The sequence below is a fragment of the Bos javanicus genome, chromosome 9 (assembly GCF_032452875.1).
Source record: "Bos javanicus breed banteng chromosome 9, ARS-OSU_banteng_1.0, whole genome shotgun sequence".
In the NCBI taxonomy this organism is placed as follows: Eukaryota; Metazoa; Chordata; class Mammalia; order Artiodactyla; family Bovidae; genus Bos; species Bos javanicus.
This window is the reverse complement of record NC_083876.1, coordinates 33,193,355-33,409,934: the sequence shown is the minus strand read 5'-3', so window position 1 is coordinate 33,409,934 and position 216,580 is coordinate 33,193,355. Positions and strand designations below refer to the sequence as shown.

Genomic DNA, 216,580 nt, shown 5'->3' with positions numbered 1-216,580 from the left:
CTTAGAGCTTTGATAAAAGTGTGCTGGGGTTAAGTGTATTGACTTTCATGATTCATCTTTAGAAATCATTCAGCTATTTTTTTTAAATGAGGCTATTTTCCCCATTTTATTGGTTACCAGAAAGGCACAAAACTGCCCTGATTCAAGGAAAGGGGAGTTAGACCCTACCTTTTGGGATGGGAATAGCAAAGTCCTAGAAGAACATGTAGGATGGGAGAGACTATTGCACCATCTTTGGAATAAAATCTGCCACCGTGTAGGCAGTCATGACTGGAATGTACAAGTTTCAGTTACCACAGTTTAGTTAACTAACAATACAGTTCAAACTTCAGTTAGCACAATATATTACCTGTGAGTACTGTGCATTAAATACAAACTTCTCTGCTATCTCTGCAGTCCACAAATCAGATGTATATAACAGATGCACATTAAGATCAGATATCAGTCATGTCACCTCTTTCAAAGTTTATCAGTGATTGGCCACTCACTGCATATCTGTTATTCCGCTCTTACACAGACAGCAAAGCAAGGCGGCATGTTGCCTCCTTGTCTCCCGGTGATAAACCCACATGACATTTTGCAAAATGATGTTTAGAAAAATGGATAATTGAAAAAAGGAATTGGCCGACAAAGATAAAATTGCAGCAGAGAAATAAGAACTGATAAAACTGGAAGTGATATTTGAATCAAATGTCAATGGAGGATTTGATACCAAAAACAAAGGCAACAAAAGCAAAAATAAACAAAAAGAACTATAGCAAACTAAGAAGTTTCTGCATAGCTAAGGAACTCATCAACAAAATGAAAAAGCAACCTACAGAATGAGAGAAAATATTTGCAAATCACATATCTGACAAGAGGTTAATATTTATTTGTAATGTCTGAGTTTTGTACCATGTGTACACACGACAGCTTCAAAAAATTAATAACTTTTTAACATATTCTGAATGAGAATTTGAAAGCATCGATTGCAAGCTCCAAATTCATCTCGAGTTAGAATAGGATACTTGAAACACATGACTAGAGTTCACACCAAACAAGTTTCTCCAAGATGGCTTTGAACAAAATTTTTGTACATGCATTAAAAATGTTATCCTAACAAATAAGACTTAAAACTCCCGCAAATCCCTTAGAATAAATTGACTTTCCCATGGGATCAATTCTGCAATGAACAGATCACATTCTGAAACAATGGCTTGGTTCATAGTTGAATCAGTGAGGTGGCACTATGAGAGGAGAAATTGTTAAAATGTTCCTTTATAATCCCTGGTGGCTCAGATGGTAAAGCGTCTGTCTACAATGGGAGACCTGGGTTCGATCCCTGGGTCAGAAAGATTCCCTGGAGAAGGAAATGGCAACCCACTTTAGTACTCTTGCCTAGAAAAATCCCATGGACAGAGGAGCCTGGTGCAGGCTACTGTCCATGGGGTCACAAAGAGTCAGACACGACTGAGCAACTTCACTTTCACTTTCCTTTATTCTAATCCTATTTCGTTAGAATAAGCTTTACAGATGGTTAACAACAGATTTGATGTGATCAAATACATCTGAGTTTTGAAATTATATATACTGAAAATATACAATCTACATCCTCTAACTCAGTTGCAGTCTATCAGTACCACATGGGGAATGAAATTTTACAGGGAAATAAAATTTTACAATCGTCTAAAGGAGCCCCAGAGAAGGACCTTTCATACTACCAGGCTTGAGAAGGGCCATGTCAACATTCATGGCCTAAGAATTTGCCATGCAACCAAATTCTTACTCCAGCACATGGCCTTGCCATCCTGCGTTACTACTTTATCAGACCCACTAGAAGCCTGATCACGGTCTGCCATAGCACGTGTGCTGAACCTTGAAATTGGCTAAAAAGACAGATACACTAGCCATCACCAAGGCAATAATTATTCCTATGGTGGGTATCAATCGAGGGTGTGTGGTCCCCCACTGACATTCATCAGAGCCAGTGCATCTCCTCTCCATGCCTCAAGGAAGGGGTGATGCTACAGCATGCCAAGGAGGAAAGTATTAAATTATTAGCTTTTCAGGTTCAACAGCCAACGTCCTTGTCAGGAGGAACAGAGGCCAGAGACACACATTTCAGTTTCTGCTCTGCAATTTGGATTTGCTACATTATTATCAAATTTAAGTTGTATTTTAGCCTGGGACCTCAGTGGCTGAAATGCACAAGTGAGGAGTTATTAGACACTTGTGTCCTCCACACTCCTTCCCTGAGACTTGAAGGTGGAAATAGGATCAATTACGCCACCCCTTTTGCACAGAACAACAAAAGATAAAAATCACAATAGAAAGGCATCATTTTTTTTTCCAGCTCTTCTCATACATTTATTTACCTCTGAGTGCTCAGGGGATTTTATTGTTGTTGTTGTTCAGAGCCTGTTTACCTGCTGCTTCCAAGTTTGGAGCTTTCTCAGATTCATCAAGTTCTAGGAGGCTGGTTTTTAAGTGGTTGCTCTTTGTATGAGGTACTTAATGGTTCTTAAAAATCTGCCTCAGGAGGAGTTTTTTAATGGCTTGAATAAATTAATGCTGTAATATTAGGTAGAAAGGAATGTATAAAATTATGTATGTATTCTGAGACTGGTCTCAAGTATGTAAAGTAAAACTAGCTCCCTCTCTGCCTTCCTCGCCCATCTTTCCTACCCTCCCTCACACCTTTCTCCTTTCTTTCTTCACCACTCAGAGAAAAAATATTCTGATATATTTCTACCAATTTTTTTTTCGGTTTTATTTTGAAAGTATTTGCACTTTTTGAGCCTTTTAAATCTAATTGAGACTAAAAAGCCTTGCGTTTTCATGGAAAATCCTTTCAGAGATTGAATCCAGACACTGGATGACCACTTAACATTTTACCTACAGCCAGCCCTGAAGAGAAAACTGCTTTTGTAGTAAAGTTGAGAGGTTTCCAAATGCCAAATCAGGCCCTCTTCTCCCAGCCTCCAGATCAGAGGAGTCAGAATCTACAGCAGGGTTCTCATGGTTCCCCTCTGACAAGAGTGCCCCCAACTTTTGCTTCCTTTTTTTCTGCTTTTTGACCACACCCCACAGCATGCAGGATCCCAGTTCCCCTACCAGGGATAGAACCTGTGCTCTCTGCAGTGGAGGTGCGGTGTCATTAAGACTGGACTGGACTGCCAGGGAAGTCCCAACCTTTGTTCTTAATGAAGCATCTCTAAGTGTGGCACTGGGGCCCAGGAACCCCGCAGTATCGCATAGCACCACCTTGCAGACCGCCATGCACAGCACCAGCACCCCACTGGAACAACCGCTGCTGTTTCAAACCCTACTCCAGGCATGAAATACATGAGCAGAACAAAGAGAGCAACTGCTAAAGGACAGAAGGTGGTCACAGGACAGGAAAGCACCGATGCAGCTCACTGAGCCAGGGAACCTCGATGGGACATGGGAGCAGGTAAGGGAGGCAGTGACTCTGACCCATGAGAACCAAGTCCCAGGACTTTTATCTTGTAATGAAGTTGCACACCCTAAGAAATGTGGGATTATAACTGTAATTATTAAGCTGTGAGTGATGTGGGAAAAACTTCAACATCATCCTTAATACAGATATTGAGAAACAAATAAAAGAGGGGGGAACACAGGAAAACTTACCCAATAACTAATTATGTTGCAGGAAAATGGGGATCAAGAGGATGGTCCTGTCCCAGGTCTTAGGTGAGTTCCTGGGACGGGCCACCAAGTGAAGGTCCCTGGCTTCACATAGGAAAGAATTCAAGAGCGATCCATAGTAAAGTGGAAGCAAGTTTATTTAGAGAGATACACATTCCTGAGTCACAATAAGGTCCATCAGAAAGTGAGAGCAGCCCCAGGGTGCAGGACTGGTTGTTAATAGTTTTTACTGGTTGTTAATAGTTTCATAGGCTACTGAGCGGGAGGAATATTCTATCTCTGAGAATGGGTAGAGATTTCCAGGAACAGGGGCACTGCCCATTGTTTGGCCTCTTCTGCTCAGCCTCAGAACCGCCATGGCGCCTGTGCGTGTGTCATTTAGACTGCTAACGTATTGCAATGACTGTATAGTGAGGCTCAGGGTCTGCTGCAAGTCCAGTCTTCCAGCATCTTGCGCCTAGTAGATTCTAACCAGTTTTCCTTATGTCCTCAATAGCTGTGTCATTCTTTTAATGGTTGAGCCCTGCCCCCTTCCTTCCTATTTCTATTACACCATTTATTGTTGTTTACCATTTACAACTTAGTCTGAGCACAAAACCAATTAGCTTTAAATACCAATGTCTTTCCAAGAATACCACCAAAGGTCACCTAGGAAAGAGAAGAAAAGGAATCTTCCAGGTTTTTCTTTGCTTCAGAAATTACTGCAGTGGTAAAGAGAGGCTCTTGGTATGTCAGAAACCAGTTCTTTACCCTTAGTGGGTATTGAAAGATCAATTACTACCATCATGGTAGACACGGTATTAGATTTCAAAGCACATTATTTCTCTTATGTCCCCCACCTCCAACATGTCTCTGACGTCAGAGCCCTCACATTTCCGGTCTTCTGGAAATAGTACAGTAGTTAGAGCACGGACTCCTATATTAGCCTGTGTCCGATCCTGGCTCCGCCTATGAGCTTTGGAGTTACTTCAGTTCTGTCTGAGTTGACTTCCTCATCTGTAGGTGGAGATTATTACAGATTCAATCACAGTGTATTAGTACCTGCCACTTGGTATGATCTTGGTCAATTTCTTCACGTTTAAGAATTTTGTTACTCTAGGTACAAAAGTTGTTCCAGTTGAGGTTAAATTAGTTCTAATGACTTGTTCATTGACACTTTGACAGTTATTGAATTGACTCTTTGAACAGTTATTTGGCACTATGTGCCAAAGACCATGCAAAGAACTATGAAGACACCAGTGGGCCAAGCAGATCAAAACCCCTGTCGTCACTTGGGTAGGGACCAGAAGACACAGTAGACATAAACAGGTAAAACTCATACTAAGTTATTATATGCTAATGAGTTCTAAAGAGGAAAAAGAACAGATTTGAGAGGATAGAGGGCTGAATTTGTAGGTTGCTATATTAGATATTATAGCACTGAGTAAACTCTGATGTAAGCGCTGAGTAAGCACTGACCCTGATGCTGGGAGGGATTGGGGGCAGGACGAGAAGGGGACAACAGAGGATGGGATGGCTGGATGGCATCACTGACTCGATGGACATGAGTTTGGGTAAACTCCAGGAGCTGGTGATGGACAGGGAGGCCTGGCGTGCTGCGATTCATGGGGTCACAAAGGGCCGGACACGACTGAGCAACTGAACTGAACTGAACTGAAATTCTATATAATTTTGTTTATTATTTAAGATATATAAGATTGTCATTTTAACTGAAACAGTGAACTAGTTCCATTATATGAACTAATTCCATATAACAAGGTTATCTGCTCACAAATTAAAAACATTTGCACAAACATTATTTTCTTTAGCTATTTGTGTTTAGTAAAAAGATGTCTCCATCCCTCTCATATATTTTTCAGCAAGAATACTTTGACCACTTACAAGCAAAGATTAGAGCCAAGAGCAAAGTGCTTTATTTCAAAAGCTCTTATTGCTATTGTGGATGACAGACACAATGTTTAAACTCAGAGATGATGAACTAGGAAACCGTGACTTCAGACTTAGCAAGGTTGTTTGTTTAATCACCAGATCTGCATTTGCAAATATTGCAACATATACCTCAGACAAACATTCCAACTGAATCTTTCGCTAGAAAGAAATTTTACAACACAAAATGATTGCAAAGCTCCTCTAAAATAGTTTATAATAATATAATTTTGTATTTTAAATAATTAGTATTTATTGTATTATTTTAGTCTTATTAACAGATTTATACCATTAAATATTTTAAATTTTAAAATTTAATCAAATATTTTAAATATAAGTAATAATATGATATACTATTAGCTATAATAAAATATGATTAAATATCATTAAACAATGTAGTTTAATATTACTAAAAATATATTTAACAATGTAACTTAAAATACTATAATATTTACTTTTTTATTTCAAAGACTGGGCTCGGAGAAGGAGGTTAATTCAAACCACAGGCATCTGGACATTAATAGCCAACAGCCTAATATGGCGATCAGTGCCAAGCTGCCATATCATCAAGGAGGCACGAGTGTCTGTTTTCTGCCTGGCAAGAGCATGGTAAATTGCTTTGCAGGCCTCAATCAGGGTTCCCATTTAAAAGGCAATCACTAAGGAAAAAAGTCTGCAATTGGAATTTTGAAAATATGCTATTCGAATGTTTTTGTTTATGTGTCAGAGTTTAATTACATGTTTGGATATACACACATAATTCAGGATGGTTCTTGTGGTTTTCTTCTATCATGAGTTTTGTATCAACACACAAATATAGCTGTTGTGATTAATTCACACAGAATGAGCAATGTCTGTGTACTATACACTAAGAAATGGTTTATGTGGGTTATCTTGTTATAGTCTAAGATTCGAAAAAATAACTATTAGCATATCCACTTGGCAGTTGAGAAAACTGAGGCCCGAAAGGTTAAAAAAGTTTCTTAGGTTCAGATAGATGAAAGGTAGCAGAATTTGGGAATGAGACCCATATTTATCTAACCCTAAAGTCCATAACCTTAATCTTAACATTAACCTTGACATTAAACTGTCTTTAGCCAGGTAATGTTTTCACTGGCTCATCAGCAATCTTTTCATCTTTCTGAAGTGGACTATCTAATTTGTAGAATGGTCCTGCTCCTTTTAAGGTAGAAATGCATTTTATTTAGCACTATCAATTTAAAGTTTAGAGTAGTTCCCACTTCCCACCTTCACCCCCAAATTTAAAACAATGATAATAATAATAACAGGAGAAAAGCAATCCCTGAATTATAATGTATTACATTCTGATTGTTGCTATAACTAATCATTTCTCAAGTTTTAGATTTGAACAAAGCTCTTGGAAGAATGGCAACATTTAAAGTATATTATTATCATTTGTAATAGTAACATTCTTTATATAAGACTTACATTATGCTAGATATTTCTTAGAATATATGAAATATACTACATATTTCTCAAAGGAGTTACCAAGACAAAGATCTAAGACCAAATAGGGTTTGGACAAGAGACTAAACTTTGGCTTAAGTAAGTGTTAGTCGCTCAGTCGTGTTCAACTCTTTGTGACCCCATGAACTGTAACAGTTCACGAGCCTCCTCTGTCCATGGAATTCTCCAGGCAAGAATACTCGAGAGGGTAGCCATAGCCTTCTCAAAGGGATCTTCCCAACCCAGGGATCAAACCCAGGTCTCCCTCATTGCAGGCAGATTCTTTACTGCCTGAGCCACCACAGAAGCCAAAATTTTAGCTTACTGAGAACTAAAAATGTCCTTATGAATATGTCATTAGGTCAATCAGATTGTTCCCTGATCTCTAGAACTGTGAAAAGTTGATCCAACTAAATCCCTCTGACATGTGTGAGATAACTAAACTTCATTGGCCTGTTCTAATCACCAACACCACTGTGTTCACAAGATCACAGTGTTCTGTGCTTTTGATTCCTCTCCCTGGGAGAACTCTGACAGCAAAGGAGAATTTATGAGTTAAGTGGGGATGATGGCCATCTCCGCACTTGGGTTTGTGTTTTGGGCTTTAAGCCATTCACGAGCTCAAATTTTCTTTCTATCTCTAGTTTTGACTTTAAAATTCATATAAATTTAGCAGGTTATTGAATTAACACTGGGCCCACCTACTTTCAGACTTCTTTAAACGAGATCATGTTTGTGTGGTTTAAGATATTTTCAATTTGTTACTGTGATTCTTAGTCAAGAGTTTCTAAAGTGATACACTATGCTGCTGCTAAGTCATTTCAGTTGTGTCTGACTCTGTGCGACCCCATAGACAGCAGCCCACCAGGCTCCTCCGTCCCTGGGATTCTCCAGGCAAGAACACTAGAGTGGGTTGCCATTTCTTTCAGTGCATAAAAGTGAAAAGTGAAAGTGAAGTTGCTCAGTCATGTCCAACTCTTAGCAACCCCATGGACTGCAGCCTACAGGGCTCCTCTGTCCATGGGATTTTCCAGGCAAGAGTACTGGAGTGGGTTGCCATTGCCTTCTCCGAAAGTGATACACTATAATAAAAACAAAAAGAATATGAAATGATAACAGATAAAAATGAAGCCTAACATCTTGCAGGTCATACAAAAATGTTTGTGGGTGATAATATTGGTATCAAACATGAAAAGATTTACTGTCAAAAATTCACAATAACTCTATTTTTCTTTTTCTGGTAGCTTATCCTATTTACATGGAAAGAATGGATCCTAATTAAGCTTCAGGAGCACAGAGTTGTTATTTACTAGTAAGGTTTGTTCCAGGTATTAAACAGTCTTACAGCCATGAAATTAAAAGAAAATTGGAAGAAAAGCCATGACAAACCCACACATCATATTAAAAAGCAGAGACATTACTTTGCTGACAAAGGTCCCTATAGTCAAAGGTATGTTTTTCCAGCATACAGTTTTTCTAACATTTCATGTACAGATATGAGAGTTGGACCATAAAGATGACTGAGCACCAAAGAATTGATCTTCTGAATTGTGGTGCTGGAGAAGATTCAAGAGTCCCTTGGTTTACTGCAAGGAGATTAAACTAGTCCATCCTAAAAGAAATTAATCCTGAATATTCATTGGAAGGACTGATGCTGAAGCTGAAACTCCAATACTTTGGCCACCTGATGTGAAGAAGTTGACTCTTTGGAAAACACCCTGATACTGGGAAAGATTGAAGGCAGGAGGAGAAGAGGGTGACAGAGGATGAGATGATTGGATGGCATCATTGATTCAATGGACATGAGTTTGAGCAAATTCTGGAAGACAGTGAAGGACAAGGAAGCTTGGCATGCTACAGTCCACGGGGTTACAAAGAGCCGGACATGACTTAGTGACTGAATGACAACAACCAAACTCGGTACGCTATCTACAGTCAACATGGCTGTGTGTTTCAATATTATGTGTAGTGTGATTATATAAAGCAGATCAACTACTGTAATCAATATTGTATTCTTTCAGTTGCTTTTATACCTACCTTGAATTTTCACTGAAATAGCCACTTTAAAACCCTGGTTCAGTTGTTTTGAAGGGACTCCTCAGCAGCTAATCCACCCCAAGCCATTTATTTCAAGTGTAAAAGAGAAGTATGATGTCTTCCATATGCCACCTCCTTTCTGAGTCTCAACTTCCATCTGTTCCACTGGAAACTGAATAGTCACAGTTTCTCAGAGGAACAAGAGAGCCTGTAAATGAATCTCAAGGGACCCAGCTGTGAGGGCTGTGGTGTGATCACTGCCTCCCTACCCGCCAGCATAAGCACTGCCCTCGTCACGAATGGACACTCCTTCTAGAGGCACAGATGCACTTCTAAGACTGGACAGCAATTCACACTTTGGATGCTTCATTCTGTTCAGACTTGGAAATGCCAAATAGACGGTCTCTGAGACTAATTCTATACCAATACACAACGTATTAATAAAAATCAACCGCTCCGCTACCTAAAACACTTGGCGGCTTCCCATTTCCCTTTAGACTGTTTAATTAATTAAACAGGGAGGCCATTAGTCTGAGTTGGTTCTAATGCTCTGGTGGTTGAGGTAAGCAAACCAAAACTTAAGCCTGCCTATAAATGCCTCGAGGCTGAGAAATTGAAACCTGAGAACAATCCATCGCAAACAGCCAACTGGGCTTTTCCCAAATGAGGCAACTGCTCAATCAAATAATTTCCTTGGGACTTCCCTGGCTGCCAATGCACAGGGCCCTGCTCAGGGTTCCATCCCTGGTCGGGGAAATAAGATCACACATATCAAGCGGCATGGCCAAATAAAATAGATAAATAATTTCCTTGCTTTGCCTCTTCATTTAGCTGTGTGAGTCTCTCCCCTAGCTCCTGTCCACAGAGCACTTCTACCCACTTCCCGCCTAACGAATTCTGATTTGGAGCTGCCCCATTAGAATCTATATTTGCTCACATAAACTCTTAATATTACTAATGTGCCGCAGTTTACCCTTTAACAGTTCAACATCTAAAAGTCCCTAAAATGAATATGATTTACGAGGGACCCCTCAGCCTACCTGCTCGGCTCCTCTCCCTCTGATCTCCTCCTTACATCAGCCTCCAACTGGCCAGAGCGCTTTCTGGTTCTTTTCTTCCCCAGCGGGCCTTCCCTCGTCAGTCTCCACCACCTGGAAGACCCACCCATCTCTCCATCTGACTCCTCTCGCCCATCCCTCCCACCACGTTCCCAGTTGCCCTCCCAAGACTAGGTGGTTCCCTCATTCCATGGTCCCCTGGATCCCTCTTTCTGCTCATAGTTGGCACACCTGTAATTATTTGCTGATTAATTACTCTTCAGTTATTCCTATTAAGGCTGTATTCCTTACTAGATTATCAATCACTTGAAAGTAGCAGTGTTCTCACTGCTGACTCCTTGAACTAAAATTTAGCCAATAGGCTCAAGCATGTGAAGTGGGCTGATATCTGAACATCAGTTTCTCATGATTCAACCTAACACCTGTTCAACAAATACTTATTAAGCAAACACATTAAAAAACATTCACTGTGGTTTTAGGATTTCTGGGTGTATGTGTGTTCAGCAATTGTTAGCAGTTATTAAAAGAATCTCAAATTATGCTAATTTTAACTGTTATTCAAAGTGTTAAATGTTATTTTAAAAATCTCAAATTCTGCTAATTTTAAAAATTTAATTGGGTTTCACACAAATTTTTTTCAAAGTTAAATACAATAATGAACTCTAAAGAAAGGGTCCTACTTGAAATATAGCAGTAGTTTCCCTCTACTGCTTTGATCTTAGGCCAGTTTTCTGTTCACATGAGTTTTCTTCATTCTTCTGTAGATTTAACCGAAATAGTCATACCTGGAGCTCCGGGGAGCCCCTACAGGTGACTTCCACAGGATTACCCTCCTACCCGTGGAAGGAGGAACCAGGACCGGATCTAGATTTTGCACTGCCACACACCTGCTTCAGACGCCTTTCTTCACTTTCCCTTCCTGAATTGAATTTAATTGTTTAAAACCATGACTGGTTCTCTCAGTCAGGAGCTCCTCTCCAGGGATGCCTTGCGAAAACTCCCCTAACTTTTACACTGAATATACGGAATCATTTACCTAGAATGACAGTTCACCCAACCCAGCACTTGGTCAGTATCTGGGGTGACAACACCAGGAAAATAGGATGTGCATGAACAACAGTCACGACAATTGTGCCTCGGGAGGCCAACCAGATTGCTCAAGACCCACCTGCCTTCAGTCCTTACAGCAACTCAACTCAGTGAACATGTTATCAAACCCATTTTACAGGTGAGGAAACTGAGGCTTGAGCAGTGAGGCGTCAAACCCAGATAGATATATCTCTGAATCTCTCAGGCAAAGTTGCCTCTGAAATTGATGGCTTCCTTACTCTCTCAACTCATTTGCAAGTTAATTGATTCCATAGCTTATAGACGTGAAAGGGGTTAATCATGGAAACTTTTACACATACTTTTTTTTTTTTTCATGTTTTTCCATATTATTCATCATTCTGTTTCCTGACAGTCTGCTACAGTGGAAGCATGACACTGAGGATCTATTCTCTTTTGTAAACAACTTTATTGAAATATAATTCACATACCAGACAATTTGCCCATTTAAAGTATGATATTCCATGGCTTTTAGTCTATTTACAGAGTTGTGAAATCACTACCACTATCTAATCTAAGAACATTTCATCATCCAAAAAAGAAACGCATACCCATTAACATTCCTCGTTCCCGCTCCCTCCAGCCCCTGGCAACCACTAATTTACTTTCTGTCTCTATGGATTTGCCTACTCTGGACATTTCATATAAATGGAATCACAATTGTGGCCTTTTAGGTCCACTGCTTTTACTTAGCATGGTGTCTTCAAGAGTTATCCAGGGTTGTAGCCTGTATCAGTATTTAATTCATTTTTACTGCTCAATAATATTCCATTGTATGAATATACCACATTTTATTTGTCCATTCAAACAGATGACAAACTTCTGGACTGCTTCCATTTGGGAATGATTATGAATAACGCTGTTTATGACACTAGCTCCATTTGCTTTCAGCTCACCATACTCCCCTTTTACTCTATAGTGATTACAATGAGCTCCCCTATGTCTGTGACAAATTACTAGAAAGAAAGAAGGCTAAAATCCCTGGGCAAGATAGCAATATTTGGGTCACACTCGGGGTGATCAAGTCTTCCTGGTTTGTCCAGAAAATGAAGTGAAAGCGTTAGTCACTCAGTCGTGTCCAGCTCTTTGCAACTCCATGGTCTACCCTGGACTTCTCCAGGCAAGAATACTAAAGTGGGTTGCCATTCCCTTCTCCAGGGGATCTTCCAGACCCAGGGATCGAACCCAGGTCTCCTGCATTGCAGGCAGATTCTTCACTGTCTGCATTACCAGGGAAGTCTGGTTTGCCCAGAACTTCTCCAGTTTTAACATGGAAATTCCTGCATCCTAGGAAGACTTTTCATTCCGGACAAACCAGGATGATTGGCCAATCTCAACTGGGACTTAACTCAAAAAAGAAACCCACTTTTCCAGAATGAGTTTTGTGGTTTCTGGTGGTGGTATAGTTAATTTTTTTAAACTGGCTTTTGCGGTACCGATCATTTTACATATTTCTGCTGATGTTATATTTTTTAAACTGGCTTATGGAGTAACTATTTTTTTACATAGTTTCACTGGAGTAGAAAACCATTATTCTTTTAATTTCTGCATGGTGAACAATGCCCCAAAATTTCACAATTTCACATATACTATTTTAAAGTTACGCATATTTACCTACTTATCTATTTATCTGGTGGGTAGACAGATACTATTTGCCCTGCATTTTTATTTTCCTTGTTTGACATTTTTTAAGACTTTATCTTTGGGAGCAGGTTCACAGTAAAATAAAGTGGAAGGTATAGTGATTTCCTATATCCCCCCGGCTCCTACACATACATTGCCTCCTCCATAATCAAAGTCTCCCAGTAAAGTGGTATGTTTGTTACAATTGCTTGCCCTAAATATTTTTAGGCAGGGTACTAGTTAGTAATTAAAAGACCTCCCTAAAAGCTGAAACAGGCTTCCCACGAGACACAGTGGTAAAGAATCTGCCGCCTGCCAATCCATGAGATGCAAAGAGACATGAGTTCAATCCCTAAGTGGAGAAGATCCCCTGGAGTAAGAAATGGCAACCCGTTCCAGTATTCTTGCCTGGAAAATGCTACAGACAGAGGAGCCTGGCCAGTTACAATCCAAAGGGTCACTGAGAGTCAGACATGACTGAACACCACTACCCCAAAAGCTGAAAAGCCTCATGTCCACAGGGTGGCAGTGTAACACTCCATGAACCCAAATGGAATTCAACTAACACCTGTGTTAATAAAACCTAATCTTTATAGGGAAATAGCAAAGGCCAATCAACTCCTCCTGAGATCAGTGGCTTTTTTCTGTGGCTGGTAAATGGACCCAGATGGTTAATGACTGATGTTTCCAAACCACCATGGAGCCCTAACAAGAAATACAAACTTTTTAAAATTTTATTTTAATTGGAGGCTAATTACTTTACAATATTGTGGTGCTTTTTGCCATACATTCACATGAATCAGCCATGGGTGTACATGTGTTCCCCATCCTGAACCCCCCTCCCACCTCCCTCCCCATCCCATTCCTCAGGGTCATCCCAGTGCACTGGCCCTGAGCACCCTGTCTCATGCATTAAACCTGGACTGGCGATCTGTTTCACATATGGTAATATACATGTTTCAATGCTGTTTTCTCAAATCATCCCACCCTCATCTTTTCCCACAGAGTCCAAAAGTCTGTTCTTTACATCTGTGTCTCTTTTGCTGTCTTGCATACAGGGTCATTGTTACCATCTTTCTAAATTACATATATATGCGTTAGTATACTGTATTGGTGTTTTTCTTTCTGGCTTACTTCATTCTGTATAATAGGTTCCAGTTTCATCCACCTCATTAGAACTGATTCAAATGCATTTTTTTAATAGCTGAGTAATATTCCATTGTGTATATGTACCACAGCTTTCTTATCCATTTGTCTGCCGATAGACATCTAGGTTGCTTCCATGTCTTGGCTATTGTAAACAGTGCTGCGATGAACACTGGGGTACACATGTCTCTTTCAATTCTGGTTTCCTCGGTGTGTATGCCCAGCAGTGGGATTGTTGGGTCATATGGCAGAAGAAATACAAACTTGATCAAACAGTTCAAAGGCTAACATTGTATGCCCTTGTTAAAGCTTTCTTAAAAATTTCTTTTGACAAAATCTTAGAATCTTGGGCTTCTGCTGCTAAGTGACTTCAGTCGTGTCCGCCTCTGTGCGACCCCATAGATGGCAGCCCACTAGGCTCCCCCGTCCCTGGGATTCTCCAGGCAAGAACACTGGAGTGGGTTGCCATTTCCTCCTCCAATGCATGAAAGTGAAAAGTGAAAGTAAAGTCGCTCAGTCGTGTCCCAACTCTTTGCGACCCCATGGACTGCAGCCTACCAGGCTCCTCCATCCATGGGATTTTCCAGGCAAGAGTACTGGAGTGGGGTGCCATCGCCTTCTCTGCTTAGAATCTTAGGGCCTTAAAAATCACAAAATTCAGTGTTTTCTGCCTTTTTTCCACAAAAAAACCCCACAAAACACACTGTATAATAGGTTTCCAGACACTACACATGCCCCTGACATTTCATGAATTATAACTTCACACCTTTCCCTCAATTTAAGGAAGAATTTTGAAATTCAGGTAAATGACAGGGATATAAGGGTAATCTTGAATCTTGTCTAGTTTTTAATTTATTCATTCACTAGCTTCAATACTTGCTTCATAGAAATAAATTTCTTTTACATGCTTAACACCAAATCTCGACACATGGGTATGTTAAAATTCTTAAACTGAGAAAACAAAATTCTAGTCCCAACCTTTCTTGTACATTCCTGAACCCCTTTCTTGAACATTCTCAAAGTTATCTGGGAAAAGAGCACAAAAACAATTACCTTTAGTCTGAATTGGCTCTATTAGCATAAATCCAATGGTGCAGACATGATATTCACAAATTTTTATATTTACTTTTAAAAAAGGAGTCTAGAAAGAAATGTGCACATTTTACTGCAAACGACAGCAGACTTGGAGTTTGGAAACTTTGTTCACATCCTTAAAGGTAGGGGTAAAGGAAGGTATGGGCTCTCTTTTGCAAGACAAAAAGACAACACTGAAATTACTGAGAAAAACCATTTCCCTGTTATAGTTTCCAAGTCACACAGCAGGCCAGCGTTCACCTCTTGTTAATAAAGCAGCACTAACAGATTCAACAACTGAGTAAAACCAAAGGAGAAAAAAAACCACACAGACTAAACATGAATCTAGAGACATATTCTCTTTCACTTTTGAATGTCAGGTCCCAGTGTTCATGGCATAAAAAGCAATCTGATCTCCAAGGGTGCCTCGTGATGCAACCTGTTTTCTTCCAGGAGTCTTCAGTCCTAATTGTTCTTGGCTCTTGTTTTCCCATGTTTGACTCAGATATCTATCATGACATTGCTGAAATCTGAACAGGTAGACAGTGACTATCTAATTTTCTCTAATTCTATCAAATTCTCCAAGAGAGAAGGTAGCATATGTTTAAATTCCTACTCTGTCCATGAACTTCTGTTTGGAAATTCTAAATGCCCACTTTTATAACTCTTGTAATGGATGCTGAATAGCTATAATTAGATTGAATAGAATCATTTTTTGTTTTCAATCTTGTTTTTATTGTTAATAAGTGCCCTCCAGGATGGCAATCCACTGTGGCAGAGGATCTTTGAGGCCTAAAGTACATATCTAGGCCGTGAGAGCTACTTTCCTCAAAAATGGAATATATTGTTTGAGTTAATACTTTCTCTAGATCGCATAGCCTGATCCCTGTAGGGGGCTCAGTCACTAACTAGTTAATTCCATCACTCTCTTCCACAGGAAGCCAGGCCCTTCCCACTTACAGTTTCTCAGTAGATCCTGAAGTTTACATAACAACTTCCTGTTTGATAAAACAGGCAGTATACGCACAGTTTTGCTATGAATGATGCTTTTGAGAGCTGTGTCTTTGATGTTTCTTTTAGGGATGGTTGCTCACCTTTATAACAGATTTCAAAGAGCCATTCAGATAACTTGCCTACTGTTGGTTGGTCTGGAAAGCAATGCCCCTCTTTCGAGCTCATTAAGGTTTGTCCCCAAGAGCTTCCCCTAGAATTGCCTGCTTGGGTCACTGAGAATGTAATTTGCTGACAGAGGGTCCCTGAACAGCCTGGGGGTAGCAATCAAAATAGCTACAAAGCGTTGCTAACAAGTTGTTGTTTAGTCACTAAGTCCTGTCCAAATCTTGCGAGCCCACAGACTGTAGCCCACCAAGCTCCTCTGTCCATGGGATTTCCCAGACAAGAATAGTGGCGTGGGTTGCCATTTCTTCCTCCAGGGGTATCTTCTAGACCCAGGGATCAAACCCTCATCTCCTGCACTGGCAGGCAGGCTCTTTTCCACTGAGCCACTTGGGAAGGCTCAAGGTCTAATCCTCACAACAGAGCAAAGTAGATATTATCCACAGGTACAGATCAGGAAATTGAGGCTGAGAAATGCAGAGACGTACTCAGTGCAGAGAGTACTCAGATGTACTCAGTACAGAGTACTCTGAAGCTGGAGCTGATTCTCCAGCAGCACTCTACTGTCCAGGGGCTCCTTTCCCACGGATGATGGGGCTTCCCTGGGAAACATCTGTATCTCTAGAGGGACACAGTTTCCATCTCACAAATTAGAAAGCTGGAGAACTCTAGCTCCAGCCCCAGAACTACTAAGACAGAACATTTGCCCTCCATCAAAATACAATCACTGGGGTTTGTTTGAAGGGGTTCTATTTTTTTATTGTGCTTTAAAAAAACAACACATAACATAAAATTTACCATCTTAACCATTTCTTGCTACTGCTGCTGCTGCTAAGTTGCTTCAGTCGTGTCCGACTTCGTGCGACCCCAGAGATGGCAGCCCACCAGGCTCCGCCATCCCCGGGATTCTCCAGGCAAGAACACTGGAATCGGTTGCCATTTCCCTAACCATTTCTTAATGCTAACTATATGCACATTGCTGTGCAACAGAGCTCACAATTTTTTCATCTTACAAAACTCAAACACCATAAAACAACAACTCTCCTTTTTTGCTTCCCCTCAACCCCTTCAAGAAACCTTCTACTTTGTGCGTCTCAGAGTCTGACTATTTTAGATCTCTCATGTGAGTGAAATCATGCCGTATTTGTCTTTTTGAGACTGGCTTCCTCTACTAAGCACAATGTACTCAAGTTTCATCCATTTTTGTAGCATATGACAGAATCTCCTCCTTTTTAAGGGCTAAATAATGCTTTGTTATATGTATAGACCACATTTCCCCTTTTTTAAAAGAGATCTAATTGACATATACCATTGTGTGAGTTTAAGGTATACAACGTGTTGGTTTGATTGATACATTTATATGTTTGGTTTTCGCTGTAGCATTAACACCTGCATCATGCCACAGTTTATTTATCGGTGGATGGACACAGGTTGCTTCCGTGTCTTGGCTAGTGTAAATAATGCTGTAATGAACATGGATGTGCAAATATCTCTTCGAGATCCTATTTTCAGCACTTTTGGATATATACCCAGAAGTGGGATTGCCAGAACATATGGTAATTCTGGGTTTTCTTTTATTTTTTGAAGAAACTCTATACTGCTTTTCATAGCAGCTGCACCATTTTGCATTCCTACTAACAATGCAAAAGGGTTCCAATTTTTCCACATCCTCACCAAAACTTGTTATCTGCTGTTTTTTTTTTTAAATAGTGGCAACATTATTTTTTATTATGTATGTCTCTGACTCTTATCTTTCCCTAACCTTGACCCATTTCAAGGTTCTTTCCACTTTATTTATCTGTTTGTCTGAATTTTTTAAACATCTGTTACTTCTATAATCTTTAAGGCACTGAAGATACATTTTTAAAAAATCTGTTGCAGAAAGGTTGGCCAAAACCAACATTATGTAGGCATTTGATAACTTTGAATATAGTATATGTGTTACTGAGTGCCGGGGTCCAGCCCCGGTTGGATCCAGGGATTCCCTCAGGATGATGGCGTTGGCCATTACCGGATAGCAAAGGCTGAGAGATTTATTAGATGCTCAATAATAACTGGTTTACGTGGGAAATCAATAAAGTTCGTGACACCAAACTTGCTCTGACCACGGAGGTCGCAGGTGCCCTCTCTAATAGCGGAAGGTGCCCCACCTTAGGCACCTTCTCCAGTGGGTCTTAGAAGCCCAGGCAAATAAGTGGTTGCAGAGGACCCCCACACTCCAAATTATTTTGGCATGAAGGAAGAACAGAAGAGAAAAGGAGGAAAAGGAAACAAGAAAGAACGACACGGGGAGACCAAGCTTCAGTGAGCAAGGCCCCTAGCTTTATTTTCAACAGGGGCTTTTATACCCTAAGTTGCACATAGAGGATAATAGCGGGTGTGAAATCATGCAAAGTCAGCAGTCTTTGATCCTTATCAAAACCAGGGTTTCTTTTCTGCAAACTTACCGTATACAAATGGTTTAGGTGATTTACATCATCTTCTGGCCAGAAGGCCTGTTAACATTTTATGACTCTGATAAAAGTTTGTCAACCATAAGAGGAATAGCAGGAGGCTATACCGGCAAACCAGGGTGCGAGGTGGCGGGACTCACCGTTCTTCAGCTGAAATCCTTTGTGGTGCGAAGATAAAGTTTGCATCATCTATAATGAGGACAGTGGTATCATCAAGGCCTTCAGAAACATCCCTGGAATTACTCTGCTTAATGTAAGCAAGCTGAACATTTTGAAACTTGCTCCTGGTGGTCACGTGGGATGTTTCTGCATTTGGACTGAAAGTGCTTTCCGAAAGTTAGATGAGCTATATGGCACTTGGCGTAAAGCAGCCTCCCTCAAGAGTAACTACAACCTCCCTATGCACAAGATGCTCTTATTTTCTCTAAGAGTAACTATTTTAAAGTTTGGCGCCATCCTCCGAAGGTGTTAGATAAAGTTGCATTCCTATAGGGCAAAGGTGCAGTGGGTTTACAACAAAGGAAAGAATTTATTATCTTAAGGGTCTAAAGTTGTTAACACCAAGGCCACTAGTTATTTTTCCTACATACCAACTATATTAATTAATACACTTCCAAGGATACAATACAGGGGATGTGGAAACTTGGCAGCAAGCATTGGCTCAACAATGAAATCGTCTACTAGTTCTATTCTGACAATTTCTAACTCTCCGATGAGGCTCTATACTATTTGAATATCTTAAGCTTCTCGTGCTTCTCACGGCTGGGAGACTGTAAACAATCGTATGCATAGCTGTAGGAGTCCGGGTAAACCTGTCAGGCAAGTTAGAGAGCCATCTGAGGGGTTTGTGAACTAAAACACTCTTGTCACACCCAGGAACTTTATTAACTGGAGCTGTAAGTTAACTCTTTCTCAGAGAGAGAGATGGTGGTGGGGGACAGCCCCCCGTAAAGTCAGAGGTGTAGGTGAGAGCACAAAGCAGTAAAGTAGGCAGACTCTGGTTTTGGGGGTAGACGCTCAAGAATTTCCAGGGGGACTCCTGAGGCTTGATCCCGCCTTTGCGTATGTTGAGTCTCCTTCCTCACGACCTTTGCCATGGGCAGAGTTCCTCATGCTGGCTCCTGGCAACTGAGTACTGAGAGAAATGATAAAATTGAATTGTAGATTTTTCTGAACAGTGTGGAGCTGAGGCTAAAAGATCATGCTATGATCCAAATACCTCTCCATCATCACCTGTCTTCTCTGTACCCACTCAAGTAAGACTAACATTGTTAGAAAAACTATCATTAGCTAAGGCATGTCCTAGACTGTCAAGTGAAAATCCATTTCCTTTGTTATGCAGACAAATATATTTATTAATTTAAAGTAAATAAAAATAAACATTGTGCTCTCCTGCCAACTTACACTTCTACATAAATCTGTAATCAAGTTGCTTAGAAAGGTAGAATTCAAATGTACTAGAACCTTATCTCATAAAAGTAAAAACCATTTGCTGAGACAAAGTGATAAAATGATAAAATTCCATGAAGAAAGTGGTCTGCACTGAGGACCTATTATTTATGACAGACTATTTCCCATACATTTTTCTCCTTCAGTACTCACTATAGCCCTCTATGTAAATATTACACAGCTGAGCGACTTCACTTTCACTTTTCACTTTCCTGCATTGCAGAAGGAAATGGCAACCCACTCCAGCATTCTTGCCTGGAGAATCCCAGGGATGGGGGAGCCTGGTGGGCTGTCATCTATGGGGTCACACAGAGTTGGACACGACTGAAGTGACTTAGCAGCAGCAGCAGCACCCTCACAACCTGATTACCTCCTAAAGGCTCCACCTTTGAATACAATCACATTGGGGATTAGAGCTTCAACAAATGAATTCTGGGGAAGACACAGCAATTCAGTCTATAGCATAGGAGCTACTGTAAACAACGGTATTAAATTCAACTTCCTTGGCCAATGTTTTCTGGCCCTACTTGAAGGTGAATCCAGTTGGGTTTATTCCTAAGGCATGTCTTGAGGACTAGGACATAGTCAACAGTGGGACTTGATATTATGTACTATTTATCAAATTTAGGGACTGGTGACCGATCACATCTTTACACCCATATTTTTAAGTCTTCTCCTCTGTTGAATGTATTTGAGATTCAATGCACCAGCTTGCAGTCACCAAATTTTCCATGGGAAGTGAGGTTGCTCTTACTTTTCATTGGAAGGGAGAAAATACACCTGATTTCCAGCCGGAGACATGACAGGGAAGTATCAAAGACAAAAGACAGCAATGTTAGGATCACTGAGACCAAGTAAAAAGTCAAGACTACAAGCCAGAAGTACTATTAGGATGAGGGTCTCAGAGGCAAGTCAATAAACCAACTGATTTGAGGACAAGGTCTACTGATGAAGGATAGCAAGTTCTCATCATGCTGTTCATGCCCATCTGACTGAGGTGTGAAAAACAGCTTTGATGCTCAAAGAATAGAAGTACAACAGTGGAAATGACAAGCTGAGGAACTGAAGCTTTTGTTGAGGTCTCAGCTGCTTACTTCTGCACAGTATCCTGGGTCAGTGGCTCACTTCTGTTAGTGTACAAGCTTGATCAGATTATTACCCTGGAGAAGACTGTCTCTTTTCTACCTGCCTGGCTTTGATGACAGTAAGGCTTATTTCTTCCTGTTCTTCTGCATGTTCAGATATTATAGAAACTCTATAAGCCTCTTAATTTACTCTGCAGAAAATCTGCTCTACAATGTACTGTGTGCTGTGTCACCAAAATGTGTTATTTGAAAAGAAGCAGGTTCCATCCCTGGTCTGTAAAGATTCCACATGCCACAGGACAGGTGGGCCCAGGAATTGCAACTACTGAAGCCCAGGCACCCTGGAGCCCATGCTCTGAAACAATGGAGATCACTGCAACGAGAGGCTCCCATTCACTGCAGCTGGAGAGTAGCCCCCACTCTCCACAACTGGAGAAAGCCCGTGCACAGCAATGAAGACCCAGAGCAGCCATAAAATAAATAAATAAATCTTAAAAAAAAAAAAAAAAAAGGATTCAAGCAGGTGAATGGATCTCAAACACTATAAATCCAAAGAAATCTACAGAATGGCATGTCATACTTAAACTTCTAAAAACTAAAGACAAATAAAAAAAATTTAGAAAATAATACCTTACTATGGTGGGGGAAATATCAGAATGACAGCAGATTTCTCATCAGAAATCATGGCAACGGGAAGGAAGTTGAACACTATTTTCAAGTACTGAAAGAAGTCAACCAGAATCTTGCACCCAGAGAAAATGTCTTTTAAGAATGAAAACAAAATCAACACATTCTCAAAGGAAGGAAAAATAAGAACTTATCTCCAGTTCAGTTCAGTTCAGTCGCTCAGTCGTGTCCGACTCTTTGCGACCCCATGAATCGCAGCATGCCAGGCCTCCCTGTCATCACCAACTCCCGGAGTTCACTCAGACTCACATCCATCGAGTCAGTGATGCCATCCAGCCATCTCATCCTCTGGCGTCCCCTTCTCCTCCTGCCCCTAATCCCTCCCAGCATCAGAGTCTTTTCCAATGAGTCAAATCTTCCCATGAGGTGGCCAAAGTACTGGAGTTTCAGCTTTAGCATCATTCCTTCCAAAGAAATCCCAGGGCTGATCTCCTTCAGAATGGACTGGTTGGATCTCCTTGCAGTCCAAGGGACTCTCAAGAGTCTTCTCCAACACCACAGTTCAAAAGCATCAATTCTTCGGTGCTCAGCCTTCTTCACAGTCCAACTCTCACATCCATACATGACCACAGGAAAAACCACAGCCTTGACTAGACAGACCTTTGTTGGCAAAGTAATGTCTCTGCTTTTCAGTATGCTATCTAGGTTGGTCATAACTTTCCTTCCAAGGAGTAAGTGTCTTTTAATTTCATGGCTGCAGTCACCATCTGCAGTGATTTTGGAGCCCAGAAAAATAAAGTCTGACACTGTTTCCACTGTTTCCCCATCTATTTCCCATGAAGTGATGGGACCGGATGCCATGATCTTCGTTTTCTGAATGTTGAGCTTTAAGCCAACTTTTTCACTCTCCACTTTCACTTTCATCAAGAGTCTTTTGAGTTCCTCTTCACTTTCTGCCATAAGGGTGGTGTCATCTGCATATCTGAGGTTATTGATATTTCTCCCAGCAATCTTGATTCCAGCTTGTGTTTCTTCCAGTCCAGCGTTTCTCATGATGTACTCTGCATATAAGTTAAATAAGCAGGGTGACAATATACAGCCTTGACATACTCCTTTTCCTATTTGGAACCAGTCTGTTGTTCCATGTCCAGTTCTAACTGTTGCTTCCTGACCTGCATACAGATTTCTCAAGAGGCAGGTCAGGTGGTCTGGTATTCCCATCTCTTTCAGAATTTTCCACAGTTTATTGTGATCCATTCAGTCAAAGGCTTTGGCATAGTCAATAAAGCAGAAATAGATGTTTTTCTGGAACTCTCTTGCTTTTTCCATGATCCAGCAGATGTTGGCAATTTGATCTCTGGTTCCTCTGCTTTTTCTAAAACCAGCTTGAACATCAGGAAGTTTTATCTCCAGTAGATGTACTTAAAGAATGGCTGAAGAAATTCCTTAAACAGAAAGGGAATTTTAATGGAAGAAACCCTGGAATATAAGGAGGGAAGGAAGAACACAGAAACCAAAAATACAGGTAAATACAAACTAAAGCCATAGCAAGAAGCAAGGAAATAATAAAGGTGAAAACAGAAATCAATGATAGCAAAATTTTTTTTAATTACAGAAAATCAATAAAATAGAGAGTTGGGTCTTTGGGGGGAAAAACAAAGTTTGACAAATCTCTAGCAAAACTGATGAAACAGAGAGAAGATACAAATTACCAATATTAGGAATGAAAATAGAGATAGCACCACAGATTGTGCAGACATCAAAAGAATTACAAGGGAACATTTACAATACAAACAACTCTACACACATATATTTGACAACTTAGATGAAATAAACCTCTTTTTTTTGAAAGATGTGGACTACTATAATTCACTCCATATGAAATACTTTGTAGATCCCTGTAACTATTAAGGAAATTCATTTCATGAGTAAAAATCCTCCAAAAAACAAATGTGCAGGCCCAGATGCTTTCACTGGAGAAATCTACCAAACATTAAAAAAATAATAATTATATACAAACTTCCCAGAAAACAGAAAAGGAGAGAATAATTTCAATTCATTTTATAAAGCTAATTTTACCCTGACTCTGAAATGGACAGCAAACAAACAAAGAAAAAACATCGCAGAAACATACAGACCAATATTCCTCAACAGTACATATTCTAAATCCCTAACAATATATAATTAGCAATGTATAAAAAGAATTAGATTCCATAACCAAGTGGGGCTTATGCCAGATTTAAAAGGCTGATTTAATATTTGAAAATAAATCACTGTCATCACCATATTAGAAAGCTAAAAAAGAAAATGTACATGCTCATATCAATTGAAGCTGGGAAAATATTCAGTAATTCAGTATTCACTCACTCACCAAAAAACTCAGAAAAATAGAAATAGAAAGGAAATCCCTCAACTTCATAAAGAAAATCTATCAGAACCCCTACAGCTAATGTCATATTTAATGTGAAAGTCTTATGCCTTCCCACTAAGATTGGGAACAGGGTAAGGATGTCTGCTCTCACCATTAGAAGCTCTAGTCAGTTCAGTAAGACCAAAAAAAAAAAAGAAAAGAAAAGAAAGGGCATAAGATCAGAAAAAAAGAAAATAAAACTTTTTAAAATTAATTAATTAATTTTAATTGGAGCCTAATTACTTTACGATATTGTAGTGGTTTGTTGAAAACATGATTGTCCACATAGGGAAGACCCCGGGAATCTACCAGAACTTCCTAGAACATAAAGGTGAGTTAAGCAAGGAATGGCTTGATTTGTAAGTTTTGGGACAGGTCCAGACAGTTCTTTCTCTCTCTTCCCACTTATTAATCTACTGGCAGGAGTAATTCGGTCTGTATTCACTGTAGGATTCGGGGGATATTTCATTCAACTCATATTCTGTATTTATCAAGTCTGTCTGCCCACACTACCCCAATACTAAAACAAAACAGCTTTTTTATTGAAAGCAAAAAGCTACTATTTTTATATAGCTAAAACAGATCATATAAATCTTTTCACCTTGATTGTATAGGGAACAGCACATATAGGTAGCCTAGACTAAACTGTCATAAGAAGAAATATGGACTCATTTAGGTTTCAGAAAGAACTAAAGCACAGCCATAAAGCAAAAATAATTTAGGAGTTTGAAGCAAAAATAAGGATGTCTGTTTTGCAAAGGACACACTGGACAAAATCTGGTAGATGGACATACTAGACATACTGGTAGATGAAAAACTGGGGGAAGATATTTGTGACTCCTACACAGACAAGGAACCAACATTTGGAATACATTCATATATATACATAAATCACCCTGAAAAATCTAGGACTTGTTTCAGAAAACAGGCAAATTGTATGACATATCATTTACAAAAACCTAACTGCCTAACATGTGTATCGACAGCTGTCCAACTTTAAAATGAATTTTTTAAAAGTTTTTATTGCAAGATATTTGTTTTACAATATTGTACTGGTTTCAGCCATACACCAACATGAATCAGTGATAGGTATACATATATTCCCTCCCTCTGAAGCCTCCCTCCCACCTCCCACCTCCCACCCCGTTCCACCCCTTACTTACCTTAGGTCCACAGACCCCCAGCTGGAGTTCCTTGAATCATACAGAAAATTCCCACTGGCTATCTATTTTGCATGTATTAGTGTATATGTTCAGAGAAGACAATGGCACCCCACTCCAGTACTCTTGCCTGGAAAATCCATGAACGGAGGAGCCTGGTGGGCTGCAGTCCATGGGGTCGCTAAGAGTCGGACACGACTGAGCGACTTCACTTTCATTTTTTACTTTCATGCATTGGAGAAGGAAATGGCAACCCACTCCAGTGTTCTTGCCTGGAGAATCCCAGGGACAGAGGAGCCTAATGGGCTGCTGTTTATGGGGTCTCACAGAGTCGGACATGACTGAAGCGACTTAGCAGCAGCAGCAGTGTATATGTTTCCATGCTAGTGTCTCCAGTAGTCTCACCCTCTCCTATCTATCCCATTTCCCTGCGTCCATGAGTCTGTTCTCTATATCTGCCTCAATAATGAATTTTAAATGCTGTGAAACACCAGCTTATACTCTGTGAGGATGGCAAAAATAGAAAGTAAGATAATATAAAATTTGGTGGGGACATTGGATAATAGGGACCCTCCTGCACTGCTGGAAGGAGTGTAGACAGGTGCAACCATTCTGGACAGTAATTTGGCAGTGCTCAATCAGGTACCCACAGCTCTGTGACCCAGCTGGGAACATAATGGGACACGCATGAGGATGTAGAGGAATCAAGACATCTGTCACTTGAGGGATTGAGCAAAGTGAAATGTGGTGTTTGTACACCTTGGAGCACCATGCAACATTTAGAATAAATAAACTGGGTATGCATATAACAACATAGACAGCTATTAAAAACAGAAAAGACCCAGAATAGGACTTTGTATGTGCAAATTTGTATAAAGTTTTAAAACACACACTCAAACAACAATGCTTTTTATAAAGTTGCATGTGAATTCAAGAAAACATAAACTACATTAGTTTTGTTGCCTGTAGTGGGGAAGAAAACAGGGGTGGTGTATAAATAACTAAGCATAAAGGGGCTTGGTATAGACTCTTGATGTTGATGACACTGTGACTTGCAATGAGTATCTTGGCTCAATCCTCTGAATCTAAGGTAAGTAACGAAGAAGATGAAGGAGTAATGGGAGGCTGGTTGTATAGAAGAGTGAAAGCTAAGATGATTTCATGTAACATCATCTAAGTGGAGTTGATAAACCAGACAGTCACATTAGGCATGCACAGCTCAGCTGCTTCCTGTTTTTTTGGGAGGGAGGCCTCATCATGTAAGCCTGCTTCCATCCTGGGCTGTCTAGGATTGGGTGGGAAAATTCTCCTAATTTTGTAGTTTAGTCAGCAGGCCTAGTTGGATCTCACATTTGCAACCAAGGACTATTGGTAATGGCTTCCATTTTTACTCTATTACTTAAATTGTTTAAAATGGGACAGGGGAGAGGGCTACTATTTATTGGGAGCTGACCCAGAGACTATGACTGTCATAGGCACTCACTAACCTGAACTGCATTGCTTTTATTATTTGGCAACTAATTTTTTCTACCATCTTACCAACCTGGATCAAGATACAGCATGGACTTGGCAAAAAGCTGTGGAGTACTGAGTTGAGTCATAAAGGTCATGATCTCACGACTGGAGAGGAATGAAGCCATTAACAGAGCCTGACATTGATTCCAGTGGTGAAGCGCTGAAAGATGGACCTCAGTTCTTGTCTTCTTTGAAGAAAGAATTTGGCCAAGACTGTGAAAAAGACGAAAGCACTTATTAGAAGCAAACTATGTCTGGAAGAAGCAAAGTGCGTGGAAGAGCATGCAGGTGAGCTCAGAGTGAGTTGCCCACAAAAAGGGCGGCTTAGGTTGCCTCTATAGGAGCAGTTTTCTGGGTTGTCTCTGGCCAGTCACCTCTATATTTGGTCCTGGTGTAAGCATGGAGGGGCTTCCCAGGTGGTGCTAGTAGTAAAGAGCCCACTTGCCAATTCAGGAGACATGAGACGTGGGTTCGATCCCTGGGTTGGGAAGATCCCCTGGAGAAGGGCACGGCAACCCACTCCAGCCTGGAGACTCTCCATGGACAGAGGAGCCTGGCAGGCTACAGTCCATGGGGCTGCACAACTGAAGTGACTTGGCAGGCAGGCAACGGGGCATGGATCTCTCAGTCCCGATGGATTCCAGCTTCTCCCTCCTTTTGTCCTTCCCCCGGACTGAGGGCCTTCTCTGTGCGTGTGTCAAGGAAATCCACAGGAATGCACCCAGTCAGGGTCCGCTGCTGGTAAGCCATCTCAAAGCGTTGCCAGGAGACCAGGTGCAGCTGCTCAGACTGGGGCCTGGATATCTCCCACCTCAATATCAGAGCTTGTTGACTCAGGTTTGTGAGTAAAATTACATGAGCTTGCTTATCAGTCTTTTTGCTGGCTACTTTCAATTATTACTGTGTTCTTAGGGTGTGGCATACGAGGAGGAAACATGAGATGGGGGCCGTGGCGTGCTGGGAAAAACAGGCAGCGAAGGAGGTAACAAGGGAGCCAGACAGCGTGTAAAACCCTTAGTCATCGTGGCGTGCCTCCCGCAGCACAGTCCCTGATGTCCCTGAACCTTAGCACAAAGGTGAAGTGTTCCTCCACATATTCTGTTCAGTTAGGCAAGAAAATGTCTGTTACAGCTTTAGTAGATTGCCATTAAAACTAAGAGGCTATTTAATATAGCTAACTTCAGCTATCTTAAAAACTGCTCATGTACCACACCTAATTTCCCAATCTCGTTTGATAAAGACTTATGACTTGATAGTACTATTTAAAAATAATTATTATATTTACAGAGTCTACTCTTGGTACTTTTCTAAAAATGTATGTCTTATTCTTTTCCACAGTTGTCAAAGTAATAAATCCAAGTCATTATAAGAGTTCCAAGTCCTTTCCTAAAGCCAATAAATGTGTAAGAGTTTTAAACAAAAGAGGTATCTGTAGTTTGTCATTATTTATTTCAAGTTTTCTTTTGCTTTAGGGAATGTTGTGAATTTGCAACGTATATATTTTGCGTTATGTAATTGTACACTTTGATCAGAAACACACAGTTAAATAGTAACCTGTAATACATTTATATTACATATGTAGCTAGGTTTGCAAATTTTCTGTCCAACTTAGAATGATAATAACTTTTAATGTCTTCAGTTCAAGTTTGAGGAAACACCATGTTTGAAAACCTGGGCGGGCAGTAATGTTTCTAGTAGGACTGTGTATATGAGTTCGGTCACTTAGTCATGTCCAATTCTTTGCAACCCCATGGACTGTAGCCCATCTGGCTTCTTTGTCCATGGAATTTTCCAGGCAGGAATACTGGAGTTGGGTTGCCATTTGCTACTCCAGGGGAATCTCCCTGACCAGGAATCAAACTAATGTCTCCTGCATCCGTAGGCAGATTCTTTACCACTGTGCCACCTGGGAAGCCCCTCTAATAGGACTAGAAACACACATTTTGCAGTGTCTGTACTTTGATTTTTGCAGCCCTCGTATTCACTCAGATGCTTAAATTTCTGTGTGCACTGAATTAGAAGCAATCAATATAAATGAGAAAACATCTTTATAACGCAGAGTAGAAATTTGCTGGGAATTATTTATTGATCATGCAAACTTCAGAAGCTGAACATATAGTTTTAAATTATTTTTCTGCTTAAAATACAGTATGTGATTGTTGTAAAAAGGTAAAACATTCCAGAAGTATAGGACAGAATTAGGATTTTTTCTTCTTCATTCCTTTTCCTCACCCACACTAGAAAAACACTGTCAGGTTTTTGTGGGAATTCCTCAAGAATTTGCAAAATTGAGTTTTGATTTTGCCTCAAGAACATCACTATTTACGTGTAACTGATATTTTGTGATTATATTGCCCATCACATAGATTAACTTTTTAAAAGCAGATGAAATTTGGTTCACTATCTGTAAAGTTATCATAGGGACTTTAAGGAATCACTTCCCAGTGTTAGACTGACTCATTTTAGATTCCATTCTTTGGAACAAGAAGAGCTGGTTAGGCCTGTTTCTCTTGGTTCCCACAGTCTTTTCGTGACCCAATCCAACTTTACCTCAAACTGTTACACACCCAGTAAAACTTGCTTTCACGTTATTGATATATTTTTACTTTTAATAGTTCTTGGATAAATTACTTTTTTTGCTTCTTTTCTTTGTAGGAAAAAAGTCAGCTGGTGTAAGTACTAGCAGCTTAAACTCTGATGAAAGCCTCTGCCAAAGCAAGAAAAGCTTTTGGGACAATACCAAGTTCTTTGTACCCTGTGCTGTGCTGTGCTTAGTCGCTCAGTCGTGTCTGACTCTTTGCAACCCTATGGACTCTAGCCCGCCAAGTCCTCTGTCCATGGGATTCTCCAGGCAAGAATACTGGAGTGGGTTGCCATGCCCTCCTCCAGGGGGTCTTCCCAACCCAGGGACTGGACCCAGGTCTCCCGCATTGCAGGTGGATTCTTTATAGTCTGAGTCACCAGGGAAGCCCTCTTTGTATCCTAGATAGATAAAAAAGCTTAGCAATTTGTCATTTTACACTTTACAGTCCATTAAAGAGGTAGATAGTTGATCTCTGTTGATTTGCAACAGAAATTCTTGGCACATTAAATGGATGAATAAAAGTAGGAGAGCAATTCTCAATCTTATGTTTCTAATTAATAATGTTTAATTAAAGTGACAAATGCTTACTAAATAAGTAGATAAATGTGCTTTTAAATTAATGGTTAAATACACGGCTTTAACAAAGATGTGGCAATATTTTCTCATCAATAATTGAAAAGCTAAATAGTCTGACTCCATTCATAAATTCATTCACTCATTTGTTGTTTGGTTAATATATCAAGCCATCTATGCATCTATCTTTCTTTTTATCCATCTATCTTCTCAAAAAGTACTTTGCAGAACACCTTATCTGGAGGTGGCACTGGGAGAATAAAAAAGCAAACAAAAAAATCCCATAAAACATCAAAGGTATCCCCAGAGGCTAAACAACAATGCTCCGGATATAATTCTTGAAGTGGATTTTTTTTGGGTAGTGTTTCTTTTTTAAAAATCATAATATTGATTTATATGTATCTTAAGGGGATTTTCTAAGAAACTAAAATTAGAGGTAAAAATGTATACTTTCAAAGCCCCACCCTAGAAGATCTTGATTTAGGAGGTCTGGATCTGTCATTTACTAACTGTGAGCTCTTGTTCAAATAGTTTTATTTTTCTTTGCTGGATTCCTCATCTATAACAGAGAGATAATAAAACCTACATTTGAAGCTCATCAAGAATATGATACTATACATAAGAACCTTTGGGACTCCAAACTGTTATACCATTCTAAGGTAAGTCATATATAAGGTGCCTCAATGAAGCACAAACACATTTTCAGGGGCATAGAGGCTTTTTCTTAGTTTTCACAAACACTGTTAATGGCTAGTGATATTCTGTTCTAAGTAATCAGTCAATGTTTGTGAGTTAAGAAAAATACATATCTAAAATTTTTTTCTGATTGATTCCAGTGAGGGGTGTGGGGAGGACTGGGAGAGAGGAAGGATGGACAGAGGAGAGAAGAGGTGTGGAACGTGGGCTGAGAAGATGGAAGTGGGCAGGAAGAATTAGTGTATGGGATGGTGGCTCTGCAGACCATGGCTGACCATGGATGGTCTTGTCCTGGTCATCCTTCTGGGGATCTCAGTCATCCCAAGAGCCCTTGGAAATTTTGAAAGTACACTTTGAAACCCTAGAGTGTTAGCTCTAGAAAAGAATGCACAATTATCCATTCCAATGTTCTCAGTTTTGAAAGAGGAAATAGTACCAGAGAGGTTAAGTGCCTTAGTCAAAGTCACACAGCCAGTTAGCGGCAGGGACACATGATAATCAGCATGAGTTGATTTGACACCGGGCCATTTCAGAATTCTAAAACATAAAGTGGTTTAGTTGCTAAGTCATGTCCAACTCTTGTGAACCCAAGACTGCCAGGCTCCTTCTGTACAAGGGATTTCCCAGGCAAGAATACTGCTGTGAGTTACCATTTCCTGCTCCAGGGGATCTTCCTGACCCAGGGATTGAACCCAGGTCCCGTGCATTTCAGGCAGTCTCCCACATTGCAGGCAGATTCTTTACTGGCTGAGCCACCAGGTAAGCTCTACAACATAACTGCCCATATCACATTGGTGTCAGGATTAGTGAGGGGCCGGGATGGGTGCGGCTCAGATGCATGCTACTAGAGCACATGTTACTAGCACTAGTCTGCTGACCACACTAACTCTTGCCAGATTTTGGCCCCCATTCTATGAGAACGCTCTTATCTCTCCATTGGGTTACATCTTACCTTCTATGATTTCACTTTTGAAATTACAATATTTTTTATTTTTTATATTTAAATGTGTGCTTTTTTATTGGTGATGCAAAAAAACCAAAATATTTGTACTTGTATCCATGGCGACCCCATGGACTGCAGCTCCTCTGTCTATGGGGTTTTCCAGGCAAGAGTACTGGAGTGGGTTGCCATTACCTTCTCTGGTCATGAGGGTAGAGCCCTAATGATCTTGGCCCCATAAGCTAAGCCTGACACTCAGTGCCCAGGACAAATTTCAACATTCAAGTTAAGGGTTTGTGTCTGTTATGAGTGGGGTGTCTGCATGACAGCTGTTAAAGACATGTAGTTCCAGGAGAAGTAAGAGGACCCTGGCTTAGTCTGTTTGCGGAAGTGATCCAGCCTCAAAATTCCCCTCCCTGCCTCTCAGCCAGGCAAACAGCTCTGGTCTTTGGACTGCAGGTAGCAACTGTGATGACAGCAGAACCTAGAACTCTCCTCCAGAAACCCACACTGATCTTCCCCTCCATCTCAGTCTCCCACAAGAGAGTGGAAGCAGGCCACTTTAGTCACGGTCTCTTTTAAGCCTGGAGGGGGAAGCTGCCCCCCTGTGCCTCTTCTGAAGGTGTTTGGGAAAAAAACAAAATAGAAACTATGAAGTTACCCTAAATCTCACCCAACACACTGCAGGAAACAGAAATGAAATTTCAAATCCATGTGGGAAACAGTAGTTTCCATAAATCATTTTCTTGGCTTCACAACTTTTCCAGCCTCAGGGGCTCTCTGAGTGTAGGTAAACTAAGAACCCATTAGGTAAACTAAGAACCCATTCAGATCAAGTATACAAATGTTCTTCCAGAACTATTTTTTTAAACTACACAAATGTATTGCAGGCAGCTAGAACTTGAAAGTGGGAGAAGGCAATGGCACCCCACTCCAGTACTCTTGCCTGGAAAATCCCATGGATGGAGGAGCCTGGTAGGCTGCAGTCCATGGGGTCGCTAAGAGTCAGACATGACTGAGCGACTTCACTTTCACTTTCACTTTCCACTTTCATGCATTGGAGAAGGAAATGGCAACCCACTCCAGTGTTCTTGCCTGGAGAATCCCATGGACGGAGAAGCCTGGTAGGCTGCAGTCCATGGGGTCGCACAGAGTGGGATACGACTGAAGCGACTTAGCAGCAGCAGCAGCAGAACTTGAAAGCAGGGATATTCCTTGAAAGTTAACACTGTAAATCAACAGATAATGAAGGGAACATGGGGAAAAGTCTCATCAGGAGAAACCGACTCTCTCATTAACATCCAAAGAAGAAATGGAAATTAGAGAAAGGCCAGCTTAGGAGGCAAGCTAGACAGTGCTCTGTTAAGTCCTGTGCTGGGAGAGGATTTGGTCAGCTTATTCTAGCTGTGTATCACTGGTGGCTTCCCTTGTGGCTCAGCTGATAAACAATCCGCCTGCAATGTGGGAGCCCTGAGTTCAATCCCTGGGTTGGGAAGATCTCCTGGAGGAGGAAAAGGCTACCCACTTCAGTATTCTGGCCTGGAGAATTCTGTGAACTGTATAGTCCATGGGGTCACAAAGAGTCAGACACAACTGAGTGACTTTTACTCACTCACTCAGCGCTGGTAGCAGAACTACACAGATGGTGATGACAAAGACTCTCTCCTTGATCAAACTAACATCAGACTCCTCCAAGCCCCCTTTCTGATTAAACCTCACCCTTGAGTCCTCTCTGGCCTGCTTAGTCCAGTTTTAGCAAGATTTCTGCTAAGTCAGTTTAGAGAGAATCCCCCATCCTTAATATCTGATTATCCCTGATATCTGATCGAATTCCTCATTCTCCACCTTTGATGTATAAATCCTTGACCTGCCCTCAGCAGGAATCCTGTTAAGTGGGTTCAACAAGAATCCCCCTTGCATTGATGTCTCCTCCTAGTATTGTCCCATCAACTCCTTGTCACTCTGCTCCTTGCCTGGAAATCCCCGGCTGTCTTTGCCATATTCAGAGGTGAACCTTGATCTCTCTCCACTATTGCCATAGTCTTGACCCCTATTGCAATAGTCCTGAACAAAGTCTTCCTTACAGTTTTAATAAGAGTCAGAACAAGATTGTACTTTAATAGGATTGAGAGGTGGGAAAGACAAGCATCCTTACTTTGTTGCTGCTAACATTAGAATCCCTCAGTCAACTTTGCTGTTCTTTATGTTTACCTAACAACCTCTGATGGAGTTTAGCTCCCAAAGTTGTTTTCTGCTGAAGAGACTGTACCTCACCATCTTACAGTTCTCACTAATATTTAATATACTGGCATTGGTGCTGGTTTGTATACTTCTGTGACTAACTTAATCATGGAGCAGTATACCCACGGCAAACACAATGACAGAAAACAAGTTTCTGGGCCCACAAAAGAGAGGCCCAGAAGGTGAGACCTGGCCACGGTGAGCTACTGCTGGAGCTTAGATGACGGAGCTACTAGTGAACATCAGCAACCAGTTTTTGAAAAGTCAATAGGCAGTTAGAGATGAGGAAATAATGTGGATAATACAAATTATTTTGGCCATTCCATTCAAATTTTAATCTTTTTTTTTTTTTCACACTGTTTACATTCTAAGACTCAATATACATTTGTATTGTCACCCTTTATCGCTCAGATTTGCCCATGGCTCTATCCTGACTTGGAAATATAATTATAATGCAGAATCTGGTTCAGAGGTCCTGGTGGGGTGGAGACAGGAGTCTGTGTTTCTGGAAAGCTCCCAAGTGTTGCAGATGCTGTTGGTTTGGGGCACTTAGAGTATAAGAGGTGAGGTGTCATCGTCTTTAGTCTAGAGTATTGGTATAAACTCCTCACTGGTCTCCCTGCCTCTTTTTCCAATCCATTCCCCATGCTGCAGCCAGTGTGGTCTTTCAAAAATGCAAATCTAAACGAGTCCTGCCAGTTTTTCTGCTTCTCATAACCCACAGAGCCTCAGAGCCTGCTGCTGTCTCCTTCCTCACCTTCAGGCACCCACTCCTGTCTCAGGCTCACTCTTCCAGCCCCCATGAATCAGACTCCATTCCTGTAAGCACCTGTCAAGTCGACTTTTCTGCTTTCTCACAAGTTCTTCTCATCTGACAAACATTATTTCTCCTATTTCCCATCTTTACGCCTCTCGTGTCCTCCCAAGTTACGAACCTTTCTCTCCTCTCTGATCTCTTCCATTCATTGTACTTATCAACCTATATAATTACTTGTCTCAAATTTCTATCAATAGATCATGAATGAGGGAGAGAGGTACCTGTATTTGTTTTAATTGAATCTCTGTCACATTGTTTCACATATAGAAAATATTCAAAATATATTTATTGAGTTGGATCAGAAAAGGAAGAGAGTTAAGGAAGGAGTAGCCTGTAAAGGTTTCAAACTGATACCTCATTTGGTCTATTCCAGAGAGTCACAATCAGGGTTACTAAATATCAAGGACAAAATTGACTAGGTCATCAAATTGACAATCTGAAGAACTGTAACTACTTTAGAATAAAACTAGGCTTGTGGTTCTGTTTAAATTCTGTCTTATCCAAGCAATACAGAATGCATTTTTTATACATAAAACAAAGGAGCCCTGACCAGTTGTTCTCAATTTCCACAGAAGGGCTAGCAAATATAAGCAAAAATTATAGTTAGATATGCAAAATACAGAAAGATTAGATAGTAAGTAGGAGTAGGGGTTAGATAGCCTGTGAGAGACCCTTCTGAAAAATGTTTCACATGATAAGTAATTTTTAGATCTTAGTTTGTGAGATGTTGTAGATGGATTCTAACAATTATAATCTTTAATAGCATCTTGGAACTTTACATGAACTTCAGAGATGCATTATAAAAGAAAAATCAAAATGGTACGAACTCAAGAATAAAACAGGCGCACATGCCTAACATAAAAGTCTGTGTGGCTGAAGTATATCAATTCAATGAGGCTTATTAGTCCTGGAGTGGATTGCCATTTCCTTCTCCAGGGGATCTTCCCAACCCAGGGATCGAACCCGGGTCTCCCACACTGTAGACAGAGGCTTTACCGTCTGAGCCACCAGGGAAGACATTGTATTATATACAAAAGTATAATTGATAACCTGTTGCATTTTCATGTTTTTCTTTCACTATGCTTTTTTTTTTTTTTTTTTTTTGACTAGAGACTATTTTTTAAGGAAAGAATGGCATGTGCAAGTACTAGGATCCACCTGGCCTTTTAGTTTTCTCATTACCTGATCCCAAAATTCCCGATCTGGCTCAGGATGCTGGTGTAAAATAAACTACTGGAGTCCCATCAAGGTACCGTCTTAGACAGAAAAGATCCCCAAGGGAGCCCACCTGCCCCACCCTATGAATTCCTCAGGGTGAACAATGCTCCCATTGTTTATCTTCATTCATTACTCTCAGAGCCACACCTGGTAGAAGCCTGAAGCTGCCCATACCCACCTTCTTAGAAAGAATGAAAGGAAAAAAAAAAAGGAAAAAATGGAGTTAGGAAATGATTCAGCATATCAAAGTATCTTTTTGTTGTGTGTAAGAATATATAATATTTTCAGGGGTGTGAATTTGCTTTCAATACAAATATGCTAAACCGATTATTTACTGATTACTCACAAGCTAGAACTTAAAAAAAAAAAAAAAAACCAACTCCCTTTTTACTTCTTTATTTGTGGCTGCCCAAGGGCTTCAATGGCACCCCACTCCAGTACTCTTGCCTGGAAAATCCCATGGACGGAGAGTCTGGTAGGCTGCAGTCCATGGGGTCGCTAAGAGTCGGACATGAGGGAGCGACTTCACTTTCACTTTTCACTTTCATCATTGGAGAAAGAAATGGCAACCCACTCCAGTGTTCTTGCCTGGAGAATCCCAGGGACGGTGGAGCCTGGTGGGGGTCCACCAGGGGACCCTATGGGGTCGCACAGAGTCAGCATAGACTGAAGCGACTTAGCAGCAGCAACAGCAAGGGCTTCTGTGGGGCTTCTCTGGTAGCTCAGCTGGTAAAGAACCTGCCTGAAATGCAGGAGACCGCAGTTCGATTCCTGGGTCCCGCAAGATCCCCTGGAGAAGGGGTAGGCTACCCACTCAAGTACTCCTGGGCTTCCCTGGTGGCTCAGATGGTAAAGAATCCTCCTTCAGTGCGGAAGACCTGGGTTTAATCCCTGAGTTGGGAAGATCCCCTGGAGGAGAGCATGGCAACCCACTCCAGTATTCTTGCCTGGAGAATCCCAGTGGACAGAGGAGCCTGGTGGGCCACAGTCCACGGGGTCGCAAAGAGTTGGACACGACTGAGTAACTAAGCACAGCACATCACAAGGGCTTCTGTAGTTGTGGCCCCTGGGCTTAGTTCCCCCATGGCATATGGAATCTTCCTGGACCAGGGATCCAACTCATGTCCCCTGCATTGGCAGGTGGATTCTTAACCACTGGACCACCAGGGAAGTATGCTAGAACTTCTTATACATATTTTATCTAGTCTTTGTGACAACCAGGAAAGTTAGGTATTATACTCCCCAGTGAAGAGAAGCCCAGAGAGAATCAGTCCCAGTCAATGGCTGATCCGAGATCCAGACTTGAATCAACCTCATTTCTAAGCCTGAATTCTTTCCTCTAAGTTCTGCTGCCTTCCAGAAAGCAAAGCCCCAAAGATAATCTCATTGGAAGTTTCGACTAACTTTAGTCAGTCAAAAAATAGAGGAAAAAAGGAATGCATGTGTGCACAGACTGTATCGGGGGTATCCAAAAAGCGCGTGATGGACCGAACTGGACCTTAGAGAGGCTACTGGTACTCCCCACCCCCGCCCCAGTACTTCCGCCTCTCTGCTTCCGCAGGTGTTACCCAGGAAAACCGCAGCGCGCGGAGCGGTAGCGAGAAGGTTACGGTAGAGAGCTGAGGTCTAGCGATCTGGAGACGTCAGTCTTTAAAATGTGTATTCAATCTGTCCTCGTTCACTTTCACTACCTCTTTCTCACCCAGCTATTCGCTAATAGCCTTGTAATCCTCCCCTCTTCCAAACTGTCCTCCCCCAAACCCTCCTTCACCCGCCAGATCATGTCGTTCCTCCCGTCTGAACCCTCCGTGGCTGCTCTTTGCTCCGGGGATGAAGTTTAAACACCCTTCCAGGCCCTCCGCGTTCGGCCCCTGCTCAGTACTCTGGCTTCCCACTCCCGGCCATGAACTCACCTGTTCGCCTCGCTCCCCCCACGCAGGCCCTTTCCTCCCTCAGCTCTTCTGCGCAGCAGGTAAGTTCTCCTGCCCCCGCCTTCAGTTTTCCCGAGTCCCATTCACTCTCCGAGCCTCAGCTCAGATGCCACTTTTTAAGTGAAGCCTTTCGTGTCTAATTCCTACCTGCAGTCTCGACTCCTGCCATCTAATTAGACCTTCCTGGGTGTACTCCACTGGCGCTCTTCGTCTACGACTGCAATTTGCTTTGCATACTTGCCTGATTATTTTTAATGTCTGCCAAGTGTCACAAGGTTTTAGAGCCGTGCCTGGAAGGCACCCTTCTGAAACCTAGTAACTTTTCAATGAATGAATGAATGAATGAGGGAACTTGAACTGGATGTTGTCACCACCATCATCCTACCGTGACAATATTTCGAGTCCCTCCATTGCTACTGTCAATGGCATGCTCAGCCCCGTGGGCTTAGCAGAGAGTAGGCGGCGCGCCCACCCCTGGCTCCGGCACTCTGGGGACTCCCCGGGCACACTGCTGCTCGGGGCAGGTCTCACTGCCAGGAGTCCTCCGGGCTCCCAGGTTCACGTGCACTGGAGAGGAGGGGCGGAGGAAAACGAGAGCGTATGCTCTCGGAGGAAAACGGAGCTCCCGGTGCGCCTCCACTCCCGCGGCCCGCCGCCACCCGGGAGCCACTTCCTCCTTGGGGGCCGGCGTGCGGGGCGGGGCAGGAGACGCCCCCGCCGGGCTGGGCCCCGGGCCGCCCCAATGAGATTCGGTGCCCGGCCGCGGCTGCGCCCAGTCCAGGCGCTGCGCTCGGCCGCGGAGGAGGCGGCTGGCCGGGGCGGCGGCGGCGCTGCGCGCGCCAAGGGGAAGCCGAGCCTGCCAAGCTGGCGCCCGGCGGGGCCATGGTGGCCGGCGCCCGCGGCGGCTGCGCGCAGGCGGGGGCTGTCCGGCGCGGCCTCCTGGCCCTGCTGCTCGCGGTCTTCGCGCCGCTCTGGCTGCAGGCGGAGGAGCTGGGTGAGTGGAGCGCGTCCGGTGGGCGGCGGGCTGGGCCTGGAGGGACAGCGCGCGGGGGAAAGTCGGAGTCTCAGCCTGCGCCTGGAGTCCCGCTCTCTCCAGCCGATGGCGGCTCGGGTCAAAAATAAGTTACTGCATTCCAGTCGCTCCCCACCAAACTCCTTCCTTTGCCCGCAGACACTTCGCGCCTCCCTACTTTCTCTCTCCCCCTCAGTTGGTTTCCAGACTTCCTGACTCCGCGGGCCCCGTGAGAAGTGACATGGCCCGGGGTTCGCGAGCTGAAGACCCCAGCCTTACGGGGAGGGTGTGAGCGGGGGAGGCGCCTCTCAAACCTTTTGACAGAGCTGCCCACAGTCGGCCGCCTCTCGTCCCTGCGCGGCGTGTGAGCTTCTGGCTGGCACGGATGGTTGGGAAACGATTTCCCGAGGTCCGCCCTGGGAAGCCGGCAGCCCCAAACAGGACGCCCCTCTAGAGTGTGCTGCTGCGCCCCGACTTGGAACCGTGTGGTTCGGCTCCTTCTTGGGTGTCTAAGCGAGTCTCCCGACCTGGCTGATCGTTCTCTGGACCTGGTCCTTGCCTTCAAGTTGGACCTAATTAGCCCACCGGCGAGTTTACTGCTGCTTATCCAGCAGCTGAAAGCAGTAAGCCGTTTTACCAGCTGTAGGCAAATCCTTGAAATTTAGTTCTTTATTGATCGCGAGGGACAGCTTTCTGCGGAGTTTTCCAGTGGTTTCCCTCCTAGCTTACTTTTGCCCCTCATCAACTCAGATGATTTAATGGCAGTGCATCTATCCAGAATATTTTGACGGCTCCCCGCCCCGTGTTTTCTAATGGGACAAGAATCAAAGCTAAACCAAAGGCAGGCGTTTTGGTCACTGAACCCTGTATTCTCAGTCTGAAACTTTGATACTCAAGATGTTGATTTTGGTTCCTAAATTAGCTTACATAGCTATTTGTTAGGAAAGAAAGAAAAAAATAAACCCCTAAAATAGCAGAATGCTAGGAATGTTGTAAAATATTGATAAATGTGTGTGCTTTTATTAAATATGTAGGATTTTGATCGTGGGTGTCTTAAGCCCTTAGAAAATGTTTCTCAGGTCATTGTTTGAAGATGCACCTTCAGTACTGTACGTCTATGAATAGATCCAGCGATGTGTTCCTATACTAGTCTGGCCACAGCTGTCACCATCTTTCCAAATGCAGTTTTTTTAGATGTTATATGGCATCCAGACTGTTAACTGGGTGCTTTATAGAGCAGTCTCTGGGAAGTAGTGTGATTGCTTAGATTCCTAGAGCTTCACATTTGATATTTATTGCACAAAATTGTTGGAAGAAGATGTCGTGTTTCCATGAAGAATCCTGTATATTTAGGACGTTAAAAGAACCAATAAAGGCATAGGTATTCAAACACAAAAGAAGTAAAACTTAGATTTGGCACATTTACTGAAAAAAAATCTAGGAACTTGAGTTCTGATATCTCTTGAGTGAAGAGGCAAAATCAATGATTTTTGAATATCTCTCACATCTGTGGTATTTCAGATTAGCCCTTGATCACCTGTTTTTCAAGTTTTCGTAAATTTAAGTATGCAAACCCGTTTTAGGTTTTGAAATATGCTACTGGGTATATAGTTGTATGGTGATCTTCAGTGATATTAGTACTCTTAATGTTTAAAAAGTAAGACTCGTGCCTTAGCATGAATCTGGTTTTGTTGAGAAGACTCTATTTATTGCATTTTACCATCATTGTTTTTGAAGGTAGCTTAGTCTGGTGCTTCTTGGCTCCCCCACCTGCCTGATCACCCCTGTCTCCAGAAGCTTTGTAAAGCCCCAAACCCATACTGTGAATCAGAACATCCAATGGGTGGGGCCTGGGAAGATGCGATTCTAAAAAGTTCCCACAGGTAATTCTGATTCAAATCAGCTTTGAGATGCTGGAAACATCTGATATTGTACAATGTTAATTATATATATCGTATATTATTATAACATATATCATATAATACTGTGTGATGATAATATGATAAAGTGCTACTACCATCTGTGTCACAGACCATTTAATATTAGACTTCTATTCATTGTGTTGTTTCAGGAAATAAATGTGATAATCTGAATATTTATAAGCCTAGTCAATGAATTTATTCATTTTTTTTAAAAAGTCAGAGTCTGGTGACCCCTGAAGCTATACTGGTTCCTTGTAAGACTGCTGCTTGCCTATGTGCTGTTTTTGCTATATATTTTTTTTTCTTTTTTTTTTTTTTAAAGTCCATTCTTCTATATTCACTGCCAGGCAGGCCCCAGGCATTAGGGCTTGATAAGCAGAATATGGGCTGATTTTTGCTCCTTCTTATGCCCTGTTCCTCTGGACCCACTTAACTAATGTTAAGTATTTCCACAGATTGTTTCACATGATTTTGACTTTACATAATATCACATTTGGGGCTTCGCAGGTGGCTTAGCAGTAAAGAATCTCGGTGCAGTGCAGGAGATGTGGGTTCCATCCCTGGGTTGGGAAGATCCCATGAAGAAGGAAATGACAACCCACTCCAGTATTCTTGCCTGGGAAATCCCAAAGACAGAGGAGCCTGGCAAAAGAATCGGACATGACTTAGGGACTAAAATGACGACAGTAATATCACATGTATGTTGATCATTAGCATTGTTTCAGTTTGTATAAATCCATAGGCTTGGGCTTAGGTCTTATTACCTTGATTATCAGTTTTGTGAAATAAAATACCTTTTATTCATGTGAGGAATTGGTGCTAACTAAAAATCTCTGATTCTTTCTTCACTAAAATATTTGGAAATGGATATTAAAGATTTCCTTCTTGTGATTTAAGTATTAGAAGAATAAAAATAAGCAGTTAATATCTGTGGAAACTTGTAAGCATACAATTAGATACAGAAAATTTGATTATAAGATTCTGCCCAACTCTAACTTTTTACTTTCAGAAGTTCTGCTTTTAAGCCATCTGTCCTTTACATTTGGTTCAACAGGGAACAGGTGATGTCTGATGCTTTGGGTGACTGGCTTTTTAAAAAGTAGTCCCCACTTTCTTCTGGCACCTTCTGCATCAGTGCGTGCAGTTATCCCAGATTTTCCTTCATCTTGAAGGTCTGCCATTTGGTCAACGTGATAAACTCTAAGTTCTGGAGGGCAGTGACTGGGACTGTCCTTATCTTCATAGCACCTGACCAATAAATGTTTCTCGAGTTGAACTGAACAGTGTCTTTTTATTTAGGAGATATTTTCAAATTGTCCTCCTTAGAGGAAACTAGGTAATAAAGGGTTTAATCAAAGTTCTTATGAAGGCACATCTGATGCTTCCACTAATTAGCTCTGTTTCGCAAGCCCAGCTCTCTTGGCGTGCTTATTTCTATACGTCAGGATGCCTTTAAATGCAAGTGCAGCAGAAGGAAGGGAGGGTGGCCACCAGAACAATATGTCTTTTGGCACTAGTTTGTGCAATCTGTAACTGGCACCCTGAAACATTAAGTTATACCATATATTTCAGGGGAGAAAAAGTTGTGCTGAAGGATTAATTAAACACATCAAAGGATGTAATTAAAACAGGATTTGAACTCTGAAGTGTCTCAAACTGTACTTACAAACTTTTCATAAGTTGAACCCTTTTACCTTAGGGTACTGCAACAGACTAGAAAATCATATTAAAGATCACAACTTGGAAATAAGCAAGACATTTGACATTTATAAGAAACTAGATTTTTATTTTTCAGGTGCAAGGGGAAATTAACTGCAGCATGTAGCAAAGATTTTAGTCATGTTAAGGCGGTGGGGTACGGGACAGGGAAGAGGGACAAGGGAGATATTTCCTAGAGAGTTTTGGACTTACTGCTATGATAGTCCTGAATTATGAAGTCAAATCTCTGCATATTAGAGCAACCAGTTGTTTTAAAATTTTAAGGAGATAATGTCCTGTGCTTAGTCATGTCCAACTCTTTGCAACCCCATGGACTGTAGCCCTCCAGGCTCCTCTGTCCGTGGGATTTTCCAGGCAAGAATACTGGAGTGGGTTGCCATGCCCTCCTCCAGGTAAGGAGATAATACACAATACCTATTTGGACTTGCTCTTAGCACAGAGAACTCAATAAATGGCAGCTACCTTATTAATTATTACTGTTTATTACTATTGACACATACAGGGACCCTTTGTTCTGCCTCCCCCACTGCCTCCTGGATCTCATTCTCTACCACACTCCATGTTCCCAGCCATACTGATTTTCTCACTATTTCTCGGTGGTATCAGGCTCCCTGCTAGCTCAGAGCTTTTGCATGTGCTACTCCCTCTGCCTGGAACAGGCTTGTCCCCAAATGTCCACACAACTTCCTTCCCCGTTAGTCTTTCTTGGGATCTTGCCCAAGAAAGGGCTGGAAGGAGACCAGCCCTAACCACCTGGAGCCCTCTTGTCTTCCCCAAAACTCCACATGCTCTGCTCCTTGCTTGCAGTTTTCTCCAGAGCACTTCATATCTTCTAACAGAGTGATCTATAGCTTTCTTTCTTGTCTATCTCCCTGCCATGAGAATGCAAGGTCCATGAGAAGCCTGGTGCTGTGACTAGTGCTTGCTGGGTGCTTGGTAGGAGATGGGTGCTCAGTGAGAATAGGGTGAGAAGGCAGTGAGGAACCAGTTCCTGCCCTGCGGTTGAAGACTCCGAGCTGACCCTAGCTGAGAATCAACCTGAACAAGACAAAGTACTGAACTTGTATGTCTAGTCCAACTGCTATTTGTAAACAGAAAGTCTGAAAATATGGGTTTAAAATAGAGGAACTCACACAGAAGCAGAAGATGTTAAGAAGAGGTGGCAAGAATACACAGAAGAACTGTACAAAAAAGATCTTCATGACCCAGATAACCACGGCAGTATGATAACTCACCTAGAGCCAGACATCCTGGAATGTGAAGTCAAGTGGGCCTTAGGAAGCATCACTACAAACAAAGCTAGTGGAGGTGATGGAATTCCAGTGGAGCTATTTCAAATCCTAAAAGATGATGCTGTGAAAGAGCTGCACTCAATATGCCAGCAAGTTTGGAAAACTCAGCAGTGGCCGCAGGACTGGAAAAGGTCAGTTTTCATTCCAATCCTAAAGAAAGGCAATGCCAAAGAATGCTCAAACTACCGCACAATTGCACTCATCTCACATGCTAGTAAAGTAATGCTCAATATTCTCCAAGCCCGGCTTCAACAGTACGTGAACCATGAACTGCCAGATGTTCAAGCTGGATTAGGCAGAGGAACCAGAGATCAAATTGCCAATATCCGTTGGATCATCGAAAAAGCTAGAGTGTTCCAGAAAAACATCTACTTCTGCTTTATTGACTACGCCAAAGCCTTTGACTATGTGGATAACAACAAACTATGAAAATTTTTCAAGAAATGGGAATGCCAGACCACCTGACCTGCCTCCTGAGAAATCTGTAAGCAGGCCAAGAAGGAACAGTTAGAACTAGACATGGAACAACAGACTGTTCCAAATTGGGAAAGGAGTATGTCAAGGCTGTCTATTGTTACCCTGCTTATTTAACCTATATGCAGAGTATATCATGCGAAATGCCAGGCTGGATGAAGCACAAACTGGAATCAAGATTGCTGGGAGAAATATCAACAACTTCAGATATGCAGATGACACCACCCTTATGGCAGAAAGGGAAGAAGAACTGAAGAGCCTCTTGATGATGAAAGAGGAGAGTGAAAAAGTTGGCTTAAAACTCAACATTCAGAAAACAAAGATCATGGCATCCGGTGCCATCACTTCATGGCAAATAGATGGGGAAACAATGGACTTTATAATAAAGTGACAGACTTTATTTTTTGGGGCTCCAAAATCAATGCAGATGGTGACTGCAGCCTTGAAATTAAAAGACACTTGCTCCTTGGAAGAAAAGCTATGACCAACCTAGACAGGATATTAAAAAGCAGAGACATTACTTTGCTAGCAAAGGTCCATCTAGTCAAAGCTATGCTTTTTCCAGTAGTCATGTACAGATGTGAGAGTTGGAGTATAAAGAAAGCTGAATGCCGAAAAAAGAGATGCTTTTGAACTGTGGTGTTGGAGAAGACTCTTGAGAGTCCCTTGGACTGCAAGGAGATCCAACCAATCCATCCTAAAGGAAATCAGTCCTGATTATTTATTGGAAGGACTGATGCTGAGGCTGAAACTCCAATACTTTGGCCACCCAATGAGAAGAACTGATTCATTGGAAAAGATCCTGATCCTGGGAAAGATTGAAGGCAGGAGGAGAAGGGGACGGCAGAGGAGGAGATGGCATCGTTGACTCAATGGACATGAGTTTGAGTAAGCTGCGGGAGTTGGTGATGGACAGGGAAGCCTTGTGTGCTGCAGTCCATCGGGTTGCAAAGAGTTGGACACGACTCAGTGACTGGACTGAACTGAACTTCTGGTATATTCCAAAGCATTGAAGATGAAACGAAAACTATTGCCAGACTTTCAGGTCTGGAGTAAGAAAGACTAAGGAGTAATTTTGCCTTTTTGCAGCACTGATATCATCTTCCAGATGTAATCACATTGATATCATCTTCCAGATGTTAATTCTCTGCTTTGTATATAAAATTTAAAAAAAAAAAAGTTTTTCACCTTAGGGGGTTCAGGAATGGAAGAGACTTAATTGATGAGGGGGAAAAAAACCACATGGTGATTTTTAACCCACTGTGGAAATAAATTCAAACTGAGTTATAATCTTGGGATGGGGGTGGGGATGGGAGAAAAAGAGGAGGAAAGTCTGAGATTCATGAAAGCAGGAATGAAACAGAGCCTTTTTATTCAGCACCAGCACCAAGTACAGTGCCTGGCTGATAACTATTTCCAGATAACTGTTTCCTGAGTCAGTGCATGCACACTGTGGCTGAGGTCTGAGAGAATGAGGTGAAGGGTAATAGTCACTTAAGTGTTTTTAGAGGATATTGCACACATGACTGTTGTGATGTCTTTAGAGATACCTTACATGTGTTCAAGAAAATAACTGAATTCAACCCTGAAAAGGGCTGGGAATCTGAGACCCCTTTCCAAACAACACTGGGAAAGCTGCCAGGTTAGGTGCTGGCAGTCTTGAGAGCAGGGGAGCGGGTGGTATACCGGTTTGGGCGAGGTGAGTCAGTGGTCCCCTGAGATCTGCAGGTGCTTATACCTTGAGGACAGCAGGGCCCTGCTTTACCTTGAAGATCATTTGGGGACAGTTTAGGTATTTGTGACATTGGCACTGTGTCAAGCTATAGAGTCCTATATGCCTTGACTATTCAATGCCACTTCTGTTTAATCTACTTATCTAGTTTTCATGATCTCCAGGGAAGACGTAATTCCCCATATTTGCAGAAATGTCTTTGTCTTATATACACTTGTATATGGTCGTTTTAATTTTATATGGCTCCATTTCATAACTGAGAGTGTTTCATGAATATACCTAGAGGTTGTGTGTAAATGATTTTTATGGAGCACTCTATTCTTGAAAAAAGGAAAAAACAACACTTTTATTTCTGATGAACATCAAGACCAGTGAATGTTAAAGGTTATGAGTTATGAAGTCCAGTTCAGTTTCGAGTGCCAGTATATAAAATTTCCTACAGGGAAAACATTAAACATTTCTGTGGGTCTCACTTAAATTCTAAGTGGCTGAGTAGGTTAATGCAGCTTTCTTATTGCTTTTCACAAAAGCAGGTTCACTTCAGATTGAAGTGTGGTTGATTTCAGTCCCAAGGAGGAAACTGTTGAGACATAATAGCTCATGGGCCCACTGGAACGTGAGATCTGTTTATTAGATTGCTCCTGCTCTGAGTTTAGAATGGAGGCTGCTTACTGTGAGAATCACATGGACCACGATTTGCCTTTTCTTCCACTTGCCCCTAGAAAGCCACTGCTTTGCCAAGAGTCTAGAATAGAAGGTAACTCAACTCAACAAAGAAATGGCCCTGTACCTGCTGTCAGTGCTAGCTCAGAAGGGTCGAAAAATCTTTGAGACCCTCTTGCCTTTTGGGTAAGAAATTCCTTTTTCTTCCCCCCAACCCGTCTTTCTTCTTTTCCTTTTTCATCCTCTTTGCTATAGTTACTGTGCTATATTATTAAGATCTTAACAAACACACTGCTTTTCCCCTGAGGTATTCAAGTATATTAAAGACTTCAAGGCATTTCTCCCCTAAAGATTTAATTCGCATCTATTAACATTTTCTTACATGGCCACAATGGCTTGAGCACACCTAAAAATACTAATGGTAATATCTTAATATCATCTAATACTCAAGTCATATTTCCCCCGTTGACCTAAACATGTCTTTGGGCTATTGGTTTGTTCAAACAAGGATCCAAACAAGGTTCACACTTTGCTGTTAGTTACTACATCTGTTAAGTCACTTTTAGTCTATGGCTGATCCCCAGCCGCATACATTTTATTTTCCTGAAAGGAAGTCAGATTCAGTCATCTGGTGACATGGCTCACATTTTAAGTTGACTTACTGCTTCTGAGTGGTGTGTCTTTTACTTGCACCAGCGCCTAAAGTATAAAGCTGAATTAGACCTACAACTGTGATTAGACTCAGGCTAAATGTTTTGATAAAGGTACCTCAGAGTGCCATGTACTACTAATTGTATCACAACAAGATGCATTTATTATTACTGTTATTTTATTGCCCCGTGTTTGAATGATGCCAAGAATGATCAGTGACTTCCAGAAATTACAGCTTGATCCCTCCGTTATAAAGTTGCCTTTTCCCATATGACCTGGAAGTAGCCTGCAGGATAGTAATTTCTTGCTCACTCACAGGACTCATCCCCATCAATATTTCAGTTAGTGGTTTAAGTGTCTGTTGATGATTGTTACCCAATCAGATTTTTTTGATGTAAACAACATTTTAAAACCTTACCTTTGTATTTTTTTTAGTCAATTTTTTTTTTGCCTCTAACTTAATTTAGTCCTGACAAGTCTGAGAGCTGTTGAAGGAACTGAGATTCAGAGAGACTGGATCATTTACCCCAGACACATTCACTTTCTGTGCCTAAAGTGGACTCGGGGAGCACGTCCTACAGTTTTAAGTGCCTTAGGATAGTCTCCTGACTCTCATCTTCTTGAGATGTTCTTCCAGATGAGATCAAATTCAAGAAAGGAAGCCTTGGAAGAATGCAGTTTCAGGGGGTTTTTATGCAATAAAGTTTTAAATTAGTAGCCTTTGGCTTTCTCTTAGAGGTGATTATATTTGCCACAGAAATATTAAGACCTTTAAGTGGAAAGTGTCAGTCACTCTGTTGTGTTCAACTCTTTGCAACCCCATGAACTGTAGCCCCGCCAGGCTCCTCTGTCCATGGAATTTTCCAGGCAAGAATACTTGAGTGAGTTGCCATTCCCTTCTCCAGAGGATCTTCCCCACCCAGGGATCAAAGCCAGGTCTCCTGCATTGCAGGCAGATTCTTTGCCATCTGAACCACCAAAAACTTCCAATTAGTAGCTAACCATGGGCTTTTATCCACTGTGATACATTCAGCAGTGCAGAATACAGAATGTGCAATGGCTGTACAATTTTTACAACCATGCAATATGATGAATTTTATGAGGTTTACTTTTTTTCTCACAAGTCTTACGTTTCATACCTCATTAGATGTATGATAAAATGCCATCTCTTTCCCAATGGAGATTTGCTGTTCTTTGGTGGGTAAACATTGATTGCTTTTTCCTTGTATGTGGTGCATACATGTGTGTTCTCACAAACCTTCTCATCCTATTTCTTTGTATATTTTCCATTGTATGTTCAAATAATTTCTAAATTGATGCTCTTGTCCATGTGTCAGAAATATCACTCTGTTATAGTAAAATATCATGTGAAATGAGTTGCCAGTCCAGGTTCAGAAATATCACTCTGGCTTAAATATAGATCCTGAAATTTATTATTTTCTGTCCTAGGTGTATAAGTGAAATCTAGAGTAAATCTATGTCAGAAATAGATGTGTTCCAATTTTAGAAATAGATACTAAAGTAAAACCATACAAAGCTTACATGTTAAGGATTTTTCATTTTTAAAAAAATTCACGGCAAGATCCCTGTTAATAATGAAGGCTGTTTAAGTCTCTTAGGCTTCCCTCGTGGCTCAGATGGTAAAGAATCTGCCGGTAATTCAGGAGACCCAGGTTCAATCCCTGGGTCAGGAAGACCCACTGGAGAAGGGAATGGGAACCCACTCCAGTATTCTTACCTGGAGAATTCCATAGACAGAGGGACCTGGTGTTCATGGGGTTGCAAAGAGTCAGACATGACTGAGCAACTAACACTTCACTTCCTTCCCAAGTCTCTTGCTACTCAGAGTACATCTTAAAAGGACCAGCAGAATAGTCATTATCAAGAGATTTTTGGACATGCAGAAATTTCAGGCCCTGTGTGTTAGTAAGATTTCCAGGTAGTTGCTGTGCCCACTGAAGTTTGAGAAGCAGCACTTTAATCTACTGAAACCTTCATTTACAGAGCAGCTTTTGGAAGCTACACTGATGCAATCAAGTAGAACAACCTCTGCTGAAAGTGAAATAGTCGCCTCTCAGACTATTCCTTTAATAGTCTAGTAAAAAGCACTTACTTAAATAATTTAAAAAAGAGTGGTGGAATTTCTCGTAAGTTTTATGAGAAACCCTGACTTAAATATGGCTCTCTTCCTCATGTTAATTTTGAGACCAAAAGAGAAGGACTATAAATAAATAATTGTAATGTGGGTTTTAATGCCAGTTGTGCTGCTTAGCAGTAGTAGTGTGATCCTGGGCATGTCTTAAATCTCTGTTTCCTCACTCCCAAAATGTGCAGCTTTAGCAATTGCAGCCTAAATGCTTGAGTTTCATGGTCTCTGGAGTCAGACAGGTGAGGTTCACACGCCAGCTCCTCCATGGGGCTGACAACTCAGCTTCTCAGAGTCTCCGCTTCTTCACACATATAGCAGGGATAATAGGAAGGACATATGATGAAGAAAGGATGCTGTGTGCTTTCTTGGGTTGTGCTGGAATTGCCCTGTCTCAGAAGATATGGGGTATGTACTTGGATGTTTGAGATTTTACTATTTATACATAGCTGTTTGTATGTATGCCTGTGTGTATGAAATGTTTTATAATTTTTAAAATGGGAATTAATAATATATTAACCAAATATGATGATCCTAAAGATTAAATAAAATTAATATAAAGGCCCTTAGAACACTCAGTATGTCACTTTTTACAATAGATGGTTGATAAATGCTACCTATTAGTAAGAGCCTTTCACAATTAATTTTATGGTTTTTTTTTCCTGTTCTAGTAACTTTTTGGTTCTTAATAATTTTAAAAAAATCTGTCAAAGTGAAAATACCTGTGTGTATGAGGGAGCAAGAGAGAAACATTTACCATTTTATATTTTAAAAAAATTTATTGACGTACAGATGATTTATAATGTTGTGTTAATTTCTGCTGTACAGCAAACTGACTCAGTTTTATAGATATGTGTGTGTGTATATATACACATTCTTTTTCATTTTCTTTTCCATTATGGTTTATCACAGGTTAGTAAATATAGTTCCCTGTGCTATACAGTAGGACCTTGTTTATCCACAGTTTTAACTTCTAAAACCCAGGTGAACTTTGTACTTAGTAATATTGGAATTTTTGGACATGGAGAGAAAAGTCAGTGTCTGGTTACAATTTATGTGAATATCAGTAGTATGCATATTTAACATGGAACCAAGTTCGGAAAACATAGCACATTGAGATGGAAAGGATTGCTCTTATTTATCCTCAGCTTGAGCAACTGCAGCGTGGCCATGACATCAACATCCTGACATTATTAGTAAAGGTCAGCAGCCATTTTTCTCTGACTTCCTTATCCTGAGCATCTATTCGACAGGGATAAAGCAGTCATCTTAGGTTTATTTTGCTTTACAAACAAGGGTTTTGTTTTATTTTTATATTTGCATCTGTGAAACTGAGACACTTTTCTCATACAATGTGTCCAATTTGTTACCAATTTATCTTGTAAGTTAAGCACTTGTAACTTAATAACAACTTTGGGAAGTCTGACTTTAGAATATCAGTCAGATATTACAATTTCAGCCTCTGGTTGTAGACCTCTAAAGTCTCAGGTCCATCTCTCCACAACTGATCTTTGATCCCAGAAGCACTGTTTTGGGGTCTCTGTGTGCCTAGGAGTTGGCCCATATGTCCCACAGAACACCACTCCCAGGAGACATCCAATGAGCAAGGAGTTCCTTGGGAGTATTACAGCCTGCGTCCTCTGTTAGAGCAGGGGCTTTGAGATTGTTCTGAGGTAAAGAAAAGGATTCTGGGAGCTTATTTGCCTTGTTACTCTTTTTTGGTGACATGGGCTTGCTCTCTGTAAACCTTCTAGGGCCAGGGGATCCACAGTGCCTACTCTGACAGATGCTGAGCTGCCGGTTAGTAGCCCTACGTACATCTTGAGGAATGCATTCCAGTTAGGCTTTCCAGTAATTTCAAGCACTTAACACACACAGCCTTATTCATCTTTACCATGCCCAGTTTTGGTTGGTCATTTTGAAGGAAGATTGATACAAACTTCTTAGAATCATAGAGCCAATGAGTGTTACAATTTGGAAGAAGCCATCTAATTCAAAACAATATTCTTGATACTTTGTGTATGGTATTTTAAGAGAAAAATACAGTAATTATAACATTGAATTCTCGCTATATGCTCGCCTCTCTGCCCAGTGCTTTACTAGCATTGTATCATCTGATCCTCATGATGACCCTAGTTGGGCACTGTCATTGTCTCTGTGTTGCAGATGGTGAATTGACTCCTGGAGAGGCAAAGGGACTCACTCAAGGCCACATAGCTTCCAAGGACAGAGGAACCTAGTGCATTGCGCTCTGCCACTTCCCAAGTATATGGAAATAGTTTATGAAATTAGAAAAACAATATGTGTCTTCCCCTCACATCCTCAGCCCTTACAGTGATCTTTTTTCCTTTTCATAGGAGTCACAAGACTGGAGGGTGACCAAAGAACTATGGAATTGTCACTGATTTTATTTATACCCCATTAAAGAATAGCATAGCATTCGGAGAAGGCGATGGCACCCCACTCCAGTACTCTTGCCTGGAAAATCCCATGGACAGAGGAGCCTGGTAGGCTGCAGTCCATGGGGTCGCTAAGAGTCGGACATGACTGAGTGACTTCACTTTCACTTTTCACTTTCATGCATTGGAGAAGGAAATGGCAACCCACTCCAGTGTTCTTGCCTGGAGAATCCCAGGGACAGGGGAGCCTGGTGGGCTGCCATCTCTGGGTTCGTACAGAGTCGGACACGACTGAAGCAACTTAGCAGCAGGAGCAAAGAATAGCATTAAACTAGGTTCTGAGATTTTTATTTCCATTGGGCACAAATGATGCTTTTTAATATGTTAATATTAAAATTATTGATGTCTTTGCACACTGATGAAAACATCTCCCATTATGTAGGGACTGTTGGATAGGACCTCTTGAAATGATTTAATTTTCATGCATTCATATTGATTTAAGTGATTTTTTTCTTTAGCTGATAGGAAGCATTGTGTTGAGAGTTCACATAGAGAGACTTGACAAGTCCCTTCTGTTCCTCCCCTTTTTTTTTACTTTCATATGCCTTTCATCTGCTGAGACAAAAGTGTCATCTTCATTACATTAATAGTTATACCTTTAGCACCTATTTTATACATAGTAAGAATAAAGTTTAAGGAAATTCTTAAAGTTTAAGTTTGCAGAATTGTTTTGCAGAGTCAGTCATGTGTCTATGGCTACAACTATCATCCATTATTTTTTCAGGAAAACTAAAGATTTAGAATAATTGAAGTTTTACCATTGTAACTTCTGTTTATTTATTCTCACAAAGAATAAAAAGACTCAAAAAAAAGAATAAAAAGACTCTTCTCCGCTTGCTCTTCTATTCTTTTCCAGGCAACACATAAAGTAAAAAAGTTAAGCACAATTGGAGGGTAACAAAGTTTACAAGAGAGGATGGCTGACAGTGAAATTAGTAATAGCTTGGGAAAGCTGTTCGCTTTACCATCAGACAAAGAGCTCTGTAATAATTGCAAACTCCCTTTTGTGGTTGAAAAGACTGTAGTCATCAAGAGTTCACTTGATCTCAGACATAGGAAGAAATTTTCTCACACCCACACAGGGGTAATGGTGTATGCATTGAGACCTGTTGTAACTTGAATATTACAAAGAGCAAAGATACAACTGTAATGAAATCATGTTTCTAGAAATGGTTTCACTTGTGATATTTTAGAGCATTCTTTCCCAAATTGCAACTTGGGACCCATCTGTAGGTGGTACATTTAGTTCACTTGGCACAACCAGTATGCTTTTAATTTTAAAAAAGAAAGAAATGGAATAGAGTAGGAAATATCATAGTTCATTACATATAATAAAAAGTACTATAATATTCAGTTCAGTTCAGTCACTCAGTCGTGTCCGACTCTTTGCGACCCCATGAACTGCAGCACGCCAGGCCTCCCTGTCCATCACCAACTCCCAGAGTTCACTCAGACTCACGTCCATCGAGTCGGTGATGCCATCCAGCCATCTCATCCTCTGTCGTCCCCTTCTCCTCCTGCCCCCAATCCCTCCCAGCATCAGAGTCTTTTCCAATGAGTCAACTCTTCGCATGAGGTGGCCAAAGTACTGGAGTTTCAGCTTCAGCATCATTCCTTCCAAAGAAATCCCAGGGCTGATCTCCTTCAGAATGGACTGGTTGGATCTCCCTGCAGTCCAAGGGACTATAACATTAGGCTCTTGTTATTTATGCAGGTGTATGGATGTGCGCTTGCTTAGGTTGTGACGAAAAAAACATCTTGATTCTAACTATGGGTCATAATAAAACAAGTGTGAAGACTGCTGTCTTGTTCTGTGGTTGAGTTAGTAATTAATCTTAAAGGTATTTTTGTACTAGTTGTTTAACTTCATCCAGATAATTTTCCAACAAGTGCAATTCAGTTTAAAAAAATGTTTTTAAAGCCTGAATCATTCTTTGTAGTATTGCAGAACTTAGTCCATATCAGATATGTCTTAATTTCACTTTGCTGTTAGTGGAACGTGACTTCTTATCAAAGGGAAATAGTCTTTTAAGGAAGTTATTGTTTTCCTTTCTTAGTGGCTGGAATTACAGTAGACTAAATAAATGGTGGATTCGTGTAGACAAGCATCTGGGATTTGTCTTAAGCTTATTTAGAGAATAGCTTGTATAGCCATACTTCCTAAGTAGCTGATGTTAAAGTCTGAAAGAGGCATATCCGTTCATTTCAGGTATTTGGAGAGCAGATATTGGGTCCATTGGATCTGTCACTTGACTCTCAGGAATTATTGTTAACTCACCTCTCTCCCCCTCTGACTGTGAGTTCCTTCAAGTGAGAACCACATTATATTAAGTTCTGAGCTGTTTGTTGAGTAAGTTTTTAATGCCAGTTTAGGTATGTTGGTTTACAGAAACTTAAGACTAATGCTGAACACAGCCTTTAATGTTTCAAAGAACATTAGGTGGATTTGGTAGTTTTAATTATGTTATTTTTCTGGTTTATATATAATGTACTCATAGTTCAGAAGATAATGGAAATCAATTCTAATCCCACACCATAAAAATAAACACTTTAAACCTTTTTTTTCCCTTCATACTTATGTATGTGGTCAATATTGTTTTAAAATTAGTTTTCTAAAACATGGTCTTAACTTTTCCTTAATATCAATTTGCTTGGAGACATCATAGTTTGACTCTTCTTATTTAGATTGTTTCCAAATGCTTAGAGTTAAAATGTTTAGCGTTGGGGTCGAGATTGCTTGGGGATTTATAAAGCATTGATGAGTACTTGCAGCTTTCTCCAAAATCGAAGCTTCAGACATCCAATTTTATTTCTGTAAGTTGTCTTGAGGAGGTAGAGGGTTGGTGGCTCCAGGCAAACCCCAGGATTTAGGTCCCTCATGAACCCTTCACATATTCTTCAGAAGGGAGAAGTTTTCGGCCGAAAGAGAGGAGGAAATGATACAAAGTTTAGTCATCATGTGCTTTGGCAATTAAATTACAGTTCAAAAGAAGAAGAAAAGCCCTGTGTGGTAGAACTTCGAAAAGTAGACAAACTTCCTGTGGCCAAACTTCCTCCTTACCCCCTTCTTGCCCTGTTCTCCCCTTGATGGTGGGTAGGTGGTAGGTCAGTGTCCCTGTCCCCTGCCACCAATGCATCACTGCGGCTCACTCTCCCAGAGTCCTCCCAACACCATGTGTAGCTTCATCCTAAACCTGATACGTATTTTTTTTTCCCTTAAAGATTGACCTTTATTTTTCTTCATTTTAATTAAAAAAAAAAAAAAAGACCAAAACACCTATGAATACCTCATCACCCAGCTATAGTAACCATCAACATTTCCCCCATCTTTTTCATTTATTTTTCTCTCCTCCCTCCCTTTTTTTGCTGAAGTGCTATATGGCAAATCCCATACTTCATGTCATCATGTCATTTCAGCCTTACATATGTCGGTAGGCATCCCTAAAAAGAAAGGCATTTTCTCAGGTAACTTCAATACCATTTTCACACCCAAAACAGTGAATAGTACTCCCCTGATAGTATTTAATATCCCAATGTCTTTTTTAAAATTAGCATCAGTATTAAGAAGGATGAGATGGTTGGATGCCATCATTGACTCAGTGGACAGGAGTTTGAGCAAACTCGGGGAGATGCTGAAGCACAGGAAAGCCTGGAGTGCTGCAATCCATGGGGTCACAAAGAGTTGGACACACTTGAGCAATTGAACAACAGCAACATTTATTAATGGGCTTCCCCTGTGAGTCAGCAGTGAAGAATCCGCCTGCAATGTAGGAGATGCGGGTTTGATCCCTGGGTGGGGAGGATCCCCTGGAGGAGGGCATGGCAGCCCACTCCATTATTCTTGCCTGGAGAATCCCATGAATAGAGGAGCCTGTTGGGGTACAGTCCATAGGGTCGCAAAGAATTGAACACAACTGAGGTGATGACTGAGCACGAAAGCACACATTTATTAATAGAAATACATTGCATTTGAAAGTCTAACTTTTTAAACTTGTAGTTGATTTATAGTGTTTCAGGTGTATAGCAAAGTGCATGTTATGTGTGAGTGTCAGGATTAGAACCCAGGCCCCTAACATGAGGCCGAGTTTCAGTTTTCTAGAGTAGCTCTCTGGGATCAGAATGAAAAGAAGTATTTCACAGTCGGTCCTCTTCTCATCTCAGTCAAAGATTAGGAGCAGGTGGTGAGGAACGACTCTTGCCTCTCTTAAGGAAGACTTGGAAAGTGAAAGTCGCTCAGCCTTCCAGAGCCAAGTGTGTCCTCTGTGACCCCACGGACTATGCAGTGCATGGAATTCTCCAGGCCAGAATACTGCAGGAGGTAGCCATTCCCTTCTGCAGGGGATCTTCCCAACCCGGGGATCGAACCCAGGCATTGCAGGTGGATTCTTTACCATCTGAGCCACCAGGGAAGCTCAAGAATACTGGAGTGGGTAGCCTATCCCTTCTCCAGTGGATCTTCCCGACCCAGGAATGGAACCACCCTTTGCTGTACACCTGAAACATTGTAAATCAACTACATATATACTTTTTCAGATTCTTTTCCATTATAGGTTATTATAAGATGTTGAATATAATTCCCTATGCTATACAGTAGGTCCTTGTTATTTTATATATAGTAATATGTATCTGTTTGGAGAAGGCAATGGCATCCCACTTCAGTGCTCTTGCCTGGAAAAATCCCATGGGTGGAGGAGCCTGGTAGGCTGCAGTCCATGGGGTCTCGAAGAGTCAGTCATGACTGAGCGACTTCACTTTCACTTTTCACTTTCATGCATTGGAGAAGGAAATGGCAACCCACTCCAGTGTTCTTGCCTGGAGAATCCCAGGGAGGGGGAGTCTGGTGGGCTGCTGTCTATGGGGTCACACAGAGTCGGACAGGACTGAAGTGACTTAGCAGTAGCAGCAGCAGTCTGTATCTGTTAATCTCAAATCCCTAATTTAATCCCCCAACACCACTTCCCCTTTGGTAACCTTAAATTTGTTTTCTATGTTTGTGAGTTTACTTCTGTTTTGTAAATAGGTTTATTTGTATCATTTTGTTTCCACATACAAGTGATATCATGTGGTATTTGTCTTTGATTTACTTCACTTAGTATGGTAATATCTAGTTTCATCCATGTTGTTACAAAGGGCATTATTTCCTTATTTTGTTATAACTAGTGATATTCATATGTATATATATATACACATATACACACACACACACAAACACATGCATACACACATACACATACCATGTCTTTATCCGTTCATCTGTTGATGGGCATTTAGGTTGCTTCCATGTCTTGGTTATCGTAAATCATGCTGCTATGAACATTGGGATGCATTTATCTTTTTGATTCAGCATTTTTATCTTTTCAGGTTAATATGCCCATAACTGGGATTACTGGATCATGTGATAACTTTGTTTTTTTAAGGAACCTCTATACTTTTCTCCACAGTGGCTGTACCAATTTACATTTCCACCAACAGTGTAGAAAGCTTCCCTTTTCTCCACACTCTCTCCAGCATTGATTATTTGTAGTCTTTTTAATGACGGCCATTCTAAACAGTATGAAGTGGCACCTCATTGTAGTTTTGATTTGCATTTCTCTAGGAATTAGTGATGTTGAGCATCTTTTCATGTACTTGTTGGATATCCATATGTCTTCTTTGGAGCAATGTCTATTTAGGTCTTCTGCCCATTTTTTGTTTGGGTCACGTTTCTTTATATTGAGCTATATAAGCTATTTGTATATTTTGGAAATTAAACCTCTGGGGTTGCATTATTTGCAAATATTTTCTCCCATTCCGTAGGTGGTTTTTTCATTTTGTTGATGGTCTCCTTTGCTGTGCAAAAGCTTTTAAGTTTAATTAAGTACGCTTTATTTTTGCTGTTGTTTCCATTACACTAGGAGATGGATCAAAAGAAATATTGCGTGATTTACGTCAAAGAATGTCCTGCCCGTGTTTTCCTCTAGGAGTGGTCTTACATTTAGGTCTTTAATCCATTTTGAGTTTGTTTTTGTATATGGTGTTAGAAAATGTTCTAATTTCACATTTCACGTGTTGCTGTCCAGTTTTCCCAGCACCACTTATTGCAGAGACTGTCTTTTCTCCATTGTATATTCACGCCTATTTTGTCGGAGATTATCTGACCGTAGTGTGTGGATTTATTTCTGGGCTTTCTATCCTGTTCGTTAATCCATGTGCCTGTTTTTGTGCCAGTACCGTATGTTCTGATTACCATAGCTTTATAGTATAGTCAAGTCAGACAGCGTGATTCTTCCAGTTCTGTTTTTCTTTCTCAAGATCATTTTGGCTATTCGGGGCCTTTTGTGTTTCCATACAAATTAAACAACAACAAAAAAATGTTTTTGGCTCCAGTTCTATGAAAAATGCCATTGGTAATTTGATAGGAATTGCATTGAATCTATAGATCGCCCCCAGTTATCATTTAAAAATGGTTTGGTAAGATTGGTTTTTTCAAATAATGGTCCAAATAAGATTCATATGGTTGTTGTGGTGCTTAAGTTTCCTTTAATCTAAAACACTTTTTAAAATATCTCTTTGTACAACTCATTGTTGAAGAAACTGGGTCAGTTGCGCGTAGAATATTGCAGCCTGGATTCAGCTAATGACTTCCTTATGGTGTCGGTACGCTTGTGTTTCTACCCTCTGTGTTTCCTGTGGACGGAAATTAGATGTAAAGTCTTGATGAGATTCAGCTATTGATTCGCATGTTTTGCTTTTTGGTGAGAGTACACGTGAAGGTGTGTAGAGCACGTTTGATCCTGTCAGAAGACTTATAACATCTCATGGTCTCATGTGGTCATGCTCAGATCCATCGGTGGGTTTAGATGTGTCAGGAGACTTGTAACATCTCATGGTCTCATGTGGTCATGCTGAGATCCATCAGTGGCTTTAGATGGTGCCCTGCCTGATTCTTTCATTTTGAAGTTCTTCCTCCACCTTCTACCCATCTATTTGTTCCATCTGTTTGTTACCATTGCCAGATATTCTTATCAGCAAGTTGTTCATTTTAATAGACAGATGTTGTGAAAGACTCTAAAGAGGGCTCTGATAAGATAGCAGTGCAGGTAGTTTCCCAAAATTAAACACAGATACACTTATGTTACAAAATAAAGAGGTGAGACAAAAGTGTTTTCAAAATTCTAGAATCGGATCACCTTGGAATTGTCATCTGGCATCCACCATTGGTTAAATAGCTTTAAGGCAATTCCATATACGTCTTGTGTTGTTATCTGTGAACTGGGTCATACATTATGACCCTCTCAAACTCAACACTCCGTGCTGCTTAGAAAAAATATGAGAACTTGGTTAGTGGATTTAGTACAAAAAGATTTTAGAACAAAAATTCTCCTTTATTGGTTATCATTCTGTAGTGATCTTTTTAATGCAAGCTTCTATAAATTCTTTAATTAAAGATAAGTAGAAGAGCATACAGGATCACAAAATCTAAATAGTATAAAAAAGTATAAAATAGGAAATAAAAGCACCTTTGTTTTCACCCACTGCCAGTCAAATTTAACCAGGCTGATAGGTTTTTTTTTTCCAATTTTTTAATTGAAATTTTTATTCTGAGATGACCACAGACCTCTTGCAGTTAAGAAATAATACAAGAGATGTGTGCCTTTGCCTACTTTCCCTGTGATAGTATCTTGCAAAACTGTAATATAATATCATGACCACAGTATTGAAGTGAATACGTTATATATGGAACATGAATTGGTAGACTTTTAAATGACTCTTGACATCTTCCTTGTTTGTGATTCTTAGTTAGAGCTGAGTTCTGAGTTAAGTGACAGAGTGTTAGGATGAGGTCGTGGGAATAGTGTTTATCTGTTGTTTTCATTTGCTTTATTCAATATATGATACCATATGCTTTATTTATGCTCTACTTTATTCAATATATGATACCATAGGCATTTTATCTCCCTAGGCACTTCCTAGTCCCTCTTTGATGTATTTCTAGTTCTTTTTTTCACTCAACTTTATCGAGATATAATTGACATATGACGTTGTGCAAGTTCAAGTCTACAATGAGCTGGTTTTATATATTTATATATTTCAAAGTTATTTAACATCATGGCATTCATTAACAACTGCTGTCACCTCACATAATTACTATTTCCTTTTTGTGGTGAAAACTTCTAAGATCTACTCTCTTAGCAACTTCCAGTTATATACTATAGTACTGTTAACTCTATCTAGTCCTTTGAAGTAATCAAAACTATGGAAAGATGGTCGGTTGAAAATTCCTGATGTCATCAATATCCATGAAATACATTTATTATATTAGCACTTGCCCCAGAAAACTCCATAAATAGTCTTCCATAGGTAAGAGTGAAATTGCAGCTTCTGATGACAGTTGTTTGCTTTTCTAATGAATTAGGACTTCACAGTTCTTTTCAGGTTTTTTTGGGAGAACAAAGACTTAGTTTCATTCTGCTAGATTGTGAAAAGGGAAAACTTTCCCAAGAAGGCACAAATCTCCCATGTAAAGTAATGATGGGAGTGCTGAAAACTTAAACTTGCTCCTGTTCTGCCAATGTCAATGGGTGAAAGGAGTTTCCTCGTGGGGTTTAGAGTAGAAGGCATTGAAAAGAAGCATAATTACAGCCTTGAATAAAAGTGACCCCCTGGGATTTTCCTTTGTCATGACATGTCACTTAAAACTTAGAATACAATAATCATGTACAGGCTGATTCACCTGTCATTGATCCTCATTTTATATGTAGCTATGTTGTCTAGGAAGTTTTCACTTTCTTTTTTCTTATTTATTTATTTTATGGCTATGCCACGCAGCATGCGTGATCTTATTTCCCTGACCAGGGATCCAGCTCGAGCCTCCTGCAGTGGAAGCGTGGAGCCCCAACCATTAGATTGCCAGGAAATTCTCTTTTTTCTTATAAAAGCAGAGTTTCATAGTACTAAGAAAAGGGACATTTAAATGTTTGACCAGTGATATCTTGGTGGCTTAGACAGCATTATTTATATGTACATTTATAAGCAGACATTTATAACTAGTTCACAAGAAAAAAAAATCAGCAGACTCTAATTTTGACTGATCATAATGGGAAAGACAGGAGGAAGAGAAAAAACACTGGGGTTTTGAGTCCAGAAATGATTGAAGACTGAGGCTGATATGACAGAAAGGGAAGCCCAGGGGGCAAGAAGATTTGGGCACAGAGGCTGTAAGTTTTGTTCTTACATGTGAGGTGATAGCCATATTTCTGGACTCAGCTTCAATCCCTGGTTTGAAAGATCCCCTGGAGAAGGAACTGGCAGCCCACTCCAGTCTTCTTGCCTGGGAAATTCCCTGGACAGAGGAACCTGGGGGGCTACAGTCCCTAGGGTCACAAAAGAGCGGGACACGATGGAGCAACTAACAACACCACTAGTTACCTTAGTGTTGTTTTACCAGAGTGCTCAAAATCAGTGCCTTCAAAGGCGAGGTGAGCCGTAGAAATGAGTGACCGGGACCTGGTGGGGAGTGAGGGCATCTATCTCTATTAAAAGCACAGCTAGAATGCCTGCTGGTGTGATTGCCATGTCTTCTGGTTTCCAAGAGAAATTATGCATTAGTTGTTTTTTTTTTTTTTTAAACTAGAGCCTTTAAGAGCAGGTAAATAATTCAAGTTTTAAATCAAAACTTTGTTCCCTATGTGCTTCTGCAGCATATGCATTACTCTAGTATAATTTTCATTTAATTCTCAACAATTTTGTACTTACTGCCAGAGAGCTCCAGAAATATGTTTTTGTTTAGTTCCTAAGTCATGTCCAATTCTTTATAACCCTTTGGACAGTAGCCTGCCAGGCTCCTCTGTCCTCGGGATTTCCTAGCAAGAAGACTTGAGTGGGTTGCCATTCCCTTCTCCAGGAAATCTCCCCAAAGCAGGGATTGAACCCGCATCCAGAAATATATTTTACAGCTATCACCTCAAGCTTTAAGAACCAAACTTATAGGCTTTGTCCTCAAACCTGCTTGCCCTCTGGGCTTCTCTTTTTGTTTTATCAGCCTCACTGTTCCAATCATCTCTGGACTCAAAATCTCAATGTTGTTATTTTCTCCTCCTGTCTTTCCCATTATAATAGGTTGAAACCCAAGTCCATTGATTTTTTTCTTGTGAACTTCCTCCTGTTTTTCATTCCCTTTCCATCCCAGCTAAGGCATTTTAAACCCTCCTCCTGCTCTATGATGCACATTCTCCTGCATTCTAGTTCCTATCTTGAGTCTTTTTCAAATACCTCTTTCATTATCTCACTTCTCAAAATCCTCTATGGGCCTCTATTACATAGTCATATAAATTCCACAACTTCTGCCTAGACCTCCAGGTTTCAGAGTAGTTTTATCTTAGCTGTCTATCTCCATTTCCCCTTGGAACTAACTTCCTGCTTCTTTAGGTCAACTCTCCTCTAATCCAAGGCTTCCTTGGTGGCTAAAATGGTAAGGAATCTTCCTGCAATTCAGGAGACCTGGGTTAAATCCCTGGATGGGGAAGATCCCCTAAAGGAGGAAATGGCAACCCACTCCAGTATTCCTGCCTGGAGAATCCCATGGATGGAGGAGCCTGGTGGGTTTCAGTCCATGGCGTCGCAAAGAGTCGGACATGACTGAGTAACTAACATTTACACTTTCCCTCCAGTCCAGCCTCCCAGCTTGGAATCTTGAGAATTCAGTTCAGTTCAGTCGCTTGCTCCTTTTAATTTCATGGCTGCAGTCACCATCTGCAGTGATTTTGGAGCCCCAAAAAATAGTCTGTTATTATTTGCATTGTTTCCCCATCTATTTGCCATGAAGTGGTGGGACCAGATGCCATGATCTTTGTTTTCTGAATGTTGAGTTTTAAGCCAACTTTTTCACTTTCCTCTTTTACTTTCAAGAGGCTCATTAGTTCTTCTTTGCTTGGGCAGGGCTGTCCCTCGACCTTGACTGCTGGTTTGGCACAGATTCTCCCACCCTTTATTTTAATGAGGCCTCCAATACCATTTTGGGCTTCCCTGGTGGCTCAGTGGTAAAAGAATCCACCTGCCAATGCAGGAGACCTGAGTTCTTTCCCTGGGTCAGGAAGATCCCCTGGAGAAGGAAATGGCATTCCGCTTCTACTCCAGTATTCTTGCCTGGAGAATCTCATGGACAGAGGAGCCTGGTGGGCTATAGTCAATGGTGTCGCAGAGTTGGACATGATTGAGCTACTAAACAGCAACCATCACTGTTTGGGCTGCAAGCCTCAAGGCAAGAAGGAAGTGGGATAAAAGAAGACCCCAGATGAATCCTGTAGCAGCGGCTAGGCTGGAGAAGGAAGAAGGCTGCCAAGGGCTTCAGATTCCCATGATGCCCTAGCTGGGTCTTCTGCTGTAGGAGGCTTTGGTCTGCCTTCTGTTACCACCACAGAGAGTTTCTTCTCCAACAGACTTCTGCTTTCTCTCCCTCTGGCTAAGGGCAAAAATTCTGGCTTTGTTTCTCTGAAAGTGTATTAATTATAGGCATTTTGTGCTTTGAATTCAATGTATGCTCCTTAATCTTGCAGCCCACCGAGTTTTACATGCTGTCAGATAACTTGGTTGCTTTAATTTACTGGAGCAACTTGTTGGTCAATTGATTAAACTTCCCTATTCAGAAAACCTTGAGAGAATTTCTTATTTTAGTGAAGTAGTGAGAATTCACTGAAATAGATTCTCTCTTGCCCTCTTTGGCACTTTGTTTAAGCTCCTGCAATGGCAGGGGCACCTAGAATTACAGTTATCTGAGCATGTGACTGTCTCCCATTTCACTTTGAGTGGTGAACAGCCATTGCTACTTGTATGTGTCTCCAACAACGCCATGTCTGGCAGGTGGCAAGCACGCAACTCATGATACATCCTGAGTCTATTGTGTGTGCGTGCTCAGTTGTATCCAACTCTTTGCGACCCTATGGACTGTAGCCCACCAGGCTCCTCTATCCATAGGGATTCTCCAGGCAAGAATACTGAAGTGGGTTGCCATTTTCTCCTCCAGGGAATCTTCCCAACCCAGGGGTTGTATCTGTATCTCCTGCATTGGCAGGCAGATTCTTTACCACTGAGTCACCTGGGAAGCCTCCAAGTCTCCAAATCTGTGGCTGTTATTAACTGAGATATGAATGTGGGATGATTGTTAATCCCCAGCTGAATGACAGGCTCTTAAAGATAGTCAACTCAGCATGAGTCTCAGATTCTCCAGAAGCATTTTGCATACCTGACCCCATTTAATCAGGACAATTACCCCCAAAATGAGTGGTATTTTTTTCCCCTCAGTTGCAAATTGTTTCATACCATTGGCTTGCTAATAGACAAAACCACTAATGGCAAATCTGTGAATGCCAAGGGCCCACTGTGCAAGTGTGGATGGGTAGATGCATAGATGATTAGAAAAAGTAATTTGATTAAATGATGTGTTTGCAAAGGGCTTACCATGCTAATACATGAAACATTTTGATCAACAATGTTCAGAAGATTAAGCTGAGAAACAAGAGATGAAATAACCTGGAATAACAGATACCGTGTAATAACTAAAACAATTTTTATTTTTAGCTTTTCTGTCTCTCTTCATAGAAGGAATAAAATACATAAGGTGAAGATTAGAGTGAACTTTCTCAGCTCTCGGTAAGAATTCATTTCACTTACTTCTTGTATCCTTTTTTTCTTTTCCAGGTGACGGCTGTGGGCACATAGTGACCTATAAGGACAGTGGCACCATGACATCTAAGAATTATCCATGGACATACCCCAATCACACTGTTTGTGAAAAGACAATCACAGTACCGAAGGGGAAGAGGTTGATTCTGAGGTTGGGAGATTTGGATATTGAATCCCAGACCTGTGCCTCTGACTACCTTCTCTTCACTAGCTCTTCTGATCAATATGGTAAGCAAAGAGCTCTCGCCTTCTGCGAGTGTGGGAAAATTTGAGATGTGGAGAGGAGGCAAGTGGTGTGTTCATTAGTGTCACAGCCTGGGGAGATCAGAAGAAAAACTTGCCCTTCGTAGACTCTCAGGATGGTTCACATGGATACACTTGCTTCATAAGCCACAACAAAGACAACTGAGGAAGTTTCAGCATTTTGTGTGGGTGTCAGGAGCTTAGTTTGAGTTTACGTCTTGCTGGGAAGAGAACTGGAGATGTGTAGCATTTGGCTAAAATACCTACAGTTCATTCATTGATGTGACAAATACTGAATAGTGGTCATGTGTTCAAGTACTCTGTGAAGGACTAGGTGGGATATAGCAGTGAAAAGACAGAGTTCCTCTTTTCGTGGTGCTTGCACTGGTGGAGGGACAAGTGGAAAACAACCAAAAAAATGCATCTATAATATGAGAGGTAGTGAGGAAGAAAAATAAGGAATAAGAAAAGTAAGTCATCCTAAGATGATATCGAGTCTGGTTCTGAGTGTGTTTGTGTTCAATGGAATGGTCAAGAAGCCTTCTCCAACAAGAGGGCATTTGAGCAGAGACCCAAGTGGACTGAATGAAGGCACAGTACACCTGTGTCTATGGTCAGTTTTCTGGGTAGGGGAATGGCAAGTGCAAAGGACAGTTTTCAGAGTAACCTTTTGAAATTAAGCTCTTTGTCGTTTCAATATGCTGTTAGCACATTGGTGTCTGAACTCACACTAACAGTGACCCTACAGTCCTTAGCCCAAGGAAACAACTTGGATTTAGATGACTAGAAAACAAAAACAGTCTTATATACAGGTTCTTCCGAGGTTAGAGTTTTTCTGAAATTCACTGTGCATACAACTCTGAAAATGATACAGGTTTTAAGCAAAACTCTGTCCACCTGCTACTTTCATAGGTAATTTCTCTCAAGCACACAGCTTTCTGGGCTGTCTTTATCTTTGCACCCAGAGATTCTGCACTCCTCCCAGTGTGGTACCTCCTCCCAGCATGAAAACCCAGACCAGATGAGAGACTGTTCAGAGATCTAAACTTACCTAGCCCTCATGGAGGAAATGGAGAAGGCAAAGGCACCCCACTCCAGTGTTCTTGCCTGGAGAATCCCATGGACGGAGGAGCCTGGTGGGCTGCAGTCCATGGGGTTGCTAAGAGTCGGACACGACTGAGCGACTTCACTTTCACTTTTCACTTTCATGCATTGGAGAAGAAAATGGCAACCCACTCCAGTGTTCTTGCCTGAAGAATCCCAGGGACAGGGGAGCCTGGTGGGCTGCTGTCTATGGGGTTGCACAGAGTCGGACACGACTGAAGCAACTTAGCAGCAGCAGTAGCATGGAGGAAAAAAAACCTAAGTTTTTTTTTTTTTTAATTCCTGGGAATATTATCCATTGTAATGATGGTTCAGTTACTCTGCCAGTAAAGATGGTTAATTTCATAAAATTTGTTGTTGTTCAGTCACTAAGTCGTGTCGGACTCTTTGCTATGCCATGAACTGCAGCAGGCCAGGCTGCCCTGTCCGTCACAATCTCTCTGAGTTTGCTCAAACTCATGTCCATTGAGTTGGTGATGCCATCCAATCATCTCATCCTCTGTCGCCTCCTTCTTCTCCTGCCTTCAGTCTTTCCGAGCATCAGGGAAAGATTTCCTATGAGTGGGCTCTTCACATCAGGTGGCCAAAGTATTTGACCTTCAGCTTCAGCATCAGCCCTTCCAGTGAATATTCAGGGTTGATTTCCTTTAGGATTGACTGGTTTGATCTCCTTGCTGTCCAGGGGACTCTCAAGAGTCTTCTCCAGCACCACAGTTGGTGGAGAAGGGAATGGCAAACCACTTCAGTATTCTTGCCTTGAGAACCCCATGAACAGTGTGAAAAGACTTTCATAAAATTAAACTGCAATTAACAAGTGGCAAGTTTTTAATTCCAGTTTGACTCAAAGGGGAAAAATGCAAATCCCAGGGGTGCTGGGATCACTTACTGTTCGGTAGCTCTGGTCATGGCAGGTGTATTAATTTACGGAGGCACTCTTCAGGGAATCCCTCACTAGCCCGGACATTGCCTCCAGATTCAGAAGGGGGCACCAAGTGTCAGAGCTCCCGTGCAGAATGCGAGGAAAGGGGCTGCAGGGCCAGGACAGCATTCTCACAGCTCGTCTCTCTGGGGAAGCATCTCCTTTCCCTGAAGATGAACAGTTAATTCCACCAACTGACGGAGCAGCAGTCTGATCGTCTCTGTTGCTTTAGGTCTCAGATCACGGGCTGAGGTGAGAACTAGAAAGGGGGGCAAATTGTCCTGAAGCATGATTGGAGAATGGATGTGGCTTTCCCATGCATTTTTGATGTGTGTTCACAAACAGAAAAGAGGAAAAGCCTGGGATTTAACTGTATTTTGAGAACTTCCCTGGTGGCTCAGATGATAAAGAATCTGCCTGAAATGCAGGAGACCCGGGTTTGATCCCTGGGACGGAAAGATCCCCCGGAGAAGGGAATGGCAATTCACTCCAGTATTCTTGCCTGGAGAATCCCACGGACAGAGGAGCCTGGCAGGCTATAGTCCTTGGGTCTCAAAGAGTCGGACATGACTGAGTGACTAACATTTAACCGAATTTTAGGAGCTGGGTTACAAGGTCCTCATGGTCCGCATCAGGGCACTCCAGTGCACGTTTCTAGCTTCTTGAATTTTCAAGAGTTAGACGCTTCACTTGGAAGTGAGTAATGAATTGCCATTCATTTCAATAAAGCCCAGTAAATTCATTTTTCTCTTCAGATTTTTTTCCGACATAGTTGTGTTTGTTTTTTAAAAACAAAATATATGCTCATTATAGAGGTAAGCATATTCATTGTATGCCAGGCATAGGTTTGGCCTTAGGTAGATTTTCTGGAATCCTCAAATTCCCCCCTGCAAGGTTGTTACTATTAACTTCTTTTTGCAAACAGAGAAATTGAGGCATGGTGAGTTTTGTTGTTTCTTTCTTTTTTTTTTTGCTGCACTGTGTAGCTTGTGGAATCTTAGTTCCCCAGCCAGAGACTGAACCTGGGTCCTGGTGGTGAAATCACTGTGTCCTAACTAACCACTGGACTGTCAGGGAGGTCCCAAGATTTTTTTTTTTTTTCAACTAACATGCTGAAGATCACACAGCTAGTTAAGGGATGAAATAAAAATTTATGTCTATGTCTCTGTGGTTTCAAGACATCTGTTTCCAGATGTCTCTTTCTCCCCAAGTCCCAACACCCAAAGAAAGCTTCATGCTCTACTGCCGTCCCCAGGTGCTCCGCCCAGTACTGCATCAGACAGCAATTTTGCCTAAAACACAAGTGTAGTTAATATTTTGGGTTGGGGATGTTCTTAAATACTTATTGATGCTTAGAATTAGTTTATTTTGAGACTGCTTTAAAGAGTTCTTGATCAGTCACATTAAGGCAAATCTGGTAGACAAGAATAATAGAAATGAGCAATAAAAGGAATACACAGAAAGGAAATTAGAATATTTCAATCCTATAAGCATATTTTGAAGAATTAAATGGCTCAGAGCCACATAGAGTGGGTATACACATGCATATACATATATGTTGCATCTATATATATTTGTGTCTTTGTATAATAATTCTGAAGAGCATTCTTGGAGAAGCTGCTTATTCATATATTTGTACTTAAAATATTTCATCCAGTGATTTGAATATAGTAGATACTCTGTGAACAAATGGTTTAAAATGTGAATTGGCAAGTTCAGTGGTGAGGAACCAGTTAAGCAAAGCGTGTAATACTTACTTGCAATATTAAACAGCTATCTGTCAAAAAGACAATTAACATGGAAAGCTGCTTATGATGATATTGTTGTTGTTGAGTCGCTAAGTTGTGTCCAACTCTTTTGCGACACCACATACTGTAGCCCACCAGGCTCCTTTATCCATGGGATTTCCCAGGAAAAAATACTGGAGTGGGTTGCCATTTTCTTCTCCAGGGGATCTTCCTGATCCAGGGATTTAATCCAACTCTCTGGCATTGGCAGGTAGATCCTTTATTGCTGAGCCCTGATATAGTGTTAGGTAAAATATGAATACATAGTAATGTTATAATAATAGAAAAAACCCTCTAAACAGAGTGAGAACATAACTGCAGCAAATTGTTAGGAGGAGGATTTTCGAAGGATCAACTTGGTGTATTGTTTTGTCTTCCCTTGACTCTTGTTTTCTTTAATAAACATTTGTTTCTTAATAAAAACAAGTAGATTTTCTTTGACTAAGATCACTGACTTTAGACCTATATTTTAATTTAGTCCCCTAGTCAGTTTGAACTTCCTGGCATCTGCCAAGAAGGAAGAGGAGGCTGGAGTGCTTTGTTTGCCTGGGCGAGCTGAGGGAGTGGGCTTTCCTGTGGGGCTCGTGTCCTGCTCCCTGGAGGAGGTGAGGCCCCTATGCAGCCGGTGTGGCCCCAAGACTGTGGAGGGAGGGTCCCAGGGACCCACAGCACCTGGAGGGGAGTGCGCACTGTGGGGGAGGTGGGGTAGAAACACGTGCTCTGGAATACCGCCTGCAATTCCAGTATACTGGGCTCTAACAGTTTCATGTGTGGCTGAAACAGCTAAATAGTTTTGGTTTATCCAGCTCAGATTTTTTTCAATTAATTGCTAAAACCCATTGCCAAGAGATTTTAAGACTCGACACTGTCAGACTTTTAAATGTGGAGTTAATGTTTTGAAAAAGAATTATGTCTTCTGGCATTCGTGTTTGGAAGCTCTGCCAAGAGTGGACATAGTTGGAATGTGATTCATTAACCGCTGTGAATAAGCTGAGGTTGTAGTTTTTAATCATTGTGCATTTAATTTGTAATGGTTCTCCCTGCCCACCCCACACGGATTCTGTTTTAAAGGTTTGGTGCATATACTTTGATTGCTTTCATTCCTGGTAGCAAAATATACTGTAAACAGGTGTGACCCACATCAGCTTTCACAGTGATCAAGCAAAATGTACACCTGAGCTCACTGATTGTTAAGAGACCCGATACAAACAAGGTGGGATGATTTTTCTGTTTGTCCTGTATTATAATTATGGCTGATATTTCAGATCCAACATCAATTAGAAGAGCGTACTTATATACCTATGGCTGAGTTAAGACACTGATTCTCCTTCTTAAAATACTCTTTAAACAACCAGGAATCAACAACTTTATCAGCCTTACTTTAGAACATATGTTAAGAACGAGGTATGATTCTTCAGTTCAGTTCAGCTGCTCAGCTGTGTCCGAGTCTTTGCAACTCCATGGGCTGCAGCACGCCAGGATTCCCTGTCCATCACCATCTCCCGGAGCTTACTCAAACCCATGTCCGTCAAGTTGGTGATGCCTTCCAGCCATCTCATCCTCTGTTGTCCCCTTCTCTTCCTGCCCTCAATCTTTCCCAACAACAGGGTCTTTTCTGATGAGTCAGTTCTTCACATCAGGTGGCCAAAATATTGGAGTTTCAGCTTCAGCATCAGTCCTTCCAATGAATATTCAAGGTTGATTTCCTTTAGGATTGACTGGTTGGATCTTCTGGCAGTCCAAAGGACTCTCAAGAGTCTTCTCCAACACCACAGTTCAAAAGCATCAATTCTTTGGCACTCAGCTCTCTTTATAGTCCAACTCTCACATCCGTACATGACAGTATGATTTCAAGATATTTTTAAACATAAACTTTTAAACTTATAAACATTTTTGGATATAAAACATATATACTGACTTTTAAGATCGTGTGTACTAATATCTGGCCAAAAAAAAAATTTAAGTATCATACTTTTCTTGGAGATTTTTTTTCACTGTTACTAAGGGCATTTTGCATTTCAGTTTGAAGCCAAAGTAACAGAGACTTCCTTCAAAAGAAACAGCAATGTCCCTTTCCTGGTCTAGAATTCAGTCAGGATCATGAAGCATTTAGTTGTATAGTTCAGTTCAGATTGCTGCTGAGACTCAATCTCCTCCCTCTTATATTTGTGATGTAAAATAATAAGAAGTTAGTTGTATAAAATATTTAAATATCTTGAACTTGTGGGGAGAGTAGGTGCTGCTTCAGGCATTGTGTCATACCAATATACCTACATTTAAAATATGAAATGTCTCATGTTGTTTTATTCATGACACTGAAGAGGGAAGACTGTGGATTCATACTAACGATCATTATTCTTAACTTTAAAACTTCTTAGGCACTCTGTAACCTTGAGTTAAGGTTAAGTTAATGTTAAGTTAATGTAATGGAACTTAATGTTAAGTTCCAATTCCAGTCTTGCTGACCACAAAGAAGTCACCCAGAGGTTTGTTTCTGCTACCACTGTTTGTGGGGATCCCAGAGAAATTGTTATTTCTGTTTCCTGATATTTCAAGATTTACTAGGTCCCAGTTTTCCATGAAAGTTGATCTTTCCCCAGTGGGTAGAGTTTAGGGCTGTTCCTCAACTCCCTGAAGGACCTGATGGAAGAATCTTGGTGGGAATATTGGTCCCTTGGGATCTCAAAGGACCTTGTTCTGATGGAATTTCATAGACTTCCACACCCAGGTCACTGTGGATCAATAAAACCAGGCCTTCAGCATGGACTGAGATGAACACTTCTGTTTCTGTGTAGAGTTTTCACTTGGGCTTAAGAGTGCAGACTCTGGAATTAGACTGCCTAACTCCAAATTCCTGCTTTACTGATTATTTTTAAATTACTTTGACCTTGAGCAAATGCCTTAATTTTCCATGTCTCCATATTCCCTTCTTCAAAATGGGCAAAATAACAATATCTGCCACATTTGGGTGATTGAAGCACTTGTATATATAACTTTAAAGTACAATGTATGGCCCATAATAAGCACTCAGTCAACATTAGCTACCATCATCATTCCTTCCCTCCTTCCCCTTTTCTTCCTGTCTCTCCCTTCCCTTTCCACCTGCTTCTCCTCCTCAGTGGGCTAGAACACAGTCTATTGTTTGTCTAACATGTCGGTCCTTTTTTCTACTCCACATGCTCTCCTTTCACCCAGAAGAGGCTAAGCTGCAGCAGGACATGCCATCTACCCCTCCTGTGCATCCCTGGTGACCCAAGTTTATCCAAATCAGTCCCAGCCTGTGGCATGGGTTCCCTGAGTCAGAAGTAGCTTCAGGGGACAGATTTTCTCCATCCAGCTTCATGAGATGAACAGAGAACCCATGTTCCTTAAGCCCATAGTTCATTCAGTTTGGCTTGTTTTGTTTTGTTTTGTTTTTTTCCACTGCTACCACCAGTTCACATCTTTGTGTCTATTTCATATAGAAAAAACTTCCTAATTTTTTCCTCTTTTCTTTCACCAGTCTCCATTCCTTCCAGGCCATCTAAGATTATCTTGTTAAATATTGTTGTGATAATTTCTTTCTTTATTTCAAAAATGGTTAATTGTGCCCCACTGTCTACAGACAATTGCTAGCTTGGTGTTCAAGGCGGGCTCACTCACTGTCTTCCCCACCCACATTTCCAGCCACATCTCTGAGTCTCTGTATCTCTATGCCCTTTCCAAATAAACACATCACACAGTTTCATGTTCAGTACATTTGATGATGTCATTTCTTCCACGTGTCCCTCTCCTGTTCCCCCTACTTTTCTGCCCCTTCTAAAACACAAACACACACACACATAACACTCTCTGACATACATCACAGGAGGATCCTCTATGACCCACCACCCAGAATATTGGAAATAAAAGCAAAAATAAACAAATGAGACCTAATTAAACTTAAAAGCTTCTGCACAACAAAGGAAACTATAAGCAAGGTGAAAAGACAGCCTTCAGAATGGGAGAAAATAATAGCAAATGAAGCAACTGACAAACAACTAATCTCAAAAATATATAAGCAACTTCTACAGCTCAATTCCAGAAAAATAAATGACCCAATCAAAAAATGGGCCAAAGAACTAAATAGACATTTCTCCAAAGAAGACATACAGATGGCTAACAAACACATGAAAAGATGCTCAACATCACTCATTATCAGAGAAATGCAAATCAAAACCACTATGAGGTACCATTTCACGCCAGTCAGAATGGCTGCGATCCAAAAGTCTACAAGCAATAAATGCTGGAGAGGATGTGGAGAAAAGGGAACCCTCTTACACTGTTGGTGGGAATGCAAACTAGTACAGCCACTATGGAGAACAGTGTGGAGATTCCTTAAAAAACTGGAAATAGAACTGCCATACAACCCATCAATCCCAATGCTGGGCATACATACTGAGGAAACCAGAATTGAAAGAGACACGTGTACCCCAATGTTCATCGCAGCACTGTTTATAATAGCCAGGACATGGAAGCAACCTAGATGTCCATCAGCAGATGAATGGATAAGAAAGCTGTGGTACATATACACAATGGAGTATTACTCAGCCATTAAAAAGAACACATTTGAATCAGTTCTAATGAGGTGGATGAAACTGGAGCCTATTATACAGAGTGAAGTAAGCCAGAAAGAAAAACACCAATACAGTATACTAACGCATATATATGGAATTTAAAAAGATGGTAACAATAACCCTGTGTACGAGACAGCAAAAGAGACACTGATATATAGAACAGTCTTTTGGACTCTGTGGGAGAGGGAGAGGGTGGGATGATTTGGGAGAGTGGCATTGAAATATGTATAATATCATATATGGAACGAGTTGCCAGTCCAGGTTCGATGCACGATACTGGATGCTTGGGGCTGGTGCACTGGGACGACCCAGAAGAATGGTATGGGGAGGGAGGTGGGAGGAGGGTTCAGGATGGGGAACACATGTATACCTGTGGCGGATTCATTTCGATGTTTGGCAAAACCAATACAATATTGTAAAGTTTTAAAATAAAATAAAATTAAAAAAAAAAAAAAACACACCCACACCCACACACATACACACACACACAGTGTGAAGACAAAGCAAATCCAATGCTAGTTACCTAGAACCTCCTCTGATGTTCAGCAGCTCCAGATACTCCTCTTGGGCTCACGTTGTTTTTCTAAACCTTCAGTGGAGCACCAATCTCAGGTGGAGATCATTATTTTAGCCTCTCAACTGATATGGGGTTTCCTGAGGAAGGAACTGCATTTGATTCATCCTTTGAACATCCCCTGTTGCTTGTCATAATCTTATACTTGCAGACTCTCAATCAACATTTAATGAATCAAATTGCATGCAGCTTGATTTTGGCAAATATACATTTAAAAGTCTATAATCTTATAAATTTGAGTATCTTTACTCACACTGTAGGAAGATTTATAGTAAGATTCCTCTATCAATAAATACCTGCTCTGCATTTAAAGGAAGACTTGATTTACCTACAATTTTAGGACTCTACTTTTATATTCAAAAGACCATGAAACTGTATAGAAGGTGCCTGCAATAGAGCGTTCAGCTGTGCTGTACACTGGGCTTTGGGGCTCTAGAGTTACTCACTTAACCCTCATAATAGCCCTGTAAGAGGGGGCCTATTATTAGCATCCACACATAAGGAAACTGAAGCTCAAAGAGGTCAAGTCACTTGCTTATAATCACTTAACTAGATCTGGGATTCAAGTCTGGATGTTTGGCTCTAGGGACCCCATTCTTAAGCACCGCGCCATTCCCATTCAGGGTGACAAAAGCCATCTGATCTCATGGTTTGTGCAGTAGTGAACTGTGGTTCTTGTTCATTATTTGCTGGAAGAAATGGAGACCTCTGCAGGCCTTCCCCTAGGGGTGGGTATCCTGAGAACCAAATGGAATTCTGAGAAATCACTTACATGCAGAGTGCTAGTATAAATTTAAGGCTTAAAAAAGTACTTCTTAGTCAAGAAATTAAGGGAGACATCATGGTCAGTGAACCTAATTATAGTCAGTCAAATTAGCTGTGTTGCTAAATGACTTGGACTATGGAAAACCCAGGAAGTTCCAGAATTGTTCTCTTACATTTCCTGTACTCCCACCTCCACCCCCAGTATTTTTTTAACCATTGTCAGTGAGTTAGAAATACAACGATGTGAAGTCAGCCATTAATATTTATATTACACCAGGAGCGAGAGAAATGGGAAAAGTCGGAAATAATACTGAGTATTTTGACTCATAACTACAACAAGATTTCTGTGATAATAGTTTAGAATGATACATATCTGGCATATTGTAATAAGATCTAATCATTATGACTTCTCTGTTGATTTAAGAAAATTCCAAATAGAGAAAAACGCAAGATTGGCAGCCTCTATTTTATACATGGTTTATGTCTCAAAGCCATATTACAGAGAATGCAAAATTCTTATGACTTCTGAAGATAAAACAAAAGCCTATGAAGAAGCTTTTGGAAAATTATTTTGGGGCTTCCCACACCCCAGAAATGCATTCTCCTCTCTCACTGGGGTGGTTTTGGTGGAAATGCTTAAGAAAGACTGCTTTTTCTTTTGCTTTGTTTTGCCTTTTATACCAAGATAGAATTCAGAAAGAATTTAAGCATTTGAAAAAGTTAGGGGACTTCCCTGGCAGTCCACTGCTGCAGGGGGTGCTGGTTCCATCCGTGGTTGGGGACCTAAGATTCCCATGTGCTACGTGGCACGGACAAAAATTTTTTTAAAATACAAATAAAACGTATCTCTTAAAAAAGTTGTATCAGCCAGAATGTTCCATGCTAGATGTCTCATTAACATAACCATAAGCCTCAAGGAGAAAAGATATTGGCTTCTTCCTTCTCCTTTTCCTCAAGCACTTCCCCAGAGATAAACTGTGATTCATTTCAGCAAATTGCCATCTTTTGTTGGGTGAAAAGTGATCGCCTAGGTAGGTTCTGGCTCTTCTTGACCCGAGTCCTGTAGCCCCAAGGAAAGCTGCACCTTTGTCTAGGAATCTGCCTGGTTCATTTGTCATCTGTCACTGATTTTTGTCTGGGAACCAGAGACCAAAACTCTCCAGGGATACCACTTACATTCTTACGTGACTATGGTTTTAATGGCACAGTCCAGGAATATCCCTTTTTTATGCAAATGTCCCTCCTTTTCAAAGAAAATGGCCCTGAAAATTCTGTAATTTTGTACAGTGGCCTACTGCAATTAGCTAGCGAGGACAAACCCTGCCATTTGACTGCACAGGAAAAAACAAACGGAAAGTGGACAGAAGTCCATGGCATTTGCAGCTTTTCTGGAGATTGTTTTATCACTGTGCCTCTACACCCAGATCTGGGCCACATCAGGAACCACTTCTGTGGCAGCTGGCCGATGGCACACCTTCTGCCAGTGGCTTGCCCAGGGAGTATCACTTCATCTCATCGGCATGTTCTTATCTGCCATGAAAAATTAAATGTGTGAGTAAGATGGTGCTCATAAGGCTAATGGAGGCTTTTAGGAGTTTTTGATGGTCGTTGTTCAAGTTGATTTATGACAAATCTCTGGTGAGTTAGTTTTTCATTTGGTCTCTGTTTTCACCACTGGATCTGGAGAGGGAGAGATCTCCTCTTTGGTTTCTTTTAACAGCATGCATAGCATCTTTTAAACACATCTTTTCACAGGTGAAACACTAATTTAGTGCCATGAGTTTCAAGATCAAAAGCATAAACCCATCTGAAATGACTTTGAACAGTTATTAAACAAAATACTGCCTTGTATCCGGAAACGTAGGCAGACAGGCCATGGAGAATGGAGCGTGAGGATGAATTGCTGCATGGATTGTCAGATTGCCAGAGATTCCAGAGGACTGGCTCCAGGCAGACAGTTCATTCTTCCTGGTAGGACAGTTTGCTTTTATTCACACATGGGAAGATAAAGGGTTTCCCCTCTCAGCTGCTTATGGAACAGGGGATGTGCTGAGAGGAACTGGCCCACTGTGCTCAAAGCAGGCAGCTCCTAGGGTTCCTGGCCCTTATTCCTTTTGTCCAAGGAGTCAGTCCATTGTCTGCCAGCTCCTGGTCTCATGTCTGGTGCCAAACGCCACAATGCTACTCCATTTGGTATCACTGATGGCTTTTCCCACAATCCAGGGTGACTCACTACAAACCACAAAAGATAGAAGGATTTATTTCTTGTGATTTTCTTACTACTTGATGAACTGCCTTTCTGCTGTCTCCCAGTCGGATGGGAATTTGTGACTACAAAGATGGAACCTGCTTCCCAGACAAGGATAGAGGTAGGGAGGAGGTCAGAGTTAGACAGCAAGTCAAGTTCTGTGAAACACACAGCACTTCCAGTTGTAAAGCAAACATCCATGCAGATTGTGAGGCTTGCTTTTAGGTCTGCTAGAGTTCTTAAGAACCACTGAAAAGGGTTAGGGTTCAGCCTTAACTGTGAATTGAGGCAGTTTTACCAATCTAGGAACACTGTGCAGGAAGAGAATATAACCACGGTCAAAGCTAGAAGTCACCTCTGAACTCTTAGTGAATTTCCAATGACACTGGCATTGTGTACTGTTCAAATAACAGGTGTAGATCCTTTTTAAAAATTGAGACAGAGAGTACCTAAGAGTAAATACATCTTTTGGACAGATGTGGGTGGAGAAATTCTTTCATAGAAAAAGATACCATCCTCAAGAGAGTCTGGCTGAAAACAGAGAACGTAGGACTTTCCTGGTGGCTCGGTTGTCAAGAATTCATTTGCCAGTGCAGGGGACCTGGGTTCGATCCCTGGTTCGAGAAGATGCCATACGCCAAACAGCTAAGCCCGTGTGCCACAGCAGCTGAAGCCCACACTCAAGGGCCCACGAGCCACAGCTCATGAAGTCCACGAGTCTAGAGCTTGTGCTCTGCAACGAGACCCAGCACAGTGAGAAGCTCGTGCACCGCAGGTAGCGAGTAGCCCCCAGTCTCTGCAACTGGAAGGAGCCCACATGCAGCAGCAAAGACCCAATGCAGCCCAAAAGTTAATTAATTAAAATAAATTAATAATTAGTTTAAAAAAAAAACAAAGAGAGAACTTAGGATAGGCAGGTCCTTCTGTGGTTTCTAATTAATTATTTTTCCTTCTCACTGCCAGTCACACTTTTCTGTTTTCATTGCTTTTCCCTTTTAACTCCAGGAATGCAGTTATTAACTTTTAAGTCTGTGAAGTGAAATCTTTATCTGTCAGACCTTCAGACAGGCAATAATTTGAATGTTTTGCCAAAGGCAGTAGAGCAGCCAGTCCCCAGCTTGAATTCCCTGCTCTGGACTAGAGCTGCCTCCTGCTGTGTGGTGGCTGTGCCTTGATGAACCTATCAATTAACTTTTAATGATGGCATTTGTATAGGCAGGGTATATCCTATCCCTGCTAAGGTTTAGTTATGTTTTTGCAGCATATCAATGAGAATGTGGGAAGGATGGTATCTGTGGGTTAAGGGTGATTAAAGGATGTGTGTGTTTACATTTTCTTTCTTTGAACTTCTTCCAGAAATGTTTACTGGGACTTTGGGGGGATGCAGCCAAATTAGAGTTTTACTGTGTGTTTTTGATTTAGGAAATTATATGTATTGCACAGCAAGTTAGCATGATGACATGCACTCTTACCTATTCATGTACAGTATTTATAATTTTGCAGCCTTTCTTTTCAATTGTTCCATAAAAATCTAAAAAAAAAAAAAACAAACCCTCCAGTTATTCAACCGCGAGAATAATGGTTGCAACAACGTAGATGGACCTTGAGCACATATTGCTACGTGAGATGAGTCAGATAGAAAAAGACAAGTAGTGTGTGATCTCCATTTACATGCTGCTGCTAAGTCACTTCAGTCGTGTCCGACTCTGTGCGACCCCATAGATGGCAGCCCACCAGGCTCCCCCGTCCCTGGGATTCTCCAGGCAAGAACACTGGAGTGGGTTGCCATTTCCTTCTGCAATGCATGAAAGTGAAAAGTGAAAGTGAAGTCGCTCAGTCGTGTCCCACCCTCAGCGACCCCATGGACTGCAGCCTACCAGGCTCCTTTGCCCATGGGATTTTCCAGGCAAGAGTACTGGAGTGGGGTGGATCTCCATTTACATATGGAGTCTAAAAAAAGACCAGTTCATAAAAACAGAAAGCAAAATGGTAGCTACCAGGGGATGGAGGGTGGAAAAACAGGATTGATGTTGTTTAAGGGTAAAACTTGCAGTGAGTAACAAATAAACCCTAGAGATTTAATGCACAGTTTAGTGAATACAGACAATACTTTATTGTAATCATCAACTTGCTGAGACTACTACTTAATTATCACAACCACTCAGAAGAAATGATAAGTAATATGATAGATATGCTAATTTGGGGAAGGAAATGGCAACCCACCCCAGTATTCTTGCTTAGAGAACTCCTTGGACAGAGGACCCTGGCGGGCTACAGAGGACCCCCATGGGGTCACAAAGAGTCGGACACAACTGAACAACCAAAACAACATCACACATGCCAATTATTCCTACGATGACTCATATTAAAATACATAAAGATATCAAACTAACGTGTTGTCTACCTTAAATTAGTGTTATATATCAAATATATTTCAACTAGAAAAATGTCAAGTTCCCACTGATAATCAATTTAGACTTGCTTTTCCTCACTGTTTTTGTTAGAACTCGTTGGAATGTAATAGAAGTTTAAGGAGAGATTGGTATGGTGTCACCATCACTGTTTGGAGAAGTCTTCATGTTGTTCTTTCTTCTTGGAAAAAGTAAATATGGGTTAGGAAAATATTCTGACTTATTAATAGCAACAAGTAACTAGTTATTTCATCTTTGTTGTTAGGTTTGCAAAGCAAGTATCTCACTTAACCTGTGCAAAGAACAAATGAATTTGAAATGTATTTAAAACTGAGAATCAGTTGCAAAAGTCAAGCACAGTAATGACTCACTTTACTTTTGAAAAAAGCTTCTCATTCTACTTTATTATGCAAAAATGGATTTAGTATTAATTGCATATCTTCTGTGCTTATGAGCACTCTTAAAGATCAACAAATCCATATAGCTACCACACTAATGATTTTCTTTCCCTTCTTTTCTATAATTTTCTTGCTTACTTCTTCATGATATTCTGTAATGACAAGATTAAATATTTTATGTATCTTTATAATCATGTTTTTAAAAACCAACTGTTATAAGTAGAAAAACATTTAACTTCATTTAGATTCAGACAATATTTGGAAAGCTGCCACATGTACAAGTTTTCTGAGAGAAAGTGATGGATAGGAAAGTCCCTAACCCCACGGAATATAGTCTGAAAGGAAGACAGGCATTATTTGTTTGTTTTTGTATATTCATTTAACAGGTATTTAATGCATGAGTAACTCTTTATATCCTAGGTTCCATTCTAAATAATTTGCAAGTATTAACTCATGTAAGTAATTATATACAAGTATTTGTAAAGAGAGAATCTTTTTTATTTGAATTTCATTATCATTTAATAATAGGGAACAACAGAGATGTGTGGCATGTAAACATACAGCATCTCTCTTATTTCGTCACATTTTCAGAATATGACATCTGGACCGGACAAAGAGAAATCTGATCCCTTATATCAGGAGAGGAAGGCTGGGTTGGGTTCACAATCTTCTTCTGCCTATTTAAGCCATTTGGTCCCTATATTGGCTTTGGCTGATGTGACCAGTTGTACTCATGCTGACTTGGCGTGGTCTTCTTCCCTTAACCTGATGTAGTCTTTGTTGTTGCAATTACCCGTTTCTGCTGCTGCTGCTGCTGCTGCTGCTAAGTCACTTCAGTCATGTCTGACTCTGTGTGACCCCATAGACGGAAGCCCACCAGGCTCCCCTGCCTCTGGGATTCTCCAGGCAAGAATACTGGAGTGGGTTGCCATTTCCTTCTCCAATGCATGAAAGTGAAAAGTGAAAAGGAAGTCGCTCAGTCGTGTCCAACTCTTAGCGACCTCATGGACTACAGCCCACCAGCCTCCTCCATCCATGGGATTTTCCAGGCAAGAGTACTGGAGTGGGGTGCCATTGCCTTCTCCAATTCTATGCTATTCTATTTTGGGAGAAGTTGATGAAGAGTACCTGCCTTCAAAATTTGTTTGCTCATCCCTGTTTTCAAAGAAATTATCATGTCTTGCATACTTGACTCTCAAGATGACAATTTACAAACTAAACTTATACTTGAGTAGTCTTAGGAAGGTCTTTTTTTCTTTTTTTTTATAAGCTCCAAATCTAATTTTGTCTCTTAAAATTTCATAGAACTTCTTATTGCTTTTCAAGCAACATAGTCTAGAAACAATATGTTATACTCTTAATTGTATAATATATACTGTGGAATTTCAAAAGCCTTTAGAAATTACTCTGCTTTCTTATAAACTTCATTTTACAAATCAAAGTAAATTATATATGTTAATCAGAAGTTACTGTTAAGAGTGGTAGAGAAGAGAAAGAAATGAGTAAAATGCATGAACATAGATTTTTACCATGTATGGGACAGTCTTTAAATTGTGGAACTTTCTTTTATGTACATTTTTTTTTAAAAATTGTAGTATAGTTGATTTACAATGTTGTGTTAGTTTCAAATGTACAGCAAAGTGATTTAGTTATGCACACATGTATTTTGTATTCAGATGCTTTTCCCTTATAGTTAATACAAAATATTGAATATAGTTCCCTGTGCTGTACAGTGGTGGATCTTTCTTGGAAAAAGGGAATTTGTGAGTTTCTTTGAACAAATTTAGGAGGCCCCTGTGCTTAGGCACTCAGTTGTATCTGCCTCTTTGCAACCCCATGGACTAGTAGCCTGCCAGGCTCCTCTGTCCATGGGGATTCCCCAGGGAAAAATATGGAGTGGGTTTCCATGCCCTCCTCCAGGTGATCTTCCCAGCTCAGAGATAAAACCCAGGTCTCCCACATTACAGGAGAATTCTTTACCAGCTGAGCCACCAGGGAAGCCCTCGGAGGCCCCTAGAATATATTTTGTGATAACATTTTCTTTGCTATCTCTCTGAGTCTCTCCAGGCTGCTATAACAAAATATCATAGACCAGGTAGCTTATGCACAACAGACATTCATTTCTCACAGTCTGGAGGCTGGGAAGTTCAAGATCACAGTGCTAGTGGATACAGTGTAGTGGCTGGTGAGAACCCAGTTCCTGGTTCATAGCCATCTTGCTGTCTTCACCTGCTGGAAGGGGCAAGCCAACTCACTGGGGCCTTCTTTATGAAGGCTCTAATCCCATTCATGAGGGCTCTGCCCTTGTTAAACTAAGCACCTCCCCAAGACCTCACCTCCTAATACTATCACATCAGGCATTAGGATTTCATTATATGAATTTGATTGGGATACAACTATTTAGACCATACTTTAGGCAAATTTGGGCTTCCCTGGTGGCTCACATGGTAAAGAATCTGTCTACACTGCAGGAGACCTGGGTTTGATCTCTGAGTCAGGAAGATTCCCGTGGAGAAGGGAACGGTAACTCACCCCAGTATTGTTGCCTGGAAAATTCCGTGGACAGAGGACATGAGTCTGGTGGGCTACAGTCCATGGGGTTGCAAAGATTCGGGTACAACTGAGTGACTAACACTTTCATTTCACTTTTTTTTTTTCTTTAAAGCAAATCTAGGAGGTTCCTAGAATATCACTTAGTAATAACGTCTTCTTTACCATCTAACATATCTGTGTGTGTGCGTGCACTCATGCTAAGTCTTGTCTGGCTCTTTGTGACACCATGGACTGGAGTTGCCAAGCTCCTCTGTCCATGTAGTTTTCCAGGCAAGAATACTGGAGTGTGTTGCCATTTACTTCTCCAGGGAATCTTCCCAACCTAGGGATCAAACCTGCATTTCTTGCATCTCCTGCATTGGGGTGGATTTTTTTTTTAACTACTGGCACCACCTGGGAAGCCCCCAATATATTTGATTTTATTAAACTATTTATTTATTTAATTTTGGCCATACTGCACAGCATGGGTGATCTTAGTTCCCTCATGAGGGATTGAACTCATGCCCCCTGCATTGGAAGGACAGAGTCTTAAGCACTGGACTGCCAGGGAAGTCCCCTAATATATTTGATTTTTGTTAGTAGTGTTCTTACAAAAATAAAAACCTATGTCTTGGGTTGTTCATAATTAAATTAACTAGTTCCAGCCTGTTACCTATCTAGAGTTGGCCACTGTCCCTGCCTTGGTTTGTCTGTGTAATTAAGTTTACCATCCGTCTCTACCTCTCAGTCTCAGTACAAAGCAAAATTTCAGTTGGTAAAATATGATAATCCTATGTGTGTATTGTTTGGTGAATTTGACCTTTAAGGAAGAAAAATGCATAAACAAAATCTTTGTACTGGTCCAGATTTTGAAATGAGCCGCCAGCATGCTTTGTTTTCAGGTCCGTATTGTGGAAGCATGACTATGCCCAAAGAGCTTTTGCTGAACACCAATGAAGTAACTGTGCGCTTTGAGAGTGGATCCCACACTTCTGGGCGAGGTTTTTTGCTAACCTATGCCAGCAGTGACCATCCAGGTATGGCGGAATAACCAGCATGAATCTGTAAATCTTTATCTGTCTTAGAATTTCTCTTGCTAGTCATCATCTCTGGACAGAACTGTGAGCTCAGAATCAGAATTGAGATGTGAGGGAAGAGAGGAACACAGTGTCTTCATAGGTATTTAGTTAGGTCTGAACTGAATCCTTTCATAACACATGTTAGATTGATCACTGACTTATATGGGAGAGGATTGACTTAATTTTCCAAGAAACCTTGGATTGTGTATCTTTAGGGATATGCGCCTGACCCTCCTGAGGTCTGGCTGTTCTCTGGGACTCTCCCCCACCCCCCTTCTTAGTCCAGGAAACAAGCCTTTTAAGCAGTGATATCCCCTGCCCCAGCCCTCATACACGCCAGCGCACCAGCCTGGGAGCATGCAAGGAGAGAAGGATGAAGTCGCTGTCACCGAGTGCCCCATTCATCAAGCTGGCACATCAGCAGGAGCGAAGAGGAGCATGAACATGGATGGGGAAGGAAAACACGGCCTCTGTTCCAGGTCTCCAACTCCAGTCACTTCCGTGCAGCCCAGGGCCTCTCCAGGGCCTCAGAGGAGCCCAGAGTTTCTGCTCAGTTCCCTGAAAGAACTCTGAGAACAGGGTACTCCATTTATTTCCTGCTCAGCCAACCAGATCTGAGCAATCCTAGCAGGCTCCAGCATGGCCAGTGATTAGCATAGGTTGCTTCCTAAGAACCACTGAAAAGATTAAGGAAAGAACTCCTGCAGCAAGTATATTTTGGAAACGATCCTAGGTGCCATCTGAAAGCACACAAATCCACAGCATCTTCGCGTTTCCACTCTTAGTGTAAGTTCAGTTCTATAAGTTGCTTCAGAGAGCACCTTTCTTTTAAGTGTTTGGACCTCATTGATCAAAGCTGATAGGTACTTTGTGTTCCAGCTAAATGCCACTAGATAAACTGTCAAATTAAAATGTTCCTGAACTTTCTCTGTAAACCACATGGGCTCTTGAAATTGTTTTCTACCTGCCAGTAGAAGGTACGTGATCTTTGTAGGTATGTAGTTAATAGTAACAAACCAACGTTGTTTTTTGGTTGGAAAAAGATTCTGTTACCATCCACTGGATAAACGGTGAAGAACCATCATGGATGGTAGAAAAGAAAGATGAAGGGGAACTAATGAAATCCTGGGGATAGTGTATCAGTTTTTGTTTATTTTTAAACAGAAAAGTTCAGATAACTAGAGAATAAATAAATACTTTTCAGAAACTGTTTCATTTTAAAAGAAATCTTTAGAACATGAGTGTCCTAACTTCTATTCAGTCTGCTAACTGCAGTTGTCTTTATTTATGACAGATTTAATAACATGTTTGGATCGAGCTAACCATTATTTGAAGACAGAATACAGGTAAATACAGTGTTCTACTTGTGCTGCAGTCATTTGTTGCTGAATATTTTGTTTTCCTTGACATTAAGCCAGATAAAGTACCTTTATTTGTGTCGATTTAAAAAATCATCTCTGTTGTAATGAGTCAGGAATATTTGAAACGGTTTCTTATACAGCAGAGATCAGCAAACTTTCTGTCAAAGTCCAGGTAGTAAATATTTTAGGTTTTTCAGGCCATGCAGTCTTTTTTTATCTGTTCATGCAGTTTCTGTTGCCTTTGTAATGCAAAAGCAGCCATAGACAGTATGTGTGTGAACGAATGAGCATGGCTGTATTCTGATAAAACTATATTAAAAAAAAAAAAGTGCAGGTTGGATTTGGCCATTGGGTCATAGTTTGCTGACCCCTGAGTTCTACTCCAGTACCAGTGTGCCAAAATGGAGTCTAGAGTGCATTTATACCCGGCCAGCATTTGGGAGTGACTTTTGTGATTCTGGAGGGGGTTCATTTTCTCTTTCCCACAGGAAGTAGACCTACTGAGAATAGGAGATGAAAAGTTTCACTCCAGCGTTACTTTAACTGGAGAAATTACTTGATCTCTTTGATGTACATTTTCTCATTTCTAAAACAAGAGCCTAGAGGGGATTTCTCAACCTTGGCACTATTGGTATTTTGGACGATTTGTTCTCGTGAAGAGCTGTTCTGTGCGTTGTGGATAATAACAGCATCCCTAGCCTGTGTGTGCCAGTTGTGATAAACATCTCCAGACATTTCCAGGTGTTTCTGGGTGGGCAGAAATCACCCCTAGCTGAGAACCACTGGTCTAGAAGTCATTGTCAACAAAAACACTAACGACAACTCTTAACTCCTTAGAGTGTTTTCTTGGTGCCAAGTACAGTTCCCTGGATTTTGTATATCAATAGCTACACAATAAATAAGTATACTCCAAAAGTCAAGCTCAAGGGTCCATGGTCCTGTCCATCTAACATTCTAATAAATGAGATTCTTTTATATGCATAATCAACCCTACTGTTTACTAATATGAAGTCTAGTTCAGAAAAGACAAAACAAAGATGACCAATAATTCAATGTTGCCCTTAAAGTTGCTGTTCATCCAGTGTGGACATTCACCAGCATTTTCTTTCCATCTGTGTATAGTCCCGGTGGTGTCGAGGCCTTCGGGTTAGAGAAAGGAATATGCTCAGCCCCACAGTGTGATATTATGGTGCCAGATCATGTAAGCTGTGGGCCAGCCGATTTGTACTGTTTAGTTAAAGATGAGGTATGATGACTAGGACAGAGCCATAATCCTTCATCTATCATGAAATGTAGAAAATGTAGAAAGTTGGAAAAGTCAAATAATTTTTGTGATTCATTTGGTGGCAGCACCTGATTAATGTGACCGTAGATTCATCTGACAGCAAAATTGGACTAAATTAAACATGAGGCTGTTTTATCTTTATCCTTTTGGCCCAATACAACTATCCATGTATTTGGTAGAGATGTGGAAGTTCTGATTAATACTTGCAGACCTCAGGAGGGTTTTATATCATGTACACTGTTAGCACTGTTTTGCTTTTCCAAAATCCTTCAAATTCTGAATTCTGAAATATATCTGGCTCTAAGGGCTAGGATAAGGAACTATAAGCCTGTAATAGGATTTCCATTATTTCTGTTTCTTAATTCCTTGATTATTGCTGCAGTGCTGGATTCCATTAGGTCAATGGGGAAGAATTATAAACCATGTACTTGGGTAGTTTTGATAATTAGGTGTTGTCACACATCTAACTTGCTAAGTCTGCAGGAGGAAATTGAGAGGAAATGAAATAAAAGCAGCTGCTATTTTGGAATCTGTTTGGGCTGGTACATTCTTCTTGAGCAAACCAAACAAACATTATTGTAATATGGTATATATAGAAACAAGGGCTTATGGCATTCATCTTCAAAGCTGTCAATGTTCACGTAATGTTCTGAGTTTCCTTCTGCGTGTTTTTTAGATGAATAATTGTCTTTCATAGCCTATTGATATGTTGATGCTGGAAGGAACTACAGAAGAGGAAACTGAATTTAAAGGGGATTATATGCAATATCCGGGGTCACACAGCTAGTTAGGTAGTAACAGAGCCCAGGTCACCACAGCCTAAGCCCCTTCAACCAGACCATATGCCATGACATGTTTCTGGAAAGTTTCTTGAAAAATGACTCTTAAGTAAGTGGAATCCTAATTGTAAATGTACCTATTTTAGTCAAACTCATAGAAACAGAAAGTAGTTGCCAGGGGCTGGGATTAGGGGAAATAGGGAAAGGCTAATAAAAGGGTATATAAACTTCCAGCTATAAAGATGAATAAGGTCTGAGGATCTAATGTGTAACATGGTGACTATAGCTGATAACACCACATTGTATAATTGAAATTTGCTGAGAGAGTAGAGGGACTTTCCTAGTGGCTCAGGGGTGAAGAATCCGCCTGCCACTACAGGAGACACGGATTCGATCCCTGAGTTGGGAAGATCCCCTGAAGAACGAAGTGGCAACCCACTCCAGTATTCTTGCCTGGGAAATCCCATGGACAGAGGAGCCTGGCAGGCTACAGTCCATGGGATTGCAAAGAGTCGGATATGACTGAGTGACTTAGCAGCAGCAGCAAGCGTGGTGGTGGTGGTTTAGTCACTAAGTTGTATCCAACTCTTGTGACCCCCTGGCCAGAGTCCTGCCAGGCTTCTCTGTCCATGGGATTCTCCAGGCTAGAACACTGGAGTGGGTTGCCATTTCTCCCACTTAAATGTTCCCACCACAAAAATATATATGTACGTGTGTGTGTGTGTGTGTGTGTGTACGAGATGATGGCTGTGTTTTATTAGATGGGAACAGTTCTTTCACAATGTATATAAATATCAAATCATCATGATGTACACTTTAAATATTTTACAATTTTATTTGTCAACTATATCCCAATAAAGTTGAAAAAAAAATACACCTTTTTTCTGATTGCAAAAATAATTTGTAATTAATGTAGACCATTACTATACTCTCTAGGCATTTAAACTTGACTAATTCAAAATGAGTTGTGCTATAAATAGAAAATATAGTGCAGATGTTGAAGATTTATTTTTCCAAAAGACTAGAAGTATCTTGATAATTTTTCTGTTCATTACATGTGGAAATGATAAATTTTGAATATATTGGATTAAATAGAATGTATTAATAGTATTAATGTGTTTGGCTCTTTAGACTTTTTTTAAGGTGGCTACTAGAATATTTAAATTTACATGTATGGCCTCCATTCTGTTGTAACTGGATAGTGCTAGTAGAGTGAATCCAAATTTACAGAGTTACCGATACTGAAAGTGAGGGAACCCAGAGATATTTCTTTTTCTTTTTTTCTTTCTTTCTTGTTTTCTTTTTATCCATGTTTTCTTTCTTTCTTGTTTTCTTTTTATCCATAAACAAAGTTGTTATTTAAACATTTCTTTTTATAAAAACAAGATTATACTATATATATAGTGTTTATACACTTTATCTTTTTTCTTAAAAACATTTTTTCTTGGACATTTTCAAATCAATTAAGATGCTTTAGGGAAGCTCATGTTTAATAGAGTTTATAATGAATTCTGATATAAAGCAAATAGTTGCTGTGTAAAACTTGCCCTCAGATTAACGTCTTAGATTAATCTGTGTGTGTGTGTGTGTTAGTCACTCAGTTGTGTCTGACTCTTTGAAACTCTATGTCCTGTAGCCCACCAGGTTCCTCTGTTCATGGGATTATCCTGGCAAGAATACTGGAGTGGGTTGTCATTTTCTTCTCTAGGGGATCATCCCAACCCAGGGATTGAACCCATGTCTCCTGCATTGCAGGCACATTCTTTACCATCTGACTCACCAGGGAAGCCCTTAGATTAATCTGTGTTTTCACAAATCAAGTTTCTGATTTGTCATTAGAGGAAGATGTTCCTGCATGTTGCATGGAGAGAAAATACTTTTAAGTATAATTTAATACTTTTTAAGTAAACCTTAATAAAATATATACTCTTATTTTTTTTTTTTTCCAGCAAGTTCTGCCCAGCTGGTTGTAGAGACGTACCAGGAGATATTTCTGGGAATGTGGTGGATGGCTATAGAGATGTAAGTAATTGAGGGTAATTTTATGGCAGGGAAGACATTAAAAAGTTAGTGCTTGTTGCTCTGCCTAAATTCTTTACAAAGTAAAGTCAAATAAGATGTAAAACTTTGTAGATAGATGCATAGTTCTCTTTTCTGAGAATAAATGAAATAATAAGTATAAAAATCAAGGTTTTTCATGCATTCATTCCTATTTTTAGCATTTCCAATTAAGCATACTGTAAATGAAATGGTAAACAAAACCCTTTATTATAACCTAAGAGTATAATTCCATCCAATTTTCATAAGAGATCATCCTTTTGTTATAATTTATTTATTGATTTTACTACTCCAATTGCTTCAGGTAATACAGCCAAGGACATGAACATTTTACAGCACAGAATAGTGACGTTGTATCTGGGACCAATGAAGCCATTTGCCCTGCTCTTTTATATTATTCCCCTCCCTCCTTGCACCCCAATTTCTTAGGCCTATTGAAACTGGGTGATATACATTGTTTCCAGAAAAAAATAAACTTACCAGAAATCCTTTTTCTTAAGTATATGTCTTACATTCAGATTCACAATTCTTCATTTCTTACTATTCACAGATTTCTATCCTGGAAATCTGATACCTGATTTTTTTAAATTTACATTACTATTTCAAATAGTTGGATTTATAGCTCATGGGAAGGGGCTTGAGTTATTAGAAATACGAAAATCTGTACAGTGATGGAAATGTCCTAAGATTTGTTGACATGTTCTTATGCACAGGGAAGATGTACATGCTCTAGGAGCTTGATCATTTATCTCCTACAGGAGGAGGGAAAGTTGGCTTTAGTTTTGCTTTCAGTACCTCCCGATTCTGGAAGCAGCAGGTCTGTGATTTTGCTCATTGTTTCCTTTTTCGTGTGTTTACAAGATTGACACAGAATGTTTACTTGGCCTAGAAACTGAATCTTAGAATGATTTATACTACCTCAGTTCAAAAATTACTTGGCATAGGCTGAAGTACTAAATGACTTTAGGAAGTAAACCACAAGACATAAAAAAGTTAAGGTATAGTTTTCACCTCCTAGCAATGTATAGTTTTAATTTATTTTTTTCCTGTCCTGTGTGAGAAACTTAAGAATTCCATGCAGCAAGAGAAATAGCGTTGTTTCTTTCTTACTTTAGCTGTTTACCCTGCCTCTTCTGGACAGAGCTCTCCTTTTCAGAGTAACAGGTAAATGGTTTCCGGAAATGCTGACTAACAGGTTTCCCATTTGACACACTAGCTGGTTTTATACCATTTGCTCTCAGTATGATTTTATCTGGAAGGAAAATTTGTATTTTGAAAACATATCTCTTCAAAGAAGTCAGACTAGTGTCTCTTTTTAGTATATGTTGATATTGTGGGTATATTAGATATCTATTGCCACATAACTATTACCAAAACATGGAAGCTTGAAGTACATGTATTACCTCTCATGTTCTGTGGTCAGGAGTTTGAGCATGCACCGTGGAGTTCTCTGCTTCAGGGACACTCACTCACCAGGTTGTATCCAAGGCGACACGAGGGCGTCACTGGGGCTGCAGTTTCATCTGAGGCTCCACTAGGCAAATATTTGCTTCTAAGCTCACATGGTGGTGGTGGTGGTGCTGCTGCTGCTAAGTTGCTTCAGTCATGTCCGACTCTGTGCGACCCCATAGACGGCAGCCCACCAGGCTCCCCGTCCCTAGGATTCTCCAGGCAAGAACACTGGAGTGGGTTGCCATTTCCTTCTCCAATGCATGAAAGTGAAAAGTGAAAGTGAAGTCGCTCAGTCATTGGTAGCATTCAATTACTGATGGACTGTTGGATAGAGGACCTCAATTTCTTCTTGGTTGGAAGCTATCCTCAGCTTCTTACCACGTGGACTGTTTCAACGTGGCTACTTGCTTTTTTTCCCCCTCCTGATAATTTTCTTTCCATCTCCTGTGTACCATCTTTATTTATTTTTTAATTTTATTGATGTATAGTTAATATATAATTATATGGGCTTCCCTGGTGGCTCAGACATACTTCATTCAGTATGACAGTCTCTAGGTCCATCCATATGAAAAAAAATTGGTATAGACAGTCTTTTATATAAAGCCTAAATAGAGACACAGACATAGAGAACAAACATATGGACACCAAGGGGGAAGTGGTGGTGATGGGAGGAACTGGGAAACTAGGATTGACATGTACACTATTGGTACTATGTATAAAATATGGCTCCCTGGTGGCTCAGATGGTAAAGAATCTGCCTGCCGTGCAGGAGACCTGGGTTCGACCCCTGGGTTGGGAAGATCCCTTGGAGAAAGAAATGGTAACCCACTCCAGTGTTCTAGCCTGGAGAATGCCATGGACAGAGGAGTCTGGTGGGCTAATAGTCCATGGGGTCGCAAAGAGTTGGACGTGACTGAGTGACTGACACAACACAGCACATAAAACAGGTAACTAATGGGAACCTACTGTATACAGCACAGGGAACTCTACTCAGTGCTCTGTGGTGACCCAAATGGAAAGGAAATCCAAAAAAGAGGGAGGGGTACGTACAGCTGATTCACTTTGGTGTACATAATAGAAACTAATACAATATTGTAAAGCAACTGACTCCAATAAAAGTTAAAAAAAAAAAAAAAAAGAATTGGTTCATTCTGTGTTGTTTCAAAAGGCAGAACGAAGATCTGGGAGGCCAGTTTCCATAGCATGTAAAGAATAACTGAACAATGCAAAATGAGATAGGGTGTCTCCAGAAACAGCAGGGCCCTAATCACTGAAAATGTCAAGTGTGCAGATTACAGCCTTCATCATGGTGGCCTGGGTGTGTGTGGGAAGCTGCTGTGGGGTGGAGAAAGGGCCAGACTGTTAGGAGGTGTCACAGAAAACTTTCAAGATCATTTACAATTCTGAAGATTCTTAATTCTGTCTCCTTGGCTGGTGAATTAAGGCATCGTACAGTGTTGGCTCAACATGCCAGTTAAGAAATACAGACTTTAAGCTCTGCCTCACCTGGAAACCAGAAATAAAAAGTGCTCAGAACAGTTTTTCTCTTGGCACCTTCTCCCAAGCCTGCTGACTGTACCATTTGCTTTTAAGTGGAACACATCCCTTAACTAACATGTTTCAGTAATTCTCCATTCCCCCCAAATATCCAAGAAGTACTGTAAGTTACAAGGACACAGTGCAAAAAGTGTGTTCCTGATGTAGCAGCGAAAGGGAGAACCCAGGTGCATACACCTGGAAAAAGCCAGAGGCAAATAAATACACCATGTAGGTGAGTGCTTATCTCTGACTGATGACAATATAGTGATTTTATTTTTTCATATTTTCTGAAATGTATATTACTTTTCTAAGGAAAATGTTATCATGGTAATTATTAAGATTGTAGCGACGTTAAAACAATTCATTGAATAGACTGAGGAATACATTTTTATAATTTTGAACATGTGCTTGCTTGCTTTCTTTCTTTTTTTTTTTTTTGGCTCTGTTGGGTCTTTGTTGAAGTGGCAGGGCTTTCTCTAGTAGCAGTGAGTGGGGCTATTCTCTCTAGTTGCAGTGCATGGGCTTCTCATCGCGGTGGCTTCTTTGTTGCAGAGCATGGGGCTCTAGGTCACGGGCTTCAGGAGTTATGGCACGTGGGCTCTAGAGCACAGGCTCAGGAGTTGTGGCCCACGGACTTAGTTGCCACATGGCATGTGGGATCTTCCTGGACCAGGGATCGAACCTGGGGCTCCTACATTGGCAGGTGGATTCTTTGTCACTGAGCCACCAGGGAAGCCGTCTCCATATTATGTTAAAGTGAATCTAAAACATGTACTCACATTAACTTTTAATACTTTGTCAATGCTTTTTAATACAAGTTGTTTTTTCCTAAAGGAAGACTTAAGAAAATGCTCCAGTTCTGGGATGACTTGATAATTTATTTGAGTCTTCTCATGCTGATCTGCTTGGTCATCTTTTGTGGCTCAGAGAACTTGAGAGATGTTTAATTGCACCAAGTTCCTGAGCCTTGCAGGTGTTCTCCTCAGCTGTCCATTGCATTCCCTTTCCTGAAGAAATATGTTTAAATTTTTTTGTTTAAGGCAATCACTGATTAATATAGGCTTTCCTGTATTTACATTTCAGTGAAGTGTAGATCCCCAAATAGCTAGAAAACAAAGTATAAATCTATTGTTCAAAAGGAAAATTTTTAAAAATCCCAGTTCAGTGAGTATGAATTTTTAAAGATCAAGAAGCAACAGTTAGAACTGGACATGGGACAATGGACCAGTTCAAAATTGGGAAAGGAGTAGGACAAGGCTGTTCATTTAACAGCTTATTTAACTTATATGCAGAGTGCATGCATGCATGCTAAGTTGCTTCAGTTGTGTCCAACTCTTTGTGACCCCATGGCTCCTCTGTCCATGGAATTTTCCAGGCAAAAATACTGGATTGGGTTGCCATTTCCTTCTCCAGAGCATCTTTCCAACTCAGAGGTCAAACCTGCATGTCCTGCAGCTCCTGCACTGTAGGCAGATTATTTACCGCTGAGCCACTGGGAAAGCCTGATATGCAGAGTACATTACGGGAAACGCTGGGCTGGATGAATCAGAAGCTGGAATCAAGATTGCCTGGAAAAATGTCAACAACCTCAGATATGCAGATGATACCACTCTAATGGCAGAAAGTGAAAGGAACTAAACAGCCTCTTGATAAGGGGGAAAGAAGAAAGTGAAAAAGCTGACTTAAAGCTCAACATTAAAAAAACTAAGATCATGGCATCTGGTCCCATCCCTTCATGGCAAATAGAAAAAATGGCAACAGTGACAGATTTTATTTTCTTGGGCTCCAAATCACTATGGATGGTGACTATAGCCTTGAAATTAGAAGACACTTGCTCCTTGGAGGGAAAGCTGTGACAAACCTAGACAGCATATTAAAAAGAAGAGACATCACTTTGCCAGCAAAAGTCCATGTAGTCAAAGCTATGGCTTTTCCAGTAGTCAGGTTCAGGTGTGAGAGTTCAACCATAAAGAAGGCTGAGTGTTGAAAAATTGATGCTTTCCAATCGTGGTGCTGAAGAACACTCTAGAGAGTCCCTTGGACAGCAAGGAGATCAAACCAGTCAATCTTAAAGGAAATCAACCCTGCATATTCATTGGAAAGTTTGATGCTGAAGTTGAAGTTCCAATACTTTGGCCACCTGCTGCATAGAGCCAACTCATTGGAAAAGAACTTGACGCTGGGAAATACTGAAGGCAGAAGGAGAAGGGAGCAGCAAAGGATGAGATAGTTAGAGAGCATAACCAACTCAGTGGACATGAATCTGCGCAAATTCCAGGAGACAGTGAAAGACAGGAGAGCCTAGCATGCTGCAGTCCATGGGGTCACAGAGTCGAACATGACTTAGCGACTGAACAACAAGATGAAAAAGCCTCAGCTTTAGAAAACATCAATTTTCTTTAAGTTTGTAGAGTGATTTTTTTTTTTTAAGGAAACAACCTTCCTTCCTGGAAATAACCCAGGAAAGGGCTTACATTTTTATCATGATATTATGGTAGCCAGATCTGGTGGTTATTCTCTTGGGGATGTAGCTTATGTCCTGCCTTTAATATAATGAAAAAATATTAAACAAATACATGTAATTTAATATGCAATAATGTAATGAAATAAATTCCATAAAAGGGGCACATACCACTGGGTACGTCAATGCTAGGGACTGTGAGAAATGAGAATATTTGTTGTCAATGATAACAATAGGTCCCATTGCTTGTTGGCCCATAAACCTGTCCTCTTGTTCCCAAGGAGGCCCTTGGACATGCCAAGTCCACTGAGAGCTCTATGCAGGGCAGGGATCCTGGGGTGAAGACCATCTCATCCCCAGGCTGAATTCAGAGGAAGCCAGGTGATCCCAGAGACAGTGGGAATAGCTGCCCAGCTGACACCTGGATCAATCTGCCTTTCATTTAGGGCGGAGAAAGGGAAACAGCCCTGCATCAACCCTGTAATAGTACACAGGGTGCCCTTTAGAATCACAAAGCGATTCTGGACATCACCCAGTCCAACCTTTTCATTGACCAGGAGAACTGGGAAGCTGGGTCCAGAGCAGTGAGATGACTTCACATCTGGTAGAGTTGGAGGCAGAGACAGGGTGATGCGCTAAATTGCTGAATTTACATTCAGGATGTCTCCATTATAGCTAGCTCCTCTATTTTGTGCCCTAAGAGACTAAAACCATAATAAGACACCTTAAAAAAAATTCATAAAAGATGAAAAGGCAAGCTGCCTTTTTAAAGATTACTATATTCTAATTCTTTTTTCCCTCCAAATCAAGAAGGGGGTAGTATCTGCCTCTGTTTCAGCATTCTCTTCTCTTCTCTTACTTCTTCTCTGTCATGAAATCCTCCCCTTTTTTCACTATGATAGTAGCCATTGGAAAACTGACTCACTTTGCCAAATCTAATCTAGTTCAGGAAATATGAGCTCTCTAAATTAAAGATCACAAAAGTTCTCAATTTTATTGCAACCGCATTGTTGCTGCTGTTCAGTCACTAAGTCCTGTCCGACTCTCTGATCCCATGGACTGTAGCACGCCAGGCTTCCCTGCCTTCACTACCTCCTGGAGTTTGCTCAAACTCATGTCCACCGAGTCGGTGATGCCATCCAACCATCTCATCTTCTGTTACCCCTTTCTCCTCCTGCCTTCAGTCTTTCCCAGCATCAGGGTCTTTTCCAATGAGTCGGCTCTTCTCATCAGGTGGCTAAAGTATTAGAGCTTCAGCTTTAGTATTAATCTTTCCAATGAATATTCAGGGTTGCTTTCCTTTAGAATTGACTGGTTGATCTCTTTGCAGTCCAAGGACTCTCAAGAGTCTTCTGCACAATTCAAAAGCACCAGTTCTCCAGTGTTCAGCCTTCTTTATGGTCCAACTCTCACATCCTTACATGACTACTGGAAAAACCATAGCTTTTGATTATATGGACATTTGTTGGCAAAGTGATGTCTCTGCTTTTTAATGTGCTGTCTAGGTTGGTCATAGCTTTCCTTTCACAGAGCGTCTATTAATTTTATGGCTGCAGTCACCATCTGCAGTGATTCTGGAGCCCAAGAAAATAAAATCTGTCACTGTTTCCACTTTTTCCTCCTCTATTTACTATGATGTGATGGGACCAGATGCCATGATCTTCATTTTTTTAATGTTGAGTTCTAAGCCAGGTTTTTCACTCTTTTCTTTCACCCTCATCAAGAGGCTTCACATTAGTCACAAAAATATGGTTGGTCTCATTGGTCCTCCTAGTATTATAACCTAAACCTAAGAAAAACTGTCCACTGCAGTAAGGTAAACAGTGTTGGCATTAACATAAAGAGAAACTCCCAAATTCAGTTATGAAACACATTTTAATGAGCTGCTTTTTGGCACTAGCCATCACAGAGAAGTGAGGCATTGCTAAAATTATTTAGGAAAAGATCCTTCTGGACTGCTCAGTCCTGGGCTAATAGCCAGATCACCCTCCCACACTGGTCTGGGCTTGTGGGGGCCGCTGGGCCTGGGCGCCCTGTGAAAAAGTTCCCTTTCCTTCTCCCCAGCCCGACTTCCAACCACAGGGCCACCTGCTAATCAGGGGCAGCCAGGTACCTGCTCCAGGTTCATCACCCCAGCCAGCAGCCATGGAGGGCTGAGTCAGCTGTTAGACCCACTCAGAGGAGATTCAGGAAATGAGAAGGGGGCTGTTGGCCCTGGGTTGCTCTTCATTTGCTCTGAGACCTTCATCCCATTTTCTTGTCCATTGAGTGTTTTGTGGCTGATACTACCATTTTGGTTTTGAAAGTGAAAATCTCTGAGTCATGTCCGATTCTTTGAGGCCCCATGGACTATACAGTCTGTGGAATTCTCCAGGAATCTCTGGGTTGGGAAGATCCCCCAGAGAAAGGAGTTTGGGTTTTGATGCCTTGTTAAATGTCTAATTTTAAAATGAAACTGTGGTATGGAAGTTTCACCTTCTCAAATGATCCTCAAAATGTGCATTTAGTAAAAAAATGTAAGAAACTGTTGTTGTGGTACAATCGCTCAGTTGTATCTGACTCTTTGTGACCCCATGGACTATAGCACCCCAGGCTTCCCTGTCCTTCACCATTTCCCAGAGCTTGCTCAAAGTCATATCCATTGAGTTGGTGATGTCATCCAACCATCTCATCCTCTGTCATCCCCTTCTCCTCCTGCCCTTAATCTTTCCCAGCATCAGGGTCTTTTCAAATGAGTTGGGTCTTTTCAAATGAGTTGGCTCTTCACATCAGGTGGCCAAAATATTGGAGCTTCAGCATCAATACTTCCAATGAATATTCAAGGTTGATTTCCTTTAGGATTGACTGGTTTGATCTCCTTGCAGTTCAAGGGGTTCTCCAGAGTCTTCTCCAACACCGCAGTACAAAAGCATCAATTCTTGGGTGCTCAGCCTTCTTTATGATCCAACTCTCACATCCATACATGACTATTGGAAAAACCATAGCTTTGACTAGATGGACCTTTATCGACAAAGTAATGTCTCTGATTTTTAACATGCTCTAGGTTTGTCAATGGCACCCCACTCCAGTACTCTTGCCCGGAAAATCCCATGCACAGAGGAGCCTGGTAGGCTGCAGTCCATGGGGTTGCTAAGAGTCGGACACGACTGAGCGACTTCACTTTCACTTTTCACTTTCATGCATTGGAGGAGGAAATGGCAACCCACTCCAGTGTTCTTGCCTGGAGAATCCCAGGGACGGGGGAGCCTGGTGGGCTGCCGTCTATGGGGTCACACAGAGTCGGACACGACTGAAGCGACTTAGCAGCAGCAGCAGGTTTGTCATAGCTTTTCTTCCAAGGAGCAAGCGTCTTTTAATTTCACGGCTGCAGTCACCAACTGCAGTGATTTTGGAGCCCAAGAAAATAAAGTCTTTCACTGTTTCCATTGTTTCCCCATCTATTTGTCATGAAGTGATGGGACTGGATGCCATGATCTTAGTTTTTTGAATGTTGAGTTTTAAGCCAGCCTTTCACTCGCCTCTTTCACTTTCATCAAGAGGCTTTTTAGTTCCTCTTCACTTTCTGCCATAAGGGTGGTGTCATCTGCATATCTGAGGTTATTGAGATTTCTCCCGGCAATCTTGATTCCAGCTTGTGCTTCCTCCAGCCCAGCGTTTCTCATCATGTACTCTGCATAGAAGTTAAATAAGCAGGGTGACAATATACAGCTTTGACATACTCCTTTCCCAATTTGGAACCAGTCCGCTGTTCCATGTCCGGTTCTAACTGTTGCTTCTTGACCTGCATACAGGTTTCGCAGGAGGCAGGTAAGGTGGTCAGATATTCCCATATCTTGAAGAATTTTCATAGTTTGTTGTGATCCACACAGTCAAAGGCTTTAGCATAGTTAATGAAGCAGAAGTAAATATTTATTCTGGAATTCTCTTGCTTTTTCGATCATCCAACAGATGTTGGCAATTTGATCTCTGGTTCATCTGCCTTTTCTAAATCCAGCTGAACATCTGGGAGTTCTCAGTTCACGTACTGCTGAAGCCTGGCTGGGAGAATTTTGAGCATTACTTAGCTAGCATGTGAAATGAATGCAATTGTGTGGTAGTTTGAACATTCTTTGGCATTGCCCTTTTTTAGGATTGGAACGAAAACTGACCTTTTCCAGTCCTGTGGCCAATGCTAAGTTTTCCAAATTTGCTGGCATATTGAGTGCAGCACTTTAACAGCATGATCTTTTAGGATTTGTAAGAAGCTGAGCAGCTATCTATTCTTGCTGAATAAGTCACCCCAGAACTTAAAATGATGTTTTAAAATGATAGTCATTTTCTTGGCTGACCAGTTTGTGGGTCAACAGTGTGGGTTGGTTGGTTCTTAAGCTCCTTTTGCCTAGAACTGCAGCTGCATTTGTGTGATAGATCACCTGGGGTGGGAGTCTCAGGAGGCCTTACTGACAGTTGGCAGGGCCATGTTACCTGCAGCAGAACAGAACAAGTGATATGGCCCAGTTCAGATTCAGTGTGGGAGGTGACCACACATGGGCATGGCCACCAGGAGGCATTATCCACTAGAGAGCCACGGGTACTGTAAATCACCTCCCTTCCTTCCTACCTGGTGGAAAGGTTCCCAAGTTAGTCAGCATAAATATATGACTCTGATGTCATTCTGAGATGGTTATCTAATACTTTTTTCCATTCCTTTCTACTTTAAATGAATTTTAGCCATATCATGGGTCATGTAGGCATCCTGACCACAAGTTGCAACAAAATGGAAAACTCCCATCATATGTGAAACGCACTGTTGAGTCACTTATGAGTGATGATGTTGCTGTATTTCAGACCTCTTTATTGTGCAAAGCCGCCATCCATGCAGGAGTGATCGCAGATGAAGTGGGTGGTCAGATCAGCGTGTTTCTGCGCAAAGGGCTAAGTCGATATGAAGGAATCCTGGCCAATGGTGTTCTCTCAAGGGAGTAAGTACTTAGCTTTTTGTTCTGAATGCAAGGTAACCCTGCAGGCATATGTAGTCAGCTCACAATTTTTTAAAGACAGCCGGCATGTGATACCAAGGGCCTGTCAACTGGGAAAAATATGTTTGAATGCTTGGAGTAGTATTTATACTGCCCATTTGGGCTTCCCAGGTGGCACTAATGGTAAAGAATCCATTTGCCAATGCAGCTGACTTACGAGATGCAGGTTCTGTCCCTGGGTCAGGAAGATGCCCTGGAGGAGGGCGTGGCAACCCATTCCAGGATTCTTACTTGGAGAATCCCATGGACAGAGAAGCCTGATGGGCTATGGTCCATAGGGTTGTAAAGAGTCTGACACAATTGAAGTGACTTATCTTGTAGCAATAAAATAGTTCACTGTTTATGCTGACAAGTTAGTTAAAATGGCACATTTCTAAAGTCCCAGGGCAGCAGAACTTTCTACTCTTAGGTGCTTCAGTGGGAGGGAATAAAGGCTTATTCCCCTCTAGTTTCTCCTGTTTATGTAAATTACTGATTATCGCCAATATTACCAAAGACATTGAAGGAGACACAGGACTGAAATAAACCCAGGCAGAACCACAGAAATCTCTAGAGGATCCCTAGAGACCATCTCCTAAGGATGAATAATAGTTGAAAAGTGAAAAAAAAGATGGCTTTTGTTAACATTGTTAACTTCTGTTTGTGTTGTCCTCTGATCTTTTAGCCTTTTACTAAAAAAGTATGTCAGTTGCTTTAAACACTTCAACCTCAGCTTTTCTTGCTTTCAGGTTTCCTCAGCTTCTAGAGAGGAAAACTAGAACTGTTATAACTAAAATAGGCTAGCCTTGTGATCCAGATGTCCATCCGTATAAACAGGCAGCTAAGACTGGTCCAGAGGGACACTCCCTTTGGATTGGGTGGCCGCCTAGTGAGGGAACAGTGCTCCTTGGGCCACTATACAGTTAGTGTCCTCAGGGATTGGTCCCAGGACTCCTGTGGATACCCTGGGATGCTCAAGTCCCTTATATAAAATGGCATAACATTTACATGTAACTATGCACATCCTGCCATGGACTTTAAATCATCTCTGCTGCTGCTGCTAAGTCACTTCATTCGTGTCCAACTCTGTGCGACCCCATAGACGGCAGCCCACCAGGCTCCCCGTCCCTGGGATTCTCCAGGCGAGAACACTGGAGTGGGTTGTCATCTCCTTCTCCAATGCATGAAAGTGAAAAGTGAGCGTGAAGTCGCTCAGTCGTGTCCGACTCTTAGTGACCCCATGGACTGCAGCCCACCAGGCTCCACCGTCCATGGGATTTTCCAGGCAAGAGTACTGGAGTGGGGCGCCATTGCCTTCTCCTATAATACCTAATACAATGTAAATGCTATGCAAATAGTTATAAATACTACTGTAAATGTTGTGTGAAGAGCTGCATGTGGCAAATTCAAATTTTGCTTTTTGGAATATTTTTCCTGAATATTTTTCCTCTGGTTGGTTGAATCTGGGGATGCAGAATCTGCAGATATGGCTGACTGTATATACACATGTATGTGCTCATACATATGTACTATAAACATAAATAACATTTTATGTACACGTGTATTATATATGCTCATATATATGCACACACATAAGTATATACATTTTTTTTTCACTTACATATTTACCTCAAACTCTTTGGGACATTAAAATTTATATCCTGATTTATAAATTTATGCCCTTTTTTATGGGCAGCTTCCCAGGTGGCACTAGTGGAAAAGAACCTGCCTGCTAATGCAGGAGACATAAGAGACGTGGGTTCAATCCCTGGGTCAGGAAAATCGCCTGGAGGAGGGCACAGCAACCCACTCCAATATTCTTGCCAGGAGAACAGAAGAATCCCATGGACAGAGGAGCCTGGTGAGCTATAGTCCATGGGGTGGCAAAGAGTCAGACATGATTTATAGTCTTTATAGCATAGTGTGTTGCTTCTGCACAGTAAGCTTTAAGTGTCTGCTCAACTTTGACTTTTGAAGATCTATTTATGTGTTTTATGGTTCGCTCTATTGATACTGTGGTACTATTTATCAGGAAGGTATCCAGCTGTGACCTAGCTCTGTTGCGGTGCTACTTCTCCAAATAGGAGCAAAGAACTGGCCTTTGGCCTTAAGTCTGTTGTTTTTGGATCTCTTGCCTATGCTTGAATACATTTGCATGCTTCTTTTTTAGAAAAACAGGATAGGAAAAAGTTAAACTTGTATTACTTGGATTTTACTTTTGAAGAAAAGTTATTTAAGCTATTGAATAAAAGTAGGCATAATGTCCTCAATTACTTCTTCTACATCAACTGGACTTACTACATTAGAAGTCACTTTATATAATTTGATATTAAACTTTAGGGCAAAAATAAGAGTCCAGAAATCTAAATCATGAATGAATTAGCAACGTTTTGCTCCACAGTCCATATAGTTATTTGAACTAACTGAATGATTTTTGCTTTGGTGTGCCTAGATAGAAAGTCTAGAACTATATCAAGGTCCCTTCTCCCTTCTGGCTTTGTGGTTCTTCTTTTTGTGCCAGCAGAAAAGAGTGAACTGTGTGCTCACACCATCCCTTCCACTGATGTCCATTCCCAGGCCTTCAGGGAGCCGCTGTTTTGATTGGTGCTGTTTTGCTGTTGGGGAAGCACTGTACATGCGGTCACTGAACTTCTGTTCCCACGCATGATTGTCTGGTGTTCAGGAAGACACACAGAAGGAAGCATTGCCACTGAGGAAGAAGGGGTCCCTAAAGTAAATATCTAGGGTTCTTCTGGGATTCATCCCGGGTCAGGTCACTTCCCTGATCTGAGGAGACCAGAATGGAATCAGGAAGAGCCACTGACCTCACAGAGGACGATGGCTCAGACCATCTGTAGGGAGGGCTTTGTGTTTACATCAGACAATTCATGATGGCTTCTACAGCCCTCTGGGAAGGCTGGCAATTCCTGGAATCTGATTCATTCACCCTAGTGTGCAAATGCCTCAGAATCCCATCCTCCCTAGGGGGTTTTTATTTTTAAAAGCAGCAGCTTATTTACCTACAGAATTCTCTAGGTGGTTGTATTTAATTAGTTTAATTGGGTGAAATGGAAAAACATATTCCAGCTGAAAATAGAGGAAAGCCAGGCAGAGAGGTCTGAGAATCACAGCCTTCCCTAGCATCATCATCTTCTCAGGGTTAACTCCAAAGCTAACCTTCTTGCCTTAACTTCTCTTTTTCAGTCACAGAATAAATCTTTTAATGATTCATGGCAGTGAGAGCACATCCAGGTGATCAGGGAAGAGGCAGTATTATTTGGGCTTATCCGGCCAAACTTCAACTGTAATAGTGGAGAAATGTTAGAGGAAATGGAAAAATTAAGAAGTGGTTCTAAATACATCTTAACTAATTTAAATATGAATCGGAAAAATGTGAACTGCAACAGTGTGAACCTTTCTTTAAAGGTTAGGAAACCTGGGTCCTCACCCCCACTCAGCCACTAACTATGAACTGAAGGAGGTCCGATGATCCACGTGGGCCTGCATTTTCTCATGTATGAAATGGTTGGTCTCTGCATTATACTCTGCATGGATCATAATAGAACCTGAATGTGGAAAACCAAGGCTTACAGAGTCTCTTCCTGAGAGTGGACACAGAATATGAAAGAAAAACCTGTTACTTAAGAAAAAAACCAAAAATCAAAACCTTTGATGTGAATGTGCTAATACTCTTGTCCAGACTATTTTTGGATTCTCTGTGGATTTCACATTTCAGTACTCTTTGTCCTTTATTGCCATAGTAACTGAGTCAAAACATTTAAAATTGTAAGCAGTACTCAGATTGTAAACTAATTGAACATGACAGTGATATCTACCTTTTTTGTTTACCTCTAGTATGTAATACATAAAGTATGATGCATATAAGATGAATCTTGAGAATTTCAAGTTTCTATTCATTCTCTGTACTGTCACAGCATTGAGTTGAGGGATTTACAAAAAGAAAAATGTGATGGTAGGCCTTAGGAACCTCTTCTCTGCAGGAGACAACTGCAGAGCAAGGCTGATTTGATAAGTTCGCCAGGAGAGTAATACAAGTCATAGAACTGGGGGGCCCAGAGCCCCGAGGGTCGACGCCAGCTGTGCAGGACTGTCCAGCAGCAGAGGGGGCCAGGTGCAGGACCTGTCAGTGAGGCGCTCTGAGTTTTCTCCAACTATACCTTGTTATCCAGAGGCAGGAACTGCTTCATGGCCTGGTGTCTTTGCTGCAGGAGGTCGGAGTGTGACTGGAGAGACCAGGCTGAGGAGGTCCCTCAGGCTGAGAAGGGCCACTCAGGGAAGGAGTGAAGTCTGTAGCAAAGGCAGCAGATAACAGGCTCATTCTTCTAAAAGTGAGCAGGCGTCTTCATGTCTCAGTGTTCCTTGACGGTTGATAGTGGGGCGCTGTGCGGGTGCCTGCTGAAGCAAAGGGCATGTCTAGGGCAGGCGTCCTTTCTGCCTCTGTCACCAAACTCATTACCTGGGATTTCAGGGTGTTCTAGAGACCATATATGTGTACATTTCCTTCCCAGTACAGTGTGGCGTGATGGAAACAGCACGGAATTTTTATTCACAAGCAGTGCCTCAAGAGTCCTGGCCACTTGCCACCTGTATGAATTTAGGGAAGTTGCTTACCTTCAAAGGGCCTGAGTTTCTAGGTCTATGAAATAAATACCAGTGATGGAGAAAGAGTGGCCTTGCCAGGTGCTCTGAGGACCACGTGTGGTGTGGGAAGGCTCTGAGCCCCGTGCTGTAGCGCTGTGCCAGTCATTAAGATCCAGTTAAGCAACTCACCTCCTCATCTTTGTGTTTATTATTTCAGTGGTTCCCTGTCAGACAAGCGATTTCTGTTTACCTCCAATGGTAAGGATCGTGCTTTCCTTAAGAATTTGGTAATTTAAAAATCTTCAGGGGTAGTTTATTCTTCCATACCCCTCAGATGAGATAGTTTAAAGGATTATTTTTGTTTCCCCTCAGGCTATGTAGCACCAATATGCTGTGACTTAAAAATACATCAGAGAATAAACCCTACTAGCACTAGGAAGAAAATATTTTTCTTTATAATCTCTCAAACTTTTGCCAAAAAGAATGAAAATTTAAAATGACATTTAAGATAAATTCCTTTGTCAGTTTTTAACAGAAAAAGCTTTTGAGTAAGTACAACTTGTATTTATGATCAAGTTATTGAAAATGAATATATAGTATAAAGGCTTTTTTTAGCCCCTCTATCACGGAACTTATCCTGGGGAAATAGTCTCCCTCATATAAGATACTTGGGGAGAACACTGTAAACTTGTCCTCTCTGCCCAGGAAGAGGGCTGGCCTTGCAGCTGCCGCCTCCGCATTGTCTTGGGCATTGCTGTAGTTAAGCGCCTAGGGGTGATGTTGCGTATGGTGAACTGATCTTTGAGCACCTGCAGTACCTGCTCTTCAAGGGTACAGAGCAGGAAGTCCCCCTTCTAATCAACTGAAAAGAACCTCAGCATTAAGCTTTTAAGACACCTTGCACTTCATTGAAATTAGGGTGAATTTAGGAGGATAGAGAGGAAAATCTACAGTGGGGACAGAGAGAGATCACTTTTAGGGGATATAAATTCTGTAAAAAAAAAAAAAAAACAGCAACAATTTCAAGACGCCACAGGACCAACAAGTCAAATGGAACTCTGGATCATTAACAACTAGTAATTAAACAGTTGATTCAGTATCAGAACGGAAGTAAATCAACTGAATCATTCTAGGTGAAATGGGGTGGTTTTTTTTTTTTTGCTTTCATTTTGTGTCCATATCTGAAATCTTTTCCTGCCCTTTATCCTAGGCTGCAGTGGATCCTTGAGTTTGGAACCTGACAGGCAAATCAGAGCTTCTTCTTCTTGGGAGTGGATCAATGAGACTGGAGATCAGGTCCGCTGGTCTCCTGGCCAAGCCCGACTTCAGGACCAAGGCCCGTCGTGGGCTTCAGGGGACAGGAGCAAGAATCACAAACAGAGAGAGTGGCTGAGAATAGATTTGGGAGAGAAAAAGAAAATAACAGGTACGGACACAACTGCAATTTCATGAAACAAGATGACTTGCCATTGAAATTGTTCTGAATTTGCATGGGTGTCCCCATCTCAAAATATCATGTTTTGTTTAAAAGTAACAAATCTTCACCTTGTCTCTGTGAGAAGAACCCGTGTGGAGGGTATACAGTGTGTGGATAAGAGAGCTGGTATCTCTTTGTGGAAACCTTTTTAGGGCATGTTGTCAGTGTGAAAACTCATCTGTCATCACGTTTCTAGATGCAGATAAGAAAAGCAGGCCTGAAAAATGATTTGAAATTTCAGATGGGGGAGGGGAGGAAAGGAAAAGAAACCTGAAAATAAGAAAGCAAGTTATGTATAACATATTTTTAAAACTAACCCATAAATAATATTTTCTTAACAAGGAATTAGGACCACAGGATCCACACAGTCAGATTTCGACTTCTATGTAAAGAGTTTTGTAATGAACTTCAGAAACAACAACTCCAAGTGGAAGACCTATAAAGGAATTGTAAATAATGAAGAAAAGGTAAGAGACACTCTGGAGGGAGGAACTGAGCCGGAGAGCGGGCCTCTGGATATTTTCATTAGTGTGTTTCCAGAAAACAGATGCAAAGCACCACAGGCAATTACTTAGCCTTTGGGTGCAAAGCCTTGTATCTTCACTATCAGGCATGTCTATACAAATGCAATGATTTCATATCACCAGGTATGAGTGGGTTGATCAAGACCTAGAAACTAATAGAATCTTTAGGTAAAAGTTACTTGTTCCTACAGGTATTTCAGGGCAACTCTAATTTTCGGGACCCTGTGCGGAACAATTTCATCCCTCCCATTGTGGCCAGATACGTGCGCGTCATCCCGCAGACATGGCACCAGAGGATAGCCTTGAAAGTGGAGCTCCTTGGTTGCCAGGTTGCACCAAGCAGGACCCAAGGTGAGTGATGGAGTTACTGAATTCTGGCCCCCTCCTTTCACAAACTGCTGTTACCAGTGTGGTTTCTCCAACATCTCTTCTCACTCAGGTAATGACTCACTGGTGTGGCACAAAACAAGTGTGAATACTGTTGGTTCAACGAAAGGAGAAGATAAGACAATCTCAAAACCCATCCCCTCTGAAGAAATGCCCAAAGGTATGGCAGGGATAGTTCTGTGGTTTCTTAAGGAACATAACTGGTATTCCAGCCAATAATACAGGAGCTTCAACAACATTCTTTTTTCCTCTGTCATGTAAGTGTCTGGAGGCAGATGGTTCAGAGGTATCTGCATATGCATAAGATAATATGTATCCACATTTTTCATTGCGATGCTGAAAGTAGAAACAGACTGGAAACAAAAGTATGTGCCCTTCAAACACTATGTAAATCTTTTGTAGGAAAAAAATACCAATAGCATATTCATGCCATGGAACACTCTAATAACCATTAAAAAGTACATTAGAGAAAGTTCTCTGAGACACACAACTTAAAATAATAAACATTAAAAATACATTTATTTTTTTCAGAATGTAAAATAATTTGCACATTTTATACAATTTGGTAGATTTGAGAGAGATATATATATAAGAAAATAAAAATCATCCATAAATCAGCATCCATGGTCACTATATTCCACTGTGTATCCAATAATATTTTTGTAACTTCAAAACAAAATGGCAGCATAGCACATATTTTGTTCTGTAGCATATATTTTTCATTTGACATTGTATTTTGAGCATTTTCCAATGCTATTAAATAGTTGAAAAACACAGTTATTAATATCTTTATAGTGTTTCTTCATATGGACATATTTAATTAACATATTTAGTTAACATAGTTAACCATTCCCCTGTTACTGGATGTTTGAACTGTTAGATTTTTCCCAAATTCCCACTCCTATAAATAACAACACTGTAATTTACATAAATATTGTTCCCTTCTAAGTTCCCTGTCCTCCGTTTCATGAACTACACATTTCCACTCCTGATCATTCCTTTATTTTCTTCCCAGCGAACACAGAAAAAAGAAGGGTTAAGAAGAAATATTTCTCCTTTAGTTCTCATAGTTTCTACAAGCTGGGGGTCTTCAGTGGCTGTTAAGTGACCTTCTTCCTTAGAACAGACAGTTGTGGGAAGACATGGTCTGATGTTGGGCTGCATTTCCCTTCAGCCCACAGTTCCAAAGGTCTGCTTCCCTGGGCTTCTGTTACCCTACAGGTCCAAACCTGCCCCCGTCTTGGGGAAATGCTTACCTGCCCCCATCTCTGGGAAATGCTTACCTGAGCCACGCTGAGAGTTCTGCACTGTGCTTACATCATCTACCTACCTGAATAAGGCCAGCTGTAAACCTCCCCAACCATTTTGATTTTTAGTCTAATTTGATCCAGGCAACAAACTCAGAGTAAATGTTTATCCCAAGAAACACTGGAAAGTGCCTTTGCGGGAGGGAAAAAAGATCAATTTTATTTTCCTAAACTTCAGCTGGGGTTTTGAGTCCTCTCTTTTTGGTTTCCAGTATCAGTACATGTCTAGCGTGTATTCTTTTTCCCCACATGTTAAACCAGTGAGGACTTTTCAAATCAGTGTTCAGTTTTAGATCACGGGATTTGGTCGCTCTTCATTTCTGTTGTAATGTGGTGGCTTTCCCCCTTTTCAGGATTAAACATCACAACTATTGTTATTCTACTGGTGCTCTTCTTCGTGCTGGCTGCTGGAGTGGCAATCTTTGCAGTCCTTAGAAAGTATGTGACTTCACATTTAAAATTTTTATTCTAATTATGTCAACAATTACAAAAGTTTACTGCTCTTCATATGTTCATGTGTAGAAAGCAGCATCACTTCTTCCAAGATAAAATGTTAATTTATACTTTTAAAACAAGTTGGAGAGAGGGAGAAAGTATCAAGTATTATTTCATGAGTAGTACCTATCATTTAGAAATATTTTCAGTGGGATTTTTTTGTTTTAATAGGAAGAAGAAGAAAGGAAATCCTTATGGATCATCTAAGACTCAGAAAACAGGTTGGTTGAAAAAACTATTACAGTTTTATTCTGTCTTTGAGGACATGAAAACCCACACACACGGTTAAAGAAATAAGATTTAATAGCTTTAAGTTAGCAAATCTAACAGGAAAGAATATATTGTATCCTATCTCTTAATTCAGAATCTTCATAGCCAGTTTACTTTTACCTTTGTATCCCATCATTTGTCAAAAATTTTTTTTTGGCAACTGGAGTTTGAGTCACCACACTGCCTGTCATCAAGGAGAAGACAGCACCCCCAGTACCTCCAGGCCTTGCGTTTCTCATTCTGGGAAATCGGGGGAAGGATTGGGTCTCGCAGGTTTCAGAGACTCCTTAGGACACGGGATGCCCTGCAGTGAATCAGCTGTGGTCCAGAGAGAGGGCAGCAGGCAGGACCCCTGAGAATCTCAAGGCCACCTTAGGGTGCCACCTTCAAAGGCTCTGAACCGCAAGCTGTGTGGACTCTTCAAGGTCACAAGTGCCCTGTCAGCTCAGATTAGGCAAGTTCATGCCCGGGTGGTCTAAACTGGGGATAATCTGGGGGCTGATGGGTACACAGTGCATTTTACAGGCACGGTGGAAAGTGTGGTTTGGGTGGTGTGTGCTGCTGTTGTAGTGACCTCAGCATGCTGTTTCTACCACACACCTGGAGAGTGTGGTTGTGCATGTGCCACAGTCAGCTGGCAAAAGGCAGCCTGACCTCTGACTTTAGGAGGAACCTATTGTGGAGTAACCGTGTTATAATCCTGAGATATTTGTTTCGTGTTATCTTTATTCCAGACTGTTGGAAGCAGATCAAGTATCCCTTTGCCAGGCATCAGTCAGCTGAGTTTACCATCAGCTACAGTAATGAAAAGGAGATGACACAAAAGTTGGATCTCATCACCAGTGATATAGCAGGTAGGTACCAAGTCTCTGTGACCCTGCTATAAGGTGCTGCTTATGGGAGAGGGGAGGCCAGGAAGAGAAGCACAACTAAAATCTTTTGTTTAGACAGGATCTGGTAAATCAGTAACGTATGACATTTTCTCTCTGTGCTCTATAAAGAGTCACAAACTAACACTGAAATATTTCCCCGAAGCCCCATTTAGCCTAGACTCTTACACCTGCAGGGCCTCTGACACCCAGAGCGATGGTCCTGAAGTACCACTGAAATTTGGATGCCCTTACTTAATCTATTTTTGTTACTAAGGTTTTGATTAAGGCACTAGGAAAGAGGGACTAGAAAGATGAATTCAGCATAGCTCCTGCCCTGAAGAAAGAGGAAGAAGATGAGGCAATCTGTTAGAATGGCCTCAGGGTTTTGACAAGCCATTGTGGAGTCACTGGATTTATGAAGAAGGATCTATTGTTTGGTTTTTCAAAATGTCTAATCCATCAAGGACCAATAGTTTTATAAAATACAGTATAAATAGTAAGTGAAATTTTAAAAAGAAATTGAAAAAATTGTTTTAATTTTTAAAAAACTTTTTGGCCATGCCCTATGGCACATGGGATCTTCTTTCCCTTACCAGGGATTGAACCCCTGCATTGGAAATGCAGAGTCTTAATCACTGGGTCACCAGGAAAGTCCCACAACAATCATTTACTAACCCATATGCTCCAGGAACTCCTTTTCTAAGTGGCTTCCATCTGTGCATCCCATTTTTCAGGGCTTAACAGCTGGGAAGCATCCTCTTTCCTCTTACCCTACTTACATTGTTGGTGACCAATTCTTCTGATGGTGGTGGTTTAGTCGCTAAGTCATGTCCGACTCTTGTGATCCCATGGACTGTAGCCTGTCAGGCTCCTCTGTCCATGGGATTCTCCAGGTGAGAATATAGGAGTGGGTTGCCAGTTCTTTCTCCAGGGGATCTTCCTGACCCAGGAATCGAACCCAGCTCTCCTGCATTGCAGGCAGATTCTTTACCAACTGAGCTATGAAGGAGGCCGTATTCTTCTGATACCTGTCCCCAAAGTGTGGTCCTTCCAAAGCTGCTGCTAGTCCCCTAATTGATGACTTTTTGGGTTTCATTTCTCTTTTTACTTTTATCTTTCCCTCTTCTGTCTCCTTCCAGGGTTACCTCTAGTTGCCAGTCACTTATTTAGAATCTCCATAGGTTTCTACACAATTAAGCCAAACTCCCTGGCAGGGCACTCACTGCCCACCACGATCTAGGGTATAGGTAACAACTCGCACCTGGGGCATGTGTTTGCATTCTTGCCCCACTAGCTGCTACCTGTGTGATCCTGGAAGAATTACTTAAATTTCTCTCTGCTTCAGTTTTCCGTTTGTAAAAGTACTATGAGGAAAGTGAAGTCGCTCAGTTGTGTCCGACTCTTTGCGACCCGTGGACTGTAGCCCACCAAGCTCCTCCGTCCATGGGATTCTCCAGACAAGACTACTGGAGTGGGTTGCCATTTTTTTCCAGAGGATTTAACTAATTGATATATTAATGTTATAGAATAGTGCCTGGCGCCAAGAAAGGACTCAGTAAACGTGAGCTCTATGATTATCATTGTTGTTGTTTAGTCGCTCAGTTGTGTGCTCTTTCTCACCTCATGGACTGTGGCCAGGCTCCTCTGTCCGTGGGATTCTCCAGGCATTACTGGAGTGTGTAGCCATTCCCTTCTCCAGGGGATCTTCCTGACCCAGGGATCCAACCCGCGTCTCTTACGTCTCCTGCATTGGCAGGCAGGTTTTTTACCACGAGCGCCACCTGGGAAGCCCATGATCACCATTACCAGTTGTCATTAACTCCCAACCTATCACTCTGGTCTTTGCTTTCTATTAAATTTCTCCACATCTCCTATACTCTGGTCACACCACTCTTTGTTCATGGTTGTTTAATAGGTTGTTCAATCACTTTTCCCTTTCCTGACAGTATTATTTTCAATTCCAAAATTTAGCCTTTCAAAAGCCAGTTTAAGCGCTCCATGAAGATGTTCCCTCATACCCCTAGGTGTGGTTAGAGGTAATCTCCGCCTCTCGAAGTGTGGTATCTGTGCTGCTTACATCCCTGTCTTTTTCTTCCGCCGGGTACACGTCAGGCACTGGGCAGAGCACTCCCTCTGCGGACAGCCGGGGTGTGGCTGGAGTACCAAAGTCTACTCTTTGGGTTTCAGATTACCAGCAGCCTCTCATGATTGGCACCGAGACGGTCACCAGGAAGGGCTCCACCTTCCGGCCGATGGACACCGAGGCGGACGCGGCGGGGCCGGGTACCGAGGCCGGCGGCCACTACGACTGCCCCCTGCCGGCCGGCCGCCACGAGTATGCGCTGCCCTTGACCAATCCCGAGCCCGAGTACGCCACGCCCATCGTGGAGCGGCACCTGGCCCGCGCGCACACCTTCTCGGCGCGCAGCGGCTACCGCGTCCCGGGGCCCCGGCCGGCGCACAAGCACTCCCTCTCCTCTGGTGCCTTCTCCCCAGCTGCCGGCTACCAGCGGCCGCCGAGCCCCACGCCGGCGGAGCCGGGCTACGACCAGCCCAAGGGCGGCGGCTTAGCCGCAGGGTGCGCCCCTCCCGACCATCCGAAGCCCCAGGTCAGCCCCGCGAGCAGCGCTGCCTACTTGGCCCCCCGAGACTGCCTCAGACCCCTCAACCCGACGGCCATGACCGCTCTTCTGTGAACACACACACTGTGAACCAAACTGCTGCTGCGGTACTGAGCGCCAGGCTGCGCGCCGCCCTGGAAGCCGATGCGCTCGGGAGAGTGTGCGTGTGAGTGTGGTGTGTGCGCGTGCGTGTGTGCGCAGTGGACCAGGATCCTGCGGGGAGCGCCCCCTCCACACTGTTTACAGAATTGTGCAGCTGGTTTTGTTTTGACTCTGAGGGCCAGTGTCTGTTGGGTTTTGTGGGCTCGAAAAATGAACATTTTCGGATGGCGTTTTCATTTCTCTAACTGTGATACTGAGCTGCTTCGATGTAAAAATGTGCAATCTGTACAGAGTTGTATTTAACAAGAATTAAAGTAACTTAAGTTTGCTTTAGCAGATTTTCGTTCTGCAGGGAGGTTAAGTGGGAGAATGCAGCTGTTGCAAAAACATATAATAGTTATGTTCACTTTTTAAATATATTTTATCTGATACCGTGTTAGCAGCAGGTCTGTTTAAACTTAATCTTGTTGTTGTTATGGCTCATTTCCTTTCCTTTGATATGGAAAACTGAAAGCATTGTTAACATTCTTCTCCTGGAAGGAATGAAATTACTTGAAACAAGAAAAGCACACCAGGGTGGTTGTTTGCAATTACTATCAGTAGGTTAAAAAGAACAGACAAAATACAGGCACCTCGGCAGCTGCCGATTCCTTAGGCCCCACTTCAGGTGGGCATGCGCAGTGGCCTGTCAAGGGGTGCAAGGACCAGGTCTCTGTGGCCTGCAGGGGACCTCCCTTCCCTCAGCCTGCAGGACTTGGCCCTCTGAGCAGCTGGCCTTCCTGACACGTAGCTTCTTGTTCACCTCGGGCCTGGCAGATAACTCGCTTTCACATGCAAATCTGCCTTTTCAAACTGTCTGCAAAGCCAAATGCCCAGACTTAGAGCAACCAAAACTGCTCTCTCAACAGACAGAGTGAAGGTGGCACAGCAATTACGCTCTAAATTACTGTGTCAGATGGTTTTGTACCTCAGATGAAAAATATTGCTGAGGTCAGACGCCCACACTTTTCATGACTCTCGGAAACAGCACATTGTACTATTTGAAACACAAAAAAGTTATTTGAAGTGTGTTCTTGTTAAAGTGACTGAAGGCAAATCTACATAGGGCTTTTTCTACTGAGATGGCTGGAAAGCGCTAATTTTGTAAGAAAAAATTTTCCCTTAAGTAGGTGTCTATAATTCCAGATTGGCCCTGACTTCAGCTGTACCTCGCTGTCCGGTGGTTTATCTGAGTTTGCTTTGTAAGTTCACTGTGGGCGGGGGACGGGGGCAGGGTGCGAATTTAACCTCTTTTGTCAAAGAGGAAAGTGTATGTTTTTGTTTTAATGGAAAATGTGGACCAAAAAATTCTTTCCCTAAAAATGTATAATACTAGTTGTATGACACTTTCTGTGATTCTGAGGTGCTGGAAGGTCACAGCAGACTATCTGTGGTTACTATGGAGGACAAACCATTTACCTTGTGAGTTTACATGGTTTTCTACGCATACTAATTGTAATAAACTATGCCAAACCAATGTACATACCCGTCTCTCATTGGTATCCTGCTTGCTGGCCTACTGAAGGCACTGGAGGCTCAGCCTCCAGACAAGGGCAAGCGGTACAATGGGAAGAGCAGACGTGGCTTCCTCTGGTTGGTCCTAAGTTGGAAATAGGGACAGAAATGAGGGAAGCCGTCAGTTATTAATAAAGTCCTAGCGCTCTGGGGTCAGTTTCAGGCATTTTAATTTGGCTTCCTTCATTGTTTCCAGAAGTAGTGGTCCAACTTCCTACAAGCCTGACTTACAGCAGGCTGGCCTCTCTACTGGCTACTATGGATAATGAGTTGGTTTCCTATGCTTATTGCTGTAGGCAGCCAGCCAGAGTTCTGTTTTATTTATGGTCTGCCCATGACCCATCTGTATATCCAGTTTGTCATTGCCTAACCCTGAGCCTCAGTTTCCTCATGCATAAAAACGATATGAGTGTGCCTTCCTCCAAGGCTCACAGATAAGAACTGTGACATTTGGGCTACATGTATTTTTAACATTAAAATACTAGTCAAAAAACCCCACACTTCTCTATGGTGGGGCAGTGTCCATCTATCCCATTTCTTTCCCGTATATATGATCCAATCATGACAGAAAGAGCAAGGACAGGACTTTGTTTTGGAACACCACTTCCTCAGGATGGCCTCACTGCGTAGCCCAGGATGGTCAGTGGAAAAGTCTGTCTGATACACCCAGCACAGCCAAGCCTAAACTACAGGATAAGGGCAGGAAAATACTATGCTTTTCTTTTCCGTTTTGCAAAATTAGCACCTATGATAAGGCAACTGTCTGTTTTTTTTTTCTATGTTATCAAATCCTACTGGGAGGCAAAGATTGCAGTCTGTCACTTCTTACAATTGTGGCAGAAAGATATCTGCTTAGACAAGACTGCCATCCACAGAGGTTGCTGACGCTGCTCTGGCTTCTATTACTATGATTTACATGTGCACTAACTCATATTTATAATCAGCCTAGAAAACATCTAGAAAGGATGCTAGAAATTTCTCTTGTTTGTTTTGCACTGCTTTAGATTCTTAGCAGAAACTGAAATCATATTTATCACAATGAATAGCCTTTCACAAAAACATCATCACAAGGCCTTTCATATATACATCAATTTAGCAATCCAAGTGTAGCCACCAGCTTGGCCTCATTATTCTCAAAATGCTTCTCGCATTTGTTTACGCACCAACTATTTATTAAGGTTCTGAGAGCCACACTCACCCTGTACTTCCTTGAGAGAAAGCACAAGCTTGGGCTCTCACCAGGACCTGGGAGAAGCTGAGTCCCACTGATGAGAAGCTAGGGTTGAATGAGTCCTCCTAGCGGTCTCTGCCCCCAAACCCAGCCCATCCAGTCACCTAGTAGTGCCCTTCTCCAAGCCACACTGCTGTGTTCATGGCCCGCTACTGATCTTTCACTTCCAACTATGGTTCTCTCACCCAGCCTCTCCCTGCTCTGGGAATAAACTCCCCTAGAGGTTTTCACTCTGCTTTTGGTATTCTGCAATTTTACCACTTGGGGTTGCTATAAATTCATTTGTATTCACTTGGGGCTTCCAGAATCTCAGGATTCATCTTTATGAACTATGAAAAAGTCTCAGCCTCCCTTTTCCAATACTACTTGCCTCTGCTGTTTTCTTTATTCACTCCTGGGATTCCTGTGGAGGCTCACTGGGCCTTCTCATTCCATCATGTCTCTTCTTCCCTCTTATTTTCTCTTTATTGTTCTTGTTGCATTCCAGGTAAATTCCTGAAAGACAATATAGCATAGTGGTTGAGTGCATGATGGGCAAGGAACCAGAACTTCTCTGCACCTGTTTCCTTGCTTGTTACCTGGGGAAAAAATACACTCTCCCCCTACCTATAGCTGTTGTATTAAATGAAGCTTTCAGAGCACTGTCTGACCCACATGCTGCTGCTGCTGCTGCTAAGTCGCTTCAGTCATGTCTGACTCTGTGCGACCCCATGGATGGCAGCCCACCAGGCTCCCCTGTCCCTGGGATTCTCCAAGCAAGAACACTGGAGTGGGTTGCCATTTCCTTTTCCAATGCATGAAAGTGTAAAGGGAAAGGGAAGTCGCTCAGTCGTGTCCAACTCCAGGGACCCCATGGACTGCAGCCTACCAGGCTCCTCCATCCATGGGATTTTCCAGGCAAGAATACTGGAGTGGGGTGCCATTGCCTTCTCCCTGACCCACATGAAGCACTGTATAAGATTACATATTATACTCCAGTTTACTAATTTCCAGTTTTGCTATCTGCTATTTAATCATTGAGGTTTTAATGTCAATTAAAATTTCTGGAGGGTCTACTGATTCTTTTTCAAGTCTTCCCTTTTCTACAGTGTCTTGGTAATTTCTTTGGCTTTGATTCCTTCTTTTAATCATGTGAAACCTATTCATCTTACATTCTTTTTTATTTTGTTATCTTCATCTCATTGAGAGTAAGACCCACAAAGTCTGTGTAGTGATTTTATAAGGCTCCGTCAACACTGCCCAATGAAACTTTTGCAAGAACGGAAATATTCTCTGAGCTGCTCAGTAGGGTAACTACCAGAGTCACATGTGGCTGGAGTGAATGAAGAAAAATCTTTTTAATCTTGTTGACTTTTCATTTATTTAAATGTAGAAGCCAGATGTGACTACTGTTGGACAGGACACCCCGCATCGGGCTGTCACCTGTCTGACGTCATCCCCCACCTTGTTCACCCCAGGCCAGCCATGTGGAGCCCCTGGCTGTCGCCCACCCATGCCAGGGACGTATTCTGCACTTGCTGTTCTCTCCCTGGAAACCTCTTCCCCTGGACCGCGGCACAGTTTGTTCTCTCAGCCCCATCGAGTCTGTACTCCAGCGAAAGCCCCTTATCATCTTCCTGTCCTTGTCAGAAAACTGCACATCGCTCCCCTAACACGTTTTCTATCTCCTTTCCTGCTTCACTTTTCTCCTTGACGTGTGTCACTGTCTAATCCAGCACAGTTTTATTTTCTTGCTTATTATCTGACTCTCCCACTAGATCACATCCAATGAAGGAAATGACTTTTGTCTCTTTTGTTCCCCACGTATATTCCCAGCACTCAGAACAGTTTTCAAGGAGGATTGGCCCAGTGACTGAAGAAGTTCCGGAGGCTCTGTCCTGATTGTCGTTTCTACCAGAGGACTCTTGTTTGTGATAGTTTGTGTGGTTTCAGACTGCTGTCTGTGAGTCATCCCTCAGCAGGGTTTTTTCTTCCTGGTGAAAACTTTGTGGTAATGTCTTTCTGAGGGGTTTTTGAATTCGTATCTGTTAGGTACACCAGGTAGGGTTGCCAGATAAAATAAAGGATACCCCGTTAAGTCTGAATTTCAGATAAACAAGTAATTTTTTAGTTTAAGTATGTTCTGTGCAATGGGACAGATTTATACTAAAAAGTTATTCACATCCTATAATATGGATTTGTTAAATCTGGCAACTCTAGTACCAGGAGTACCAGCCACCTTGCACCAGTTTTTAACTTTTGGATTTAACTTTTCAAAAACTGTGCAATACACACCTTCCTCCTGATTCCCACTTCCCCATCCACTCTCTCCTTCAGCCCCATGCAAAGCTCTCTTCCTTTATGACTCAGCTGGCTAGCTCTACCAGCTTTTCTTCTCCATGTGTCACCTAATGTCTTCCAAGCTGTTTCCCCCATTCACTGGGGACATCAGCTAGCTCAGTTCTTCTCCAATCTTTCTCTATAATCATGTGGAAAAGTTCAGTGTCAACATGGTAACTTTTATGATTTTTTTGACATCTACTCTCGAAACCTGTAGTTCATTCAAACCACCTCCATATATGTCCACACTTGTTATCAGCAAGAACTCCAGCTCTGAAATCTTAGTAATTTTATCTCTGCTCAAAACCTCCTGTTCTCTTGATTCCTTAGCTTTCATCCTAGGATTCACTGATCTAAAGAAGAGATTTAAAATTTATTTAATGCCTAGATACCATCACTTTCCTCTGGCTGTTAAACTTTTTCAGTTTTCTTTTCTTCCCCATCTATCACTTAAACTATTTTGTCTGAGCATCTTCACTCCATCCATGGTCTTTCCAGGACTGACAACCTTAAGGCCCCAACGACAGAACTCCCCTTCAGGATGCCATCTTCCCATCTCCATCAGAGCAGCAGAACAAGGCATAACTGTTCAATGGAGCCTCTCAAGATAATCCCAGTTACCTCAGGCTCATTATTCCCTACCCCTTTACATGTCTTGGATCCACTTCTTTTCTCATCTTTTTTTGCCACTCTGCACAACTTCCCTCTAGAGATCTTGCCACATCTTTCATTTAGGCAAGAAATTAAAATCAGATCCGACAACTCCTTGTCCATCCTCTCCCCGCAAAACTGCATCTACTCCAGTCCTTTCCTCCTGTGCTGATGGAAAAAATATTTGAAACCTTCACACACCAGTTTCTCCCTCATTTCAGATTTTGCTTCAATTATTTCCATTTCCTTTATCTTTAATTTCTGTTTCTGAACTGATATCTTCCTCTTGACCTATAAATGTGTTCAAATCTCTCACAAGTATAAAAGGATTCTCCCTTAATATCCTAAGTCCTTCTAGTAAACAGTGACCTAAGCCTAGAATTTTCATGTGCCTTATCTCCCATTCATTCTTTTTTCCAGTGAAATTTTTATTTTCTATAATAGCCCTTTCCACTGTTTCAAGTCTTCTTTTATATTCTTTAAGGGCATTTAAAAAAGATCTTAATGACCCAGATAACCATGATGGTGTGATCACTCACCTAGAGCCAGACATCCTGTAATGCAAAGTCAAGTGGGCCTTAGGAAGCATCTCTATGAACAAAGCTAGCGGAGGTGATGGAATTCCAGTTGAGCTATTTCAAATCCTCAAAGATGATGCTATTAAAGTGCTGCACTCAATATGCCAGCAAACCTGAGAAACTCAGCAGTGGGCACAGGACTGGAAAATTTCAGTTTTCATTCCAATTCCAAAGAAAGGCAATGCCAAAGAATGCTCAAACTACTGCACAATTGCACTCATCTCACACACCAGCAAAGTAATGCTCAAAATTCTCCAAGCAAGGCTTCAACAGTACCTCAACCAAGAACTTCCAGATGTTCAAGCTGGATTTAGAAAAGGCAGATGAACCAGAGATCAAATTGCCAACACTGGATGGATCATTAAAAAAGCAAGAGAGTTCCAGAAAAACATCTATTTCTTATTTATTGATTATGCCAAAGCCTTTGACTGTGTGGATCACAACAAACTGGAAAATTCTTCACCTGACCACCTTATGTGCCTCCTGAGAAATCTGTATGAAGGTTAAGAAGCAACAGTTAGAACTGGACATGGAACAACAGACTGTTTCCAAATTGGGAAAGGAGTACATCAAGGCTGTATATTGTCACCCCGCTTACTTAACTTATATGCAGAGTACATCATGAAAAATGCCAGGCTGGATGAAGCACAAACTGGAATCAAGACTGCCAGGAGAAATATCAACCACCTCAGATATGCAGATAACACCACCCTTATGGCAGAAAGCGAAGAGGAACTAAAGAGCCTCTTGATGAAGGTGAAAGAGGAGAGTGAAAAGCACTGGCTTAAAACTCAACATTCAAAAAACAAAGATCATAGCATCCATACCATCACTTCATGGTAAACAGATGGGGAAACAATGGAAATAGTAGCAGACTATTTTCTTGGGCTCCAAGATCACTGCAGATGGTGACTGCAGCCATGAAATTAAAAGACGCTTGCTCCTTGCAAGAAAAGCTATGATCAACCTTATTAAACACAGACAGCATATTAAAAAGCAGACATTACTTTGCCAACAAAGGTCCATCTAGTCAAAGCTATGGTTTTTCCAGTAGTCATGTATGGATGTGAGAGTTGGACGATAAAGAAAGCTGAGCACCAAAGAATTGATGCTTTTGAACTGTGGTGTTGGAGAAGACTCTTGAGAGTCCCTTGGACAGCAAGGAGATCCAACCAGTTCATCCTAAAGAGAATCCTGAATATTCAGTCCTGAATATTCACTGGAAGGACTGATGCTTTAGCTGACTTTGGCCACCTGATTTGAAGAACTGACTCACTGGAAAAGACCCTGATGCTGGGAAAGATTGAAGGCGGGAGAAGGGGACGACAGAGAATGAGACGGTTGGATGGCATCACCGACTCAATGGACATGCGTTTGAACAAGCTCTAGAAGTTGGTGATGAACAGGAAAGCCTGAAGTGCTGAAGTCCATGAGGTCGCAGAGTCAGGCATGACTGAGCGACTGAACTGAACTGAAGTAAGGGCATTTTAAATAGTTTTCATATAAGTACTTCACATTTTTGGTTTAATTTATGCTTAGGTATTTTTTGTTGTTGTTACTGTAAATGGTCCCACATCCCTCCTTTTACATATCAAGAATCAATAAGGCCCTTGTGGAGAAAAGCATAATTCTGTTCTAGTTGTATGACCAAAAAAATATCATTCTACATCTCTCTGATACCATTTCCTTATTTCCAAATGGAGATCATAATAGTGTATACCTCATGGAGTGTAGTGAATATCGTAAGAGTTAATACATGTAAAACCTTTAGAACTGTGCCTTGCCCCATGACAAGCACTATGCTGGTATTAGCAGTTACAGAGATATATTTTAATATGGAATTAATTTTTTGTCCAGATCGATTTGTTTATATACTGCTCCTTTACTAAATTCCTTATTTCTAGTAGTTTTTGTTGACTTAGTTTTTTGGAAATGTGTTCATAATGCATGCAGATAGTGCTGGTGCAACCTCCTTTATTTACAGTCCTTCCCAGGTGGCTCAGTGGTAAAGAATCCGCCTGCCAATGTAGGAGACATGGGTCTGATCCCTGGGTTAGGAAGATCCCCTGAAGAAGGAAATGGCAACCTGCTCCAGTATTCTTGACCGGAAAATCCCATGGACAGAGGAGCCTGAAGGGCTATAGTCCATGGGGTAACAAAAGAGTTGGACATGACTTAGCGACTAAAATAATAACAGTAACAAGAAGAAATATCCCCCTACTAAGCATGATGCTGGCTTTGGGGCATAGGTTATGTTGGGCTGTATGTTATTATGCTATGTTCCATTTTCCCCCTCACCAAGGAATGGGTGTTGAATTTTGACCAATGCCTTTTCAGCATCCTCTCTAGGATCCCTCTCTGCTGCTGTTGCTGCTGCTGCTAAGTTGCTTCAGTCATGTCTGACTCTGTGCAACCCCATAGACGGCAGCCCACCAGGCTCCCCCGTCCCTGGGATTCTCCAGGCAAGAACACTGGAGTGGGTTGCCATTTCCTTCTCCAATGCATGAAAGTGAAAAGTGAAAGTGAAGTCGCTCAGTCGTGTCTGACTCTTAGTGACCCCATGGACTGCAGCCTACCAGGCTCCTCCGTCCATGGGATTTTCTAGGCAAAAGTACTGGAGTGGGGTGCCATTGCCTTCTCTGAGGATCCCTCTCTAGACTCAGCCAAATGATTTACTTGATGCCCTAACACATGTGGTCATGGTGTATGAGTCTATCAAAGTGCTGCTGAAATCACAGTGATAATATTTTACTTAGAATTTTTGCATTAATACTTTTTTCAAGATAGCCCTTTCATTTTTCTTTGTGTCAGAGCTTTCTCCTGTTTTTTTTTTTTTTTTTAGCTAGACAAAAAGAATTTAGAAGTCTTCTTTTCTTTCTAGGTTGTTCTCTTGCTAGGCATTAGAATTATCTGCCCTTTAAAGGTTTAATAGTGTTGCCCTATGAAACCATGTATGGGGGTAATTTGTTGGGGTTGGTAGCAATCTGATGATTTTTTTCTATTTCTACTCCTATGGATATCTGTTTAGATTTTAAAACTTCAGTTTTGGTAAATTATATTCTTTTAGAAAAGCTGCCAAAGTTATTCATATGGAATTGAACAAACAGTCTTTCATTCTCCTTTTAGTTCCCTCTCTTTTTATGGCTATTTCTCCTTTATTTCTTATACTAAACATTTGCCTTTAGTCCTCTCTTTTCCGTGGTTAGTATGGCCAGCACATTGTCTTTTGCCCCTGAAAAATCAGGTTGTTTTTTGTTGTTGTTCTACTTGTTTTCTGCTTTCAGAAGCTGATAATCTATTTTTTGCAGCTGTAAGCAAAGGCAAAATCCCCTTAACTATGGTGAGGATGACAACAGATAGGCACCCAGTGACAATGACTCCTTCCCTGGATGTCACAAACACTACTTACTAAAGCATATGGGGACCATACGCACACGCAGAGATTATCTGTGTGTCAAGGGAGGGAGGATGCTACAGTCTTAAGGATTCAGAAATCTGCTTATAACTTTAGGGGGTTCCTGCATTCAACAGTCATTCAAATACAAAAAAAGTATTTCTATTGAAACTCAAATCCAGCTCATTTTTTTCCAACCATCATTGTTAAAAATCAACGTAGAATCAATCATAGGTTCCATTAATCCTTGCACCATTTAAGAAAAATAAAAATAACTGTTGGGAGAGCAAGACTGAAAAATTGGTAATTTCATCTGTATTTCCTTTTATGGCCTATTAAAGATGAATCAAGACAGGGATTTGAGTCCTGCTTTTGACACTTATACTATCCATATGACTCTGGGAAGTAATATCTTTCCTAGTGCTCAGTATGTTCATTCTCATAATAAAGAGTATTTTATTTGATAATCCTCATAAAGCCTTCCAGCTCTAACAATAGGTCAAAGTAGAATATCCCATTTGGAATCTTCTGCCCCCTGCTGGCATTTTATCAAACTTCAGATTTTACCTTTCCAACACACAGAATCTAAGTTTTAGTTGTCTGTTTCACATATTGTGTATCTAATTTTCCTTCTTACAGTCTATTCATCTATCATCCTACTTAAAGGCCAGAGGTCTTTCTTTTAGAACCAAATACCCTCTTGAACTTTAAAACAATCTTGTTCCTTTTGCTGTTTAAATCTTCCTTCTCCCCTGATTTCTTTTAAAGTTTTGTTGCAATCTCCACTATTGGGATAGATTTTTGTTATTTTTTATGGTTCTATTTTTACTTTATAAAATTTGAGGCTATTTTAAATTGGTATATACAGATCAGAATTACTTTAACATTGGAATGTGAAGGACACAAAAAAGAGGAATAAACTTAACCAAGGAGTCAAAAGACCTGAAAGCAGAAAACTATAAAACAGTGATAAAGGAAACTGAAGATGATTCAAAGAAATGGGAGGATATCCCATGCTCTTGGATTGTAAGAATTAATATTGTTAAAACAGCTATACTATACAAATTTAATGTGATCCCTATCAAAACACCCATGACATTTCTCACAGAACTAGAATAAATAATAGTAAAACTTATATGGAACCACAAATAACTCCAAAGTGTCAAAACGATTGTGTGGAAGAAGAACAAAGGTGGAGGCATAATCTTTCCAGACTTCAGACAGTAATACAAAGCTACAGTAATCAAAACAGCAGGTACTGGTACACAAACAGACATATAGATCAATGGAAAAGAACAGCCCAGAAATAAACTCACACACCTATGGTCAATTAATCTACAACAAAGGAAACAAGAAAATATAATGAGTAAAAGACAGTCTCTTCAGCAAGTGGTTGTTGGAAAAGTTGGACAGCCATAGGTAAATCAAGGAAATTAGAACACTTCCTCACACCACATGCAAAAATAAACTCAAAATGGTTTGCCATGACACTATAAAACTCCGAGGAGATAACAAAACATTCTCAGACATAAATTGTAGCAGTATTTTCTTAGATCAGTTTCCCAAGGCAAAAGAAATAAAAGCAAAAATAAACAAATTAAAGGCTTTTGCATAGCAAAGGAAATCATTAACAAAAGACAACATACAGAATAGGAAAAAATATCTGCAAACAATTCAACTGACAATAGTATCCAAAATAGATACAAACAGTAACCCAATATCAAAAAAAATCAAACCCAATTAAAAAATGCACAGAAACACTAAATAGACATTTCTCCAAAAAAGATAGACAATTCTCCAAAGAAGACATATGCATGGCCAAAAGGCACATGAAAAGATGCTAAACCTTGCTAATTATTAGAGATATGCAAATTAAAACCATAATGTGGTATCACTTCACACCAGTCAGAATGGCCATCATCAAAAAGTATACAAGTAATAAATACTGGAGGGAATGTGGAGAAAAGGAAACCCTCCTACACTGTTGGTGGAAATGTAAATTGGTATAGCCACTATGCAAAACGGTATGAAAGTTTCTTAAACAACTAAAAATAGAGCTACCATATGATCCAGCAACCCCACTCCTGGGCATATATCCAGAAACTATGAAAACTAATTTGAAAAGATACATGCACCCCAATATTCACAGCAGCACTATTTATAACAGCCAAGACATGGAAACAACCCTAATGCCCATCAACAACTGAATGGTTTAAGAAGATGTGGTATATGTATACAATGGAATACTGTTCCACCATAAAAAAGAATGAAATATTGCTCTTTGCCGCAACATGAATCAAACTAGAGAATATCACGCTAAGTGAAGTAAGTCAAACAAAGACAAATATTATATCATTTAATTGTGAAATCTAAAAAATAATACAAACGAATCTATACACAAAACAGAAACAGACTCAAGGACACAGAAAACAAACTTACGGTTATTACCAAAGAGGAGAGGGAAAGGGGAGGGATAAATTAAGAGTATGGAATTAACAAATACACATTACTATATATAAAATAGATAATAATGATTTACTTTATAGTGGAGGGAACTACACTCACTATCTTGTAGTAACTTAGAAAATTACCTGAAGAAAAAATATATATAACTGAATCACTTTGTTGTACACCCGAAACCAAAACAATATTGTAAACCAACTATAAACAATAAGAATATAAAGAGTTTCTCCATGCCTGATAATGCTTTTGTTCCTTTAAGTCTATTCTCTCTAAGATGAATGTAACTATCTCAGCTTGCCTTTGGAGACTATATACCCAGTTTATCTTTATCTTTTCACTTTCAAACTTTCTGTATCCTTAGGTGTGTTCCTTATAACTTTTTGTTGTTTTTCTAATTTGAATTCTTTCTCTTAATGGAGAGTTTTAGTCCTTGATCAAGGACTTTCAAAATCTAATCCCAGCAGCACTCTCTTGCTTTCTGCCAGGATACGCTAGCTAATTCTTACATTTTTGATATCTAGTCTTCTTTCCCCCTTACCAAGCCCAGCACATTTGCAGCCAGGAATTAACCCTAGTTATAGACCTGGCAGCAAAGAGAGGAGACAGGCAGTTACTCTCTGAGGAGAGGAGGGTGGGAAGAGGAGGAAAGGCGGGTAGCAGCCTCGCAGCATCTTCTAGCATAAGCTGAGGTGACTTGGTAGGAAGGGTGGGCTACTTTCCCAAGACTACAGGATGCAGTAGGGAGTGCAGAGCCAGCATCCTCAGGGGAATCCATTCAGGTGTCCCCATGGCATGTTTCAAGGTTCTAGGTTTTCCCTACCAGCATCCTGAATTTTCACAAAATAATATTGGGCTGAACATTCAAGTCCCTGAAGCTCTGTGACTATAACAATTAGAGGTTTGACCTGAATCTCGGCTTTTTCAACCTTTCCATTGCAGGAGAAAAGACCTCCTTGTGAGTTCCCCTTGTGAGCTCCTTTTGATTATCCCCTTGTGAGAATGGCCTCTGTTCATTTTGAAGGCAAACCATTCACTATCACAGTAATCCAAGTCTATGCCTCAACCAGTAATGCTGAAGAAGCTGAAGTTGAATGGTTCCATGAAGACCTACAAGACCTTCTAGAACTAACACCCAAAAAAGATGAACTTTTCATTATAGGGGACTGGAATGCAAAAGTAGGAAGTCAAGAAACACCTGGAGTAACAGACAAATTTGGCCTTGGAGTACAGAATGAAGCAGGGCAAAGACTAATAGAGTTTTGCCAAGAGAACACACTGGTCATAGCAAACACCCTCTTCCAACAACGAGAGAAGACTCTACACGTGAACATCACTAGATGGTCAACATTGAAATCAGACTGATTATATTCTTTGCATCCAAAGAGAGAAAAGCTCTATATAGTCAGCAAAAACAAGACTGCAAGCTGACTGTGGCTCAGATCATGACTGCTTATTGCCAAATTCAGACTTAAATTGAACCAGGTAGGGAAAACCACTAGACCATTCTATTCAGGTATGACCAAAATCAAATCCCTTATGACTACACAGTAGAAGTGACATATAGAGTCAAGGGATTAGATTTGATAGACAGAGTGCCTGAAGAACGATGGATGAAGGTTTGTGACATTTTACAGGAGGCAGGGATCAAGACCATCCCCAAGAAAAAGAAATGCAAAAAGGCAAAATGGCTGTCTGAGGAGGCCTTACAAATAGCTGTGAAAAGAAGAGAAGTGAAAGGCAAAGGAGAAAAGGAAAGATATACCCATTTAAATGCAGAGTTCCAAAGAATAACAAGGAAACATAAGAAAGCTTTCCTCAGTGATCAATGCAAAGAAACAGAGGAGAACAATAGAATGGGAAAGACTAAAGATCTCTTAAAGAAAATTAGAGATACCAAAGGAACTTTTCATGTAAAGATGGGCTCAATAAAGGACAGAAATGGCATGAACCTGACAGAAGCAGAAGATATTAAGAAGAGGTGGCAAGACTACACAAAAGAATTATATAAAAAAGATCTTCATGACCCAGATAATCATGATTGTGTGATCACTCACCTAGAGCCAGACATCCTGGAATGCAAAGTCAAGTGGGCCTTAGGAAATATCACTACGAAAAAGTTAGTGGAGGTAATGGAATTCCAGTTGAGATATTTCAAATCCTAAAAGATGATGCTGTGAAAGTGCTGCACTCAATATACCAGCAAATTTGGAAAACTCAGCAGTGGCCACAGGACTGGAAAAGGTCAGTTTTCATTCCAATCCCAAAGAAAGGCAATGCCAAAGAATGTTCAAATTACTGCACAATTGCACTCATCTCACATGCAAGCAAAGAAATGCTCAGAATTTTCCAAGCCAGGGTTCAACAGTACATGAACTGTGAACTTCCAGATGTTCAAGCTGGATTTAGAAAAGGCAGAGGAACCAGAGATCAAATTACCAAAATCCTCTGGATCATCAAGAAAGCAAGAAAGTTCCAGAAATACATCTACTTCTGTTTTGTGACTATGCCAAAGCCTTTGATGGTGTGGATCACGACAAACTGTGGAAAATTCTTCAAGTGAGGGGAATACCAGACCACCTGACCTGCCTCCTAAGAAATCTGTATGCAGGTCAAGAAGCAACAGTTAGAACTGGACATTGAACAACAGACTGGTTCCAAATCGGGAAAGGAGTCCATCAAGGCTGTATATTGTCACCTGGCTTATTGCACAGTACATCATGAGAAATGCTGGACTGGATGACGCACAAGCTGCAATCAAGATTGCCGGGAGAAATATCAATAACCTCAGATATGCAGATGACACCACCCTTATGGCAGAAAGTGGAGACGAACTAAAGAGCTTCTTGAAGAACGTGAAAGAGGAGGGTGAAAAAGTTGGCTTAAAACTTCCCATCACTTCATGGCAGATAGATGGGGAAACAGTGGAAATGGTGACAGACTTTTTTGCATTCCAAAATCACTGCAGATGGTGACTGCAGCCATGAAATTAAAAGATGCTTGCTCCTTGCAAGAAAAGTTATGACCAACTTAGACAGCTTATTAAAAAGCAGAGACATTACTTTGCCAACAAAGGTCCATGTAGTCAAAGCTATGGTTTCTCCAGTAGTCATGTATGGATATGAAAGTTGGAATATAAAGAAAGCTGAGCACCAAAGAATTGATGCTTTTGAACTGTGGTGTTGGAGAAGACTCTTGAGAGTCCCTTGGACAGCAAGGAGATCCAACCAGTTCATCCTAAAGGAAATCAGTCCTGAATATTCATTGGAAGGACTGATGCTGTCGCTTTTTCTGACCACCTGATTCAAAGAACTGACTCACTGGAAAAGACCCTGATGCTGGCAAAGATTGAAGGCGGGAAAAGAGATAAGATGGTTGGATGGCATCACTGACTGAATGGACATGAGTTTGAGTAAACTCTGGGAGTTGGTGATGGACAGGGAAGCCTTGCGTGCTGTAGTCCATGGGGTCGCAAAGAATCGGACACGACTGAGCGACTGAACTGAATTAAACTGAACTGTGAGCTCCCCAGGGGTCCTTTGGCTGTCATTTCAGTATTAATAGCTTGATAACAGTCTGGGGTCTCTCATTATCCTTCAGTAGGTCATCAGTACAACCTAGCAGTAACCAGCCAATTCTGCTGCTCTCGTAGACATTGTTCTTTCCATACTTATGAAATGCCTCATTGAACTTCTACAGAATTCTTCTCTATGGGGATATTTGCCTAAGTTACCACCTATGTCGAGGAGCTACTCTGTGTCCGAGGTCAGGGGCAGCGGCTGAGAGTGCCAGGCTGCGACAGCGCGGGAGCAGCCGAGTGGAGCTACCCCCACCCGAGGCCAGGGGCGGCGGCTGGGAGGAGCAACCCCATGTCCAAGGAGCAGTGGCTGCATGGGCGCCAGAGGGCCTAGAGGAGCTATTCACGTTCAAGGTCAGGAGGGGCGGCGGTGAGGAGATACCCCTCATCCAAGGTAAGAAACAGCGGCTGCGCTTTGCTGGAGCAGCCATGAAGAGATACCCCACGTCCAAGGTAAGAGAAACCAAAGTAAGACGGTAGGTGTTGCAAGAGGGCATCAGAGGGCAGACACACTGAAACCATAATCACAGAAAACTAGTCAATCTAATCATACTAGGACCACAGCCTTGTCTAACTCAATGAAACTAAGCCATGCCTTGTGGGGCCACCCAAGACGGGCGGGCATGGTGGAGAGGTCTGACAGAATGTGGTTCACTGGAGAAGGGAATGGCAAACCACTTCAATATTCTTGCCTTGAGAACCCCATGAACAGGATGAAAAGGCAAAATGATAGGATATTGAAAGAGGAACTCCCCAGGTCGGTAGGTGCCCAATATGCTACTGGGGATCAGTGGAGAAATAACTCCAGAAAGAATGAAGTGATGGAGCCAAGCAAAAACAATACCCAGTTGTGGATGTGACTGGTGAAAGAAGCAAGGTCCAATGCTGTAAAGAGCAATACTGCATAGGAACCTGGAATGTCAGGTCCATGAATCAAGGCAAATTGGAAGTGGTCAAACAAGAGATGGCAAGAGTGAACGTCGACCTTCTAGGAATCAGAGAACTAAAATGGACTGGAATGGGTGAATTTAACTCAGATGACCATTATATCTACTACTGTGGGCAGGAATCCCTCAGAAGAAATGGAGTAGCCATCATGGTCAACAAAAGAGTCCACCTTTAGAAGAAATGGAGTAGCCATCATGGTCAACAAAAGAGTCTGAAATGCAGTACTTGGATGAAATCTCAAAAATGACAGAATGATCTCTGTTCATTTCCAAGGCAAACCATTCAATATCACAGAAATCCAAGTCTATGCCCCAACCAGTAATGCTGAAGAAGCTGAAGTTGAATGGTTCTATGGAGACCTACAAGACCTTTCAGAACTAACACCCAAAAAAGATGTCCTTTTCATTATAGGGGACTGGAATGCAAAAGTAGGAAGTCAAGAAACACCTGGCGTAACAAGCAAATTTGGCCTTGGAATACGGAATGAAGCAGGGCAAAGACTAATAGAGTTTTGCCAAGAGAACACACTGGTCATAGCAAACACCCTCTTCCAACAACACAAGAGAAGACTCTATACATGGACATCACCAGATGGTCAACACAGAAATCAGATTTATTCTATTCTTTGCAGCTAAAGATGGAGAAGCTCCATACAGTCAACAAAAACAAGACCGGGAGCTGACTATGGGTCAGATCATGAACTCCTTATTGCCAAATTCAGACTGAAATTGAAGAAAGTAGGGAAAACCACTAGACCATTCAGGTATGACCTAAATCAAATCCCTTATGATTATACAGTGGAAGTGAGAAATAGATTTAAGGGACTAGATATGATAGACAGGGTGCCTGATGAACTATGGACTGCAGTTCGTGACACTGTACAGGAGACAGGGATCAAGACCATCCCCATGGAAAAGAAATGCAAAAAAGCAAAATGGCTGTCTGGGGAGGCCTTACAAATAGCTGTGAAAAGAAGAGAAGCAAAAAGCAAAGGAGAAAAGGAAAGATATAAGCATCTGAATGCAGAGTTCCAAAGAATAGCAAGAAGAGATAAGAAAGCCTTCCTCAGCGATCAATGCAAAGAAATAGAGGAAAACAACAGAATGGGAAAGACTAGAGATCTCCTCAAGAAAATTAGAGATACCAAGGGAAACATTTCATGCAAAGATGGACTCGATAAAGGACAGAAATGGTATGGACCTAACAGAAGAAGAAGATATTAAGAAGAGGTGGCAAGAATATACAGAAGAAATGTACAAAAAAGATCTTCATGACCAAGATAATCACGATGGTGTGATCACTCACCTAGAGCCAGACATCCTGGAATGTGAAGTCCAGTGGGCCTTAGAAAGCATCACTACAAACAAAGCTAGTGGAGGTGACAGAATTGCAGTTGAGCTATTTCAAATCCTGAAAGATGATGCTGTGAAAGTGCTGCACTCAATATGCCAGCAAATTTGGAAAACTCAGCAGTGGCCACAGGACTGGAAAAGGTCAGTTTTCATTCCAATCCCAAAGAAAGGCAATGCCAAAGAATGCTCAAACTACCGCACAATTGCACTCATCTCACATGCTAGTAAAGTAATGCTCAAAATTCTCCAAGCCAGGCTTCAGCAATATGTGAACCGTGAACTTCCAGATGTTCAAGCTGGCTTTAGAAAAGGCAGAGGAACCAGAGATCAAATTGCCAACATCCGCTGGATCATGGAAAAAGCAAGAGAGTTCCAGAAAAACATCCATTTCTTATTTATTGACTATGCCAAAGCCTTTGACTGTGTGGATCACAATAAACTGTGGAAAATTCTGAAAGAGATGGGAATACCAGACCACCTGACCTGCCTCTTGAGAAACCTATATGCAGGTCAGGAAGCAACAGTTAGAACTGGACATGGAACAACAGACTGGTTCCAAATAGGAAAAGGAGTACATCAAGGCTGTATATTGTCGCCCTGCTTATTTAACTTCTATGCAGAGTACATCATGAGAAATGCTGGGCTGGAAGAAGCACAAGCTGGAATCAAGATTGCCGGGAGAAATATGAATTAACTTCAGATATGCAGATGACACCACCCTTATGGCAGAAAGTGAAGAGGAACTCAAAAGCCTCTTGATGAAAGTGAAAGTGGAGAGTGAAAAAGTTGGTTTAAAGCTCAACATTCAGAAAACAAAGATCATGGCATCTGGTCCCATCACTTCATGGGAAGTAGATGGGGAAACAGTGGAAACAGTGTCAGACTTTATTTTGGGGGCTCCAAAATCACTGCAGATGGTGACTGCAGCCATGAAATTAAAAGATGCTTACTCCTTGGAAGGAAAGTTATGAACAACCTAGATAGTATATTGAAAAGCAGAGATATTACTTTGCCAACAAAGGTCTGGCTAGTCAAGGCTATGGTTTTTCCAGTGGTCATGTATGGATGTGAGAGTTGGACTGTGAAGAAAGCTGAGCGCCGAAGAATTGATGCTTTTGAACTGTGGTTTTGGAGAAGACTCTGGAGAGTCCCTTGTACTGTAAGGAGATCCAACCAGTCCATTCTGAAGGAGATCAGCCCTGGGATTTCTTTGGAGGGAATGATGCTGAAGCAGAAACTCCAGTACTTTGGCCACCTCATGCGAAGAGTTGACTCATTGGCAAAGACTCTGATGCTGGGAGGGATTGGGGGCAGGAGGAGAAGGGGATGACAGAGGATGAGATGGCTGAATGGCATCACGGACTCGATGGACGTGAGTCTGAGTGAACTCCGGGAGTTGGTGATGGACAGGGAGGCCTGGCGTGCTGCGATTCATGGGCTCGCAAGGAGTCGGACATGACTGAGCGACTGAGCTGAACTGAACTGAACCACCTATGTCTGGGGTCTCTACGAACATCCTCAGGTTAAGCAACTTGCTAGAAGTACCCACAGGACTAAGCACAGACCTGTGCTCACAACTATGATTTATTACAGAAAAAGAACACCGAGCAAAATCAGCAAAGGGAAAAGGTACATGAACAAGGTCTAGAGGAAGCCATGGAGTCACACATGAACTTAATTCCTCCAGGAAAGATGTATAATATGTATAAAATAGCGTCCACCAAGGAAATTGGCCTGAGCCTGGGCATAGGAGTCCAGGGTTTTTATTGTGCCCAGTTAAGCAGGCATTCTTTGCCTAACATGTACCAAAATGCATGATTCTCAGAAGGAAAGCAGGCATTCAACATAAATCCCATTGTCTGTACAAACACTTCACGCAGAGTAAACCACCCTTATCAATTAAGAGAATGGGGGAACACCCATGAAATCCAAACTGCTGGACGTATGTGAACCTTGCAAGCAGGCCTTTCTAAGGCTAACAGATTCAGGCCTGCTTTGACAACTCTTCTGCACACCATCTGTGACATACTTAGTAACTGACCATAACCTGGTGCCTGGGCCTATATGGACGCCACTTACCAGCCAGGTTGTCATCCTCTTCATTCTTTGGAACAGAGATGAATCAGCTCCTATTCTATTAACCGGTTTTCTTGGATCTCACTCCTGGGCTACTTGCATTAGTCTGGATCTTCCAGGAAGCAGACACGTAGACTAAGAAGGGATCAGCTATGGAACAGATTTACCAGGGGCAACACTGGTGAGGAAAAACAGTGGGGGTGCTGGGGTTGGTGGGAGGCAACCCGGCCCTGATGCAGGTAAATAAAAGAAGGAAGGTTGAGTGAAAGTGACTTAGAGACTGTAACACAATCTCAAGGGAGTATGGCAAGACCGTCAGGTAGTCTTAAAACCAAAGTGAAGGAGTCATCTCCCTGCCAGGCTCAGTCCCTGGCTGGCAAGAGGCAGAGACTGTGCGTTAAGGTGGGGATGACCAAGTGCAGCGGCTGCAGGGCCTTTGGTCCCTTATGTTCCCTCCCGCTAAAGAGATGAGAGGTGCATTCACCTGGCTGCTACAACCATGTCTGTAGCTCTCAAAATACACCTGAAAAAGATTTATCAGACAAATATTTAGCACCAACAGCACATAATAATTTGCATTAATACTTCTCAGCTAAAAAAAAAAAAGTTAATATTTCTCAGCTAAAAAAAAAAAAGTTAATTATAAAATCCCCTAATCTAGAACACTAATTAATAATGAAAACACAAATAATCTTTTTTATTTCATGAACTGAACAATATCCTATGTAGATGAATTTTGGGGAAAAGACTTTTCCAAACTGGTGAACTGGGAGCTGACACATAGCATACAGTATTAGGACTGAATCAAAGTTACTCAATGACAAAAAAATAAATAAGTATGTTTACATGTTCATAAAGTAAAAGTGTTAGTTGTTCAGTCATGTCCGACTCTTTGAGACACCATGGACTATAGCCCTCCAGGCTCCTCTGTCCATGGAATTCTGCAGGCAAGAATACTGGAGTGGGTAGCCATTCCCTTCTCTAGGGGATATTTCCAACACAGGAATCGAAGCCGTGTCTCCTACACTGCAGGCAGATTCTTTACTGTCTGAGCCACCAGGGAAGCCCCAAATGTTCATCATGCAAGTAAATTTCTGAAATATGCTTTACATTAATTAATACTTAAGAATAAAATACCATTTTTGAGTTTTTCCTCCTGACTGACCTCAAATACCCTTGACAAAGAAATAGCATTCCTACATATTTTACCCCTAGTTCTTAGGTTGACTATAAATGACCACATATAAACCTTGTGAGGAGCAAACTGAACAAAGTTTATAGATATGTCTAAAAATTATTAGACACAATTTAAGAACTTCTAAATTATATATGCTTAGATGATAGATGAACAGCCTCTTACACAGTATCTAATAAGAAACAATTTTATTGTTATTATTATTTTATTTTTTGGGTCACACTGAATGGCATGTGGGATCTTAGGTCCCCGAGCAGGGATTGAACCCTTATACCCTGCATGGTAAGTGTGTGGAGTCTTAACAACTGGACCGTGAGGGAAATCCCTCATTGTCTAATTTTTATCAATGTTATCCTCAAGGACAACATTGGCTATCAATTTTCTTTTTCTTTTTGCTGCACTGTATGGCACGAGGGACCCTATATCCCAGGCCACGGATCTAACTGAGTCCCCTGCACTGGGAGCATGGAAGTCTCAACCATGGACTTCACGACTCACTGATACAAATGACAGAAGCTACTGGAAATAAAGAAAAGCCTTAACATGAAAGACTTGTAAAATGTTTATTTTTAAATGAGATTAATACCATTTTAATATAGGAGAGATGCCATCTTTATTTACAGGCTAATAAAAAAATACTAAAACTCAATGCAACTACATATGGTACATTTGTCAAAAATCCTATAGATTTGAGGCCAACCCTACATGGAAAACTGGGTAGCTGGGATAGCACATTACATAATAAGCACATCAGAAATATGCAACTTACACATGAATCAATATATTTTGTTTCTAAACATGAAAACAAAGTCTACAGTGGGGAGGAGGGGAGGGTAGAACCAGCACCAAAGAAACGCTGAGCTAACTTCTGACAACTGTTAAGTCAGCCAAAACCATTTGTTTATATTACCAAGGATCTCAAAATTTTCATGTCTTTTCAATCTGTTTTAAAGTCTCATAACCCAAATGCTGTTTGCCATCAAAGTCACAGACACTTAGAACTGTAGAAGTTAAATGTAAATATATACACACATACATACAACCCTCATACTCTTAAATTTTTTTTTCTCAGCTTTCTGTTTGTGTGTGCATCTGTATACTTTTTTTTTTTTTTTAACTGTAATGGCTTTGTAACAGTTCTCTCCTTATCTGGTTTTGTCCTAGAAATAAGTTTCTTTCCTACAAATGTGAAAACATAAAAACGGTTTCTCATTTAGACCTTTGGAAAGAGTCTGTAATTCTCAGTTCATCTCCCAAAGACCATATATTCTAAAAGGAACTTTTAACCAAGTACTTTCTAAACACCAGATGGGAATCTCACAGTAATCCCTGAGCAACAGTGCTCTCACATAGGCTGCAAACCAAGGTGAAGCAGGAATGAAATGGGAACTGACCTCTGTAATTTTAAACTAACTGGAACATTTTTCATTTTGCTTATCAGCCCAAGAAGGGAGTTTCTATCATAACCATCTCATACAACCCTTTACATTACACAGCGTCCTCATAGAAATGCCAACTCAAGGCTCTTAAAAAAACTCTTTATAGACATATTAGCTCTTGAAAATCAAAAGGCTTTGGTTAATATTTCCTAAGGATTCAGTCTTAGTAGATAAAAGATACTCTCTGAAAAACTGCCAAGGCCATCCCATCCTAGACAGTCTTTTAAAAAGATAAGAATAACATAGTTTCAAGTCACAACAAAAAAGCTTTCAGATATGTGACAATGGAAATTTTTTTTGACTGAATGAATACACTGGTTAAAATCCAGTTTATAGATCTCATATCATGCATGGGGGCATGTGCTAGAGTAGGGGGAATGCATGAGGAGGAAACATTTTTCTTTTAAGAGTCCTAGCCTGTCAGGAGCAAACAATAACATGTGGCTTCCTCATTCAGTTGTACAGTTAAATACTAGTTTTTGCTCAGAGGCAATATTATGCTAAAAGGTATTTTAATATCAGTAACCACATATACTACGAAGTGCATTTCCTATTACAAATTAACGTGGTGATATACAGATGAACAAAACTACCAAAACAAACCATAAATGAGTAACAGGTGAAACATAAAATTTATAAATAGCAAAACCACCAAATAAAGTATATACATTTTGTAGATTTACCTATGAACAAATATATAGTGCATCTAGGAAAGACAAGAGAATGTGTTTTGTATCACATAACATCTGAGTATTAGAAATGAGATACTGATAATACTCTAAAAGCCTTCTCCCAATTTATATTCCTTCAAATGTATATTCTTTAAAACAATGATATTGGCAAAACTATCATCTCTTCAAATGCAACGTTTCTCACTTTTCCCTGCAGGGTCCAGTGGCCTGCGGAACAGCACAGAAGAGAGCAGGCACTCCAAGCTTATTCCTGGGATAAGAGAAGTAGCAAATCTAGTTTGCATATGAAAAGCACTTTAGTCAAACTTAACACTGAAAAGCCAACCAAAAAGTTATCATATCAAAACGTGTTCACTTTATCCTGCCCACCACCAGTGCCTCAGATTTATAGATTATTGGCAAACCAGTTAGTTATCAATACTTTGAGAGAAAACTGCTGTTTGAATTAAATGTATCTCATTGACATAGTAATAAATTTGAGCTTTAACCACCAGAAAAAAAACATACCTTTAAGTGCTAGGACTATCGCAATACAAACATTATGAACAACTCAAAATGTATAAAACTGCCTTTCGTGGATTCCAGAAAAAAAGCATTTGTGACTAAACATTAATAACATAATGCTCCAATACCGCGCACACAAATCAACATAATTGAGAACAGATATTTCACACTCATCTGCATTTCTTTTAAAAAACCTGAAAAGTACAATAACTGAAACTATTTCTAGTGCAGCATTGATTGATACAGGATTGCTTAAAGAAAACTATTCTGTACTGCGTGAATAACATTGAAAAGCAAACTCATTATAATAAATGATCATTAAGAACTGATTTAGACATCAGGAAGCACATTAAATTACAAAAAAACACTAAAACCATTCAGTTAAAAAACAAATTTAAGTCAAGCCTACATTTCTGCAATTCACTGAGTCAAGTTCTGTCCTTTGAAACATCACACTTAACATTCTGGAAGATATGAATTCATTTATTCTATTTAAAGGCTATTCCTTAAAAAAAAAAAAAAAATTCCAGTTAGCACTGTCCTTCTACTAAATGGAAAAGGAATCAAATAAAACAGCAGTGCTTCATTTGGTACTTCAGAGCCTAATACTATCCTTTTGGGAAACACATGCTTTGGTACTTTATAAATTTGAAGAAAATCAAAATTGCTTTTCATGCAATAGCTAATTATGGTATACTACAGAAAACAGGGAGTTTTATGCATTTAGAATTGTTCACATGAAGCCCTGAGGTACCCGCCTTTCATTTAGGCAATAAACAGCCTCCTTAAATCTTATACAGTCTTTGTCACCATCTTCCCTAGTGCCCCAAATTCAGAATAGTCTGATTAACAATCTTGTCTGAAGATACAGTCAATTTAATAAGACTTTTTATGATACAGACTGTGTAGATCATCTAGTTTAGAAGCATTGTCTTCTAGAGGAGTTTCACTTGAAGCTCCTAGGTCTCCATTTTCGTGTCCATCAGTAACTGCCTTCTTATTAAATCCTGAAAGAGAAAATAAGCAGAAACTTCCTAATTAGAAAAAATCATACTTTTGTTGAGCAATAACAAAGGAAAGTCCACTGTTACTAATAATAGTAATATGAAGCAAATAATGGGGCCCTAGATTAATCAAGACAGCAATTTCTGACAAAGGAATGCTTCCTTATAGCAGATATCAAACACTGTACAAATGTTTTTAATATTATCTATTGGACTTATCTAAAAATTATATAAAATTTCCTACCAAATTATTCATGAAATTCAGAATTGATACACACAACTGCAGGATTCAATCAGTTCTACTTAACACAAATACCTATGGAACTGTACATTTTTCTTTCACATTTTGTTTTCAAATTATTTAACTTCAGCTCACTGAGGCACATACTAGTTTATTTACTAAATCTAACCTGTTGGTAAGACAATGTCCAGATAAAATTTAAAACTAATTTGGTTAATCTACAAAACAGATAACAGACTAGCAAATAAATGAAAGTTGACTATGAAATCTGCTTAGTGAGCTATGAAACATGGATACATGCTAAAAAGATAACCAATGGATACATTTCTTGTGATTTGTGATCAGTTAGTAGTAACATATCCTAAGAGTATACATGTTTGGTTATTTGGGTCACATTTTAAATGGTCTGCAATTTATATAGGTGACAGGGAAACCCTTTAAAAAAGGCTCCGCTGCAAAAAGGAAGGGATAAGCCTTCTAATCCTGACCAAAAAAAAAAAAAAAAAACCAGAAGAAAAGGTAAAAGAAAACAAAATCAAAAGAAAAGCAGCTCAATAGTGCAAGGTTTTGGCATACTGACACAATGGTTTTGTTCAAGAAGCACAGGGAGACCAAATGCGACTGCTGTCTTTGTACAGATACTTTACAACACATAGGCTCACCGAAAGGACAACAGTTCATCAGTCTACTGTAACACTCTGTGCCACAAGTTCTCAAACTTTTTGATTTCAGGATGCCTTTATGCTCTTAAGAACTGAGAACTGCAAAGAGTTTTTTTTCATGTAGGTTTTTAATAGTAAGTGATGTACTGCCGTTTATCACATTAGTGATTAAAATTGAGAAATCTAAAAAAAAATTACTTTGTTAAAAATGGTAATAAACTCCATAAATGTTAACATAAGTATCTGTTTAGTGAAAATAATTCTAATTTCTAAAAACTTAGTCAGAGGAATGTCACAATTTTGCAAGTATCTTTAATGTCTGGCTTTACATAAGACTGCTAGATTCTCATATCTGCTTTCACTCAATCAGTTAGAAGCACGTGAAGAAAGTTCACTTCTCGTAGATGTATAACTCTGAAGAGGGGAGAGTAACTTAGCCTTTTCAAATAACTGTCAATATTCTTCTTTGATATTATACCAAAATTTACAATATAGAATCTAAAACTATATCAAAGAACTTTCACACTCGGATGCATTAAAATCATTTGTCTATCTTGCACTTTTGAATGGCTCTTTCACCCAAGCAGGATTCAGTAATATCACACGCTGGTCATTTCAAAAGTATTAGATCCCTGAGTTATGCAACAATTGCAAAAGCTGACACATTTCATTTTACTGTATCAAAAAAATCATACTCATTAATATCACCACCAATCTTATTAGAAAAGCTCTTTAACTGTCAAGCTCATGGTGGTTGATATGTGTTTTACAAAATTCTGATTTCCACTTGAAAGTCCACATTTTACCACTGGCAATAAATACTGTCAGCTGTTCTTGAAGTGATGGATTCACCTTGTTCATTTTAAAGAAAACAGCTACCAAATAGTCTGAACAACCATAATTTGTCATTCTTTCAAGTAAAAATTGTCATCCATGAAAAGAATGGCTAATTCAGCTAGCAAATTAATCACTTACATACTTTTCCTCAAGACTAGCATCTTAGTCCAGCATATAAACTCAATGCTATGCATACTTCCCATTTCATCACACAGAATAATTAAAAAGTCATATACTCAACATTTAATAAAATGAATACCTTTTACTATTTTACAGAGGATATTCTTAAGAAACTGGCATTTGCTTCTTTTTTATTCTGAGCAGATGACAAGGAAGAACACAGTGATCACTAGTAAAGCAGTGCTACTTGCCTTGACTCATACTAAGGCACCAACGGTTTTACCACCACTGGTTCTGTACCATCAGTGTAAGTATCAACACAGGACGAACAATGCCTTAGTATTTATTAGTATGAAAAGTTTGGATCTCAGAACTCCCTGAAAGGTCTCAGGGTCCCCTACAGATCTATGGATCACAATTTAAGCACCACTGCTCCATATAAAAGTGCTAGAATTGTTCTTTAAAATATGTATAGATGATAGTAAAGGAACTAAACCCAACATCCTCAAGATTACATATCCTGATTCCAATAACAATCACGAGATAACAGTCTAATTACTTATTCAAATTCAGCCTGTAAAATCACTGCATTATGAGAGAAGAATGTGCATTAAAACAGCAAGATGTTAAGATGTATCTACTCTAAAAGGCATGTTGGCCTTTGTTTCTGTCTAGAAAACTTGAATTTTATTTATATTTCAAGGATTAGCTATAGTTTAGTAACTGCTCATATATTTGTCCAAGGTGAATCTAGAAGAACTGACATGTAAATAAAATATTGGCATAATTACTGGTGTATAATAAAGCTATAATTTAGCAAGGGAAAGCTATCCACTCTGTTAATGCTGGTTTCCCCATCATTAAAACAGTGTTACAAAGAACATCTAAGTCTTTTATATTTTTTAAGTTTATTGAGAGTAAATACATTAATTATAACGTTCACGGTGATTTTTACCTTGTAACATTTTGATTTCCCCACTTGTATCTTTACAACTAGCACCAGGATTACTACTTCCCTCTAATTCATCAAGGTACAAACGGTAACGATGTCCACTCTCATCTTCATACTCTACATTTTCATCGTCAGAATCCACTTCAGGAGCCACGTAAACTACTTCAAATTCAATCTCTCCTCTCTAAAATGGGGGAAAGAAAATGAGAAAACCAAGTTACTGTAACTTTAAAAGATTTCCAAATTCTCTGGGGTGAGAAGCAACAGTTGGGCCTCAGATGTAGCTCCTTTCAAGACAACAAATAGTGAAATTTTAGACTCTCAAGAGGTACACATAATTTCCTTTCAGTACTACAGATCTTTCTCCTGATCAAAATATTTTCCCCAAAAGACCTAAAACAAAAAAGGATGATTATTCAATTTACAGAATTTCAGAACAAAGTGTTCAGTTTAAAAGTCATTTTGTCATTTTATACTTTACATAGTAGCAATTCAGAAAATCTATCTAATAGTCAGATATTAAAGTCGCACCTAAGGGCACCACACAAACTTTTCTTTGACTAATTCAAGAAAGCTCTACACAATGATTTCTTGTTTCTTACTCAATAGGTCTTGAGCATTTCCTTAACTGTCACTGAGAGCCAGACATAGTTGTTGGTCAAGGTATTCTGTTGAGTAATAATACCAATTACTGTGTGTATTGTTCAAAATTATATCCTTCAATTCTCAGAACAACTCTATTGTAGTCCCCTGTACATGAATGAGAAACCTGAGTGAGTCCTGGAGAGAGCTGATAACTCTCAATAAGATGAACAAGTAAAATAGAAAAACAGAAATTGACTCCGAAGTCCTTCCTCTTTCTCTCCTATACTAGACTAAATGTGTAATATTTATATTTTATTCTTTAATAACAACTTAATGTTCAAGTAAAAAGTTATAGATTTTATGTTAAAAAAATTCTGAGCTATAATTGTCACTTAATAAGAGACTACAATCACTACACACAAGACCAGTGTTTGCAACTCTCTGAAAATTATGGCCTGCCTTTGCTCAAAAGAAAGCATGCCTTTTTTTTTTTAATTGCTACCCACTAAGTCTCTTTGGTGCTCCTCTTTCCCAGCAGTTTAAGGTTATCCTTCAGAACTTTAACATGTGTTCAGCATTTCCATAAAATTTTGTATCTCATGAACTGCCTGTTTATGTCCCCTTTGCCTCAGCAGCCATTCATCCCACTCTTACACTACAGGATGACAGCCAAGTTGGACTGAGAAAACACCAACTTAAAGAAACTAGTGCTGCATTCTTAAATCTCCCTCATCAGATAATGCTTTAAAAAAAACACTTGGAGAGTTGGTAAAAGCAGTGAGTTAGTCACTCAGTCATGTCCAACTCTATACGACCCCATGGACTGTACTATCCATGGAATTCTCCAGGCAAGAATCCTGGGGTGGGTAGCCATTTCCTTCTCCAGGGGATCTTTCCAACCCAAGGATTGAATCTGGGTCTCCCACATTGTAGTGGTCTTCAGTAAAGTTCTTTAGATGACAGAATCAGGTCTGTGGTAGCTTTCATGAAGAAACAGATTTTAGGTTTAATATGAGGAAGAGCTTTCTAAAAATCAGCAGTCTAAAACAATGAAATAGACTGCATTATCACCAACAAGTCCTCCCTTTAATACTGAATACAATTATTTCCCAGGTGGCACAGTAGTAATGAATCCCCCTGCCAATGAAGGAGATGCAAGAGACGTGGGTTCGATCCCTGGGTCGGGAAGATCCCCTGGCATAGGAACTGGCAACCCACTCCAGTATTCTTGCCTGGAAAATTCCATGGTCAGAGGAGTCTGGTGGGTCCATTGGGTCGCAAAGAGTCAGACACGACTGAACATGCAACACACACACATTCATTTAGTGATACTGTAGTTATTTATGCATTAAGTAGAATTGAGCTAGAAATTCACTTTCAATTCTGAAATTAAAGTCTGCTCTGGCATACTATACTGATGATCCAATGAACATCTCAATGTACTAACCAACACCTCTCTAATTCCCTCATACCTATTCTTGAAAGAAAAAAACAAAACATTTTTTATATCTTAATTTTTCTGGATAACAAATATGACTCCTGTATATGAATCTCAATTCTTTAATCTATTTGTTCTGCAATCTTGAGCAAATTAATTTCTAAGAACTTTATTTCACTCATTTTAAATAAGAGGGCTGGTTAAAAGATTTCTAACAATGCTTGACTTCTAACATTTACAACTGTAAAATCAATCTACTTCCAGCATTGTTTTTTCTATAATACTTCACATCTATATAGTGTTTTAGTCATTAATGATGTTTTGCTTTTCAAGAACCAAGTCCTGTTCTGAACACTTTATATGTATTAACATACTTAATCCTTCCAGCTCTCAGATGAGGACACTGCAACACGAAGGACTTAAGTAACTTGCTCAAAGCTATACAGCTGTGAAGAAGAGCAAACAAAATCTTTTTCAGTAAATCTGGCTGAATGTCTTCTAAAAAAGGGTCAAGTCAAAGGAAACTAGTATCTATAGATAAACACTTTACTACCTGAGAAAACTCCTCGGGAAGTTATCATCTATTCAATAGACTCAAAAAGGAACAATGGAAAGATCCAATTTTAATTATATAAAGGGAACTTACCTGCTGGGAAAGAATGGTTACAGCTTCTTTATGCTTTGTGTCCCGGAGGTTAACTCCATTAACAGCCAGAATAGCATCTCCAACGTGCAGCCCTCCACATCTATCAGCAGGTTGCCCTGGGTGGATCTCAGAAATGAGGATTGGAACACCATGCTCCTTTCCACCCTAGTCAAAAAAAAAAAAAAAAGCAGCAAACTAGTTTACCTTTGTATAGTCACACACTATTCTGATAAAATATTTTTCTAAAAACATTTCAATAAGCACCTATACTGTCTCTATAAATGCTGAGTGATATCCTATTTGCTACTTAGGTAATGGTAAATCAAACTATCATGAATATCAAAGAGTTACCTCTAAGTAAAATGATTAATAATATATATGTGCTTTTTAAAATGCATTACAGAATTAAAAAAAAAAAAGAACCCTGAAAAACCGAAAGAACAATTGGCTTAACTCTCTTTTAAACATAAATATTTTATGTATTAGTAGTCCATAGTATTATCAGATTTTATCAAACCTAAGCCCCAATGAACCCTAAGAAAGAAACCATTATTTTATGTTCCACAAAAATAACTGTAAGATGAATCTGAATTTCATAGATGTTAAAATGTGAAAAAATATGCAATGCAAAATTAATGAAATACAGTATTTGGTACCTTTCACTTTCTAGCTGTAATCATAATTATGTGTGTGTCTTATTTCTCTTACTAAACTTATGCTGTTTGAGGGAAGTATACTCAAAAAGGTAGGTATATTCAATAAAGATCTATTAGATAAACTTTTTATTATAAGAAACATTTCTACAGTAAACAATACCAGAAAGTACATAAACTTCTGCAGTGACTAAGTATAAAAAGCCAGCTTATTTATTGATTTGGAACAAAGCACTGTTCCAAATAGTTCAGGTCCAACTCTGTGCGACCCCTGAGAGACAGCAGCCCACCAGGCTCCCCCGTCCCTGGGATTCTCCAGGCAAGAACACTAGAGTGGGTTGCCATTTCCTTTTCCAACGCATGAAAGTGAAAAGTGAAGTGAAGTCGCTCAGTCCTGTCTGACTCTTAGCGACTCCATGGACTGCAGCCTACCAGGCTCTTCCGTCCATGGGATTTTCCAAAATGCTCTAGTTATATGTATTTCAAAATAGATTGCTCTCAAGAAGGCTGTCTAAGACAACTGTAAAGGAATCAACATTTAAAAAGAGGAATACTTGGACCCAAGAGCCAGTGAAATCTGACAGCCAAGAAATGAGACAAGAGAAAGACAGCAAATACTCTAGAGAAAAGAACAATACAATCTGGGGTCATTTAACACAGAAGAAAAGAGTCCTATCCAATCCCAAAGGCTCTTACAGGCATCACAGGATGTGGTGCAGAACTACGATATGAGTCATAATGAAAATGATAAACAATGATTACTGAAAAAATACTTTAAAGTAATACTTAACAGTTATTAGGAAGATTTCCATACCAAAAAAAAAAGTGTTTACACAAAAGTGCTATTACCCATGGGGATAAATTTAGTTATTTAGAAAATATATTCAGAATACTTTATCTCCCAATGATGTTCAACAAAGGAGTGTGATTATACTAGAGAAGTGTAGAGAAAAGGAGACTGGAAGCACTACTTCTTACTGTAATTGAAATGCCAAGGCCTTCATGATCTTCCTTAAGGAGGAGAACTTTTCTAATTGGACCAACACCTTGGCTTTTCTTTAAAGAGTCTTGATCCTTGTTGGAGAAAAAAAAAAGAAGAAAAATTAGTAGTACTTAAACTATATACCATATAGAGTAACTTGCTTTTAGAAATGTTTGTTTTCCTGTAATGGATACACCGTATAATGTTAAGAAAGTAATCAACAGATACCATGGAAAAAAAAAAAAAACAGATAACACGGGAAAGCAAAAATAGTGGTTCTATTAATATAGTGAATGTACATGATTTTCTCACCCTCTTGTTAATTTCTTTAATATTTATACGTGACATTACAAAAGAAACTACTGCCATGAACTGATAAATAATATCTTTAAGAAATAAAAGGAGGCAACTTTAGCTTCACTGGAAAATTGCTTTTAGATCTATAACCATTTCAACTGATTTATAGAACTGAAAAAACAAAATGTCAATTGGTCATTAACTCTTTTTCATTTCTTTGAACTCTGGAATCTACCTCTTAACTAAAGGACCTTGCTCCACCAATAATTCTTTCTCTGGGACCTTTACTTTTTACCTCTCTCTACAAGCTCCTTCCCTAAAATGAAAAAATGCCAAGCCTAACCAAGCTATAAAACACAAACCACGTACAAACACAAAACATATAAAAACCCTTAAACTATCCACAATCTTGGCTACCTTCTATCCACCCTCCATCTTTCCTGAACCTTTACACAAAGTTAATCCTCACTGTAGTTACTTCCTTGCCTCCCATATTCAGTAAGTACTCCAACCCGTAATTAGGGTTCTGCTCCACCTGCTCCACCGAAGCTGTCTTCTCTGCAGTCACTGGTAACCAATGTGGCTGCTTCCAATGAATACTCTTTAGTCACTGCCCTTTTGAACCCTGCAGAAGTTGATACTGTTCACAGTCCCCTCCCTGAAACCTCTTTTCTTTGGTGTCCATTACACGTTGGTGTACATTACATTACATGGGTTTGGGTGGACTTGGGGAGTTGGTGACGGACAGGGAGGCCTGGCGTGCTGCGGTTCATAGGGTTGCAGAGTCGGACACGACTGAGCGACTGAACTGAACTGAACCATTACACTACTTTCCTAGAAGGCCCATATCTGACAGCTCTATCTCAGGCTTCTGTCTTTGGTGATTCATTTCCTTCCCTGAATCCTTAGTGGTTTCCTTCCATCTTTTTACTTTCTCTCTACTTTTCCTGGGTGACTTAATCAATCCCATGGCTTCAAAAGATGATTTACCTAGTAATCTTCAACTCAAGAGTTCTCTCTAGAATTCTAGAGTCATATATATAATTGGATATAAACTGGCTGTCCACTGGCACCTCAAACACTACATGTCTAAAACTGATATCATCTTTCTCCCAAAACCTTCCTTTCCCTATATTTGGTTTATCAATGCATGCCATCATCTCACTCGATTGCCCAAACTCAAACTGAGACTTTCCTTCTTACTCACCTACTTAACCAAAAGCAACTAGTCACTAACTCCTTTTGATTCTAATTCTCTCAAACCTGTTCTTCTTCTGATCCCTTTCTCCTCATTATCTTTCTACATGTATTTCTCTGATTTCAACTAGGCCCTCTTCCAATATATCCTCCTCACTACCCAAAGCAACTGTCAAACAAATGCTAACTCTTATTAAGTCCACTATTTTATTTTAAAATCCTCTGACCATCAGGTTAAGATTCAAATGCCTTTATTTAGCACAAGATAACATTTATCATCTGGCCACTGCCTAGAAGTTAATGGGAACCAAGAGAACCCCAAGAAGACAATGGCACGAGTGCTTACTGCAATCACCACTCCTCTCCCATGAACGCCACATACATATCAATTCTTCTTAAAATGATCTTGTCAAAGGCAACAAATAATTTTACTATTCGAGGCCAGGCTTTACCTGATACTAAAATATGTGATCCACTGGACAGGAATTAGATACGATTTTATTATATTAAGGCTTATACCATTAGGCTGCTGTTGCAGTGAAATTTAATACATTTTTATGTAGGTAGAAAGAAAAGCTCCTGTACAGTGGTGGCTACAGAAACAGACAACTGGACACAGATCTCAAATTCCAGCTTAATCCAAAACCAAACAGGTATAAATGTTAGCTTGGAAACAATATATAAAGCTAGTTACCAAGAGTCCCCTTATAAAGAACTACCCCCCAATTTTTGCAAATTTATCAATACACTCTGCTAAGCTTAGAACTTCTGTAAACATGCCTAATCGAGATCCAGGAAAATTCTGAAATATGAGCTGAAGCAACATGCATCTGCTATCAATAGTTCAGTGTCTTCAGAAATACCATTTTTGGGGTATTAGTGTAGGAGCTATATGGGCAGCTGAAACCTTAAATATGTATCTATTTTAAAATAAGTTTAATCCCACTTTCACTTTTAAATAAAGGTTTCAAATTCTACTAGAATTCTTAAAAATGCAACGGACTTGTGATTAAAGAAAGGACAAGACTGAGTGAGAAACAGTAGCAAAGCAAACATACATGGCCTGGTGGAGCATGCATCGGTCGCTTCAGGTCATTGCGTCCTCTACAGGCTCTGATCACAGTTTTGTGACGATGCAAGTGTATTTCAGCTTCCAACTGGTTCCAAAGCTTATCATGAGCAGGTCCCTTCATATCTCGTCCAAGTAGCTGTATTTGTTGGACTCTTCATTTGGGAAAAGAATTTAGTTAGTTTTTCATTATATATATATATGTATATATATACACACATACATACATACACACATATACATAAATATATATAAAGTGTTCAGAAGAATTACTGAACACAAGTAGCTTTCACATAAATTTAATTTAGTAATGAAACTAATAGGAATTTCCTGATGTCTCTCAGATTTATAAAGACACAAAAATTCTGAAAAAGACAGGTGTCTTCAAGGGAAAACTAGTTTTAAAAAAAGAATGACTATGACCTTCTTTAATCACATACTTTAGTTCATATACATCTTAGAAACAATTTAGGAGGCTAATGTCAACATGTTTCATGTCTTCCCTGCAATCATACTAGTCTTCAGATGAGGCTAACTGTACAAAACATTTTTCCAATGACAGTTTCTTTTTACAAAATGATTACTTTTTTAAATGTGGTAAAATTATTAGAAATGTGTACTCTGAGATAATGTAAATTATTTTTATTTGCTCCACATCAATTCTTAATACATTAAACCAACAAGCACAAAATTATTTAGTAATAGTGAATCACCAGAGTTTGTGAATAATTTACCATAAAAGTTAATGAAAGCAGAACTCTATATTATGATAAAATCACTGTCATTCCAATATGTTTTTGAGGGACAAGAGAGACTGGGTTTCAATAGTCACACAAAGAATTCCTACGAAAGTCCTGCTGTACGTGGGAATATCATCTGTTATGGTGTGAAGACAGGAAATGGTGAAAAGTATAGCTCTATGAGTCGTTAGCATTTCACAGTAATTTACTAGCAGTGTGTATGTCAACCAGAAACACCTATTTAGTATGGCTAACTAAATCTGCAACATGTAATGCTATGAAGTTAACAACAGTAAGCTACAATCAACCATAAAATCACTTTTATATAAAGATTAATATATTGTTTACTAAAAGGGGTAAAGTCCACCTCTGTAACTATGCACTTGGTTACCTAAGAGCTCAAGGGTACAATGGTACCCATTTTCCACACACCTTCCTGCCAGTTCCTTATCCAAGTACTTGGCAGCCAGTCTTGCCCCATAAACTTCAGCCTGGAGAACAGCTATATGTCTGCGAAGGGCTTCATTCTCTTTTCTCAATAACTTCACTTCAGCTTCAAGCTGAGCTTCTTTCATTTTCTCTTTTTTGTTTGCTTCGAGTTCTCTCTCCTGTTGCAATTTTTAAAAAATGCAATGAAAATACTTTCAAGACTCTCTAGCAATAGACCATGCTCCTTAAAAGACACAAAAGCACACAATCTATGATACCAACGATGAAAGCATATGATAAAAATTACCACTTTATTTCTATAAAATGGAGCACAATGATTTGGATCCAGTTTTTTCAAAACTAATACCAGAGGTGTTAGAACCACTTCTAGGTAAGATAACATAGCTTGAGGCATCCTGATCCTGAGGATACTAAGATTAGTAGCCTTCTCTAAGCACATGTTATCATATACTAATAGTAATGGCTTCGATGGATAATTGAATCTACTCTCTACATTCTAAAATGACTCTAAAACTAGACTAAAATAATCACTCTGGTGACTGTGCCCAAACATTTCATTAACTTTAATGCAGCAATTCTATAAACTATAAATTCGGTTACAAAGAGAAACATTTTTAAGCCAATTTATCTTAGAGGATTGTAAGAAACTTCCAATGCTTAAATTAGAACAGATATTCCAATTTTTTAAAAACATTTTATGGTAATGGAGAAATGCTGGTAATAACTGCATTAAAAATATTTACACATTAAAAAATGTCAATATAGAGAACAGACTTGTGGTTGCCAAGAGGGAGGGGGAGAACGAGAGGGACGGATGGGGAGTCTGGTGTTAGTAGATGCAAGCTATTACATTTAGAATGGATAAACAACAAGGTCCTACTGTGCAGCACAGGGATCTTTATCTAACCTCCTGGGATAAACCACAATGGAAAAAAACATAAAAGAGTAAATATATACATGTGTATAACTGAGTCATTTTGTGGTACAGCAGAAATTAGCACAACATTGTAAATCAACTGTACTTAAATAAAAAATATAGCTTATGGGAAAACTAACTATAGATAAGTATATCCATGATGCAGATTATCACTGAACTCTGGGATCTGGAATGAATCATCTATTTGTCCAAATGTTAAAGTGACTGAAGAACTGTTTTCTGAGACAAAATACTGGCCTCCCTTGCCTACTATGAGGTTGGATAGATATCCATTTTTATCTCTCAAAAAAGGATGCTATCCTTTGCTTCACTTAGTAGATAACTCATATATATGAATTTATAGGTGTCAGCCAGAGAATATAACCTTAAGGTTTTTGCCACCAAGTTTTTATCACCAACTCACATGCGAAAGAAATAATTTTCAATATACTTTCAAAGTATAAAGTACGGTGTACCTACTCCTATACATCAAGGGTTACAAATGTAAATACCTTTGGGATCCAAGCACAGAATAGGCAGGTAGGTACAAAGGAAAGCGGAGGGGAAAACAGAAGGTAAAAATCCTGCCTAAAGACAGTCAAATTCAAATCTGAACTCACAGACACACACACAGTAGGACTAAATAAACCTTTCTGAGAGTTGGATGTGGGCCCTGAGAGATCTTTTAAATGTTATTTTTGGATCAAGAGAACCATCCCAAATTTGAGTGGAAGTGTTTACTGACTTACAGCACTACTTTCACAGATTCGTTAATTTACAGAATCTATAAATCCTGTGAAAATGTAGTTATATTTACTGATGACATGCAGAAGACACTGTTCACTACACCATGTCCCCTTAAGGAGATTTAAATAAAGCTCCACCTCAGCACCAGGAAGAATGCTTCTCTTAAGTGAATGGCACAGGATATTGTTTCTAATATTCGAGTAGTGAATACTGTAATTATTTCCCTTTTACTATAAATAATAAACTGAGAGAAGGAAATGGCAACCCACTCCAGTATTCTTGCCTGGAGAATCCCATGGACAGGAGCCTGGCAGGCTACAGTCCATGGGGTTACAAGAGTCAGATGCAACTTAAGAGACTAAACCACCAGAGAAAGACTACCCTCAATTTGGCAGCAAGTGACAACTGTCCTTAAGATTTCTTTTTTTTTTTCCCCCTGATAGAAAAAGAAAACACTTGGAAAATGAAAATAATAAATTTTATATTCAAATGTAAAAAAAAATAATAAACTGAGAAACAAATGTAAGCAAACTTTTAACAATTAATGGAATGTATTTTGATACTAATTTTGATGTCTGCTTTGATCTACTGTTTTAACAAAAGCATATCAATATACAATATATTTAAACATCAATATATGATATATTCAAATACAAGGCAGTGAGTACCACCATCTTAAAAACAATAAAAAAAATATATAGCCTAAAATGAATGACAATTACCAAATGCTGAATATACTTATCACTTCCTTGATTAAACTTTTGTCATTACGTATGTGATAAGAAGGAAGATTAGCATGCTTTTTCAACTTCTATAAAAAGACAAATATAACAACCAGAACACAATTGTCTAGATTTTTTCTTTTTAATTTGAAGAACTAATAATCTAGAATCCTTCTTTTACAACAACTTTGGAACTCTTAAAATCTCAATTTATTTCAGAATCTCTTTCCTAAAAGGGCAGGTTATCAGTTCCAAAAGAAACCATGGTTCGGACCACATGAACAAAGTCTTTTTAAATGACATTTATGGAGTTTAACACTTTTGTTTCAGGAAAAAAGAGTTCCTAGAAGACCAAAAATTGTTTATGGGCTAAATAAATTTTATGTTGAGGATTATCTACTTACAATCACTTTAATGAGCTATTAATACAATATTTATGAAATATGAGAAACATATTAAGTCACTACTTTGCTTTAAAGATTTAAACTCCTAGTGAATCAGACAAACTCTCTAGCCTGAAATGAACAGATGCAAGCAAAAACAGGACTAAGAATACTTTTAGATTTAAAGGAAAGAATTTTGTTTCAGTTAACCTGTTCATCATTAGATACCAACAAAGAAGTTAATTTTGTATTTTGATATCTACATGCTATATTTCCAAATGAAGAAAAGTCATATGACTACTCAGAACCTGATTAGGCTTAGGTAGTGGGAAAAATATTAAGAATTTATCTATACTGTTATTTTCTAAGGTAAATTTAATAAAGGGTTTCAAAATTCAATAGTTTCAAAGGCCACACAATTATTCTCAAGACTGCTGAAAAGTTATAACACATGCAGTGGATGAATAAGAAACCAACATGCACATTCTTTCTCCGGGAATAAATTCAAATAAAAAAGGAGGAAAGAACTAGGCCCGCACAAGGAAAACCAAGTCTTCTTTTGCAGCAGTGGTATGAGCAAAGTACAAAGCTCAGAAGTTGTCAAAAGTGACGGGTTCTACAAATAATAGCAATAAATCACCAACAACAGAAAAATCTTTTAATAACATGAGGTGAGAAAACAGCAATGGGCTACTGACTGAATTTTTCAGGTACTGGCACATTAAAAAATTATCATCATTAACATCACTTTCAGATACGTACAAGGTGACAACATGTACTATGCAAAAAAAGCACTAAGAACACTTCAGCATAACATATTAAAGCAAAACAGAAATGGTATACTTACCAGCTCCTCCACAGAGGGGACAGACTTAAGATATAAGAAAAAAGTTTTATAATTAGAAAAACATCAAACAACATATTTAGTGGTACAATCATTACAAGGAAAATTCCTATATGTTGAGTATCACTCAGGTCAAGTTCATTAAAATAAATATATTTGCAAATCCATAAGCAATGGTAACCGTACAGGATTAGATTAATTTTTTTTTGTTTTATCCAAACTGATTAACACAGTTTGGATAAATGTCTTTCCACTAAAGCACCATGTTTCCAAACTAATGTTAATATGTCAGATGAATTCTATTCTAGTGAAAATGTACATTGTTTCTGAATGTTAATATCAAATATTCCAAAGTAGCAGTTATGAATCTGACTCATCTCAGTTAAACAAAACACTAACAATTTATATTTAGAGAATTTCAAAACTTAAAAGTACTTTAAGAGAATGTAAATATTCATTTAAATAAATTCTAACATATCAGTCTTAGAAACTAATCAACCAATTAAACAGAAATAACTGAAAATGAATAAAACTTTAAGCTGCATTGTTGTCATCATCAACATCATCTTATCTCATCCCTCTCCCAAGCTGTATATCTTATTTACTGCTGTGTTCCCTATAGTACACTTAATACATATGAGGCTAAATCAAAATGAGATTTTAAAAAAATTCTCTTTAAACAACCTACACTGATTAAGAGGGCAATAGTTAATTATGCAACACTTATAAAAATGAACATTATGCAAACATGAGAAAGCACTCAGTGGCAGGGAAAACACTTATATTAAGAGCAAAAGAAAAAATGTGCCACTGGCTGACACCCAACTCCATTTTCCTCCATTTTCTCCCTTATTAAAAGAACTCAGATTTTACTGGAGGTGGTCATGTGACCAACTAAGGGACTGATATGCAGCTAGGGAAGGCCAATGAGACAGCTAAACAACTGGCAAAAAGCTGAGGAGGATTTCATGAAAAGGTCATTAAAGAAAATGAACGCAGCTAGGAAGCACTGTTTTCCCCTTAGATTTTGGAATGCAAGATCCCGGAATGCAGGTAGGAAGAAATCCTGAAGGCAGAAACCATGAGCTGAAGATGACAGAGCAGAACAAAAGGAAGCTGGATCCCTGGTATCTGTGGAGCTGCTCTACCAGCTCTGGACTGCCTGTCTCAAGGCTTCTTCAACTGAGAGAAAAGACTGATAACGTGGACTATTTAAGAACAATTCTCATGTTACTTGGGATCTGTTTTATATGTAGCTAAACTAAATCTTATCTGATACAGTAGACTGGCAAAAAAAAACTGCTTACATGTTACAATCACAAATATCTTTTAAATTTATTTATATGGATCTTTTTAAAGGGAATAAGATTCTATTCTGAGTACCAATTGGTTATTGATGTTGTCACTGGTCATTTCCAGGTAATGAGATCAAGGATGATTAAGACCATCTTCACATTGCCTATATTTTCCAAATTTTCCAGGAGCACACACCAATTTTTATAATTAAAAAGCCTCATTAAAGACTGTCCTTTTCACCCTCTAAAATGCACATAAGTATGTGTTATCCTCTAAACTACTTACCAATTTTGCCTTAATGGTACCAGAGTCAACACTTTGGCCAGTTTTAGCATGAAGCTGAAGCTGAATAGAGTGCAACTGTAAAAGTTGATCATGTACTTCTTTCTCCAATACAACTTTCTCTGCTTGGGTCTCTGTCAGTTCAGATTTCAGATCCACCAACTGTGCCTTAAAAACCAGCAACAATAGCAGAAATTAACACAGCACTGTAAATCAACTATATCTGAATTTAAAAAATTAAAAAAATTAAACAGCAACAATAAAAAACATTATGTTTAGTTTTCTTTATTTTTGATTATATTATTCAAGAATGACACAGAGAGACTATTTGCAATGAATAGATGAACACTGGAAGACCACTATTTGACCAAGCTATAGGATATCCACCTAAACTGACATAAAATCAACAGTACAAGTAAGATATTTGAGTGGAAAGAGAACCCTACCATAAACAGTATCTCTTAATAACACAATAGGCTAGTTCCATTTTACTTTGCTCACTTTAAGAAGGCTTTTCACTGTTTCACTTTTATCTGCAAAGTTTATGAAAATACACAGGTATGGGATGATTCATCATCCTATTGAGATAACATGTGCTATAGTCATTTACTAACATTAATAGTATGTTACAGGAGATGCTGAAGCTCCGATACTGTGACCACCTGATGCTAACAGTCGACTCACTAGAAAAGACCCTGATGCTGGGAAAGACTGAGGGCAAAAGGAGAAAAGGGTGGAAGAGGATGAGATGATTGGATAGCATCACTGACTCAATGCACAGAGACTGAGGAAACTCTATGAAGTGAAGGACAAGGAAGCCTGGCACGCTGCAGTCCATGGGGTCACAAAGAGCTGGATACAACTTAAGTGACTGAACAACAACCAGTCACCAATCAGTGGAGAGCCCAATCAGTGGTGCCGCCTTCACCTCAGTGAATAGTGGTTCAAATCAGCCTAACCACCATCTAGCAGTTATTTTAGGTGCTTCCATACAAACTACTGAGCTACAGTGGGTCCAAAGACCAGAGTTAACTGCAATCTAGAGTTAACTGTTACAGCGTAGCAGAACCACTCATCAGAACCACTTAGCTATTCAATCTGAAGTTTTCCATTTTTCACAACTGATACATTGTTTTACAATAGCACACAGGATATATCCCTTGTGTGTGTTTGATCTTTCCAGCTTACAAGTAGATGAAAGACCAAGGCAAGGCCTTAGTTTTCTACTTAACATAAATTTTACCACTAAGCATCTCAAAAGCCAAGAAACATGCTGGCCCAATGAGTTAAAACTGTGGAGAATACTTTCTAAATTTTAGGTGATACTTACTTATGCCCTTGAGAAGCTTTCTTATCAACTGAGGTAATAAATATGCATTTGAACCAATCAAAAAAAAATGTGGCAAGTTACAGATATATTTAGAATTGGTCAGGTCCTCAGGAATTCAAAGTAAAGGAAGGTTTAAAGAAGGTTAGTGAGGAAAAGTGAGCTTTGAAGGGCTCTGAAGTTAAAGGACAAGAACAAAATAGAAGCAATAAAGCAGACAAGAGATGAGAAGACCAGCAAGGACAGACCAAGACTAGAAGCAACACAGGTAAATTCCCTGAGCGTAGAGACCGGAGGACAGGAGTCTATTTCAGTCTCCCAACTGCACCAACTGGTGCCTAGTATATACAAGATGCCCAGTAAGTATCTTTAAGTTGAAACAAATTCTAATACTAGCCTTGTGATTTCACATAAATCATTCTGTCTCAAGTTTCCTTGGTTTTAAAATTGTATAGTATCCACTAGGTATAAATAAATAAGATACAGGATATAATATAGAACAACAAGGAATATACACAATATTCTAACTTTAAATGGAGTATATAATCTATAAAAATGTCAAATTGCTATGCAGTAATCTGAAATTGATATAAATCAACTATACTTCAATAAAATTTTTAAGTAAATACAACAGGAATAATACCCATGCTTTGACTATTTTCATATTATTAAGCGTATATATGAAAGCACTTATTAGAATATGAAGACGTTCTCAGCAAGATTAAGACTATTGAGTGGACTGTACACGAAAGACTGGACAAGGCTGGAGAGGAAAGCAAGGCTAGATACAACGAATGGCTTTGATTGATAAACCAAAACTGAGACTGAATCTGACAGGAAATCACTACATGTTCCCAATGACATTTTGTTTTTGTTTTTAATAGCATTTTGAGATATAATCCACATAAAATTCACTTTTTAAAAGTGTACAATTCAGTGATTTTTAGTATAATCACAGAATTATGCAGCCATCAACACCATATAACCCTGGAACATTTTCTCTCAGTGACATTTCAGCCACATGATATTTGTAGGTAGGAGGTGAAGACAGGGACACAAGCAATATCCTACACAGATTTATCTGGAATACAGTTCTAATGAGTATATACCTAGGAAGGAAACTTTTGGGTTACAGAGTATGACTGTGTTAAACCTCAGCGGAAAAGGCCAGTTTTCCAAATGACTGTAGCAACTGACATGCCTCCCACGTATGATAGTTTCAGAACCTTGCCTTCATTTGGTATTGTCAGTCTTCTTAATTTTAGCCATTCTGGGAGGAATGTAGTGGCATTTCATTGTGGTTTTAATGAAAACTTCTTGATTACTGCCACAGAAGCTGAACCACTTTATATTCCTACCAGCAATAAATGAGGGTTTGTTGACAGAAGTTTTGCATATATGTTTTGTCTCATGCTTCTCCAGGGCTTCCCTTGCAACAGTTGGTAAAGAATCCCTGGGTTGGGAAGATCCCCTGGAGAAGGAAACAGCTACTCACTCCAGTGCTCTGGCCTGGAGAATTCCAGGGACTGTATAGTCCACGGGGTCACAAAGAGTTGGACACAACTGAGTGACTTTCACATGCTTCTTCAGGGTCTCTAATTATACTAATATGAATTACTCTTTCCCTATCTTTTATATCCACAATTTCCTCTTAAATTCTTTTTGTTTTCCTCTTGCTATACTTACTGTATTGCCTATTTTTTTTATGTTCCTTCCAAATTAGGCTCCATTCTAAAATAATTTTCCCCTATTTTCCCCCAAAGTTCTGCAAGTATTCTTTTTATTACTTTATTTCTGAGTTTTCCTGTTTCTGAATCATTCTGGTCTATTCATAGATAAATTAACATTATTAATTTCCTTTAGTTTATATTTTACAGTTTCCAATTGATTTGTAGCCTTATCTAACATGCTTTCATTGTCTCTTGTCATATTATTCTATTTATTTCTATCTTTTTTGCATATAGTACATTTATATGGGGTTTACAGAAAATCCTTTTCTGTTACTCATGTTGAAATGAAATGGGTTTTCATATAGCACCTGTCAGGGAGGAGACTTCCATGTGGGGGTTTAAGGTGAGCATGGGTAGCTTTCCTAGCTTCAGGTTAGTGGGCTACCTCCCCTGGTCTTAAAGTGAACTTAAAACCATGGCCTCTGTAGCCAGAACCACTGTTTTGAAATCAGACACCTATATATGTATTCCATCCCTAACTTGAATATAAACTCTCCTCCCTTCAGACTTCATGTTTCTGCCCAGCACAAACAGGATTCTATTTTTTAGCAATGGTTCTTTACAATTGGACCGTCTTTCTCAAAAGCGGTTTGTGTTAGAAATTTCTGAGATTCTTTGAGTCCAGCCCAGTACTCTGTAATCTTCTTCCTGCAGCTTCTTTGTGTGTGCCCGTGGTTGTTTTGCATTCCTCTGCAATCTGGAGGCAGTTTTGCCAGTTGTTCTCAGGCCCTCTGCTCAAGTTTCCCATCCAAAGGGATGTCTTCTCCTTTGGGGCTCTGTTAGTGACTTCTGTGTCTGGGTCCCCTTGCTATTCATTCCTTCTGCCACACAGGTGCTCAGTCACATGATTTGTGTGGGTCCTGCTGCCTCAATCCATCCATGTTCTGGGGCTTATGAAGACACCCTCTCTTCATCTAGTTTTGCTTAAGAGGCTATGACTGGATTTCTTTTTTCATAATTCTAGTTCTTCTGTTTTTACAAAAGATGTTTTAAAATTTAAAACTTAATCCATTGCGATCTTTCTCAGACCAGAAATCTTTATCTTACATTTTCAATGCAACAGAAAAGCTGTGATAGGCTAGATCAGTACTGCCTAAGATAAAGTTAATATGAACCACATGTGTAATTTAAATTTTTCCAGTAACCACATTTAGAAAAGTAACATTAAACAAGTGAAATAAATTTTTATAATATAAACCTAAAGGTTTAATCAGATTTACAGTCAGCTTTCTGTATCTATGCATTCTGCATCTACACATTCAACCAATTGTGTATCAAAAATATTTGCTGGGGGAGGGGGCAGGGGGAAACTTCAGAAAGTTCCAAAAAGTAAAACTTAATTTGCTTCATGCTGGCAACTATTTACATAGCATTCACATTGTATTAGGTATTATAGGTTAACTTAGAAATGATTTAAAATACATGGGAAGATGTGCACTGCTTATATGCAAATACTGCAACATTTTATATAGGAGACTTTAGCATCCATGGATTCTGGCACCTGCAGGGGAGGGCTGGGGAGGACTGGAACCATCCCCTACAAATACTGATGAATCAGTTCAGTTCAATTCAGTTCAGTTGCTCAGTCGTGTCCGACTCTTTGCGACCCCAAGAATCGCAGCACGCCAGGCCTCCCTGTCCATCACCAACTCCCGGAGTTCACTCAGACTCACATCCATCAAGTCGGTGATGCCATCCAGCCATCTCATCCTCTGGCGTCCCCTTCTCCTCCTGCCCCCAATCCCTCCCAGCATCAGAGTCTTTTCCAATGAGTCAACTCTTTACATGAGGTGGCCAAAGTACTGGAGTTTCAGCTTTAGCATCATTCCTTCCAAAGAAATCCCAGGGCTGATCTGCTTTAGAATGGACTGGTTGGATCTCCTTGCAGTCCAAGGGACTCTCAAGAGTCTTCTCCAACAACACAGTTCAAAAGCATCAATTCTTCGGTGCTCAGCTTTCTTCATAACGGTACTTAAATGTTTGTGGCAAGAAGTACATTATGTGTTTCAACAGGTATGTATTGTCTGGTTTTCCTGTTATGATTTATGTTTCAAATAAAAAACCTCATTATTTATTAATAGCTGAGCAAAACTTCTGGCATTAATAAAGATACAAAGAGGCATAAGTGGTATTCATGAATTAATTTAGCAGGATATCTTGGGATACTGTGCATGCACGCTAAGTCACTTCAGTTGTGTCCAACTCTTTGCGACCTCATGGGACTGCAGCCCGCCAGGTTCCTCTCTCCATGGGGATGCTCCAGGCAAGAATACTGGAGTGGGCTGCCATGCCCTTCTCCAGGGGATCTTACCGACCCAGGGAAAGAACATGGGTCTCCTGCATCTCTTGCATTGGTTGGCGGATTCTTTTCTTGCTGAGCCACTGGGGAAGCCCTAGGTTAGCAGATTAATATTCAGAAGACCTCCATACTACCCTGTTGTTCCTGTAGTATGGAGGTCTCTTGAAAGTGGCCTACTATAAACAGGAACACTCATTAAGTGAAATAATTTCTCAAGAGACTGCTCAACTTTAAAAAAATGAAGGAAAAATTCTTTACAAAGCAAGGATGCAGTAACAAAATTCAAAGCTCAAGTTAATTTTTTTGAAACAGAGTGTTTCAAATTTACTCTAAATTTAGTAATATTTGAATAAGTCTTGTCTATGATATAAGCATTTTAGCTGCTAAGAAAAATTAGTGATACATTTTATGTGAAGATTATAAATTTCCATATTTTATTCAATGGCTACCCTCCTAATACAACAGGATTTTATAATCAAAGAGATCTTAGAGAACATAAAGACTACGATTATGATGATTACTATTTAGATAACAAAACCAACGCCTATCAAAACTGATTTTCTTTCTATGGCTATCCGAACAGTGGTAGAACAGCCCTTTGAACCCAATCCTTACTCCTGGGGTAAGGAAGCAGATGTGTTATCAAGCAGTTAGCTGTAAGGAAAAAATGTTTCTACTGCTACAATACCTGTTTAACTTACTAACAATATTGTTACCACAAAACAAGCATTTACCTACCATATGGCAGGTGTACATGTACCACGTGTCATTTGTAATTCTCATCATCATTCTTTCTCTCTCTTTTTTAATAGTTAAGGAAACTGGAAATCAGAGTTTAAGCAATTTGCCGAAGATCACACAGCTAGTAAATAAGACTCAAAAGTAGCTTGACCATAAAAAAACACCCGAGCATCTTTCACATCACTAACCTTGGCCATGCAATAACCAGGAAAGAATGAAAATTAAAAAACAGTTGATTTCAACCTTCAACTCTTCCATTTCTACACTGATATCTAAAAAAGTCTTTTAAAAAGCAAAATCAAAACCAGTTATATGTAAGACTACCTTACATATAGACTTTATTTGGGATTCATTCTTTTCACTTTCTACATCTGATTTTGGACTCATTTGTGGGAGAAAAAAAAAAGCTGACCATCAGGATATTCTTTCCCTAGAACTCATAAAGAACAAAAAGACTTCACTCTAGGAGGATCTCTAAGCCTTAGGTCCTTGACTTTCACTTAAAGGTCATTATATCAACCAATGGTGAGATTTTCTAAGGCAGTGATTCTCAAATATAGTCCCTGGATCTCCATCATCAGCTAGAATGGAGTGGGGAGATGTATGAGCATTCTGGGCATATTTTGCAACATAGGAATGCAGTATTCTCAGGAATGAAAAAGACAGAAAGACAGGGTACCTAAATAACTTAGGATTTTTTTAGGATTATCATTACCATTCATTTGTATATGTAGTCATTACTATTCTATTTCTTACCTCAAATTCTTTTCCATCAAGTTAATTCCTTTCTAATTCTTAACTACTGGATTCCATTCTGTGGCACCAAAAATCGAAGCAATTTTTTATTCAGAGTTTCCTATTATTTCACACTGTCTAGACTTTAATCCTCTGTCCACACAATTTTGTAAAAATGTACAACAGCTGTACTTTTCCTTTCTAGACGTAGGCTAGTTTCTATTTAACTGTCTTATGGATAAAAAAGGCAATTACTTTACCTTAAGCATCCCCCCAAATCTCCTATTCTGGGGAGGATTAAACTAAGACAAGAAATTAGCAAATATCCAACAGCAGGGAACTTGGATCCAGGTCATTCATCACTTTGGGCATTTTGTACAGCTCTTTTGATAAAATTTTACAGAGTCTAAGCTAAGAATCTAAATTAAAAATCTGGTAAAACATTTTTATTTTGCACATGAAGCTTTGAGGTCCAAAGAGATTAGGTGAGTTGTCCTAAATTACAAACTGTATGGGATTAAAACTCAAGACCTCCTGACATCCTTTATAATTCTGGCAGTAATAGGAAAAATGGAAAGGAAGGAGTCCATGAGTTCCAAACGAGATCACATCCCAAATTTCAGAATTAGAGCTCTAAGCAAGAGACTACTCTGAACATACACCACGTAGCCAGCTTCACCCCCCAAACATCCAGATGCATGTGCACACACACATACACAAACACACGTGTAGGCACTGACAGGCATGCACACAAAAGCACACACACTCAGAGTGGTTCTTTGTAAGAATTACAAAGAAAACAGTTGACTTCAAATAGCAATTTGACTGTTATGAACCATAGCATACAAAGCTGCTGATAAAGACATTTCCCTGCAAACGCTTCTATACTTTTGTTTTAAAATACATGTATAAAACGTAATTACATCAGTAAAAAGAAACAATTATGCTTTTAAATGCATATTTTTACTATTTGGAAATGCAATTTAGGATGAAAGTACAGATTGGAATTTAAATCTCTAGCAATAACACCATTTAATGTCAATATCTAAAATTTATCATCTATACCCACCTACTTTCCTCAAAGGTTTTAAAGCTCATAAGATCAATCAAACAAATGTAAAAAATAAAAACCATACACTGATGGTGGTATATGACTGGTAAAGATAAAAGCCTTACTACAGTTTATTGAGTATTAAATATTGAGCTTCTTATTAATAGGAGAAACTTCACAGATTATATAACTTTCCTTGCCTCATTTAAACAAACAATGCTATTTTGTTTGTAAGACTGTCTTTTTCCCCCCCAGGGTCTAAACTTTTAAAAGAATCTATCATTCTTTATACAAAAGGTCATAAGCTACCTGACAGACAAGAGCATCATTGCTTCACATGGCCATTTCCCCTCTGTGACAAGAATCGAGGGAATAATGTTACTAATGAAAGCATTTTGATCCATTCTCTTTCTTTTCTTCTACTTCTTCAAAAAAGCTGAACAAAGTATTACAGCTCATTTAATTTAACCCACACCTTTATAAAGACTCTTTCTCTATTTTCTCTTTTCTTCCTGTGACCAGGATTCTTGGCGCTGCTCTAATATCCAAGATTATAAAAAGCCAATGAGTCCTGTTTTAAAGCAAAGACTGTGACCAAACAGAAAATATATTCAAAGGTTAAACATGAAGATCTGTTAACTCAAGATAGGAAATAATATTCTCTTTTTTAATTATATATCAGCTCTTGAAATAGTATGTTCATTTGGCTTATGAAAGTTCTGTGAGAAAACTCTACCTCTCTGCTGCAATTTCCAATCCAAGCATAAAGACCACTAACTTCATCTGTCATCATTTCTCCCCAAAGTATTCTACAGCTATTTTTAGTTCCCCACATCATCACACATTTATTCAACAAGTATTTATTAAGCACCAATATATGCCAGGCAGTGGGCTAGGCCCAAGGGATACACCGCTAGATGAGACAAACGTGGATCCTGCCGTTCAAAGCTTCAGCGGCCTTGCGCAGGAGGCGGCTCAGACAGAAAATGAATGACATATATAATAGCATTAACCATGTGCCAGGCACTGTTGTGAACAAACTCATGTTTTAATTGTCCTAATCCTCACAATAATCCTCAAAGATACTTTTTTGTATGAAGGGAAGTGAAGCAGAGAGATTAGGTAACTTGTCCAAGGTCATTACAAAGTCAGTAGTAATTTACATAATTAAAAGCCATAATAAGCTGTCTGAAAGGAGCTAAACAAAGACAATTAGTGGGGTGGGAGTGTATGGCTATCCTTCTGGGAACACTTCTGGGAACAGCTGCAGTTATTATAAGAGCAGCAGTTCTCACTGGTCTGTGTGACCATTTCAGAGCCAAAACTATTTTCATAATAATAAAGTATGATTTGCCTTTTTCATTGTGTTGACATTTATTCCAAAGATGTTAAAGCAATAATGACTAGAAGGCTGACAACACGTCAAGACAGCGGCACCAAACTACCAGTAGTCAATGAATGCTTCACTAACAGGCACTCCCAGTACAAAACAAAAAGCATTTCAGAATGTCCCAATAAAGCAGCAAAATTATCAATTTCTAAAAATCTCAACCCTTGAGTAAGTTTTTAATGTTCTGTGGGATGAAATGGGAAGCATGCATAAAGCATCCCTGATGCTTCCCTGATGGCTCAAATGGTACAGAGACTTGGGTTCAATCCCTGGGTCGGGAAGATCCCCTGGAGGAGAGAACGGCAACCCACTCCAGCATTCTTGCCTGGAAAATTTCGACAGAGGAGCCTGGTAGGCTACAGTCCATGGGGTTGCACAGAGTCAGACCCGATTGAGCAACTAAAACCTGCCTTTTCATTTTCAGTTTGCTGCACGTCAAACTATGTTTTCTCAAGAAAAAGCACTTATGCAACTGCTTGAGTTGCAAAGCTGAACACTTTTTTCTTGGAACATCATTTTTATTTGAAAGAAGAACAAACTGTGGTTATTAAGACTGATATATCTGGCAGACATGTTCTTAAAGATAAATAAAGTGAATCTGTTATTCCAAGGAAAACAACTGACAGCATTTGTTGTCAATGGTAAAAATTTACACTTTCAAGTGAAAATTAGAATTTTGGAAAATCTGAATCCAGCACCATAAACCTGACAGCTTCCCAATATTTAAATATTTCTCATGTGATTGGAGATATTAACAAATGTGATTTTTTGATATTGTATTATGAGGTGTGTCCACATTTGGAAGAATCTGGATAACCCAGCAAACCAATGTTTGCAAAATGACCACACACAATGTTAAAATCATGCCTTGGTAAAAGATTCATTCAAAGGCTATAAAGACAGACCAATGTATTTTAATGTGACGGTATATAAAAAGTTCACTGATAGATTCATACTCCACATTGTAACTAACCTTTAAGTAATTACCTTTTACTATCAAAGAATATCCACAATTATCTGAAATAGCTATTAAAATACTGCTCCCTTATCGAAGTACTTATCTCTGTGAGGTCAAATTTTCTTTCTATAACCAAAACCACATATCACAACTGTCTGAATGTAAAAGGGAATACAAGAGTCCAGCTATCTATTGAGACAGATTTTTTTTTAATGTAAAACAATGCTACTCATAATTTGCGGGGAAGTATAGTTATTTTAATTAATAATTATATTAACACACAATGGGTTTACTGTTGCTATTTTTTAAATATATACATTTTATTGAAGTATAGTTGACTTACAATGTTTCACATGCACAGCAAGATTATACATATACATATGTATATATAGTTATACACATACACAATTATCATCTTTGAAATTATTTCCATTATAGGTTATTACAAGATGTTGACTAGTTCCTTGTGCTATATACTGTTGCTACTTTTAACTCATATAATACTGGGTTGGCCAAAAGGTTCATTCGGGAAACACTGAATGAATCTTTTCAGTTCTGTTCAGTTCAGTTGCTCAGTCATGTCTGGCTCTTTCCGACCCCATAGACTGCAGCATGCCAGGCTTCCCTGTCCATCATCAACTCCTGGAGCTTGCTCAAACTCATGTCCATCAAGTCAGTAATGCCATCCAACCGTCTCATCTTCTGTTCTCCCTTTCTCCTCCTGCTTTCAATCTTTCTCACCATTAGGGTCTTCTCCAATGAGTTGGTTCTTTGCATCGGGTGGCCAAAATATTGGAGTTTCAGCTTCAACATCAGTCCTTCCAATGAATATTCGGGACTGATTTCCTGTAGGATTGACTAGTTTGATCTCCTTGCACTCCAAGGGCCTCTTAAGAGTCTTCACCAACACTACAGTTCAAAAGCATCAATTCTTTAGTGCTCAGCTTTCTTTATGGTCCAACTCTCACATCCATACATGACTACTGGAAAAACCATAGCTTTGACTAGATGGACCTTTGTTGGCAAAGGAATGTCTCTGCTTTTTAATATGCTGTCTAGGTTGGTCATAACTTTTCTTCTAAGGAGCAAGCATCTTTTAATTTCATGGCTGCAGTCACCATCTGCAGTGATTTTGGAGCCCCCCAAAATAGGCTCTGTTTCCATTGTTTTCCCATCTATTACCATACAGTAATGGGAACAGATGCCATATCTTAGTTTTCTGAATGTTGAATTTTAAGCCAACTTTTTCACTCTCCCCTTTCACTTTCATCAAGAGGCTTTTTAGTTCTTCGCTTTCTGCCATAAGGGTGGTGTCATCTGCATATCTGAGGTTACTGATATTTTTCCTGGCAATCTTGATTCCAGCTTGATAAATCTTCTGGTCAACCCAATAATTATTTAGTTTTCTCAGTTTTAATTTCTAATACAGTAAATACCAGTAGATATAACCTGTATTTCTTTTTTTCATAAAAAGCTCTCTGAGGACCTTATAATTGTAGAATGTAAAGGAGTCCTGAGACCAAAAAGTTTAAGAATTATTGTTTTAATTTCTGAAAGGAGACCCATGTGGACTGGGCCATATAGAAAAAAAATCAGAAGAATGATAAGATATGACACTGGAGAGCTATCCAGAGATCAGATCACAGAGAGTTCATCAGTGATAAAGAGTCTGAATTAACTCAAAGTACAATTGAGGAATTTAAAACAGAATTATATGGTCATATTTATGTTTTTTAAAAGGCAGCTTTGTGTAATATGGAAGACAATGTGACTGAATTAGAGTTAGGGGATCTGAAATGGAAGAAAGATAAATCTGTGGTGTATTTTTAAAAGTTAAAGTATTTTAAACCTCAAAATGAAGTTCTAAACAATACAAAAATGCTTTCAGTTTTCATTTTAACGTAAATAATTCAGTTGCTCTATGATCAAACTGGAGGTGGAGTAAAGAAAATGAACCTACCCAATATATTAGAAACATTACCAGTACATTAAATCCATACTCAGTACTCTAATACAGTGATGTTTAAAGTTACTTTCAGTCAGTTTCAACTTGTTCTTAAAATGGAACACCATGAAATAGTAACTCAGAAATCATATCTTTGTGACTGATTCAGTCATTCAATAATGTGGTGGGCACCATCTTAGACACAATGGATAGCAGACTTGTCCAGAGAGACACCATCCCAGCTCTCAGGAAACCTGTATTACAGAACGATTACTGGTAATCTTTGAGGATTCATGGTAGAACAAAATGAAGTTGTTTCAAATGATTTACTCATTCAAATAAACATTTGTAGAGTATATACAGTGTGCCAGGATCTGGAGAAAAAAAAATGATAAGACGTGGATTCTGCCCTTGAGGATTTTACATTTAATAGAATGAGATTAAAAATACATTTCCAATTATGATGTAAAGTGTTGTAAACACCTGTACAGAGGCATGTGTGATGTACCAATTCAAGAGAAACAAAGGGAGTCAGAAAGAAGGGAATGCTGAATGGAGATCAGCTAATACACAGAGAAGGGAAAGGTCTGAGATATGAAAACCCCTAGCTGGTGAGCTATGGGGTCGCACAGAGTTGGACACGACTGAAGCGACTTAGGAGCAGCAGCAGGTGAGATACGGAGGCAAGCAGGTCAGAAAGGTTGATATTTAATGTGTGAGTTCCAAATTTCCAAAAATTGTCCCCTTTAAGGGGCCAATTCTGTAATCCACATATATAAGTCAATTTGATAACCACACTGAAAGGAATTATTTACTTTTCAATATGGTGTGGGAAGAACCATGGAGAGAAAAAACTACCAACCAATTTTCAGAAACCAAAATGGATTCACAAAGGGATACTGTTACCCTCAAAAGTCAGCTTTCACAAGCATTTGATAGTTCAGATAATTTCACCTACAACAAAATCTTGACCTTCAAGGAGCTTACTTGACAGAAGTAGAGAAATGTGGCAACCACTAGTTACAGCCCAATCTAACAAATCTTGTAACAGCTTGAGTTTCAAGGTGTTAGTCATAAGGCTTGCTGGGTGAGGAAAGCCTTCAAAACAAATGGTGATGTAAGCGGTGTCTTGAAAGATGAGGGTGTTTGATCCTGTAGACAAAGGGGACAGAGAAGTTACTATACACAAAAGTCTATGCCAAAGTAGAGATGCCAAGAAAGAGCAAGCCTATTTAGAGAAAAGAAATTAGACCAGCTTTACTGAGGGACAAGCAGCTAACAAGGGGAGAGGAGAGATAAGGACTGACAGACTGGGCACTGACCAATGTGCCAGAGTATGAATTTTAGCCAGTTAAGTGATAATGTGCCTGCTAAGTCACTTCAGGCATGTCCAACTCTGTGCAGCCCTATGGACAGTAGCCTGCCAGGTTCCTCTGTCCATGGGGTTCTCTAGGCAAGAATACTGGAGTGGGTTGCCATTTCCTACTCCAGGGGATCTTCCCAACCCAGGGATCAATCTCACATCTCTTATGTCTCCTGCATTTACAGGTGAGTTCTTTACCACTAGTGCCGCGTGGGAAGCCCAGTAAGTGATAAGGAGGTATACAAAGAGTGTGACAGAGTCAGAGCTGGCTTTTTTGATATGAACCTTAATATGAATCACTTTAGAATGAATTTTGGCAACAAAAGGATGATTTGGAGGGGTTAAGAAGTAATTAGGAAACCACGTTGCTGTGTTGTGCTTAGTTGCTGAGTCATGTCCAATTCTGCAACCCCATGCACTGTAGCCCACCAGGCTCCTCTGTCCATGGGATTCTCCAGGCAAGAATACTGGAGTGGGTTGCCATGCCCTCCTTCAGGGGATCTTCCCAACCCAGGGATTGAACCCAGGTCTTCCACATTGCAGGCGGATTTTTTATTGTCAGAGCCACCAGGGAAGCCCAGGAAACTATGTTGCTGCTGCTGCTGCTAAGTCACTTCAGTCGTGTCTGACTCTGTGTGACTCCATAGACAGCAGCCCACCAGGCTCCCCCATCCCTGGGATTCTCCAAGCAAGAATACTGGAGTGGGTTGCCATTTCCTTCTCCAATGCATGAAAGTAAAAAGTGAAAATGAAGTTGCTCAGTCGTGTCTGATTCAGCAACCCCATGGACTGCAGCCTACTAGGCTCCTCCACTCATGGGATTTTCCAGGCAAGAGTACTGGAGTGGGGTGCCATTGCCTTCTCCGGAAACTATGTTAGGAATATGCAAAAAAGGATAAAGTCGCCTAAATCCAACCCATTCTCTTTCCTGCCAGTCCTGCTCCGTCTTCTGGATTCCTTACTTCAGTGAATGGTATCAGTCTTCTACGGTTGTCATAATAAATTACCACAAACTAGGTGGCTTCAAAGAACAAAACTATTTTCTCACAGCTTAGGATGCAGGAGCCTGGAATCCAGGTACTGGCAGGGCTCACGACTTCCGGAGACCCTGAAAGAAAAACTATCTCATGCCAGTCTCCTAATGCCATGGCTGTTTGACTTGTATGCCTGTCCCTCTCTAATCTCTGACTCCATCCTCACACAGCCTTCTTCTCTGAGTCTCTGTGCATCCTCTGAGGATAATCTGTCACAATCTGCTATGACCTTATCTCTATCCTTACATTAATTACATTTGCAAAGACCCTATTTCCAAATAAGGTCACATTCTGAGGCTCTGTGCATAGACATGAATTTGGGGGGAAGCACCATTCAAGCCACTGCAGGTATCAACCAATACATTTCCCAAACAGAAATGGGATGTCACCCATAATCCTTTCCATCTACATGATTATCAAATATGGGTTATACTCCTTTAAAGATTATCTCCTCTTCTTCATCCCCAGTACCATTTTCATTTCAGTAACACTCTTGCGTGTATAGCAAACTTCCTGCTATGGCACTGAATGAATGCAATTATTACTCTCATTTCTATGTTTGTATACCTGGAGAAAGTCATACAACAGGGCAGACTGGTTGTACCATGAATTTATGGTAACTCTAAATTACCTTAGCACTGCCTGGCAGTCCTTCTATCTGACTGGCCAACTTCTGTCACACTCTTTCATTACTATTTCAGATTTTGCTCACTCTCCTTGGGCTTTTACTTTCAACCATTTCCAGTTGTCGTCCCAGGCTGCTATTGTATACAGAATAAAGCCACCATCACACAAAACACTCCCTCCTGCTTCTGTGCTCATCATCTCTTCTTTCCCTTTAAGTGTAACAGCTGTCTTTGCAATATGACGTCAGTCTCTCGACCTGTATTCTGACCCTCATCTTCATTCAGAAAGCTTACTGCTACTGATAATCCCCCTCTTTTCCCTAGAATATCCAGATTTTCCCTCAGCTAGATGCTGCTCATTGGCTTGCAAACACGTTTAACTTTATTTTTCCATTAAAAAAAGTGAAAACAGTACGTCCCCTGAACTCCGCCATCCAGCCACACTCAACTGTTTCTGGTTGCTTTTCTCTCTACCTCCTTTCCCAACCAGAGATAAATGTGTTTTTGGAGAGATTGGTTTTTCGTATTCTGTAGTCCTGGGCCCCTTACTTAATCCCTGTAAAATGGGAATAATAAACCTACGCCACATGACTTGTGAGAAATAGGTGAATCAATATACACAGAAGACGTAGGACAGAGCTGGGCCCATAGTAACTGACCAACAGTTAGCAATATAGTCATTGCTGATAATATCTCATATCCTTCCATTTATCCAGCCAACTAACATTGTGGAATCATCCTGAATTCCCTCATCCCTCTATTCCAACCCATCCCTGCTGCTGCTGCTAAGTCGCTTCAGTCATGTCCGACTCTGTGCAACCCCATAGACGGCAGCCCACCAGGCTCCCCGTCCCTGGGATTCTCCAGGCAAGAACACTGGAGTGGGTTGCCATTTCCTTCTCCAATGCATGAAAGTGAAAAGTGAAAAGTGAAAGTGAAGTCGCTCAGTCGTGTCCAACTCTTAGCGACCCCATGGACTGCAGCCTACCAGGCTCCTCCGTCCATGGGATTTTCCAGGCAAGAGTACTGGAGTGGGGTGCCATTGCCATCCCTCTATTCCAACACATCCCTAGGCTCTGTTTATTTTCACTTCTCAAATCTCTCTTGTTCTGAACACTTTCCTCTGTCTCTGCTATCCTACTCCCATCATCTCACATGGATCAGAATTAAGAGTCCCCAGTGGTTTTCTGCATTTATTCATTTTATTTCCACAAACTCTCTCCTTATCACAGCCAGACTGAACTATTCTAATTTCCTATCTGAGATTCCTAATCTCCTGAGATTACCACCTAATTTAAAATATTTCCCATTGTTATGATAAAGCCCTCAAATCTACTACATGGTCTAGAAAATCATAAAGATGTAGTCCCTACGTACTTGTGCAAACTTCTTTTGCCCTCTGCTTATAACACTTATCAACTCTCAGTTCTTCAAATGCATTAGCACTCACCTATCACCGCTGCTTTCCATTTCCTGCTCTCTCTACTGGAATGTTGAATGATACTCCTCTTTCTCTTGGCCTAATTAATTCTTACTCATCCTTTATGTTTTACCCAAATGGTCACTTCCTCAAAAGAAGCCTTCCTTGATCTCCCAGAACAGTTCTCATTACTCTATGTTCCTCAAAGTTGGAATTTCACATTTATATAATAATTATTTCAACAAATTCCCCCAATAGAATCCAAGTTTCATAACAGTGACGACTATATCTATTTTTGCTCTCCCTTGTATACCAAGTGCCCAACACAGCACATGGCACATAGCACTCAATAAGTATATATTGGATCAATATTAAACTTCAAGTTCAATGCTGCAAACAGTCCCACTGCTTGTTTAAAAACAAAATACTTCTGCACTAGTCTAGAATGCTGCCCAGTTTATCCAAGTATGGAACATGGCACTAGAAACTAAATATGAATGGCCTTGGGCAAAGGGAAATCAATGTAGTAATTACTGAAAAGAGCAGGGATGGGGAATTCCCTGGTGGTCCAGTGGTTAGGATTTGGTGTTCTCACTGCCAGGGGCCTGGGTTTGATCCCTGGTCAGGGAACCAATATCCCTTGTAGACAAAAACAAACCAAAAAAAAAAGAGCAAGGATGGACAAGTGAGAATGGGGGCAATATTTTTTGGTGGGGGGAAAGTTGGTTACTATTTTTGAAACCTACCATGTTATGGCACTACAATTGTTCATGAGCAGTTAAAAGCCAATGTTAAATAAACTACAATGAAACTGATGCAGTTAAAAACAAAAGAACAAAAACAGAATAGCTTTAAAGCAGTAAAAGGACAGTATATCATTTCATTTTCAATGAAGCTCTAGATGGCTCCGGACAGTAAATCACTTTAAAAATGATACTGACTCAGCAACTGCTGAGGGAAAGGAGGATGTGAGAGAAGATGCGCTGTGTAGCTGTTATTTTAAAGAAGGGGTGAACAGGCAGAAAACCCTGTTTCAAGGCAGAGAGGTGAGTTTTCATAAAGCACAGGATGTTGCCCTTTGTTCTACTCCAACACCTCCTCCTGCTGCTACTATTACCACTACTACTGTCCCAACCAGTACCTGTGACTCCAGCACAGCTGTTCCCAAGTGGCTCACCATAGCAGGGATTCTCAAGCAGGTGGGAAGTATGAGAGAGACATGAGTGATTAAAAATGGCACTACCTCAAAATATTCTGAATTCTTTGCCCTCCCCTTCCCCTCTCTCCAAATACAACTTATGGAAAAAAGCGGTCATATAGATGCAATTTATATATTTCTTTTAAGTGCAACCTCTGATTTTTTTTTGTAGCAGAACCGTTTTCCTAACTACTATATTAATATTAAATTAACTACCTAAAGACAATAACTTAGCAGAAGAAGGGCAATTTAATCTAAGTTTATCTAAAATCTAAGATTTAATCTAATCAATTTAAATCTAAGTTACTCTTGGAGGTATCTGTTTCTTGATTATAAAAATATTTCATTACAGTAATATGCTTTAAGTATTAATTTCTAAAACCACCGAACTTTGGTGTACGTCTGGTGCACTATATCAGACCTTAAGCGACCTCAAATATTATGTCTTAATGTCCATATCCTTAAAGCAATAAAATGAATTTAATTCACTTACTAAAAAATAAAACAGGGCAAGAAAGTGTGAAATCTTTGCTAAAATTTCAAGATCTCAAGAGATTGCTAAAGGTACACAGGGCAACCTCTGAAATTCTGCAGATGATACAATGGCAGATCTACTTTGAAAGGCACTGCTGACAATGACTCTCCTCAGCAACACACAACTAATTCCATGAAAACTGTAGAAACTGTTAAACAGAGAAACAAGAACCTTACAAAGAAGTCAACTGTAACTGAAAAAACACACAAACAACCCCTATTTTCTAAAATCTTCAAATTAAAAGCTTCAAGGATGGTAAAAAAAAAACATGCTCACATTGTGATGGGCTAGCATTTCTTGTTTTGAGAAATAAAGCCACCTTCTAAGCCAGGACACAGAATCAGAATACATAATTATGATTTTTGAAAAAGAAAATGCGTAATTTAATATAACTCTAAATACTCATTTAAAATATTTAAAGATGAAAAAACTGAGCATCACCTGCTCACAGAACAATCATTTCTCCAAAATTAGATTTTTAAAATCTGACATCAAAACATCAAAGTTTCTGTAAGTCACTTAAAAAATGAATTAGATTTTGTTTCATTTTTTAAAAACCTGTTTATTCTTAGTGTGTGTGTGTATACTCACTCAGTTGTGTCCAGCTTTTTGCGACCCTATGGACTGTAGCCTGCCAGGCTCTTCTGTCCTCAGTAAAAACTCTCAGTTTTATAGGATGAATAGCAAAAGCTACTAAAGACCATCAAATGCAATGTCACTACCTGAATAAATAATCATCTTCTAGAAACTACAGCTGAATCAAGAAATCAAGAGACATTTTCACAGATGTAGATGAATAAATTATTAGCTTTATGTCAACACTTTCAACCCTTTCAAAAAGGATAAAAGAAATTAACAGTTCTTTCAATGAAGAAGAGTCACAAAATCTCCCATATACAATTCTATGCTCATCAAAGATAAATTATACTACCTTTTTCATGACGGACAGGAAACAGAAAGAACGCTAACTAACTACTAAGCAAGGAGAGAATGCATTTCTGATATTCATATTGATCTGGATCCAGTGGGCACTCTCAATCATCACAACTGATAGTAATGATTTCTTAGGAAATCTAATGTCAAAGAGCTTTGCATATCATTTATTATCCTATTTTTATCCACTTTAAAATGAAAGACCCATTCTCTTATTTACATTATATAATTAAAAAATGCTCTTTATATAATAATGTTAATCTATCATGATTTCTAAATATCGTAAAAATGTGCTAATTTTCTGCAAAACATGGTAGGTTTTTTGGGAACTACTACTACTGCACTCACACCCACAACCAAGATGAGAGACTTAAGCAAATGATCGCTCTTCACATACTTTCAAAAATAAATCCAGACTTTGGGAAATGTAGTAAAGTACAGACACAACCTCAATATTAGAAGTCATCTGAATAACTGTAGGGCGCTCTGGAGGTATCTGCCTGTAATTTAAGGACTAACTGTAAACTGAGACAGACATTGATCCTATTTTGTTTTTCCCTTTTTCCTAAGAGCTTTGATCAAACTCCCCTAAATAGTTCATGCAGGCAAGTAATAGCGCTGTCTGTGTGCAACAATGAAAACTGACCTGAAATAGTCCAAAATAATCAGGACTGGTGATATACAAACCTGCAATGTGAAAGTAGATCTAAAAACTCAAATGTTAAAAGGTGAGCTAAAATATTCTTATGACAGAGCACCTTTGAGCTTGTGTTAAGTCTTAGGCTTCTTAACGAAAAGGCACAAGTAGACAGGTGTAATTAGTTCCTGTTTCCTCCTCATAAAGATACCAGGAAGGTGGCTTTCAGGGCCCCAGGAGACCTACATGTCAACCTACACACCTATTCCTGCTCTCACCTCACGTCACTCTTTTCCTTCACACACACTCACTCTCTCGTCACATATGAAGCCCAGGTGCCCCAGTTGGCAGTTTTCACCGGTGCGTTAAATGAAGTCTGATGGCTGGAGCTGAATGCCACCGCCTCCAGGGCTCAAGGCTCACCTCTAGCTTGTGGTTGATTTGGGACACAGTCTGGGCTTTGTGGCAAAGCTGCGCAAAGCAGGAGCTCAGGCTGGTCATCTTCTGTCTCCCCTCATAAGTGATGTCCGCCTGGTCCGGATCAATCTCGCCCAGGAGCAGATCCACATCCACGAAGGCCTTGTCGAACTCCTTCTCCAGCACCTCCAGCCACCGGAACATAGATACTCCGCCAGGGGAGACCCCCACGGCGCAAGAGGCTCCCCCTGAGCCCCCTCCGGCCCCCGCCGGGCATGGACCGCCCGCCGACATGGCGCCGTCTAGGGCCTCCCCCGACTGCTGCTGACCCCGTCGTCCACCCCGCGAGAGGAACTGCTGGGACTGCGGGAAGCCCCGCGCACGCACGCTCCGTCCGTCCCCTCTCTTCCCCTCGCGTGGCTAACGCCGGCAACGAAGCCCCAGAGGGGCAAGAGCAGCAGAGCAGAGGCGGCAGCGGTGGCACACGGAAGACGCGGGCCGTCCCACCTCTCGGCCCGCCCCCGCCGCGCATGCGTAGAAAAGACCTAAGCAGACGCAGCCCGGAGGGACGAAATAGGCGGGGCTAGGGTGCGACCTTGGCCTATGAAAAGCCTCCGTTTGAGACCTGCCTGTCAACGGCCATATTGAGAACTGGCATACTCCAGCTTGAATCCCCGAGGCATGGAGACGCATGGTGTGGGGTTCCAAGTTGGAAAGGCCCGGAGAAGAGAAGGTGTCCACGTCGCAGAGGGGAACAGCTTCCACCCCTTTGACTTCATAGTGGGCAGGAACCGTTCTAAAGTAGTCCGACAGAGTTGCCGCGGTAACATTCTGTGGCAGGGAAGAGTGAGAAAGGGCCGTGTGAGCATGCGCAGTGGCCACGTTTTACCTTTTGCAGTCCAATTCCTGTTACGGGTGATATGGGTGGGGTGGGTGGACACACTAGCCCAAGCCTTAAATTGCGGACGGAAACTGCCTAGAACTGCTAGTTGAAGGACAGCGGCTCACCAGGTGTTGCTTAATTAAGAGGAGTCCTTTCCTCTTGTGATTAAAAGTCAGGCAGCCTTGGATTCAAGTTTTAAGTCCTATCCCCTATTCCCTGTACCATCTTTGTTGTATTTTTTAACCTCAAAGCCTCAGTTTCCAAATTTTATTTCGCTCAGTAATAAGGTAAAATGCTTAGCTTCAGTGCTTGGCACTTGATATTCCTTATTATCACACCACAGGTTATACATTTCCAAAGCAACTACCTAAAAATGTTATTAAAAAAAAAAAAAAACTTGGATAGTGTTCGTACACGTGACATTGCAGTGAAACAAAATTATGAAGATTTACATATTCATAGGCAGATTGACAAAGGCAATGGCACCCCACTCCAGTACTCTTGCCTGGAAAATCCCATGGACGGAGGAGCCTGGTAGGCTGCAGTCCATGGGGTCGCTAGGAGTCGGACACGACTTAAGTGACTTAGCAGCAGCAGCAGCAGGCAGATTGAATGCAGAGCCTTGTTGAGGCATCAGGGACACAAAAATGAATGAGACGTGACCCTCCCATTAGCAGAGCACATAGCTACAACTTTAATGTGAATTTTGGGAGTGTTGAGCAGCTGTTCTTTACCATTCCACTTACTCACTCTCAACCCCCTTCCAGCCCAGTCTTGAAAAGGAAGGCGAAAGTAGTCTGATACAGTAGGCTGGTGAGAACTGTCTCTCATACAAGATATTGCCTAAGGGAATATTTCACTGGCTAACTACAGACTCTCCCAGTTAATCTCCATCAAAATCTGCGCTGTGGGTCCCTCACTAATGCCAGTGAGGAATAAAAAATCATAGCTTTAGTTTGCCATCTGGGTCAGGGCAGACTGTTCAACATATCAGTCAATAAAGTTTTTTGGCTTCAACAAACTTGGCTAAGCAAAACTACTCAGATCCTTTCCTTGAGCTTAACTAGGCACATTCACACAGGTTTTACCCAGAAATAATATGAAACTAAGATTTGCATTTCCCACCCTCCAATCTCTGCTCCCAAATTAACTTAATTTTTATCTGCAAAATTTGCAAGAACATCATTACTACAGCCACCAAGTTCCCAGCCACTTTCCCTATTCATAGTACAGTTAGCAATCCCATTTCCAGGAATTTAATGTTAAGTTGGAGTTGAGGGGCCACGTACACATGAAATCACAATAATAGATTTTAGTTATTGAATACATACTATGTGTTAAGCATTTTGTTATTTGCTTTGCTTCTTTGACTCTCACGAAATCCTGGGAGTTAGCTGTTCTCAGTTTGTTATAAATGAGTCACAGAGAATTTAAGTATCTTGGTATATACCTAAAAATCCACTGAGGTGAGATTTCAATCTAGATGTCTTTTTCTCCAAAGTCTTAGCTGTTAATCATGGGGTATAGAAGGATGCAGAAATCCATCTCTTCATGCATAAGTTAATAAGTTGGCAAATCAATCCCAAAGCTTCTTAAAAAAAAAAAAATTCCTTCCCAGTTATAAGCCATATACAAACATTAATATATAAGAACTATTCCCCAAAATTAAGTGTAATACTCATTTTCTATTGCTTTTTGTTGTTGTTGTTCAGTCACTAAGTCATGTCTGACTCTCTTATGACCCCATGGACTGTAGCCCATCAGGCTCCTCTGTCCCTGGAATTTCCCAGGAAAGAATATGGAGTAGGTTGCTATTTCCTTCTCCAGGGGATCTTCCCGACCCAGGAATTGAATCCGTGTCTCCTGCATTGTCAGGCAGATTCTTTACCACTGCATCACCTGGGAAGCCCATTCTATTGCTTACCACTTTCTTTAGTTTATATAAACTACACCTGAAAATAAATTAAAAAAAAAATTTAGCTTCATATTGTATGGGTACAACCAAAATGAATTTTAAGTATTAATATGTATCCAGTGCTCTGATCCTTGGTGAATACCTCCATTTTCAGGACTGAAGAACCCGACTCCACTTCTGTGTACAGTTTTTACAACCACTCCAACAAGTCACACCCTTGTGACTCAGAACACTGTCATCTCATATTGTCCCTTCTCATTACGATGCTGTGTAGCAGCTTCCTCATCCCTATGTGCTGCTCCTTGGTGCTACGTGACTATTTCAAATGCTCATGAGCACCCTTTTGGTAGACGTTATCTTTTGCCCACCTTGATTGGGGTTCTGCACTTTGGCAAGTCAAAGCCGACCACGGACGTGAAAGGCCTGGTTTGATGTTCTAGTGCTGCCATCTGTTGTCAGTGTGCTCCATCTACATGCGTTGCTTTGTGTTGGTCTTTGGAATTGTATAGAATCTCAGTATTTGTGGGACTGAATTTCCTGGGATAATAAAATCTTCATACTTCTATTTGCAATTGCATTGGCAGGAAGTTCTAAAAACTGTTTCATGAATCATGTTTATGTTATAAAAAAAATTTCTTATATAACTTAAATGTGACAATCTTGTTTTAAGAACTTATCCCTACAGAGTTTTACCATAAGGTGTTACTAAGAATACAGTGGGGGACTGAAGAAACTGGGAAAAAAGGGAAGATGTTAAAGATTTCTTTGGTGGGTAATGGTAATTAGCTGTACGGTTAGTATAGATTTCAACAGGCAGATTCTTTAGCATTTGAGCCACCAGGGAAGCCCAAACGTTAATTAGCACATCATTAATTGCAAAGGCACCGTAGTTGAATGGACTTAGAAACCTACCTTGAACTGTAGAGGGAGACTACCATTTATTGAATGCTTCTGTGTGCCAGGCCCTGTACTAAGCTTCACATGTTTCAGTTATTCTCCAGTAATCCTACCAGGAAAAGAAAAAGGTATTAAGCACCATTGGTCACTGGAAACAGTTGTATAATGAATAAGGGGGAAAATCCACTAGCATTTTACTTGAGCAGTGGGAGGAAAGTACATACATACTCATATGTACTATTTATATTTATACATATTTACTAATAATCTGAAACTCTCTGATACACATGCTGAAGAAGTTTGGGCATTCCAAAGTGACTTATTAACCTCATCCTCCTGGTTATTTCTCTTTCATACACAAATGGAACAACTGTTTGCCCTCTTGTTTTTAAAACTTGAGAATTTTGGTGTAGTGATGTAGGATTAGCTCAGAAACCTCTCCCAAGAAGAACCTTCTTTTTTTTTTTCCTCATGTGGGGCTGTGGACGTGTTCCCTGTCTAGTTTCCTGCAAATACCTGTTACAGCATTTACCATACATTTTTTGGCAACAATAATGGTATCTTGCTTATTTTTGAATCCCAGATCCTAACACAGGGCCTTGAATCTAGTAGGAATGCTGAAAATATGTGTCATCAGTTCAAAAATTGAGACGTTACAATAGTCTACTTAGAAAATTCTAAAGACAGTCACTTTTTAAGACATACCTTTAACACCTGCTAGAGAGTAAAACTAAATATATTTTCATATTAGCTCAACAGTTAGGAATATCTATAAAATATATGTTCCTTTAAAATCCAAGGAATATTTTTCCCAAGCTAAAGAGAAAAGTTCATTTAACAGTGATGGATGATTTCACTAATAAACCCAGCACAATTTAGGCTTCAAGAATTATTTTACTTACTCTAGAGTTTAAATTTATAAGATACTAATTTTGCATTGTGTACCCAAATCTAAAACAAAACAGCAAAAAGTAATTTTAAAAATTCCTATTATTTTTAATGTTGTCGTACTACCCAAAACAACCTAAAGATTTAATGTGATCCCTATGAAATTACCCATGACATTTTTCACATAACTAGAACAAATAATTTGATAATTTATGTGGAACCATGAAAGCCCCATTATTGCCAAAGCAATCCTGAGGAAAAAGAACAAAGCAGGAGGCACAGTCCTCCCAGATGTCAGACAATACTACAAAGCTACAGTAATCAAAACAGCATGGTATCTGCACAAAAGCAGAAATATGGATCAATGGAACAGAATAGAGAACTCAGAAATAAACCCACATACCTATGGTAAATTAATCTTCAACAAAGGAGGGAAAAATACACAAGAGGGAAAAGACAGTCTCTTCAGCAAGTGGTGTTGGGAAAGTTGCACAGCCAGATGCAAATCAATGGAATTAGAACATACCCTCACACCACACACAAAAATAAACTCAAAATGGCTTAAATACTTAAATAAAAGACTTGACCCCATAAAACTCCCAGAATAGAACATAAGGAAAACATTCTCTGACATAAATTTTAGCAATGTTTTCTTAGGTCAGTCTCCTAAGGGGCAATAGAAATAAAAGAAAATGTAAAGAAAAAAAAAAAAAACAACAACAACAATGGGACTGAATCAAACTTAGAAGCTTTTGCACAGCAAAAGAAACGGTTAAGTGAAACAAAACAACTGACAGACTTGGAGAAACTACTTGCAAATGATGCAAATGACAAAGGATTAATTTTCAAAATTCGCAAATAGCTCATACAATTCAATAACAAAAAAAACAGTTCAATCAAAAAATGACTCAGTTCAGTTCACTCAGTCGTGTCCGACACTTTGCGACCCCATGGACTGCCGCACACCAGGCTTCCCTGTCCATCACCACCTCCCAAAAGCTTGCTCAAACTCATGTCCACCAAGTTGGTGATGCCATCCAACCTAAATAGATGCCATCTATTTAGACTGGAAGATCTAAATAGACATTTCTCCAAAGAAGACATACAGATAGCAATAGGCACATGAAAAGATGCTCATCATTGCTAATTAATAGAGTAATGTAAATCAAAGCTACAATCAGGTACCACCTCATGTGAATCAGAATGGCCATCATTAAAAAGTCTATAATAATAAATGATGGAGAGGGTGTGGAGAAAAGGCAACCCACTTACATTGTTGGTGGAAATGTAAATTGGTGCAGCTACTATGCAAACAGTATGGAGGCCTCTTAAAAAACTAAAAATAGAGTTGCCATATGACCAGCAATCCCACTCCTGGGCATATAGCCAGACAAAACTATTACTTGAAAAGATACATGTACCCTTATTTTCATAGCAGCTCTATTTATAATAGTCAAGGCATGGAAATAACCTAAATGTCCATCTACAGATAAATGAATAAAGCAGATGTGATACATCTCCAAATTTGATATATGTAATACATATATCATATATATATATATATATGATATATATATATACACACACATACATACACACACACACATACGTGGCTTCCCAGGTGGCACTAGTGGTAAAGAACCTGCCTGCCAATGCCAGTGCAGGAGATGTGAAAGACACAGTTTCAATCACTGGGTCAAGAACATCCCTTGGAGAAGGAAATGGCAACCAACTCCAGTATTCTTGCCTGGAAAATCCTGTAGACAAAGAAGCCTGGTGGGCTACAGTCCATAGAGTTGCAAAGAGTCAGACATGAATGAAGCAACTCAGCACACATGCATGTACAGATACATACGATGGAATACTACTTCTCCCTAAAAAGAATGAAGTAGTGCCACTTATAGCAACATGGACGGACCTAGAGATTATCATATTAAGTGAAGTAAGTCAGAGAAAGATAAATATCATATATCACTTACATGTGGAATCTAAAAATAAATGATACAAATGAACATACCTAGGAAAGAGAAGCAGACCTACAGACACAGAGAACAGACCTGTAGTTGCCAAGGGCAAAGGGAAATGGAGGAGGGAAAGACTGGGAGTCTGGGATTAGCAGATGCAAACTATTATTTATAGGATGAATAAATAACAAGCTCTTACTGTAGAGCACAGGGAATTATGTTTAATATCCTATGCTAAGCCATAATGGAAAAGGATATGAAAAAGAATATATGTAGGTATAACTGAATCACTTTGTTGTACAGCAGAAATTAACACAACATTGTAAATAAACTATATTTCAATAAAGTTTACAAAAATCCATATTACTATATTTCTATTCCCTTACATACTCGAAGACTCGCTATAATTGCTTTCCCACTGTTACCTGATCTACATTCTTCATTTACCCTCTCCCACAGCTCCAGGTTTGGGTGAGCACTATCTAAAACCGCCATTTATCAACAATGCTATCAGAGTTTACTAATCATTGATTCTTCCTCATTCATCCACTGGCAAGTTACTGTTTACATCTCAGATGGTCAGACTTCGCAGATCAGACAGACTACCCCCTCATCAGCCTGTCCTTTATATTTCTTTTGGATTCGTTCCAAAAGGGACCCAAAACAACTGGATTCTGAACACCATTTAACGTTAATTATCTTTTTTATAATGTATATTTAAAAGTACAAACTTTTTTTAAAATGATCTCATTAGAATTTTTATAGCCTTCTAAATGAACAAGTCAAAAAGGTATAGTAAACAGTTACGCAAAAAGCCATGTCACAACCATTGTTAAAAGTATAATTTCTATGACCCTCAGGTGGTTGCAACTCACTCAAAACTCTTTTGACTTTTGTGGTCATGATGAGCAAAAATGAAGGTGAAAAGACTTCTAGTGTGGACATTTGTCACTAAAAAATGGGGGGCTGTCCATATTTGAACCCTAGGACTTCCCTGGTGGCTCAGATGGTAAAGAATCTGCTTACAATGCAGATCAAACCCAGGTTTGATGCCTGGGTTGGGAAGATCCCCTGGGAGAAGGGAATGGCAACCCACTCCAGTATTCTTGCCTGGAGAATTCTATGGATGGAGGAGCCTGGTGGGCTACAATCCATGCGGTTACGAGGAGTCAGACACGACTGAGTGACTAACACTTTCCTTTGGTTAGGGAATTGTCTCCTTATGTGACTAGAATACTGGAAATTTAGTCCTCCTTCCATAATGAACTGAAAACATCAGATAACACTTTCCCAGCTCTGTGACAGCTAGAGCACAGGCATATGACCCAGGTTCACCTAACCGAAAAATCATCCACCTGAAATTTTTAACATGCAGATTGTGAGGCAGGGATGGACAGAATTCTTGCTGATAGGGAGGATAAGGTGAGGGTAGCAGCATCCTTTTGCAGTAGCCACAGTGTCAGCAAGCATATCCAATTTCCTGTTCAGTGGTGGAAGCAAGGGCATCTATGTTGTGTGGACACCACACTGAAGTGTGTGATTCTGGCTGAATACATGCATGCATGCGAAGTCGTTTCAGTTGTATCTGACTTTTGCGACCCAGTGCCATGCCCTCCTCCAAGGGATCTTCCTGATCCAGGATTCCAGGGATTGAACTTGGGTCTCTTGCATCTCCTGCTTTGGCAGGTGGGTTCTTTACCACTAATACTACCTGGGAAGCCCTCTGGGTATGTAGCCTTCCTTTATTCTTGTCCACTTTAAAATCTGGTTCTCCAGGTTTTCCTACAGTTCTGTGTGCTACACAACTTCCTTTCAATAATTCCTTTTCTTCTTAAATTGGTCAGAATTTGTTTCCATTGCTTGCAACTAATAACCTAAAGAGATATAATTATTTCTTTTCTTTGGCCACACGCAGCTTTTGGAATTTTAGTTCCCCAACCAGTGGTGGAACCCGTGCCCCCTGCAGTGGAATCACAGAGTTCTAACCACTGGACTGCCAAGGAATTCCTACAACTGTCATTTATTAAGACCCTCTTTTTGCCATTTCAAAGCCTAGGCAGAGAAAAAAAAAATGGAAAAAAGGTTTGTTTTGGAGATAGGACTAAAGTTTCTTTTTTCCTCCTCCTTGCTTCTTTTTCCAAATTTTCTTTTACTGAGCATTGCTTTGCTATTCGAAAATTCTAAAAATTAAAAAAAAATTCTATTCTATTCTAAAAATTCTATTACTGGACAAGAGAAATAAATAATAAAGCTTCTTGAAAATCAGAATATTGACAGAAATCTCTTATCACTTCCTGTCTCTGATAGTAAAAGAAAACAGAGGACAAACAATTAGAAAAGAGGAGAAGAAAAAGTCTTTTGGGAAAAGCACACAAAATCCTTTGGAAATAGAATGAATTGATTATTACAGCCAAGAAACTTTTGCCTTCGAAGTGACAATTGTAGCAAAGTAAGGTTGAAGAGGCGATCAGAGAAGATTTTCAATATTAGGAAGAGTTTCTAAGAGCAATCTGCTGAAGCCACATGGGGAAATTTAGGTCTTCAATTTGGGGGGAAAGAGTTTCTCTATATAATCTTTTGCTTAAAACGCTTTCAAATTCCTTCAGCAGGGATGAACACAGCAAGACACGAAGTCACAACTGTGGGGCCCCCAGGACATAGGAAGCTTTCCCTCACTGGTAGGAATTCACGACCAAGTTCCTCTGAAAACGAAAGAACTTTTCTTCCATTATTACAAACAAACAAAGATAATAGACCTAGTGTGATGTTATATTCATCCGAGTCAGTAACATTTTTGAACAACAAAAATATTTTCTATATGTGATATGAGGGTGATCAAGTGACAGATGAATCAAATAAGTTACCTGTGGCTCTAAACATCTCTCCATTGTACCCCCATTGTTTCACTAGCAATAAAATACTAAAACAACAACAATAAATAGAAAACCTGTCTATTTTCCCATACTGGTTAATGCGAGGAGAAAACACCTGCCCATTGCAATCCCACAAAAATGGTTTTAATACAGGGTCACAGAAAATTCAATGGTTTTATAGCCCACTATAAAACAGCTCTTTGTCTTTTCCCCCTAATTCCCGAGTGTCACATTTAACAAAACAAGGAAACTACAGATAATAGAGGTGTTTGCAGATTAGCCTTTCAAGCCATAAATAACATAGGGTTTTGCTCACCTACAAATATTAAGGCAGCTTATCAATGTTTAAGTGCCTTCCTCTTTGTAATAGTTGCTAACATTTTAACCCAGGCAAATTGGGAATTTTTTCTCTCCTGTCTTCTTACATTGACAGAGTACACATTCATAAGGTTCTATGATCAGATTTCACGGTATAAAAAGTGAGGCATCGCCTGAACACTCGCCTGCTACGTGAGAGGCCCTGTTTTGGGAGATGTGTCTGCTCTACGCTTTCCTTGCTCTGCTCTCTCTCTGCTATGGTCTCGATCCTCACTGTCCTGGACGATGCAGCTGTGACTCAGAGCAGTCGGTGCAATGCTACAGGCTAACGGAGGTGCCATCAGGCATTCCTTCCACCACCAAGAAGCTCTACATCAGCCATAGCAAAATTCAACACCTTCAGGTAATCACTCATTCTCCTGCAACTTTATTTTGTGAGACAGGGTGAAGGGGTGACTGTGGGGTTGTTAAACTTAATGTAAATAATCAAAACTTAAAAGCGATGATTATGAAATTGTGTTGCTGTACTAGCTACCTGTTTGCTCTGTGTAGTGAGATGGGTATGTGCCTCTGGATATTTCATTTTAGTTAAGGAGCCCCCCCAATAATAAAATAATATTTTGTTTTAGTTTTTTAAAATTTTAATTATGTTGTTGCAGAGTTAAAGTAGAGTAATGATTCTTAACAAAAAGAGTTTGAGAGCATTGGTTTCTTCGTGTCCCCATTTTAAAAAGAATTTGGGCGAAAAAACATACTTTTGTTTATGCCATAGAAGGCAGATGATACTTATAACATTATAAGGCTATCAAGATAAACACAGCATGTGAGAATTATTCATACAAACCCTACAAACCAGCCAGGCATTAATATCTTTATGGAAACTTATACAGAAGAAATACACGTTTTTGTTTTGCCACATTACTGAAATTCTCATTCTATGTGCTTTTATTTTTTAATTTATTTATTTTTAGTTGATCTATGTGCTTTTAATTATGGCGTTTATTTTCATGCTTTCCTATTCAGAGGGCACTTGAAAAGAGTGCTATAGATCTGTCTGACTTGTATAACATGAAGAAACTTGTTTTTGACCTTTGGTATTTTGAAAGGTATCAAGAGACTAGAGTTCTCATTTTAGTTTTCTCACTAGCGATAGAATTACCTTAGGCAAGCAGTTTAAAAAAAAAAAAATCTCTGGACCTTATTTGTTACTTTTATGACATGAGAAGGCTGGATTAGATTGGGGATCCCAGGAATTTTCTAAATGGAAAATTCTATGACTCTCTGGTCACTGCTTCCCCCTCATCAATCCAAACCTTAAGATAAGGAAATACCTGTGTATGATCCAGATGCAGAGACTCAGCAAGGGAATGTACTTTTCCTTCAAACAGAGACACCTCCCTATCCCCTTGTTTTATTTGGTCAAGAAATTTTAATGTAGGTGCACACAAACCCTGGGAGTTTGAAATATGTGGCATGGTATTTATTTCGAGGTTCAATAAGCACCACTGCCTAGTCGTCATCTGTTTACTTTCCTCTTCTAATCCAGTAGTGCCTAATGCCTGTCAGGTCTCAGAATTCAAGCAAGACACCTGGTTAAAGGGCAAAATGCTTAAATATTTGTCCTGAGGACTTGAGATACTGAGAGGTGGAGTGTCAACGAAGCCTGGTAATGATCCCCCACTGCTGCTCTGCAGTCAGTAAAATGAAATTATGTCTCTCATCAAACTCACTTACTGATTGAGTTCATTTGTCACTGGTTTAGGTTCACTGAACAGCAATATTGATTGGTTTAGGTTCATTGAATAGCAATATTGCCACTTCCCTGACTTTAACCTAGTTAATTATCTCTAGAAAGGACTGTTCGCAGCAGAAAAGTTGAAGAAAGAAAGGACTGTTTGGTGAAGGAAGTAGAAAGTTCTGAGCAATAATACTTTTCTTTTCCCTTTTAAAAATCCTTCAGGCTTTAAATGACCATATTTTACTTGCATTTAGTGAATGCAATGTTATTCTGTTTATCTGGTTTGAATTATAGAATTGGGTGCCTGTATTTTAAACAAAAAGACTTAAAATGGATCTACAGATTAATAACAATATAAACTATATATATACACACACACATACACGTACATATTACACATACATACATATACATGTATGCATGCATAGCATGTTTATATATACATATATATGTGTATATATACCACAATTTTAAATGTTTCTATTACTTGTTCATATGATTCAATTGTCTTTGGGTCTGTGAATGCTATGGTTGAGACTGGAGATAAAAGATGAAAAATTCAGTTCCAGGAGTTTCTTAGTGGCCCAGTGGTTAGGATTCTAGGCTCTCAACTGATGTGGCTCAGGTTTAATCCCTGGTTGGGCAACAAAGATCCTACAAGCCACACAGTACAGTCAAAAAGATTAAAAAAGTATTAAAAATTCAGTTTCTGCCCTCAAGAAAAGAGGGTTTTATTCATCCTTTTATCTGTAAAAATCCCTACTTCTTTGAGGTGCACATCATCAGACAATAACACTCTGTTTGTTCCTCTGTGAGTTTCATACTGTGCCCCTGTCTCTTTCATCCTAAGTCTCCTAGTCTTCCTCTCCATCCTAAGTTCTGCATCTTTTGGGGTGCCTTTAGCGTTCAATATCCTAGTCCCACACTTCCTTGAACTCACAAAAATTATCTATCTACATTTGCAGTTCTCCACAGCTGTCTACTCTCTTGTTTATATCATAATCCTCTTTATACCTGAAATTTTCTAGTCAAAAATCTTGAATTCCCATATGCGCTCTCTTGTCAATATCTCCTTTCTATTCAGCTGCCACATGCTGCGCTTATCATTCTACCTCATGGAGACTTCTAATCCTAGATCTACCCACATTCTCTCAGATATCAGTCCATTTCTTATTTATCTTCTTTCCCTACCTCTTCCCCTTTTGCATCCCACAATTGTGACCCTATGGACTGTAACCCACCAGGATCCTCTGTCCACAGAATTCTCCAGGCAAGAATACTGGAATGGGCTGCCATTCCCTCGTCCAGGGATCTTCCTATCCCAGGAATTGAAACTGCATCTCCTGTGGCTCTTGCATTGCAGGCAGGTTCTTTACCAATTATCTCAATGCTTACTCAGCAAAGCCTCAGTCTCTGTTTAACGTGATCACTTTCCTTTGTTTCTCCTATACCTGACAGCTGGTGCTGCTGGAGAGGATCATATCTGGTGTCATACCCAAGATAACTTTTACCAAACCCAAGGTCACGACAATGCATGCCTGTATTTTCTTCTAAGAGTTTTGCAGGTTTAGCTCTAACATATAAAGAACAAATAGAAATGTCTTTGGGGTTCTCCAGTGACTCAGTGGTAAAGAACTTGCCTGCAATGTAAGAGCCACAGGAAATACAGGTTCAGTTCCTCGGATGAGAAGATCCCTGGAGGAGGGCATGGCAACCCACTCCAGCATTCTTTCCTGGAGAATTCTGTAGACAGAGGAGCCTGGCAGGTTACAGTCCATAAGGTTGCAAAGAGTTGGACATGACTGAAGCAACTTAGCATGCATACAGAAATGTCTTTCTGGTGGCAGTCAATGAAAATAATTATTTACGTATATCTTTTGTGGAAGAGAAGAAGGTACTTCAGATTCTTCTTGTGTAAGAAATGTATAGGGACTTCCCTGATGGCCCAGCGGGTAAGACTCTGTGCTCCCAATGCAGGGGTCCTGGGTTTGATTCCTGGTGAGGGAACTAGATACCTGGTGCCGCAACTGCAGTCTCAGTGCCGCCCCCCAGTTGTGTCTGGCTATTTGCGACCCCATGGCCTGTAGCCTGCCAGGCTCTTCTGTCCATGGAATTTTCCAGGCAAGAATATTGGAGTGGGTTGCCATTTCCTCCTCCAGGGGATCTTCCCCACCCAGGGAATGAACCTACATCTCTTGGGTCTCCTGCATTGGCAAGCAGATTCTTTACCACTATCCCATTTGGGAAGCCCCCAATTAAGATGTACTGCAGTCAAATAAATAAATACATATTTTTTAAAAAGAACTATATAGTTTATCAACAAGGGAGAGGTTATGAATTCTTTTTATATTCTCTCCATACTTTCCAGAATTTTTAAATTTTTTACAGAAAACAAATGTTGCTTCGATGATCAGGAAGAATTCCAACATAGTTTAGAAAACGCCTTGCTGGCTTGGTTCACATATGTCTGAGGCAGTCACTGTGAACGTGTCGGATTCCTGTGTGCATTTGACCTAAACAGAGCCTAAGGAAGTCCTGTGACCCTCTAGTGCTTGGAGGGGGAGCTTCCCAGAACTGAAAACTGAAACAAAGCCTTTTCATGGAGAGACCAGCAGAATTGGCCCCTCTGCTCTGTTTCATTTTACTTGGCTTGCTTTTTTTTTCTTTAACTTTTCATATTATATGGTAACTTTTATCTCCATAAGTATTAGGTTCACCAAACTGTAAAACTGTGATGGCAGGAATTTTACTTAGCTAAGCTTTCTAAGCCTGTTTTTCTTTTTTTCCCCCAAGCCTAATTGTTAACACCAAACCACACTTGCCTTGCTTTTTAACCAATGTTGACAAATGGCCAACAGTCCCAAGGTTAGCTCCAGGGCAAAAGCATCTCTTTCCACATCTCTTGAGCACAACCCTGCTCAGCCCACGGAAATGGAAAAAACAAGTCTGGCAGATTTTTTTTGCCTTTGTCAGCTCTGCAAACTCAACTGATAAGTTGAAAATCAATGGGTGTCTTTCTCATTGTGGCACCAGAACTCTATACACTTCAGCTAAATTCATGTTATAAACAGTAAAGTTAAAAATATATGTGTGTTAACATTTCTCCAAAGAAGACATACAGATGGCTAACAAACACATGAAAAGATGCTCAACATCACTCATTATCAGAGAAATGCAAATCAAAACCACAATGAGGTCCCATCTCACACCGGTCAGAATGGCTGCGATCCAAAAGTCTACAAACAATGAATGCTGGAGAGAGTGTGGAAAAAAGGGAACCCTCTTACACTGTTGGTGGGAATGCAAACTAGTACAGCTACTATGGAGAACAGTATGGAGATTCCTTAAAAAAACTGGAAATAGAACTGCCTTATGACCCAGCAATCCCACTGCTGGGTGTACACACCTAGGAAAACCAGAAGTGAAAGAGACACATGTACTCCAATGTTCATCGCAGCACTGTTTACAATAGCCAGGACATGGAATCAACCTAGATGTCTGTTGGCAGACGAATGGATAAGGAAGTTGTGGTACATGTACACAATGGAATATTACTCAGCTATAAAAAAGAACACATTTGAATCAGTTCTAATGAGGTGGATGAAACTGGAGCCTGTTATACAGAGTGAAATAAGTCAGAAAGGGAAAGACAAATATTGTCTATTGACACACATTATGGAATTTACAAAGAAGATGGTAATGAAAACCCTATATGAGAGACATCAAAAAACACACAGATGTAAAGGACAGACTTTTGAACTCTGTGGGAAAAGGTGAGGGTAGGATGATTTGAGAGAATAGCATTGAAACATGTGTATTACCGTATGTTAAATAGATGACCAGCGCAAGTTCGATGTATGAAGCAGGGCACTCAAAGCCAGTGCTCTGGGACAACCCAGAGAGATGGGGTGGGGAGGGAGGTGGGATTTTCAGGATGGGGGGACACATATACACCCATGTCTGATTCATGTCGATGTATGGCGAAGACCACCACAATATTGTAAAGTAATTAGCCTCCAATTAAAATAAATAATTAATTTTTTAATTAATTTTTTAAAATATATGTGTTAGGGTAAGATAAACCTGGATTGGAAGCCCAATCTTTCCACTTCCTAGCAAGAAATACTTGGACAAATTGTTCTGCCTTCTTGAGCTTTAGTTTCCCTCAGTGAAAAGGGAATAATCATGTTTACACACAGAGCTTTGTAAACATAAGCGTTGTATGTGCCAGTTCCAGTGACATGGATGAACCTAGTGGCTGTTATACAGAGTGAAGCAAGTCAGAAAGAAAAAACAAGTTCTGTGTATTAACACATATATACGGAACCTAGAAAAATGGTACCGATGAACTTATCTGAGGGCAGGAACAGAGAGCAGACGTAGAGAGAGGACTTGTGGACACAGCAGGGGAAGAGAGGGTGGGACAGCGTGAGAGAGTGGCACTGACACATATACACTACCAGATGCAAAGCAGATGCTAGTGGGGAGTGGCTGGATGACACAGGGAGCTCAGCCCGCTGCTCTGTGATGACCTACACGGGTGGGGTGGGAGGGAGGTTCAAGGAGGAGGAGACGTAAGTATACTTAGGCTGTTTCAGTTGTTGTACGGCAGAAACCAACACAAAAGTATAAAGTAAGTGTCCTTCAATTAAAAGACAAAAGATAAGCATAGTAAATATTTAGAAAATGGTAGGCCATTTTAACTAATAATCAGTTCAGTTCAGTCGCTCAGTCGTGTTCCACTCTTTGTGACAGCGGGATTATAGCACGCCGAGCCTCCCTGTCCATCACCAACTCCCGGAGCTTGCTCAAACTCACGTCCATTGCATCGGTGAGGCCATCCAACCATCTCATCCTCTGTCATCCCCTTCTCCTCCTGCCCTCAATCTTTCCCAGCATCAGGGTCTTTTTAAAGGAGTCAGTTCTTCGCATCAGGTGGCCAAAGTATTGGAGTTTCAGCTTCAGCATCAGCCCTTCCAATGAATATTCAGGACTGATTTCCTTTAGGATTGACTTGTTGGATCTCCTTGCTGTGCAAGGGACTCTCAAGAGTCTTCTCCAACACCACAGTTCAAAAGCAACAATTCTTCGGTGTTCAGTTTTCTTTATAGTCCAACTTTCACATCCATACATGACCACTGGAAAAACCATAGCTTTGACTAGACGGACCTTTGTTGGTAAAGTAATGTCTCTGCTCTTTAATATGCTAAGTTGGTCATAGCTTTTCTTCCAAGGAGCAAGCTTCTTTTAATTTCATGGCTGCAATCACCATCTGCAGTGATTGTGGAGCCCCTCAAAATAGTCTCTCACTGTTTCCATTATTTCCCCATCTATTTGCCATGAAATGATGGGACCAGAAGCCATGATCTTTGTTTTCTGAATGTTGAGTTTTAAGCCAACTTTTTCACTCTCCTCTTTCACTTTCACCAAGCAGCTCTTGAGTTCTTCTTCACTTTCTGCCATAAGGGTGGTGTCATCTGCATATCTGAAGTTATTGATATTTCTCCCAGCAATCTTGATTCCAGCTTGTGCTTCATCCAGCCCGACATTTTACATGATGTACTCTGCACAGAAGTTAAATAAGCAGGGTGACAATATATAGCCTTAATGTACTCCTTTCCCAATTTGGAACCAGTCTGTTGTTCCATGTCCAATTCTAATTGTTGCTTCTTGACCTGCATACAAATTACTCAGGAGGCAGGTCAGGTGGTCTGGTATTCATATCTCTTGAAGAATTTTCCACAGTTTGTTGTGATCCACAACAGAGGCTTTGTCATAGTCAAAAATCAGAAGTAGACGTATTTCTGGAACTCTCTTGCTTTTTCGATCTTCCAATGGATGTTGGCAATTTGATCTCTGGTTCCTCTGCCTTTTCTAAATCCAGCTTGAACATCTGGAAGTTCACAGTTTATGTACTGTTGAAACCTGGCTTGGAGAATTTTGAGCATTACTTTGCTAGAGTGTGAGATGAGTGCAATTGTGCAGTAGTCTGAGCATTCTTTGGCATTGCCTTTCTTTGGGATTGGAATGAAACCTGACCTTTCCAGTCCTGTGGCCACTGCTGAGTTTTCCACATTTGCTGGCATATTGAGTGTGGCACTTTCACAGCATTATCTTTTAGGATTTGAAATAGCACAACTGGAATTCCATCACCTCCACTAGCTTTGTTTGAAGTGATGCTTCCTAAGGCCCACTTGACTTCACATTCTAGGATGTCTGGCTCTAGGTGAGTGATCACACCATTGTTATCTGGCTCATGAAGATCTTTTTTTGTACATTTCTTCTGTGTATTCTTGCCACCTCTTCTTAATATCTTCTGCTTCTGTTAGGTCCATACCATTTCTGTCCTTTAATGTGCTCAGCTTTGCATGAAATGTTCCCTTGGTATCTCTAATTTTCTTGAAGAGATCTCTACTCTTTCCCATTCTATTTTTTCCTCTATTTCTTTACATTGATCACCGAGGAAGGCTTTCTTATCCCTCCTTGCTATTCTTTGGAACTCTGCATTCAAATGGGTATATCTTTCCTTTACTCCTTTGCCTTTTGCTTCTGTTCTTTTCTCAGATACTTAAGGCCTCCTCAGACAACCATTTTGCCTTTTTCATTTCTTTTTCTTGGGGATGGTCTTGATCACTGCCTCCTGTCACGAACCTCCATCCACAGTTCTTCAGGCACTCTGTCTATCAGATCTAATATGTTGAATCTGTTTGTCACTTACACTTTATAATTGTAAGGGGTTTGATTTAGGTCATACCTGAATGGTCTAGTGGTTTTCCCTACTTGCTTCAATTTAAGTCTGAATTTGGCAATAAATTCTGAGCCACAGTCAGCTCTCTGTCTTGACTTTGCTGACTGTATAGAGCTTCTCCATCTTTGGCTGCAAAGAATATAACCAATCTGATTTAGGTATTGACCATCTGGTGATGTCCATATGTAGAGTCTTGTGTTGTTGGAAGAAGGTGTTTACTATACTCTGTCAGCCTTTGACCTGCATCGTTTTGTACTCCAAGGCCAAATTTTCCTGTTACTCTAGGTAGTTCTTGACTTCCTACTTTTGCATTCCATTCCCCTATAATGAAGAGGACATGTTTTTTGTATTAGCTCTAGAAGGTCTTATCGGTCTTCATAGAACTGTTCAACTTCAGCTTCTTCAGCATTACTGGTCAGGGCATAGATGGATTACTGTGATTTTGAATGATTTACCTTGGAAACAAACAGAGATCATTTTGTCACTTTTGAGATTGTATCCAAGTACTGCATTTTGGACTCTTGTTCACTATGATGGCTACTCCATTTATTCTAAGGGATTCTTGCCCATAGTAGTAGATATAATGGTCGTCTGAGTTAAATTCACCCATTCCAGTCCATTTTAGTTCGCTGATTCCTAAAATGTTAATGCTCATTCTTGCCGTCTCCTGTTTGACCACTTCCAATTTGCCTTGATTCATGGACCTAACATTCCAGGTTCCTATGCAATATTGCTCTTTACATCATTGGACTTTATTTCCATCACCAGTCACATCCACAACTGGGTGTTGTTTTGGCTTTGGCAAAAGTAATCTGCATTCACCTGATAAAGGGAAAAGGTTCTCTATGCTTAATAACATAAAACGACTATTCCCTGGATTTAGTTAAGAATATGACTGGTATTTACTATGTAGGCTAGTCTATATACTTTATATATAAAAATGGAGACAAATTGAAGCTCCCACACCACACTTTGTCCTCAGAGAAACTGTCCATTCAGATTCATGTTATCTCTGAGACTGGCTGCATAGTCAGCTGTCTTTTTAGGGTTTGTCATCAAGCAGATAGAAGTGGAGGCATTTGCAACATGAAGGTCTTTTTTTCGGGACATCAACAGTCCCAGAGGTGCAAATCAATGTGTAGAGTCATTTGTGACTTAATATGAAAGAAAGCCTAGAAAAAGGCAATTTAGAATGAAGAATAGATTAAACACCCTGCATCTTGGACAGGTCATTTATTTTATTTTTATTTTTCGGCCTCATCGCTTCAGTTCAGTTCAGTTCAGTCACTCAGTCATGTCCGAATCTTTGCAACCCCATGGACTGCAGCACACCAAGCTTCCCTGTCTACCAACTCCCGGAGCTTGCTCAAACTCATGACCATCTCATCCTCTGTCGTCCCCTTCTCCTCTCACCTTCAATCTTTCTCAGCATCAGGGTCTTTTCCAATGAGCCAATTCTTCACATCAGGTGGCCAAAGTATTGGAGTTTCAGCTTCAGCATCAGTCCTTCCAATGAATATATAGGACTGATTTTCTTTAGGATTGACTGGTTTGTTCCTCTTGCAGTCCAAGGGAATCTCAAGAGTCTTCTCCAACACCACAGTTCAAAAGCATCAATTCTTCAGCATTCAGCTTTCTTTATAGTCTAACTCTTACATCCATACATGACCACTGGAAAAACCATAGCTTTGACTAGATGGACCTTTTTGGTAAAGTAATATCTCTACTTTTTAATATGCTATCTAGGTTGGTCATAACTTTCCTTCCAAGGAGCAAGTGTCTTTTAATTTCATGGCTGCAGTCACCTTCTGCAGTGATTTTGGAGCCCAAGAAAATAAAACCCATCACTGTTTCCATTGTTTCCCCATCTATTTGCCATGAAGTGATGGGACTGGATGCCATGATCTTTGTTTTCTGAATGTTGAGCTTTAAGCCAACTTTTTCCCTCTCCTCTTTCACTTTCATCAAGAGGCTCTTTAGTTCTTCTTCACTTTCTGCCTTAAAGGTGGTGTCATCTGCATATCTTAGGTTTGCAAATATCAATATATTGATATTTCTCCTGGCAATCTTGATTCCAGCTTAAACCTTCCCTTATATGGAAGATTTGTACTATATAATCTCTAAAATTTCTGCTTTTCTAAAAATATGATCTGTGTCCAGATCTTGTGTCTCATTTGAAAAACATTAATTATAGACCACAGGCAGCAGAAAATGTATTAGAAAATGATGAGTTGAGGAAGAAAGGGCTTTGGAGTTCTGTAAACCCTGTTGAAATTCAAACTTGCAGGGTTATGAAGAGAACTAATAATAAAATGTAAAAAAGCACATGGAACTTGTAGATGCTCAACAAATTCAAAAACAAAAAGTACTATTCTTGGGACTATGACTAATTAATGCATCTGATTAATCATTAAGAAAATATCAAATGTTAGCAGCAATATATAAGCCAAGGCAGCTGCCAAAAATTTTATGATTAAAAATATTTGTTTATTGAATTTTTAACACGAGATTCTTCAACTAGTGTACCATTTTAGGAGATGCTTTAAAATATACCATAATTCACATCACAGGTCCTCCTATAGTATAATCACATATAACAAATATGTGCTGCAGTATTAACCCACTTTGAAGGTATTAACCGTATACTGGTATTACAAAAGGGTTCAACTGCACAATTAAATCAACATTTAGAAGCTGTAGACAGTAAGACATAAAATTGTGCATTGAAAATTCCAGCTTAACTGAATTCTAAATCAGGTTGAAAATTTTGTGAAGATTTATTAAGCTGAGGAAAATCTGGAACAATTCTTCATTTACCTAAACATGATTTTACTCGAGAAACAAATACCAAAAATTACACCATCCTAAAAAGGAGGTAGATGTCAAGCTAGGAGTTTGGAGGGTATGTGGAAAGATAGGTGTGCTTAAACTTGCAAACCATGGAGAAAGTGTATCAGATTCCTAAAATTGAGGAGAGGAATTGCATTAGGTCTGGGGTATATGCATGAATGGACTCCTTGCTCTACAGACATGGAGACACGTGTATCCTATTTGTTTCTTCATGAATCTTTTTCATCAATGAAACAAAAATTGGGGAGTGGGAACAAGGAGACTAGTTTTCCAAACTATAATATACTTGAAAATGTCTTTCTAATAGGCCCATCCAACTGATAGCAGTATCTAGCACATTAAATTTTTTTTACTTTTAATGCTTAAAATTGTTTAAATGTAATTTAATAATTTTAACACATCTAGACAATGTGAAATGTAGATAGATAATGAAAATTCCCTATAACCTTACCTTCTAAGAGTTAGCAACTCTAGTTAACAGCTTGGTGAAATTTCCAGATTGTTTCCTTTTTGGCTGTTACAAGATGATGCAACAAAGAACATCCTGTCGCACACATCATTGTGCAATTTGTAAGCACTTCTACCTAGAAGTAAACTTGCTGGGTCAAAGAATACACAGCAAAAGTTGGCCAATTTTATGTCTATCAATAGTATATGAAAGTGCTTAAAATATTTTAGACCTCTTACACTGCTGCTGCTGCTAAGTCGCTTCAGTTGTGTCCGACTCTGTGCAACCCCATAGATGGCAGCCCACCAGGCTCCCCCGTCCCTCTAGCAGGTGTGAATAAAAATGGTCAGGACCTGAGTTTCTATCCTTTTCCAAGAGATAATTTAAAACCACATGGAGCCCAGCCTGTGCTCTGTGATGACCTTGAGGGAGGGAATGGGGTGGGGAAGGAGGTTCAAGAGGGAAGGGGTATATATCAGATCAGATCAGTCGCTCAGTCGTGTCCAACTCTTTGCGACCCCAAGAATCGCAGCACGCCAGGCCTCCCTGTCTATCACCAACTCCCGGAGTTCACTCAGACTCACGTCCATCGAGTCAGTGATGCCATCCAGCCATCTCATCCTCTGCGTCCCCTTCTCCTCCTGCCCCCAATCCCTCCCAGCATCAGAGTCTTTTCCAATGAGTCAACTCTTCGCATGAGGTGGCCAAAGTACTGGAACATATATGTATATAATTATGACTGATTCATGTTGTTGTATAGCAAAACCAATACAATGTTGTAAAGCAACTTCCCTCAAATTAAAAAAAAGTTTCATTACTTAAAATTTTTTTTAATTTGAGAGAAGTTGCTTTACAATATTGTATTGGTTTTGCTATACAACAACATGAAGAATCCCAGAGACGGCGGAGCCTGGTGGGCTGCCATCTGTGGGGTCGCACAGAGTCGGACACGACTGAAATGACTTAGCAGCAGCAGCAGCAGTAATAAAATAAAATAGATCCTAAGGAAAAAGCTGAAGTATCATTAGTATTGAATGGAAACGTATATGCCTTTTTAAAAATAATAATCCTAATTTACTGCTTTTCTCCTCTTTTCCCCATCCCTGCTTTTTTTTTTTTTTTTAATAGCTCTCTAACTTTACCCAAATGTTAGCTCTAGAAGATTTTCTTCTGCTGGCCAGTGGAACAGAGTCAGTAGAAAACGACACTTTCAAAACTCTGAGTACTTTGAAGACCTTGGAACTCTGGAAAAATAAGTTAAGACGGGTCCCCCGTGCTCTCCCAGCCAGTCTTGAAGTGTTAAAACTAAATGATAATTCAATATATGTCCTTCACGGATCTGATTTTGAAGGACTGAAGAAATTAAAAATCCTTGAACTGAAAAACAATCTGATCTCTTCTATCTCTCCCAGCATGCTCTCCTCCCTTGTCAGTCTGCAAAGCTTGATGTTAGACGCCAACAACATCGAGAATGTGGAGGGACCGCTGGCACTTCCCCATCTGAAACATCTGAGCATGGAAAATAACAAGCTACATCTCATACCAGCTAGCTTCTTCACTTCCCTTCAGTCTCTGCAATTTCTCAGTTTCAGTAGTAACTTTCTGACTAAAATTCCTATTAACCTCCCCAAATCTTTGCTCTCTTTAAAAATGGAGAGAAACCGGCTCAAAGCGGTGAGGTTTCGAGATATGAAACACTTAGAGAATCTTTCCCACCTTTACCTGTCAGAAAACTCACTCTCTTCCATCGAGGGGGCACAGCTCCTTGCCAATTTAACCACCCTTGAGGTGTCCCAAAACCAACTTCAGACGTTGCCCCTCCGACTACCAGCCCGGCTACAAAAGCTGGATATCAGCAATAATCTGATTCGGAAAGTTACCGCGCAGGATTTCCGGGACCTCCGAGATTTGAAACACTTGTTTCTGGACAACAACATTGTCAGCTTGTTTGAAGCTGGAGCCCTGCAGAAGTGTTCCCAGCTCTCCAATCTGGCCTTGGAGCAGAACCTACTCCTGTCTATACCTCTGCGGTAAGTGAGCTTTATCATCTGTGGAACTTACCAGAGAAGTCTTCCAAAGATGGGGGCAACTAAGTACATTATACAAGAAAGAAAAGTAGTCCAAGTAAATGTAATTTATCTGATTAAAGCTATCCAAGGGTTCAGAGGCAGAAGTTTTAAACAAGGGTTTGGAATCTCCAGCCCTCAAGCTGACTCCTACACTAACTTACCTTGCCTGTGGGACAAGATACCAACAGATCTATATTAGAGATCTGTATTAGAAGCAACTGCAGCTTCAGGGAAGTATGCTAACGAACATCACAGGGGGCTATTACTTGTAAAAATGTGTTCTGGTTTTCTAAGCTATGGCCTGGATCCAGCAACAGGCGCACTAGGCATGTGCTTAAGGGGGTACATGCTTAGTCCTGTCTGACTCTTTACAACCCCATGGACTGTAGCTGCCAGGTTCCTCTGTCCATGGAATTTTCCAGGCAAGAATATTGGAGCAGGTTGCCGTTTCCTACTACAGGGGATCTTCCTGACCCAAGGATGGAACTCGTGTCTCTTGCATCTTCTGCATTGGCAGGCAGATTCCACTGCACCATTTGGGAAGAAGGCATGTGTTTAACACTAGCAAAGCAAGGACCCCAGGAAAAACTGAGGGGGAAAGTGTAGTAAGACATTTATATTTTTAAAAGCACTGAAATAGTTTATAAGGGAAAAATCAAAATCTTGAAATCTAACATTGTATTTATTTTGAATTATGCATTTAGGAGTCATTTGTTTTTCTCAGTGCTGCGGGGTGCTGCTTAGTTTTCTGTGGGCCTGTTTGTGAGTGTGTGAGTCAGTTTGTGTTGGTCTTACCTTATGTTTTCAGTTGTTTCTTTTATTCTCTTTCTCTCACACACACAAACACACATACATCCTCATACTCTGGCGCTTAATAAATTTTTTCCAAATATCCCTACTTCTATCTCCAACCCACTGTACTTGTTCCCCTCTAACCAAAGTCATAATCTGTTACTAATATGTTCATGTTAATTGACTCTATTTAATTTTTATCCCATGTTTCACATTTTAAAGTAGAATAAAAATAGAAGAGTAAGTACTATTATTCTCCTTAAAAAGATACTATGTTGTTTATTAAACAGCAGATTCTTTTTCTTTGTGGGGCAGTGGTCTTTGTGGGGCGGTGGGCAGGGTGTGCAGGGGTGGGAGTGTTCTAGACACAACAGCCAGTACAAAGGCTCTAAGGCTAGAGCATGTGGTCAGTATTTCAAGACTCTCATTCTTAAGACCAAGATCATGTCATCCGGTCCCTTCACTTCATGGCAAATAGATGGGGAAACAATAGTAACAGGGGAAATGGTAATGGGGAATGGTTCAGTTCAGTTCAGTTCAGTTCAGTCGCTCAGTCGTGTCCGACTCTTTGCGACCCCATGAATCGCAGCACGCCAGGCCTCCCTGTCCATCACCAACTCCCAGAGTTCACTCAGACTCACATCCATCAAGTCAGTGATGCCATCCAGCCATCTCATCCTCTGTCGTCCCCTTCTCCTCCTGCCCTCAATCCCTCCCAGCATCAGAGTCTTTTCCAATGAGTCAACTCTTCGCATGAGGTGGCCAAAGTACTGGAGTTTCAGCTTTAGCATCATTGCCTCCAAAGAAATCCCAGGGCTGATCTCCTTCAGAATGGAATGGTTGGATCTCCTTGCAGTCCAAGAGACTCTCAAGAGTGTTCTCCAACACCACAGTTCAAAAGCATCAATTCTTCAGTGCTCAGCCTTCTTCACAGTCCACATCTCACATCCATACATGACCACAGGAAAAACCATAGCCTTGACTAGACGAACCTTTGTTGGCAAAGTAATGTCTCTGCTTTTCAATATGCTATCTAGGTTGGTCATAACTTTCCTTCCAAGGAGTAAGCGTCTTTTAATTTCATGGCTGCAGTCACCATCTGTAGTGATTTTGGAGCCCCCCAAAATAAAGTCTGACACTGTTTCCACTGTTTCCCCATCTATTTCCCATGAAGTGATGGGACTGGATGCCATGATCTTCGTTTTCTGAATGTTGAGCTTTAAGCCAACTTTTTCACTCTCCACTTTCACTTTCATCAAGAGTCTTTTGAATTCCTCTTCACTTTCTGCCATAAGGGTGGTGTCATCTGCATATCTGAGGTTATTGGTATTTCTCCCGGCAATCTTGATTCCAGCTTGTGCTTCTTCCAGTCCAGCGTTTCTCATGATGTACTCTGCATATAAGTTAAATAAACAGGGTGACAATATACAACCTTGACGTACTCCTTTTCCTATTTGGAACCAGTCTGTTGTTCCATGTCCAGTTCTAACTGTTGCTTCCTGACCTGCATACACATTTCTCAAGAGGCAGATCAGGTGGTCTGGTATTCCCATATTCCCATGGGGAATGGTAACAGGTTTTATTTTCTTGGGCTCCCAAATCACTGCAGATGGTGACTGCCGCCATGAAAGTAAAAGATGCTTGCTCCTTGGAAGAAAAGCTCTGACAAACCTAGACAGAGTATTAAAAAGCAGAGACGTCACTTTGCTGACAAAGGTCCGTATAGTCAAAGCTATGGTTTTTCCAGTAGTCATGTACAGATGTGAGAGTTGGACCATAAAGAAGGCTGAATGCTGAAGAATTAATGCTTTTGAACTGTGATGTTGGAGAAGGCTCTTGAGAGTCCCTTGGACAGCAAGGAGATCAAATAAGTCAATCCTAAAGTAAATCAACCCTGAATATTGATTGGAAGGACTGATGCTGAAGCTGAAGCTCCAGTACCCTTTGGCTACCTGATGTGAAGAACTGACTCATTGGAAAACACCCTGATTTCTGGGAAAAATTGAAGGCAGGAGGAGAAGGGGATGACAGAGCATGAGATGGTTGGATGGCATCACCAATTCAATGGACATGAGTTTGAGCAAACTCTGGAAGATACTGAAGGACAGGGAAGCCTGGCGTGCTGCAGTTCATGGGGTTGCAAAGAGTCAGACATGACTGAGTGACTGAACAACAACATTCTTGTTATTTAAATAATTTCTCTACTATATTTTCGACTACTGCATGCTCCTCCAAAAAATATGCATCAAGTAAAAAGTCACAAAACAGGTTAGGGAGTAACTATCTCACCTAAGGATTCTCAGCAGGCTCTGACAGCCATGGACAAAACTGTGAACTTGGTGAATTTTTCTATTCAGGTGACTTTTAGAAAGCATTTGGGGAAGTAATCCTGCTAAGTTGAATGAGTGAAAAGTAGCTTAATTATTCTTAATTACTTCTGACAGAGTATCTGTGTTTTAATAAGTGACTACAGAAAGCACAATGCTTTTACCCAACAGAATGTATAATGGGTTTGCAAGCCTGCTGCCTAAAACTCAGCATTCAAAAAACTAAGATCATGGCATCTAGTCCCATCACTTTATGGCAAATAGATGGGGAAACAATGGAAACAGTGAGAGACTTTATATTTTTGGGCTCCAAAATCACTGCAGATAGTGACTGCAGCCATGAAATTAAAAGACACTTGCTCCTTGGAAGAAAAGCTATGACCAACCTAGACAGCATATTAAAAAGCAGAGACATTACTTTACCAACAAAGGTCCATCTAGTCAAAGCTATGGTTTTTCCAGTAGTCATGTATGGATGTGAGAGTTGGACTATAAAGAAAGCTGAGAGCTGAAGAATTGATGCTTTTGAACTGTGGTGTTGGAGAAGACTCTTGAGAGTCCCTTGGATCACAGGAGGATCCAACCAGTCCATCCTAAAGGAAATCAGTCCTAAATATTGATTGGAAGGACTGATGCTGAAGCTGAAACTCTAATACTTTGGCCACCTGATGCGAAGAACTAACTCATTTGAAAAGACCCTGATGCTGGGAAAGACTGAAGGCGGGAGAAGAAGGGGACGAGAGAGGATGAGATGGTTGGATGGCATCACTGACTCAATGGACATGAGTTTGAGCAAGCTCCAGGAGTTGGTGATGGACAGGGAAGCTTGGTGTGCTGCAGTCCATGGGGTCGAAAAGAGTCGGACACTTCTGAGCCACTGAACTGAACTGACTGAAGCCTGCTGCTGCTGCTGCTCAGTCGTTTCCGTCCTGTCCGACTCTGTGCAACCCTATGGACTGTAGCCCTCCAGGCTCCTCTGTCCATGGAATTTTCCAGGCAAGAATACTGGAGTGGGTTGCCATGCTCTCCTCCAGGGGATTTTCCCAATCCAGGAATTGAACCCAGGTATCCTGCGTTGCAGGCAGATTTTTTTTTTTTTTAACCACTGATCCACCAGGGAAGCCCTTGCAAGCCTGAGCTAACCCTAATTTTCAAATCTGATTTCACAATTTGGATAACTTTTAAAAAGCCCATTCATGCCTAGACCTCACTTCAAACCAGTTACGTCATCACCCCAGGCATCAGTATTTTTAAAAAGCTCCCCAGATGAATTTAAGGCATAGCCCAGGTTGAGAACTACTGGGAAAGGACAATGAGGCAAGTAATGAGCGACCAGGGGGTAGCTCATGGGTATGCCCATGAGGCATAAATGAAGCCACACAGCTCTCTACTCTGTCAGAGAACTTGGCCTGTGTTCTTATAGAAAGTGATTTTTAAATTCCCCATCATGACCACCAAACCCCTACTCTGCAATTTTTCTTTGAATTGGAAATTTGGAAGGACCCCAAAAAGTTTTTCCGTGGTTTCCCTCCTATAAAGAATTAAAGTACAATACTATCTATTCCTTGGGCTTCCCTGGTGACTCAACCATAAAGAATCTGCCTGCTAATGCAGAAGATGTGCGTGTGTTCCCTGGGTTGGGAAGATCCTCTGGAGGAGGAAATGGCAACCCACTCCAGTATTCTTGCCTGAAAAATTCCATGGACAGAGGAGCCTGGCAGCCTACAGTCCATGGGGTCGCAAGAGAGTTGGATACGACTGAGTGACTCAATCACAACTTAGAATTTAGACTACCCAGAACCTGGGTCTCACTTTTTGCTGCTTCTCATTTCACCAGTCTGCAGCTCAGGGAACAAAGATAAGTTACACCATTCCTTCATTATTCACAGTTTGGATAATTCAAATCCAGAATAGCTTTCTACAACCTAATGAAGCCAGTTAGCATTTTTTTCTTACACTCAAGTGCCATCTACTGACAAAATGGGGGTGTGCCTCTTTTTACGCTAAGAAGGGGTATTGCCCAAAGAACAAACAGCATTTCTAGACACTTGTTTGTCTTAAAATCAGGGCTACATTTTTATAGAAATCAGATTTATAAAAACAAACTATATCAAAGAAATAAATGACTGCCAAAAGCAGGAAATTACTGATTTCTCTTATAATACCATTTTGATTATCCATAACAACATGAAAGAAAAAAAGATACTTCTAAGAACAGGTACAGTTTTTGGCTACCCAGCTGATAATTGAATAAGTGTGTTTGTTTAAAAGAAAAGCTTGGCTTGCTCATTGTCCTTAGTTAACATTTTTATGTGACTTCTGTGCAGTGAATACTTGGAAAATCAGAAGCTTTAAAAAGCTAAATAACTGGGACTTCCGCAGTGGCCCAGTGGTTAAGACTCCACTTCCAATGCAAGCGGCATGGGTTGAATCCCTAGTCGGGGAACAAAGATCCCACATGCTGTGGATGTGGCCGAAAAAAAAGAGCTAAATAATTTACCTGAAGTCACATACTAGTAGATAGAATAGCCAGAGTTAGAACTCAAAGTCTTAATAAGTAGACTTGACTCTTGAGTTTACCATATCTTTCCTCAGCTGCTGTGCCCCTTGTACCCTCAATAGTTCCAGAGCCTTGGTTGCCGCATCATCACCAATTAACAGTCCATTTTTGGGGGAGAAAAAAAAAGCTACACACAGATTTTCTGTATAACTTTTCGAGATGTAAGCTGGATAAGCTGGTGTGTGCACAAAGTTACATTCTCTCAGGGATTAATTTCAAACTGAATTTAACTGTGGATATCAGTTTGAAAATTGTTAATTGTATTAACAACAGACTTATTAAGAGAAAATGTCTTTGCAGAAGCTTATACCACACTTAAAATGTATGAAGTGATTTTCCCTGGTAAATTAACCTATTTTGTTAGGTAAATTTAATTCCAAATTTTAAAAAAGTCACTTTAAACAAGCATGACTTTAAAATATTCAAAAGCACAAATACTATGTATGTATATATATTATATGGTTTAGGAGATGAATACAAATATAAAATACATAAACATAAATATATACAACTATAAAATGTAAATATCAAAGAAAAAAACCAAGGACAAAATTTAGGCTAAGTGCCAGTAACCATGGGCTTCCCTTGTGGCTCAGATGGTAAAGAATCTGCCAGCAATGTGGGAGACTAGGGTTCAATCCCTGGGTTGGGAAGATCCCCTGAAAAAGAAAATGGCTACCCATTCCAGTAGCCTAAAAGATTAACCTTTTAGAATTAAATTCATCTAAAAATAACACTATAACAAACAAAAGGTAATATTGTTGTAAAATATGGTTAAATTCATTTGTTTCTTTCTGTTTGGCATAGCAATCATATGACTGAGACCACCATAAAAAATTCCAGGGAATACTAAAAAGCATGAAATAGAATACATTCACATGGCATGGAGATAGCATTTGGGTGGTATTTTTCAGGACCTTTTTTCCCATAAAACTTTTTCGCTTATTGCACTTCATAAAGAGAATGAAGTGAAGTGGCTCAGTTGTGTCTGACTCTTCGCGACCTCATGAATTGTAGCCTATCGGGCTCCTCCGTCCATGGGATTTTCCAGGCAAGAATACTGGAGTGGGTTGCCATTTCCTTCTCCAGGGGAACTTCCCGACCCAGGGATCCAACCCGGGTCTCCCAGATTGTAGGCAGACGCTTTACCGTCAGAGCCACAAGGGAAGCACTTAATGGAAAGTTGTTGACTCAGAGAAAGATTTTCAGTTCACAACTGTGATCCTTTTTTATTTTTATCAACAGTTGTTAGCATGAAATTTTTCAAATTGGTAGCCACAGTTAAATTTTTTTTTTCTGATTATACAGCAATACCTGTTCAAGGTTGAAAACTTTGTGTGCTGAGAAACAAAGGAGTCATCCATAACTGCTCAATCAGAACCCATGTCTAGCCATAAGTTGTTTTTATGTATTTCAAATCAATTTTGTCTTCTATTTTCCCCATTTAACATTATTGTGTAGCTTTTTTTTTCTGTTTCTTTATTTTTTTTGTTTTATAAATATCACTATGGACCCAGAGATCTTAATTCATTCAGTGAGTTATGGTTATTTATAGTTGCTAGTCTCTTTTGATGCTCAAATTTCCTTAATAGGAGCCTCTCCAAGCTGGTTCCTGTGTTCACGGGACACAATTCCATTATCTCTATTTAAAAAAAAATTGTGGTAAAACACACATAACATAAAATTCACCACGTTAACCATTTTAAAATGTACAATTCAACATTAAGTGTATTTGCACTGTTGTGCAACCAGCATCCAGAACTTTTTCATCTTGTGAAACTGAAACTCTGTACCCATTAAACGGCTCATTTCCCCTCTCCCCTAAATCCCTGACAACCACTATTCTACTTTCTGTTTCTATGAATTTGACTACTCTAGACATCTTATATAAGTAGAATCATACAGCAGTTATCTTTTGAAGTGAAATGTTTGTCAGCCAGTCGTGTCAGACTCTTTGTGATCCCGTGGACTGTAGCACACCAGGCTTCTTTGTCCGTGGGATTATCCAGGCAAGAATACTGGAGGGGGTTGTCATTCCCTTCTCCAGGGAATCTTCCTGACCCAGGGATCGAATCCGGGTCTCCTATATTGGAGCAGATTCTTTAACGTCTGAGCCACCAGGGAAGTTATCTTTTTATGACTGGCTTTTTTTCCCACTTAGCGTAGTATCCTTATTCATGTTGTAGCATGAGTCAGAATTTGCTTCGTTTTAAGGCTGGATAATATTCCATTGTAGGTACTTATATTTTGTATTTTGCTTACTCATTCATCAATCAATGGACATTTGGATTGCTTCCACATTCTAACTATTGTGAATTTGACATGGGAGTATAACATGGGTGCATAAGTATCTCTTTGAGAACTTCTTTTCGATTCTTTTGAGTATATACACAAAAGTGGAATTGCTGGATCATATGGCAATTGTATTTTTAATTTGGGGAGGACCACCATACTGTTTTCCATATCGTCTGTACCATTTATCCTCCCATCCACAGTGCACAAAGGTTCCAATTTCTCCACACTCTTGCTAACACTGTATTTTTGGATAGCAGCCATCATGATAGGTGTTCCAGCAATCTCTGAACAATTCATTGCGTTCTGGTTCAGATGTTCTAGCTTACTTTGCCCCAGACATGGAATTAGCCATTTTTTCAAGATTTTCACTGGAGGAGAAAAATATATGAATATAAAATAGAAGAAATCAGAGGATTAGAAAATAAGTCCTATGAGAAAGGGTTAAAGATCAATAGGTAAGACTTAGGTTTGTACTTTAAATTATCTTTTCAAAATAAAGCTTGTTTTCTAGCTTCAGAGGGAACAGAACGGCGCAGCAAACTTGGATGTTGCTCAGTCTGAGTTGCCTCGGCAGTTTGGAATGACGGTCACAGCCTCCTCTCACATCCTGTTTCCATGCTTTTTCAGGCTCCCAGGAACCTTAGCCAGGCTGGACCTAAAAGGCAATGCCATCCAGGATATTGCTGAGAGGGAGGTCAAGGATCTGAAGCAGCTTCAGGTTCTAAACCTCAGGAACAACAGGCTTTCCGCTTTAGACCTCAAAGCCCTGGAGGTGCTGCCTCGCCTCCGGCACCTGTATCTGGATGGAAATCCATGGAATTGCACCTGCAGTCTCCTGAGAGCCAGAGAGGTCCTGAAGGCCAAGGGCACAGATGTGAGGGGAGGACAGTGTGTGGCACCAGCTGAACGACAAGGGGAGAGCTGGATGTCTTCCAAGAAGATCATGAAGCAATGTGAGCATCACTTACATCTGACCGAGAAAAGCAAAGAGACCAAAAAGAAACCAAAGCTGGAGGAGCACACCAGCATCAGAATCAATGTGGATGATGATTATTATGATTATGAGATAGATTAAGGGTGAGCTTTGCAGTTTAGAAAAAGATTTTGTTTCTTTCTTTCTTAAAAGTAGACCTCATTTTTAGAGCAGTTTTAGGTTCATAGCAGAATCGAGAGCAAAGTACAGAGATTTCCCGTATACCCTCTACCCCTACACAAACATAGCCTCCTGCATTACTACATGTCCCACCAGACGTGGAACATTTATTACAGTTGATGAACCTGTATCAGTGCATCATAATCACCTAAAGTCCACAGTTTACATTGGGGTTCACTTTTGGTGTTGTACATACCATCAGTCAGTTCAGTCACTCAGTCATGTCCAGCTCTTTGCGACCCCATGGACTGCAACACGCCAGGCCTCCCTGTCCATCACCAACTCCCAGAATTTACTCAAACTCATGTCCATTGAGTCAGTGATGCCATCCAACCATCTCATCCTCTGTCATCCCCTTCTTCTCCCACCTTCAATCTTTCTCAGCATCAGGGTCTTTTCCAATGAGTCAGTTTTTCTCTTGAGAGAAGACTTTTTTTGAGAGTTCAAAAGTATCAATTCTTCTGTACATACTATGGGTTTGGACAAACATATAATGACATGTATTCACCATTATAGTATCACAGAGTGGTCTCACTGCCCTAAAAGTCCTCTTTGCTCCACAAAAAATGCTTTTTAATGTTCAATCTGTTAAGCAGAAATATATAATACATTTAGATATGCAATAAGTTTAAATAAGTTTTTCTCTTTTTTTTAATGAATGAAATGACAGTTAAGTTGAAATGACGGTTAAGATAAGTTGAGGTGGAAGGAGTAATGTAGAAAAGATCAACGTTCAGAAGAAGATGTAAATTCCTACCATGTTAAAAGTAATTTGTGTTTTATACTGAAACCTAGACAAACAGTAATGCCCAATAAAATCGCCATCTAACTTCCTGCAAATTGAGCAGATCGTTTTCTCAAATAAAGTGATGGTTTCGTATATGAAGCTGGTACCTAAAGGCCTATACTATATACGTTTGCTTACAAGAAATAAAATGGACTCTAACTTCAAGCAGGAAAGAGTTTATTGAAAAGATTGGGACTAGCTCACAGAATCAAAGGAAAAACTGGAGCATATGGTAAGGATGGAGATCAGGTCGGGCCCCAGGGAAAAGAACTTAATGTAGAGTCCCTGAGCTTTTTCAGGGTTCTCTCTGCAGAACGAAGTGTTCCACTATTATCAGTGTTATTAATAGCTCCCCTCTTCTCAGGAGTCACATCCTCAGAGGGAGAGACTAATTGTTCTAGCTTGAGTCACATGTTTGCCTTTAACTAAGGGACAGAAGCCAAGGCTACTTTGACAGTCTCCCCACGACCAAAGGGAAATCAGAAAGGGAAATGTAAACTGGCTGTGTAATTACTGCAGATGTCCCTGTACCAGGCTTCCTGAAAAGAGCATGCTTTAGTTACATTCAATTTTCTCCGGGGACCATAGTCTCCGCTGTGCCTCCCTTGTGATTATCTGCATGCATTTGAGAGCTGCCTGACAGAGGATATAGGTGTGACTGTGGGATAATTTTCTATCAACCTACCTGTGAAAATGTGCTGTGTGCTTAGTCGGTCAGTCATGTCTGAATCTTTGCGACCCCATAGTCTGTAGCCTGCCAGGCTCTTGTCCACAGGATTTTTCAGGCAAAAATAATAGAGTGGGTTACCATTTCCTCCTCTGGGGACTTGTGAAAATGATCTACTTGCAAATAAATTTAAAACCCCATCAAAATCAGCTGCTGTTCTAAACAGTAAAATTTATCAGCTATAGTTTTCTACAAAGATTTTCATCAAAATTACAAAGAAAGAAACTGTAGCGATTGAGTGGATGAGCAAAGATGCCCATAAGAAGCTAAAACTTTCTCCAGAATGCTATGTTTTAAGTTAATCTTTTGGCACGTTTTGCATTACTTGCTTTATATCCATATTTTCTTCTCCCCAGATCTTTATAACATTGATATTCCTTGGAGAAGAGCCTACTAATATTGTTGTTTCTAGTACTCCTTGGCACATTGACAGGTATCCCAAATACATGTGCACAGATGTGCAGAAATCAGGGAAGTCATATGGTTTTCCTTGCTATTGTGTGGAGCTTCAATTCTTCTAATGAGTTAGACCACAGTTCTCTCTAACAAAGATGAATGATGCTTTGTGTGTAATGATTTATATGGTTTATAAATGATTTATACTCGCTGACTGCATGGATATTGATAATCAGAAGTCTCACGCAATGAGGACCTTGGGAAAGAATCTAGTCTTGTACAGGTGAGGGAGTTCAGGCTCACAGGGGTGAAGTGACTATTCAGTTCAGTCGCTCAGTCATATCTGCCTCTTTGTGACCCCATGCACTGCAGCACACCAGGCCTCCCTGTCCATCACCAACTCCCAGAGTTTACTCAAACTCATGTCCACTGAGTCGGTGATGCCATCCAACCATCTCATCCTCTGTCATCCCCTTCTCCTCCCGCCTTCAATCTTTCCCAGCATCAGGGTCTTTTCAGATGAGTCAGCTCTTCACATCAGATGACCATTGTGACTATTGGGTCCTCACATATAGGAAGTGGCAGAACCAGAACTTGATTGCATCCAGGTGTTTTGACTTCAGTCCAGTACTCTTTCTACTATAGCATTCAAAACTACGTTAAGATTCCCTTAGCACATTAGACTCACAATGTCTCGAGTGGTAATAGGTTCAATAAAGTATCTGTATTCATCTGCTTGGGCAGCCGTAACAAAATACCACAGGCTGGGTGACTTAAGTAACAGAAAATCTGTTCTGGAGGCTAGAAGCCCAAGGTCAAGGTGTTATAAGGGTTGGGTTTTGGTGAGGTGTCTCTCCTGATTAGAAGAGGACTGTCTTCTCACCATGTCCTCACATGGCTTCTTCTCTGTGTGCACACACATGGGAAGAGGGATATCTTTGACATCCCTTCTTATAAGGACACCAGACCTATTAAATTAAGCCCCACCTTTGTGACCTCAATTAACAGTAATTAAGGGCTTCCCTCGTAGCTCAGTTGGTAAAAGAATCTGCCTGCAATGCGGGAGACCTGGGTTTGATTCTGGGGTCAGGAAGATCCCCTGGAGAAGGAAATAGCAACCTATTCCAGTTTTCTTGCCTGGGGAATCCCATGGACAGAGGAGCCTGGCAGTCTACAGTCCATGGGGTCGCAAGAGTCAGACACGACTTAACTGACTAAATCACTACCACCTCCCTAGAGGTCCTATCTCCAAATACAATCACGTTGGAGGTTAAGGCTTAACATATGAAGGAAACTTGGGGACACAGTTCAGTCCACAACAGTATTTATCTAACTTTCTATCTATCTACCTACCTACCATCAATTTATCTCAATTTCTGACTCTTGATTAAGTTTGTTGATGAATTAACATAAAAAAGAAAAAGAAGGTTGAAAGGCCAAGGAAAGGAAATTCTAAGGCCCAATTATTACACATTTACACTTAATCTACACATTTTAAAAGATCAGACAATTATGTATTAATCATGGAAAACAGCTAGTGACCAGGACTGAGATATAAGATGAGTGAAATTGGGAAGGAGAGACGAAATATGGAATATAAGAGACTGCTTCAACTGGAAGGTGAATGTAAGTGGAGCTGGGGAAGGGGTGGTCTTCCTAGCACAGGGTACATTCAATGCCTAGGAAAGAATTACTTGGTAGATGAAGGTAGATAAAATGTCAGAGACCAATTTTTACTCTGTTAATTTTCAGTGCCTGTTTCCTCATGCATAAGATGGGGATTACATACAACCTCCCAGAGTTAGTTCTTTCGAATTAAACCTAATATATGGAAAAAAGATAACTCCATAATTTGCAAAGCTGCCTCTACAAATGGAGACCTTGCTCTATACCCCAACTGTCAATCATATGGTGGCATTTGTAAATGGTGTCCGTCCACTAGGGCTTTGCAGTGGTCAGCATGTATCCATACTGCAGGCCCTTCTCTTCCCTCGCTAAATCCTCCCAACAATTCAAAACACACCTGTTTGGTCCTACCAAGCCTCAGAACCAAGCCACTCACTGCCCGATCACACTCCTCCTACTGGTTGCTCCCTCAGTAATACAAATCATAGTGGCAGCCTATGTAAAGCCTATTTAAAGGTGCAATTTTGGAGAAGGCGATGGCACTCCACTTCAGTACTCTTGCCTGGAAAATCCCATGCGCAGAGGAGCCTGGTAGGCTGCAGTCCATGGAGTCGCGAAGAGTCGGGCACGACTGAGCGACTTCACTTTCACTTTTCACTTTCATGCACTGGAGAAGGAAATGGCAACCCACTCCAGTGTTCTTGCCTGGAGAATCCCAGGGATGGGGGAGCCTGGTGGGCTGCCGTCTATAGGGTCGCATAGAGTCGGACACGACTGAAGCAACTTAGCAGCAGCAGCAGCAGCAAAGGTGCAATTTAATGCATCTGGTAAGGGCTTGACTGTTCTTAGATAAAAGACCAGCCTCCTGCTCAGCCCTTGGGGAAGGCGATGAGAAGTTTATCCTAGTTTGAAATCTGAGAAGGAAAGACTGAAGTGAATAATCTGAAAATGAGGGAAAGAGGGCACTGGTTTCTCCTTTCCGGCACACACTCAAGGTCACACGTGAATACACGGCTTTTTATCACAGCTGATATTTTCATTCAGGACCATTTCTAGTTCCTACTCAGAATTGCTTAGAATTCATAAACTTTACAGAGTTTTTCCTCACAGACTTTATAAATTTCTGTTATGCCATATGTGTAATAGCAGGAAAGTGTAGACTTGTATTCTTTTGATGTATAGGATTTCAGTCTATGCCGTGGCAAAGGGGCTCAGGAGTCTTTTCAAAAATCTTTGGTTTGGTTACATCTGTGAATGCCTCCCTTACTTCCAAAGGAGGAGACCCATGGAGAAACTGGTTTGAGACAGGAACTGTGTCCTGGTTTTAGACAGGAACTAGGGCTTTCCAGGTGGCTCAGACGGTCAAGAATCCACCTGCAGTGCGGGAGACCGGGCTTCAATCCCTGGGTCAGGAAGATCCCCTGGAGAAGGAAATGGTAGCACACTCCAGTATTCTTGCATGGAAAATTCTATGGACAGAGGAGCCTGGGGGGCTACAGTCGATGGGGGTCGCAAAGAATCAGACATGACTAAGAGACTGTCACACACACACACAGGTTTTCAAGGCTGATGCTGAGAAAACCCTTCTTCCTCTGAATGTGAAATTTGCTCAGTCGTGTCCAACTCTTTGCGACCCCATGGACTATAGTCCATGGAATTCTCCAGGCCAGAATACTGAAGTGAGTAACCTTTCCCTTTTCCAAGGGATCTTCCCAACCTAGGGATTGAATCCAGGTCTCCAACATTGCAGGTGGGTTCTCTACCAGCTGAGCTACAAGGGAAGCCCAAGAATATTGGAGTGGGTAGTCTATCTCTTCTCCAGGGATCTTCCCGACCCAGGAATCAAACCAGGGTCTCTTGCATTGCAGGTGGATTCTTTACCAACACTGAGCTATCAGGGAAGCCTCCTCCTCTGAAGGTATCCTTTTCTTTCTCTAAAGGTTTGTTTGCTTGTTTTATTAGATCCCATCATTGAAAAAAATGCTCTGGTATTGAGGCTGTAGCAAAAATGTTCCTTCTCATAAAACAGCCGTGTGTGTGTGTGTGTGTGTGTGTGTGTGCGTAGGTGGTGAAGGTTGGATATAGGCATCCATTGACATTTGACTGTTTCATCCCTTTTATATATAGGTTATATAGAATTCACCAGCCCTGAGAAACTGAATAATAATAGTAATTTTTGTAAAGTTCTAGCTTAACCAGGAGTCATGGTTCAGTTATATCATTCATTACTTGATTAACTAGATATTTTGCTCTTCAGTTCAGTTAAGTCACTCAGTAATGTCTGACTCTGTCACTCCATGGACTGCAGCATGCCAGGCTTCCCTGTCCATCAGCAACTGCTGGAACCTACTCAAACGCATGTTCATCATGTCAGTAATGCCATCCAACCATCTCATCCTCTGTCATCCCCTTCTCCTCCTACCTTCAATCTTTCCCACATCAGGGTCTTTTCAATTAAGTCAGTTCTTCACACTGGGTGGCAAAAGTATTGGAGTTTCAGCATCAACATCAGTCCTTCCAATGAATACTCAGGACTATTTCCCTTTAGGATTGACTGGTTTGACCCTCTTGCAGTCCAAGTAACTCTCAAGAGTCTTCTCCAACACCACAGATCAAAAGCATCAATTCTTCAGCTCTCAGCTTTCTTTATAGTCCAACTCTCACATCCATACATGACTACTGGAAAAACCATAGCTTTGACTAGGTGGACCTTTGTTGGTAAAGTAATGTCTCTGCTTTTTAATATGCTGCCTAGGTTAGTGGTCAACAAGAGTCCGAAATGCAGTACTTGGATGCAATCTCAAAAACGACAGAATGATCTCTGTTCGTTTCCAAGGCAAACCATTCAGTATCACAGTAATCCAAGTTTATGCCCCAACCAGTAACACTGAAGAAGCTGAGGTTGAACGGTTCTATGAAGACCTACAAGACCTTTTAGAACTAACACCCAAAAAAGATGTTCTTTTCATTATAGGGGACTGGAATGAAAAAGTAGGAAGTCAAGAAATACCTGGAGTAACAGGCAAATTTGGCCTTGGAATATGGAATGAAGCAGGGCAAAGACTAATAGAGTTTTGCCAAGAAAATGCACTGGTCATAACAAACACCCTCTTCCAACAACACAAGAGAAGACCCTATACATGGACATCACCAGATGGTCAACACCGAAATCAGAGTGATTATATTCTTTGCAGCCAAAGATGGAGAAGCTCTATACAGTCAGCAAAAACAAGACCAGGAGCTGACTGTGGCTCAGACCATGAACTCCTTATTGCCAAATTCAGACTTAAACTGAAGAAAGTAGGGAAAACCACTAGACCATTCAGGTATGACCTAAATCAAATCCCTTATGATTATACAGTGGAAGTGAGAAATAGATTTAAGGGCCTAGATCTGATAGATAGAGTGCCTGATGAACTATGAAATGAGGTTTGTGACATTGTACAGGAGACAGGGATCAAGACCATTCCCATAGAAAAGAAATGCAAAAAAGCAAAATGGCTGTCTGGGGAGGCCTTACAAATAGCTGTGAAAAGAAGAAACATAAAAAGCAAAGGACAAAAGGAAAGATATAAACATCTGAATGCAGAGTTCCAAAGAATAGCAAGAAGCGATAAGAAAGCCTTCTTCAGCGATCAATGCAAAGAAATAGAGGAAAACAACAGAATGCAAAAGACTAGGGATCTCTTCAAGAAAATCAGAGATACCAAAGGAACATTCCATGCAAAGATGGACTCGATAAAGGACAGAAATGGTATGGACCTAACAGAAGCAGAAGATGTTAAGAAGAGGTGGCAAGAATACACAGAAGAACTGTACAAAAAACATCTTCACGACCCAGATAATCACGATGGTGTGATCACTGACCTAGAGCCAGACATCCTGGAATGCGAAGTCAAATGGGCCTTAGAAAGCATCACTACGAACAAAGCTAGTGGATGTGATGGAATTCCAGTTGAGCTATTCCAAATCCTGAAAGATGATGCTGTGAAAGTGCTGCACTAGATAGGCCAGCAAATTTGGAAAACTCAGCAGTGGCCACAGGACTGGAAAAGGTCAGTTTTCATTCCAATCCCAAAGAAAGGCAATGCCATAGAATGCTCAAACTACCGCACAATTGTACTCATCTCACATGCTAGTAAAGTAATGCTCCAAATTCTCCAAGCCAGGCTTCAGCAATATGTGAACCGTGAACTTCCTGATGTTCAAGCTGGTTTTAGAAAAGGCAGAGGAACCAGAGATCAAATTGCCAACATCTGCTGGATCATAGAAAAAGCAAGAGAGTTCCAGAAAAACATCTATTTCTGCTTTATTGACTATGCCAAAGCCTTTGACTGTGTGGATCACAATAAACTGTGGAAAATTCTGAAAGAGATGGGAATACCAGACCACCTGATCTGCCTTTTGAGAAATTTATATGCAGGTCAGGAAGCAACAGTTAGAACTGGACATGGAACAACAGACTGGTTCCAAATAGGAAAAGGAGTTCGTCAAGGCTATATATTGTCACCCTGCTTATTTAACTTATATACAGAGTACATCATGAGAAATGCTGGACTGGAAGAAGCACAAGCTGGAATCAAGATTGCCGGGAGAAATATCAATAACCTCAGATATGCAGATGACACCACCCTTATGGCAGAAAGTGAAGAGGAACTCAAAAGCCTCTTGATGAAAGTGAAAGTGGAGAGGGAAAAAGTTGGCTTAAAGCTCAACATTCAGAAAACGAAGATCATGGCATCCGGTCCCACCACTTCATGGGAAATAGATGGGAAAACAGTGGAAACAGTGTCAGACTTTATTTTTCTGGGCTCCAAAATCACTACAGATGGTGACTGCAGCCATGAAATTAAAAGACGCTTACTCCTTGGAAGGAAAGTTATGACCAACCTAGATAGCATATTCAAAAGCAGAGACATTACTTTGCCAACAAAGGTCCGTCTAGTCAAGGCTATGGTTTTTCCTGTGGTCATGTATGGATGTGAGATGTGGACTGTGAAGAAGGCTGAGCGCTGAAGAATTGATGCTTTTGAACTGTGGTGTTGGAGAAGAGTCTTGAGAGTCCCATGGACTGCAAGGAGATCCAGCCAGTCCATTCTGAAGGAGATCAGCCCTGGGATTTCTTTGGAGGGAATGATGCTAAAGCTGAAACTCCAGTACTTTGGCCACCTCATGCGAAGAGTTGACTCATTGGAAAAGACTCTGATGCTGGGAGGGATTGGGGGCAGGAGATGAAGGGGACGACAGAGGATGAGATGGCTGGATGGCATCACTGACTTGATGGACGTGAGTCTGAGTGAACTCCGGGAGTTGGTGATGGACAGGGAGGCCTGGCGTGCTGCGATTCATGGGGTCGCAAAGAGTCGGACACGACTGAGCGACTGATCTGATCTAGGTTAGTCATAACTTTTTTTTCAAGGAGCAAACGTCTTTTAATTTCATGGCTGCAGTCACCATCTGCAGTGATTTTGGAGCCCACAAAATAAGGTCTGTCACTGTTTCCATTGTTTCTATTTGCCATGAAGTGATGGGACCAGATGCCAGATGCCATGATGCCAGGTGCCAGTTTTCTGAATACTGAGTTTTAAGCCAACTTATTCACTCTCCTCTTTCACTTTCATCAAGAAGCTCTTTAGTTCTTCTTCACTTTCTGCCATAAGGGTGATGTCATCTGCATATCTGAGGTTATTGATATTTCTCCTCGCAATCTTGATTCCAGCTTGTGCTTCATCCTGCCTGGCATTTTGTATGATATACTCTCTGCTGCTAAGTCGCTTCAGTCATGTCTGACTCTGTGCGACCCCAGAGACGGCAGCCCACCAGGCTCCCCCATCCCTGGGATTCTCCAGGCAAGAACACTGGAGTGGGTTGCCATTTCCTTCTCCAGTGCATGAAAGGGAAAAGTGAAAGTGAAGTTGCTCAGTCATGTCCTACAGCGACCCCATGGACTGGAGCCCACAGGCTCCTCCATCCATGGGATTTTCCAGGAAAGAGTACTGGAGTGGGGTGCCATTGCCTTCTCCTTGTACTCTCTGCATAGAAGTTAAATAAGCAGGGTGACACTATACAGCCTTGACATACTCCTTTCCTGATTTGGAACCAGTTTGTTGTTCCATGTCCAGTTTTAACTGTTGTTTTTTGACCTGCATACAGATTTCTCAGGAGGCAGGTCAGGTGGTGTGGTATTCCCATCTCTTGAAGAATTTTCCACAGTTTGTTGTGATCCACACAGTCAAAGGTGTTGACGTAGTCAATAAAGTAGAAGTAGATGTTTTTCTGGAAATCTCTTGATTTTTCAATGATCCAGAGGATGTATGTACCCAAATGAAATAACTACTTTCTTTACAAGTCAGCCAGAAATTTGATGTTTTCCCATCAGTAATTGTGTAGTGAATGCTAAAAATTGGATGTTTGCCAGATTATCAGTCTGAAATCTTATGAGATGGTTAAACTGTCCAGCACAGTTTTATGTGGAACTGATGTCATTCCAGTAATAATAATGGCTTATCTTAACACTCTGATTGAGGCATATTACTAGCCCTATCTCTGAGCACTAGGATTGCCTATATTCTGGATGGTATCTGGTTTTGACAGAAAAAAGCTGGTATGATGGATTTCCTTATCTTTTTTCTCTCTAAGGCAAAATACTGTTTCTAATATTCTCTGTAAGCTTTCACAAAACACTTTTTTAAGGAACCTAATATAGAGGATTTAATTTAATAGATGTTATTCAATGTTCAAAATAGTAAGTGACAATTGCCTTAAGAGTGTTCTTATCCAAATCTGTTTTAGTTCCTGGAAAATACTTAATATATTCCCACCTTCTCCCCTCCCCTCTCCCCACAACACATATCCTCCCAGGCTCCCTGACCCAGTGTTGGATCACTGTTATTCAGGCTTACAGTATTCATTTCTGCTTTAGGACTTATCAATCTCTTTCCCCCCCTTTTTTAGAAATAACAAATGCCACTGAAAATAATACTATCTGAATAGTCAAAATATAGTACATGTATTATATGAAGAGGGCATGCTAAGTCATGTCCGACTCTTTGTGACTCTATGGACTGTAGCCTGCTAGG

General features: G+C 40.3%; 3 protein-coding genes and 1 long non-coding RNA gene across 7 annotated transcripts; 2 read left to right on the top strand and 2 right to left on the bottom strand.

The window, feature by feature from the left end:
* The first annotated feature begins 37,633 nt into the window (after nucleotides 1–37,633).
* Nucleotides 37,634–113,391, top strand: DCBLD1 (discoidin, CUB and LCCL domain containing 1). 3 transcript variants are annotated; one of them, XM_061427473.1, is made up of 15 exons: nucleotides 37,634–37,942; nucleotides 64,647–64,859; nucleotides 83,110–83,244; nucleotides 84,581–84,632; nucleotides 88,661–88,733; nucleotides 99,049–99,182; nucleotides 104,038–104,078; nucleotides 105,031–105,246; nucleotides 105,640–105,764; nucleotides 106,013–106,172; nucleotides 106,261–106,368; nucleotides 107,869–107,953; nucleotides 108,182–108,231; nucleotides 109,015–109,134; nucleotides 111,340–113,391. In XM_061427473.1, the coding sequence occupies exons 1-15, from the start codon at nucleotides 37,801–37,803 to the stop codon at nucleotides 111,846–111,848; spliced, it is 2,163 nt and encodes a 720-aa protein (XP_061283457.1). In that variant the 5' UTR covers nucleotides 37,634–37,800; the 3' UTR covers nucleotides 111,849–113,391. The 3 variants fall into 3 exon arrangements, with proteins under 3 accessions (XP_061283457.1, XP_061283456.1, XP_061283458.1); XM_061427472.1 differs by lacking the exon at nucleotides 37,634–37,942 and adding an exon at nucleotides 38,713–38,895; XM_061427474.1 differs by lacking the exons at nucleotides 37,634–37,942; nucleotides 111,340–113,391 and adding an exon at nucleotides 38,713–38,895 and having other exon boundaries at nucleotides 108,186–108,231; nucleotides 109,015–109,098.
* On the bottom strand, nucleotides 106,700–132,615 carry LOC133253794 (uncharacterized). Its single transcript, XR_009738435.1, has 2 exons — nucleotides 132,019–132,615; nucleotides 106,700–115,155 (listed from the first exon to the last, which is right to left on the bottom strand). It is a non-coding gene; the product is annotated as an uncharacterized LOC133253794 (long non-coding RNA).
* A 1,139-nt stretch (nucleotides 132,616–133,754) lies between these two features.
* GOPC (golgi associated PDZ and coiled-coil motif containing) lies at nucleotides 133,755–173,995 on the bottom strand. Of its 2 annotated transcripts, XM_061427470.1 has the most exons (9): nucleotides 173,254–173,995; nucleotides 152,912–153,076; nucleotides 151,334–151,357; nucleotides 147,701–147,876; nucleotides 146,518–146,683; nucleotides 143,962–144,057; nucleotides 142,331–142,495; nucleotides 139,665–139,845; nucleotides 133,755–136,852 (listed from the first exon to the last, which is right to left on the bottom strand). In XM_061427470.1, exons 1-9 carry the CDS (start codon nucleotides 173,539–173,541, stop codon nucleotides 136,722–136,724), a joined length of 1,392 nt encoding a protein of 463 aa, XP_061283454.1. In that variant the 5' UTR covers nucleotides 173,542–173,995; the 3' UTR covers nucleotides 133,755–136,721. The 2 variants fall into 2 exon arrangements, with proteins under 2 accessions (XP_061283454.1, XP_061283455.1); XM_061427471.1 differs by lacking the exon at nucleotides 151,334–151,357 and having other exon boundaries at nucleotides 173,254–173,986.
* Nucleotides 173,996–183,089: 9,094 nt separating this feature from the next.
* LOC133253791 (nephrocan-like) lies at nucleotides 183,090–206,809 on the top strand. Its single transcript, XM_061427469.1, has 3 exons — nucleotides 183,090–183,388; nucleotides 195,898–196,799; nucleotides 205,440–206,809. The coding sequence occupies exons 1-3, from the start codon at nucleotides 183,200–183,202 to the stop codon at nucleotides 205,885–205,887; spliced, it is 1,539 nt and encodes a 512-aa protein (XP_061283453.1). The 5' UTR covers nucleotides 183,090–183,199; the 3' UTR covers nucleotides 205,888–206,809.
* Nucleotides 206,810–216,580: the final 9,771 nt, after the last annotated feature.

Bases quoted from the DNA above. Each gene is read 5' to 3' on its own strand.
- DCBLD1 (XM_061427473.1), top strand. From the start codon at position 37,801: ATGAAGTTTAAACACCCTTCCAGGCCCTCCGCGTTCGGCCCCTGCTCA. The intron at 99,183-104,037 runs GTAAGTACTTAG...TTATTATTTCAG, and splicing joins AATGGTGTTCTCTCAAGGGA to TGGTTCCCTGTCAGACAAGC. The intron at 107,954-108,181 runs GTATGTGACTTC...TTGTTTTAATAG, and splicing joins ATCTTTGCAGTCCTTAGAAA to GAAGAAGAAGAAAGGAAATC.
- GOPC (XM_061427470.1), bottom strand. From the start codon at position 173,541: ATGTCGGCGGGCGGTCCATGCCCGGCGGGGGCCGGAGGGGGCTCAGGG. The intron at 146,684-147,700 runs GTGTGTGGAAAA...TCCCAAATGAAG, and splicing joins GATAAGGAACTGGCAGGAAG to AGTCCAACAAATACAGCTAC. The intron at 139,846-142,330 runs GTAAGTTCCCTT...CCCCCATTTTAG, and splicing joins TAACCATTCTTTCCCAGCAG to AGAGGAGAGATTGAATTTGA.
- LOC133253791 (XM_061427469.1), top strand. From the start codon at position 183,200: ATGTGTCTGCTCTACGCTTTCCTTGCTCTGCTCTCTCTCTGCTATGGT. The intron at 183,389-195,897 runs GTAATCACTCAT...TTTTTTTAATAG, and splicing joins GCAAAATTCAACACCTTCAG to CTCTCTAACTTTACCCAAAT. The intron at 196,800-205,439 runs GTAAGTGAGCTT...ATGCTTTTTCAG, and splicing joins CTCCTGTCTATACCTCTGCG to GCTCCCAGGAACCTTAGCCA.